At 37.1% G+C, this 288,358-nt stretch overlaps 1 protein-coding gene across 2 annotated transcripts; it reads left to right on the top strand.

The window, feature by feature from the left end:
* Nucleotides 1-63,471: 63,471 nt before the first annotated feature.
* LIN7A (lin-7 homolog A, crumbs cell polarity complex component) lies at nt 63,472-277,893 on the top strand. Of its 2 annotated transcripts, none has more exons than XM_056798556.1 (6): nt 63,472-64,386; nt 109,778-109,896; nt 169,696-169,767; nt 172,735-172,944; nt 253,456-253,677; nt 271,870-277,893. In XM_056798556.1, the coding sequence occupies exons 1-5, from the start codon at nt 64,344-64,346 to the stop codon at nt 253,675-253,677; spliced, it is 666 nt and encodes a 221-aa protein (XP_056654534.1). In that variant the 5' UTR covers nt 63,472-64,343; the 3' UTR covers nt 271,870-277,893. The 2 variants fall into 2 exon arrangements, with proteins under 2 accessions (XP_056654534.1, XP_007503168.1); XM_007503106.3 differs by lacking the exon at nt 63,472-64,386 and adding an exon at nt 66,998-67,741.
* Nucleotides 277,894-288,358: the final 10,465 nt, after the last annotated feature.

Raw genomic sequence — 288,358 nt, 5'->3', positions numbered from 1 at the left:
TTCTCATTCATAAAATTAGGAAGCTAGAGGTCTTTATTGTCCCTTCCAGATCTCAGTTTTTGATCTGAATTACTTGCCCAACATCACCTACTTAGTATCCCCACTATACTATAAGTTCCTTGGACCACAAAGATTGTCTTTTATCTTGCTTCATGTCTCATCCTTAGCAAAGTACCTAATTAAGGTATTGGCACATAGTAGGACTGAATAAATGAATGTTGGTTAAGTATCAGAAGAAAACTTAATAGACAGGTTTTCTGTCTCCAGAATCAATGGTATTCCCATTCCATAAAGGAATTCTTTACTATGATTCCAAACTATTTATCTGTGAATGAGTTGTGTTCTCTACTCCTAGAATATTTTCAGAGCAAGGACTATTTCCTATTTCAGGGAATGTATATCCATTTTTGTATATCCAGCATCTGGAACAGGGTATGGTAATAAATGTGGATTGAATTGAAATGGATTGTTCTGAATTCAGTCTTGCCTCAGACACTATGTGATCATGGGTAAGACATGCTTTCTCAGTCTCAGTTTCTCCATCTATGAAATAGGAATAATAATACTTAACCCTCCTTGCCTTAAAAAGAAAGTGCTTTGCAAACCTTAAGGCTCTCTTTAAGACTGAGTCACATTAATTCTTTTGTATGCTTATATGATCTCATCCTAACATCCATATTATCGAGAATTAGGTGACTCAGTTACTGCTTTCAAATATTTTATCATAAACTAAAACCATAGATGACAAATGAGAAAAATAGAGAATTGTTCAAGGAAATGAGGAATTACTAAGATGCTTTAGAGTAATTTCCCATTTCCATGAATAATGTTCTTGTCCTCCAATTTGTCAGCAACATTTCTAGATTATATATGACATCAGAAAAACAAATAAAGGGAATACACAACTAAAATCCAACTGATCTAAAAGTAAAAACCAAGTACCCCAAGATAACATTTGAAGTGTTAGATACCCCCTCAGGTGGGAACATAAGTTTAACAATTCTTATTAAGGATCCACAAAGAAAAAAAAAGTCTGTCATAAAGCATTTGGAATCAATCTGATTACAATTTCCATATCTACATAGCATAAGTTAGATGCCTATTAAAGGTCAACTGAATTTCTTAAACTTGTTGGGTTTTTGTTGTTTATTTTGGGGACTACAGTCCATTGTTTTTTTTTTCTTGAATCAATAGTGGAGAAAATAAATCTGAATATTCCATCTAGCCATTTCATTTGCTCATGAAATCTCTCAGTAATACACATCTAAAAGCACATGATTATGTGAGATACATTTAAAGCAGTCAAACTGATTTTGAAATGTGAAATGAAATTTGCCACTGGTCCATAAATTAATTACTCAGGTGCTCACACATAATCAGGAATTCCAGGGGAAAATTTTTCCCATCTGTTAATTATTGTATAAAATCCTATTAACATTTAAATATGCATCTTCTAGGCATTGTTTCCTTTTGTCAGTTATATCTTAAAGAATAAGATATGTGTCACTAGGGTAATTGAAAAACATCACTATATTTTGCAATTAACAGATAAAGTCTCAGGTGATAAATATTCAGCTTTTAAATACCCAGGAAACTGTCATTTTAATAAATTAATTGGAAACAAAGTAAGATTTTATTTTATATGGCTTTTAAAGTACAATGGTGATATTAAAAATAGTACCTCCAATTCACCTAAACCTTTTTCTGACAACTTCCCCATACCTTATAGGTAGCAATAACCATAATAATATGTGATATAATGTATAATAATATTAAAAGTAATAATGATAATAATGCTGACACTTATATAGTACTTCAAGGATTGAAAAAATATCTCATATATATTATTTAATTTCATACTCACAACAACTTTGGGAGGGAGGTGTAATTATAAATTCCATTTACAGATGAGGAAATGGAGGCTGAGTGAGAGTAAATGATTTCTGAGGTCACAGAGCTTTTAAGTGTCTGAGGTAGAATTTAAACTCGTGTCTTTTTTTTTTTAAACCCTTACCTTCCGTCTTGGAGTCAATACTGTGTATTGGCTCCAAGGCAGAAGAGTGGTAAGGGCTAGGCAATGGGGGTCAAGTGACTTGCCCAGGGTCACACAGCTAGGAAGTGGCTGAGGCCAGATTTGAACCTAGGACCTCCCGTCTCTAGGGCTGACTCTTAATCCACTGAGCTACCCAGCTGCCCCCTAAACTCGTGTCTTTTTGACTCTAACTCCAACATTTTATCCGGTATGTCATCTAATGACACTTGCTCCTCTCACATAGTAAGTGTTGTAAAGATGAAAGAGAAAACATTCTTAAACATGTTTGGAGTTATTTGGTTAGAGAGACAGAAAAAGACATAGGTAAAGAGGCAACTAAATAGATAGATAGATAGAACACTTATTAAGTAATTCTTCTGTTCTAGAAATGGGCTAAGTGTTACGGATACAAATAAAAGCCAAAATAAATTTTCCTACCTTCGAGGAGTTTATATGAGGGAAGACAACTCATAAGCTGAATCTTTTTTAAAAGACAGATTAAATATAAAATCAAAAGTCTTTGAACCATAATTATTTGGTCAGTTATAGGTGTGTTTAAATCACTAGGAAATAGCCATTTATCAAATGACTTATGTGAATCTATAATTTCATATAACCTATGCATATATACATATTTATAAATGTATGCATATATAAAGTATATTTATAAACATAAAAATAAAAGATCTATGATTTCTTCAGTATGGGGATCTCTTTTCATTATTACAGATCCCCACCTAGCTATGACTTGTTGCCAGAGGCAGGAGGAGATTAAATGACTGGCCAGGGTCTCACTAGTTTTGTCAGGTAGGTCATCCTGTCCCCAAAGCCATCTGGGTAGGCAAGATACTCCACTGACTCATATATGTTAGCCTATTGTGAGGTGGTAAAGCTTTCCACATAGAAAGATGCTTTAAAAAACAAACTTGGTGAAATGTTCATTTCTTAATTTTTTGGATTCAATCTTAAATGGCCAGATAATTATAGATTGAATACCTTTAGATTCACATTTACTTTTTTCTTTCTATAACTAAAAAAGTCTTGACACCTTTTACCTTCTCTATAATCTCTGTGAAATTTGGGGGGGGGGGAAGATAGTTAATGATTATGACTGGGATTTGGGGAAATAATGACTAAATGGTCTCATGAATATGTATTTTAATTGTCTATATGCATGCCTATATATTATATATATACACATTCACAAATATTTATCTATGACTATATACACATATGTATATTGTGAATGTGTGTGTACACCTGTGATTTCATCAGAAAGGAGAATTCTAGAAATCCCCTCTACTGATGTAGAGTGGCAATTTGTAATTTATATATTCAGAGGGCTACATGGGACACTGAGACACTAAATGATTTGGCTGTGGTAGTCACATTTTTCCAGCTTTTCTCTCTCTCTATTTCCCTCTTCTCTCTTTAATGTCTTACCCTGCCCATTCCCCTTCACTCTCTTCTCTCCTTTCATATGTAGTGTTTTATGTAGTGAATATTATATCATCAATTGATGATTTTATGATGTTTTCTGATTTCAATGTTTTCAAATAAATATCGATTTTTCCTTTGATCTCATTTTTTTCTGATTGCTTTCAGAAGTTCTCATGGGTCAACATTTATAGTGGCATTTTCTGGGTTATTGAGCCAGAGGATATTTATTCTCACATTCAGGAATGATCATGTACATATAGCTACAAATACCAAAGTAATCAGTGATGCCATATAATTCAATAGTTGTATGTCTAAAGTGGATCTAATTATTCTTATTCTATTCATTGTTGTCATTCATCATTATTTTGCCATCTTTTACTTTAAATGTATAGCCAAGACTCTGTTGTCTGTTTTAATGATACAGACTACACAAAAAGCAAATATGCCAGTTCTCTTTACTCACAATAGATAGTGGAGAAGTGGCAATGACAGTTTTCAGGCTACATGCATCCAATTATGTGGCTGGATGATATAACAATGTGTGTATGAAAATATAGTGGAAATTCTAGTTCCATTATGAGTGAGATAGATGTCCCAGCAAGTTCCACTATCTTTCTTATTTCTAAATTAGAATTATTCTAATCGGTGGGATTCCCCATTAATGAACTAGTTAGCAAAGAACTATTATTTAAATTCTTTGAGACTTAACTTCTTCCTCATATATAAATTGAGGAGGTCAGATTGAGGATGTCTTTGGTTCCTTCTCACCTCTTCTATCCTGTGATTCCTGGGTTATATTGCTTTGTATGTAAGAAGTCTTTCTCACTCAAGTCTATTGTGAAATGTGAATCAAACTTTCTTTGTCAATCAATCAGCAATTTGTAATTTAATCAACCCCAAACTGAAAACACCCCTACTTAGCACTTTGTTAGCCATCAGGTAGGAGAATTCACAGGTCACTTACTTAGAGTTCACACCCTCAGAAACTCAATCAGTCAGGAACTTGTGAATCCTTTTGATAAGAGTTTATACCTTCAGAGGATAAGAGGTGGATCCCACAAACACTGCCCCCCACCCCACCCCAGGCAGTGCTGGGAAATCTGGAGGCTGTGATTGGCTCCTGTGAAGAGGGGAAAGGACAAGAAGTCACTATAAAAGCCCCAAACTTCTTTGACTAGAGAGAGTGGTCTTCTGGAGATAGTCTTATGTTGGAGCCCAAGATGGGGAAGAGGAGTCCCAAAGGCTCAGACCAGGGGATGAGAGTCCCTTAGGTAGGAGTGAGAAGTAAAAGACCAGACAGATTAGAATCTTTGGGAATCAGAAGGACTACAGAGCTGGTAGCTATTGCCAGCCAAGTTTATTGAATAGGGGAAGGGTTTATAAAGGAAAAAAAATACCACAGGAATGAAGGAGTCGGGGGGGGGGGAGGTGGGGGGGTAGGGGGGGGGACTGTGGTTCAGCAAGTTCATGGTTAAATGGGTACAAAAACATCATATTCTTTCTCAAGATTTTTTTTCCATCCATCTGTGCCACTTCCTAAGATATTTAGTCTACTGTGATATGGGAGATATTTACATTCCAATCTTTGTCCTTAGACCTAGAATATTATTTCCAAAGTTTGGGCCTCTGCCTAATTTCTTAGGCCCCAAACATGGTTAGTCTCTGTCACTCTTCTGCCTGAATCTGGATCTTGGAGGATCTTGAACTGGAACTAAAGGAAGAGGCTTACACTGGTGAGACCCATATTGAAGAGGTTATCACATATCACAAAAGGTTATAATATTGTGCATTTCCACATAGAGATTGGGACCTGAGGGAGCTTTTGTCAGAGTTGAGCTGAATTTCTTTGAATCGGCAATTATAGGATATTTAGCTAGGAAGTGTTTTTCTGCTTCCCTCTTACATTTCTCTCTTTTGCTATATTTATATTATATTAAATTATCAAGAGCTACTAACATATTTTTGACTTAAGTTAATTATTTTTATAATCAGTGACCACAATATTAATTTAGAATTCTCACATATTTCCTCAAACCCTTAATTTAATTCCTTACACTATCATATCTTCAGTCTATCCTCCACACAACTGCCAAGGTGATATCCTAGTTTATAGATCTAAAACTGATGGGAGTAAATTATTTTAAGTAAAAGAGACAAGAAAGAGCTTTTACTTTGGAGAAGGAAATAGAGGAGGTTGGGGGTAGGGTTTCTTGAACCTCACTTTCATCAGAATTGACTTAAAGAGGGAATAATACACACATTCAGTTGTATATAGAAATCTATTACCCTATAGGAAAGTAGGAGGGGAAGAGGATAAGAGAAAAAAGGTTTTGGGGTTGGTGGAAGGGAAGGTAGATTGGGGGAAATGTTAGTCAGAAGCAAAAGACTTTTGAGATAGATGAATGGAGAGAGTGGAAGGGAGGAGAGAGTAGGATAAATGGAGAGGAATAGTTCCAAGGAAACTATTAAACTTCTATAACTAAAAGAATATATAGAAAATTTCTCTGCTAAAGGCCTAATTTCTCAAATATACAGAAAATGAGGTATATAAAAATACAAGTCATTTCCTAACTATAAATGGTCAAAGAAAACAAACAGACAATTTTTGGAAGAAGAAATCAAAATTGTCTACAGTCACATAAAAATACTATAAATCACTATTGATTATGGAAATGAAAATTAAAACAGCTCTGAGATACTACCTAATGCCTATCAGATTGACTTGTTTGAAGAAAAAGAAAAAGAAAAAATGACAAATGCTATGGAGGGTGATGTGGGAAAATTAGGACTGTTGTAGAAAAATAAAAGTACCATTGGTTGAATTGTGAATTTATCCAACCATTCTGGAGAATAATTTGGAACTATGCTCCAAAGGTTATAATATTGTGCATTTCCTTTAACAGAGTAATACCACTATTCAGTCTGTATCCCAAAGAGATTTTTAAAAAGGAAAAGAACCTGTATTATTAATATGTTGATACTAGCTCTTTTTTTGATGGCAAAGAATTAGAAATCAAGGAAATGTTTATTAATTGGAGAATGTCTGACCAAGTTGTGATATATGATTGTGATAGGATACAGTTGTTCTATAAGAAATGAAGAAATGATGAGCAAAATGCTTTCAGCAAAATATGTAAAGAATTATATGAACTGATGAAAAGTGAAGTGAACAGAACTAGAAGAAGAATAAAAACAACAATAATGGTGTTGTGTGATGTGAATGACTTATTCTTAGCAATAAAGTGATACAAGACAACTCCAAAGGACTTAAGATGAAAAATCCTGTCCCTCTTCAGAGAAAGATTGAACCATGATCAATAATAATCAAGATTGAATGCAGATTGAACCATGCCTAAAATTAGGAAAAAAAATTTTCATTGTTCTGTATATTCTTTCACCACATGACTAACATAGAGATATGTTTTGCCTTACTTATGGGGAAAGAGAATTTGGAACTCAAAATAAAAAGAATGTTAAAATTCTGGAATTGGAGTTAGAAGCAATGGGTTCAATTCTTGGTGCTGTTTCTCTGGCAGCCATGTGTTCTTAGTCAAGTTTCTTAACTCATCCAATTCAGAAAAGTAGAGATAGCATAGGCTGGCTATCAGGATCAAATTAGATAATAATACTTTGTATCCACAAATGTGTTTTTCTTATTTAATTAGCATTCATTCATTCATTCATCCAATGTGGATTTATTAAAGACCTACTATTTACCAGGCACTGTACTAAGAGACAAAGTTACAAAGAAAAGCAAAATGACAATCCATACCCCAAGGAATTAAAAATCTAATGGAGGAGACACCATATGAATAACTATACATATATATGTAAATAAGATTTATGCAGATAAATTAGAGAAAAATCTCCCTAAAATTAAGGGGGACTGTTAAAGGTTTCTTTCATAAGTTGGGATTTTAACTGATATTTTAAGGAAGCCAGGAAAAAGAAAGGAGAGTAGGATGGAGAGAATTCCAGGGTTTGGAGGCAGCTGGGGAAAATGATTGGAGTCAGAAGATAGAGCGTTATGTGAGAGCAATAGCAAGATGACCAGTCATTGGCACATAAAGTACATGGAGGAAAGTAAGGCATCAAAAGACTGGAAAGGCAAAAAAGAGTCAGGTTATGAATTTCCTTCCCTTCTTTCTCCTTTCCTTCCTGGTATAGACCCCTGTCCCTACAACTTGTCCCCTCCTAAGAAAATTAAAATAAATCCAAATCACTCACAGATCCTTTCTCATTTAAACTTTTCTCTGACTTAGAGATATTAGATATGACATTTTTTTCATTTCCCTATTAATGTATAAACAATCCATTTCCACAGATTTCCTTTCAATTAAACAGGTTCACATACATTTCTATATTTCTCTCAGCACCTGCATTTCCATTTCTAGATGTCTACTCCACTCTGGTCTTTTCATCAGGAATGCTTAGAAATACTAAATTCCATTAAAATTCATTTTTTCTCCTGTAGACTTAGTTTTGCTAGATAGGTTTCCCATAATTCTAAAACTTCATTTCTTGCCTCTTGAAATATAATAACCAAAGTTGTCCTATTTTGGCAGATACTAAATCCTGTGTGATCTTTCTTGTGGACACTTGGTATTTGAACTTCTTTTTGGGCTACTGATAGTACTTTTTTTTAACCTGAAAGATTTAGAGTTTGGCTTAGTCTATTCCTGGAAGTTTTCATTTGGGGGTTTCTTTTTGGAGGTAACCATTGGATTCTTTCTTTTTCTCCCAGTCCTCTGATTCTGTGAGTTCTGGTAAATTGTCATTTATAATATCCTTAAGTGTGATATTCAGACTTTTCTCATAATTTAGATAATCTGAAAATTCTCAACTTATCTCTTTTCCCAGTTGCTGATAGATTTTCTTACATTTCTTTTCCCAACACTTTTTTTAAATTTTATCTTGATATTTCTTCTTATATTATTGATTCATTGTTTTCTGACCAGATCATTCCAATTTTCAGGACTTTATGTTCTTGAATGATGTTCTCCACCATCTCTCTCTTCTAAGATATCAACTTTCTTCATGATTCTTTCTGATCTTTCCCTTTCTTTAGCTTTTATTTCATTTCTTCTAGATACTTTTGCAATCCTTGTGGTCAAGAATTTTTTTTTACTCCTGAGGTATTTCCCCATCTTCCCTCTAGGCCTAGGTGATGTCTAAGGGAAGTCTGAGACAGGCTGGGTGTGGGTACATTGGAGTGTAGGCAGGGAGCATTGGCATCACCTGAAGGCTTTAGGAGCCTGAAATCAGCACTCTAAGCTTTATCTGAGTACCCGAGGGTTCCTTCTTTGGATTCCTGGACAGGATGGAGGAGTCTAGCGGTGACCTTTTCCTACAGCTTAGTAAAATAGCACATTTCTTTTTAAAAAATATTTTATTTTCCCAATTATATGTAATAATTTTCAACATATGTTCTCCAAAATGATGAGCTCCAAATTGTCTCCCTCTCTTCCTTTCGTCCCTCCTCCTGGATATGATAAACAAATACACAGAATTGTCATCTAAAATATGCTTCCATATTGTTCATTGTTGTAAGAGGATTCTCCTACAAAACCAAAATGCCCAAATGAAAAGACAAATAAACTAAAGGGAAAAAATCATATGTTTTGATCTGCATTCAGACTCTAACAGTTCTTCCTCTGGAGATGGAATGAGCTCTTTGTCACGAGTCCCTCAGAATTATCCTGGATCACTGTATTGCTGAGAGGAACTAAGTCTTTCACAGTTGGTCATCATACAATATTTCTGTTGAAGTGGTACATATCTGAGCCCCAGTAGAGTGTTTGTCAGCAGCATCTTCCCACAATCCCACCCCCTTACCAGTTTTTTTTTTTTTAACTTTCCTTGTCAGCTATTTTCTCTTAGGTTTAATTCCTTCATGGAAGGGAGATATCCCTTTATTTCAGCATATTTCATTATTCTCTTCTATAGAATATTATAAGTAGTGGGCAGAACTAAGTAAACCAAATAATAGAGGGTGATTTGGAGGGAGAAAAAAAGGAACTTCTAATCATCCTGTTAGATGGCCCATGACTGTCTATGATCATGCTTTCTTGATTCTCCCCGACACATACAAACTCTCCAAATTTGGTATTTTCTTTTATTTTTCTATTTACATAAGCACTTATTCCTAGGTTTTGGCACTGTTAGCACTGAATAGGAGCTTAATAAATGTTTTTTGTTGTTTAGTCATTTTTGAGTCATATTCAATTCTTTGTGGCCCTATTTGGGATTGTGTTGGCAAAGTCACTGGAGTGGCTTGCCAGTTCTTTCTCTAGATCATTTTACACATGAGGAAACTGAGGCAAATGAGTTAAGTGAATTGCCCAGGGTTACACTGTTAGTAAACTGTTAGTAAATTAATAAAGCTTGATTTGTACTCAAGGAGATGTGTCTACCTGACCGCAAGCCCAGTACTCTATCCATTGCACCACCTGTTTATTGAAAAATTAAAATGTTTATTAGCAGATTAACTGATTTTTCCATGTATTTTTTGGATCTTTCCTATAGAATGTGAGCTTCTTGAAGGCAAGTATTGCCTCATTTTTTTGTACCAAGCACAGTGCTCCATATATAGTAGGTGCTTAATAAATGCATGCTGAATGAATGGATCTTATATTGCTTGGAAGAGTTCTCCATTTGAAATCTCCAGGAGTATAGTCCATCTTGCTTTTCTAGGCTGGGCCAATTTTGACATCAAGGATGAATAACAAAGCTGCTTTCCCATGTGTGGCTTGTGGACACAGCCCCCTAGCTTTATAGTCCCACCACCTACATCCTTCTTATTCCCTCCCCCCCACCCCCAAATAAACTGTTTCTTCTTGCAGACAGATGATCAGGGATATAAAAGAGTTGAAATATGATTTAAAGAGAAGCTGACCAGAAATAATTATGGTAGAAAAAAAGATCTGAAGGACTATTAAATTATACATTGAGATGACTATATCTTAGCTATGAAGTCATGACTAACATAACAGAATGGATTAAAAGACAGTCACCAAAGAGGATTGCAAATGTTTATTCTCCTATGCTATACAACATAATGGAATATTTCATGATAATATTTGCAAATAGAAAACTTGTAGTTATGCATTTTATTACAAATGCTCTACAAGAATCTAATCAAGACTAGAGAAACTTGTAAAGTATAAGGGGGAAAATAGTAGGCAGTAGTAGCCTTCATCTGAAATATAATTAAATCGTTTTTGTAATACAAATATCAGGAAGATAGAAGGATGTAGTTAAAGGGTAAGTCTACTGGGGACAAATTTAATTCACATATTCTATATTGGAAGCTAACCAAAAGCTGGGGGGAGAGAGGGAGAGTTTGTCACCAAGTCTTCTGGGAAATTACAGTGAACATGATAATAGTGGTTCATTTTGTATGGGGGTAGGGAGAGTAGCATAATGAGGAAGACTACTTTCCTACATATTTCAAGAGACATACTCACTCAGAATTAGACATATGTTTCAGAAGATATCTGTGTCCACCTAATAACTTATATTTTTAGTTTATTTTTTAAAAACTCTTACCTTCACTCAGAATCAATATTGGGTATTGATTCCAAGACAGAAGAGTGGTATGGGCTAAGTAATGAGAGTTAAGTGACTTATCCAGGGTCACATGGCTAGGAAGTGTCTGAAGACTAGGTGACATAATGAATAGAGCACTGGGCCTGGAGTCAGGAAGACCTGAGTTCAAATCCAGTGTCAGACATTTATTAACTGTGTGGCCCTAGTCAAGTCACTTGACTCTGTTTGCTTCAGTTTCCTCATTTGTCAAATGAACTAGAGAAAGAAATGGAAAACTGCTCTAGTATCTTTGCCAAGAACTCCAACCCCTCTCCCCCAATGAAAGGGATCATGAAGGGTTGGAGACACCTGGAATAAATTGAACAAACAATGTGAGAGAAAAAAGATAGTGGTCACTGGAATATTGATACATGTTTATTAGCAATATTTAAAGATAGTTAAAAACAATATGCAAGTTGGAACCTATAACACAGGAATTCTTAAGCTGGGGTATATGAACTTGTTCTTATGAAAACATCTTGATAACTATTTCATTATAATTGAATTATTTTAATAATTTAATTTATTTTAATTTTAAATTAATTTTATAAATTTAATAATTTAATAAAAGTATAAAACACTATTTTCAGAAATAATTCCTAGATTGCACCAGACTGATGAATGCCAAAGGACTCCATAATACAAGAAGGTTAAGAACATCTGTAAAAATAGAATATGCTCAGTAAATAATCATAACAACATCCTTCAAGAAGAAGATAGTAAGAGATAACCCATTTAAACAAACCTTAGAAAGAATAAAATATCTAGGAAAAGATCTGCCAAAACAGAGCCCCAAATTATATGATCATAATTACAAAACATATTTTATACAAATAAAATCATATTTAAGTAATTGTGATAAATATTAGTTGCTCATGCATAGACAGAGCCAACTAATATACTTAAAATAACAATCCTATGTAAACTAACCTACATATTCAATGTCATCTCAATTAAATTACCAAACAATTATTTTAATGAACTAGAAAAAAATGCCAAAATTCATTTAGAAAAACAAAAGGCCAAACATATCAAAGGAGTTAATGAAAAAAAGTAAAGGGAGATGGTCCTCCAGTACTAGATTTTGAACCACATTATAAAGCAGTAATTATTCAAATTAACTGGCACTGGCTTATAAATAGGAATGTAGTAGAGCATATATGCAACAAATAGTTGTAAAAGATTATAGTAACCATGTATTTAACAAAGATAAAGATCTAAGGTTTGGGAATAAAAATTCACTTTTTGGTAAAAATTGTTGGTAAAGCTGGAATAGAACAATGTTTTATGCCATTTACCAAGACAAGATCAAAATGAACACATGACTTATGCATAAAGAGTCATCATAAGCAAATTAGAAGAATAGCAAACATATTACCTATCAGAATTATGGATAGGAGGTGAATTTTTGAATAAAAATAGAAAGCATTGTGAGTTATAAAATGGATGATTTTGAGTAGTTCAATCAAAAAGATTTTGTAAGATAAAATTAATATAGCCAAGATTAGGAGAAAAGCGATAAGTTTGGGGGAAATTTTATAAATAGTCTTTTGGAAAGAGTTCCCATGTTTAAGATGTTTAGGGAACTTTGTCAAACATATAAGAGAATATGACCCATTTCCCAATTGATAAATGATAAAAGATATGGATATGGATAGATAATTTTGGTATAAAGAAATAAAAACTATATAGAACTCTGTGAAAATTATTATTGATTAGAGAAATGGAAATCAACTCCTCTGAGATATCATCTTTTACCTGTCAGATTGGCCAAAATAATAAGAAGACAAAATGGCAAATGTTGGTGTAGATGTGGGAAGATGGGGACATTAATACATTGCTGGTGGAACTGTGAACTGATCCAGTCATTTTGAAGAGCAATATGTAATGATGTTCAGAGTTATAAAACTGCTCATACCTTTTGACCCAGCAATAAGGTAATCAAGGAAAAAGGAAAGGAGGCTGCATGTTCTAAAATATGTATATTTATATTTGTCGTGGCAAAGAATCGGAAATTGAGAAGTTGTTGTTCATCAATTGGGGAATGGCATTTAATTGTGATGGAATACTACTGTGCTGTAAGAAATGATGAGCAAGCATATTTTAGAAAAACATGGAAAGACCTACATGAAATATGAAGAATGAAATGAGCAGAACCAAGAGGACATTATAGAGCAACAAAAATATTCTTTGAAGAATGACTTGTGTATGTCCACCTCCAGAGAAAAAACTGATAAATAGAAATAAATAAGATATAGTGTATTATATAAACACATATCTTTTAGTCAAATGATGCCTTCTTGAATGGGGGAAGGAAGATAGAATGTGTTAGTATTTAAATGTAAAAACGTACAAACAAATAAATAATTAAAATTAATAAATAATGAACTAGACTCTCAATTTTATTAATGGTTTTCAAAATAAAAAGTTTATATTTATCTTTTTCCAATTATATATAAAAACTATTCAAATATTCTTTTTTAAAAAATGTGTTTCAAATTCTCTCTTTCTCTTCCTTCCTCTGGGAAGGTAAACAATTTGGTATTGATTATATATGTGCAGTCCTATAAAACATATTTCCTTAATAGACATGTTGTGAAAGAAAACAGACCAAAACCCCCCAAGAAAAATAAAGTTTTTTAAAAGGTATGATTTTATTTGTGTTCAGACTCTATCAGTTCTTTCTCTGGAGGTAGATGGCATTTTTCTTCATAAATCTTTTGTCTTTGAATCATTTTATAGATAAAGAAATTGAATCAAATGGGGCTAAGTGACTCACCTAGGGTCACACAGCTAGTACCTAAGGTTGAATTTGAACTCAGAAAGAGAATATTCCTGACTCCAGTCCCAGAGCTCTATTTAGTGTGTCACCCATCTTACATACAAGAAAGTGTTAAAGAAAAAGAAAAACATTCCAGTGAGCAACCAAGAGAAACATTAACCCATGAATTGCTAGATAGCAACTTTTCTACTCATGTACAATATTAGACTGTGGTGGAACTACTTGTTAAAGTGAAATCATTAGACTAAATCTCCCTATTCCATGACTAAGGGGCATTTGGAAACAGTGAATAGAGACTGCAGGACCAGAATCAGAATCAGGAAAATCTGGGTTCAGTTACTACCTTTGCCATATAATGGCTGTTTGATCTTCTAGAGATTCATAACTTCTGTGTACTCTCAGAGAAGTCTCTAAGAATATAAATTATAAACAGTTGCTGATTCAATAGAAGTGGGAATTTCAACACCAGTAGATCTACACCAAAAAATTAAAACATTAAGACAAAAAAACACCCTTATCATTGAAAGATAGTTTTTGACACTTTTTGATAGTGTTAGAAAACTGTAGCTTGCTATTCTTTTTTCTTCCCTTCTTTCTTTTTCTTCTAACTTCTTTTTTCCCTTCCTTCCTTTCTCTCTTCTTTCTTCCCTCCCACCTTTTTCCTCCCTCCTTCCTTTTTTCTTTCTTTCTTTCTTTCTTTCTTTCTTTCTTTCTTTCTTTCTTTCTTTCTTTCTTTCTTTCTTTCTTTCTTTCTTTCTTTCTTTCCTTCTTTCTTTCTTTCCTTCTTTCTTTCTTTCCTTCCTTCTTTCTTTCTTTCCTTCCTTCTTTCTTTCTCTTCCTTTCTCTCTCTTTCTTTCTCTCTCTTTCTTTTTTCTCTCTCTCTTTCTTTCTTTCCTTCCTTCTTTCTCTCTCTCTTTCTTTCTCTCTCTCTCTTTCTTTCTTTCTTTCCTTCTTTCTTTCTTTCCTTCCTTCTTTCTTTCTCTCTTTCTCTTCCTTTCTCTCTCTCTCTTTCTTTCTTTCTTTCTTTCCTTCCTTCTTTCCTTCTTTCTTTCTTTCCTTCCTTCTTTCTTTCTCTCTTTCTCTTCCTTTCTCTCTCTCTTTCTCTCTCTCTCTCTCTTTCTTTCTTTCTTTCCTTCTTTCTTTCTTTCCTTCTTTCTTTCTTTCCTTCCTTCTTTCTTTCTCTTCCTTTCTCTCTCTTTCTTTCTCTCTCTCTTTTTTCTTTCTCTCTCTCTTTCTTTCTTTCCTTCCTTCCTTCTTTCTCTCTCTCTTTCTTTCTCTCTCTCTCTTTCTTTCTTTCCTTCTTTCTTTCTTTCCTTCCTTCTTTCTTTCTCTCTTTCTCTTCCTTTCTCTCTCTCTTTCTCTCTCTCTCTCTTTCTTTCTTTCTTTCTTTCTTTCTTTCTTTCTTTCTTTCTTTCTTTCTTTCTTTCTTTCTTTCTTTCTTTCTTTCCTTCTTTCTTTCTTTCCTTCTTTCTTTCTTTCCTTCCTTCTTTCTTTCTTTCCTTCCTTCTTTCTTTCTCTTCCTTTCTCTCTCTTTCTTTCTCTCTCTTTCTTTTTTCTCTCTCTCTTTCTTTCTTTCCTTCCTTCTTTCTCTCTCTCTTTCTTTCTCTCTCTCTCTTTCTTTCTTTCTTTCCTTCTTTCTTTCTTTCCTTCCTTCTTTCTTTCTCTCTTTCTCTTCCTTTCTCTCTCTCTCTTTCTTTCTTTCTTTCTTTCTTTCCTTCCTTCTTTCCTTCTTTCTTTCTTTCCTTCCTTCTTTCTTTCTCTCTTTCTCTTCCTTTCTCTCTCTCTTTCTCTCTCTCTCTCTCTTTCTTTCTTTCTTTCTTTCCTTCTTTCTTTCTTTCCTTCTTTCTTTCTTTCCTTCCTTCTTTCTTTCTCTTCCTTTCTCTCTCTTTCTTTCTCTCTCTCTTTTTTCTTTCTCTCTCTCTTTCTTTCTTTCCTTCCTTCCTTCTTTCTCTCTCTCTTTCTTTCTCTCTCTCTCTTTCTTTCTTTCTTTCCTTCTTTCTTTCTTTCCTTCCTTCTTTCTTTCTCTCTTTCTCTTCCTTTCTCTCTCTCTTTCTCTCTCTCTCTCTTTCTTTCTTTCTTTCTTTCTTTCTTTCTTTCTTTCTTTCTTTCTTTCTTTCTTTCTTTCTTTCTTTCTTTCCCTCCTTCTTTCTTTCTTTCTTTCCTTCCTTCTTTCTTTCTCTCTTTCTCTTCCTTTCTCTCTCTCTTTCTCTCTCTCTCTTTCTCTTTCTTTCTTTCTTTCTTTCTTTCTTTCTTTCTTTCTTTCTTTCTTTCTTTCTTTCTTTCTTTCTTTCTTTCTTTCTTTCTTTCTTTCTTTCTTTCTTTCTTTTTTCTCTTGTTTCTCTTCCTTCCTTTACCTCTTTCTTTCTTCCTTTTCTTCTTCCTTCCTTCCTTTCCCTCTCCCTTCCTTCTGCTCATCCTTTCTTTTCTTCTGTTTGTTTGTTTTTTCTTTTCTCTTCTGGAGGTACTTGAGGAGAAAGATATGCTGGAAATCTCCCCACCTCCACCCAAGAATCCAGGTCCTCAATCTTTGCCTCTTGCATTTGGTCTCCCATGTTTGGGGTATAAGAGATTGGATATGGCTGCGGCCTTGTGGACTCTAAAAGGTCAGCAGATCTGGCCACCAGAAGTCTAGGAGCTGTAATCCACCTTGGGATTTGCTGGATGCCACATCGTGATCAGAATAATCCACGTGTCAGAGGCCAGAGGTTACAGAGATACAGACTCATCCACCCCATCCAACACTGAAGTGAATTTAATGGAGTAAATACTATGCAAAAACTGTGGATAAGTCAGAGCTCACTCTTACCAGGGAGCAAGGTGGTTTAGGAGTCAATGTGCTTCCAAAAATTGGGGAGGGATGTTTTCATTATATCTTCACAGTAAAGTAAAGGCTCACTGGAAAAAGCCAAAAATAGGATGCATAAAGGGGGACAGTATAAAAAAATAAGAAAAGATTAAGGAATAAGTATGCTCTATTGATCATAAGAGACTGTTCAGATTTGTAATTTTCATTCAACATTCTGTCTAAAGCTCTTATAGAGCTTATACAAAGTTTACAAAAGTTCAAAAATATCATGCAAACTCACATAAAGGAATCTGAAAATTTTCAACACCTGCAAGGCATTATTTGGATAAGACACAGACCATTAGACCAGAGAATTTCTTACATGGGCTGCGGATTTCTCAAACTCTTTCAAATAAAATCAAATTAAAAAACAAAACAAAACTAGAACTAAAAAACTAAAAACTAAAGGGAATAATTCAAAGTAATTGAAATAGCCAAATGCAAAATGCAAATAACTCTTAGGATATCCCTTGAGTACTTTAAAGAATCTGGAAGAGTTTTCAAGAGAAACCTCAAATGAGGGTGGAGGAGCAGAGTTGAGATGGAGGGAACCGTTGTGTCTATTTGACAGCTTGGTGATGGGATATTAAACTTGAGAGGTGTAAATTATGGCAAACAGCTGGTAAAATTTTCCAAATCCAGTGCATAGGCAACCCTCAAATCTGATGGTGATGAAAGTTTACTGTGCCTTCCTGGGTTTGGGAATCTAATCAAGAAACTTGAGGTATGTGAACTTCAACCAATAATGGACTAAATATTGGGAATATGAGTTCCAGAGTGTTGCCTGGGGCTCAAAGATGGTGACGATAATGTTAATATAATTATATATTATTATATGATAATTGATAATATGAATGGATATCTGATAATATAAATATTATTGGTAATATAATATCTAAGTTCCTCTGAATTGTCCTGGGTCATTGCATTGCTGCTAGTAGAAAAAACCACTGTGTTTGATTGTGCCATAATGTGTCAGTCTCTGTGTACAATGTTCTCCTGTGAACCCAAGTATTCTTGATCTGAGACCATCCTTCTTACTGTTGTACCTCATTCCCTCTCTGAGATCTCTAAATAACACTTGAAACTCTTTTGAACATGAATCCCAGGAGTCATTTGCAATTAATGATATAGATAATTTATATATTGAGCATGTTATAAAAGGCTTATGGGTTTTAAACTTAATGGAGCTCTTTAATTTTCCCTACCTCTTGTTGTGGTTGAGTTGTATCACTGGTATCTGACTCTTCATGACCCCATTTGGGGTTTTCTTAGCAAAGATACTGAAGTGATTTTCCATTTCCTTCCCCAGGTCATTTGACAGATGAGGAGACTGAGGCAAAAAGATCACACAGCTAGTAAGTGTCTAAGGCTGGATTTGAATTCAGAAAGCTCCTTCTAGGATGCCTCAAAAGTCTCAGTGCAGTTTTAGGCTTAGTGTCACAGTTAACAATAAGTTCTAACCTTTACATAGAACTTACAATGTGTCAGACACTATGCTCAACGCTTTACAATGATTTCACTTGACCCGTAAAATAACCCAAGTTGGTTGGTGTTATTGTTACACCCATTTTACAGATGAGGCAACTGAGGCAAACAGTGACTGAGTTTAAGTGACTTGCCAAAGGTCACATAGCTTGTGTAAACATCTGAGGCTGGATTTGACACCCTGCCCAGTGTTCTACTCACCTGGCTACATCTTGTTAAATGCTTGTTAATTTATAAAAAATGATGGCTATGAAGAATTGAGAGAAGCAAGGGAAGATATATAGGAACTAATATAGTAAACAAAATTGAACTTGAGTCTTTTTGACTTTCTGGCATCCTGTCAACTGTGTTCCTTAGCTTTAAGTAGTACCTAGCCTTTAGTAAGTCTTTTGGGACAACCTATAGGCAGGGAAATTAATCCTTCCGTGTGTGCCTGCCTATGTGTAATGTGATCACGAAAGCCTACCCAGCCTCATTATTTTCCTTTGACAACAAGATCTGCATCTTCTTTTAAAATGTGAAGACTCTACAGAAGACTTAATGCAGAAAAGACTTTCTTAGACTAGCCTGGCTGAATTACTGCCTGGCATCAGTCTTTACTAAACTTGAGTACTAAATTCAGAACATTAACTAAGGAATAAACTGTAGATCAGAATGGACATCTACTAAATATCTTTGTTCAAGTGAAGAAAGTGCTGGACCTGAAGTCAGGAAGATGCATCTTTCTGAGTTCAAATCTGGCCCCAGACCCTAGCTGTGTGACCCCGGACAAGTCACTTAATCCTATTTGCCTCAGTTGCCTCATCAATAAAATGAGCTGGAGAAGAAAATGGCCAACCACATCAATATAACTGCCCAGAAAAGGAGTCACAAAGAGTAGGACACAAGTGAAATGACTGAACAGCAACAATACCACAAGGGAAGGAAAAATGGAAACCAGGCATAAGGAGTTGTTTTTGAAATTTAACCTTAGCTCTCACATCTACACTTCTCAGAATTTTAATATGATCTAACCTACTTTCTTCTATTGTGAAAGGAAGCAACAGACAATCCTTCCCAAGGCTATACAAAAAACTCCATAAATTCTTAAATCTTTGCAATAGCTTGGCCAATTAAAGTAATGGCTTATGAACTTGTTCATATGCCCATGAGGCAATAAGATGGGAAATATCATGAGATCCATGAAAAATATTGCTCAACAACTAAGCTACTAGTAAACCGCTGTAGGTTTCTTTCCTAGAATTCCAATCAGTACAAGATTATTAAAAGGATGGGGTTTTTAGAGGTGTTATAGCAGTAGGAAGGTTTCAGTAAGAACCAGCTTTGTTTCCTTCTTTAATAAGAAGACTATCCTTCTAGATCCCTCCTTTACGTACTTACTAGCTGTGTAACCCTGGGCAAGTCTCTAAAAATGAGATAATGATAACGGCATCTCCCTCAGGCTTGTAGTGAGAGTTAAATGAAATGATAGAGGTAAAAGACTTCCCCAATCTTTAAGTGCTATATAAATTCAGTGGATAGAGTACCAAGTCTAGAGTCAGGAAGAACTCTACTGGGGTTCAAATGCATCCTCTGATACCTATTACCTGTGTTACCTTGGACAAATCACTTAACCAGTTTGCTTCAGTTTCTTCATTCATAAAATGAGTTAGAGAAGTAAATGACAAATCACTCTAGTATCTTTGCCAAGAAAACTCCAAAATGGCATCCCAAAGAGTTGGACACAACTGAAATAACTGAACAACAATGACAAATGTTAATTACCAATATTAGTTACTCAGATGCTTTCCAAATCTTAAAGTGCTGTATAAATTATAGTATTTCTATCCATATGGATTCTAGAAAATTTTCTATGTAGTCTCTTATGATGTTTTCTTAGACAAGATGAAAAGATCTTTGAATGATGGTAAAATTAGTGTTGTGTTGGTTGACCTATCAAACACAGAGAGTGCTGGTCAAGGACAAGAGGTCTCTCTCCACAGCTCTCTTTTTAAGTTTGAAAATTTTTATTTTATTAATTAATTTATGATATTTTCCCATGGTTACATGATTCCTGTTCTTTCCCTTCCCTCCTCCCACCCCCTCCCATAGCCAATGAGCAACTTTACTGGATTTAATATGTCCACAGCTCTCTTAATCTTTTTGGTTAAATATTTATACAAGCTTACTCTGACTACTTATCTAACTAAAGACTATCAAGGATAAGTCCCACAGCAAAACCCAAATTCTCACACAGAATCAATGGTTGATCAGATTACAGGATTCTCAGGTATAGTGTTCTCACGCCCAACCATCTCAGCAAAGTAGAGGGCTGCTCTCCAGTAATTGTCCACTAGAAGACTGGAGATTTCCTCTCACCAAAGTCAGTAGGTCCTCAAAGGTCAGTTGCTTGATGGATGGATTTCCAGATGTCTCAGCTATACACATTTCTCCTTCACCTTTCCGCTCCAGAGTGGCAGTTGGCAAAACTGTTCCTTGGAACTCTGATTCAACCAGCTCAGGCAAGAGTCTATGTCTCAAGACCTGTCAATCATTCTCTCCCTTTCTACCTATAGTATCCCACAGACAGGTGAGCACCATTATGGTGCCAAATTTAATGAAGACCTCTGATCAGCAAATTCCATTCCAATCAAGTCATCCACCAGCTTCAGCTTCCTCATAGTAGGGATGGCAGTCAGTTAAGTTAAGCAATAAACATTTATTAAGACCTACTGTATGCTAGGCACTGTGTACTACCACACCGATCTGATAAACATTTTTTAAAAGAAAACAACTGTACAATTCTATGCTGGGAGGATTTATTTTATTTTTTTTATTTGGTCATTTCCAAACATTATTCATTGGAAACAAAGATCATTTTCTTTTCTTCCCTCCCCACCCTCCCCCCACCTCTCCCATAGCCAACACATGATTCCACTGGGTATCACATGTGTTCTTGACTCGAACCCATTTCCCTGTTGTTGGAATTTGCATTATAGTGTTCATTTAGAGTCTCTCCTCAGTCTTATCCCCTCCAACCCTGTAGTCAAGCAGTTGCTTTTCCTCCGTGTTTTTACTCCCTCAGTTTATCCTCTGCATGTGGACAGTGTTCTTTAGATCCCTGCAGATTGTTCAGGGACATTGCATTGACACTAATGGAGAAGTCCATCACCTTCGATTGTACCACAGTGTATCAGTCTCTGTGTATAATGTTTTCCTGGTTCTCCTCCTTTCGCTCTGTATCACTTCTTGGAGGTTGTTCCAGTCTCCATGGAATTCCTCTACTTTATTATTCCTTTTAGCAAATAGTATTCCATCACCAACATATACCACAATTTGTTCAGCTATTTATGATGGAAGGATTTAGAAAGAAAGGATTTGCAGAAAAACAGATTTAAGAGTTTTAAGTGATTGTAAGTCCAATATAAGTATATAACTCTGACTATCCCTCTGGTCTATAATGCCCTTCTTTTTTCTCTATTGCCACTTAAAATCAATCCCTTATTTCCTTCAAAATTCATGTCCTAATATCTTCTATATGAAAACTTAACTAATTCCCACAGCTGCCAGTGCCTATTCAAGATACAGCTAGGAGTTGTGAACAGAGCACATAGGGCATGAGGACAAGAAGATGGATTCAAATCTGATCTCAGATGCTCACTAGCTGTGTGAGTCTGGACAAGTCTGAGTTTGCCTCAGTGATCTCATCTGTAATATGGGGTTAATTATAGTCCTTACCTCTCAGGGTTATTGTGAGGAGAAAATGAGATAATATTTGGAAAAATGCCTAGTACATGGTAGACACACAATGTCTCTTTCTTCTTTCTTAGGTCTCCCTTTATTTTGTATTTACTTTTCATATATTATGTAGTTACCTTATGTGTGGATGTGTTGATACCCCTGATGGAATAAAAACTCTTTAAAAGGAGGGTATGCTTTGTCTTTGTCATTGTAGTCTCAGTGCCATGCATGGCCAAGCATATAGTAGGTGTTCAATAAATGCTGCTTACTTGTTATTTGATTAACTGATTGAGTCAGTAGTGTGATATGGCAGGAAGAATAAATATCTCCAATGATTTATAGAGCTATCATGTCGAAAAGGGATTAGACTATTTCACTTGGCCCCTGAGGGCAAAAGCAGAGCCAACAAGTAGAATCTTCAGGGAAGTTGATCTTGGTTCAACATAAGGAAAATCTTCCTAATAATTAGAGGTTCTCCAAAGTTGAACAGTCTGCCTCCATGTCATTGAAACTCTTTAAGAACTGGACAAATTATAAAACCATAAACTTTCCTGCTTCAAAGTAGATTTAAGGTATGAGAATTTCAAGAGGAAAATGGATGTCCAGTTGTCAATTGTATTGAAGGCATGATTTCCTGCTTTCTGAGTATGGTGGACTAAAATAATCATTGGCTTCTCTACCAATTCTATATTTGTATGAGTCTGTGCCTGCCAGGCTGTTATATTCACCCTCTAACTTAACAGGTGGACAGTTAGCTGTGCAGTGGATAGAGTACTGGTCCTGGAGTCAAGAAGACCCATCTTCCTAAGTTCAAATCGGGCCTCAAATACAAGCTATAAGACCTTGGACAAGGCTCTTAACCCTGTTTGCCTCATCTGTAAAATGAGCTGGAGAAGGAAATGCAAAACCACTCCAGTATCTTTGCCAAGAAAACCCCAAATGGGGTCCCAGAGAGTCAGGGGGAGCTATAAAATGCCTGAATAACTTAACAAATTAGTTAAAATTCACCCATGCAATGGCAATGAAATTAGAAAGATGTCACAAGCTTCCGGATTAACATGGCTGCAATCTAGACGCGAATCGCTTCCTCTCCCCAGCATTGAACGAAATAGACTACCCCAAAAGAGCATGAAAAGCACCTTTGGAAGAACAGAGGGACTCTCCAGTACCCCACAGAAATGAAGGCACGTGGGGCTTGAACATTTCCACACTATACGGAGGAGTAAAAGCTTGCACAAAAATATGAACTGAGCCACCCCTCCCCCCCAATCCCCCACCAAACCAGAGCAAGGTATCAGAGCTCTCACTGGGACAGCGAGAGTGTGAGGAGCATCTCTGTCTGGGGGGGGCACACCAGGGTCCTTGGGATCTAAAAACTGCAAGGAAACCACCTCTCAAGGTGGTTACATGGAAGAATCCTGCTCGGAGCAAAGGGGTGGCCGTGCTGAACAGAGGGGCGGTTGCGCTGAGCAAAGCGGCGGCCTCGCTGACAGGTTGTGCCTATCAAAGGGGAGGCCGCACTCAGCACAGCGGCCTGCCCTCTAAGAAAACTTGGAGGCTAGGAAGAACTAGTCTGAGGCAACCTAAATTCACAGAAAACCCTCCCATATCACCCAGACCCCAGACCAAAAAGGAAAGGGGAATAAAACAACCAAAGGGATGGCTCACATGGCCCAAAATCAAGCCTCCAGGAAGAAAGGGAAAAAGGTGACTATTGAAAACTTTTATGGCGGGAGTACCCAAGGAAAAGAAGAGAAAGAGGATGAAACCCAAACAAAATCAAAACATGCCTCCCAAAATGGAAATTATCCACAAGCTCTGGAAGAACTCAAATTGGAGCTTACCCAAAAGATGGAAACCTTCTGAAAAGAAAAATGGGAGAAAGAGATCAGCAGTCTGATAGATAAGACTTCACAATTGGAGAAAGAGCTGGAAGCATCTAATAGAAGGGCAGTGTGAATTTTAAAATCTCCATATTGGTCTAGCACCCAAAATTGTGCACACCCACACTACACGGGCATGTGCTAGTCAATGACAAATCAGAAATAACTAACTGCCCACTTGGGCTGCCCTAAGCCAAGCTTGAGCCACAATTGGCACTTTTGAGGCACAGAAAGTGATGGAGAGAGCAGCCTCTGGAATTTGCTCACTTCCTGTGGACAGGGCGAGAAGCCAGTTCATGTTAGAAGCTTGAACAGGGAGGAGGCACGCAGACAGCTTCCTTTCAGATCAGTCACGTGAGTGAAGGACTGATTCCTTTCCACCTTGGCCCCTTGGGCCTAAACTTCCTCTGCCTTGGTCAGAGGTTGAATAACCCCTTTCCCTTTTCTCCTCTCTCCTTCTCTCCCTCTCCTTTTCCCTACTCCCATTGTGATTAAACCTCCATAAACTCCATTCTGACTTGAGTGTTTCATTTTAGCAATTTCATGAGTAAATTCCTTGGCAGCCATTGTTCAATATTATAACAATCTTAAAAGGTAAAAATTTCACTACAACAGCAGACAAAGCTGAAAAGCAAAACCATTCCCTAACTACCAGAATTAAGCAACTGAAAAACAGTGAGCATGCCCAAAAGATGGAAACCTTCTGGAAAGAAAAATGGGAGAAAGAGATCAGCAGTCTGATAGACAAGATGTCACAATTGGAGAAAGAGCTGGAAGCATCTAATAGAAGGGCAGACAAAGATGAAAAGCAAAACTAGTCCCTAATAACCAGAATTAAGCAACTGGAAGACAGTGAGAATGCAAAACAGCAAGAATTAATAAAACAAAGCCAAAAAATTAATGAATTAGAAGAAAACACAAAATATCTCACTGAAAAGGTCACAGACCTGGAAAACAGAAGAAGAAGAGACAACCTCAGAATTATTGGTCTCCCCCCAAAAAAACAGAGATAAACAAAAATCTTGATGCTATACTACAGGAGATTATAGAAGAAAATTGCCCACATGTTCTGGAGCAAGGGGGAAAATAGAAATAGAAAGGGTTCATAGAACACCCTATATACTAAATCCCCAAAAGACAACCCCCAGGAATGCAATCGCCAAATTCAAGAGCTTCCAAGAAAAGGAGAAAATCCTACAAGAAGCCAAGAAGAGGCGCTTCAGATATAGGGGGGCTCCCATAAGGATCACACATGACTTAGCGGCTAACACACTAAGAGAGCGCAGAGCATGGAACATGATATTTAGAAAGGAAAGATAGCTGGGTCTCCAACCAAGAATCAACTACCCAGCAAAACTGACTATATACTTCCAGAGGAAAGTATGGGCATTCAACAAAATAGAAGATTTCCAAGCATTTGCTAAGAAAAGACCAGAACTTAGTGGAAAATTTGATATCCAATCACAGAAAGCAAGAGAAACATGAAAAAGTAAATATGAAAGAAAGGGAAAAGGAGATAAATCTTATCTTTTTCTCTAAGTCAAACTCTCTTCTATAAGGACTACATTTACATCAAATTATATATATTAATATGTGGGGAAAATGTATTGTGTAACTGTCAAAAATTGTATGCACCATGAGAGTAGTTAAAAGAATCATGCATAGGGAAGGATTGGGGCATTAAGAAAATTTGGTGAAAGGGGGGGGCAAAGAAAGGAAAATGGAGGGGGGAGCATCAACAATACTAAAATTTACTTCAAGAAATGGGAGGGGGACTAAATAGAATAAACTTTCCCATACAAAGATACACATGGGAAGAAGATGGGAAGATCTCTCATATGAGAAGGAGAGGAAGAGAGTGTGAAGTGGTATTACTTAAACATTACTCTCAGTGAAATCAAATCTGAGAGGGAAGAACATCTAGATCCAGAGGGATCCTGAATTCTATCTTATCCAACAGGGTAAGAAAGAAAGGGAAATTAAGGAGGGGGAGGGAGTATAAAAAGGGAGGGAAGGAGAGGGGGGAGGGGAAGGGAGCATAAAAAGGGAGGGACTAGAAAGGGAAGCATCTCAAGGGAGGGGACTAGGGGGACTGACCTAAAGTAAATCACTGGTTCAAAAGGAGATAGCTAAAGAAGAAAGGTCGGAACTAGGATAAGATATCAAAATGCCAGCAAATCCACAAATGACAATCATAACTTTGAACATGAATGGGATGAACTCACCCATAAAACGTAGACAAGTAGCAGATTGGATTAGAACCCCAAACCTTACCATATATTGTCTTCAAGAAACACATATGAGGTGGGTTGATATTCACAAGGTTAGAATTAAAGGATGGAGTAAGACCTTTTGGGCCTCAACTAATAGAAAGAAGGCAGGAGGTGCAATTATGATATCTGACAAAGCCAAAGCACAAATAGACCTGATCAAAAGGGATAGGGAAGGTAAATATATTCTGTTAAAAGGGAATATAGACAATGAGGAAATATCACTAATCAACATGTATGCACCAAATGAAACAGCATCCAAATTTCTAATGGAGAAACTAGGAGAACTGAAGGAGGAAATAGACAGTAAAACCATATTAGTGGGAGACTTGAACCAACCACTATCAAATTTAGATAAATCAAATGAAAAAATAAGTAAGAAAGAGGTAAAAGATGTGAATGAAATCTTAGAAAAATTAGAGTTAATAGATATATGTAGAAAAATAAATAGGGATGCAGGGCTGGTTCAATATTAGGAAAACCATCCACATAATTGACCACATCAACAAGCAAACCAACAAAAATCACATGATTATTTCAATAGATGCAGAAAAAGCCTTTGATAAAATACAACACCCATTCCTATTAAAAACACTAGAAAGCATAGGAATAGAAGGGTCATTCCTAAAAATAATAAACAGTATATATCTAAAACCATCAACTAATATCATCTGCAATGGGGATAAACTAGATGCATTCCCAATAAGATCAGGAGTGAAACAAGGATGCCCATTATCACCTCTATTATTTGACATTGTGCTAGAAACACTAGCAGTAGCAATTAGAGAAGAAAAAGAAATTGAAGGCATCAAAATAGGCAAAGAGGAGACCAAGTTATTGCTCTTTGTGAATGGCATGATGGTCTACTTAAAGAATCCCAGAGAATCAACCAAAAAGATAATCAAAATAATCAACAACTTTAGCAAAGTTGCAGGATACAAAATAAACCCACATAAGTCATCAGCATTTCTATCTATTTCCAACACAGCTCAACAGCAAGAAATAGAAAGAGAAATCCCATTCAAAATCACTTTAGACAAAATAAAATACTTAGGAATCTATCTCCCGAAACAAACACAGGAACTATATGAACACAACTACAAAACACTCTCCACACAACTAAAACTAGACTTGAATAATTAGAAAAACATTAACTGCTCATGGGTAGGATGAACCAATATAATAAAAATGACCATCCTACCCAAACTCATTTATCTATTTAGTGCCATACCCATTGAACTTCAAAAAAATTTTTTTTTACTGATTTAGAAAAAGCCATAACAAAGTTCATTTAGAAGAACAAAGGATCAAGGATATCCAGGGAAAAAATGAAAAGAAAATACAAAGGAAGGGGGCCTTGCAGTCCCAGATCTCAGACTATATTATAAAGCAGCAGTCATCAAAACAATTTGGTACTGGCTAAGAGACAGAAAGGAGGATCAGTGGAATAGACTCAGAGTAAATGACCTCAGCAGGACAGTATACGACAAACCCAGAGAACCCAGCTTTTGGGATAAAAATACACTATTTCATAAAAACTGCTGGGAAAATTGGAGGACAGTGTGGGAAAGATTAGGTTTAGATCAACACCTTACACCCTACAGCAAGATAAATTCAAAATGGGTGAATGACTTGAACCTAAAGAAGGAAACTATAAGAAAATTAGGTGGACACAGAATAGCATACATGTCAGACCTTTGGGAAGGGAAAGACTTCAAAACCAAGCAAGAATTAGAAAGAGTTACAAAATGCAAAATAAATAATCTGGAATACATCAAATTAAAAAGTTTTTGTACAAACAAAACCAATGTAACCAAAATCAGAAGGGTAGCAACAAATTGGGAAACAATCTTCATAAAAACCTCTGACAAAGGTTTAATTACTCAAATTTACAAAGAGCTAAATCAATTGTACAAAAAAATCAAGCCATTCTCCAATTGATAAATGGGCAAGGGACATGAACAGGCAGTTCTCAGCCAAAGAAATTAAAACTATTAATAAACACATGAAAAAATGCTCTACATCTCTTATAATCAGAGAGATGCAAATCAAAACAACTCTGAGGTATCATCTCACACCTAGCAGATTGGCTAACATGACAGCTATGGAAAGTAATGAATGCTGGAGGGGATGTTGCAATGTCGGGACATTAATTCATTGCTGATGGAGTTGTGAATTGATCCAAACATTCTGGAGGGCAATTTGGAAGTATGCCCAAAGGGTGATAAAAGACTGTCTGCCCTTTGATCCAGCCATAGCACTGCTGGGTTTGTACCCCAAAGAGATAATAAGTAAAAAAAACTTGTACAAGAATATTCATAGCTGCACTCTTTGTGGTGGCCAAAAATTGGAAAATGAGGGGATGCCCATCAATTGGGGAATGGCTGAGCAAATTTTGGTATATGTTGGTGATGGAATACTATTGTGCTAAAAGGAATAATAAAGTAGAGGAATTCCATGGAGTCTGGAACAACCTCCAGGAAGTGATGCAGAGCGAGAGGAGCAGAACCAGGAGAACATTGTACACAGAGACTGATACACTGTGGTACAATTGAAGGTAATGGACTTCTCCATTAGGGACAATGCAATGTCCCTGAACAATCTGCAGTGATCTAAAAAACACTATCCACAAGCAGAGGATAAACTGTGAGAGTAAAAACACCGAAGAAAAGCAACTGCTTGACTACAAGAGTGGAGGGAATATGACTGAGGAGAGACTGTAAATGAACACTCTAATGCAAATACCAACAACACAGAAATGGGTTTGAGTCAAGAACACATGTGATACCCAGTGGAATCATGTGTTGGCTGGGACAGGTGGGGGGAGGGTGGGGAGGGAAGAAAAGAAAATGATTTTTGTTTCCAATGAATAATGTTTGGAAATGACCAAATAAAATAATGTTAAAAGTTTAAAAAGAAAGATGTCACAAGATAAACCAAAAGCTAGAATACAAGAAAAAATTAAAGGAAATCATCAACCAAATTTATTTCTATTCCTGTCTCCCTAAAGGATAAAAAAAAATGGAACTGGAGCAAATGAACACTTTCTGAATGATTATTATGGTGCTAGATCTCATCCTTCTTAGCGGTTACAGTAAGTGTTAAATTAGTATTAAAAGACGGAATGTCCATTGGGAGGTCCCTAGATTAATAAAACCATGGGCTAGGTCCTTAAAAACTCCCAAATATTTCCACTGGATCCCATGCCAAGGAGGGTCTAAGGCTCCCCAAATTCTTCTAATTTCTGGAAAATTTTGATTTCCTCACTTCCAGTTTTCTCAATGATACTGCCAATGATTTAAAATACTTTGAATTTCTCAAACAAAATTTTCCCACCTCCTTTCCTGACTGGGCTTGTATCCCCTGTGCCTGTTTTGAATCCTTGACCTGCAGGTGCTTGCCCACACTTAAAATAAAGCCATTGCCATTCTGTGTTTGCCTGAAGACATGTCATCGAGGGTCTCCTGCTATTGTTCTCTGTTTCCTCAGTTCTGGAGTTGCTCCCTCTTCCTTTGGCTTCTAGGGTAAGACTGCAACCCCCTCTTCAAGCTTCTCTAAATTAATGCTAAAATCCACAGTAAAGTCAATTAGCTTGGACAAACTCTATGAGGACACATACTCACTAACTGATCCCAGAGATCATAAATATCCCCATAACATTTCTAGCATTTCTTCCCCAAATAAAATATCTGGAAAATCTTTGAAATGTATTTCTATATTTAGCTGTTTGTCTATCTCCCTGCGTTAATCCCAGAATTAAGGTCATGGCATCCCTCTTTATGGATCCAGAGGATATGGGAATTCATTTAACTAGATGCAACATTTATTAAATCTCTATTATATTCTGGTCACACATTGAACTCTCAAAATAAAAGAAACTTAAGTGCAATCCTTGCCTTCAAGAGTACATATTCTATTCTCTCGCTGTGTGTGTATGTGTGTGTAAAAAATATACAGAAGAAAATAAATATAAAGTTACTTGAGGACTTCCGGTTAAGATGGCGGCTTAGAGAAAGCTAAAGTTCAGATCTCCGGAAAACCCTTCCCGACCGATCTCAAACTATAAGCTCCTAAGGCGCTGAAATTCAAAACGATCAACAGCACAGACCCTGGGAACCCTCCTCCTGGACCTGGACCCGGATCAAAAGGTACGGCTCCCCTCAAAAGCCAGAACCCGAGATCACTCGGACCTAAGGGGTAGGAGCGCAGAGTCCAAGGCTCCTGGAAGCTGCAGCCCGGCCCGGCTCAGAGAGCAGGGTCCTCGGAACAACAACACTCAGGGCCTTCTATCTGAGTCCCAGTGAAAGTAACTGCGTGGAGCTCCCGCTGCAGAGAGCAGGGTCGAAACAACAGCAACCCTCAGGGCGGGCAAGACAGCCTCACGGGCTGGATCCTGCTATCCAAGTCTCAGTGAAAGTCCCTGCCCTCAGAGCTTGGGGAAGCTGCAGCCCATCCCCCTGCAGGCCGACGAAACAGCCTCATGGCCAGCGATTCTGAAGGCAACTTTCAGAAAGCAACCTGACCCAGAGAGCCAGGGGGAGAGTGTGGCCTCGTGGTCCGACCCTTCCATTCCAGTTCCAGTGAGGCATATTCAGTTTAACCCAGGAAAAGCTCATAGAACCGACAATCTGCCCAGGACTAAAGCCTCTGAACACCAGACAGAGATAAGAAAAGCTAATCCTCCACATTCAGAGATGGCAAACTCCACAGAAGCACAGAAGCCCCAAAATACCAAGAAAAATAAGAAAAAAGGGGCGACTTTGGACACATTCTATGGAGCCAAAATACAAAATACAGAGCAGATACAGGAAGATATACAAGAAAATGCTCCAAAATCTTCCAAAGGAAATGGAAACTCTCCACAAACCCATGAAGAATTTGAATCAGAAATGACCAAAAAGATGGAAGCCTTCTGGGAGGAAAAGTGGGAAATAATGCAAAAGAAATTCACGCATCTACAAAACCAGTTTGACCAAACTGTAAAAGAAAACCAGGCTTTAAAGCAAGAACTAATAAAGCAAAGCCCAAACACCAAGAAATTAGAAGAGAACATAAAATATCTCACCCACAAGGTGATAGATCTGGAAAATAGAGGGAGAAGAGATAATTTAAGAATAATTGGACTCCCAGAAAAGCCAGAAATAAACACCAAACTGGACATGGTGATACAAGATATAATCAAAGAAAATTTCCCAGAGATTCTAGAACAAGGGGGCAATACAGCCACTGACAGAGCTCACAGAACACCTTCTACACGAAACCCCCAAAAGACAACTCCCAGGAATGTAATTGCCAAATTCCAAAGCTATCAAACAAAAGAAAAAATCCTACAGGAAGCCAGAAAAAGACAATTTAGATATAAAGGAATGCCAATCAGGGTCACACAAGACCTTGCAAGTTCTACGCTGAATGATCGTAAGGCATGGAATATGATCTTCAGAAAGGCAAGAGAGCTGGGTCTCCAACCAAGAATAATCAGCTACCCAGCAAAACTGACTATATACTTCCAAGGGAAAGTATGGGCATTCAACAAAATAGAAGACTTCCAACTTTTTGCAAAGAAAAGACCAGAGCTCTGTGGAAAGTTTGATACCGAAAATCAAAGAGCAAGGAATACCTGAAAAGTTAAATATTAAGGAAAGGGGAAAAATGTTATCTTCTTCTTTTACTCAAACTCTCTTCTATAAGGACTACATTTATATCAATCTATGTATACTAATATGTGGGGAAAATGTAATGTATAAATAGGGGGTAAAGAAAGACCAAATAGAATAATGGTTCTCACACAAAGATTCACATGGGAAGGGGAGGGGAAGAAAAGTCCAATAAGAAGAAGAGGAAGAGAGGGGGGGGGGTTTACTTAAACCTCAATCTCAGGGAAATCAACTCTGAGAGGGAAAAACATCCAGATCCATTGGGATCTTGAATTCTATCTTACCCAACAAGGGTAAGGAGAAGGGAAAACCAAGGGGGGGAGGGGGAGAGGGAGAACAAAAAGGGAGGGAAAGAGAGGGGGGAGGGCGAGGGAAGAAAAAGGGAGGGACTAAAAAGGGAAACATCAAGGGAGGGGACAAGGGGCACTGATTCAAAGTAAATCACTGGACTAAAAGGTAGAGCCGAAGAAGAAAAGGTTAGAATTAGGGAAGGCAATCAAAATGCCAGGGAGTCCACAAATGACAATCATAACTTTGAACGTGAATGGGATGAACTCACCCATAAAACGTAGACGAATAGCAGAATGGATTAGAATCCAAAACCCTACCATATGTTGTCTTCAAGAAACACACATGAGGCGGGTTGACACCCACAAGGTCAGAATTAAAGGATGGAGTAAGACCTTCTGGGCCTCAACTGATAGAAAGAAGGGAGGAGTGGTAATCATGATATCTGATAAAGCCAATGCAAAAATAGACCTGATCAAAAGGGATAGGGAAGGTAATTATATTTTGTTAAAAGGGACTCTAGACAATGAGGAAATATCATTAATCAACATGTATGCACCAAATAATATAGCACCCAAATTTCTAATGGAGAAACTAGGCGAATTGAAGGAAGAAATAGACAATAAAACCATACTAGTGGGAGACTTAAACCAACCATTATCAAATTTAGATAAATCAAATCAAAAAATAAATAAGAAAGAGGTAAAAGAAGTGAATGAAATCTTAGAAAAATTAGAATTAATAGACATATGGAGAAAAATAAATAGGGATAAAAAGGAATACACCTTCTTCTCAGCACCACATGGCACATTCACAAAAATTGACCATACACTAGGTCACAGAAACATAGCACACAAATTCAAAAAAGCAGAAATAATGAATGCAGCCTTCTCAGATCACAAGGCAATAAAAATAATGATTAGTAATGGTACATGAAAAACCAAATCTAAAACCAATTGGAAATTAAACAATATGATACTCCAAAACCGTTTAGTTAAAGAAGAAATCATAGAAACAATTAATAATTTCATCGAGGAAAATTACAATGGCGAAACATCCTTTCAAACCTTTTGGGATGCAGCCAAAGCGGTAATCAGAGGTAAATTCATATCCCTGAATGCTTATATTAACAAACAAGGGAGAGCAGAGATCAATCAATTGGAAATGCAAATGAAAAAACTCGAAAGCGATCAAATTAAAAACCCCCAGCAGAAAACCAAATTAGAAATCCTAAAAATTAAGGGAGAAATTAATAAAATTGAAAGTGATAGAACTATTGATTTAATAAATAAGACAAGAAGCTGGTACTTTGAAAAAACAAACAAAATAGACAAAGTACTGGTCAATCTAATTAAAAAAAGGAAGGAAGAAAAGCAAATTCACAGCATTAACGATGAAAAGGGGGACAGCACCTCTGATGAAGATGAAATTAAGGCAATCATTAGAAATTACTTTGCCCAATTATATGGCAATAAATACACCAATTTAAGAGAAATGGATGAATATATACAAAAATACAAACTGCCTAGACTAATAGAAGAGGAAATAGAATTCTTAAATAATCCCATATCAGAAATTGAAATCCAACAAGCCATCAAAGAACTTCCTAAGAAAAAATCCCCAGGGCCTGATGGATTCACCTGTGAATTCTATCAAACATTCAGAGAACAGTTAATCCCAATACTATACAAACTATTTGACATAATAAGCAAAGAGGGAGTTCTACCAAACTCCTTTTACGACATAAACATGGTACTGATTCCAAAACCAGGCAGGTCAAAAACAGAAAAAGAAAACTATAGGCCAATCTCCCTAATGAATATAGATGCAAAAATCTTAAATAGGATACTAGCAAAAAGACTCCAGCAAGTGATCAGAAGGATCATTCACCATGATCAAGTAGGATTCATACCAGGGATGCAGGGCTGGTTCAACATTAGGAAAACCATCCACATAATTGACCACATCAACAAGCAAACTAGCAAGAACCACATGATTATCTTAATAGATGCAGAAAAAGCCTTTGATAAAATACAACACCCATTCCTATTAAAAACACTAGAAAGCATAGGAATAGAAGGGTCATTCCTAAAAATAATAAACAGTATATATCTAAAACCAACAGCTAATATCATCTGCAATGGGGATAAACTAGATGCATTCCCAATAAGATCAGGAGTGAAACAAGGATGCCCATTATCACCTCTACTATTTGACACTGTACTAGAAACACTAGCAGTAGCAATTAGAGAAGATAAAGGAATTGAAGGCATCAAAATAGGCAAGGAGGAGACCAAGTTATCACTCTTTGCGGATGACATGATGGTCTACTTAAAGAATCCTAGAGATTCAACCAAAAAGCTAATTGAAATAATCAACAACTTTAGCAAAGTTGCAGGATACAAAATAAACCCACATAAATCATCAACTTTTCTATATATCTCCAACACAGATCAGCAGCAAGAACTAGAAAGAGAAATCCCATTCAAAATTACCCAAGACAAAATAAAATACTTAGGAATCTATCTCCCAAGACAAACACAGGAACTATATGAACACAACTACAAAACACTCGCCACACAACTAAAACTAGACTTGAACAAATGGAAAAACATTAACTGCTCATGGATAGGACGAGCCAATATAATAAAAATGACCATCCTACCCAAACTTATTTATCTATTTAGTGCCATACCCATTGAACTACCAAAATACTTCTTCACTAATTTAGAAAAAACCATAACAAAGTTCATTTGGAAGAACAAAAGATCAAGGATATCCAGGGAAATAATGAAAAAAAAACACATATGATGGGGGCCTTGCAGTCCCTGACCTAAAACTATATTACAAAGCAGCAGTCATCAAAACAATTTGGTACTGGCTAAGAAACAGAAAGGAAGATCAGTGGAATAGACTGGGAGAAAGCGACCTCAGCAAGACAGTATATGATAAACCCAAAGATCCCAGCTTTTGGGACAAAAATCCACTATTCGATAAAAACTGCTGGGAAAATTGGAAGACAGTGTGGGAGAGACTAGGAATAGATCAACACCTCACACCCTACACCAACATAAATTCAAAATGGGTGAGTGACTTAAACATAAAGAAGGAAACCATAAGTAAATTGGGTAAACACAGAATAGTATACATGTCAGACCTTTGGGAGGGGAAAGGCTTTAAAACCAAGCAGGATATAGAAAGAATCACAAAACGTAAAATAAATAATTTTGACTACATCAAACTAAAAAGCTTTTGTACAAACAAAACCAATATAACTAAAATCAGAAGGGAAACAACAAATTGGGAAAAAATCTTCATAGAAACCTCTGACAAAGGTTTAATTACTCATATTTATAATGAGCTAAATCAATTGTACAAAAAATCAAGCCATTCTCCAATTGATAAATGGGCAAGGGAAATGGATAGGCAGTTCTCAGATAAAGAAATCAAAACTATTAACAAGCACACGAAGAAGTGTTCTAAATCTCTTATAATCAGAGAGATGCAAATCAAAACAACTCTGAGGTATCACCTCACACCTAGCAGATTGGCTAACATAACAGCAAAGGAAAGTAATGAATGCTGGAGGGGATGTGGCAAAGTAGGGACATTAATTCATTGCTGGTGGAGCTGTGAACTGATCCAACCATTCTGGAGGGCAATTTGGAACTATGCCCAAAGGGCGACAAAAGTATATCTACCCTTTGACCCAGCCATAGCACTGCTGGGTCTGTACCCCAAAGAGATAATGGACACAAAGACTTGTACAAAAATATTCATAGCTGCGCTCTTTGTGGTGGCCCAAAACTGGAAAACGTGGGGATGCCCATCAATTGGGGAATGGCTGAACAAACTGTGGTATATGTTGGTGATGGAATACTATTGTGCTCAAAGGAATAATAAAGTGGAGGAGTTCCATGGAGACTGGAACAACCTCCAGGAAGTGATGCAGAGCGAGAGGAGCAGAACCAGGAGAACATTGTACACAGAGACTAATACACTGTGGTATAATTGAACGTAATGGACTTCTCCATTAGTGGCGGTGTAATGTCCCTGAACAACTTGCAGGGATCCAGGAGAAAAAAACACCATTCATAAGCAAAGGATAAACTATGGGAGTGGAAACACCGAGAAAAAGCAACTGCCTGAATACAGAGGTTGAGGGGACATGACAGAGGAGAGACTCTAAATGAACACTCTAATGCAAATACTATCAACAAAGCAATGGGTTCAAATCAAGAAAACATCTAATGCCCAGTGGACTTACGCGTCGGCTATAGGGGGTGGGGGGGAGGAAAAGAAAATGATCTATGTCTTTAACGAATAATGTTTGGAAATGATCAAATAAAATATATTAATTAAAAAAAAAGAAAAGAAAAAAAATAAAGTTACTTGAGGACAGAGAAATCAAATCAACAGCCATTTAAAAAAATTCTTGGCACATGCCAGACACTAGGAATATAAAGAAAGGCAAAAGAATAGTCCCTGTCCTTAAGAAACCCACATTGAAAAGGGAGAGATAAACTTATAAATAACTAGGTAAGTACAAGTTCTGTTCTTCTGATTGGGGAAGGCGTTACTAACAGAGGGGAGAGGAGAGTAGATGGTACACTGGGAAAGACTTCCTGCAGAAGTCTGAAACTGAGCTTGTTTTTTAAGGAAGCAAGAGATTCTAAGAGATTAATGTGAGAAGGAAGAATTCTAGGGATGGGGAGGTCAGTGCAAGGGCACCTACACAGGAGATGGAATATTATGTGTGAGGACCAGCAAGAAGGCTTGGATGGTAGAATGTTTTTAAAGGGAGAAGAAGAGCTTAAGGATAAGACTAGAAAGATAGGAAGAAATCAAGCTGTGAAGAGCTTTAAATGGCAAATGAAGGAATTTTTATATAGAAGCCCCCAGGAATTTATTGACTGTGTTTGGGGAATGGCCATAATCAGTCATGTATTTTAGGAAAATCATTTTGGCATCTGGGAGGAAGACGGATTGGGTTGGAGGGAAATGAGGTAGAAAGATCATTTCAGAGACTGTCACAAAAATCTAAACAAGTAGCATTGGGTGACTGAACTAAGATGGTAGCTATAGGAGTGGACATAAGGAGCCAAATGCAAGAGATATTGTGTGGTGAGAGTGAGGAGTTGAGGATGACATAGAACTTGTAGTCACTGGAAAGATAGTGGTGCTTTTGACCCTAATAATGGGAGAAATTAAGAAGGGAGGATTTTCAAGAAGATAATGAGCTTTGGATATGTGGAGTATGAAATACCTACAGGATATACTGATTAAGAAATTTAAAAGACCATTGATGTGGGACTAGATTTCAGGTGATAGAGCCTAGTAGGGGCTGAATGTGGAGAAATGAAAGCATCTGCATAGAGATAATGGGATCCATGGAAGCTTATGTGATCCCCAAATAAGATCAGAACAGAAAGAAAAGAGGACCCTCCCCACCACAGGTCCATCAGTATTAGGAAATATGGCCCCGATCTAGTAAGGAAGAGGGAAACCAAGATTAATTACCAGTATTTTAGTGTCATTTAATATATTTCTAAGCCATATTTGTTAGCAAATGGTAAAAATTGGTTTTCTAGTCATGAGAGCAATGGATCAGGTTTATACACATTGGAAATGCTGCAGGAATTTCTCATTAACTACTTATAGAAATGTCAGACCAGGAATTTGTTCATGTTTGTGGATATTAAAGGGATGCATTAAAGTTTCATAGTATTTTTCATGATGAAATTTCACGTCAAAATCTGAATAAATCTTTATACAACATGGTAATGTCGCTTGTTGGTCAGATACAGTTCTGCTCAAACAGTTACTGTTGCTAGATTGTAAGGAATACCATATTCTCAGGGGTCAGTTATCTTTTCCTTGGGTAGAAGCATAGTTTGAACTTCTTAGTCTCTGTGTTCTAAATCTCCTCTCCTTTTTGGAAGATCCTTGGAATTGCATTTAGTCATGTTCCAGTGTCATTAATGGTTGAGAAATTTCCTTTAGGGCATCATGGGAATTACACTTTAAAATAATTTCCCATTTGAGATCTTGCTTAGGATATCTATTTTTAAAAGTTGAGGTTTTTTTAAGTCAAAAGAAGTTAGCAGACATGCCAAAATCCATCATTTCAAATCAAGAACATTTTAAATATGGAAATAATGAAAATAGAATATAGTCAAGTACAATTGATCCACAGCTTGATAGCAGATGGAAATTCTTTCTCGCTAAATATATTCTTTCTGTTAACTGATAATTAAAACAAGATACCAGAAAGACTTCAGCAAATCTATTTAACCAATTCAAAAGGGGGAAGAAAAACACTGTTTAATCTTGTTTTAGAATTTTTTTAACCAATTAGGAATAGCCAAAATAGAAATAGCAAAGCATAATTTTGTAATTTTTTAAAGGATTCTCAACCTTTAAGGAGTTATCATTTTAAATCAAGACTACTAAACTTATGAGGGAAGCAAATATAAATTCAACCTTTTAATAAAGTTGGCATTTTTAAAAAGGCCCTACTGATTTAATTCCTTACAAACAAGAGAAGAAATATGTATTGGAAAGAAATCTTTTAGATTCCAGTTCTGCAACATATCTCCCATCCATTCCTTTATCTCTCCTGCCCTTGCTACTGTCCTAGTATCTGTTGCTTTTCAGTCATTTTTCAGTTATATCTGATTCTTCATGATCCCATTTGTGGTTTTCTTTGTAGAGATCCTGGAGTGGTTTGCCATTTCTTTGTCCAGTTCATTTTACATATGAGGAAACTGAGGCCAAAAGGGTTAAGTGACTTGCCCAGGGTCACATAGTTAATAACTAAGATCAGATTTGAACTCTGGAAGATGACTGCTTACCTAGCTGCCTTCTACCCTAGGATAGGCCCTCATTATCATTCACTTAAAATTGAAAAAGCCTCCTGATTGGTATTTTTCCCCTAAATCTTGCGATCCATCTGTCAGAGTTGTTGCTAACATTCATTTCCTCTGCAGAATCAGCAGACTTTTGAATCTCTCTCTCTCTCTCTCTCTCTCTCTCTCTCTCTCTCTCTCTCTCTCTCTCTCTCTCTCTCTCTCTCTCCCCTTTTCCCTCTCTCTTTCTCTATCTTGTAAGCATACCCACACACAGGCACACGTCTCCTTATCCTCAATGGATTTAATTATCATGTTCATGTCTATGCAAATGTATCACAAATCCATATATTAGCCCCATTGACTTTAAAAAAAAAAATCAAGACTGTGTTTTGGTTCCAAGGCAGAAGAGTAGTAATGTCATGGGCATTGTAGCCCAAGAAACTCAGACAGACTATTATCAGGGAAATTCCTTTGCTCCCTTTCCCTTACAGCCTTGGACTCCCAATCCAAATCATCTGACCCTGAGAGGATTATCCTCCTTTGATTGTCCCATTGATTTGAGATGGACAAAGAGACACACCTCACCCATCTGTCTTCTAAATCTTGAGAACCACCCCCATGCCTTCAGGGAAACCTCCTTCCCAACTCCTGGCCCCAGAGTCAAGTCCTCATTGCTGTAAAATGAATATAAAACCCCCAGAACTGAGGCATTCTGGGAGCAACCTCCCAGGTTGCTCCACTCATGCTGTCTTGCTTGCCAAAAATTCAACATTACTAATAAATCTCTCTTTACTTTTAAGTTAAGTTTTGGAGTCTTGCATTCTTGCAAATGATATCCTTCCCAAACACCAGGGGTAAGCCTCTGCACCCTACAATAGTAAGGGCTAGGCAATGGGGGTTAGGTGATTTGCCCAGGGTCACACAGCCAGAAAGTGTCTGAGGTCACATTTGAACCCAAGACCTCCCACTTCTAGGCTTCGCTCTCAATCCACTGAGCTACCTAGCTGCCCCCAAGCTGCACTGATTTTCAATCCCATGTCAATAACTGACTTTTGGATATTTCCAACTGACTATAATGGAAGCATCAGAAAGTCATCATGCCCAAAGCTGAACTCCTTCACTTTTCCTCAAAATTCACACCACTTGTCTTTCTTTCAATGGCTACCCCATTCTTTCTGCTCCCATGTTTATCATAGTAACATTATCTCTGTCTCCTAAATCTCCCTCATTCTAAAGAGCCAGTCACTTGCCATATTCTGTGATTTCTAGCTTCATGGTGTCTTTCCCATTTGAAGCCTTTTCTTTACTCAACCCTACCCCCTTGGGTTAGGTCCTCATCACCTCTTGCCTGGAGTATGACTTACTAAGGAGACTTCCCACTTCATTTTTCCACGTTATTTTCATTTTTGCCTATTTCAATCCCAAACTAAAGTAAACAAACAAACAAACAAAATGCCTCCAGTACCTCCCTATTGTCACTAGAATAAAATAGGAACTCTCATTTTACTACTAAAGCCATCATCTACCTGAACCCAGCCATTTTCCAGCCTGATTATACAGAGAAAGGCTAGTTTATCCAGAATATAGAACCCCCCACCCCCTTTCTAAATGCTATATTCTGGATAAACTAGCCTTTTTCTGTTTCTCACAAAGTATTCCATCTCCAATTTCCATTCCTTTGTCTTGGTCCCTACTGGTACTTAGAAGGCTTTCTACCCTCCCTCATCAATTGGGAGGTCTCATCCCTCCAATCCTGCAAATTGCAGCCCATCCCATATCTGCCTTGTCTTTCAGTTGCTCCCAATAGTGGGTCCACTAGATGCGTAGGAGACCTTCCTCACTTCCAACCTCCTGTGTACCAAAATAGTTCTCTAGCTATTCCCCACTCACACATGTCCTGCCCATTTGTCTTCTGACAACATAATTCCTAAATTACAGACTTTACCTCTGTTCTTTTGGAGAGTTCTTCTTTGGTCACTTGTCAAACCCTACTGAAGTCAGGAACTTTTGAGAAAGATGGGTTCAAATGTAGCTTTAGACACTTACTAGTTACGTGACCCTGACCAAGTCACTTAACTTGTTTCTGTCAGTTCCCCCATCTGTAAAAATGAGAATAATAATAGCACCTATCTTCTAAAGTTGTGAGAATCAAATGAGATAATTTTAAGGCACTTAGCATAGTGCCTGGCATATTGTTATAATTAAAATTCTCTGAAAATTGCATTTTAATTTATAATTATTAGTAAAAGTTAGGAGAAAGAAAGAGGAAATCACACACTCACTTGGCTGTGCCAATCAATCTGAGTTTACTATGCTATCTCCAGTTCACCAACCAAAAGAATCTCCAGCCTTTACATGTCAAGAGCCCAACACCCAGAAAAATAATTTGCTTCCCCAGTGCCCTTTCTTATAAACCCATTTAGGCCAGCCCCTCTTTGGGTCTCACTGACTGGACAGACTTAACCTCAGTCCAGGTCTGAGCCCCATCTTCCAAGCTGCCAGGGAGACATGTGATGCCCAAAGGGTGTGTCTCATACTGACCAAAATGGTTTTTCAAACAGAATAAGGGGCACAGTTTATCTTAAATTCACACAAAATAAATGTTAGCTATTTATTATTATTATTGAAATTAGAAGAGCCTCAGGGATCATTCAGTTCAACATGGTTTTTAATCAAGTCTTCAAAGGACTGCCCCAAATCATCTTATTAATTCACAGATACAGTCCGATAACTATCATTTAAAAACCATCAGTGGTTCTCCATTTCCTAAAATGGAAACTATTTCAAGACTCGCCCTCTGCAGTTTGCTTCCACATCTGCCTTTCCAGCCTTGTTTCACTCTTATTTATCTATACATTACACATTTATTTTATTACATTATACATTTAACAAAACTGGACACCTCGATGTTCCTCCATCCCATTCTGCTATCTCTTGCATCTCTCCATTCATGCATTTCATGCATTAAGTCTAAGTCTCCCAAGCCACTGAGTGGAAAAAAAAAGAAGCAAAATACAATGAAATCCTGCAGAGCCAGAGGTGTCAAACTCAAGCCCAAGGCCTCAGGAGGCCCCTGCAGCTTGAACCAGATTAAAACATAACAGAAAACATTAAACAAAATAAATGGGAAAATGGTAGAATATTGATGATGTTAATGTATACATTTTCCCCCTAAATCATTAGGAAGCCTGCAGAGATTCTTAGCTAAGGTTCTTTTGGTCTCCATTTCTATGTTGTATAATAGAAACCCACCAACTCAATAGAGACAGTTTAGGTAAATAAAGTAAAAAAGTCTAATTTCTCCAAGTCAAGGTAGAAAAGTAGATTTTATTGGAAGAGGGCCAAGCCCTGCAATAAAAGTGTTCTCTTGCGTGTATTACATTGTTGGACTCCAGCAAGAGACAACACCCAGAGGCAGAGACCCGGTTTATATAGCAGGAGAGTAACAAAATGAATATTTCCATACAAGGTTGATGACATATCACAAGACATAACATTATATAGACCTTACTTAGAAACCCAATTACAAAGCTGATTGGTCAGTTCATTTCGGAAAGCCCATATTAGTCTAAAGGTCAAACCACAAGGCAATACCCTTATTTGGGAAGATAGTGATGACCATTACCTCAGACTCATCTGATCTGGGAGGGGGGGAAGGATGGCTATTTCCAAATAGGTGCATGAGGTTTGCACCATATTGGGACATGAGACTCAGATGGTTAGCATCCTATGATAAAGGGAAGTACAAACTTAGGGAGGAGTTGGCACTCCCCTTAGAAGCAGTTTTCATACTTTAGTTAAAAATCCTTATAAAAGTCATGGATTCTACTGATTGTATTAAGATCATAGTGGAATTCCTGCTAATCACTTTAGAATCACAATATTGATTATCTTAAACCTATCACTATCAATAAAATCCAATCAAGTATACAGGGGTAGGGGTCTATTTTCCCAACATCAATTTGACTTTGACTGGACTGGGGGAGAGACAGAATCAAAACAAGACTTGGTAATTAATTGGATATGTGGGAGAGAGAAGGAAACATCATGGGATCATAGGCTTGGAAGAGACCTAAGAAGTCATGTGGGACCACCTTCTCATTTTATAGATAAGCAAATAAAATTCAGAAGAGTAACATGGGCACAAAGGGAGTCAGACCAAGAAGGGGAATCCTTTAGAATTCAGTTCTGTTCTGGTTTCAGACACTGCAGCCGGTGGCACAGTAGATGGACTACCTGACTTGGAGTTGGGAAGCCCTGAGTTTAAACTCTGCCTCATTCACTTAACAGGCTGTGAGACCCAGGACAAGTCACTTAACCTTTGTCTGCCTCAGCTTCTTCAACTCTAAAATGCAGTCTCCCATGCCTAGAATACCCATTGTGAAGGACCACATCAGTGTAAATGAAGGAGTAAATAGAGTGAAATAATGATGATAACACTACCCACTCAGAGTTGTTTCAAGGATCAAATAGATAATATTTATAAAGTGATTAGCAAAGTGCCTGGCATGACTATATATAGGCATTACAGAAATGGAAATTATTATTTTGTTATTATTATTGTTTCTTTAAGCCCCAAGCAACTTGACAGAATTCATTGAAGTCCTACTTTTTGGTCCATTAGTGGTAGAAGAAGTTACATATCCAAAGTTCTTTTGTAAAATGCTTAGCACAGAGTCTGACCCATAGTGGGAGCTTAATACATTTTTGTTCCCTTCTCCTTCCACTCTCCCTCTCCATAATATGTGAATGAATAGAAAGTGCCAATTGAATGATAATGGTGAAATTAATCAGACGTATGTATTTTAACAAGATCTGAAAAATATAGATTTCCTTTCTTGTTCAAGTCTTTAGCCTGATCTGTTTGATCAAATGTATTATCACTAGGACTAAGTATACAAAACCTGCAAAGATTTCAGAGGCTAAAAACTGTACATAAATATTTTCACCTGCCCAAGACTTACTGAACCTCTTTGAGAGGCTGTCAAAAACTCTTTTACAATTGATGATAACATAAATAAACAATGAAATTTTATGTGCTTGTGGAGGATTTTATTACTGCCAACCATTACATTTAATCTTTAGCTATCTGTGATAGCCTCTTTGGGTGTTTGCGAGTTTTATTATCTCTAATTATGTTCAAGAAGGAAAGATAATTATTAGTTTTTTAAGCAATATATAAAACTCAACTAATATAGGGTTTCATATAGGGAGAAATGGATTGAATCCTTTCTGAATTAATGAAATGTCCATATTGTAGAATGATTTAGAGATCTTTTATTAAGTAGAGAAGAAAAATTTATGATTAACATATTGCTTATTTATATTAGGTAGTAAAGGGCTAGGATGCCATGGCTTTTTTTTTTTTTCTATTCCACTAAGAGGTCCGTTTAGTATGGAATTAAAACAACAACAACAAAAAAAAATAAACACTTGAAGAAAGTGACTTCTAATAAGAGGGACTTTGGCTCTTTTCTCTCTAGTCTCCATTTCATTTAACCCTAACTGCAGAGCCCCAGTTATATACTGATGAAGGTTTAGGTTTTTGGCCATATTTAGGGTCTTCCCAAAGAAGGGAATAAAAAAGGACTCATTGTACAATGTGAATGAGTACACAATGTACCTGTCCCCCAAACAATTCAAAATCAGGTCTTTATTTCCAACATGCAAAAGAAATGCAAAAAGACATACATAGATAACGCTTAAGCAATCCGTAATTTATAATTTATAGTCACTGTTAAGATCTGCCAGGAGGCCAAGTCATAAACATCAGAACATAAAGAAGTTTGTGCTTCAGTCAAATAGCATTTTGACACCTTACCTCAGTTCTGCACTATACAAATCATTCTTCCTTCACATATTTTGCCAATCCATGTCAAAGCTTGAGTTCATCTTGCTGGGGATAGCCATTTTCTCTAATGAAAAACTTCCTTTGCAATCATTTAGCTCCAACTAATGAACCCTCCTTTATTTGGCATTTCAAGCTCTTCATAAACTGCCTCTCCCCCTCACCATCCCAGGTTTCTTGACACTCCTAATTTATTCCATGATCCAGTCTTCTTGATGCTCCTTGAACAAGATACTCCATCTCCTGTCTCCAGGCATTTCCCCCTGCAATTTCCCATACCTGGAATGCTTTCCAGTCTCATCTTCTAGCTTTTTTCAAGTCTCAGCTAAAATGCCACCTTTTACAAGAAGACTTCCTCAATCCCCCTTAACTCAAATGCTTTTCCAGTATTGATTATTTCCACTTTATCCTGTATATAATTTGTTTGTACATAACTTTTTTGTTCTCTCCTATTAGACTCTGAGCTCCTACCTGTCTTTGTAGCAAGGTACCTGTCACATAGTAGGTGATTAATATAATAAATGTATATCCACTGACTCACCTAGGACTGTGCACTCCCCAAGTCAATAGACAAAATGAATTCACAGAAGTGATTTTATTTCACTTGCATGTTGTAAAGATTAAAATTTAGGAATAGACTGAGGCAGGTAGAAATTAGTTTCTCTCTGCAAGGAGTATTATATTTTATGAGGTTTATTAAAGTTAAGGATTAAAAGAAAATATAGGATAAGAAAAAACACGTGTCTAGGCCAGAGGCCTAGACTTCACCTACATTATGGAAAGAGCCGTGTCTGCTTCAAAACGGAAGTCCAAAAAGAGCCAAGAGCCCTCAAAAGCCTTTGAATCAGCTTAAATACCTTCTCGATCTCGGCGCAGGTGAGATTACAAGGCATCCTGGGGAAGTGGAGCAAAGGCTCATGGGGATTGTAGTCCTATATTCGAGTCTATTTTTTACAATGTCAAAGCTGGGACACATCTGTCATGAAATCAGTGTTTGCTCATCTCTTCAGAAAAGGAATCACAGTGTTGAAAAGGCAGCTGGAATTTGGGATCTAGTCTTGGGCTTGGGTAGACAGGACATGTATTTATCTGCCATGTACATACAGTTGCATAGTGGCTAGGATGGGGAACAGGGTAAGCTGTCTTTCTTGTTTCCTTTAGAGGAACACCCACATTTATATGATAGCACTTGAAGGGTAGAAAGAAATGAAGACATGAAAGCCAAGTCACCCCTTTCTTTTACTCTTTAATGAATCATTCTCATTTTGAGATTGATGGCCAATTACATTTAACAGACCTCTGATATTATCTCCTCTAGCTTCAGTTGTCATTGGAATAATGGCCCCAGGGATCTCCCAGGGTTTGCTTCATCATTCTTAGGGACAGCTCCTTCCACAGCTTTACCTATTAGGGGCCAGAGTGACTCAGCTCACAGCTGTGGAAATTGGTCTGTGTAGGTTCATTTCTTGCTGTTCTTTCATAATGGTTTAATGCAATACAATCTCACTATACTGCTTCTTAAGTACACTAAATATTTTCCTGGTACTTTGCTGTCCATTAGTAGTTTAGCAAACCTTTTCCTCAAAAAATGATGTGAAGATGAGCTTCAATTAAGTAACCAATCCATTTTTTAATGATCAAAAGATTCTAAATTGCTATGGTGTTAATTAATGATATTTTATTGTATACTTAATCCAAATTAAGAAACTAATATAACAATTACTGCAATTGAATGAACTGACCATTGGATTTTAGGAAGAAGCCTTAGTCATCTAGTTTCAGATTGCAAACTACAGCCTGAGGGTCAAGTATAACAGTCACTTGTTTTTGTATGTCCACTGAGCTAAAAATACTTTTTGCATTTTAAAGTAGTTTGATTCCGTTTTTTAAAGATTATATATATATATGAGTGTGTGTGTGTGTGTGTACATACATAAGTATATGTATGTGTATGTCTATATAGTGATATATATATGAGTGTACACACACACACACATACCTTCTTAGCTTGAGGAACTATACAAAATAGGCCATAAAGGCATAGTTTGCTGGCTCTTGATCCAAAGAAACTCTCTCATTTTACACATAAGAAAACTGAAGCCCCAAAAAAGAAAAGGCCCCAATGTCATCTAGGCAATAATAGCAAATACTAGATCTGAAACTTTAGTCTAAGAACTGTGACTCCAAATAAATTACTCTTTCCATTACAACATGGTCAACTTCTCTTATGATTCAGAGAAGCCTCTTGGTTTCAACAGCAAAGTCATCTTACTTGTGACTCATCAAAATGAAATCGAGGTGTGAGACCAAAGGTTAAAACTCTCCACACTGAACCCCAGAGTTGGGGATTCATGGACTAGTCTGGTGGAAATGGCATTGGGGAATATTAGCTAGGTGGTTCTCCATGGTTCTGAATATTCCCTAAATCCCTTCCCCCCCCCCTACTATTTTTTATAAGACAGATATCTAGGGAGTCTCCCTTTTTTATGATAGTTCTAATGTTCTAGCAAAGAATGCTGGAGTGGCCAAGTTGATGATTTACTCCAGAACACTTGAAGTTACTTTGTGAAGAAATACCTAGTCATTAAACATTTAAGAAATAAAACTTAAATATGGTAATTAGCAAAATAACCGGTTCTTTATAATTTGTTAAACATGAGGATCTTGTGCAAAATGTGTCTTAACTGGGATATTTTTGAAAACCTTTTTTTTTGCCCCATACACATTATTTAAAAAATGAAAATAGTCCCAGCCAAAGCAGGAATTTTGATCACTGAGCAATCTCTTAGCTACAGATATATGAGAAAATTGTTCCATTTACTCTCTTACAAGATTATCTTCTTAAATCACACTTGTTATAGGTCTAGCAGTGATGTGGGAGCTAGTGTAATATGTTGCTCACTATCCATCCCCCCCTCCATCTTGCTCCCACTCCTGAAGATGATGCCACTTTTTCCCAGTTGCTCCCATCAGACATGGATTTTTCTCTTCTCAACTCCCTCAGCACTGACCCTCAAGTATGACTTGGTTTTCTATTCAAGCAGCCATCTGGAAAGAAACAATGAGAAGAGGGACTAGCATTGCTTCGCTTCTCCTACCAGTTTTAGCCTCCTCTAACAAAAGCTACAACTCATTGATTAGGAAGATCTGAGGCTAAGTTTCTCTCCCTGCTCTGTGAAGTTATAAAATGTGAATCAATAATTCTTTATTGTTCAGTTCTAAGACACCATCCCAAGAAATAAATGTTCTAGCAATTATAAATGTTTCTCTCTCTCTCTCTCTCCCCTCCCTCCTCCTCTCTTTCCCTTTCCCTCTCCCTCTCTCTCTACACACACACACACACACACACACACACACACACACACACACTCCCTTGCCTTTTCTCTGCAGCAGCATTTGGACAAGGATACACAGTGGTTATTCACATTTATCTTAGGAAAACAAAACAGCTTTAAAACATGTGTGTGTGTGAAATGGAAGGAAACCAAGCTCTTAAGAAAAAGAGATAGAAAGAGAGGAAGGAATTATTAGCCTGGAGTCTGCTTTCTGAGTGAACTCAATCAAATCAATCCACAGTAATATGCCTCATAACCCAGGGCTATCTTGACCTTTGCTGTTGCCATACTTTCACTTTCCGGGTAAAAGCTTTTCTTTTCGTCTCCCATTTTCTGGAACCTCTTCCTGGGGCTTTGCTTGCTTCCCAATTCTCTTAAGGTTATCGCTAGTCACCCCCTCTATCTTCAGCTGCTGGTCAATGGAGATTGACCAATGCTAGCTCATCTTCCTTCTCCTCTGAGTAACCCTCTGGGAATTTACTTTGAGCTGTGGCTTCCTGCCTTCTTTTCCTTCAGGATAGGAAGTCAAGTGTGTGGATCAGTTGAACTCCATTCTACCAGTTAGAGTAGTTCCCTAGGCATCAGGTAAAGGGGTAAAGGAGTACTGTGGGATTTTCTCTCTGTCAGTAGGTATTGGCTTCTACTATATTGAATGAGTAGTTCACAGGCTTGAATGATAGGTGCCTCTGCTATCAGTGGCAACATAACTTCCTCTCTGTCTCTCTCTGTCTCTCTGTCTCTCTGTCTCTCTCTCTCTCTCTCTCTCTCTCTCTCTCTCTCTCTCTCTCTCTATATATATATATATATATATATATATATATATATATATATATATGTATATATATATATATATATATATATATATAATAAACCCTTACCTTCTGTTTGAGAATCAATACTGTGTCTTGGTTCCAAGGCAGAAGAGCAGTAAGAACTAAGCAATGGAGGTTAAGTGACTTGCCCAAGGTCACACAGCTAGGAAGTGTCTGAAGTCAGATTTGAACCCAGGATCTCCTGTCTCTAGGACTGGCTCTCAGTCCATTGAGCTACCCACCTGTCCCCCCTCCTTTTAAGATTTCAGAAACAATACACTCACACACACACACACACACACAGAAGGCACAGAACACTTGTCCCACTGGAATTTTTTCTTGCCTCTGACACATCCTTCTCTAGGTCTTTATTTTTTACTTTGAGACATGGGAAATGCTGACACAGGACCATCTACCTTGGCATACCCACATCAGAGAAGGTGCTGCATTTCAGGAGCAAATTCAAATCATAAAAACACAAAGGAAGTTTGAGCTGTGTAAATCCAAAGGCACGGCTACCCTGAAGGCTCTAATGGACCATTTGTATCCAGTATGTGGTAGTGCCTTCTGGACTATCAAACACTCCTGAACACAGTGTACCCTCATACCTGCATTATGATGTCCTTGGTCTTCTTTGAAAATGAAGGATGATACTATTGTGCCATGAGAAATGACAAACAAAATCATCACACACACACACACACACACACACACACACACTGAAGGGAAGCAAAGTGAAGTGAACAGAACCGAAGAATGTTGTACACAGTAACAGTGATTAGGTACTATGATCAACTGTGAATGATTTAACTGTTATCAGCAATGCAAGGATCCAGGACAACTCCAGGGACCTCACGATCATTTACTTTCTCTGTCATTGAAAGAATTGATGGAGACTGAATGAAGACCAAAGCATGTGGTTCTTTCCTTATTTCTTCCATGAAATTTTCTCTAGTATAAGTGATCTATGTCTTCTTTTACAAGATGATTGGTATGGAAATATATTGTATAATAGCACATGTACAACCTATATCATATTACTTGCCATTTTGAGAAGGGATGAGAGCGAGAGTGAAAATATGGATTGCAAAATGTCAGAAAATGATGATTAAAATTGTATATTCATGTAATTTGGAGGGAAAGAAAAGAACTGCAGATGAACAACATGTCTAAGCTCCAAGGAAAGAAATAGAGCTGACTCCTCCTTAGTCATTGGGGTCAACAAAGAGCATCTTTCTCTGTAATGGTGCTGTGGATAAAAACTGACTTTACCATGATTCTGAATTTTCTTTATTTCTGCAAAGGAACTAAGCATATGAAGATTTGAACCATCCGTGTAGAAGAAAAAGCCTCCATTGGTAAATATCAGCACATGTTCTGTAACTTAAAGATACAGAGAATTCTCTGGGTTTTTGAGAGGAGAAGTGACTTACCAAGGGTCCTATAGTCAGTATGTATCAAGGGCAGAAATTGAATTCAGGTCTTCCTGACTTCTAGGATAACTCTCTATCCATAGTTATATATATGTGTGTGTGTGTGTGTGTGTGTGTGTGTAGTTATAGTTATAGTTATAGAGGTAACTATGCCATAGTTACCATCTATACAATAATAATAATTTAAACAACAAAATAAAATATATTACTCTAAATTATTATTATCATCATGATGATAATAGCTTTTATATAGCATTTTAACATTTCTAAGATCCATAGGCAATTATTATTTCCTTTGGTCTTCATAGCAACTCTGGGAGTTAGGTGCTATTATTATCCCTACTTTATAGATGAAGTAACAGAGGCAAATAGTAGTCAAGTGACTAGCTCAGGGTCATATACCTAATAAATATCAGAAGTTTGATTTAAACTCCGGTCCTCCTGGCTTGAGATCCAGAATTCTTATCTGTTTTGCAAACATTTGCTTCTATAAGAATTCATTCAGAAGATTTATTTTCATAATCAACTACCAATTCAATTCTAAAGATTTAAACATATTATAAAGTTTTTCTTAAAGAAACAACCATTTGCAATAGAATACAAAGAAAAAATGAAAGAAAACTGGGGGCCATTGGGGATAAAGCCTTTGAAAACTTTTGTTTAATTGCAATTTTTTCCAAATAATGTAGTTGCAATAACACTCAGGCCAGCAGAGAGAGCACTATATTCAGGTTTTGGGGTTGGTTTTTTTTTTTGCTCTTCAATGAACAAATAACCAATATTTAATGAAATAATGATTCTCTCTTCTTTTAAACCTTAGTTACACCTTAGCAAGCTTGATTATTACAGTCTCAACAACGGAAATATTTGCACGTGATTCTTCTTTCCCTTTCTTCTAGCTGCCTCTATGCTTGGCTTAATATTCTTGCTTAATATTCTACAGCAGGAGAATATTAAGTATAGACTGGTGGTTTTTAGCTCATTCTTTTATTTAAAAAAAGGACCGAGAATCTACTTAGGTTAAGTTTATCTTAATGGTCTTGGTCATCTAGTTGGACAATGTGAAGTGTTGGGGACTTCATTCTTTAGAGTCAGTTTGTTGAATCTGACCAAAAAAAAAAATCCAACCAACATAAAGCAACTTCTAAAAACTCTCTCTCCCTCCCTCTCTCCCTCTCTGTCTCTGTCTGTCTCTGTCTCTGTCTCTGTCTCTCTCTCTCTCTCACACACACACACACACATACACATGCAAACATGCAAACACACCTGGCAAAACCATTCCAACATTTTAGGTTCTAATGAGCAAATTTAAATGTGATTTTTGTCTCTTTAACTGCTATTTCTGAAAGATCTAAGTTGAAGTTCTCACTTAGACATGTATTAGCTGTGTGATCCTGAGAAAATCACTTGACTTTTCTGAGGATGTTTCCTTAATAAAATGGGCATAATAATCCCTACAGGAAATGGTTCTGACAATCTTGAAGCATTATATAAATGGAAGTTATTGTTATTTATCATAGTAATTAATTCCAGTTTCTATCCTCTGGGGGAATGCTATTTGCAAGGCATAACTATTATGATGACATATTGTGAAAAAAACCCAGTACAGCCCAATTCTCCAACATAGGGAGAGAAGACACAATAGCAAAACCACATATCAAGATAAGTATGCTTTATTTTCCAAAGAGTATTGGGCTCTGAGTGAGAAGACCAGCATTCCAGACCTGAGATTGGCAGTTACTTTCTCCTTTATTTCCTTCCTTCCTCCCTTCTTTCTTTTTTCTTTCTTTCTTTCTTTCTTTCTTTCTTTCTTTCTTTCTTTCTTTCTTTCTTTCTTTCTTTCTTTCTTTCTTTCTTTCTTTCTTTCTTTCTTTCTTTCTTTCTTTCTTTCTTTCTTTCTTTCTTTCTTTCTTTCTTTCTTTCTTTCTTTCTTTCTTTCTTCTTTCCCTCCTTTCTTCCTATTTTCTGTCTTAGAATTGATACTAAGTATGTGTTTCAAGGCAGAAGAATGCCAAGGGCTAGGCAAATGAGGCAAAGTGGCTTGCCCAGAGGGACACAGCGAGGAAGTGTTTGAGACCAGATTTGATCCCAGGACTTCCCATCTCTAGGGGTGGCTCTCCATCTACTAAGTCATCTTGCTGCTAACCCTACTTATCTTTATTTTTTCTTTCTTAAGTTTTACAGTTATGACAGAAATGAGTTTTCAGAAAAGGAAAATAGCCACATAGAGAAAGACTTTGGGATTAAAGAGCTCACAGATGACCATGATATAAGAAATGATGGATATGAGGAATACAGAGAGGCATAGAAGAGTTATATGAACTGATGCAAAGCAAAATAAGTAGAATTGGGAAACCATATGACAATAACCATTAAAAGGAAAGGATGATAACAGCAACAATTAACCAAACTGAATGCTTTAACATTACATTAACCAAACTTGGCATCCCAAAAGAGAAATTAAAATGTACATCCCTCCCTTCTTATAGATGTGACAGTGGATGTAGAATCCTCTATAGAATATTGTACTTGTTTGATAGAGTAATTAATTCAATTTTTTAATTTAAAAACTATTTTAAGGGCTGACTCAAGAATGAATATCTTGGGAAATAAAGACAATGTAAGAACAAAAAATTAATTAAAAAAAAGAAAAAATATATACGTTCGGAGATCTGCTCTTCTGCAAGTATGAAGTCTGAGAGGAAGAAAAATAAACAGCAGAATATCTGAAAGATCTGCATGGGTCTACAAGGAAGTGGGGGGGATAATCTGAAATAGTCTATTACATCCCAATTTTGGCAAAGGGCAAAAGATACCGCTGAGGAATTTGGTGAACAAAAAATGATGTGGCTTTGTCTCTAGGCTCAATATGCTGTCTATGTTAATAAATACACATTTAGCTCTGGTACTACTAATAATACTAATTAATGAACTAGCTGTCCTTTAGAATTAGTGTGGACCTGAATAGTAGCAGCTGCTGCTCTCCTCCTCTTCCTTTTTCCTTCTTTTCTTCCCCCTCCTCCTCTATTTTCTGCCTTAGTAACAACTCTAAGACAAAAGGGCAAGCACTAGGCAAACCAGGTTAACTAATTTGCACAGGGTCATTGTAAAAATTAAATTTGTATGTAGTAATAAAAATATATTATTTTTTTAGTTTTATGCAGGATTATTAGAAATCAAGGATACAAAATAATAACCACGTGTCCATGGCTGATTAGCCAATTTTGAATCCCAACACTTAGCTTACTTACTATAGTATTGCAATGTAATGGAAGAGAAAGAGAGAGGCATTACTGCCAGTTAAATAATGATTGTGATCTCGCCAACCTGGGGACTCAGGTGTGATTATAGGGAATTCTGGGAAACACCAAGGGATTCTGGGGATTGAAGTCTGAGGTTCAAAATCTCCATTTTTACATTCCCCCCTGAGGCCGGAGAAAAACTAGTCTCTCTGATGGGTCTTGTAAACATGCCAACTTTGAAATTGCAATAATTTGAGGATAAGAGGAAAAGAGAACAACACCAATGATTGCTAGGTGCATTGACAAAAAGTCAGTTAGGAGGTAGTCCCCTTCAGCATAAGAGTATACATACCAAAAAAAAAAAAATGCATTTAAACCCCACACAGTTCAAATCACCACATCCCAATGTTCACTGTGGATCTTCTGGTGCAGCTTGTGGTCTGTGGAGGCATCTTCATGGTTTCTTCTCCAAACAGTTCACTTTCTGAATTTGGAGAGGTAGCATGTTTCTTAACATAAAATTACTCTCAAAAGGAATTTAAACTTTGTAATTTAAAATAATAATAATAATTTATACATCCCCCCCCCAAGAGGGTGATTGAAAAACACGGGGATCACTTAGGGATGCATGGCTGACTTATGAGGTATATGAATCAATTGGCAAGAGAAATAAAAAATATTTTTAAAAAATCCAAATAAAAAAAGATAATTTCTGGATGAAATATAGACTATCAAAGTCTTATGTGTAAAAATTCTAAGTAAAGGAAAAATAAATCTATAACAGGTCCTAGAATCAGGGCCCAACTAAAATGATATAAGCATTTACCCAATCAGTAGCCAGGACTACAGAAAGTTGCCACATTATGAAAGACAGAATAGGGACTAGATTTTAGGAGCCAGGTAGGAGCCAAATTTGAGATACTTGGTAGAATGTGGAACAAGGAAGACCTGCCTTTAATACGTGTTAAACAGTCGCAACCTTGAACCTCAAACATGATCAAGTCCTCTTGTCATGGCTCAAAATTTTCATCAACCCCATTGGGATTGGTTGGTCTCTTTGACCTTGTGCTCAATTGGCACTATGAAATTTAGCTTTGTGTTTTTTTGGCACTGTGCAATGGCTCTTTTTGTATTCTCTTGTCCTGGAATCAGACAGAATCATTAAGCAAAGTCCCATAATTTTTTTAAAACAACCAGTGGCATTATTTTTATAGTCTCAAGTTTTGGGGTACGCATTGACATTATAGCAAAATATTTTAAACATATATTATTGCAAAATCAAAAAAGTTAAAGAAAATCTTAATACTGGTGACATGCTTCAAATACAGAAGAAGAGAAAAATAAAAACTGAAATAGTATATTGCACTTAAAAGAAAAATATAATAATAAAAGTTTTAAAAATTCAAAAATGTAGCTTACAATCATTGACACACTATGTCAGCCATGTGAGTACAAAATGATTTTCACAAAGTAACATTTTTTATAAAGAATAATAGTACAAAGGTAATGCACATTCAAAAAGTACCAAAATCTCCAAAATTTGCAATAGCCCAATTAATTACAATAGCAAACAAAATCACTATCATATTTAACGTGAGTCTGCTGTATGACATTTAAAGAAACCTATGAACTGGTTGATATTTGTCACAATTTTTACAGATGTAGCAAATCTTTCAACCTTGGCAAACATATTTTAAACAAAGTAAAACTTATTTGGGTCTAGAACATCATCAAGAAATCTAGATATCACTCTGGTGGAAGTAAAGTGAACTGAAGAGTTATAAATGAGAGATGCTCCCTTTTTAGGAGCCACCCAGGGGTACTATGCCCTGGGATTAACTTCCCAGCTCCTTTGGTATGAGACTATGATGTCCTCTTCATTCACATTTTTATAAATGTGCAAGGTGGGGATTATAATTGTATTTCACTTCAGCTACTAAAATAGATCTTACTCCTGTTAGAGGCAGGCAAAATGATCAGAGTTGTTGAAAAAAATCTAAAAGTCATGTCTAAAAACCCCTTAAAATCAATTTGAGATATTTAGCTCAGTAAATTTTCCAAAGGTTGTTATACAATTTTAACCAGTTTTGATGAAGTCTACCCATTCTCTATGTGACAATTTACAGAGTCAAAATAGAAAAAAGGCTATTTTTTAATATGGGCTTATTCAATAATATTTATTCAGTATAGTTATAGGGGGAAAGCAACAGAATATTACAGTAGTTAAAACCCAGTACATTAAAATGATTCAGTGTAACAGAATAGTATTGAATACATTAATATATGAACTAAAAACTAACAAAGTTAAATCTTAAACAAAACAATCAGCGAAATGCAATAAAATACAGAGATTTTTATAAAACCTTGGAGTCTGAAAAGTCTTAAAAATATAACCTCCAGTCTCTTTAAAGTTTTTTTTTTCTTTTTTAATCCATTGAGATACCTTTTGTCAGTATTGACAAATATCCCACAGCAAGTGTGAACAGGGGTTTTAGAAATCTCAAATTGGGCATACCCAAATGGCAAGGAGTTGCAGGGAGATGAATTTCTCTCCTGAATCTCAGGTGAGATAAATAAAAGGATCAATGCACTCAAAAAATATCCTTTGAAATAGGAAATGCACTACTCTCTCATAGAATACACCATACTTGTAATCAACTTCCTGATTGGAAAAGTCTCTTCCTTCTCCTCATTCACCCCCTGAGGTCCCCTGCCATGTGGAGGCTAATTGTTGCCTAAGGAAAGAACACCCCAGTTTTTACCAGTTTGTTTGTGATTCCAAAGACACAGGAGCAGCTACCAGAAGCCTGGTTCCTGGGGCTGGCCTGGGGCAATCTGGCTTGGAGACCGAAGAGTTGCTGTGGCTGTGGCTGTGGCGGGCAGAGTGATCTGGGTCAATCAGGGCCAGAGCAGATGACTGGAGGCAAGCATGTGTGCTGGAGGCGGGAGCAGGCTGCAGGAGAGAGCTGAATCAAGAGAGATTGTGAGGGGGGCCAAAAAGCCTTGGCAAGAGAAATGTGGCTTAAAAAAATTATCTAGGCTATCTTAAAAAAAAAATTGAGAAGTTCTCGTCTGAGTGGTTGCCATTAACTGTAAAAATTAAATTAGTATCTAGTAATAAAAAATGTATTATTTTGGGGGGTTTATTAAGGATTATTAGAAATCAAGGATACAAAATAATAACCACGTGCCCATGGGTGATTAGCCAATTCAGAATCCCCATGCTTAGCTAAGTTTACTTACTACATTATTGCAATGGAATGGAAGAGAGAGAGGGAGGCATTACTGCCAGTTAAATACCAATTGTGATCTCTCCAACCTGGGGACTCAGGTGAGATTATAGGGAATTCTGGGAAACACCAAGGACTTCTGGGGATTGAAGTCTGGGGTTCAAAATCTTCATTTTTACATCACACATTTAGGAAGCGTCTGAGGCCAGATTTGAATCAAGCTCCTCCTGACTCCAGAAACTGACACTCCATCCACTATATTCCCTAGCTGCCCCTGGATGCCAGCTTCTACTACTAACTATATAATATGAGACAATGAGAAAGACACATTCCAGTTTCAGTTTTCCAAGTATCTTTAATGAAAATATTATAGTACCCAAATGGAGGATTTGATCCTCATTGGTCAGTTTCATGAGGTCCATTTCCCTGGAAAAAGTGGCTTACTGAGCATCCCATAGCATGATTTGAATTCAAATCCTTCTGAATCAAAATCCAATACTCTATTTATTATGAGTAATTGCTTAGCATAATAGAAAGAAAAACGAGTTTCAAAACAGTGAAAATCTGAGTTCAGGTCCAGACTGACAAAATAGCTGCAAGACCTTTGGACAAATGACTTAATTTCTCAGTCCTCTAAGCCATGCTTCTTAAGTAGGATGCCCACAACATTTCCTAGTGTGGACCAAAACAAACTGAAATACAATTGGTAATATTTAACAATATTTATAAAATATTTAAAAATATAGAAAACATTGTAAAAATTAAGTTGGTATATGCCAGGAGGAATCTTTATGTAGAGATTAGTAGCCTTGACTTCAATTTGGGTCTGACATTTGTGGAGGCCATCTAATATCAATCAAAGATACACCCTAATATATATATACATATATATATGTTACACATTACTGTTCTAAGCTCCTTTCTTAAGAATAGAAAAATATTCTAAATTAAATAATTAAAAATTTCCAAAACTAAAAAAAAAAAAGAATGAGTTATAAGGTAGGTTCTGCCCTATTATAGTAGAGGGAGATTTCTCACCTGGGAATTCACTATATCAATGAAATCACATGCTAAGGATATTCTTTTGTATCCTCTCCAGAATCATTAATGGTGGTCAGCTCTCCAGAATTCGGCTTTGTATAAGGTGGTCATTTGTCCCTCGTTTTTGACACATTTGGGATGATATTTTGACTTGTACATGAATTGGTTTTGCACAAAGTCATCAGCCTCACTCTCTCTCCCAGGCATCCTTCCTCCAAGTCCAGTGGCAAGACAGAAGTTGGGATGACTGTTGATGGCTCAGGATGCAGTGGATGACCTTGGCTTCTCTAACGTCTGACCAAGCTCCAAGAGTTTCGCAGCACTTGCTTCATCCCATTTCAGAGCTGTTTGAAATTATTCTCCTCCACCCATTCCACTGGAGAAAGTCTTCCCATGCTTGGAGTAAACATCCCTCTAACTCAGTGACAGGTCTGTAGCCCATAGGTTACCCTCAACCTGACTCAGCCCATCTGCCTAGATAATTTGCTGGGGTGTGACTGCTGTGCACGCTATAGCTTCCTGGAACCATAGGCAAGAGTTGAAAGGCAGGGGGAGCCCAAAAATGAATGAGCAGCCCTGAAAAAGGCTTGGCAAATTGTCATACCAGAAGTATTAGTCTTCCTTGAACAGCCCTGTATTCCTTTGTAGAAGCTAGGGACTCTTATAAAGTCTTGTTCATTATTTTTTGTATAAAATAGTGACTTGTAGCAATGTGACTTGGTAAAAAGAGACTTGGATTTGGGGCTGGGGGACCTGCATTTAAATCCCAGTTCCGCTACCTCTTAATTATGTGACATTGGGCAGGTCATATAACCTCTACAGATCTTAGTTTTTTCATATGCAAAATGGACTAGAAGACCTCTGAGGTCCCTTCTGGATTTAGAGCTGGAACATATGTTCCTATGTTAAAGACAAGAAGAAAGAAATCTGTTGGGTAGAAAGATTAAAAGACCCTTAGAAGGCATGAAGACTACTGAGAAAGCACTGAAGAAGAAAAAGCCACAGTGATTTGTTTTCTCAACTGTAAACTGAAAGGGATTGAACTAAATGATCTCTAAGCCCCTTTGCTACTCTAACCTCCTTTAAAAGCCATTAAGTCATTTTCTCTTCTTTTCTAGGGCATTCATAAATGTTGAGGGTGGGGACTCCATAGAAAAAGACTCGGGCTGCACTGAATATTTTCCAGTCTGATTTCATTCTATATAGACAGTCCTGTTCTTGAGGTGGGGAAGAAAATGACCTCTCCCAAGAATGATTGCTGTCTCCGTGTGATGTCTGACTTAAGCAGGCATGATCCCAGAATTCAACAGACATTTATTAAGCACAAAGGTAAAAACATCCTTAAAGAGGAAAGCAGGCTTCTCACTGAAAGCCTTAAAAATGACAAGCAACTATTCATGGAAAATAGTTTATTAGTCTACCTGGAATGTTGATAATAACTGGCAATTTTCAATGACGCCAGTGAGCCCTTATAACAAGTGAAAGCGGATTTATTCAATAGTCAGTTTTCTGAAACAAGAGTTGATATCTTTTTTGAGAAAGAAATTTAAATGTGTTTAACAATTTGGAGTCCCTTTTCTTATTTTAATGGATGTAATGCTAGTGAAGGTGGTAAACTGGTCTTGGAATTGGGAAGACCTGGGTTCAAATCTTGTGTCAGATACTTAATGTTATGATTTAGGACAAGTCATTTAACAACTCTTGTGTGGAAAATGGGGAAGGTGGAATGAATGGAACCTAAGGTCCTTTCCACCACTAAATCTATGATCCTATGACCCTGATTTTCAAATATCTTCTAGCCATGGATCCATTTAATTCTGACTTGACTAATGTTTTCTAATGCAAGGGCAATAGCATTGATTTTCTCCTTAGCACTTATTTGCTCCTGAAGCTTATTACTCATACATATTATTGCCTGATGAGCAAAATGATTTAATGTTAGAAGTTCATTTATATTTCTTGCTGGTTTTGAATGAAAATGTGTTGATTATATTAAAGAAAGTAAATAAATATTTAAATTGCCCTTAGTGTACATCCCCTGGCATAACAAAGTACATTTTAAAAAGAAAATGATTGAACCCTATCATCCTGGATGCTGAATAACTAGTAGATATTTTTTATCAACAGTATGTGCCATCCATGCTAATGATAGAGTTAGCCTCTCTATTTGCTAATCACTAAACTCTATGTTCTCCAGGAATCCAAGATGAAAATCTGGATGGATAGAGTTTGTAAAAAATGTCTGCTCCAGAGCCACATGAGATATAAGAAATACAATTTTTAAATGACTGAAATTACCCAAAAAAGAATAGTCTAAGTAAGCAAAATAAAACAAGAGCCTCTGTGAGGATGATTAAGAAGAAAAAAAAAATTCTGTAAGCAATTATACTCAAAGAAAAAGGTTGGCACTCTGTCTTAAACTCCTCAAGTTGTTTGGATGATGCATTTTGAATTAGGGTAGATAATGCTTTATCTGTCTTTTATCACTCAAAATAATTTCTAACACTCTCAGGGCTAAGAGAGTCCCAGTTTTTAGGGTGATATTTTCTCCTTTAAAAGTGTGCTTGGTGCACACTATTTATAATCTAACAAAACACATTTTCTGCATATCTTAAGGATATGCATTTGACTTTGTCACATCAATTAAGGAAAGCAAGGCTCTGATTTGTTTTTCTATCAGGACCAGCTTATATAGCTCAGAGTAGCCATTTTCATGTTAACCTCTATTGGTTCAGACCCTTTGCTTTGAAGGCCTTGGTATGCAATGCTTAGCCTCAATCTCTTTTCCCATGTCTACGTTTTCTACAGATATTTCTTTTTCAGAGATCAATTTGAGCTCTACTGAGAAGGCAATGGAGATGCCTGGATAGGAGGACCTGGGGAATATGGGTCTGGTTGTTTTAAATTAGGTGATTTAAAAAAGAGATTCATGGCCAAGCACATTGTTAAATGTCCAAACTTTACACTTGAACCATCTGTGGGTGCAGTTAACATTAATTGTATTAGGAGATTAGACAAAATTGTCATACAATGAACTTCTCAAAGGTCGAATTATTTTTCTATAGCTTGATTATGAAAGGTTAATGATTTAAGCAGTAATTTATATTCATATATCAGTCAATCCATCAATAATCATTCACTAATTGCTCTATTGTGTGCCAGACACTGTTTGGCACTGGGAATAAAAATGACAAAAAAAAAATAAGCTATTTCTGTCCTTGGGGAGTTTATATCTAGCATATAGAGAAGGGAATAAATATTTATGAAGCACCTACTATGTGTCAGGCAGGCACTATGCCAAGCACTATACAAATATTATTTTACTTGATCCCAAAGAAAATGATAGAATTGAGATATCATTATTAGACCCATTTTGCAGATGGAGAAACTGATGTAGACAGAGGTTAAGAAACTTTTGTCCAGGATCACACAGCTAATAAGTGTCTGAGGCTGAGTTTGAACTCAGGTTTTCCTGACTCCAGATACAAAAATTTATTGTACCATCTAGCCGCCAGAGTAGATAGTATACCCACCTCTACGTGTGTTTAAACCCAGTCTCAGACACTCATTAGCTGTGTGATCCTGAACAAGATACTTAAATTTTGCCTGCCTCAATTTCTCCTTCTGTAAAAATGGGGATAATCCCATGGTTGTTGTAGGGATACACACACACACACACACACACACACACACACATACACAAACCCACTCAAAAGGAATAGAGATTAGACCTATGATTTTATTGGAAGACACAACTTCCAGATGAGGAAACTCACTCTCCAAATATGGGGTAACATCTCTATGGTTTTAGATAATTGTCTAAGAAATGTATCCAAGGTCACACAGCTAGAAAATGTTGGAGGCAGGACTTGAATCCAAAACTTCCTGGCTCTGAAGCAGACATTTCTAGAAATGGAAAAAGGCATACAAAATACATGCAAGATAATTGGGGGAGGGGAAGGAAACAAGTAGCTGGGGTAGGGACAAGAGAAGCTTCATGCAGAATGTGTGAGCTGAGATTTGAAGGAAACCAGGGAGTGTAAGGGACAGAAGCCATTTTTAAAAGTCTACAGGCATCTGGGTAGGGAATGAGACATAGTCCTTTTCATGAGTTCTGCCTCAGACGTTTACCATAGCTGGGTGGCTTTGAGTAAAATCACTTTATCCTGTTTGCCTCAGTTTCCTTCTCTATAAAATAAACTAGAAAAGGAAATGGCAAGCTACTTCAATATCTTTGTCAAGAAAACCTTAAATGGGGTCATTAAAAGTTGGGCACAACTGAAAAAAAGACTGAGAGAGAGAGAGTGTGTATACACTCACATAAATATAGATAGATTAGAATAGACAATCCCTTAATCAGAAAACTCTGCTAATAGGGGTTAATTCCTCCTTTGTATGATTTTAAAGAAGGTAGTAGAGTCTTAAGGAATTGTCTAAAGCAGAGTTCTCTGTCTCTCTGTTTCTCTCTTCTTTCTGAGATCTCTTTCCAGCTCCAGAATTATGTTATGTATAGGATTTCAGTGGCATCTGGAACTCTCAGTATGGAAACTCCCTTTACCACTGCTGTTCTTAAATGTATAGTCTTAGCTAGCTAACTGTCCAGGAACACTGAAAGGTTAGAGGGACTTTTCTAGCACCAGAGATCTAGTCTTTGTCAGAAGCAAGCCTTGAACCCAGGCTTCCTGGTTGACTATTGGTTCAGATACACTCCTTTCTTCATAATGTTCCCATTTCTTAAGCTTGCTTGTTCCACCTATGACATTCATTTCTTACTGTTGCTAAATATCTCCAATTTTTCCTAAAAGAACCTCATCTACTAAGTAAGGGAGTCTTTCAGCTAGTCCCCTGCTCCCCCAAAGAGAATGAATGCTCTGGTGTGGAAGGATCAGGGACATAATGTTTTGCTTCAAAGTTATTGTTCACAAAGTCCAGGGGAACTGGTGGCTGATTAGTGTTTTGGTCCAAGTATATAATTTCATGGCTGTAGGGAAACTGCCAACACTTTGAAGATGTGTAAGATGAATATGAACTCTGGTCACTAGAGTCACTTAGGGCACTGAGATGTTAAGTCATTTGTCAATGGACATGTCACTTAAAATAGTATTTTAGAGGTGGGGCTTATATAACATAGTCTATGTTAAAGGTGGGGATTAAACCCAAGTCCTCTGGTCTACAAGGTCAACTTTCTGTCAAATGATCACAATAAAACTGGAAAGGACCTTAAAGATTACCTCCTCCAACCCCTTCCTTCACTGTACAGAGGAAGAAACAGAGGCCCAGAAGTTACCACAGCAAGTCAAGAGGTGGGAAAGCCGAGATTCCCACTCAGTTTTAGGTTCAATCCTCCATGTTCAGCACTAAACTCCACAGCCCCAAAGGCTAGTCTATCTACTAAACTCCAAATGCCTCTCTCCAATGATGTAATGTTCCATTATTCCTAAGCTGCTATTACTACACATCGTTTTTCTTCTCCTAAGGGTTTTCTGGTGGGGACTGGTCACATGATTTATGAATTAAGAATTCCTATTATGACAAGATGGTGACAGCTACACTTACAACCCCACCCTCCATTCAATGGTAGCAGAGATCTAGGGAAGGGGCAAACAAAAAACAATAGTGAACTCAGATGGGTTCTTAAATGAAAAACAAATGGAATAACCATTGTTCTAGATCAGGGTGTGCATAAAAGATAAAATTAAATACCATGTAAAACATTTTGAAAAATCTAATGGGTTATATGTAAACATTGGCTACTATTGTTGTTTAAATAGGCCTTCTATTGAGAGGTCTAGATAGTCCCTTTTATTTTATGCCTTTTCTTCCCCTTGACTTTTAAGATCTTTTAAGAATAGACATCCCACAAGTAAATTGTTTGCAGAGAAAAATTCTTCTCAGTTTGACGAGATGACACTCCTAGATGGAGTAACCAACCTTAAGCGGGTTACCTGTTATAGCCATACAAGTAAACGTTCTAAAATTCCATTTTAAACAGAAACTTACTAGAGCACTGCGGACCCATCAATATTGCGGTCAATGCCATTATTTTTAATTAATCAAACAGATCTCTGAAGGGTGCGCAGAGGGGAGAGGGAAGCAGAGAGATTGTTTTGTTTGTTTTTCTGAGCACCATCAATTTGCTATTCTGGCCAGTTCATTTTGGCCAAGCCCTTCGAATGTGGATATAATGGAGAGTTTAAGGACAGGGCCAGATGGAAGTGACGGTTGGGAGCTTCCCAGAGAGTGAAAAAGCAAAGTTCTGGGGCCCTGGGGCCCGGAGCTGAAGAGGGGCTACCTGTTCTGCTCCACTCCTGGCTTCTCCGCCTGCTTGTAAGGGGATGCACACCACCTAGCAGCCAGGCGCTTTCCCATCTGTCTTCCAACCCACCCCAGCCTCATCTCTCCTCCTCCACCCCCAGCACCTCCACATCGCCCCTCCTCCAGCTCCTCTGCCTGCCTCCCAGTCTCCCCTCCCCCGCCCCCGCCCCCCATCCCCTCCTCTTTTTCTCACTATAAGCTGCCGAGGCTGCCAGGGCTGAGAGTCATTTGAGCTCCCACCGCAGACATGGCGACGTTGACAGTGGTCCAGCCGCTCACACTGGACAGAGGTAAGCGCTGCTCGCTCGCTCGCCCGCCCGCCCTGACAACTGCTTCCTCTCCTCCAGCCTGTCTCTCCTCCCTCTCCTCCTTATCCACTGCCAACTCCCAGCCGGGCAAAGCCCGGTGCTCAGCGGGCAGGGCTGCCTAGCCAGGGCTTTTTCAAGGGAGAGGCAACGGAAAGGATTGCGCAGGGAGGGAGAGCAATACTTTTCTTCTTGCCTTGCATCCATTCAGCCTGGGCAGCCACAGCCCCGGTGCCCCCGTGCGCTCCGAGCGCTCAGCTCAGCTCAGCTCAGCTCAGCTCAGTCGTGGGCGACCCAAACCGGGGGCTGGCCCCGCTTCACCTGGGCTGGGCTCTCTCCTCCCCCTACCTTCCTGGTGCCCCCGCAATCGCTCCCGTCCCCTCCCCCCCGCATCTGGCTTTGTTTCCGCCACTGGAATGGGACAGCTCCGAGCCTGGGGCTTGGGGCTTGTTGGGAGTGGAAGGGATGAGGAGCCTTTTAGTGGGGGAGGGAGAGTGCAAGCAGAGCCTGGAGAGAGAAGGAAGGAAGGAGGAAGAAGAAAGCGAGAGAGAGAAGGAAGGAAGGAAGAAGGAAGGAAGGGAGGGAGGGAGGGAGGGAGAAGAAGGACTAGCTGTCCACCAGCCCTCTCCCGTTCCCCCATTTTCTCTTTGGTATAAGGGCTGCGAGGAAGGGCACTTGGGGAGTAGAGGGATGAGCCTGGACAGGATGAGGAAGTTTGCCCGGACGACCGCCTGCCGGGGAAGTGTCTGTCCATCCTTGGCCGCTGGGCGGGCGCACTCTGGAGGTCGCCTCTGCCGGGTGCGCCCTGCGGCTTTACAGCCCTCTCTCTGAGCCACTTCCCTCCTTTCAAAGGGCGATTGAAAGGGCCAGGGTCAAAGCCCGAGACGCAGGGGCTGCCAGGTACCTATGAGACTAGCTTCCCTGGTCTCTTTGCGCTTGGAAAGGGCAACAAGAAACGTGCGTCTTGGGTCGGCTGCCAGTGAGCTTCCCTGAGAATTGAGCGAGTTATTTCCTCTCTAGCTGATTGACTGATGGAGCATCCCTCTAGCCGTGAGCCTGGGTGCCCGGGCTCTGAGAATACCCTTTCAATGGGTTAAAATTCAACTTCAGACCCTTTGAACCTCCCCTTCCGCACCCCATCTCTCCCTCCATCCCCCATCCTGACCAACTAATGGGAATGGAAGAGAAGGAGCGGATGCTTCCCAGGCAGGACCAGGGTAAAAGTATCTATATGGTCCATAGGATGCAGGGAGCCCTCTAATTTCTGCGTCTCCAGGCAGCTGAAGGAAATGAATGTAACTTGCTTTTATTTGCTCAGTTTTCTTTTTCTGGCTCACCGGGCCGACTTTACCCGAGCTCTCCAGCTGGCTCCCAGCTTATACTCTGCCCGCAATGGGTAGGCATTCCCTTCTTCCCAGTTGCAGCTGGTGAATTTAGGACCCTGAGAAGTCCCTGGGGAATGGTGTGCTCGGAGGGAAATGATTTAGTCCGATGTGCCTCTAAAAATATTCTTTCTGGAGGATTAAACCGGACTGTAGGGCAAGGCACAGAGCACCCTGCTGTGAGCACAATGAAAAAACCCAATGAACTCAGTTTGAGATTTTTAATTTAGAGAATTTGTAGGTTACTTTATCAGAACCTATTGGGGCTAGAACAGATGTTGTATGGTACCCATAGCAACACTGAACTACGAGTGTAAAATAAATAATAAATAGATTTTGTAATGGAAAGAAATGTTGGTCTGCTCCATCATAAATTAGTAAGTGTACTTAGCTCAGAAATGTATTGTTTGGTTCACGGTTCACCTTCAGTATTATCATCTGCCCTAAGCTGAATTAGTCCATTGCTTTTAAGAGATAACCAGATGGCAAGCCATTAGTAATCATGAATTTCTCAAGTATTATTGTTTTTAGTATTGCAGCCCCTCATTTTTTAAGCCTCCCATTTTTAAGGCAGTCTCTCAACACTTTCAACACACCAAACAGAACTCAACTTCTAAGAAAAGCCAGACTGTAAAGAGATTGTGTAGTATTGTGTGTGGCTGGTTAGCTGAGCTGTCCGGGAAACCCAAGGCCTCAGTTAATGCCACCCCACTCCATGGCCACAATTATATGCTGGCTAGCATTTTTATTAGGCTTTTAAGTTTGCAAAGTGTGTCTACTTGCAGGACATTCCCTCCTAAATGGAGAAAAGCAATAAAAAAAAAATTGGACTAAGAGGACCTGTGTTCAAATTCTAGTTTCTTGGGCACATAACTTGAACAAGTCACTTTGGATGAGCTCTAAGGTCCCTTCCAAATCTAAATCTATGTTGCTATGACCCTATGTCATACAGGAAATAGCATTCCCATTTTATAGCTGAGAAAACTGAGGCTAAAAATAACATCTAACCATTTGCCTGGGGCTTTAGGATTTGATCCTTATAACACTCTCCTGTGAGGCAGGTTCTATTATTTTCCCCAATTTTACAGATAAGGGGACTTGGATTGAGTTCTCAGGCTCATAAGCTATCCAGTTGTTGTTCAGTTGTGTCCATCTCTGTGATCCCTATTTTTTTTTTGGGGGGGGGGGTTCTTGCCAAAGATACTGGAATGGTTAGTCATTTCCTCCTCTAACTCATTTTTGAGGAGGATCTGAAGCCAACAGGATTAAGTGACTTGCCTAGGGTCACTTGGCCAATAAGTATCTAAGGTCACTATTGAACTCAGGTCTTCCAAGTCCCATGCTTTAGCTACTGTGCCACCTAGCTGCTCCCTATGACAAGCAAATATCTGAGGCATATTTCGAATGCAAGTCTTCCTGATTCCAAGGCTGTTCCTCTCTTTGCTATGTCCAGTTGCATCCCTGCCTTCCCAATTGACTCATAAAAATACATGCAATTAATTATTCATGAACTAGCTAATGGTATATGACAGGCCTCTGCATTGATAAGTGCTGAGGGCTGTGGTTACAGCAGGTCTTTGAATGATTGATAAGCCCCAGGGAGAGTGAGCAAACTTTGTGTGGTACTTTTGGCTACTGCAGCCCCTTGTGGAGGGATCTGGACAGGTGCTTTATTGCCTGCTAGAGGACTTTTCTCAGAGAATATCATTTAATTGCTTTGCCTGAGCTCCTGTAGAAAATCACTGTCATGGGAGAAGCTACCCCTTTGTGCTGTCACAGGAAAGGGAGTGTCCAAACTCATTTTTTTTTCCTTTGGTCTTTTCTCCCTCTTGGCAGGCAGTCCAGTGAGCTAGTAGAGACAAGCATGCAGAGCTGGGTGGGCATGGAGAGGGTATCTTTATTTTTATAGAATACTTAGCAGTTTCGTTCTGTTTTGGACCTCCCAGAATTCCCAAGTGGTGAGACAGGTACTACATGACCTTGAGCAGTTTTAACTCACCCAATCTGCCTTGGTCTGATTACTTCACCTATAAAGTGAAAGAGTTGGTCTGGATAATCTCTAAGACATCTTCGAATTTGAAATACTTCTATTCCTATTTTACAGAGAAGGAAACTGAGGTTCATTGAGTGACTGAAGGGCCCAAAGTAACATAGCTAGTTAAGAGGCCCAGGCAGAAAAGAAAAAAAAAACTTAAGGGATTATTGATTAATGATTTTTAGTGGTGCCTTTGCATATTAAAGCATTGAAAAATCTTTTTTCTTTATGCTTTGTTTAGAAAGCATTATTAAAATTATGAAGGGAACAATATATCTTCAAGTTTTAAACTATTAAAAAATATATATATATTTACATAGGAAAGAGTGAAACTCCTTAAAATATCCTTGCATTTTTTTAAACCCTCACCTTCCATCTTGGAGTCAATACTGTGTATTGGTCCTAAGCCAGAAGAGTGGTAAGGGCTAGGCAATGGGAGTTAAGTGACTTGCCCAGGGTCACACAGCCAGGAAGTGTCTGAGGTCACATTTGAACCCAGGACCTCCTGTCTCTGGGCCTGGTTCTTAATCTGCTGAGCTACCCAGCTGATCTCTCTCCTTGCATTTTAAAATAAGCCTATTTTTACAAACTGGTTTGGGTAACAGAATTGTTTCGCCTTGGAGATTTAGAAATGGACTAGGGGCTCAAGTCTCTCTGGCTGGGATTTTTAACTGGTGCTCCCTGGTTCAAGATTTAAAGACAAAGGAAGTTGGGTTTTAGAGGTTAGGAACTAGGGAGAGGGGGAGAAGGGTACAGTTGGGTCTTTCTGGAGTGTGGGTTTTCTGATCCAGTCTGTTCTTCTAAATGCTGAAGTATGTTGGTTCCATCATCCTTGCAACCAAACCATTTGAAAAGGCCACTTCACTGTGCCCACATGCCCCTAAAACACCTCTGAGTAACTCTGAATGCTCTTGTAGAGATAGAAACAAAGGAAGGAAGGGGGAGCTGGAGAGGAAGAAGGGGGGGAAGACAGACAGAGACAGAGATAAAGAGAGACCGAGACACAGAGACAGAGATTCTCTGAAGTGTAACTTTTGTAAGGGTAGAGGGAAGAGTTTGTGATGATGGTCCTAAAAGGATTTAAGGTTTAGTTCATGTCATCACAGATGGACAATTCATCAATCCTGCACTTAGAAATTATAGTGTAGAGGGTGAAGAGCAGGAAATAGGAAGAGTGCCTTCCACCTCTTTTAGTCATTTCTACAGAGTAGCTTTTAGCTTCCCTTTAACTCTAGACTTATGTGCTCTCAAGCCATTTTTCTAAAAGTTAACAGATAATGGAAATGACTATGGTGATGTAAGAATGAGATAAAGATAAAAATTAATTTAAGACCCCGATTTACATATCATTTGACAGAAATCAATTTGTTGAATTCAAGAGACCCAGCTTATAAGGGCATAGGCATTTCTATTATGGTGTTCAACAGTCTTGCAGTACATGGCATGTTTGACCACAGGGGTAAGGCAATAAGAGGATTCTAACAGAGACTAAAGTGGGCTCTTCTATCCTCCCTCCCTCATTCCTGAAAATATCCTTTTCCCCAGGGGTTAGATTTCTCATACTTTTTTCTCTAAATCTGGAAGTGACCTGTGACCTCGAATAGATGGATCAAATCAAGGATTATCTCAGGAAATCTGGGGCACCAAATAGTTTCAGAATACTGGATATGGGGCCAATTAACTACATATAAGGTCAGATTAGTTTTAAGTCCTTTTGATCAGATATCAGGCACTTTTCATCTTAAGGGCAGAGAAGATAATCCATCAGAATCTTTTGAACCATCTATTTTTATCATTTTTTGGTACAATTTCCAGCAGCCTGCTTTATTGTTATTTTTTGATACTGTGCCTCCAGATCTTGCCCAGGCTTGAATTCCAGTGGCAAAGCCCCAGTCCTTTCTTTAGTTTAGTGTCCCTAAATTTTGAGGGCTTCATCCCATTGGTGCCAGACTTAGTGAATCCCTAACTGGGTTTGGTCCCTCTGTTGCAGAGAATTCTTGAAATCAAATAATCCACTGATCTTAGTGTTACCGCCCCTACACATACATACTCTACTACCCCTGCCATACCTTTACAGTATTCAGGAGTACAGTTATGTGCCACCATGCCAAATCTACCTTATATTAAAGATATCTTTTAAAATCAGATTTAGAAGAAAAATTCAGAACCTAGGGACATTAGTGGTGAAGAGTTATTTTTCTGGGAAAGGTAAGAATACCATTTCTTAAATATTTTAATGCTATTTGCTTGTGACATGATAGAGGCTTTCTCTGTGCGCTTTATCTATTCAGAGGCTAACTCAGCCTGCTAAAAGTCATTTACCTTTTCTACGCATTAAGTCCATTTCAGCTGTGGTACCTGACCTATTAGTGAAACTGTTATAAAGTACTTTGAGGCTTTGGAATTTAGCCATAATTTACAATAATACATGAGCAGTATAGCAATTGATGGTACCTTTTTTTTTTACCCTTTAAAAGAACAGCAACATCAACAACAACAACAAATCCATTGCCCTTTTAAAAAATTCAAATATAAAAATGAAGAGCTGCTGTTTTGTGGATTTCAAACTTCAAGGAAATCATTTTCTGTAAGAGCTAAAATTGAATGCAAATGAATTCCCATGGGACTCTAGACTTCTCGTGGAATGGTGCTGCAGAAAAGATCTCTCCTCCTCCCTTTTCATTTTTTAAATCATCCAGAATTTATTACTTCATGTATCTTTCCATCCAAGCCTTGGGCTGCCTGTAGCATTTCCAATCAACAGTATTCACCAGTATTTATAAAATCTATATTAGACTGAAAATTGTTTTTGCTTCCAGTCCAAAGGAGTTCTCTCACCTTGTTATTTCCAAGCATTTAGTGTCTAGAGGAAGAAAATGTGGTTCTTTTGTTTTAAAGAAGTTAAGCCCATGGGATCTAGGAGTGGGGTGGGAGTGTCTGTTTTGGGATAAGGGGGTGGGGGGTGGGAGAATGATTTTTGTTAGGCCTATTTTGTTAGGCTTATTGCCACCCTGCCTGCTCTTCTTCTGGCAGAAGATAAGCAGACTAGACAACCTTGAGTCTACCAACACTTTAAAGATTGTTTTCTCATTATATCTTTTTTATGCTCCACTGAACATTTTCAAAAATTCTTTTCATAAACCATTTGCTTCTTTAAAAAACCCTATTAGAATGCTTCTAATGCAGTGAAGCTGCAGTTCATGGGATCACAGATTTGGAGCTGGAAAAAAGGACCTTCAAAGCCATCAAATTCATCCTTCTCATTTTACAGCTGAAGAAAGTAACTTTGAGAGAGATGAAGTGATTCCTTTTTTCCTTTTTTTTTTAAGAATAAATACCATTTCCCCCAAAAGTAGTACCAGTAAAGATGCCTTAGAATCTTGGTGGCACTTGAGGCAGACTTTTGCCACATTTGCCTTCTTTCTCTGTGAAACAATGATGTCTTTTAAAGGCTATCAGTGTTCATCGCTGAGGGTTTAAGAAAATCTCCAGTATCAAAGTGATTGGACCATGAGTGATTGAAGTCAGAGAGACCTAAGTCCTGCCTTAAATGCTTCCTGATTGTGTGACCATGGGCAAGTCACTTAACCTATCACTGTCACAGTTTTCTCTAATGTAAAACAGGGATAATGATGACACCTACTTCTGGAGCACCTAAAAAAAGCTTGTCATCACACTTCCAAGACTGACTGTGTTCATTTTCCTTACACTGAGATCTATCCAAGATGCTTCTAACTACTGCTTCTATTTTGTGGCATAGATTTTTCCATAGTGGATTCCAATGATTCCATCAAGGTGTGGAGGGAGAGAGGACATTAGAAGGCAGAATGGGACGCTGAAAAGGCACAAAGTGGCATTTTCTGGATGCAAAAGTTCTTATTGAGAGAAGGGATTTCATTGCTAAAAATGTTGTTAAGATGTTGACCCAGTCAATTGAAATCACAGCCTTGTAGGTCATCTTCCTCATCTATAAAATGGTAATAATAGAAATAGCACTTTCCTCCCAGGGCTGTTGGGAAGATCAAATGAGATAATTTTTGAAAAGCACATAGCATGTGCCTGGCACATAGTAGGCACCATACAAATGCTAGTTGTTATAATAATGATAATTATATTGGGAAGGAATCTCAAAGGCATCCTCATTTTACAGATAAGGAAAAGATTATGTTACATAAATACAAGTAATAAGAAGCATTATGCATAGGATTTGAACCCTAGTCCTCTGGCTCCAAAGCTTGTTACCCTTTTTATTGTGCCAAGTAAAGTCATCATGTATTAAGAGAAACCCTTGGAAATGTAGTTGTAGCATATTGAATAGATTTCTACAATCTTCTGCCATAGATCTTGGGTCTTCTACTGAATTGGTGTGGACCCCTCAAAGCAGAGCACCCAATATTCACCAATCTGCCTTGCCAGCCTTATCTTCTTAAATACGTAGGAAGAATCTATGGAACAATGCAAAGAATACTAGTATCAGAGTACCCAGGAGACCTGGATTCTGATGCTGCATCTGCCACTGAGTCCTATGTCCTTGAGAAAAAATGACTCCAGAGTTGAAAGGAACATCATTAACTCATCCTTGAAAAGTCTGCTCTCCAATAGATCCTATACTCAAAGATCACCAGCACTGAGAAATTGGCTGATTCCTGAGGTTGTCTATTCCAAGTTTAGATAGTCTTATAAGTACAAGGGGTTGGATAGTGAATATCTGAGGGCTGGTCTCAAATTCAGGATGACCTGGGTTCAAGTCTTGCCCTTTATAATACTATATGAACTATGTGATAACAGGGTCACTGAAATTCTATGCTTCCTTCACTTTAAGTTAAAGCCAATCTTCATAAAAAATCTGTATTGGTAGAGGGAGTTTCTTTACTGGGCTCTTTCCCTATACTAATGATCATATTTTGAGAGCAATTATTTCATAATTTTTAAGAGTAGGTACCACTCTGTTTTGGTAGAATGAGTTTCCTGTATGGATAAAATCACAGATTGCCTCTCCCTCCTAAACACACACACATAAACATTTTTTTCTATGTTGTGTGTATATACATATATATATACACAACCATATAACATACAAGTTATATATCCATATATACAATTCATTATACATGTATGTATCTATATGTACATATGCATACCTATATATATATATATATATATATATATATATATATATATATATATGTTTATATCTGCCCTTGATAGAGGAGATATCTGTTTATTTAACCATCTTTCTATCCATCTATCTGTCTTGTCTCCTTCCCAGCTCTATCAGTGTCATCCTGCTCTCCAACTTATAACGCTTTGCTTGGGCACTCTGAGAGGTTAAGTGATTGATCCAGGAGTCATACTGCTAGTATGTATGAGAGGCTAGACTTGAACCCATAATTATCATTCCTATCATTGCTTATTCCTCCTCCTCCTTTTCTTCTTTTTAAATTCCTTCCCTTTTTCTTATTACTCATCCTCTTCTCTTCCTCTGTTCTTCCTCCTTATCTTCCTCTGCCACTTTCTCCTAATACCAAGTACAATGATTCTTACCTCTCTATCATAATGACAACCCTTCACATACTTGAAGTGCAGTATTCTATTCCATCATGTCTTCTCTTTAGTCTGAGTCCGTGTGTGTGTGTGTAAATGCTAAATACCAGTTAGAGTTTAGTAAAAATAAAGATGTAATTTTTCCCATCCAAATTCATGGACCCCCTGAAATCAATCCACAGACCTCTTTGAGTCTGTGGATGGGGTATTAAAGTGCCTCAAAGGATAGAGAGCCAAGTCTAGAGACGAGAGAACCTGGCCTCAGACACTTTCTAGATGTCTGACCCTGGGCAAGTCACTTAACCCCAATTGCCTAGCCTTTACTACTCTTCAGTCTTGGAACTAAGACTCTTAAGACAGAAGGTAAGGGTTTTAAGAGAAAAGTCTGTGGACCCCAATTTAAGAACACTTGAACCAGCATTGACCTCAGAGGAATGGTTTCCACATCTCTCATCATCTTGGCCACTGTCCACTGGCAGAGAGTCAGTTTGTATCTTTAAAATAAGGAAACCGGACTTAGAGATCACCATCTTCCCTTCCAGCTGTGGTTTCATTGATTCAATTATTCTTTGGCCATAAAGCAACTTAGAAGAAAACGAAAGATGTTTTGACGTTAAGTTCCATTGAGTTTGATGGATCTCTAAATGCAAAATCCATATGTGTGACTGTTGGCTCTTTGCAGTAATAAACCTAGAACAATCTGAAATGGATTTAATTTAAAGTTTCTCAGGTGTTAGCAAATGTGAACATAACCTTAAAAATATTGATTATCTTAATGTTAATTGCTTTTAACTCTAACATAAAAATTAAGCAAGTTCTTTTCACCACTGATTTGTAATGTCTATAAAGGCTATGTTGTTGTTTCATCATTTCAAATTGCGACCAACTATTTGTGACCCCAATTTGGTGTTTCCTTGGCAGAGATACTGGAGTGATTTGCCATTTCTTTCTCCAACTCATTTTACAGGGAAGAAAACTGAGGTCATTTGCCCAAGGCTGGATTTGAACTTAGGTTTTTCTGACTCCAGCATGCTATCCACTCTGCCACGTAGTTATAAATGTAAATAAATATCAGATGAAAACAACAATCCTTAAAAAAGCGTTTAAAAATAATCTGATGTGGAAGCTTGATTTGAAGAGATATGCAGAAAGAGAAATGTCTTGGAACCAAATCTAGGACTTCTAATTTAAACTGATGGCAATTTCCCTTAGAAATGTTGTAGTGATTTCAACTCCAATTTGCTTTGTTATTTTTGTGCATTTTCCCAATATAGTGGCAGTTTTTCCTCCTCGGTATGAAATCTTTAGGATAGGGGCCAAAGCAGGAATATTTTCATCTGAAGAAAGTTATGTAAATCTGCAATGTTTTATTAACCAGTCAAACACCAAAAGAAACCTGTAGACTGCCAACAAGAAGGAAATAGTTGCACAAATCTAAGGATACCCAACCCTAAAGTAGAGGAGAGGAGAAGGAAAAGGGAGATTCCATTTATATTGTACCTACAACGTGCCAGGCACTGTGCTCTAAAGGCTTTACAAATGTTATTTTTTAAAAGTACCATTCCTAAATGTTTTACATGATTGCACATGTAAAATCTATATGAGACTCTTTACCATCTCAGGGGTTACCAGGATGGAAGGAAGAAGAGAATCTGAGAGTCAAGATTCTTTTTAAAATATTGAAAACTGTTTTTACATGTAATTGGGGAAAAATTGTTATAAAAAAGTACCATTCCAACATTCTCTTCTCATGATGAATAAGGAACTATAGTAAAACTTCCTCAACCCTAAGAACAAGGTCCTCATTGGTTTCCTGTATGCCCAATGGTGTGTGGTTCTGCCAACATTTAGGTTTTCTAGATGATGACCTGAGATGCTTAAGTCATGACTAGCCTTCATGCTTCTCTAGTGATAGACACAGTGCCGTCTTTGAACAGATCATGGCAAAAAGGAAAGGGTACTTGCACTGGAAAAAGGCCTCCCTTAGAGTTACCTTTACCACCAACCATGAGGAATTAGAAGAAAACCAAAGTTGGGGGTCAGTTGTTTTCATTTTAAAATTACGTCAGCAAACATTTTGGGACATCTTAATGTCAGACATTGACTGTAGTCAAGGACATCTCGGTGGGAATCCTACCTTAGACTGCTTAAACTATGTTTTACATTGGACAAATCAATGGCTACCTCTTCTCCTTCCTCAATTTCCTCATTTGCAAAATGGGAATGATCCTAAAAGAAATCTCATGAAATAACTTTATTTTTAGCCTATATATATTTTCAAAATTGCTTTGCCAACCTAAAAGGCCCATAAATTAATGTTCTAATAATAATTTAATTTAATTTTTTAATTACTTAATTTATATTTTTATATATTTATAATTTAATAAATTATGGTCAAATAAATAAATTTATGATTTAATAGATTGTGGCCTAATAAATAATTTTAATAAAAATACAAATTTTATAAATTTAGAAATTTTATATGGAATTAATATTTTAATTTTTATATTAAACTAATTATTATAATGATAATTCATAATTATAATGAATGCTATTGTTATTATCATTGAAGTGTAGCATAATGTCATTTGTTGAGCTGTGTCAGACTCTTTGTGACCCCATTTTAGATGTTTTAGATATAGAAGGTTGTATCGGAAGTGATTCCCAGATAAGTTACGTGTAGGTAACCTACCACACATTTCCAGTTAGTGCAGTTCAGGCGAAGGCTTGTATCTGGACAGAATTAGGGGTGCAGTATGTAGCTCCAGAAAGAGCCTCACTAAGTGGGGCTAGCATTATCCAGCCTCTGGTTTTAACCTCTTTAGACTCAGGTTCTAATGAGGTTTACTAACTGGAAACAGACAAGATATATCAATATTTTTATATGAATATCTCTGCCCAATTTTCTGAGTCCTTACATGGGCTTAGAAATTCCTAGCTAGAAAGGAATAGTGAACTGGAGGAATTCCATGGGAACTGGAACCACCTCCAGGAATTGATGCAGAGCGAAAGGAGCAGAACCAGGAGAACATTGTACACAGAGACTGATACACTGTGGCACAATCGAATGTAATGGACTTCTCTACTAGCAGCAATTCAATGATCCAGGACAATTCTGAGGGACTTATGAGAAAGATGCTATCCACATCCAGAGAAAGAACTGTGGGAGCAGAAACACAAAAGAAAAACAACTGCTTGATCACATGGGTCAATGGGGATATGATTAAGGGTGTAGACTCTAAATGATCACCCTAATGCAAATACTAATAATATAGAAATATAGATCTTGGTCAATGACACATGTAAAACCAAGTGGAATTGCTCGTTGGCTATGGGGTGAGGGGAGAAGGGGAGGGAAAGAACATGAATCATGTAATTATGGAAAAATATTCTAAATTATTTAATTAAATAAAATTTTCCAATTCAAAAAAGAAAATACTTCTAAGAAGGAAGGGTAAAACAATAAAGATTATTTTCAAAGGAAAAAAAATCCTAGCTAACTAATATGTCCAATACATTTAACAGTTGGAAACCTGGTGTGTAGAAGAAAGAAAGACAGGGAGTTCTAGAGCCAGGAAGATTCCATCCCTTGCCTACTGGTAGAATGATCCTATGTAAATTCTTCAACCTCTTAAGCCCACAGGCTTCTCTCTGAGACTTTCAATTGCAGATAACTTCCTCATCTAAGAGTTCCATGTGAGCATGTCTCATCCCCGTCTCTTTGTATAATAACAAGTTTTCAAAATATTTTCTCATTTGGGGGAATGCTTGGGGGACATTGGGAGAAATTATATTTCAACCTTTTTTTTCAAACAAATGCCTTTTCCTGGGTGCTAGAAGAGCAGATTTCCTACTTGCAAATTACCAATTCATTTTTTATAAAGACAGCTTGACGAATAAAATTGTTTTATTTGCAAATAAAGAGCTTTATAGGTCTAGAAGAAATGCGGGCCTTAGGCCATCCCCCAAAAAACCCGATGTGACATCTACTCTTGCAGCTTTGCAAATGCCAGCTTTACCTGGATGAGTCATAATTTATGCTGGGAAAAAGGGAAAACTGTCCACTGCCTCCTTTGGGGAAAAGAGGAAGGTAAAATATTTTTGGAAGCCAGTAGCCAGATGAATTTTTGCACTTATTTGCACATGTGATGAATAATACAGTGTCTGAAATACATTTCTATCAGAATGATAGTACATCTCCTGCTTGCACTCTTTTCTAAAAATAAAATCTAATTCACATAATATAATGAGACAGTGTGGTGAAATATGTTGGAAATTAAAGCTGGATATTATATTTAATATCCTATAAGTGCATTTTAGAGTTGCTAATGAAACTCTTTGCAAAGGTTCTGGGGGATACAAAGTGAAGAATGGACTAGCCCTGGCACTCAAGGAATTGATAATATCTTGGGGAAAACCATTGAGGTGGATAGAGTTCTGGACCTGCAGTCAGGTAGACTCATCTTTGCAAGTACAAATCTAGTCTAAGACCCTTCCTTACTGTTGTGTGACCCTGGAGAAGTCATTTAACCCTCTTTATCTCAGTTCCTCATTTGGAAAATGAGATGAAGAAGGAAATGGCAAATTGCTCCAGTATCTTTGCCAAGAAAATCCCAAATGGGGTCACAGAGAGTCAGACAAGACTAAAGTGACTGAACAACAACTACAAAGTAGATACAAGACACATTGAGGAGTGAGAGCCCAAATGGAGACACCAGGTATTTTCATCCAAAAAAAATCCCATCAGATTCTAAAGGAGAAATCATGCCACTTTTAAAGTTTTAGTAAATCCTATGTCTTCGATATTGATGTTGCTGCTAATTCTTATTGGAAGTGCTAGGATTTAGCATGCAGAAATCTCCTGTATTATTTTGTTTTGTAGGACAGAGTAATTATAAAATGCTTAAAAGACTGCCTGGCACATAGTAGGTACTGTGTAAATATTAGTTTCATTGTTAGTATTATTATTATTATAACCAGATCCAGAGTCAATGTTTCAGTTTGCCTTTAGAACACAGGCAATCATTGTTTCACAGAGAAACTATTAAGTAGTCAAATGTCAAACTAATTTACTCAATATGTTCAGCATGCCTGACATTAACTTTGTCTATAGCAGGGCTATTATTTCCCCAGAAAACTGGAAATTAATTATGTGAAAATAGATAATTTTATTTTGAGGTGAAGGAGACATTGGTTTAAATGTTAGCCAACTCTGAACTTTTAAAAATATATATTATGCACAGCTTCTATTTTTATATCATCTATGGGTTTCCCTCCTCTCCTACCTCTCAGAGACAACCCATTCTATTATAAAAATAAAAAGAAAGGGAAAAAATCAGCAAAACTAACCAACATTTAAAAAAAAAAGAAAGAGAACATTCTATGGAGTATTCCATGTCCATGCATTCCTATCTTTGGAAAGGAAAGGGAAGATTTGAGACCCTATTTGGTCATTATATTTTTATGACATTCAATTTCTTCTATTTTATTGTGCCTGCGGTTCTTTTCATTAATACTGTTATAGTCAGTGAATATATTGTTTCTCTGGTTCTGTATACTTCACATTGCATCAGTTCATGCAAGTCCTTCCACACTTTTCTGTAGCCATCACATCCATTAATGTGGTAATAGTCTATTAAAATCTTGTTCTACATTTTAATTATTTGTCAATTGTTTGTTATATTAACTATCTGTCAATTGAGGGACATATTCTTGATTTCCATTTCTTTTCTACCAAAAAAAGTGTTGCTATAAAATTCCATAATTAAGTTTTTTTTTTTTAACATTTACCTTCTTTCTTAAAATCAATACTGTGTATTGGTTCCAAGACAGAAGAAGAGTTAAGGGCAGACAGTGGGAGTTCAGTGACTTCCCCAGGGTCACACAGCTAGGCGGTGTCAGCAGCTAGATTTGAACCCAGGACCTCCCACCTCTGGACCTGGCTCTCAATCTAGGGAACTAGCTGCCCCCCACCATTGAGCTTTGAAGAGAGGGAGTTGGAGATGAGAGGATTTGCATTTTTCTTTGTCTAGGCACAATTTTAGGTGAATGGCATCCTAAAAGAGCTCTATAGAGACTTTGAGTCAGTGGAGAAACACATGCAAATTCTCCTCCTCAGACTTGGTAGCTCTGAGTAAATCACTTAACTGCTCTCAGTTACCTTATCTGAAAATGGGCTTCAAAATACTTACAGCCCCTATCTCACAGAATGTTTGGGAAGAGTAAAGAAGATGATGCAGGTACAGCTTTTTGCAAACCTTAATGCCTATATAAATGTTCAAGATTTTACTTTTAGTCATTCAGGAAACATTCACTGAAATCTTACTATGTTCAGGGCATTTTGTGAGAGAATTTGGGGGGATATAAAAATGAAGACTATCCAGCCCTCGAGGAACTTAACAAGTATTGGAAAATATATATAGAAAATATATATATTAGATATGCACATAGAAACATACTATATACACACAGATCTATATAATAATAACACATATATCTATATGACATATAGATATAGTTAAATAAAATTAAATGTATGATATATATACACATACTTATACATATATAATATATGTATACATATATTTCTACAAAAGCAGAATTCAATATGATCCATAGGAAAACTAAGCAATTGGGGAATTCAAAACAGTGACATACTACCGCTGGCTGGGGCATTGTTATTGTCATATTCAGTTGTGTTTGACTCATCAATAGGTCCCATTGGAGTTATCTTGGCAAAGATACTGGAGTCATTTACCATTTTTTTCTCCAACTCATTTTACAGATGGAGAAACTTACACAAAAAGTTAAATGACTTGCTCAAGATCACACAGTTAAGATACTGGTGTGTTTTGTCATTTTTTCTCCAGCTCATTTTACAGATGGAGAAACTGAGGCAAACAGTTAAATGATTTACCCAATTTACACAGCTAGTGTCTGAGGTCAGACTTGATCTCAGGAAGATGAGTCTTCCTGTCTCCAGGTGTGGTGCTCTATTCACTGTGCCATCTAATGCCTCTTAGATGGGGATGTTAGAGAGAGTTGGATAGAAGAACTCAGAAGACTAAAATAGGTATTTTTTTTTCACACCTTGCTTTTCCTCCGGTCAGTTTTAAAATCCTCTCTTCCCTTTGAGAAGCAGTTGGCTTAGTAGAAAGCTTAAGTCACATTGGGTCCTAGTCTCACCTCTGACATGTATTCATTGTGTGACTTTGGACATGTCACCTAACTTCTGAGTGCCCCAAGCAATACTCTGTAGACTCTCTAATGCTGAAGTGGTAGTAATTTGTATTAACTCCTCTATTTGGCTCTTAAAGACTTGCACAGCCTGGCCCCAAACTGTCTTCCCATCCTCATCTTTCAGTACAGTACTCTCTCCTGTACTAGCCAGACAGGCTTTCTTTTTGTTCATCAAGCATCTCTCCATGTCCTCATTGGCTCTTTCTGATCCCTGGAATGTGTTCGCTCATTCCCTTCTCACTTCCACCTTATAGGAGGATCCCTTTTTTCCTTCCAGACTAAGCTCAGACAATCCTTTCTATGTGGAATCTTTCCTGATTTCCTCAGTTGCTAGTGTCCTTCCTCCCTAGTTATCTTAGAATTAATTACTTTGGATTTATTTATATTTATTCTCTTCATGTTACATGCATGTATACACATGTGTATATAATATGTACATTATATATTCACATACCCAGTTCTCTTTTATTTTCTACATGTATATATGCACACAGTTGTCTCTCATTCAAATGTAAGCTTATTGAGAGCAAGTTTTTAAATTTACTTTCTATTTTTTTCTATTTGTATTCCTAGCACCAGGCACCTAGTAGGAACTTAATAAAAGCATGTCAAATAGGTTGTTGTTGAGAAGATCATCTTCTCCTCACCGGTAGCACTGTAGACCAATAAAATTCCAGTTAATATAAAACGAAAATGTCCCTATAACTATAAACTTTTAGAGTTGACTTGCTGGCTCCTTCAGGCATAGGTACCCATAAACCACTTGGCAAATTTACAAAATCGACTGATACCAAAAAGTGGGTAAGCATCGTAACAAGAAAATTGACCTAAATGAAACCTAAACACCAAAGTGAGAATCAATTAAATGGAATGGAATATTTCCTTTCCACATTAATATCTTTTGCACTATTAAGCCCACTCAGATTTATCCTCAGGAATGACTGCAGTAAAAATGTTGCTGTGTCTTTCAAGGTCAAAATAGAGAGTTTGGGAAAGACATGTAAAGCAGAAGGTCAGATCCTTGGAAAAGCAAGTCAGCCAGCTAGCCCCAGCTGGTCACCTTCCTACTGTTTTGTTTTGTTTTTTTAGCCTGTGAATTGTGCACCTGCGTAGTCTCTGCTTATCCTCCCAGCTTGTCGTTTCTTGTGTGGAATATTTTAATTGCAGATAAAAAAAAAATCCCAAAAACAACACGTGTCATTTTTTTTTGCCCAAATGTGTATTAGTTAGGTTTTATTTATATTCAGGGAACATTAACCAGAATGTTTATTTGAAGCAAAAGCATTTAAAAAAATTAGCCCCTTCGAGCAACAAGCCTTTTTTTATCTTAAAAACTAGGATGATTTTTTAAATTGTTTCTGTCTTAGAACCAATCCTAAGCATTTGTTCCAAGACAGAAGAAGAGGAAGGGCCATGTAACTAGGGTTAAGTGATTTGACCAGCATCATATAGCTAGGAATGTCTGAGGTCAGATTTGAACCCAGGACCCCCTACCTACTGAGCCAACTAGTTGCCCTGAAATTAGGATGCTTCCATAAAACTCCAACTATTTAGGGGGACCATGAATAGTGCCAGACCTGGAATCAGGAAGATTCTTCTTCATGGATTCAAATCTGGCCTCAGATACAAGTTGTGGAATACTGGGCAAATCATTTAACCCTTTTTGCCTCAGTTTCCTTATCTGTAAAATGAACTACAGAAGGAAATAACAAAGCAGACAGGTATTTGCCAAGAAAGCCCCAAAAGGATCACAAAGAATCAAGCACAACTTAAGTATAAGTTACATGTAATACAATAAAAGTAACTTATTAAAATACAACTATACTGAAGTCATAGAAGGAGTTCTTGCATTGAATCAGAGGATACATGAGAGAAGTAACATAGTTTAGTGGGAAGATTGGAGAATCAGCTATCAGGAGAGAGCTAGGTTCAAATACCAGCTCCATATTCATTGAATGACCTTGGACAAGTCACTTAACCTTCTTGACAGCTATAGAATGGAAATGGTGACAATACTTTCAGTTTATCATCTCATAGGAGTATTATGAGGAAAATGCTTCGTGGATGTTAAGGTCATAGATCCTTAGGGCTACATTCAGCCTATTGAATCTTTAGCTTTTATTAGAGAGATGGAGAAAATGAGATCTCTGGAGGTTAATGACTTGCCCAAGGACAAACATGTAGTAAATATTAGAAGGATGCCATCCTGGGGGCAGCTGGGTAGCTCAGTGGATTGAGAGCCAGGCCTAGAGACGGGAGGCTCTAGGTTCAAATGTGATCTAGACACTTCCCAGCTGTGTGACCCTGGGCAAGTCACTTAACCCCCGTTGCTTAGCCCTTACCACTCTTCTGCCTTGGAACTAATATGCAGTATTGATTCCAAGATGGAAGGTAAGGGTTTTTTTAAAAAAAAGGATGCCAACCCAGGTTCTTTGACTTCAGAGCTATTGGGCTTCTTTCCACAACTGCTCCGTTAAAGGGCTGTAAAATTAAATTGTTAATAGAAATATTTCTAAGGTAGGTTTTGACTTTTAGCTACTATGAATCTGTGAACACAAAAATGCTTTTCAAAATTATGCTGGGGAATTTTAAGAATTTTTGTTTTTTTAACCCACCCCCGAGACAGATTTTGTTTTGCCAATAGTAGTTCCAGTCAAACTGTGGCTTGAGAAAACTGAGTCTTGGACAGGGAAGGTTCACTAAGTAAAGATTTGAATGCAAGTTTTTTGATGCCAGAACCATTGTTCTTTCCTTGTTATTTTTCTTGGTAGATAAGCTCCTTGAGGGCAGGACATATTGTAAAAATTTTATCTTTGCACCAATCACATACAGAAAGCTTTTGCTAATTGTTTGGGGAACTGAGTTGGATTCGATTCCATAAATAATTAGTGTCCAGTGATTATGATGGCTATTGGTTAGATTTTTTTAAGGTTCCATTTTTTAGAAGAAGGTTTGGGGAAGAACAACCCCTCTCGAATGTTACCTTAAGGACAATCATCTTTATTTCCAGTCTCATTCATTCATCTCAAAGCCTTCCTAGAAGGGGAATGGCTATTGGTCCACTCTGGTCCTCTCTTTGTTCCTTCCTCTCTGGGAAACATGAAGACTTTCAGGAAAACAATGGCTTCCAGGTAAACAATGCCCCCCCCCCCCCCCCCCCCCGCCCCCAGCTTTCTCAAACTTCTGCAGCATGTGAATTGGAGTTGGAGGATTGAAATGTCAGATAAAGAAATGTGAAAGAAAGGCTTTTTTGTCTGCTCTCAACCACCAAACTCTTCCTTTCCCTACATATGTGCACTGATGTGTGTTAACACTCAGGCCCTGGAGATGAGGGATCCTGAAGAGATGCATACTAATTAATCATTTCCTTATCTGTCAGAGCATACCCTGGGCAGATTGAGCTGCAGCGTGGAGGTACTTAAAACATTAATAAGATGTGAATAACATACTCCATGAAGGTGTTTCATGTACCTAGCATTAAAGACCAGACAAAACTGAAAGCAACGATGGGGAGGGAGTTTGTATTTTGAGACAACATGAAACAGGCTTCCCCCACTCAGCCTTGCTTAATGCAGAATATGGATGGAATCATAGATTTATTTTATTTTTTGAATTGAAAAACTTTATCTAAAGTAATTAGTTTAATTTTTAAAAATGAACAAATAAAAAAATGTTTAAAAGTGAAAAAAAAAAGAAAGAACCTGGGTTGAAAATCCCTGCTCTCTTACTTCCTACCTGTGTAAATTTAAATAAATTAATTAAACTCTAAAAAAAAATAAAGTAATTAGTTTAGAATATTTGTCCATGGTTACATGATTCATATTCTTTCCCTCCCCTCTTAGGACCTGGATGTATAAGGATCCTGCTCCCAATATGCAATTCCTCTGGACTTTACATGTGCCATTGATCAAGATCTATTTCCATATCATTGATATTTGCACCAGGGTGATTGTTTAGAGTCGACATCCCCAATCATATCCCCATCGACCCATGGGATCAAGCAGTTGTTTTTCTTCTGTGTTTCTGCTCCCACAGTTCTGTCTCTGGATGTGCATAGTGTTCTTTCTTGTAAGTCTCTCAGAATTGTCCTTGATCATTGCATTGCTGTTAGTAGAGAAGTCCATTACATTTGTGGAATCATATATTTAGAGATGAAAAACACCTTAGAAGTCAACTAGTCCCACCCCCTCATTTTGGGGAAACTGAGGCACAGGGCGATTAAATCATTTACTCAATGTCATTAGGGCATCAGCTGGCCAGGCTGGGATTTGAACAACTAGCTAGTAGAGTATGAAGCAAGATCCCTTTACTCTGCGGTAGCTAGGTGGTGCATTAGACAGACTGGTGGACCTTGAGTTAGTTGCTGGACCTATCATACATTTGAACAGCCAGTTTTCATTAAGTTTAATTCAAGAAAGGGAGGAATTGAAAGATTTCAAGTCAACCCCACAACTTTTATGACTTTCTTACAAGATATTGAAAACATACAAAAAACAGGACAACAAATAACTACAGTAGACACTAGCTGTGTGACCCTGGGCAAGTCGCTTACCCCGTTGGCCTCAGTTTCCTCAGCTGTCAGATGAGTCAGAGAAAGAAATGACAAACTACTCCTGTATCTTTGCCAAGAAACCTCAAATGGGATTGTGAAGAGTCAGACATGGTCAAAATGACCTGAATGACCCATGACTCCAAATTCAGCATGCTTTCCCTATCATCCCAGCTTTTCTCTGTTCATCATTTAACTTTGCCTGACAGTCTTATGAATGGCACCCAGGTTCAAATACTTCAATAATGGCAATGTGTGCCGTCCAAAACAGAACCCAATTTAATCACTTCTAAAATAGAACTGAAATAAGCTATTTGCTATAAGTCCAAGACCTGGTTGAATAAGCCATTCCAAGTTCATTGCATTTGGATGTTTATTATCAGCCAATTAGGCTCTTAATGACTCAGAAACCAACTTGCTCCCACAGATCATGTGGAATTTCAAGATTTGTCTTTTAATGGGAAAATTTGGTTATTCCAATCTTTCCCCTTTTTGTAATTAAAGTGCCCTTTCCCCCCACCTTAAATTATAGTCAAATATAGATGGCCTTCTCGAGCCACTATAACTAATATTTGAAATAAAATGACCTTTTCACCCCACTTTAAGTTATAATTTCTGTAAGAATAATGATAATAGTTGACATCTGTATGATAGTATATAATCTCATCCGGTCCTTATAGCAAACCTGGGGGAATTACCTCTGTTTTGCAGATGAGGAGGAAACTAGAGTTTGGGGTAAGACATCATGTATCAGAGGAAGGACTGGAAAACAGACCTCTTGAATCCCAAGTCTTGTTCTGAAGGCTATCATTTCATCTCATTATATTATATTTTACATAATAGTAATATATACTTGGCAGCTAGGTGGAACAGTGGATAGAGCATTGGGCTTTGAAATCAGGAAGTCTGATCTTCATGAGTTCAAATCCAGACTCAGACACTTACTGTCCATACCCTGGACAAGTCACTTAACCCTGTTTGCCTCAGTGTTCCTTTCTATAAAATAAAGCTGGACAAGAAAATGTCAAACTATTTAAAAAAATATATGTATTTATTACATTTGTCAAGAAAACCCAAAATGAGATCATGAAAATGACTGGGCAACAACAACCATATGTAATTAATAATAGCATTAATAATATGCTCCCAGGATGATGTGATTTTTATAGTAGAATAGTTGACATTTTCAGAAGACTTTTCATGGATTATTTTTTGTATTCCTTATAATAGTCCTGTGAGAAATTATAATTTCCATTTGATAGATGAGGAAACTGAGGTGCAAATATTTTAAGTGATTTCCTTGGGTTTATGCGGTTGCATCCTAGACAGAACTGAACCCAGGTCTGTTCTGAGTGCCTAGCACTGTTGCCACTATACCACAGCTCATTTCTAATGTAAGCTGTTTAATAAATCTATAGCAAACACCTCCACTTTCACTGGTATGGAACTTCCTCTGCCAATAAAGAGAAAACCCTTCTCTTATTTAGAAGTCTTTCAGAGTTACTTGAGTTTAACTGACCCGCCTAGAGTCACATAGCTAATAAATGTCAGAGGGAGAATTTGGATTCAGGTGAATTCTTCTTTTTAAAAATTATTTTAATTTTGTTATTGCTTCAGTTACATGTAGAAGCCATTTTTGACCATTGCTTTTTGACATTTTAAAATTTAGATTTCTCCTTTCATTGATTTTCTTCCCATCCTTTTCCAAGGCAGTGAATAATCTGCTATAGGTTATACCCATACTGTCAAGTAATACATGTTTTCATTTTGCTCATATCATGATAGAAGACACATATCACAATACAATAGAACTCTCATGAAGGATATAGAGTGGAAGATGCCATACTTTGATCTGGACTCTGATTCCAACAGTTCCTTCTTTGGCTGTGGATGACATATTTTTTTTTATGAGTCTCAGGTGGATCCTTCTTGATCTCTTCTTATCTCATTCTCCTGCCTAAGCACTCCTTATCTACTATACCAGGCTGCCTCTCTCAAATCCACCTGCTATTTCTACCATGGTTCTAATTAACTAACTTTTAATCAAGAAGTTCATACATAGATTATTTCAGAAAAACTGAGAAGACTTGTAAGAACTGATGCAGAGAGAGATGAGCAGAACCAAGAGAACAATTGATGCTACAGCATCAAAATTGTTCAAATGAACCATTTGGAAAAACTTGAACTCTCTTCAATTTAATGATCAACCATGATTCCAGAATACTTAGGATGGGAACTATATTACTCATGATAGAGGTGATGGACTAATCTGCATTTTTCAACAGATAACATGGGGATTTGTTTTCCTTAACTATTTCAATATAAAATAATATATAAATATGGGGGGCAGCTGGGTGGCTCGGTGAATCGAGAGCCAGGCCCAGAGATGGGAAGTTGTCCTGGGTGTAAATATGGCCTTGCTGTATCACCTTGGGCAAGTCACTTAACCCCCATTGCCTAGCCCTTACCACTCTTCTGTCTTGGAACCAATGCACAATATTAATTCTAAGACAGAAGGTAAGGTTTTTTTTTTTTTTTTTTCAGAATGGAGAATAGTGGAAAATAGAAAAAATGATTTAAATTTGCAAAAAATTTAATTTCCACATACCAAATAAAAGGGCAACAAAGTTCTTTTACACATTTAGAGATTGAAATAATAAAAGGACACACACACACACACCCTATGTGTAAATGGGATAAATCTATGCATTTGAGCACTGGTAAAGCTCTTCCTTACCACCATCTTTTTGGGAAGGAAGGAGAGAGGGAATAAGTATTTATGTGAAGTCTATTATATACCAGGCATTGTGCTAAGCATTTTTTTGGAAAATATTTCATCCTCAAAACAACGATATGAAGTAGGTGCTATTTTTATCCTCATGTACAATTAAGGAAATTGAGGCTATTCGAAATTAAATGACTTGCCTCAGCGTCACACAGGTCGTAAATATCTAAAGGTGGATTTGCACTCAGGTCTTCCTGACTTCAGGACTGGCACTTTTATCTACTGTGCTATCAGCTGCCTCATGAGAATGGGAAATAATCAGATTTTTAGTTAAATCAGAGATCTATGATAATAAAATTATATCCTAGTATTGCATATTATTATTAGTAGTAACTTTACATTAAGTTAATATTACATAAAATTTAATTTACTGTAAGGTGGACAGACTTGGGAGGCAAGAGAGACATAATTTCTAATCCTATCTTGGAACCTTGGTGAGTTATCCTAGGTTAATTTAATTGTACTTAGGGGATTAACAGGATTGTTAAAAAGACAAATGAGATAATAGAACTGGAAACAGGCCATCTAGTCCATTTTCATTTTACAGAGGGGTAAACTGAGACGCAGGGAGTATAAATGACTTGCTGAAGGTTATACAGTTAGTAAGGGGGCAAGGCTGTGATTCATTCCTTTGGTTTAAAATTTCTTTTAAAAACTTTACTCCTTTCCATTTATAAAGCTAGCATTCATATAGCACTTGAATATCTATAAAGCACTATACAAATGGTATCTCATTTTATCCTTATAGCAACCCTGGAGAGATTATCTCCATTTTATAGAGGAGGAAGTGAGTCAAATAGAAGTTAAGTGACTTTCCTTATGTTATACAGCTAGTAAGTATCTGAGGCTGGATTTGAACTCAGGCTTTTCCTGACTCCTTGTCCACTATATCTTCCAGCTTCCTATATTCTTAGCTCTTCTTCATGTTTGTTTTTGTTGTTTTCTTCCTTGTTTTTTTTATTTTCTTTTGGAGGACAATAACATACATATTTGTAGCAGTGATGAAATTAATATTAGAAATTATTCTAAATCCAGCATGCTCAGTTTGACCATTATTATCAACACCAAGCTATAATTGGTCATATATACTTAACTCAGTCTATCAGTCCCACATCCAACTCTCTGGGACCCCATTTGGGGTTTTCTTGGCTAAAATACTGAAGTATTTTGCGATTTCCTTTTCCAGCTCACCAAATAAGACCAACAGGATTAAATGACTTGCCAGCCAGAAAGTGACTGAGGCCAGATTTAAACTCTCGATTCCAGGACCGGCACTCTATCCACTATGTTTTACTAGTTTAATAGGTAACTAGCTAGTTATCCCAAGCAACTCTCTAAGTCAATGCAGTGTAGGGCACTTGTCAGTATGAACTGATAGAGGGAATTTTTTCAACAGGAGTTCACTGATCCAATTAAAAAAAAAAACTGATCCAGTTTAAAAAAAAAAAGACAGCTATTTTAGGGCCATGGATTTTGGTCTGGGCTCCTTCACTAATCCCCTGTATAGCCTTCTTGAGCAGGCAGGCTCTTTTACCAGACTCTGTTCACCTCATTTGAAAAATGAGAGCACTTAAACAGAATGCCCTTGCTTTCGAGCTTTCAAGTACTCTTTGATTGTATGGAACATGAAGAAAGCTCGGAATCTTTGAAAAACCCAGTGTCATTCCAAGTCCCAAAGTTCAGGAGTCCTAGGGTTTGAAGAGCTATATTGATTCCTTGAAAGAAGAGCAAAATGAACTATCAGATAATTTTCTGTCTTTGTAGCCTCATAATTGGAGGTAGATGGTTCCAAATTTTGTGGATTGAAAGGATGAGCTACAGTGTTTGCTCATCCTTTCCACTTGCTCAATAGACTGAAGTGTAAACCCCAGCAATGGTTTGTTTGGGGAGACATAAGGCTGTTGCAAATTTAAAGGAGTTACTGTAACACTCGCGAACAATTCTCTAAACAAAATAATTTGACTTAACTTTGATTTTAAAGTAAATCTATGCAATATAGTGTCTTTAGAGGAAAAGGAGGAGGCCAGGGGCATCAACAAGTTTTAAACACAAACACACATAACATGAACGTGTCTTGAAAAATAATAGACAATCTGAATCGTTTGAGATGCTCAGGACTTCAAAATTTCCTCATTTGTTTCAAGAAGCCACAGAAACTGAACGTTGGGTATTCATTGACACAGGATGGGGTTTCGTTGTGCTTGTCTCACATTTTAACAAAGTCAATGGAAAGGACTAAAAGAAACCATGCAAAAAAAAAATCTGAAACAATTTACACAATTACAAAGAGAAGCAGAGATGGGAAACTGTGAGATCTCTCTATCTCTGTCTCTCCTCTCCTCTGTCTGTCTCTTTTTAAGAGGTGAGGGACTCTGACTATGACACATTGATTACTTTATTAGACTCATTTGGTCAATTTTGGTGGTGATCCCCCCCTCCCTTTCTATTCTTTTTTATTCTTTGTTATAAGGCATGGTTCACTGGTCTACCAGAGCCAAGCATTAATCTAGAAATGAAACTGATGGAAAAATAAAAGATCATTACAGATTTTTGAAGGCTTGAGTCCTATGTGCTATGGATTAGTTATCATTAAAATGCATTTCTGGGGATGTACCTTAAAAGTCAAAACTTCCTTCCCATCTCTGCTCTCATCATATTTCTCTTCAGCCTCCCAAATGACATCTGCTCATCTCTAATCTCCCTGCCTCTAATTCATCATGCAAAACCATACTAGGCTTATCTCCCTAAAGTACCCCTTGAGTAATGTCATTCCTGCCCAAAATTCCTACAGTGGCTCTCTTATGACACTCAAATTCTGTAAATTCATGATTTTGGTCAAATCTCAGATTAGCCATGATACTGTAGAAAGAGCACTGGACTAAAAAGACCCTCAGTCTTTTGGGCAGTTGAGTTGGCAAGCCTCTTAAAGGATCTGTGCCTCAATTTTGCCATCTTTAAAATGGGTTTGATTATATTTGCCTCACTGTAGACAAAGATCCCCCTCTCTGTAACTCATTTGAATAAGAACATCTAATTAATCAGTTGTTGTAATTGATCATTTACCAAATTTCAGATGGATATTATATGACATATAATATAAATTTATATAAATCTATTAATATAAAATTTATATAAATAATGAAATAAATTAATTTTTAAAATGTGATATAAAAAGACAGAATTTATTCTTTGTTCCTGTTATTTACTCATTTCAGTTGCATCTGACTCTTTGTGACCCCATTTGGAGTATTTTAACAAAGATACTGGTGCTGTTTGCTTTTTCCTTCTCCAGATAATTTTATGGAAGAGGAGGCCAACAGGGTTAAGTGACTTGACCAGGGTCACATAGCTAGTAAGTGTCTGAGGCCAGATTTAAACTCAGGAACATGACTCTTCCTTATTCTAGGACCAGCACTCAATCTACTGTACCTCCTAGCTGCTCTTTCTTTATTCTAGTGGCTCCTGACTTTTTCAAATGCGAGGACACCTTTTGTAATGGCAAAAAGATTTCTTGGATTTTACATGACAGTAATAGTATCTTAGTATGAGAAAATGCATAGTGACAAGATGACAGTATTTGAGGTGCGTATGGATTTGGGACTGCCTTGCTAGAATTCTCCAGTCCCCAGGTGGAGAATCTATAGCTTGAGACCAAGGAAAGTCATTTTAAAACATAGAAGTAAATGAAAAATCTCTATAAATTATGTTGAGACAGTTGGCTTATGTCATGTTTCAATGGCTTGTCTTACTATGTTGTATACTTTTAGAATTGTTATTTTTCTGGGTTTGTGTGATTTTTTTTCTTACTCTCAAAATAAAAATAATTGTTTAAGTTCTTAACATTTTAATTTTTACATTGACAGCAGATGCTTCTCCAAATGAGTGAAGTTAATTAAAGACAAATCAGTTTATACACTAAGAAAGGCAAAAAAGAGGACGCCTAAGCAAAAATGAAATGAAATTTATTAAACACTCTTCTTATTTTATTTTTTGAAAAAACCTTTACCTTCTGTCTTAGAATCAGTATTTGGTACCAAGGCGAAAGAATGGTAGAGGGTAGGCAATGGAGGTTGAATGACTTGTCCAAGGTCACATAGATAAAATCCTCTTCTGTTTAGAATTGGCAAGGAACTTGGAGGCAGGAGCTCTATCCTTCCAATTATACAGATGAGGAAACTGAGGCACACAGTTTTGTGACTTGTCTAGACACACAGTAAGGGACTAAGCTAAGATTCAAACTTAGCAACCTCAAGAGAATTTCTGGCAAGGATTCTGCTAACTTTTTGTCTCTGTCAGATCAATGTGTATGTGTGTGGTGGGGTGGATGGATGGGGAGGTAGGAACAGGGAGAAATAGCAGATCAAGAGATTTTTTCCCCTAGCTTTCTCCTTTTGTATAGAAAGTGGGGTAGCTAAATGCCACAGTGGATAGAATGCCAGGCTTGGAGTTGGAAGGACCTGGATAGCCTCAGATACTGTGTCACTTAATCTTGTATGCCTCAATTTCCTAATCTGTAAAATGAGCTGGAAAAGAAAATGACAGACCACTCCAGTAACCCTAGGTAGGGTCATAAAGAGTCAGACACTACTGAAATGACTAAATAATAAATAGAAAATGTCCCATCTCTGACATAATTCGTCCTTTCCATCATTTTAGAGCAGTGATCAGTGGGAAAGCTGGAAAAAAATTACTCCTTGGGATCTTTGGGCAGTTGAGGTCAATTGTAGTCAGTTGAGAGGTCAGAAGAGAAAGAAAAAGGGAAAAGAACCCAACTTATCCATGGATGGTTTTGGGTCCATTCTTCTGGACCTAGGAGCTTATTCAATTCTGACCTTGACTGGACTCTTGTGAAACATTTCCAGAGTCCAGAGGCTCATTCTTCTGCCCAGATGACCAAGAGCTTATAAGGGTCCAAATGGCAAAACAATTCACAAAGATGCTGAATGTTGTTCTGGACTGAATTTCTGACTTCACTCTTTAAGTTTTTATGCCACTCTCCAGATCCTAAAGCATGTGAATGAGTACTGTAAATAAGTAAATATTCACTTAAGGTTTTTAGCTCAATATTTCATATTTTGTGATGTCTTAAAATCTATGAAATCCAAGCCCTTGAGAACAAGTCAACAAACAATTATTAAATGCATACTATGTGCCAGACACTGTGCTAATTACTGTACCTCCAAAGAAAGGCAGACACACATCAAAGAAGCTCAGATTCTGGTGGGGGGAGACAATATATGAATAGTTGGGTACCCATAAGAGAGAGACAGAATATGTTGAAGGTGATCTCGAAACCACCAAGCAGCTGAGGAGACTGGGTAGGTCCTCCTCTAAAGGGCAAGTGTTGAGCTGAAGGAAGCCAGGGAAAGTGAGGGCAGGAAGAATAGGGTGAAGATATCTTCATGAACAGCTTCTATTTGAGGAAAAATCTATTGGCGTCAGGAAAATGTTGTTCATCATTCCACCCTTGGCTTTCCCCTTTTTTTTCCTCCTACCTCAACATTTTTTTTTCTTCTAAAAATTATTTTTCCCAATTACAAGTAAAAACAACTTTTTAGCATCTTTTTCTTAAAAAAATGTATTCCAAATTCTCTCTCCATTCCACTCTCCTTCCCTTCCCACCAAACAATCTAATATGGATTTTATATCTGCAATAATGCTATAAAATTTTTTTCAGTCATTTTGTATCCCCCCCCCCCCCCGCCTATTCTCCCAACCTCCAATTCCTAATGGTACCTGCTCTTAAACCTCTTGCCCTCAATCAAAACAGGAGAGAATCTACTATCAGTCATTTGGACCTGTGCCCTTCTGAGTTGTAGCTATTCCATTCTCTGGATCCCAGGCCCCTTCTTTCCTCATTATCACCCTCTGATTCCAAGGAAGCCCAATGAAATCCTGATTATTATAAAGCCATGGGATCTTTACAGAAAGGAAGAGACAGTACACATCTAGCTAGGTCAGCTCCCTTGCTTTGTACATGAAGGAATACAGAAAGATGCAAAAACATAAATGGCAAGGTCATGCAGGAGCAGCTAGGTGACATAGTAGATAGAATGCTAAACCTAGAGTCAAGAAGACTCACCTTCATGAGTCAAATCCAGACTCAAACACATGCAGAGTTTACTACCTCTCAGCTCACGCTACATGTCTCTGAGCCTGGGTTTGAACATCTTTAAAATGAGGATGATCATTTTTTGCCTGATCCTGGGCAAGTCACTTAACCCTGGTCGCCTCAGTTTCCTCATCTGTAAAATGAGCTGGAGAAAGATTACTTCCTTATTTCATCAGGTTACAGTATTACTTAAAATTACTCCAATATCTTTGCCAAATAAAACCCAAAATGGGGTCCTGAAGAGTTGGGCAAGACTGAAAAAAATACTGAACAAGAAAAAAAGGGTCACTTAGAACCATGATTAAGACTAGAACTCAAGACTCTTGCCTTTCAGTCTTAATTTCTTTTCATAATATTGTGTAGGTCCCTATTATAAATGAATGAAAAAGAACGAAGGGATAGTAGGATACAATATAGGATTTGGAGTTAGAAAAACTATGTTCATATCTCCCCATAACTGTTTTTGGTTGCTCTTGTCCAATTCAGTGAATGAGAGGGTTAGTTGAGATGATTAGATTAGATTTCTAATTCATCTAAATTCTATTTCCGTCTCTAAATCTATAATCCTAAGTAGTAGGGTTTTTTTTTTTTAGTAAGTTGACTATAAAACACCAGTTCTCCTGCACTGTCTGGCTAAAATGAATGAGAATAGGATCTCTGAGCAATTTAAAAAATTCTAAGCTCTATGATTTCAATATTTTGGTAAAGATTTGATTCTCTGAGAAAATTATGAGAAAACCCCTTCCCCAGTGGATCTGTGATTCAGCTATTTAAATGAGTCACTACTTTTGGCTTCTTAAAGAGTTGTAGTATACATAGGAGTTCCCCTAGAAAATATCCTACTCATATGTCCTCTGATGGCTTTGAGGTGATCCTTAGTCCTCAAAGACTATGACTGCACTGAATACATTTATTTTAAAGGTCAGCTGTGTTGGAATACTTAAAAATCCCATCCCAGAAACAAGTTGTTTAGGTGTTTCAAAGATCATTCCTGCTAGGTAAAAAGAGAGAATTATCCCTGGTAGCCTGGCCTCTAGGTGAATAATTTCTTGCCCATGGCAATCTGTGAAACAAAGAGCAGTACAAATTGGCACTCAGTTCTTTGCCTCTATCTTCTGCTTCTGCAATGAGAGTGACAGATGGGTGGAAAAAGAGAGCAGAGGTCAAGAAGAATCTCCAGATTTTCAGATGGCCCATAAACATTAACTGTCTGTACTCTAAATGAGGGTGCTCTCTTCAGTTACATCCAATTGTGTTCCACTGTTCCTGGAGAAATGAAATCATCTCAATTTGACATCATCATTCTAAATAAATCTAAAGCTAAAAAGAAACTTCCATTGAATGGAAGGAAAGGATCCATGAGTGTTCTTGGAGGCACAAACATTGGAGTTGGGAGAATTTTTTTGTTTTGTATCATTTTTAGTTTTTTAGAATCGAACTATGACGAGAGGTCATTTTGAGTTACTTTGCAGTGCTCAGAATGAGCAAAAGTTAAAAGACTGCCATGAAGATAATTGCAGATGATGCCATAATTCCGGATACAGAGGATGGATGGATAAAAATAGTACAGAGAACATGGAAGTTGACCCTCCTAAATAAAATAATACATATCTAATTTTTTTCGTGACGGCTACAAAAACAGTTATTGAGACATGTGGATAAAGAAAGATAGCAAAGTGTTGGCAGACTGCATTGAAGACACACATATACAATAATTTTGTAAGAAATGATTTGTGCAGCAGAAGATGTGGCGAGGAATGAATAACATAATGAAAAATGAAATTGATTATATTTTTAGAGACTAGAAAAACTCATTATGGACATCCAAGTTATTCCTGAATCGGTGATTTATATGTACATTTAGACCACCAACTTGTTAGTGCAAAGATAAAAATTAAAATAAGAAAAAATGTAGTTATCATAATCTCCAATTTTCAGTTATTAATACTGAAAATTGGAAATAAAGCAAAAGATTTTGATATGGTTTATCACTTTCTTACCAAAATTTAGGCAACATAAGGTAGTTGACACAAGAAAAGAGGCCAAAGAAACCTAGAACAACTCCAGGAAGAAAACACTGCTCTTCTTGCCCAGTGAAGAAATAATGGCCACTGAGAACAATGTCCTTTAGAATAGAAACTTTGCAAAAGCTTATGGATGATGGTAGAAGATTCTGAGTAATAATATATCATAAAATATTGACAACTTATGGAGGAGAAAATGTATTCAAATAGAACTTTGTGTGAGGCTCAAGGAACATGACAAGAACATCACCTAGGTTTATATCTCACTTTGGCATACAGGCATTTACTGACTGTGTGACTTGGACAATCATTTAATCTCCTCAACCTCAGTTTTTTTGTATTGAGGTGGTTGGATTCAAAGACCTCCCAAGGTCCCTCTCAGCTCTATATCTAAGATCACCCGGGGGGGGGGGGGGGTGAATGAAAGAATTTTCTTTAAAGAATTGAGAATAGTTCATGTAGAGAAGAAAAGACTTGGGGGTATGAAGAGGGGAGGAAGAGAAGGGAAAATAAGTATTTATATGGTGGCTATTATTTTCCAGACTCTGCTAATTTTTTTTCTTTTTTCAAATATCTCATTATATCTTTATAACACCCTGCGAGGTAGTGGCTACTATTTCCTCCATTTTACAATTGAGAAAACTGAGACAAACAAGTTAAAAATCAACTTACCTAGGGCCATATTTCTTTTTTTTTTTTAAAACCCTTACCTTCCTTCTTGGAGTCAATACTGTGTATTGGCTCCAAGGCAGAAGAGTGGTAAGGGCTAGGCAATGGGGGTCAAGTGACTTGCCCAGGGTCACACAGCTGAGAAGTGTCTGAGGCCAGATTTGAACCTAGGACCTCCCGTCTGTAGGGCTAGCTCTCAATCCACTGAGCTACCCAGCTGCCCCGCCCCCAGGGCCATATTTCTAATAAGTCTCTAAGACCTGATTTGAACTCAGGTCTTCCTAATTCTAGACCCGGTATCTTTAGCTGCTTTTGAGTATTTTGAAAGTTATACCACTGCAGAAAGATTCTGACCCCAGAGGGCAGAATCAGGAGGACTAGGAGTCATGGAAAGGAGGAGATTCAGTGTGAAGAAAACATTCCTAAGAATTAGAAATATCCCAATTTGGAATGCTTTGCCTGAAATAGATATGGTTTCCCCCACATTTGAGGTCTTTGAAATAAAGGTTAGATGACCATTTATTGGGCATTTATGTTATATAAGGGAATCTTTTGCAGGGACAAATTGGATTGGGTGATATCTGTGTTCTCTTCTGATGAGATTCTTAAATTCTATAGTTGGGTGACTTATATGGCCCCTTCCAGCTCTATGCTACTGTGACTCTGTGATTTTTTATCATTTTGTCGATGTTTATATTTTTAAATAGCTTTTTAAGAAGAGCACAATATCATTCTCAAGCTAGAAAACCTCTTCTAAAACTTTCTCCACTCCACTGCATTAGACTTAAAAAAAAAAAAGGAATATAAAAACACTCTGCAGTTGGTGTTTTTTATTCATATATTCCTATGGTCTCCTGCACTAATGATTAACCACCAACTCATTAATTAAAATCATTTTGCTTGCAGAAATCCTCCAAACAATTATTTTGCTCCCATCCTTGGGAAATGCCTTGTGCAAGAAACATCAATAGGAAATCTGAATAAGCAATTGCAGAGGACTTCTCGTGATCGGGAGTAGAAAAAACCATCACTTTATTTTTCTAGCTTTGAAGTTTAAATGATCTTTTGGACTGTATGATGGTAATCAGGATCACACAAAAGAATATATAGTCCTTCATCACACACTAGCATCAAGGTTCTCTTTGCCTGGTAATCATCTTTCAGAGCCATAGATTGCCTCTTCCACACTTTTGCTGTAGCAGTGTCCCTAAAGTAACTTAGAAATTGGGTGACAACATGACATAACGGTGATAATGTATGAGAGGAAACATATTATTAAGTACCATGATAGCAGAATAATACATCAAAGTGTCAGTTTGGATACAGACATTCATCCATTTTAACATATGGGATGAATTTGAGAATGTAGAAAGTTAAATTTATAGAGTTTCTTATAAGAAAAAAGGTTTTTGTAAACCCAGAACTTGATAAAGTCTCCCTCTACCAATTTCCTGAGCCCTATGGCAAAGGGAATTGGGATTTCCAGATGAAAGCTACAAATGAAAACTCTCAATTCTGCTGTTCTAGTTTTCGGCCATCCAAGCAATACATGGAGGTGGTTGCTTGTATTTATGTGCTGTTAGTACTGGGAAATATTACAACCCCGGAGGCCAAAGAGCAAACCATTCGCCGTGTCTGGCATCTTAAAATGTTGGACAATAATAGCTTAACTCGCTTTTATTGAGACTTGAAAGGAAACTTGAATGAGCCTGGAGAAAAGTTAAGAAAAATTAACTTCAAATTAAAAGATGAAATTGTATTTCAAACCGGAAAGCTCCATGAAATCTTGTTTTGTGACGACTCCTTAGAAAGAAAGGTCATAGATGAACCTCACATAAAGGAAACTGTGATTTGGGGAGAGAGGTAGTGGACAAGACCCGATCTCAAATGTATTGTGGCTATAAAATGATTGTATATAGTACTTATTGTGCTCCTATAGCATTTCTCTCCATGCTGCTTAAGGGTATTATAAAATTGAGTTCATTAAAATCATTTCCCAGGAGACTTGGGAAATAATGTCATGCTGTAGTTTGGGCAGAGCAAAGAGCTCTTAAATATCTTTGCATATGTAGTAGGGAAAAATAAAATCTTCCTAGGAATTTTCACCTGTCTATTCAATTTAAAATGATCAGTGACTTAGAGCTTGATACAAAATTGATGACATCCTTGTTTGGAGAAAAAAACTCCCCAATGATCCTGAATCTTCCTGCTTTGTCAGACAGATAATAAATGATATTGTTGTCAGATAATAAATGGCATAGGCTTTTAAGCTTTTATATATATGTGTGTGTATGTGTGTATATCAAATTAAAATCTTTGCATTGAGAAAAAATAAAACATGATGATCCATGCCTGGTCACATTCTTCTGCTCCCCATACCTGGAGGTGGAGGTCTCATTTGATCACTATCAACACATCATTTCAGCCAGGCAAAATTCAATTCAAATTATACTTATTACATATCTAGTTTGTACAGAATACTGTGTTGGGAGTGATAGGAAAGAGCCAGCTTAGAAAAAAAAAATAACCCCTCTTCTCTTGGACCTAGGATCTAGTAGGGAGATGTGACACAAACACAATAATTAATCAACGAAAAATTGGTAAACAAGAAGAGTAAAAATGATAGGTGGAGAAGGCACAAGAGGCTCAGAGGAAGTGCCTTATGAGTTGGGTTTTAAAGGATAGAGTGCAACTTAAGGGGAGGATGGAGAGGAGGTTCCAGATAAAGAGATGGGGACGCCCAGAGCGTGTCAAAGAAATAGAAGAGGAATAGCCTATTTTGGCTAGAACATGGAGTACATGGAAGGGAATAATATGAGATGAATTTGGAATTATGGAGTTGTGAAAAGAGGTTTCATTTACTGTAAAGCAATAGACAGTCATTGAAGGATTTTGAGCAAAGGAGTGACCCTATCACATCTATGCATAAAGAAGATTAATATGGTACTCATTTGCTAGAGAACTGCCTCATTTCTCATTTCCTATCAGCTCAGTAGACCAGGATTAGATTTCTCACAATTATACATAATTACTAGATAACACAGAAGCAACAGGTGGAACTTATTGAATTTCTCATGACAATTATTATATGGTTTCTTTTTAGTCATCTTAATTTATTTTGATCCTGAAAAGGTAGTCACATACTTGTTTATGTGGATGCCTTTAAATGCAAAGCATTTGGAAACTAGAAAGAATATTCTAAGTTAATTCCATTATTATAAGAAGTCTAGTACTAAGATGCTCAGGCTCATTCCTCCCTCCCATTAATTGACCTTTCTCCATAAGTAGGATTACAATCAGTATCATTCATCAGATCCCTGTTCTCATCATTGTGGTCATTCCCTCCATTTCAGAGGAGAATTATGATCAAATCTAATCTTTTCATCCTGTATGATTTTTGTTTTGTGTGTGTTTTCTCATTGTATATAACCAACGAGCTAGAAGTCTCCCTCTAAGACTGATTACATTATACTAGTTCTTGGATGCCAGTACAACACATATACTGCCTATGTTATATGCTTTGCTTTCTATATACGAATGACCTCTTTCCTTTTCCAACCACACATCTCCCAAAAATGTCCTTTTCTTGCATGGAAGTCATCATTGGATGAATTAAAATGCACCATTGTCATTGTGGATGTTCAGTCATCTCCAACTCTTTGGGGATCCCATTTGAGATTTTCTTGGGAAAGATACTGGAATGTTTTGCCATTTCCTTCTGCAGTTCATTTGACAGATGAGGAAACTAAGGTAAATAGGGTAAAGTGGCTTGCCACACATCTCTCTATGAGTCACCAACATTTGAAGTAACTTCCACATGTGCAGCCTCTCCCACAGGTTGGTTACTTCCTCCTTGAACTTTCATTTTGATGAAGCAGTACAGAACAGCCATGTCTTCATTCCTCTACAGGATCTCCTCCTGATTATTATGGACTTTATAGTGCCACATGACAGGAACCTTGATATGTTCTTCAGGCTCCCCTCCACCATTTTGGTTCCTTTTTATGTTTCATCTTTTCTCCACTAGAATCTGTTCCTTGATAGCAGTGCCTATCTTTCTGATTCTGTTTAATTCTTCAGCATTAAGCCAATTCCTAGCACAAAAGTTTTATTCAATGCTCATTGAACTTAACTTAGTTCATCAGAGATAATGATGTTCCAAGATTTGCTATCAAAGAGCATCACTGAGTATTACAGGGGAAACATGTGTGTTGTACATATATATACATATATATGTACACACATGGGCATGCACAGTATATATCATATCTATTCATTTCCATTTCTACACCTATGTTTCTATTTCCCTTATCTCCAGTTTATGAACAATTAAGAGACAGAGAGAGAGAGAGAGAGAGAGAGAGAGAGAGAGAGAGAGAGAGAGAGAGAGAGAGAGAGAGAGAGAGAGAGAGAGAACACACCAGGAAGAGAACATTTTCCAACGTGGTGGTATTCTTTTCCTCCTCATACCTAATATTTACTCATCTAGGCACATCATGTGTCCCTTAATATATAATCAAAGCTCATTGAGGGTAGGGACAATTTAATTTTTAACTCTATAATCCCCCAAACTTAGCCTAGCACCTCGTTTAATAATAAGAGACTTCTAAATGTCTATTGAATTGAATTGAATTGAATTTACTCATGGTCTATTGTGTAAATCACTGTGTAGAAGCTGGAATAGGCTGCAAAAACATTTTTATTTCTCCCTATCTCACTACTTGGGGAAACTGAAATGCCAGACTGCTAATTTAAAAATGTTTTTAAAAAGAAGAAAGCTAGATATTACTACTGAAAAATCTGATGCTAATACATTCCTTGATCTGGCAGCATAAGCCTACCTAACCATTGAAAACTACCTAGATTGTCACTGTTTAATGATGAGGGCTGCATCTTAAACTTTGTGTACCTTAAGATTTGTTTATTAGGTAAGTAATCGCTCTCAAGCGAAATGGGCAACTTCAATGTCAGAGAATATTATAGCAGCTCCAGCTTTCTCTTTCCCAGCAGATATTTTCCCCTTGGATACAACAGGCTTAGACAAAACTAATCACATCCAAGGTCACGGGTTTTGTGTTTTTTTTTTCCTTTTTAGACTTGCACTACAGAAACATGATTTCTTAAAAAAAATTAAATACTGTCAAATCCTTTTGGGTGCTATGCTTGAAAGTTCCTGAATCCTATGCATAAAACATAATGCATCATTAGACAGTAAATACGGGAAGGAGTGACTTCATAAGATGCAGTATGAAATTATTTTAAAATTGGGAATTTTAATTGGCTGACAATCTCTCCCCAGAGTTTACCAATTAGCCTGCATTTAAAGGACATGGTAATGGTTGGTCGATCAAAGTGGAAATTATTAATGGTGTCAGAATAGTAGGACACACTGATTGTCATGTTTCATTAATAACTTGTAAATTGTCTAACTTCCCATTTCATACTAGGGTATGTGGAAATTATGTGTGATTGCCTTTTGTACTTTCTGGCACACAGATCTGCAGCTAAAAAACACACTGAATAAGTGGCCATTTTCTCTGTAGCGATTGTGCGCTTGTTTGATACAGACTTGAGGTTGAAAGATATATACTCTGACATTAATTTGCACTTCTGTTGAAACCAATACATTTAGTTCATTGAAATATTTGAAGTATGTAGAGAGATGTTGTATGTCATGGTGGATAGAGAAGAGGAAGTAAAAAACTTGGGTTCCAGTCCCATCTCTCAAAAATTGGCTCTGTGACCCTGGTCAAGTCACTTAATCTCAACCTTCCTCACTTATCTCTCTTAGGCTATAAATTTCAAAGCAGGTTTTGATTGTATTGTTTGGTAGCTTTTTATACCAGTGACATGTTCTGCCATATTTATTATGCATATACATGGGTGTATGGTATTTCCATATCTATTTATAATGCATATTTATAATTATATATAAACTTGTAAATATATTATCTTCATATAAACATAAAATAATGACCATGTCAGTTCCCTTCACAAAATTCTTCAATGGTGCCCTTGTTACCTGTATGGTAAAATACAAGTCTTGGAATTTCTGAATTCCCCACAAGATGGCTTCCAATAGCCTTTCTGGTTTTATTTTATCTCTTTTTCTTTTGTATACTCTCTGTTCAGGTCAAATGAACTATTAGTTCTTCACCATAAACTATCTGACATCTCTTGCCTCCATGCCTTTGCAAAGTGGTACCCAGTTACTGGACTCCAATGTATTCTCTTCTCCTCCTAGAATCCCTGACCTCCTGCATGAGAACTTGGTTGATTTCCCCAGACATGACATTTTCATAGTCTTGAAATTACTTTGTATATCTTTCATATTTTCTCGTCTATGTACAAATTGTATTGTCCTGGTGGAAAATGGGATTCTTGAGACCAAAGATTGCTTTTGTAAAATCTTTGTTATCTCCAGAGAGCCTAGCACAGTGCCTTGTGAATGTGATGAATAAATATTTGTTAAATGGAGTTGAATTGAAGCAAGATTTTGAAACAATGGCAATACTTATACTATGGAACTTGACATACGTACACTCCTAAGTGGTGATTTTAGATTCAACTGTTGTCTGTTGGGTTTTTTTATTACTTCAGACTTTGCTTCTTTTGCTTAATAAACTCTGGGGCAGGTATTCAGAAAACTGGGACTGTCTGGCCAAATTAGGACATTTGGTCATCTTATCCTTTAAAAAACAGCTTTCTCTCCACTCTTATCCTCGTACCGGCATACTTCTTCCCCTAAACAAAACCACCAGGAACCCAGGAAATTCCAATTCACAAAAGAGCATTGTGTCATGAGGACAAACCTTACCCCAAGAACTGCTACCCTCACTCCCCCACTGCACCAAGGAAAAGAACTTAACTCGAAGAAAGTCCCCTGAAGGTTTGTTCAATAACAGAGAAACCATAAACATAATATACTATGTTAATAATAAAACAATTGAAATCACGTGACAGATGCAGAAAAGACTTTTTGATAAATTATAAAACATTTCATGTAAACCAAAACAAACCATTAAAAAGTTCAGGAATAAATGGACCAGTTCCTAAAGTAGTTAGTTTAGAAAATCTGAAACCAAGAGCTTTTGTCATGAAAGGAGAAAAGCTTGTGGCTTTTACAATGAAATCAGAAGTGAAGCAAGGCTATCCATTGTCATACGAATTGATATAGTTTTGGGAAAACTAGGTATTACGTGGGTCAAGAGAAACAACGAAGCAACAAAAGTATTGCTTTTTGTAGATGATGTGACAGTTTCACTTTAGACAATCCTAGAGATTCATTTAAAATAAATAGAAACAAACCTTATTAAAGAAAAAGGATATAAAATAAAGCCTTGAAAATCTTCAGCTGTTTATTTAATATATTACCAACAAAAAACATCCAGATGAGATAGACATATTCCAATCAAAGTAAATACAAATTATGTTAAATTGGGGGGACCTACCTCCCAGGTCACACACAGGAATTATGTAAAAACAAGTACAAAACCACTTTTTTATAGAAATAATGTTTGAGTCAACTAATTGTAGACACATTAATTGTTTATGATTAGGCTGAGCTGATAAAATAAAAATAATATTACCTAAATTAATTCACAGACTATACAATGCCAGTCAAACTGCCAAAAGGTTACTTTTTATTACAGAAACAGTAGTAACAAAAATAATCTGTGAAACATCAAATCAAGAAAGAAGGACTAGGGGGCAGCTGAGTAGCTCAGTGTATTGACAGCCAGGCCCAGAGATGGGAGGTCCTGGGTTCAAATATGACCCCAGACACTTCCCAGATGTGTGACCCTGGGCAAGTCACCCCATTGCCAAGCCCTTACCACTCTTCTGCCTTGGAACCAATACACAGTGTTGAGTCTAAGATGAGAAAGTGAAAGAAAGGAAGAAAGAAAGGAAGAAAGAAAGAAAGGAAGGAAGGAAGGAAGGAAGGAAAGGAAGGAAGGAAGGAAGGAAGAAAGAAAGAAAGAAAGAAAGAAAGAAAGAAAGAAAGAAAGAAAGAAAGAAAGAAAGAAAGAAAGAAAGAAAGAAAGAGAAAGAAAGAAAGAAAGAGAAAGAAAGAAAGAGAAAGAAAGAAAGAAAGAAAAGAAGAAAGAGAGAGAGAAAGAAAGAAAGAGAGAGAGAAAGAGAGAAAGAGAGAGAGAAAGAAAGAAAGAGAAAGAGAGAAAAAAGGAAGAAGGAAGGAAAGAGAGAAAGAGAGAAAAAAAGGAAGAAGGAAGGAAAGAAGAAAAAAAGAAAGAAGGAAGGAAAGAAGAAAAAAAGAAAGAAGGAAGGAAAGAAGAAAAAAGAAAGAAGGAAGGAAAGAAGAAAAAAGAAAGAAGGAAGGAAAGAAGAAAAGACGAAAAGACGAAAAGACGAAAGAAGAGATAGACGTTTTCAGACATGGCTACTTTATGAATTTTTATTAGATTTATTATACTTATTTGTTATAAGAATGGGCTTTTGTGGTAGATAGTCAAAGGAGAGAGGGAAGGAACCATGAAGGAGTGATAATGAACCCTCCCAATGAAAAATGAAAAGAAAGATAACACCAGTGAATGATTTTTAAAATATAGAGAAAAGAGTAGAAGTTCAGAAGGAGACACAGATGAGCAAAACAGTATTGTCATTAACATACTGAATTTGTGATACAATTTTGAGAATCAAGTTGTACCAGAGTCAAGATTCACTCAGGACACTTTTCTTATTCTTTGTTTGGAGGAACATTCATGTTTGTTGCGTCTATAATGATACAAAGCATCAGACACTTCTTAGTTGTGTGATTGAGCAAGTTGCTTAATTCCAATTGCCACTCTTCTGCCTTAGAATTTATACTTGGTCCTGATTCTAAGGCAGATGATAAATGTTTGTTTAAAAGGGTATTATGAAACTCCCTAAAATACTATTTACTTTTTGCTCTTTCAGCTCTTTAGTGTGGAAACTTTTCGTAAAAAAGAGGAGATTTTTCTTTTTCCAAATTGCTAAATTGAGAATTATTATGTGGTCCAGTGGATGAAGTACTTGATTTGGGATTGGAAGGCCTAGGGCATAGGATCAGTTCAGCCACTAATTATTTCTATTACCTTGACTTAGTCACATTGTCTCTAAATCTGGGTTTCCTCATTTGTTGTTCAACAGTTTAAATTTTAAACAAATTACTGATATATTTTGATTTTACATCATTCTTTCTGAGTATATCCTTCCTTTCTCTTCAACCTTGTCTTCATCCATTGTAACAAACAATAAAAACAAGGAAAAATAGACAGCACAACCAATCCACACATCAGCCAAGTCTTTCAGTATAAGACATCTTCCAAATTTAAAGTCTCCCACTCCTAAAAAGAAGCAAGGAAGGAATGTGCCTTTATTCATCACTTCTTTGGGTATAGCCTCAATCATTACAGTTAAAAAGTGCAAGTTTTGTTTTTGTTCATTCTTTGCACTTATTTAGTTGTAACAATACTTTATGCTGTTTCCTACATTCTACTTATATTATTTTGCATCAGTTCAAATGTCTTCCAATGCTTCTCTGGAATCTTCATAGTCATAATTCTTGTTTTTTCTTCTGCTGAAATCTTTGGTTTCACTGATACAGGGAATGTTTCACTGAAGAGATTTTTTTTTCTAACATGTAAGTGAGTATTTACTTTGCAAATTATGGTCTTAAGTGAGTTGCCTGAAACAATGAGAGATTGAGTGATTTGCTGGGATCACATATACCCATCCAGGAGAGATCAGAAATGTGAATTTGAACACAATGTTTTTTTACTAAAAGGTCAGCTCTCTATTCATTACCTCACTCTACCTCTCCATTGGTTTAGTCATTTCCAGTTTATTTTTTTCATTTTTTTATTCCTCCAAAGTGGTGACATGAATAATTTGCTGTATATGATCTTTCTTTCTGCCTGACTTTTTTAGGGTCTATATGACCTACTGATTTTGTTTTTTTCCACTCAAGAGTGTTTCCATCTTGATTTGGGTTCTCATCTCCTCCTGCCATTTATTTCCTGAATGACCTTGGACATAACCTCTTTGGACTTCAGTTTCCTAAACTGTAAAATAAAGGAGCCAGACTAAATAAACTCTAATGTTCCTTCCAAATGTAAAGCTATGATCTCTAACTAAAACCTGTCTGTGCTATTTTAACAACTTTCTTACTGGTTTCTTGCCTTCAGTCTCCTCTATCCAATTCATTCTCCATTCTTCACATATCTGATAAAATAATCCTAATGCAAGGATATGATCATTCTAGTCTCAATCTAAATATCATTCCACCCTCATTTCACACCCCCTTTTTACATGCTCTACATTTCTTTGAAGGTCTTTCCTTGCCTCTGGACATTCAGGAAATCTGTCTTCACTGGAACTCAGTCCTTCACCCTTGCTTGTTGAAATACTTCACAGACTAGCTCAGTAGTTATTCATGTTCCCTGTGTTTTTTTTCTATTATGCCATGATAACATTGGGTTATCTGTCATTAAAGTTCTTCAAGTGGAATCTGTAATACTCTCAGGGACATGGGGCAGGGTTTTCCTGTTCATATATGTGTTGGATTTAAAATTGGTGGCACAGAGGCACAGTTTGGAGTCAAGGAGACGAGTTCAAATAGGGATTCAGATGCTTATTAGCTGTGTGACCCTGTGCAAGTCATTAAACTTCTTTACTTCAGTTTCTTTATCTGTAAATCATAGATAATGATAGCAGTTACCTTATAGAGTTCTTGGAAGGATCAAATGAGTATAATTGTAAGGCTCTTGGTATGGTATCTGGAACATAGTAAATGCCATATAAATGGTGTTATGGTTATTGTCTCTTCTGGTTGTGGGAGCCCACGATTCTGTTTGAATAAGTTAAAATAGTAGTTCTTTTCCCACAACATTTCTAGAGTTCCTACCTCTCCTCTTTACTTTTATTTCTGCCACCTGAGTGCAGACACTCATTATAACTCACCTGGATGATTGCAGTGACCTTCTTCCAGAGATTCCTATTTCCTCTCTCTTTCTCCCAGCTTTCCAATCCATTCTATACACTTCTACTAGAATAGCTTTTCATAGGCATGAAACTGGTCATTTCATTCCTTGTCTCGGATATCTTCAGGGTTTCCATGTTGCCCACTAGGTAAAGTTTGAGTTTCTCAGTCTGGCATTCAGGGTCCTCCACAAAATATCATCATCTCACCTTTTCACTTTATCCCATTTCAGTCTCCTCTATGGGCTTAAATTTCCCATTTTATAGACTAGTTTGTCCCTGGAAACAAGCACTTTACTTTTCTTCTGAAATGATTATGTTTAGAATTGGAACAGCTTCCCTCCCTTTTATTTATTTTTTTTTTTAATTCTTGCCCATCATTAAAATCACATTCAGCTGTCCTCTTCTATAGGATACTGTCATGATTGACATCCCCCTTGCCTGACTCCCCATCAGGAACCACGTATACAAGTATTTGATCATCCTTTTTAAAAGCCACATAGAACTTTGTAACTGTAATTCATTTAAGCAATACTGTCTACTCTAGCTATCTTTGTAGGGATCTTATCCTCTGACTTTCCTGTAAACTGTTTGAGATGGAGTGGTAGAGTGGACAGAGTGCTGAGTTCAAATCTTGTCTCTGATACTTACTGTCCAAATGGTGACAACCCCTGTAGTACCTGCTTCACAGGATTATTGAGAGGATCAAATGACAAGTGAAAACTTTAATTTATTATGTAAATGACTTTCAACATTATTGAATCCAAAGATTGTGTCTTAACCTAAACTTTGTCTTAAAACTTCCAAGTTCTAATTTCTTGTCAATAAAATGAAGCCAATAACTAGTATCTACCTCTCACAGTTGTTGTGGAGATAAAAAGAAATAAAGTATATGACATTGAAATGCAGATGCTAATGATTATTACTGAATTAACATTTTATTAATGACTTGGCTGAAAGCATAGAAGGTACATTCATCCAATTTGCAGATGACTCAAAGATAGGAGGGATAACTAGCTAACACAGTAGATGGCACAGTCAAAATCCAGAAAGGTCTTAATGGCCTAGAGCACTGGGATGAGACTAATAAGATGAAATTCAGTGGGGACAAATAGAAGCTTACCCTGGTGTAAACAAAACAAAAACGGCTTCAAGAGCTCAAGACGAGAGAGAGGCATGACTAGACAACAGTAGTTCTGAAAAAGATCTGGGGAGATGGGGTGTTAGTCATCTGCAAACTTAATATGAATCAGTAGTGTGATGTGGCTGCTGCCAATATTGGTGCCATTTTGGATTGTACTGAGAGAGGCAGAGCTTCCAGGAATAGCGAGATAGAAGTTGCCTCTGAATTCTGCCCTCATCAGATGACGGCAGTAGTTTGGGGTTGCATTCTGGGCGCCCCATTTAAAAATGATACTGATAAACTGGAGAGGGTCCTGAGGAGACCAACCAGAAGGGTAATTAGGCTCAAGATTATGTCATAGGATAACTGATTGAAGAAATTAAGTATGTTTATCCTGGAGAAGAGAACACTGGGGAAGATACACGGTAGCTCTATTTTAGAGGTTTTCATGTAAAGAAGAGACGAGACTTACTCTGTTTATATCCAAAGGGCAAAACCAGGAAAAATGGGTGCAAGATGCAGACATAATTTAGATTTAATGTCAGGAAAAACCACACACACAGAAAATTTCCTACAAATTCGAACTGTCCCCAAAGTGGAATGGTTTTCCTTGATTAGATAGTGGGCTCCCTAAACTTGGATGTTTTCAAGTGCAGATTGGATGACAATTTGTCAGTTCTGCTATAGTGGGAATTCCTTCTGTATATGTTGGACCAGATGTCCACTGAGATCCTTTGCGACTTTCAAATTCTATAAATCTGTAAAAGCATAGGCAATCTTATCTAAATATTTTATGCCTCCTAGCTACTATTCTGCTCATTTTAGATGCTTAGTAAACACCAATTATATTTATAGTGTTGTGTTTTTATATTGTGTTGTAGGATGATATTGTAATTCTATTTCAGAGGGAATTTATTCTAGGCTTCTCTTTACTATTTCTTTTCTATCCATTCAGATGTTGCAAGAGCAATTGAATTATTGGAGAAACTACAAGAATCTGGAGAGGTACCAGTTCAAAAGCTACAGTCCCTCAAAAAGGTTCTGCAGAGTGAGTTTTGCACAGCTATTCGCGAGGTATGGCATCCAGCTTTTAGTCATTGCATTCAGCCATATGTCATACAAGTAGACTTGTTTTCTGCATATAATCTGTAAACAGGGAAATAGACTGGAACTAAATCTTTGTCTTTTCCTTTTTTAGCTTCTTGGACAGATGATAAAACACAATCTATTCTGTGAAATTCTTAAATTAGACTCGCATGAGATTTGTACGTTCTTACAAAAACAAATGCTACATATGGGTAGCTGGCGAGAGATTGCATCCTGGGGAGATGGGGACATGTGAGCATGGCACTGTTGTGTAATGGTCATATGAAGCTCCCTGGAGACTGAGGCTGCTTTTTAGTGAGTAGAGACTGGGTTTTCTTTAACCCACTTTCAGAAGTTTAACAGAGAGATTCGTGACTTACCAGTGAATTGACAATTATTTAAATGTTTCCTTCTTTTACCTTCAACATCTTGAACTCTGTTGAGGTCTTAATTTTGCTTGTGATTATGTTAAAATTTTCTTTGATGTCCCAGATGGAGGAATGGAATTTACAAAGATAAATGATGTGGTCACTGATTTCAGATACTGAAGTCATAAGATAATAATTAAGCTAACATTTCTATAGTATGTTAAGGTTTACAAAGCATCTTACAAATCTAATCCCATTTGGTCTTTACAACTACCCTGTGAGCTTTTATTTCCCCTATTTTTACAAAAAAGAAGCTAAGGAAGACAGAAGTTAATTGACTGACCTAGGGTTGTGGAGCTAGTAAGCTGTCCTCACAAAAAAACATGTTAGGTAGATGCTACTCTTTTACAGATGAGGAAACTGAGTTCCTTGCTCAGGATCTCACAGTTAAGTGTCTAAAGCCAGATTTTGAAATCAAGTCTTCCCAGCTCCAGATCTAACCTCTGTTCTTTATACTACCTAGCTGCAAAAGATGAATTCAAATCTCCAAATCTAGGCATCAGATCTCCCGTGGGGCTCAAAGAGTTGATGGCAGGAGTTGTGCAGGTAACCTCTGAGAATAGAAGAGGTACCATTCTTAGGTACCTATTCTGAGAATAGAAAAAGGAAAAAGATTCCCTTTATTTTGTACAAGTACAACTAAGGTCACGATGGAAACCAGGAAATTTGATTGCTAGCAAATTCCTTGGACAGATAATTGAATTTGGTTATTTGTGAGCACCAAGAAGAGAAAGTGGCAATCATGTGGAGGTTGTGTTCATCAAGAACAACATTCATTAACCTCACAGAATCACAGAAGTTAGCTTTAAAAAAAGTAAATAAGATCATCTAAATCAAAGTTTTTTAACTTTTGTGTTTGCACTCTTTGGGCAGTCTAATAAAGCCTAAAATCCCATCATAGAATAAGGCTTTTAATTCATCATCATCATCACCATCATCATTACCACCACTAGTATCATTATCATTTCACAGATGATATTTAGGTGAACAGAGATTGACTTGGCCAGGGTCACACAGATAGTAAGTTTCCAAGGTCCAAATTTGAACTCAGGTCTTCCACTGTATCTTTTGCGCACCTTAAGAGACAGAGGTTTACAAAGGAAAACAACTATTTTAAAATATAATTATTAAAACATTTTTTAAAAAATTCATAGACCCCAGATTTAGAAACTTGATCTAGTTCAACCCACTCATTCAACAGATGAGGAAGCCAAGATTATGCCAATTGCCCAACATCATACAACTGGTTGATGTCAGACATGCAGAACAAACCATTTCGTTTTTAAAAATAAGTTAGTTAAATTGATAAAATAGGGCATGTCATTGATATGATGCAAATCAATTTCAGTGAAACACTTAAGATAGTCTTTCATAGACCCAAACTATCAATGTATCACTTAATGGAAATAAAAAAGAAATCCTTCCTTTAGATTAAAAAATAAATAATTGCACTAAATATAGGTTTGTAGCTATATGGTCAGGCAGGAGCTCATAAGAAATCTATTTGGGCATTCCCTTTAAACATAATTCCAGTTTAAGTCAATAATGCAATTACATTGCTATTCAAAACCTAGCTATTAAGAATGACCAGATTAAGGAAATTAGTCCCACTTTGCTTTGTATCGGTCACATATTATGCTTTCTTTTCCAATTTTTTGTGTCCCTTGGTAAATAGGAAACTGATGAACGAGTATATTGAGGATAGTGAAGGAGTTGAGAAACTATTTGTAAAAGAAGGGGTTGAAGATACTGGGAAAAGGGAAAACTATTTGAAGAAATGTTATTTAGAGGGCAGTCATAGAAAGTGAAAATGACCCCAAAGGGGAGAAACCAGGTCTATAAGTAGATGTTTTCTAACACAGTATTGTCCTACAATGGAAGAGTTAATTTGTGAAAGACTGAGTTCCCTCTAATTGGTACTTTTCAAGAAAAAGCTGGATTTCTTACTCCGGAATTTCTGTAAGACTGATTGGTGGGTCTAAGTTACCTATAAAGTCCTCTTTGACTGAAGATTCAATTATTCCACTATCAAGGAGTAAGTCAGTAACTGGATTCCATGCCGTGCTTCAGATAATGAAAGAATGTAGATGCCTGGTATGCATAGCTAGACATGTAGGGGCAACTAGGTGGTACAGTGGATAGAATGCCAGGACCAGAGTCAGGAGACTCATCTTCCTGAGTTCAAATCTGGCCTCAGACATTTACTATATGCCTCTGGACAAAACACTTAACTATACCTCAGTTTCCTCCTCTATAAAATGAGATGGAAATGGTAAAAACAAACCACTTCAGAATCTTTGACAAGAAAACTCCATATGGGTTTTCTCGTGAAGAGTCAGAAATGACTGAAACAACTAAAAATGACTAAAGAACAACAAATATATAGAGTATATGAAAATTTTCTAATTGATGAAAGTTGCCAAAGTAAGAGAATAGATGAGAATTATTTCTCAGAAATACACACACGGTGTATCATTTCTCTGTTACCAGCTACCTGTGAAACCTTGGAAAAGTCCAACCTCTTTCATCCTCGATTTCCTCAGCTGTAAAATGAGATCCTTGGGACTAGATAATTTCTGGGGTCTATTCCCACATCAAAAATTCTATGAGTGTAAAAAGAAATTGGATGCTCCCAAAATGCTTAATTTATTTCTTAAACCAGTGCCATATGTTTTTATTAAGGTAAATTAGTAAATGACTTCATAAATCCTTGGTTCGATTTATTTAGCTTCTCCTCAATAAAAGTACATTTTAAACAATGTGCACAATATGTCCATTATGTCATCAGTGTCACTTTTAGTTAACTGGAACAGATTCTCAGAGGCTTTAGCCTATAATTGCACTAATGGGTCATTGATCTTAAAAGATAACTAACTAAACAGACCTTTACAAACACTCTGCACAGCACAGTTGTGTAAATACTTTAACGTTGCCCTGTTTCTGTGTGCAATTACAGATGATAAAATAAATAGTACATATTTTCAGAAGCTTGTAATTACATGTACTCACGCAGTAGTTCCAAATAATAGAGTCTTCACATAAGTTGTGTTTTACATCAGTCTGGTGAAGTGAGCATTTTTCCTTCTGTTGAGATCATAGGTCTAGAAGTCCCAAGTCCTATTTTTGGCATAATGATTGATAATTGTGATTTTCCTGCCCAGTTAACTAGTCTTTTAACCTTTTTTTTCTTTCTCTGGATTGGCCAAGGAATCTACAATTTAAAAAAAATTATCATTATTTTTTAAAAATCAGATTGTCCTTCACATTGGGTTTTATGGAAAAAGAAGAAAAAGGCAGTTAACGTTCTTTACTATTCATAACTGTGTAAGCCAGCAGACTTTCATAATGTGTAAGGAAGACTGGTTTAAAAATTCATTAATTATAGTTCTCTTTCCATTTTTGCTGTCGAGGTCAATTATTTCCTTGTTTGAAGTAAGGACTTGTGCTGTCAAGAAAACCATTAATTTTCATGAGTAGATTAAAATGAATTTGAATTTCCCAAGTGTTATATATCACACATTAACTGAGACAGAGACAACATTTTCCTACCTTGAAATTTGTTGTGAAAACATAAGAAATTAGTGAAAATTTGTAAAAATGTGCTCTTGAAAATGAAATTATAATCAGATCTATACTTAAGTATTATATGCATATACATACATGTATGTATATCCTGTAATTTCATTGGTGGAGGGGATTAGAAGTAAGGACACTCCTTATGATACAGAGCTGCAATGGTTTGCAAATTGCTATCTTATTGAAATGCCTGGGGACAACTGAAAGAATAATACTTGTGTAGGATCACGGAACCCGGCTGAGGTGGGACTTGAATCTAGATCTTCCTAATTTGGCAGCTAATTCTCTTTCCATTGATATCATTATTATTACTTTTACTATTATTATTATTATTATTAGGCAACTTGGTGGCATAGTGGATAGAGGACTAGGTCTGGAGTTAGGAAGATGTGAGTTCAAATCCAATCTAGGACACTAACTAGCTGTGTGACTCACTTAACCATAATTTGCCTCAGGTTGCAGGTCAATAAAAAAATGGGGATATTAATAGCACCTACTTTCCAAGATTGTTTTAAGAATCGAATGAGATAATAATTGTATAATACTTAGCATGGTAAGTTCTTTTAAAATGTTAGCTGGTATAATTATTGTTATTTTATTATGGTTAATAATACTAAGTAGATTTAAATATTTTACATGTGCATACACAGATATACTCAGCAGAAATATTTACATAAATATATGAAATTTTTGGTGTGTCTATTCAAATAATGCATGCAGATCCATAAAATCACAAATATCTGTAAAGATATGAATTGTACTGATTTATTCACTCCTATTTATCTTTTGCCTAAAAATAGTTCATTAACATTTTTCTAAAACAATAAAAACAATTTATTAAAAAACAAATAATGGCTATAGATTTTCTAACAGTGATTTCATAAACTCTATTTGATTCTGTTTTTTGATATGGTATTTATTATAGGATGAGATAATTTATTATTAAAAATAATAAAATACAGAAAATAGGAAAATTCTGATTACATCTAGACACATTCATATATTTATACAAGTATGTATATATGTAATAAGAACAGGAAGGAAGCTTGAGATAGCCTCTCTTATTTTCAGAAAAAAATATAATTCATTTATAAAGCCAAGAATTTACTTAATTTCAGAGAATTCTAGAAAAGTAAATTCCTGAGATATTCTTTCTAATCTTTGTCAACATATGATCAAGACACTCTGAGTGGCCCTAATATGATAAGTTACAAGTCCCTCATATCAAAATAAATCATCCTTTGTGGAATCGGGCAATCATGTTTTCTAGAAAAGCTTTATATTTTCAAAGATCTGTCACAAAAAAAGTTTTTTTTTTTTTTAAATTTCTTAACTGGCTGGTCTTACTCTTTGTCATCTAATATTCTTTAGTATTCTCCTCTGAATTCTCATTAAGTAGCTCTTTCTATATTCTCCATGTGGTGAACTGAAGGCAATATTGTACAAGTGATCTGAATAGCGCCAAGAATAACTGGAGAATTACTTCATCTCTCTAACAAGGTTGACTCTAATTTATGTCATCCTTAATTTTCTAACAGCAGAAGTTTAATTACTTGTGCTGAGTTAATAATTCACTGTGATCCTTAGCTCTTTCTATGTCTGATTTACCTAAGGACATTCAAATACTGTGAATAATACTTGTGTATTTGTTTTATACAGATGTCTTGATTAAAAAATACTTTAGCAGTCAGATATTTCAACTTTCACCAATATTAACAGCAACAAAATTGACAAGCTGGTTTTCTAGAGTGCTACCTCTACTGAGCTTATGGGAATTATGAAGTCTGAGCACCAATAGTATTAAAAAACAAAAGAAAAAAAAATCCTAACCTTAGCCACAATTTTGCTGCTTTGGGAGGCTCCTTTTTCTATCCTGGCAAAAATGCAATTTTGTATTACCTTTGAAAACCAGAAAGAAATATCATTGTTACTTGACTCCTAACTCTGCTCCCCTCCTATCCTACTAGAGAGTTTTTTTGAAATAGTAGCTGAGGGAAAAATTTCCTGACATATGTTGTGGTGCCTGAGAATACCCTCTCTGTCTTGTCTTCAACTCACAATGTAGATTTTCCAAACAAGGTTTTACCAAGTTGAATGTATTCTATGTATCCACATCCATATAAAACCCTAGCTTCTAAACCCTTTGCTAAACCCTGTTAGCAAGAAGAACTAAGTCAAAGCAAAACCTTTAGTGAAATAGCATGATTTAAAAAACTGTGTAGCCATCATACATTTCCTCCACCAAATAATGGCATGTTGTCTATGAACTATGTACTCTAAATGAGAACATACAATACATGGAATCGTGGTATATTTGTGTTGGAACACACACAAAAGGGATTTTTGTGGTCTTGGCACTTGCTTCGAGGGACAGTTCAAACTTTTAGAATTCTAAATTCTTTTCATGGGGTCATGTAGCAATCCATTCCCTTCTGGTTTCTGCTAGAAATGTTTTGTCTCCCAGAAGTGCTCACTCTGCCAGATGTTCAACTGGACAACCTACTATGTTCCAAGTGCTATGCTAAGTGCTTTTTACAAAGATTATCTCATTTGATCCTCACAACAACCCAGTGAAGTAACTTCTGTTACTCTTTGTATTTTATAGATGAGGAAACTGAAGCAAATTGGTTAAGTGAGACTTGCCCAGGGTCATACTCCTAGTGAAGATCAGAGATCATATTTGAATTCAAGTCTTCCTTGAGTTCCAAGTCCAGTGTTCTATTCACTGAGCTGCCTAGCCTTTAGAAACTTGATTCTGAGAAATTGGTTTCATCAGACTGAAAAGGTGGGGGAAAGCACAGAGACAAAAGCTAAGAGTTAGGTGGGTAGAGGTCATTATGTTTCTGCTTCCCACCTACACTACTGTATGTGTATACAATCTATACACTACAATACAATAATGTGTTCCTATGAACCAACATGTATTTTTAGCAGTAAGGCGTGGATCTCTTCCCTTCCAATGAGTCGTGTCAGAATTTGGGTTTATCTTATTCCTGACTACAGTATCTTGCAGGGTAGACATAGCCATCTTCTAGATATCTGAGTGACTCTTGATATGTCTATGAGTAACTGGAAGTTATCCCTTGGTCCCACATCCAATCGCCTCTGAAGCTATGCTTTCTGTAGATTTTGTCTATGTTACAACATTCTCAGACAACTCTTGTCTCTCTCCCTCCCAGTAGAAAGGGGGAAAAACCCCAGCAGAATTAACAGTTATCACGTTCGAAGTGAGACAGCTATCAAAACTGGCATCAACCACCACATTTACTAAAAGGATTCTCTGTGCCAGGCACTGTGTTTATACAATGGATGAAAGGTGAAATGACTGAGGAAAAAAAGGTTCAGGCTTTCAAGCATATTGATTTATTAAGCAATGCCTGCCAATTGCTCAACAAACCGGTACCAGGCTTCCTCGGCTTTGGCACTGGACCCTGAATACAGGGAGAGACAGATTTTTATACATTAAAAACAATCAAATGAGACCAATTAATTAAAAGACAACAATGAACTAGGATACAATATTGGGTAATTTGATTTCTAATTGGAGGAAAGATTAGGGACTCTCCAAGTTGGGAGGGCTCGAGCAAAGGGATATCACTTCCTGAAATTAGGAAAAGAAGTGCCCTACTACCCCTCAGGTGTCCGTATTCAATCAAAGGAAGTGCTTGATGAATATGGGGCAAGTTTTCAGATAAAACATGTCTTGAATTTCTTGAGATGTACAATTGTGAGAAAATTCCTTGGGTCAATCTTTGGATGTGACTGGGTTTCTGTTCAGCATAACAGGTCTTTGGTTAAGGGTCTCTATGCAGCATGTAGAGGGGATCCAGCTTCCTAGTCCTGCAAAGCTGGGTTCAAACAATATAATAACATTTTCTCATGATGCCCATAATTGAATAAAGTTTTCTCACAAGACAGAAAATGGACTAGGCCCATAAATAAAGACCTGAGCTAGATCCAGAATTGAGTCACAAGATGGAGTCAGGGTGGTTCACTCAAGAGATACAAAGAGAGAAATGAAATAATCCCTGCCCTCCAGGACCTTAGAGTAAGAGACATGTACACATATGAAAATATGCAGTCTAAGTCAGGAGTTCTTTGCCTTTTGTTGCATATGTCTTGCATAAGGACCACCCTTATCAGAACTTTAGAGATAAAATGTATTAGAGAGGATTACAGAGAACACTTATTATGCTAAATACAGATACCAAGATATATTTTTTTAAAACCCAAAACAAAACAAAAGCATGAACTTCAGGTTAAAAGCCCCTTGTGTAAGTACATTAAAAAATCCAGATGTTTGGAAGTTTTGAAATAAAATATTGAATTTTTCAAATCTTATCACAAATAGTTTTTATAACTGTCCTCCATATTATTTTCTTCTCACATCTCCCTGGAGCATTCTTAGGTTTTCTATCCCAGTAAATAAGAGAAGAACAGTCAGAATAAGAAAGCCTACCCCTAGGTCCCAATTAATGCGAATATTGAAACTCCTTAAAGTGGTTGCCTTATTTGAATTCACACTCAATATTTTTTTGTTGAGCTAGAATCAATTACCATAGAATTATAACTTTGAACAGTGTGAATTTGAATATATAATTTGCACACCATCTTGGAGAATTAAGTGAAGTCAAAAGTAAAAAAATGCTACCGATAACATGGCACCCAGAAATGTCCCCTTCCCAAGGGTTTCTGACTGGCAAGAAACCCATCCATTCTCAAGCTCCATTTACAATGTTTGAATGCTCTTTTACTGAGGAAGCATTGTTATTCCATTTGCCTCAAAATTAATTTGAAAATCATGGGATTCTCCCACATAGCCAGAGAGGAAAAAAGGGTGATGTTCCCTTTAATCCTAGGAGTAGGATAAAGTAATTCCTCCTACATCCTAAAAGAGTGGAAGTTATCAGAATTTACTGTGTGTTAATTGGACCTTTTACCCCTTTGACAGTTAGACAGCAGTTCATTAGTGATGAGATGCCATAGTCTTGGATCAAATGAAATAGCAATAGAGTTAAAGAAGTTGGGTCACCAGATGACAGGGTTGGGAGGAATCCAAGATTTCCTATGATCATTAGGAAGCAGTAGAAGCTCAGGAGACCATCCCACTTGGAACAGTTTTAAATGTTTGAAGATCGTCCCTTGGGAAGAAAGTAATTTATTAATTACTATGGTTGAAGAGTTAGTAATTATGAGTGTGATTTAAATCATATTGTTGATATTTCATACAAAATATCTTGTCAAGCACAGGCAATTAATCAAACAATGGTTAAGAGGAAGGAATTAATTTAGAGCGTTCATTTGCTTTAATTAATTTTGGCACAACATCATCAGGATTGAGGGAGGAATTTTTCAGGATTTCCATGACTGAAGGACCTTGGGGTATGTATAATGGCAGCATAACTGAGATATGGAATTACTTCTATAAAAAATATGAACTTGGGTAATAAAATGAACTCATTTAAAGTTCTAATTTCACAAGTGTGACTATAAAGTAATACAAATAATTAAAATTGAGTATTAATGTTTAAAGTGAATATTAAGATATGGTAATATGCTGCCCTAAATTCCAGATGAAAAAAGAAAAACATTAAGATGTGAATAGATATGCCAAGTTTTGCCCAATTCAAATTTCTATGTAGCTAGGACAAATTATTATAACAGCACATTGGGATTTTAAAATTATGTTCTTGATATATTTAGCATATCTTATAATGGAGTCAGAGGAAAAAACAGAATTATGTCATAGGAGAAAGAGTGCTGGACTTGGAGATAGGTGAGATCTAGATTCAAATCCTGCTATTGGCACTTACTTTATTAGCAGGTATGTTTATGAGCAAATTGCTCAGTCCTTTTGAGTTGGGTATCTCCTTATTGTATCCCCTTATATGTGAAATGTCAATAATATTTGTAGGTTTATTGAAAATGTTAAATGGCATCATATAACATAAGGAGCCTTGAAAATCAAAAAGTACTGTATACAGTTAGACATTACTAATTATTTAAGAAAAATATTTCCATGAAAATATATTAGCAAGGCCAAGAAAATGTCATAAAATGCTTTTTTGTGAGCTCTCTATGATTAGAAGTATTTAAACTGGAAATCGGTGACCTCCCCTTGAGGATGACATAGGAGGGCTTACTGCACCAGATGAAGAAAAAAACATCCAAGGTCCTTTTCAACATGATAGACTCACATATTTGAGAATGACTATTTCCAACGCCTCATTCCATTCAGTCTGACATTTGCTGGTTGTGTGACTGGACAAGGCTCTGAGTTGCAGCTTTCTCATCTTTAAAATGGTGGTAATATTTGCAATGCCTCATAGAGTTTATGAGATGAGTTCTTTGCAAATCTTAAAGGTCCCTGGCAACTCAAGTTGTTATTTTCCTTTAAAAATGTTTTTCAGACCCTTTTTTGCCATCTTGATCACTCTCCTCTGGCTGAACTCCAGAGGGGCACATTGAATTGAACTATATTTGACTTAGGAGCCTACTTTTTCCCCCCAATTTGGGCAACCAGTTTGAATGAAATACTTATCTTCCCTGTTTCCCTCTGTTGTTCTTCATGGATTGGGCAGCTAAATGGCAGAGTGGATAGAGTTATGAGCTTGGAGTCAGGAAGACTCATCTTCCTGAGTTCATATCTGGCCTCAGACACTTTTTAGTTGTGTGACCTTGGGCAAGTCACTTTATGTGCCTCCATTTCTTCATTTGTAAAATGAGCTAGAGAAGAAAAAGGTGAACCATTCCAGTATCTACCAGGAAAATCCCAAATGGGGTCTTGAAGAGTCAGGCTGAAAAGGATTGGGGAAAGAATATACTGTACTTATTATTCATTATATAGGGAAGAGGTATGAGAGAATTCCCTTTACCAATACTTCTTTCTCTGCTCCTTAAAAGCTTGGGGAGTCGTCTAGGCCAGTGGTGTCAAGCAGAGCCCGTAATACCCCAGTATTTAGGCTAAACCAGATCAAAATGTAGTTCCTATATGATTTTAATGTCAACGTTTTTAATTTTTTTTAAAAAAGCATGGACCTTATCACTGGTTAGAAAACGTTTTTGCCTTGCAGTAGGTTTAAATGAAGGACCCAAGATCAAATAACCAGGACATGGCAGAAAGAGGATTTGATTCCATTTCTTTTTGACTTTGAGGCCAGCTCTATAGGCTCTAAAAAGTTGTCTCTCCTACCAGGTATATGAATATATGTGTATGTGTATATATATATATAATATTTATGACTTATTATATAAAAGAAAAAATATTGCCAAAATATTGGCAAGAATAATATTGAAAAAGTATTGGTATATAAATAATATACCTTTTCCTATATTGTATAGTATATATTATATATAAAAAAATAGTTGGAAAATGTTTCCTCTGAAGCACACATTCTACCACTGAGATAATGTTATAAATTTTCATTTATTAGTTTAAATTCTACATTTATTTGCTAGACATAAACATCCTTTTAAACAAAGCATCAAAAGCCAAATGTCTTGTTTATAATTTTTTTAATTGTTCAAATTTCTAAATACTTTTCTTTATTCCAAGACTCTGAGCTTTCTAATACATTGAAAAATTGAAGAAATAAGATTAAGGAACCACATAATTGCTAACCCTAGGGGTAGGACAGGTACTTCTAGAGCCTGCAGAGATGGTTTCCCAGGCTCCTCCAGAAATAGCTTTTTAAAAAACACTTTCTATAGAATTTAGGGTAGAATGGAGATGCATGCCCCTGGCCTATAATTAGATTCTTCTCCCAGACAACTCAGCAGCCAAAGTAAGAAGACTGGCTTGGGGGGAAATAGTCAAAAACAAGAGGTGCAGAGCATAGGGTTGTATGATCATAGATTTAGAGCTCGAAGGGATCGTAGGGGTTAGTGAGTCTAATTGTCTCATTTAACAGATGTTTCCAGAACTCCTAACTTCAATGGCATTCAGAGAGACCATCTTCCTGTTAAATACAGGCAAGGTTGGAAGGTTCTTTATGTCTTGAAGTCCAGTTTATGCGAGTTGGTGTGTCATAAACTATATGAAGGATTAACCTATTTATAAATATTTATTAAGTTCTTTGTGGGGTTACAAAGACAATGAAACTGTTCCTGCCCTCACATTCTATCAGGAGAGACAATGTACTCATAGATGGGTATATAGAGAATATAGTTAAATGATTTGGGAGAGGAAGGGTATAGGAAGTTTGGGGGACAATCAGAAAGGGCTTTTTTGGTAGAAAGTGGCATTGGAGCTGAGTTTTGAAGGACACTAAGGGACTTTCAGAGGGGGAGGGAGGGGAAAGCATTCTAGGCATGGGGTAGAGCGAATGCAAAGGTTCAGAGTTAGGAAATGGAGAGACAGTAAGAGAGACAGACTAACTGGATTAAAAGAGACAAGAAAGCAATCATGTAGAGAAGGCCAAAAAAAAAAGGGAGGAAAGACTTTCATTGCCAAACAGAGGCATTTCTGTTTGATGCTGGAAGCAGTAAGGAGCCAATGGAGTCAACTGAGCAGGGAAGTGACAGTCAGACTGATATTTTAGGACAATTCCAGGGGTTTTATGTAGAAGGTGGATTGGAATGAGGAGAACCAGACCAGAAGACTAACTAGTAGCCTATTGTAATAGTTCTGGCTAGAAGTGAGGATAACCTCACTAAGGTGGTGTCTGTATGAAACAAAAGTTGTGGAAATATAAACAAGATCCAGCAAATGATTCAATAAGTGAAGTGAAAGTCAGAGGAGTCAAGGAGTCACTAAGATTGAAAACCTGGGTGATAGAGAAATGAAGACTTTGGGAAGGGGAGTGCTTTACACCACAATATCAAACTTGAGAAAATTCCAGAGTGTATCCCAAACCAAATTAAAATGTGATTGGGAAATGTTATAAAAAATAAACAAAAATAGGCTAAAAGATAATGTAAATTTTGGACAAGTAGGCAGCATAGTGGATAGAGTAATGCCTGAAGGCAGGAAGAGTCATCTTCTGAAGTTCAAATCTGGTCTGAGATATATTAAAAACTACATAACCCTGGGAACCTAACTCTATTTGCCTCAGTTTCCTCATCTGTAGAGTGAATTGGAAAAGAAAATGGCAAACCACTCTGGTATCTTTTCTAAAAGAAACCCAAATGGGGTTTGGAGAGTTGGACATGGCTGAAACAACTTTAATAGACTATAAACCTGTGGTTCCTAAGTCAGTCCCAGCAGGGATACATTTCTATTTGCATTTAACACTACTAGTTTAGAGAAGGGAAGAAGGGGGAAAAAAATAAAGGCGGGCAACTCCACTAAACTTTGGGAATGCAAATATAAGCAATGAAAAGGCTCCAAGGAGATATATTCTAATGGAAGAGGACAACTCCTAAAAGCAAGCTATTAGTGGGGAGAGAGGTTTGTGGGGCAATGGTGAAAACGTGTGGAAGGTCAGGAGTTACACCCAGGAGAGAAGTGATCATGGATGGATGGATGGACTGGGTACTTTCCTAAATGGCACTCATTAGGTCAAATCAGAACTCATTAATTGGAGGATGGGGAAGTAAAGTTAGAGGTATCTGTGGGAAGGTTGCTAGGGTGAAGGTGGAAATATTTGGGAAGCAGAAAGTGAATTGGGAGAGGAGACAGAATTATGATGAGCTGCTTTAGATGTGTTGGGTTTGATAAACTTATAAAACACAAGTCAAAACTTTCTATAGAGGCTATTGGTATTTCATGTTAGGTGTTCAGAAGAGAGGCGAGGCAGGATATATTGATCTATAGGTTATTTGTACAGAGATGGCAATTAAACTTATGGGAGAGGATGAAATAGAGGGTGGAGAGAGAAGAGAAGATAGTGATGGCCAAAGATGATGCCTTGGTGTATATCCAAAGTAAGGGGAGAGGAATGGATGATGAGCCAGTCAGCAAAGGAGAACTAAGGAAGTCTGGATATAACATTACACTTAGGATATCATCATCCTACTAGACAACCAGGTTTGTAATCTTGAGTCACCTTCTACTCCTCAATTTCCCTTCTCAAACCCCTTTCCATATCTGTTCGGTTGCTAAGATATCTGTGTTCTACTTACACAGTCTCTCACATGCAACCCTTCGCTTTAACCATAACAGGCATATCACCCATCATAACTTCTCATCCAGACTAATTCAATGGTTTTATCATTGGTCTCCCTGTCCCAAAGCTCTCTGCTCCTCAAGTCATCCTCCACATAACTGCCAAAGTGAAATTCCCAAAGCCTAAATCTGACTGTTTGTTCCCTGCTCTTACAATTTCACTAGCTCCCTAGATTAAAAACGAACAAACAAACTCATCTGAAGCCTTTACAACCTCATCTACCTTCCCAGCCTGATTAATCCTTTCCATGTTTTCACACTTCATTTAGGACCTTGTCCAAATAATTCTATCTTAATATGTCTCAGGACTTAGCTATGATGTTGAAGACATTTGAGAGTCCCTTTGATGGAAGAATGTCCTCTGGTAATAAGGGTGACATAGCTAGAAAGAGTCTCAATCAAGGTTCAAACTTAGGTCTTCATGACTCCAAGCCCAGCATCTATACACCAAATCATGCTTCCCATGAGTCATAAGAACTCTTCAAGACTCCATGCTTTAGCCATGCTGAGATTCTTTCCCCCTGACCCCCAACAAATCACTTCACCTTCATCTGCTATGATCCCATGTGGTCCTTTTTTAATTTTTAAACCCTTTCCTTCCATCTTAGAATCAACTTTAGAGCAGAAAAGCAATCAATCAATAAATAATGTAAAGAAAAAAGAAAAATTTTAAAAATATAAACCAAACAGAATTTATTTCCTTCATGACTTTTTTGTCTAGTGTAAGCAATATGTGTCTTCTTCCACAACATGATGAGCGTGGAAATGTGTATTATATGATGTATATGTACAACCTATGTCATTATTACTTGCCTTCTTGGGGAGGGGTAGATGAGTGAGAACATAGATTGCAAAATATCAGAAAATAATTTTTAAACTGTATTGACACATTCTGTAAACTAAAATTTATAATTAAAAAAAACCCAAGCAGAGGATTTTATATTTAATCCTAGAAGGCCATTGGGAACCCACATGTTCAGATCTATAATTAAGGAAAATCACTTTGGGAGCAATGTGGAGGAATGTTAGAGTAGGGAAGGACTTGCGGTGGGGAATCCAATTAAAAGGGAATGAGCAAAGTGATGAAGACCTGAAAGTAGAGTGGTGGCCATGGGAAGAGAGAAGGGTCTTGAAGTGGGGTGGGTGGGGGGAATATGAGAGAAGTTGAGGTAAAAATGGCAAGCTTTGGCAACTGATTGAGAGGACTGAGTGTCAAGCCTGAAGTTAGGAAGACCTGAATTCAAATTTGACCTCAGATAATAATATTTGTGTGACCCTGAGCAAGCCACTTAACCTCTTGATCTCAGTTTCCTCATCTATAAAATGGGGATATAATAATAATTATTACCACATAATATAATAGCACCTATTTTCTTGTTGTAAGGATCAAATGAGATCATCATAAAACACTTAGCTCAATGCATGATATAGCACTATCTAAATGTTATTTTTATAATTATTAATTATGTAGGAGTGAAGTAAGTAGTAAAAGGTCACTGGTAGGAGAGTGAGGTCCTCAACAGAAGTAGAGAAGACTGGAATAGAGATAATGGGTTCTGATTGGGATTTTTTGTGTCTCCACCCAATTAAGCCAAACCTCAGGCCACAGTTGCTTCACCCTTCTACTAGTGTTCCACTTTGCCCATTGCTTTGTGCTCTAGCTTTAGTCTCATATCTGCATTTGTCCTCCCAGTACATCACACACCAAGAATTCCAGTTGCTTTGAGTGTAACTCTGATGGCAAAGTGTTAACCAGCCCCAAAGATTTCCTTGTGGACCATCTGACATCACGCGTGGCCGCTGGGAGCCATTCCCCCAACAGTATTATCAGTAGCAGGTCTTGTCTTCATTCAGCAGTCTTCAATGAGTACGGTATCATTTAGTTAATTAACACTCAGGAGTAGGCTGGACTGAACAGCTGTGCAGTGAGGGTTTCTCTGGGAGCTAGGAGGGGAATGCTGAATGAGCGACATGTCATTTCCGGAGTTTGGTATTAATGAGGTACTGGGGACTTTGACCATCAATTATGCCAAAGGACAAATAACACATGTCAGGAAAGAAGGGTGTTACTTCCCATTCCCCCCCTTTTTTTTTTAAACAATTTCACCAGCAGGAGTGTCTTTCTATCTGCCAGGCATGCCAGCATTGACATGTTCCAAGTAAGAACTTTGTGAGTGATCACCTCCTCACTAGGCAGATGGCCTCCTGTAATTATAACTATATATTTCTGGAAGGCAAATCCAGGCTTTCTAGAAAGGGGAAACACTGTTATGGCACAGTGCAGTTGGTAACCATTATTTCAATCTGGGGGGTGTAAAACAACTGTTTTCATCATTGGATTGCTCTGTTATCAGCATTCGAAGAGTTCAGAACTAAACATGTATTTATGTGCTTAAATTTAAATTTTAAAACCCACGTCCTCTTGACTCCAGACTCAAAGCTCTAACCATTATGCTGCCTAGTTGCCCATTTGTACAATTAGAACTCTCCAAAAGTGGATTTTGAAGCAAAAAAGACAGAAGAAGGGAAGGAAGGAAAGGAGTATCAAAGAAGCACATTGCAAATAACAGAAGTGAGCAGGACATAGAAAAGGGAATACACATAAGAGGAGGTAGTATTAGCAATGCCATATAAAAGTTTATGTATACCTTAAAGACCACACTTAGTAGATTTATGGTTTTCCATATGGCTCCTTATGCCATTATCTTTTTATGTTCTCCTTTGGCTATTAAAATGTCATTGTTTGTTGATGATTCTCAAGTTCTAGGGGAAAAATATTTACAAAGAAAATAGACTGGGCTGCTTTGTGACACAGTGGTCTCTCTTTATTAGAGGTCTTTCAAACAAAGACTGGATTATCCTTCTTCAGGTATGTTGTAAAAAGGGATTATTTGGGGGATATTTGTTGGACTAGATTATTGCTGAAGGATCCCTTACAACTCTATAAATGGATATTCAGGAAGATAGATGGTTAAAGGTTTGAAAATAGGATTAAAAAGGGAAAGTAATCTGTATTTTTGGCTAAAAATAGTTACTGGGTCATTTTTAGATTGGAAAAATGGAAAGAGGATTAAGGGAGAGCCTAAAAAAATAACTAGAAAAAGTATTTTAAGAATTTATTTAAGGAACTAAAAGACACACAGACAGTGCTCTGATTGACAGCAAGCTTTAATAGAAGTAGCTGCAGGATGAGATTGAAGTTGGACAACTAACTGACCCTGGCGTAGACACTTAAAATTTGTGGCTAGATCTGTGTCTTCAGTTGTAAAGTGGGACTACTTCTCTCTTCTCTCTGGGTTGCATAAGTCTGTAGTAAGAAAAAAGCTTTGTAAACTATAAATCATCATGATTCCTATCATGATGGTAATCTCATTTTCCTTCTTTGTTGGGAAGGAAGTTCAGTCTGAGGACAAGTTGTTTATTCTTCTTTAATTATTCTATTTAATGAATATATAGTTCAAGTCAACAAAACTAGTATCACAGAGTCATTGTTCATTAAAGTCTGACTCTTTGTGAACCCATTTAGGATTTTCTTGGCAAATATACTAAAATGATTTGCCATTTCCTTCTCCAGCTCATTTTATAGATGAGGAAACTGAGGCCAACAGGGTGAAGGGACTTGCCAAGGGTCACAAAGATAGTAAATATCTGAGCCTGAATTTGTACTCAAGTATTCTTGTCTCCAGGCTGGATTTTCCATCCACTGTGCCACATAACTGCCCCCAACAAAATAATAGCCTTATGCAATCAAAAAAGAGTTAGAATCACTGAAATTAGTGCATATTTGTATCCCCACTGCCTATCAGACAGGATTGTGGGGGATAATATATACTTAATCCTGTTCTCATATGGATTGATTTTCTTCCACTGAATTTCTTGATTTTGAAAGCTTTTAAATTTCTATACTTTGGAGATCTTATAAGTATTTGGCTATGCTGATATCAATTTAAAGGGTTCTTAAAATTTTAAGGAGCTACATTATAGTTGTTATTGTTGTCATCATTATTATACCCAATCTATCAGAAAGCTCCTCATCAAACAATCAATAGTCAACATTTATTAAGCACCTTGTCCAAAGTCTCCTAAAAGCAGATCCAGGACTTGAATTCTGTTCTCCTGCCTTGAAAGCTGCTGTTCCTTCCTTTATACCAGACTGAACATGTCTTATCTCTGTGATTATGTAATGCAGAGTATCCTGCAAAACTTAGTTTAGTTTTAAATTCCTGAAACGAGACAATTTCCTGTGTAGAGAGATTATGAACATTGAATGTTTTATAGTAAATTGGTCCTGTCCTCCTCATTCAGTTGTGTGTGAATATCAGAGAGAACAATGGCAAGAGATCACCTTTATATCTTTAAAGAAAATCCAATTGGATGTCCACTGTTTAGTTTCTTTTTCTTTTTTCTTTTTTTTGGAGGAGTCTCAACCTCAGAAGATATTATGAATTGTCTCTCTCCCACTCCTGTTGGAATCACACTGTATCTCTTTGAATGCCTTTCTTCTTTGCCTTTTCTTTAAGTAGAATGAGAAAAATGGGAAGAAGGGTCCAAAGAAGTATCCCCAAATGACTAGTTGTCATTTAGTTGTTTTAGTGATGCCCGGCACTTCATGACCTCATCTGAGGTTTTCTTTCTTTTTTTTTTTAATTTTTTTTTTTGAGGTTTTCTTAAAAATACTGGAGTGGCTCTTCTCCAGCTCATTTTGCAAATGAGGCAAACAAGGTTAAGTGACTTGCCCAAGGTCACACAGCAAGGAAGTGTCTCAGGCCAGATCTGAACTCATTAAGGATTCACTGTGATATCTAGCTACTCTAGTCAGAGGTTGCAACAAATGGCTTAGCATGCTTATGTAAACGAGCAAATGACCTTAGGAGGTCATCTAGCCCAACTCCCTCATTTTTTACAGATAAGGTACCAAGGAGAAAAATGATTTGCCCAAGGTCATATGGATAGTCAGTTAGCAAAATGGAGATTCAAACCTAGGTCCCCTGACTCCAAATCCAGGGATTTTCCCATTACTCCCTGCTGCTTGCCTAGGTTATTAATAATTAGGTTAAGGCTAGGCTACAAGAGCTAAAATAAAAATAAAATAAAATAAAAACTCTTGTAAAGACTCTAAAATCAAGGGCAATCGTCGATCCCTCAATATGAATGGACAAGATACTACAAAGAGTCTGACTAACCCCGTCTTATTTCTGTGATTTTACAAAGGCTGTATGCCTTCTAATCAAGTCAATGAAATTCTGTTATATATAAGTAAAATAATGCATATGTAAATATAAATATATTTATATAAGAGATAAAGAGATAGAACCATCAAAAGATCATTGTAGACTTTGAAATAGACCAAGGATCAAGGGATCAATTTCATTGCATGCTGAATTCACTGACAAGTATCTCAGTTAAAAATGAATGGGCATGTGACAGTAATAATCAGGGATTGAGAACCTCTTTGTATCTGTATGAATTGACAGGTTTTAGGTGATGGAGGTAGGTTGTAATGAACATCTTTAACCTAATTAAAACTTTTGAAGTTGGCTTTTTTTTTAAGTCCTCAGATTTTAATAGAATTTAATGGGAAAGTTCTGGAAATTCAATGGCAGGCAGGTGTGTGTGTGTGTGTGTGTGTGTGTGTGTGTGTGTGTGTGCGTGCATGCACACCCGCCCCTAAGGACAGGTTAATAATGCATTCTGATTCCAATCATCTTTCATGTTGCTAAAATTGACCTAGTTTTCCTTCCAGAGAGAAAACGCTTTTCTGAAACACTTTCACATTAAAAATGTTGCATCTTGTGCTTTTTTTCCCCCACCTTTTCCATCTTCTAATTAAAACCAGCAGATCTCTTCTGAAAGTTAAATGAAATTTAGTTTATTTTCAGGTTTAGTTTTTTCTTTTTTAAAAAATGAGTTCCCTCCTCTGCTGCCTTAGATAACATGCCACCCACAGCTCCCTCATGCCAGGGACATTTTCCGACAGCAATGATAATGATGTCGATGTTGTTCTTTGTGGGTATCTTCCAACAATATCCATAATGAAAACACATGACAACTTCTTAGCAATTTTTTTTTTGAGAAACACATTTTCAAAAGAAAAATTTCAAATACCTGTAACCTCAAATGGCAAATGTAAATAGCTCATTATTTCTTCGGCATCCTTCTCTCCATGTGTTAGGCTGTGACAGCTCATGAAAGCATGTCTTTTCTCTGTTGGTGGAATCACCTTTTACAAAAGCCAGCGCTGATCCTTGGCAGAGTGGGTTCTTCTGATTAGAGGAGTGGGGTCAAGACTTCAGAATTTTGCTCTTGGAGATGGATTGGCTGCATGATTTTGAACTTAGCATACTTGAGGATCAGTTCATTCAGTTTCAAAATACAGCTGAGACTTCCTGTAAGAATTGTAAATGTTCATTCATAAATGTATTCCATTCCTCAGGAATTCACAGATGAAATGAATGAATGAATGAATGAATGAATGGGTGGATGGATGGATGAAAAATATATTAAGGACTTACTTACTAGATGCTAGGCACCTATGCTATGCTAAGCATAGGGAATGCAAAGATTTTTTTTTTTTAATGGAGACAGAGCCTGTCCTACTTAAATCCTAATGGTGGAAGATGGCACATAAAGGGAACAGGGGATCAAGGAAGAGATGTTTTGTCTTGGGAAAGGCTATTTAGTTCAGCATGAGTAATGACAGGAAGAGCCAGAGATACTGCCTGGGTATATGGGTTGGATGCTTGTATAGGACTTGAAGCTGAAACATGGTCTTGGCACCTAGGGGCCATCAGTAAATAAATGAGGTTAAGTGGGTTAGTTTGCATATACTCAGTCACCAATCTAGGAGATTGGGCCCTAGGCAGGAGTTTCAAAGAGAAGTGGATTAACTTTTCACAGGGATAGACCTAGATTTTGGAAGACCCTCTAAGTTGAAATAATTAAAATTTTTCATTTCTTAAAAAAAGAGCTACATAAAATCCATTGGGAGAGGTTATGTTTGTTGTGTTTGTGAATGTATAAAAGAGAGGAACTTGGTTGATTAAAAGAAAATTTTTAAAGTAATATGATTAAAAATATTTAAAATTCCATTTGGGTATTTCCCACAAGATAAGCTGGGTACATTTAAATATATATATCTTATGGATATATAGACATATGCATTCACTTCTGTATGTATTGATATTTAAATATGTAGATATAAATATATTACATTTATCATTTAATAGATATTCTTATCTATATAAAGAATATAAATATATATATTATATACATATATATATATATATATATATATATATATATATATATATATACACACACACATATACTTATGTATATATATTGAAGCCCATCATTTTAGGAGGACACGATGAGGCCAGTTTTCATTTCTGCCAGGGTGGCAAAGTTTTTCAGGAACTTAATGAAGTAGTGAATTGAGTAACTCTCCCATGTGAGAGTTCAAGGTGGCTAACCATTTGTAATAATTAGGTCAAGTCAAAAGCTTGCTGAGTGATAGTCTGGACACATTGGTAGGTACCTTATGGCCATCCAGAATTGCATCTGCTCTCTGATTTTTTTTCTTTTTGGCATTAGTAGACCTAGATAATATGAAAGACCTCATAAGAGGTCATCTAAAGATCAGTGCTTATAACTTCTAGCCTTTGTTTTAATGAGAAAAGCGTATTTGAGTATGGGCTCCTTTTCCCAGCTCTCTCAAATTGCCTGGGTGGAAAGGAGCCAAATGGAGAACAAAGCCATAGTTTCTATAAGATCACAGACTCTTGAGTGCTATGGGACCTCAGAGATTACTTAGTGTAACTCCCTTGTTTTAAAGATGAGGGAGCTAAGGCCCAGAGAAATGCAGGGTATTCCCCAATGCCACAGAACTCATTTAATGAAGACTTCAGGATTCAAACCAAGTTGCTTAACTAATTTAGCACAGGGCTTTTACTTTTACACCAACCGTCTTCTTCCTCACTTTATTAACATTTGTTACACATATAATGTGTGTGCCTAGCACCGAGGATAAGAGTGGGGGAACAAACCAGCATCATACCTGCCCTCCAGGAGCTTACCATTGAATGGGAGAAGAGACACAAAAGGAACTGAAAGGGAAATGAGGACAAGGAAGATTTCTGGCTAGAGGGTGATAGGGAGAAGTCCCTAGGAGGGCAGCCAAGTGAGGAATGAAGGTTCCAAGAAGAACTTAGGACAAAGTCACAAAGCTTAGGACAGTTCCACAGTTCTTCTTAGGACCATTACTATTGTTTATAATATCAAGCTAATTAGGACTATGTATAACTCTCTGTGATAGCAAACAACTGGAAACAAATACATGCTTTTCAATCTATTAAATTGTGGTGCAGGAATGGAATGGAATGCCAGTAGGATGCTTATAGCTGGTTGTTATATTTTTTCATCATGAGGATTTTGCCTCAGAAGTCAACAGATCCTATAAATCAGGGTTTGATTTATTGTTTTGTTGCTTCTTAGACTTAATAAAATACTGGAGAAAATATTAATGTATGTTAAATTTTAAAATGTCATGTACAAGAAATGACAATATGAGCTGGTGCAAGGTTAAGTAAACAGAACCATGAATACCACGTATTACATGACTAAAATTCTGAAAATAGAATCAAATGCCACAAGAAAATAATGCAAATAAATCCTACTAAATTATTATAGCCAACCTTGACTCCAAAGAAGTCATCTCCTCTCACTTCTTTGCAGAGTTGGGAAACCATGGATTTAGAACACTTCAGTGTAATATAAGAGTTAACATTTGTTGGTTAGTGTTGCCAAGGGGGAGGGAGAGATTGCTTTTTATTTTTGTAGCCATGTTGTCTGAGAAGGATGGGGAGAGAGAGAGAGAGAGAGAGAGAGAGAGAGAGAGAGAGAGAGAGAGAGAGAGAGAGAGAGAGAGAGAGAGATGGTAAAAAATGTAAGTGGTATAAATAGAAAAGGTGTCAAAATACTTTTTAAAAAATACTTTGAAGAATACAAATTAAAAACCTTTCTTTCCTTCTGACCCAGAAACCTCACTGCTAGGCATACAATGATCTTCCAAAGAGTCAAAAGGTAGAAAGAAAAATTCAAACTCTGTAGTAACAAAAAACTAGAACCAGTGTATATGCCCATAGATAACAGCATGGTCTAGTGAACCAATTGTTAGATTTAAAGGCAAGATCTCAGTTTGATTTCTACCTTAGTTATGTAATTGGATAAATCACTTAACCTTTTGGTGCCTCAGTTTCTATAAAATGAAGAAGTTATATTCAGTGACCTCTAAAGTCATTTCCAGCTTTAAATCTAAGATCTTGTGATTATAGAATGGATAAACAAATCATAGTGCTTGAATATGATGGAATATTTACTGTATCATAAGAAGTGGTAACAGAGTACATGTATAACCCAGATCAAATTGCTTACTGTATCTGGGAGGGGGGGAAGAAAGGGAGACCATTTGGATCTTGGAAAATGTATATCGAAAATTATTATTACATGTAACTAATGAAATAAATTTTAAAATAATTACTATTGAGGTGGTTAGATTACACAGTGAATATCTTGGAGTTAGGAGGACCAGGGTTCTAATCTGGCCTCAGATACTTCCTTGTTCTGTGACTCTGGGCAAGTCACTTAACTCTGTCTGCCTACACTTTGAACTTCGGGTCTTAGAGTTGTTACTAAGGATTGGGCCAATGAGGGTCTAATCTTTTTAACTGATTGTGCATACCCTAAGAAGGGATTAATCTCCTGGTTACATACATGTTAGGAAAATAGGCATTATAATATAGTAACAGAATGCTAAACTTAAAGACTAAAAGATCTGGGTTCAAATCCTACCTCACTTAACTGTCTCCATGACCCTGGGCAAAAGTCATTTTACCATTTCAAGTCTCAGTTTTCTCATCTATCAAATGGAATGAACAGTAGCACCTACCTCATAGGGTTGTTGTGTAACTTAAGAAGATGTGGGTAATGTGTGTTGTAAATCTAAGCTTAAATAATAATTATAATTATATGTAAAATATTATATATTATATATAAAATATAATTATAATGACAATTGTAATGATAGCATTTATAATACTACTTTAAGATTTTCAAAACCCTTTAAAAATATTATCTTTTTCTCTTTACAACTCAGGGAGGCTAGTACTAGTATCCCCATTTACAGTTCAGGAAACTGAGGGATGCAGAAGTGATTTGCCCAGAAATTACATAGCTAGTTAGGATCTGAGATCAGACTTGAACTCAGATCTTCCTTGCTCTGGGTCCAGCACTCTATCAACTTTGTGCCACCTCTGATGTTATTTATTGACATTTTCATGTTTGTTAATATTTATTAAGTTCATGATTTTAAAAGAATCCCTAAAATTAAAAAAATAACATTTATGAGACTTAAAAATAAAAGAAATGTGACAATGAAGAATTCAGAAATGTAGCGGAAGATTAATAAGAATAGATGCTGGGTGGGGGCAGCTGGGTAGCTCAATCGATTGAGAGTCAGGCCTAGAGACCGAAGGTCCTCAGTTCAAATCTGGTTTCAGATACTTCCCAGCTATGTAACCCTGGGCAAGTCACTTAACCCCCATTGCCTAGCCCTTACCACTCTTCTGCCTTGGAACTAATACACAGTAATGATTCTAAAATGGAAGGTAAGGGTTAAAAAAAAAAAGAAAGGAATAGATGCTGAATGAATTAAACAGATTCAGAGGGAAAACAAACCCAAAAATAGCCTACATAGTGATTATAAGAATGTAAATGGAGCAGTTATAAAAAATTGAAAGTATAACCATGACCAAAGTTAGCCTCATTGAAGAATTTTTCTAAGTCCCTTATCATTACATAAGTGGGGGATTGGAAGGATATGGATGTGGAATATTGTGCATAATAGGAGTTGCATATTGGATAGTTTTGTTGAATGACATTTTAAAATAATTATTCTTTTTAAAAAATCTTTGCTACCAAAAGGGTTGTTCAGTGGGTGGAGAGGACAGGAATATATTTGGAAATAAATGCAATGTATAAGATTATAAGGCGGCAGAATAAAACCTAAAAAAGAGAAAAGAAAAAAGCTTTCTTTATTATAATGGTTGGCAAACTCATTTTTAGTATCTCTGTGGTATCTAGGCAAAAAACCATTGAAAAAGAAGTGGTTATGTACTCATTTGCTACTTCCTAGATTAGAAAATAATTCTGGTATAATCATTACTTAATAATATAGTCTGCTTTTAAGAACTAACGCTTGTCTAACAATATTGCAACTGCGTAAGTTTAGTTAGGCACCCATAATGTGAGGTTCAAGGTTAGTCTGTCCTGTGATGACATCTTAAGGTGCTAAGCAGAGGTGGAGGTTCAGTCAGGAGATGGAGCTGTCCAAACTCATCTGAATAGGACTCTTGAATTTGTTCCACCAGATTTTATGCTTTTGGTGGGTCATGCTGTTAAAAAAGGCTCCCAGGAGTCCCATATTTCTTTTAGGGATATCTTAAATTGTGTTGTAGATAACCTTAAAAAGAATTCATATTATTCCCATTTTTAAAATGAGAACATTGAATTTCTGAGAGGTTATGATTTGTGTGGTATGTTTCTTTGGCTAGAAGAAGATGTAATTGGGTGGGGGGTAGCTCAGTGGTTTGAAAGCCAGTTCTACAGACAGGAAATTCTGGACTTAAATATTTCCTATATGTGTGATCCTGGGCAAGTCACTTAACCCCTACCGCCTAGCATTCTTCTGCCTTGGAGTCAATGCATAGTAGTGATTCTTAGATGAATATTGTTGGTTTTTTTTTTTTAATGTAACTAGAAAATATTTGACAAAATATATTTAAAAATAATAAAATATAGACAACATTTTAAAACTGAATCAACATGTGGCCCATGATTCATGGTTTTATGTTTGGATGTGTGACTCTCATTTCTATTTAAAGTTGATACCCCTAGAATGGATGACCTCTCAGAGGGGACTCTAGCTTTGAATCTCGCATAATCAGAGATTGACTTTGATGCTTTCTTTTGATTGAGAATCAAAATAATGGAGTTGCTAGAAGGAGTAATCAACACCCCTTCCCTCTCTCCACACACATACACATTTCCTTTAAACACAGATCTAGAAAATATATCAGACAGACTCTTGAATGAGAAATCCAAGAAAAAGAATCCCAAAGACTTATTTTCCCAGCCCAGGTCAACAGAGAGAGACAAGAAAGGTGTGAGGACACTACGTTGTTGTGTTTAGTCATTTTAAGTTGTGTCTCCATTTTTGTCTTCCTATTTGAGGTCTCCCTGACAAAAATATTGGAGTCCTCCAACTCATTTTACATATGAGGAATAGTGAGGCACACAGGGTTAGGTGGCCTACCCATGGTCATATATCTAGTACGTATTTGAGGTTGAATTTGAACATAGGTCTTCCTAACTCCAAGCCTGGTGCTCTATAGACCATGCCACCTAGTTTGCCTTGCAGACCCTGGGGCAGGGAAAGAGATTTCTCTAAGATTTGTTGCCTGGAGCATTCCAGGGCATGGAGAAGCTGTGTATCAGGGCAAGACAGGATCCCAAGTCCAACAGAGAGTATCCTGAACTTTTACAGGATACAGGAATAAGAGACAGCTCTTCGACTCAAAGCATAGAACCACATCAGAGCTCCAATGCAAATTGAGAAGGGAATCTGTGGAAGGGGATAAGTTCCACAGTTATGTAAGGAGCTGTGTCAGGGCTAGGCAGTGTAATAAGCAAAGAGTAAGCAAGCTTAGAAGCAAAGCAGCAGCTGTGTGGCTTGGACACAGGTAGGGCAACAGGGTCTTAGTTGTGGTTACAAGTTTAGTACTACAGCAGGAATCCCAGACCAAAGGGGAGCCTGCTCTGAACCAAGACAAATTTCCAGCTAGTCAAATATAGAATAGTTTTCTGGAACTCAAAATGGGGAAAGCCCACATGTATGTTGATGAAGTCAAAGCTTATAGAGCTTAGAACACCAGAGGGGCAGAAATCAGACTTGTCCTGGATCAAGATCATTTTGACATTTTGGAGACACTGCAGCCTTGAAGAATTCTAATCTAAGCTGGCCCTGAATGATGCTCACACTGTAAGAAAGCAGCAGTAACAGGACTGTCTCAGAAGTACGCAGAGCCCATTTCTAGTAAAAAGTCAAAATTCAGGAAATAAGCTTGGAAGAATGAGCAAACAAGAAATATCATTATAAAAATGTTTAAGACATTTAAGACATTGATCCAAAAGAGAATGACTCCAAAAAAAAATTAAAGACTTGAAGAAAAATATGACTTCGACACAAGTTCTGGAATTCCTGAAAGAGATAAAGCAAGAATTTTCTTTTAAAAGAATGAATTAACATGTACTTATAAATGAAATTAAAGTGTTAGGGGAAAAGGAGGGGAAGAATTGAGAGCTATAGAAAAAAGAATTAGAAATCTAATAAGCCTCAGCCTGGATGTACAAAATGTTGTCCAGAATCAACTTTCTGAACATTAAAAAGGACCAAGTAGGAGATGAGAAAACAAGAAATATTAAAACAAAATCAAACTAAAAAACAAAAGATAAGACATCTCCTTAAAAAAACTAATCTATAAAACAGATGAAGGAGAGAGATCTTAAGAATCACTAGACTACCTGAAACCCATGATCAAAAAATAAGCTTAGACATCATATTTCAAGAATTCATAAAGTTGCCCAGATCTTTTAGAACTGGAAGGCAAAGTGGAAACAGAAAAAAAAAAATCCATCTCCTGAAAACAACCCCCCAAACAGCCAAAATTCTGAGTTCCCTGGTTAAACAATACTGCATACTGATGAATTATAGTCAGGATCCTATATAATTTAGTAACCCCAACTTTAAAGAAGCAAATCACTTGGAAGATTGTGTTCCAGAAGGCAAAGAATATAGGCTTATAAATAAGATAAACTTAACCTAGGAAAACTGAGCATAATCCTATGGAAATATCTTTAACTATGCATCTATTTATTTCTCTAACTACAGATAATCTAGATATACATATAGCTTAAAAGGATAATTAATGAAAATTTATTTAGATTCTAATGTGGGGAAATGATACATATGCCCCCTATGAATCTATCTTCATCAGGGGTCATGGAGGGAGTACAGAATACCTGGAAGTGATTCTATTTTGAGGAACTTCAAAGCTTAGAAAGGTGGAATATACTGGAGGTGGGGGAAAAGATGCAGGTTAGGGAACATTACACCATCAAGGTGCATGGAGAAAAGTCTATAAGAATAAGGCAGAAGGAGTAGCAGGGATAGGAGGTGAGAGATACATTTGACGCTCATACTCATCTTATGTGATAAAAGGAGGGAAGAATACATATACACAGTTGGGTACAGAAATATATTTCATTCAAGAGGAAAACAAGAGGAAAAGAGCAGACAATTGAATGAAGAAGATAGATCAAGGGAGAGATTAGTCTTAAGCAAAAGAAACCAAGGATGTACAAAATTATTTATAACAAAAAATTGCTGTAACAAAGAATTTGAAACTGAGGGGTTACTTATCAATTGAGCTATGGCTGAACAGATTATGCTACATAAACATGACAAAATTCTTGTGCTATAAGTAGTGATAAGGGGATGGTTTTAGAGAAACCTAGGAGGATGTGTTTCAAAGGATATAAAGTGAAGAGAGCAAAAATAAGAGGTCTTTTTATATGGTGACAATATTATAAAGACAAGTGACTTTGGGGCCAGCTAGGTGGTTTGGTGGATAGAGAGCCAGGCTGGGAGGTGGGAGGTCTTAGGTTCAAATGTGACCTCAAACACTTTCTACCTGTGGATCCTGGGTAAGTCACTTAACCCCAGTTGCCTAGCCTTTATCACTCTTTTTTTACGTAGAACGAATATGCACTACTGATTCTAAGATGGAAGGTAAGGGGGTTTTATATTTTTAAAAAAGAAGACAAATGACTGATTTGAAAGATTTAGAAACTCTTAACAGGATAATGATCTAGTGCCATTCCAGAGGACTCATGAAAAACATGCCACCTACATTCTGATTGAGATATGAAGAATTGATAGTACAGATTGGAACTTTGGGGGGATTGGAGGGGGATAAAGGGATAACCAGTATGAGAATTTGTTTCATTTTATTATACATGTTTTAACAAGAATTTTGGTTTTATTTCTCAATTAGGTCATGGAAGAGAATGAGGTAGATTTTGGCTAATGAAAGAAAGAAATTATTTTAGAAAGAATTTTGATAGAATCATAGGTCTAGAGTTGGAAGGGCCCTTGGTAGGCATCTAAACTAGCCCTCTCATATGAGGAAAAATGAGATCCAGAGAGATTAAGTGATTTGTCCAAATGAGAGGAAGAGAATGGACTTGAACTCAGTTCCTCTGACTTCCCCAAAGAAGTCTTTTCAGTATACCATACTTTGTTGTTCATTTGTTAGTCATGTCAGATTCTTTGTGCCTTTAGGATTTTCTTGGCAAAGATACTGGAATGGTTTTTGTCATTTTGCATTGCATTTTACAGAAGAGGAAACTGAGGCCAATAAGGTTAAGTGACTTGCCCAGAGTCACATAGCTAGTAATTGGCTGAGGCTAGATCTGAACTCAGGTCTTCCTGACACCAGGCCAGCATCACCTAGCTGTCCAATACCACATTATTCTTCTTAAGCAGAGTCACTCAAACTAGTATGTGTCCCAGAGCAAGATGCAAAACCATTGTCTCTCCACAGCTCCTACTGAAAGGAGTCTTGAATCTTCTTTGTTATTCAGAGTAGAAGAGGAATGTTTAGCCTTAGTAAGTCCTTAGTGATTACCCAAGTCAGTGGGAGGCCCCTAGATAAGAATGGAATTTTTCTGACTCACATTCATGCTTGCAGGCCTTACATCTCTCCCCATGCTGCTTCCCAGAGATGGTAGACACAAAGAGAGAAAATTCTCTGCCAAAACCAGTCTATCGTCATGGCCATTTTGATATTGGGAAGGGAAAGGGTCAGATATTCAGAAGGGCAAGTGGAAATCTCATATTGGCTATTTACATTTAACCTTTAAGCAGATATTTTCTCAGGGTTCTATTTATAGCACAAGGAAAACAAATTCCTGTGTACAGCATTGGATCCCAGTAGCATCAGCTTGAGTCAGCTGAGTAACGAAATGTCCCTATGTTCCTTTTATTGCCTTGTCCCCTCCTTAACCCTGTTAACCTTATTTAGCTTTACAGAACCAAAATAGCACCGGAGGAAAGAGAGGAACAAATGAAATTAGAGTTATAGGAAAAAAAATACCACAAAATAGAATCAATCTCTTGAAATTAAGAGTCATCTGCAGTAGTTTAAAAACTGGAGTAGTGCTTTCTGATCTCACAGAACTCATGAGCCAGATGAAAGGATGCCATGATTTGATATCCATACATCAGAGATCTCTGGTTAGCCATCCAGGTAGCACCAGCCTTCTGGGGCATGAGTATTTCCAAGAAGTCTGGTTTTAAAAATCTTCCTTTGGCCGTTCACGGAGTAGAGCACCTGTCTGTAAAGCTACCTAAGAAAACGATTCTTTGAAAAATATAATCAGAATTTTTGTGATTGGTTAGATTGCAAAGTATAGACATTTTTAGTAAAGTAAAAGAAAATATTAATCACACCTCTGTGTTCTACTTACAACCCAGCTGTGTGCAGCCTCATTTTTCCTTCCCTTCAAATGGTTTAGTGGTGAAACCAATAGATGTGCCAGAGTAGAAAGTGATGAACAAGGACATCTTGACAAATGGAAGCAAAGAGTGGAAAGAGCTAAAGGACTGACAGCCTTTTAATGTATTGAAAAAAGTGAACTACCTTCCTCCCCCCATATTTAATGAGGCCAAATTTGTGTCTCAGCATGCTCCAGATCTCTTTAGGATGCAATAATGATTCTAATAAACAGTCATTGCAATAACACAAGCCATTAGCATTTTAGAATATTTTTTTTTGTCATCCACTTGATATATATCAATTATGAAAATAAGCCCTTGGTCCTCTGTGTTCTTGATCTAAAAGGACAGGACTAATGGAAACTGGGCATTGAATCTAATAAAAATTAGATAGGTGCCTTAAAGAAATATGAAGCATTTTACCTCTTATTTCTATTTGTTCCCTGTTGCTTTGGTTTTCATAGTTATATTTTTAATAGAGTAGAGGTTTTTAGACCGATGCTTCTGTTACATGAAGCTATCGATAAAGGCTATAGGCTCATGAGAGGCAGCATCTTCCAGTAGATATCCAACCAGCCTTGGAGCAAGCAAGTCCTCAGTTCAAGTCTTGCATCTGGATGACTCAAATTGGCTCTCTGACCCTAAGTAAATGACATTTACTTAAAGGTTCAGTGTTCTAGGCTCTGTGACTATCATTGGTAGAATGAGTTTCCCCATTGGTAAGTTCTTTATACTAATGAAACCATAGGTCCCATTCCTATCCTTTGGAATCATAAATATACAGAGCTGGAAGTATCTCTGAGCCCAAGTTCTTATCCTGTCCCCTTCCCCCTCCCCCCACTTTACAGATAAGGAAACTAAGTGAGGTTAATTGATTTGCCCAAAGTGCTAAGGGCAATGAAGAGAATAGAAGGAAAGAGGGCAACAGCAGCCTGTTGATGACCTATTGCACTGATAATTATTTTTTCTAAAAATTGTTTAACAGAATTATTTTGCAGCTTCCTTCAAGTGTGAAGGTGACCCTGAGTTTTTGAGTCAAGGGCGCAAAAGTTTGAACAAGGCACTCCAAGCTGAAAAGGTTCCCAGTACAGACCCCCATTGGCGAACCTTACATTTGTTGTCCTACAATTAGTCTAGAGCAATCCACAAAGGCCAGATACAGTAAAAAAGGGGCCAGGATCTGTCAGTGGATAACAGCCAAGTCATCCAAACTTTTAGTCCAAACATATACAGAGGTTTATATGAAAATGTTTAGGAGACAGAAAAGAACTGGGGAACATGGTACCAACTTGCAAAATGTAATATATACATTTAAAAGATAAACTGCATAAATTCATGCAGTTTTCTTGTGCTTGAGTTTTGTATTCAGTGCTTTCATGTTTGCATTTTTTGATGATGAAATTTGTAACAAAATTCTTTTTTAGAATTTTTTTTCGTAACCTGCCCATATAATTTTTGATTGCCGTTTTATGACATTTTGTGATCTATGTTCTCTACTCCTTCTCACAATTCCCCCCTCCCCATGATGGCAGGTAATCTGATATTGATTGAACTTGGGTTATTATGCAATACATATTGCCATGTTCATCATATTGTGAAAGAAGACACATCAGTTATACTAGGGGAAAAATTCATGGAGGAAATAAATCAAATCATTCTTTAAAGAAAGGACTATCATTTATTTGTTAAGGGACATCCCTCCATCTGTCTGTCTGCCTATATATGTGTATATACATACCCATATCACAGATCTCATAGATTATATTTATTCATGTGCAAAATGAACATGTATGAATGCACATATATATATATATATATACATATATATATATATATATATATATATATATATGAAAGGGAAAAGAAATCCAGAAGGGACCTGTTTTTCCTAATTTAGGTTTAGTTTAGATGGTTCCTGCATTGGTGTTGGTCATCTTGGGAACAGATGGATCTCTGATTCAATGGGAGAAACTTCTCAGACTAAAAGGGTGATTGAGCATTTGAGCATTTCTTTACTCCTATTCAGGACATTTAATGGGTGCTGGGAGATCCCTTATTCAGTTTAATCATGTGTGTGTGTGTGTGTGTGTGTGTGTGTGTGTGTGTGTGTGTGTGTGTGTGTATGAAAACATTCAAAACTCATTGGATAGGATTTGAAGGAAGCTTTTTCTGGTCACCCCTACTGGTAGTGCCTTTCCTTTGAGATAGCCATCCATCATCTACTATATTGTATATATAGATATGTATATATATATATTTGGATTAAGTGTACATACATACATTCACATAAATACACACAAAGTATCCTTAAAACTTAAGTGCAAGTTTAAAGTTTAATAAATTTAGAAATATAAATACTGCAAATTTATAAAAAAATGAAAATATAGTTATTTTTTTTTAAATTGATGTTTCTTATTATATTTCCAGATAACCATGGTATTGTACTTTAGCTTTATATAACTTTAGGCAATTTTTATACTTTTTAAGACTTACCAGCTGCTATTAAATGACTGATGAGATTATATTTGTAATCTTTGCCTTAAACTCATCTAAAGAAGGAAGTATTGATTCATAGATGACTGATCTGTCATGACCCACCTGGCAAGAAGTCTAAAGGAGGTATTCTACACTCCATCCAAGAGATGACTGAGGTGGCCAAATGAGGGGGCCTCCTGTACCCATCTGCTGGTCCAAGAAATTGTTATCTAAAAGCTGTTAAAATGCAGTATATGATAATAGGTTCCCTGTCTTCTCAAATTTAAATAAAAAATATATCTCAGAAAATACACAAAAATAATCATAAGAATTTAAATAAACATTTAAATGATTTTTAAAAAGTTAACATTTATACTTCTCAAGTTATTAAAGCTTAAAATTGCACTCAGACTTTTGAGACATGCTGTATTTGTGATCTTTTTTTCTTTTTCTTCATTCCTATCCCTTCAAAGTAATTCACCCTTGCCCTGTCACCCATAAAGTACTCCCTCAAAATAAATATAGACAACAATGATTCAACACATTGGTTATGCCTAAAAATGTAAGCGTTACAATAATCTCCAAATGGACACATGACCTAAATATTAAAAGTCACAACATGAAAATAGTCTAGCCTAATGGATGATAGTCCATTTTAAAATGATGGCTTGAAAAAAAGAGATAATTGCAAAAGTTAAAAGGATAATTTTGATCGCATACAATTGAAAAACTCTTGTATGAAACAAAGACAATGCAGGTAGCCTTAGAAAACAGCCATTTTTTGAATATCCAAATCTTGATTAAAGTGTTATGGAATAGAAAAATATCCATTAAGCTCTCTCTGGCTGCTACGTACTATGTTAAACAGAACTTTACTTCAAAGAGCTCACACATATAGGGAAAGCAACATATATAAGGAGGTCTGGCCTTAAGGTAGATGGAAAACTGGGCAACTGGTAAGACCTAGTGGACTTTGGGAGCAATGAGAGGGCCAACTATATCTAATCAATGTTGGATTGGTGGGTCTGGAGCCTGCAGTGATGGGGACCTCTGGCTTACTCCAGGCAGGGGGAAAGATGGGAAAGTGGGGTTTAGCATACCATTGAAAGGCATTCAAGATACTGAGGAAAGTTCTTGGCTTCTTATGGCAGCTACCTTGCTGGGTTTTTAGTCCAGGATGAAATTATTAGTCAGTTATGACTCCCTAGCCACAAATTAGCTATAATTATAAGCTAGATATTAGTCCAATAAGGAGTTAATTAGCCCAAACATAGGCCACTTCCAACTATAAGTTTCAATCCTACAATGATGCATCTCAGAAAAAAAAATATTGGTGCATTCTAGAAGGAAGAGCTAGAATGATATAGTGGATAAAAAGCTGGTTTTGCAAGTAGGAACTGGATTGGAGTTTCACCTCCTCCTCTTCCTTTTCTCTGTCATCCCAGGCAAGTTGTTTAATCTTTCACTGCCGAGAGGCATTTTACAATGCAGAGATGTCATCCTTTCACTATGGTGATGGGAGAACTCTCACCAGGAATTCCCTGCATTAGTTATGTTATTGTTCTTTAGTCATTTTGAGTCATGTCCAACTCTTCTTGGCAGAAATAATGAAGTGCTTTGCCAATTCCTTCTTCAGCTAATTTTACAGATGAAGAAACTGAGGCCAACAGGGTGATGTGACTTGCCCAGAGTCATTCAGCTAGGAAGTATCTGAGGACAGATTTGAACTGAGAAAGATGAGCTTTGGGTACTCTACCCCATGAACTTCCTAGAAGTCTCCAAATTGGAGCTACTTCCCTTAATATGTAGCACGAGTGGGTCTTTGGCACAGATTTCTCTGGGATATGGATGGGTGGTTAGTGGGGTAACTGTGATGTGACTACATTTCTTTTGAAGCCAATAAGTTTTAAGTCCTGTATAATGGCATTAAGCCCTATTTACAGGTTTTAGGAGTCAGATGGAGGGAAAGAGGCATTGCATATTCATACCCAAGAAGTATACACAGGGATAGAACATGAAGCTGTAAATTCCTTGGTATAGGGAGCTCCTAGAAGAGGAAACTTCCCTTAGCAATGTAGTTGAGCACTTTCTTTCCACCTTAAGAATCTTAATAAGCTGCTTAGAGTCATGATGTGGGTGACTTCTCCAGGGGTAAACAGTCCATAGGAGAGGCTTTGAGGCTTCAGCTCCATCCACCACTCTATTATATTATCTGCTCAGTGTGGTTAAAACCATTTCAAAAGTCATCCATAAGTGGACTGGAAAGATCCCTAAGTCATCGATTGATAGACAGCAAATAGCCATCTGTGTTTTGGCAAATGAAATAACTCCATTTGTTTCTATTTTATTAGTAATGGAACTAAATTTATTTAAGAAATAATTGTGTGTCATTTAAAAATTATAGAGGCTGAGGAAATAAAAGTGAATGACCTTAGGATGATTCGTTCAGGTCAGAGTCCTAATGAACCTCCTTGGCCCCTCCTTGGGGCAAATTCAGTTACAGGGAAAAGAGGATGAGGAAGTACTAAGGACAGATCCACCAAAGGTGCAGTTATGCAGGGATAGGATGACCGGTCCCAAAGGGTCTAGTGCTTGCCCCCATGGGATCTTGGTGTAACGGTAGTTAGAGGAGGACAGGAAGAGAGAGGAAGTATGCACAAATCCCTAACCTCCCATTCCAGATATCAGTCACATATGGTTAGAACACCTTTATAAAAATTCTAATATTTTATTTTCATATTTCATATGATATGAACATTATTTATTAGTTATATATTATGTTATTTGTATGAATATAAAATACTTGATTTTACATGTAATAATTTTGCCTCTATCCTTCCCTTCCATTTACTGTTCCTGAGATAGTAAATAATTTGATCTTGTTTATACATTATGATCATGTAAATTTATTCCCATATTGGTCTTGTTGTGAGAGAACACTCATATAAAACCCAAACCCACAAAAATAAAAATAAAGTGAAAAATAGCGCCCTTCAATCTACATTCAGACTCCAAAAGTTCTTTTTCTGGAAGTGGATAGAATTTCTCATCTGAAATTCTTTGGAATTGTCTTGGATCATTATATTTCTGAGAATAGCTAAGTCTTTCACAGTTAATGTTTTTCTGGTGGATTCAAATCCTGCCTTAGACATTTATTTAAGAGCTATGTGACCCTGGGCAAGTTTCTTAGAACTTTCTCAGCTTTGGCTTCCTAACCAGTAAAATGGATCTACCTCACAGGATTGTTATGCAGTTCAAATGAGATTATATATGTATGTATGTAAAGTGCTTTGCAAATCTTATAGAGCTATATAATGCTAGCTTTAAAATTAAAACTAAATTTATTTAAGAAATAATTGTGTGTCATTATTAATATTATTTTGTCATTTTCCTTGCTAGTTATGGCTGTGGCTCACTGACAATCTGAAAATCTATACTAAGCAGCAGAAACTTTGACCTGTCTATTCCCTGTTGCTTGTCAGGTCTATTAAGAACCTGCTGGGAATTTCCCATCAAAATACCATCAGCTGAAGAGGGGGACCAGGAGAGTGAACTGAGAAGGTTCTAATAGAGTTGTTTCTTGAGATTAGATTCCCACCACAGGTTTACCTTCTATAGCTGGCCTAAATCAATAGGATGGCACCACCAGTGAACATTATGGTACATTGATTGGGAACGACAGCTCAGAAAATTTTCACTCAAGCATTTCCTGCCAGGAGGAACTCTGGCCCTGTGATGGGGACAGGAATGAAAGCAGCTGCCTCTGGGGAGTTCCATTTGGATGACCAGAAAAAGCAGATTTCTCCCTAGGGGCTTGGCTGCTTGCCTTGTCATTGGGGAAAATGTTTGGTAACCCTTGTTTTCCAATTAGTCTTTGTACAATTTAGTTTGACTTTTTTGTTCTGGTCTGTGTCATGACCTCCAAATTTAACAAGTCTCAATTTAACAATCTGCAAAATGCGTTATTAGTCAACATAGTCCCATTTTTAAAAGATAATAAAGTAAGTGAGTAATGACCAGGGTACAAATAACATTCTTAGTCCTGCTTCAGTGAAAGTGGATGTGCTAATCCAATTCCAAGCTGAATAATCTGGGTATATTACATGGTCTTTGGCTTGATCATGGGAATGGCCACTGTGATTGGAATGCTGATTCAAATACTAACTAAAGTATTGTATTTATTTTTTAAAAGAACTATCTCAATTTATATTTGACCCTGTCAAATATGTCTACTACCCCTCTCCTTTTACAGTAAGTGTATACTCTAAAATACATAGCCATCATCTATCTCATTCAGCCCAGTAGCCCAGTCATTTGAGCTCCATTTTAGAAAATAATGGAAATAATTCCAAAACAATAGACACTTGGTACAGATATCTTATAGAAGGATCTAATCATTTTGAGTTGTGTGCCAGCCACTATCAAAATGTGGTTGTGATCTTTTGGGAAAAGTTAGTTAAATATTAAAAAAATTAATATTACAAAATTTAATTAAAATCTCCATTGAAAAGAAGTATTCCCTTAAACTTAAAATCCTCTCCAGGTATTGCTTCTCCTCTTTTTCAGTCAATCTCATAGAATTGATCTATTAAGTTATTGCTGCCCCTTCTTCACCTCCCAATAGCTTTTCAGTCCTTTGGATCTGGCCTTCCCAGCTCTATCACTCCATTGCTTTTTCTAAGGTTATCTATGAACTCTTGAATGCTAAATATATGAACTTTTCTTCTTCATGTCTTTTTTTTTCTTCTGCATCTTTGATCGCTTTTGATAACTTTTTACTCTTGGACATTCTTTTTTGGCTTGGCTGCCATGAGAGTGTTCGGTGCTGGTTATCCTCCAGATCTAATTATTCTTCCTCCCATTCCTTTGTTGAATTCATAATATGCCTCCTAACCAGTAATTGGTGGATATCATATCAAATTGGTGGTTAACCATCAAATTGGTGGATATCTGTCTTAGCACCTCTTCTGCCCTAACTTGCTTAGTGGTCTCATCATCAGCTTCCATGGCTCAATTATAATTTCTAATCTCTCCTTTTCCCTCCACTCACAGCCAGAACTCCATATTATATTCTAATATCTTCTTATCTTGACTACTGAAGTATCCTTCTAATTGAGTTTCCTGTCTTTGATCTCCCTTTGTCTAATCTGTTTTATACACACATGTATAAATGTATATATTCATGTATTTGTACAGGACACCGATGTATATATGCAGACATACATGTAAGCACATGTGTATGTCATCAATGTGTGTATCTGAAAAAATAATCTTCCTAAAAACCAACCCTGGCTATTTATTTCCTGGCCTAAAAATATCTAGATCAAAGATTTAGAAATAATCTTAGCAATCGCTTAGTCATATCTCTTCATGGAGTGCAAGAGGAAACAGAGGCATAGAGAGCATAGAGACATTAAGTGATTTGCTTAAAGTTCAAAAATGACTTCTGTTTCCTCTATGATAAAATACAAATGTCTCAGTCTGGCATTTAAATCTTTTCTAAATGTGGTTTTAGTCTTAGGGAGCATTACTCCCTTCATACCCTGCATTGAAGTTAAAACTGACCTCTATTCTCCAAACTCAGCATTTCTGCTTCCATGTCTAGAATACACTCCTAGAATTCCTAGCTACCTTCAACCTCAGCTGCTGCCTTCTGAGCAAAATGTCCCTGGATCACACTCAGTTGCTGACGAGCTCAAGTCTTCTGAAATGATCTTGTAGTCCCCTATCTATTTTTAGGTTGTACCCCACAGTAGAATGCAAACTCTTTGAGGCTAAGAACTATTTTAGTGTTTTTTTTTTCATTGTAAGTTATTTATTTAGTCAATTTAGAACATTATTTCTTGGTTACAAGAATCATATTATTTCCCCCCCCTTCCCTCCCCCTCCCCTTCCCGTACTTGATGCACAATTTCAGTGGGTATTACTTGTGTCCTTGATCAAAACCTATTTCCATGTTGTTGATGTTCATTTAGTCTACATCCCCAATCATATCCCCTCGATCCATGTAATCAAGCAGTTTTTTCTTTTGTGTTTCTACTCCCACAGTTCTTCCTCTGAATGTGGATAGTATTCTTTCTCATAGATCCCTCCAACTTGTTTAGGATCATTGCATTGCCACTAATGGAGAAGTCCATTACATTTGATTGTACCACAGTGTATCAGTCTCTGTGTATAATATTTTCCTGATTCTGCTCCTTTCACTCTGCATCACTTCTGGAGGTTGTTCCAGTTCCCATGGAATTCCTCCACTTTATTATTCCTTTAAGCACAATGTATTCCATCACCAGCATATACCACAATTTGTTCAGCCATTCCCCAATCGAAGGGCATCCCCTCATTTTCCAATTTTTGGCCACTACAAAGAGTGCAGCTATGAATATTCTTGTACAAGTCTTTTTCCTTATTATCTCTTTGGGGTACAAACCCAGCAGTGCTACAGCTGGATCAAAGGGCAGACAGTCTTTAGTGCCCTTTGGGCATAAGAAATATTTTATTGTTGTCATATCCCCAGTGCCTTGCATACAACTGGTGCTAAATAAATGATTGATTTTCATTTTAATTCTTGATTGATGCTATTGAATATCATAGTTACGCATAATAAATTGAAGCAGAGGTCTTGGGAAATAAAATAGTCATTAAGATGGGTAGTAGCAGTCATTTCCAGTACTCCTAAATTCAAGATGGTTGGAATGTTTTCACTATCTTAAATACTACTGCTGAATTTATTCTTGCACTGCAAACCAGCAAATTAAAGTTTCTTTCCTGTGGCAAACCTATAAATCATTTGTTCTCCATGAGCATTAATAGAAGGTAATTTTCTGAAAGAAGTTACTGTTTGAAGTTCAAAGGAATGGTTCTTTAACAACTCCAAATACAGTCCCCTCACACTGTAATGTGCAGTGCATCCCAGTTGTTGAAAAAACAATAATACCCTTAGGTCTTTTCCCTTCTCCAAAAATTTTATGTTTGACTTTGTGAACGGAGAGAATGAAACAAACAGATGCTTATTACATATAGAAGGTATATTCTTTTATGCCTTATGCATAGTCTAGGAAACAGAAATATTTTCTGTATTGTTTTCCTTTTCCTTCTTTAAAAGTTTGAAAAATGGAATCAAAGAATCAGGTTTTCCCTAAAAATCTCATTTAACTTTTGGGCCTTTTGTTTCCTTGTCTGTAAAATTAGAATATTTGTTTACATCATAGTTCTTAACTTTTCTTGTGTCATAGACCCACTTGATAGTTTGGAGAAGCATATGGACCCCTTCTCAAAATACCTTCTCAGAATATATTTGCTTGTTATTAAAACTTGACTTCCTCCATCTTGCTCAGCCTGGAAACTACAGGCAATGGACAGGACCACTTATAGTCCTAATTCCACTACTGATTGGTATAGGAGCTAATGTCACCTTCTCTGTTTCCAATGTAAGCTGGTTCAACTCTTCTTCGGTAACTTTGCTGCTCCTGGCCTACCCACTCACAAGAGACTCCCAATTTTGATGTCATACTTAATATGATTATCTGAGAAGCATAGACTACTACAACTCAGAACTCCTGAACTCAAGAGATCCTATCAGACTTAACCTCCCTTAAGTAGTGGGGATTTTAGGTGCATAACACTATACCAAACCAGACTAGTGGGTTTGAATACATAAAATAAAATAGCTAGAATTTCAAAGGAAACAAATTATGCTAAATTACACTTATCAAGAAGACATTTCCAGGTCTAGAGATTGAAGGTCCTGGGTTCATATCTGACCTGACACTTCCTAGCTGTGTGACCCTGGACAAGACAAGTAAGCCCCCAATTATCTAACCCTTATAACTCTTCTGCCTTGGAATTAATACACAGCATTGATTCTAATGTGGAAGGTAAGGGTTTAAAAAAAAAAAGGAAGACATTTTAATGGTTGCATCATCATGCCTTTTTTTTTTTAATAATAATGCCTTTCCAGTAAATCTCTTATCAGCCTAGATGTGAGATGCCATTTTATTTTCATTTGACCAGGACTTTCCTTACCTGTCATTCAGATAAGCTTTCATCAAAGATAATGTCTTGCAGAAATAATGCTAAAAGGATGACTATCTCTAGTGGGAGGTTATAGGGCTCTCCATGCTTGGCCCTATTATGTTGCAGTCTTTTTTCAGAGATTTGAATAAAATTACATGCATGGGATGTCTATCTAATCTGCAGATAACACAAAGCTAAGATGTTAAAGGAAAGACTTGGAATCAACAGAAGTCTTAAAAGGCTAAAATGATGGAATAAATGAAGTAAGGTTAAATTCAGTATAGGGGTGAATAGAAAATCTTGTACTTGAGTTCAAAACCTCAAATGTATGAATAGAATGGGGAAGATAGAAGGTTAGACAAGAGTTTGTGTGTGGGGGAAAGACTTTCTTGGACTCTGAATTTAATGTAAATCAATAGCATGATGTGTAGACAGTATATCTTAGACTGTATTAATAACCTAATGTCCAAAATGAGGAATTTGATCGTCCTATTGGCCTCTGACCGGCTAAGATCACACACACACACATCATGTTTGGTTCAAAGTATGGCATTTTTTAGGATAGATATCTAGAGGACTATCAGTGTAGTAAAGAGGCTTATAACAACAATATTGGTTTAGGCAAATGGAATTATTTAACCTAGAAAACTATTTTGGTGAATATTATAGCTCTCTTTCCCCCTTTGAAGCACTATCATGGAGAAGAGGTTTTATACTTCTGTCACTTGGCCCATGGGGACAGACACAGGGACAACAAGTGAATATTTTAATAATATTTTAAGACAAAGACTAATTTTTTGAAAAATTTCACTTGTTGTATATCATCCAAATCAAGAGCTATTGGAAAGAAGAAATAGGATACCTTGGGGGCAATGAATTCCTCCTCACTGGAGGTCTTCAAGAAGAAAACGTTGTATTCTGTGTATAATAGCACATCATTCCTCTTCAGGCTACATGGTTAATTCATCATCATGTCTACCATGCCAGGAAACCTCTTCACCCTTAAAGTTCATTCTACCCTGGACTAGTGAAAGTAGACTATTACCTCTGGACTCACATTAAAAGCACTTTAGCCTCTGTAGCCACTTCCTCAGATTGGGTGGTTTTTTTTAAGAACCACCATGTTGTAGAAACCCAGGTCAACCATGTCTTCATCCCTCTCTAGGCTGTCATCCTGACTCTATGGGACTTTGTGTCTACTTTGCCCACTTAATATATCTCCTTTTTCATGCATTGTCTTTCATTATCAGAATGTAAGTTCAACAAGGGTATGGGCTGTCTTCCTGTTTATATTTATATTCTTATCACTTAGCACAGTACATTGACACTATGAAGCAAGAAGCTTAATAAAAGGGCAGCTAGGTGGCTCAGTGGATAGAGACCTGGAAATAGGTGGTCCTGGTTCAAATTAAGCCTTAGATATTTCCTAGCTATATGATTCTGGGCAAGTCACTTAACCCCCACTGCCTAGCCCTTACTACTCTTCTGCCTTAGAACTGATGTACAGTATTGATTCTAAGACAGAAGATGAGAATTTTAAAAAAAAAGTGTTTAGTGAATGGGCAGCCAGGTGGCACAATAGATAGAATGTCAGACACTAGTTGTGTGGGCCTGGGCAAGTCACTTAACCCCATTGGCCTCAGTTTCCTTATCTATAAAATGAACTAGAGAAGGAAATGGCAAACTCCTGCAATATCTTTGCCAAGAAAACCTCAAATTGTCTTACAAAGAGTCATGGTGACTGGAATGACTCAACAACAACAACAACAAATATATATTTGCTGACTTGACTGTATTAGAAGATAAAGTCTTCAAGGGAAGGTCTTTATGTTTATATCTTTGTAACTCTAGTGCATCATCTAATGTTTTAACATAGTAGTCCCTTAATTAATATTTATTGAATAGAATTTAAATAGGGTGGATTAGATTGAATTAAATGGCCACTTGTTGGGATAGCCTGTTGAGGAATAACTTGGCTTTGAGGTCCCTTCCAATTTCAAAATTCCAGATTCTAGAATTCTTAGTGGTTGCCAGCATTGGGTAGTTTGTGTACTTTTGCATTGACCATATACTACTATGAAGTTTTCTTAATGCTGCACAACCCATACATACAATCAAACCTCCATTTTGTGCCAAAACTATCAGGTCATGCCATTGGATAGGTTTCCCCACTAGAGATGTTCATGTTCTGCATTTTTGTTCATTGAATGTTTTCTTCCAAGAGGAAATTTTTTTCAACACTCTGAATAATGGGAACACCATTATTCCTAGGCAACAACTGGAAAAGTCTGAGATTTTTTTTTCAGCCAACACAGATAGAAACCATCTAAAGCATCTAAGCCAGTATTCTATTGTCAAAATTATTTCTGCAAAATGACCTGACTTGACCACATAATATTTAGTTTAGGCACATGATATATACCTTTACTCGTCCCTATTAAAAGCAAAGTTTAATATATATATATATATATATATCTTCTCATCAGTACATTTGGTATTTATCAGTACCTTATTTTGATGGAAGTTCATTTTGATGGACTCCCATTTCACAGAGTACATTTTTAAATTCCAAGTCACTAATTAATTTTAGGCAATTCCCACGCCCTACTGTTTGCTATAAAAATTCTGAGGCTCTTTACTGTATCATGATCAAAAACAGTGTAGCTTAATATTGCAAATGTTGTCCAAGAACACAGATGGTCTGAAATTATGAAGGGACATGGGGATTCAACTTTTATTGAGGATGCTATAAACAAGTTTCTGAGTTTCAAATCTTCAGATCCCACTATATTTTGCTTTTCTCAAGTTTCCTTTTTATTTCTGCTATTCTAATGCAGTTCAGGGAATAGTATTAAAAAAAATATAACCTTATGTTTTGCAGAATCCTATTTTCTTCAAATATAATCTGAATTCTTTTGGGGGCAATATTTTGAGTGTAATAATAATCTTCTATCTTCCCTTCCCATTATATAGCCCATGCTCATAAAGTCACTTATTTGTTTCGGTGTTAGTCCTTTATGTAACTCTTTCCATTTTTCTTCTCATCTCTCCTGAGGCAAATCGCTCTAGTGTCATCTTCATTTTTTTCCAATTACGGTGAAAGGTTCATTTCTCCCCTCAGGTCACAGATATAGAATGGCCAAACTGATCCTAATTCTAATTCTTTTGACACTTGAGTTCCTAGCTCATCCACACTGAAATGTTAGAAAATCACTGGAGCATTCCTGTATCTGCTAGGAGGCTTTATCATCCATTAAAGTAGATCACTTCCTTTGCACATTTATGACCCTTGGAGCCCAGGGTCTCTTTGGTATTATTTCAAACACTTTCCTAAAGACTGTGCATCATATTCTTTGTATTTCAAAGCCCTGTCATTCAGCTTCTAACATAAAATCAGCATTCTTGATGCTTTTCCTTTTGAAAATCTTTCCATCTAGCTTTGAATAGAAGCCTCCATTATTATCTACCACAATTTCCATCAATCTTTTAGTTTGGGGCTTTGGGGTTCTTTCACACGTTACCAGTCATTTGCATAACTTTGTAATGTGCTAAATATAACCAAACTCTTTTGACTTGAAGGTGACTAGGAAAACATTAAGACTTTTGAAAAGCAAGGTTATAGTTTCATGTCATATTTACTACCACTATGATTTTATATACGGTGTGGACATGCTGGCAAAATAGCAGGAGTTAACATGATATAGTAGGTATCAAGCTGACCTCAGAATCAGAAAGACCTGGGCACAAGTCTTGCTTCTTTACTCATGCTAGGTAACCGTGGATGAGTCATTTTCTCAATGCCCCAAGTAACTAAGGTTATAAATTACAGACTAAATGTCAAACTATACTGGTAGATGGAGTTTTATATAACTAAGAAATAATCAATTCAGCTAAAAAAATCAACATTATAGCTTAGTTGCTATAATTGGAATATGACATTATGTTGAAAATAAGCACCAAGTGACTAAATACAGAAAAGGAAAGTTTCAGTGTCTTCTTAATCAACAGGACAATGGACTAGGTGTCCCAACTCATCGGAGGACTCTGAAAGTATATTCTCACATGGACAATAAATTAATGGTGACTATTCCATCATTAATTCACTGTAAGTTCTTGGGAAAGAAGCTTTGTGGCACAGAGGATAAAGTGCCACGTGTGGAGTCAGAAAGACTCATTTTCCTGAGTTTAAATCTAACCTCAGGTTAGATTTAGGCAAGTCATTTGACCTTGTTTGCCTCAGTTTCCTCAGGTGTAAAATTAGCTGGAATATATAACGGCAAACCACTACAGTATCTTTGCCAAGAAAACTCCAAATGGTGTTCGAGAAGAGCTGGATACAACTCAACAAAAACAAAGCTTTTAGTAATGTCACTTCATTCCTTGGATGTGAAATAAAAGAAACGAGTCATATTTCCTCTTAGGTAGGTCCTGTTATCCTAAGATTCTACCTAAAGACCACTAATTTTAGAATCATATGATCTTGGACCTTGAGAAAATCACTTGGCCTTTTTGGTTCTCAGTTGTTTTCTCTGCAAATTGAAGAAATTGGACAAGTTGATCTCTAAGGCCCCATTTCAGATATTACATTTTATGAACCATGATCCTAAGTACAATATCAAAAGCACATAGCTCTTTGGAGATGCTAGGTTGTTTTTATCTAAAATTCTTCTCAGATTTAAGGGTTAACTGTTACCCAGTACACCCAGAGAGTTGTTTTCCCTGTTGCACAGATACATTATCTAAATTTCTTTCTTCTCCATGGCTTAAAATTCTTAGTAAAATTATTGTACATACAATTTGCACTTTGATATAATAACATCCTTTCAGTTGTTATAATGAAAGGCACTAATATCAATGAAAGTTTCAAGGTGAGACAACAGTATTCCTTGTGAAATTTAACAATTTAAACTCCATTTTTGTGAGTAAATGGGTTAAACTTTTTTACATCAACTATTTATTTTATTAAGATTCTTGAATTATCTCATAAAGGCATTTTCAGCCAGAACAAAAGTCATCTCATTTATTTTCAATATATAGAAAAATGACAATGAACTCCATATAGGAAAGGTTAATATTCTAAAGTTTTTTAATAAATGTCCTTCTAAAACCTGACTTAACAAATGACCTTCTGGTCTGCCATTTGTAACCATAATAGTACAGTTTTGTTTCCATTATCCAATAGTTCTTCTTAAATATATCTTGGTAGACTTATAATAAATTCTGAAGGCAATAACAGTATTGACTCAGTGAGATTTACTCAAGGTTAAGGGGAAGAGAATGAGCATTTTTATAGCACCTCAATTTCAGGCACTGTGCTAAGTGCTTTACAAATATTATCTCATTTGAGGAATCTATAAAGGATTAGACGATGGATACTAAACTTTGCATTCTGTAGAGCTCTTTGAACTATTCCACTTGTGTCATGCACGGGACCAGACTTCATTGTATTCTAAGGACTTTGTGGAAGTGATGTGTCTGAGCTTCTAATGAGTGTGGGTGACCTCTTCTGCCATCCATGGGAAACTGCTAAGGGGAGATAATAAAACTTCTATTTACCCTATAAAGTTATTATCTTGCTAGTCCTGAAATGCCCAACGTCTCACAAGTAGTAAAATGGCATAGCTGAGATTATGACCTAGATCTTCTGACTCCAAATCAGACACTTAAAAAAATATGATGTAATTACTTTCATCCATTGTATTTGCACTATATAGCAAGGTGGTACAATGGATGGAGGACTGAACCTGAATTCAGGAAGATGTAAGTTCAAATCTTGTTTCAGACATTGACTAGCTGGGTGATCCTGAGCAAATCACTTAACATTTATCTCCCTCAGTTTCCTAAACTAAAATGAGAGGACCTACCTCACAGGATTGTCATGAGGATCAAATGTAAAGCATTTAGCTAAAAACCTGGCACATAGTAGGTACCTTAAAATGCTTGTTCTTGCCCCTTCATTTTAATGATTTCTACTTTTATTTAAAAGCAAAATTTGTGGAGCATTGTTGGTTTTATGGAATAAATGAAAAGTAAAAATTAAATTAAAAATACTTGTAGTCTAGCACTAAATAAGATACAAAACTATTGTCTCACATAATAGATGAAGGATAGAATTATAGTAAACTTTCATCCACTGGGACTCCAAATTGATTTCTGATCCATGCATTAAAAACCAAGTGGAGAAAGAATTCCTAGAATTCAGAATATATATGATATGCCTGTCCTTGGATAAGACACTAATTGAAATGATCTGTCATGTCAGCATATGTCTCTTGGACAAACACTTCAAAAGTCAATGAGTTGAACTCAAAAGTGAATAATAGGAAGAAGATGGGTCGCATTTAATTTGGGAAATGGTTCTAAGTTTTCATCATGTTCTTTAAAGCTGCTTCCTATAACAAAATCCCATTTTAACACCAATATTCTGCCAGTGATACTGTATGACTAGGAATCTGGGACCATCACAGTAAATAAAGAAAAAAAGATGACTAGTAGTTCAGAGGAAGGAGTTCTGAATCTGGGATCCATAGACTTCCACGGGGTCAATAGATATTGTGGAGCATCTATGAACTGGGATACAAATGCATCTTTAGGCAGTCTAGTTGATTTCCCTTCAAAGTCTGTGTATTTTATTTTATGTTTTTAAAAGCATTATTTCGAGAAAGGGTTCGTATGCACCATCATACTGTCAAAGGGATACATGACACAAAAAGAAGTTTTGAGAATCTCAAGACCCAGACAAAAACAGAGAACTATATGGCACGTAGAAATAGGCTGAAATATATTGTTAATGTTGACTCATGTACAAAATGTGTCAAAGATTTCACCCAAGAAATGGATTACTGAAAAAAAAGGAGGTAAGCCAGGCAGATGTAGAGAGCAAAGAATATGGGACCAACAGCTTAAGTGCAACAATGTGAACTATAGAATAGGGATGTTCTCCTGTTTCCAGGTTCCAAAGGTAGCTAGATGGCCAGGAATCAAGAAGAATTCATATGTGAACTCGGGCACTTAATAGCTGTGTGACCCTAGTGAAGTCACTTAACCCTCTTTGTTTGAGTTTCCTCATCTGTAAAATGAGCTGGAGAAGAAAATGGCAAACCAGTCTACTATCTGCCAAGAATACCCCAAATGAGGTCTCATGAGTTGGACATAACTGAAATGACTAAATATCAACAATAGATTTAGATATAGAAATGTGGAAGCCAGGGCATATAGGGGATAAAAGTGCTGAACTTAAAATCAGGAAGATCTGTTTTAAAATTCTACTTCAGACCTTAGGCAAGTCACTTATTAGTTTCTCTTAGTTTCCTAATATATTGAAGGGGTATTATAATGATAATAATTTTACCTTTCTCTTAATATGAGACATATGTATGTGAGACATGTACAGTTCTTAGCAAATCTCAAAGTTATAGATAAAGGGAAGGAAATGATTATTTACATAGTATCTTCTATGTGACAGGAACTTTGCTAAGCCCTTTTTGGGAATATTATCTAATTTCATCCTCACAGCAACTTTGCAAGGTAAGTTCTATAATTATTCCCATTTTATAATTGGGGAAACAGAGGCAAATTGTTTAAGTGATTCTCTCAGGGTCACGTAGCCAGTAAGTTTCTAAGGCCAGATTTGAATAGAGATCATCCTGACAAGAAGACCCAGTGTTCTTCTATCCACTCCTCCACCATCTGCCTCTATTATATATTTGTGTGTGATATATACCCAGTCTAATTTCAGAAAAGTTTGAGGACTCATAGATTACAAAGGGGAAAAATAAGGTTAAAAATGATCAGAGGTTATCCAAAAGCAAGATTTGAAATAATCTACTTTTAGGCACATGAGTTAAGGAGATTTGAATAATTGAGTGATATATTGGACTTCAAGTCTCTTGGCAGTTAAATCACAAAGACACTATGCTTTCTTACATAGTTTTTATTTTCTGCCAAAAGAGAGCTTATAAATTCATATGCAGAGGCAAAACTCAACAGAATTAGGCTTGAGAAGAATTTATCATGAGGATTTGTTTATAAAGAATAGTGAATAGCATATTAGACTATCTTTTGAGTTTTGCAAAAACCATAGAAAAACTACCTAAGTAGTGAGTTCTAGTCCTATAAAAAGCAGGGAGCATAATATTAAATAATAACTGAGTGATGGTTTTGTTTGTTTGTTTGTTTTTGTAAGGGATAAGATTATACAGTCATCCCTCCCTATACTGTGATTCACTTATGGTTTCACTGTATCACGGGTTTTTTAAAAATATTTGGAATTTTGTATCATGGAGTTTTTGCTATATTGGGTGATTTTTTGGATGAATACCATACTGTATTCAGTGGAAATGCAGTACACCACTACTGCTTGTGCAAGTTTGCCAACATGAGATTTTACATGCACACTATTGGCTGATGGAATGAAAGGAGATCAATCACAGTTCTGTATTCTGTATTTTGGGCGCTGATTGGCTCAGTGACTAGCATCAGTCTGTTTGCTCTCCTGCACTGTGCCATATGTTCAGCATCTCTCCTTGTCCACTTCACACTGACATCTGATCACTGTGCGTAGTGTTGCTCTGTGGTGTTGCATTTTTGTGAAGTTTCTATAAAAGTCTGTAAAAATGTATTTCAAGCCCTATGCCACCCAAACATTCTGCACCTTCTAAGGCTCCTGGCAGTGAATCCAAGCACCAGAGGAAGATGTTTGCCATAAAAAAAAATAATAAAATAAATATAATGCTGCTACTTCACAGATTTTCACCTATCCAGGGGGTCTCTGGACCATAACTCCAAAGATAGGTGAGGGATCACTGTCAAGCCCAGGTACTTTGTTTTCCAATGGTTTAAAAGTATGTGGATAAAAGTGGGAGAGTTAAGGACCATGGATAGTTCTTGCATTCACTAGAATCTCCTTTTGAATATCAGATCTCCTCAATGAGCAGTATAGGAGGTTGTGGTGCAATCAAAATTTTCTGACAAAATTCTCTAAGTAGCTTAAATGTAGATCTGCTCTAGGTTTTTTTAAAATTATTAAGTTTAGAGACATAGTACCTGCCCGATAGTATCAAGGCTGACATTGTATAATGGAATTATGAGAAATACACTTGCATCCTTGTCCTCAAAAGGAGGCTACTGCTGTTGCTGGTGGTAAAGAGAGTATATTTATAGAAAGCTTTGTTTTTACAAAGTTCTTTCCCCACCTTACTGAAAGAGCACAACTCTCCAGTCAGAGGACCTGGGCTCAAGGTTCTCTTCTCTTGTAAAGGTTAACACCTGTGAGACCTTTGGCAAGTCACCTAACCTCGCTGCTTTCAGTTTCCTTATCTATAAAATTTCAAGGATAACCTAAATGACCCTGAGATTCCTTTCAGCTCTATATCTCTGGCTTTGTGATTCTGTGATAGTTTACAACCACTCTATAACATACAAAGAGGCATTTAGGGAGCAGCAGATCTGTGATTTCTTTTGTAAAGAAATGTCTTCTATGAAAGGAAGATGGTATGAGTGCCCAGAGGGCAAGCCGGAGAGTCAGGAAGACCTAGGATTCAAGGGATGCCTTTTGATGAGGATGACGATGATGATAATAGCAGTTAACATTTATATAGAACTTTCTATGTGTGCTAAGTGCCTTATAATGATTTCATTTGATCTTGTAGCAGTCGATAGTAATAAGAATAACTAAGATTTATATAGTGCTTTCTATGTGATAATTCCTTTTTACTCTAATTATAAATATAAATATAATACAATGTAATATATACTATTTATCAATATATAATAAATGTTATAATATAATTGAAATTATATTATTTTATCTTGAAGTAATAGTTAATAATAACAATAATTATGTGTAGATAGTGCTTTCTATATGCTAAGCTCCCTACTCAATGCTTTGTACTTAACTCATTTGATCTTGACACAATCAGTCGATCAATCAATAAAAATTGAACACCTACTATTTGCCAGGCACTATGCAAAGCACTGGCTTGTTGACATTCGGTTTCTAACATACACTTCTTGTCTCTTTTCTTTTTGAAATATTTCCATCGACTTTTTTCCCTCCCAAAGCCCTTACCTTCTGTCTTTATATCAAGGCTAAGACTGAAGAAAAGCCAGAACTAGACAAGTGAGGTTAAATGATTTGCTCAGGATCACATGGTTGGAAGTATCTGAAGCCACATATGAACCCAGGTTCTCCCAACTTAGGCTTGAAGCTCTGTCCATCATGAGACCTAATTGTTCCTTTTTCCATCAGCTTTTTAAATAGAAGCTTCCATTATATTTACCACAGTACCTTTCATTCCCCAACTCTGGTTCTTTTTCTCATTACCCAGTTGAGTGACTCTGTTGATCTCTGATCAGAAGCTAGGATATCCTTAGAATTTTCTAAAGATAGACTATAGTTCTGGCCATATGTGCTGGTATGGTAGTTTTCTATGAAGTATTAATATTACAGAAAGAGACAGTATGGGGTAGTACAGAAGTATCACAAAACTCCTGAGTCTAGCCAGACCCAAATTAAATTGATGAATGTTTAATAAAATAAATGAAAATATGGTAGATTACATAGGTGGTTATTTAAATCAATATGCTGCCTAAAGGCAGCCTGATGTATGATTTAGTGGGCCTCATTTCTATTTTAATTTGACCAGCTGGCATAATGGATAAAGAGCCTGTTTAAGGCTTTAGAAGACTTGACTTCTAGTTATACTTTTAACTCATAATGACTATATGACCCTAAATAAGTCATCTTAACTCACTGAGCCCAGGCAACTCTCCAAGACCATAAATTGAAGCAAGTTGAATCAGGGTATGTTGTTTGATGGAATTTCCTCTTTGGGAATTGTCTATGCCACAGTAATCTCGAGACTATTTAAAGAAAAAGGAATTTAAGTAAACTCCCTTTCTAACTCAGGAATTATCACCCATTTTACAGATGATGAAACTGAGACTTATAGAAATCAGAGGCTTGCCTAAAGTCACACAGCAAACAGATTTCAGATAATTAGTCACTGTCATACTGGATGAAGAGTGAAAATATCTAGATTTGAATGATGATGATTCTGCCACAAACTTATTCTGTGATCTTCAACATATCATCCTTTCCAGGTTTCATTTTCCTGATTTCTAAAATGTGTGATTTGGACCAGATTATCTCAGATTCTTCCCAGTCTAAACTCTATAATCTTTAACAAATATTTTTTTTAAATGAAGGGTATTGTCAGTAGGTTTAAGTAAAGGCAATCTTAGCTGGAACTATGCATATGAGATGGCTTCTTGCAGCTTTACCCATATGTAAGTCATAAAAGGGAAAATATTTTAGTTAAGGTAAACAATCAAAATGATACTAGCATATATGTAGCTCTGAAAACCAGTAGCCCATTGTGAGATGTACTGTGCAGTGTGTAATGGGACAATAAGGCCTGTTCAATGCATGGAGAATTTATTTTTCTAAAACTCAAAAATGATTCTTAGCTACATAAATATATTGCACCCCTTGCATTGATCACAGACTCCTCTGTGTATTCTCCAAGTACTCTTGAGAAGCCATGACAAGTTTCATGAAGGCTGAAGTGGTTTAGCTTTGTTGGTAAGGCATCCTGTATCTCCATCTTCTCCTATTTGTTTATTCTGTTTGACTCTTTTTATCAAAGAGACAACCAAAAAGCTTCTGTAGCATACCCACATTCCTCAGAGTTATCTGTAGCCTGGCATACTTGAGTGGTCTGCTGTGTTGGGGTTTGGATACTAAGTCAGGGATCTGATTGAAGATGAAAAACTGAGAAGATTAATCTTAGAATTGTGTTTCTAATACTTTGAGACTCTAAAAGTATATCCAATCGCTAACCCAATTATTTCCTAATGACATCATCATCCTCTTGATAGAGAAACCTTGGGGAAAGCACACGAAACAAAGAAAAGTTCTGATGAGCTCTAGGATATCAGGAACTTACATTTCCTGGGACCTTTTTCAGAAATTTTCAAAATTATGGTTGGAAACATGATGTTAAAAGGTAGATCATAAAGAGGGAAAGAGAGGTCTAGTACAATATGAAATCATTCTACTCTGCAGGCAGAGGGCAGTAGAAGACAAATATAATATGAAAGTAGTGGTTGGAGCATTCTTTGGATGGCCATGGCTTGAGATGCTGAACCATACCTTCCCTCCAAAGAACTTAACTTTGAGACATTTCTGGAACTACTCTTTGTCCTGATATTCATAATACCCATAATTAAACTCAGAAGCCTCCAGAGTACTGGAGTTTATTTACTGAGAAGGGATTAAAGGAGTCAGGATTAAAGGAGTCAATGTTCTATCAAAATTATGATCCCTTCATCAAGCTTCTTCTAGGGATATTCTAGCGATAATTCTTCAACTACTGACCCCACCAATAATTGAAGAATTAATTGAATAAAAAAGGTGAACTATGAGGTATGCCTGTGTTCAAGAATTGTGAAAACAGAGTTTTTCTTTATATCATAGTTTGCAGAAGGGATCAGTTATTCTTTGAACTCAAGAAAATGGGAGTAAGCTACTCCATTGCTGCACTGACCTCAGAGTTCAAGAAAAGAACATTCAGTCCATCCCTGTAATCTGCTCCCCTTTATCTCAGATGCTCCAAGAAAGATTTAAGAGTTTGTACATTTATGCCAAAATGAGTTTACAGAAGGCTTCTAACTTTGGGAGACTTAAGACTTGAAAAAAATTACAGATGGACTTTTATACTAGATTTGAACCCTATACATTTCTGGTTGGATGTAAAGAAACTGCCCTAATGTTCTGGCCATAATTCAGTATTTAAGTAATGGTGCTATCACTGACATCCTCAACCAATTTTTTGGTGACCTAACCTCAGAACATTTTGATATTTTCATTATGAATAGGGATATGTCTCTAACATAAGGAAAGGGGTCAGCAAAGTGAGAGAACCCTAGCTTATATTATAAGTTGTAGAGATGAACTCATCAGCTCCAAACTGAAAGTAGATCTTAATTATATAACTGAATGATATCTCCTGGAACAAAATCTTTGCATTATTTTCATGGTACTGCCAGATAGGGAATCACATGAATAACAGCGTCTGACCAGGATTTCAAAGAAAAGGGGCCAGATATCAATGGGAAGGGAGCAAAAAAATGGTCTCTGAGGACTTGATAAAGACATTTATGGTGCCACCACATTGTCATGGTATAAAGTGACTTATTTTGGATAGTTTGGGGCATTGTTCATAGAAGACAAATGCAGAAATCATAGGACTGGCTACCACCTAATAGATACTCATACAAAGAAATATATTGATAGAGTTACTGGCAACTGAAAACATAGAGAAATGGTGATTTCACATGGAAGGGATATAGAACTCAATGATGGACCCTACACATTGTGTCTGTGTTTGGATAGTATTTTAGAACACCACACAGTCTAATCTGAATGTTATGCGTACTCACTGGGTATATCTTCTCCCAGAGTTCCTATTTTAGGTCATTCTTTTAGCAGGAATTTTAAATTGCCTTACTAAAATACCTTATCTCAGATTATGAACTTAGAGAAACCTACAGGAAGTATAAGGACAAAGCCAACTTTTTCCATTAGATATTCATATCAATTAAGTCATATGTCTCATATAGCAGTAAGAAAAGGAGAACAATTGTCTCAAGAATTTAAAAAGTGGTTATCTCACAGAGGAGAAAAGAAAGGTCCATCAATGGGTATAATTAGACTATAACATGTAGCATATAAGGAACTTGAAAGAATAGTAGTGATTATATAAATGACTAGAAGCTCAAAAAAGAGCTTTTGGGGTGGGGGATGGGGTAACTAGGTGGCTCGGTGGATTGTGAGCCAGGCCCAGAGATGGGAGTTCCTGGGTTCAAATCTAATCTCAGACACTTCCTAGCTGTGTGACCCTGGGCAAGTCACTTAACCCCCATTGCCTTGCCCTTACCACTCTTCTGCCTTAGAATCAATACCCAGTATGATGGAAGATAAGGGTTTAAAAGAAAACAATTGAATGGGAACAGAAAAAAGTATACCTTCTTCTCAGTGGTACATGGAATCTTCACAAAAATTGACCACATATTATGGCCTCAAAATACTATATTTAAATGTTAAAAAGCAGAAATATTAAATGCAATCCTCTAAGTACATAATGAAGTAAAAAATTGTGTATAACGGACCATAGAAACCAAAAAATGAAAACTAAATGGAAACTAAATAAATTAATCTTAAAGAATGAGTGGATTAAAGAACAAATTATTGAAACAATGAATAATTTAATTAATGAGAATGATAAAACAATATATCAAAACTTATAGGATACAGCAAAAGTAGTAATTAGAGGAACATTTATATCTCTAAATGTTTATAATGATAACATAAAAAGAAAAGATCAATGAATTGGGCATGAATTTTTTAAAACTAAAAAAGAACAAATTAAAATCTACCAGCTACACCCCAAATTAGAAATCCTAAAAATTGAAGGTGAGATTAATAAAAATTAAATACAAGAAAACCATTGAATTAATAACTGTTTTAGGTTTCATGAGAAAATTGACAAAAAATAATAATCCATTATTTAATCTAATAGAAAGAGAAGAAAATCATACCACTAGAATTAAAGATGAAAAGGATGACTACAATACCTATGAAGATGACATGAAGTTAAACTTATTCTGCTCAATTATATGAAAACAAATTTAACAATGAAAGAGAAATAGAATTATTTTTTTAAAAAATAGACTGCACAGACTATCACAGCAATAAATAGAATTACTAAATAATCCTATTGTAGAAAAAATTAAATTAAACCATAGATGAACTTCCTAGCCTTAGGACCAGACAGATTTACAAGGGAGTGTTACCAAAAACTTAAAAATAAATTAATTCCAATATCAAACAAATTATTTGAAATAACAGGTAAAGAAAATGTATCAAATTCCTTTTATGAAACAAATATGGTGCTGATACTTAAACAAAGAAGAGCAAAAGCAGAAAGAAAATTACAGACAAATTTCACTAATGAATATATATGCAAAAATCCTAAACAAAATGCTAACTAGGAGGCAATAATAGACCACAGAGATCACTGTGACCAAACAGAATTTATGCCAGGAATGCAGGAATGATTCAATATAAGGAAAGCTATCAACACAATTGATAATATCAAGAACAAAATTAATAAAAATCATGTGATTATATCAATAGATGCAGAAGAATCCTTTGGGAAAATATACTAATTCTTATTAAAACCAGTATAAAACATAGATATAAATTGACTTGTTCTTAAAATGATATGAAGCATCTACCTAACACCATCAGCAAGTTTTATCTACAATGGGGAGAAACTAGAAACCTTCCCAATAAGATCATGTGTAAAACAAGGATGCCCATTATCACCAATATTATTTTTATATAGTATTAGAAATTAGCATTTCTAATTAGAAGTTAGAAAAAAAGAGTTTTCAACTAACACTAACAATAAGAAATAGCAATAAGAGAGAAGCAATAGAAATTGAAGGAATCAGAATGGGCAAAGAGGTATCTGTTTGCTAATAACATGATAGCATATGTGAAATCCTAGAAATTCAACTAAAAAGTTAGTTAAAACTATCAATAATTTTAGCAAAGTATCAGGATATAAAATGAATCCACATAAATTATAGACATTTTTTTATATTAATGACAGAGTCCTGCAAAAAGAGATAAAAAGGGATTCTCCATTTAAAATAATCACAAATAGAATAAAGTACTTGGGATTATATCTGCTAATACAAACCCAGAAACTAGAATAATTCTAAAACACTTTTTACACAAATAATGTTAGAGCTAAATAATTGGAGAAATTTTAATTCATGGATGGGCAGAACTAATATAATTAAAATGACAGCCCCACCTAATCTTACCTAATCAGTGTTATCCCAATTAAATTACCAAAAAATTATTTTATCAAGTTATAAAAAATAATTAAAATTTATTGGGAAGAATAAAAGATCAAGAATATCAATGGGATTGATGAAAAAAAAAACTAAAGGAAGGAATTCTAGCAGTGCCAGATTTTAAACTATATAATAAAGTTGTAATTATAAAAAATAGCTGGCACTGGCTAAGAAACAGAAAGATAAATAAGTGGAACAGAACAGATATAGAACAAACAGCAATAAAAGATTATTGTAACCTTGTTTTTGACAAAATCATGGAACCAGATTTTGGAGATAAGAAATTACTGTTTGGTAAAAATTGCTGAGATAACTGGAAACCAGTTTGGCAGAAACTAGGTATAGACCGATATCTTACACCATTCACAGAGATAAGATCAAAATGGATACATGAACTAGACATAAAAGGAGATACCATAAGTAAATGAGAAGAATGAGGAACATAATACCTATCATATTCATAGTAGGAGAGGAATTTATGAGTCAACAAGAGATGGAGAGCATTACAAAATGTAAAATGAATACTTTTGAGTACATTAAATTGAAAAGTTTTTGTGCAAATAAAATAAATGCTGCCAAGATTAAGAGGAAAGTAGAAAATTGGAGGATGGGGGTGGATTTTATACACAGTCTCTCAGAAAGAGGTCTCATCTAAAATATGTAGAGAACTTTGTCAAATTGTTAAAAATAAGAGCCATCCCCCAATTGATAAATGGGCAAAAGATATAAACAAATTGTAGATGGAAATTAAAGCCATATATAGGTATATGAAAAAAATGCTTGAAATCACTACTGATTAAAGAAATGAAAAACCAAATGACTGAAATATCACCTTAAATCCATCAGACTGGCTAAAATAGCAAAAGGACAAATATATTGGAGGGGATGTGGAAAAATGGGGCCACTAATGCACTATAGATGGTGCTGTGAATTGATTCAAAGATTTTGGAGAACAATTTGAAATTTCAACCAGAGATTTTTAAAACTGTATCACCTTTAGACCCAGCAATACCATTGCTAGGTTTGTTACCCAAGGAGATCAGGAAAAAAGAAAAAGAACCCACATGTTGCAAAATATTTCTAGCAGTTCTTTGTGGTGCCAAAAATTGGAAAAATGAGGAGCTGTCCATCAATTGGAGACTGGCTGAAGAAATTGTGGTATATGATTGTGATGGACTATTCCATAAGAAATAATATAGTCTGATTTTTTTAAAAGAACTACACAGTGTTAGAAATAGTGAAATGAGTAGAACCAAGATAATATTACATAGAACCATAGAATTAATTCTGGTAGAATAAACTGTGAACATATCCTCCAGAAAGCGAACAAAAAGTGAAAAATGAATCTTACTATGCATGTTTATGTTGGCCATCCTAAGAATATCTTTTGTGATTCAGTGACGTGCTAAGACACTACTGAATGGGATTTATTGTTTAGATATGAAGCTAAATCTATATGAGATTGGTGATTTCATTTGTAGAGTATGTTCTTTTTCTCTGTATATATTTTATTTGGCTTTGTAAAATTTTGACAAATATTTAAAATAATGAAGTAAATTTTTTAAAGTTAATAAATAATATTTCCAGACAAGGAGATCTTGTTAATTAAAAGAAAACACCAGATAATTGGCTAAGGGAAAGAAATGTATTTTAATTTTCCTGATAAGAAAGAAGCATGACATCAACCCTTTTTGGAAAAAAAAATTACCAACTAACACTTCATACCATTGTCAATCTGGAAAAACACAGAACCTCTAAAGTAGTCAGCAAAACCAAATCTTTAATCAGGAAAGAGATAGGTCCATAATCATCGTGGACTACCCAGAGCCAAGCGCCAAATATTATACAGAGTCAAAATCCTGGGGTTCTAGGGACAATATCTCTGAGAGGATCATCACCCTAGATGATTCTCCAAAGAATAATAGAATGTAGGGATCTTATATACCTTTTCGGAAATTAAGCACACCAAATATACAATGACAGGTTGTAAGCAGGCTTGGAAAAGAGGCTGGGGTATCAGGGAGTGGTCTACTACAATGACCACAAAAAGGATGGTTCCTGCATTGGTGTTGGTCATCTTGGGAACAGATGGATCTCTGATTCAATGGGGGAAACTTCTCAGACTAAAAGGGTGATTGAGCATTTGAGCATTTCTTTACTCCTATTCAGGACATTTAATGGGTGCTGGGAGATCCCCTTATTCAGTCTAAGACAAAGTCACTTTGGGACTTCCCTTAAAATAAGTTCCCAAGGGAAATGGGCAGACTCGTGGCTCCCAGAATCTACATCGACACCATCTAGTGATTAAATTCTCTTCTATAATTCAGTTGTAATGGATTATACATGGCAAAGTAAAAGGGAGAGTCCTAAATTTCAATAAAGTGACATTTCAGAAGTGAAACACATCTCCCTTGCACCTGTGCCTCTCCTCTCGAAAGGGGGAATTTGAACCCAAAGCCTCAACTCTCTCTTTCACTTTTCCTTTGTTCCTTCCTCCCTATGAAAATCAAAGGTCTTATTAATGATGAAAGAAATTTCTTTTGAATATTCCTACAAAATCTTTTTGTTTTCCCCTCTGTGCTCTCCAGGTATATCAATATATGCATGAAACCATAACGGTGAATGGGTGCCCGGAGTTCCGTGCCAGGGCCACTGCAAAGGTAAGCCTTGTGCAGCTTTAAAAATGTGCTCTACCCCAGTGATCCAGTAATTGATTGTGCGCGTGTGTGTTTCAGGTATTCTCGTGTGTACACTGTAAGAAAATTTAGACATCAGTGGCAGCCCAGAGTCTAGACCAGTACTGCTTCCCAGGTAAAACTCCTAATGGAAAATTCAACGTTTCTGCTGCTTCTGTAGCTTAACAAAGGAGAATGATTTCATTGAATTCACTGAGCGTCAAGCAAATCTACTGGCTCATTGTATGAGATACACCATGTTTTCTGATATTGTCCTAGGACAATAGGGTCTTTTCAGTGCATGGGGATTTCTTTGCATAGAGCTGAAAAATGAATCTATTAGCCATGTAAATGTATCACAGGCCATGCATTGATCTCTGACTCCTCCTGGGTATCTGGCCAGGCTCTGTGTATCAGTCACTGAATGGGGTGGGCCCTGACCATCTCCAGACCCAAGAGGACTGGCTTGCTTCTCCTGCCCTAGGAAAGGGACCTTTTTCCTTAGAAACTCAGAACCAGAGATTTCAAAGGCTCTCTTAAGGAAAACCTTACAGGAGCATTAACAAATGATCAATCGTGCAGGATTCTGAAAAATAAGCCATTAGTAAACCCCTGACCTTCAAACTAATTTGCAATGAAGCACACATTGTAAAATTCCCCATATTTTATAAAAGGTATGTATTTCCCCCTGGAGAAACTAGCTGTCTGACACAATATAGACGTAGCTACATAATTCTTTTCTGTACTTTCTTTGTTTCGTATTGGAGAGCGAACCTTCATCTGGTTTCTCTCATCCTTTTTGGAGTCTTTCTATCCCCATTCAAAGCCAGAAGTGAATACTGTAGATCCATAAGGTTTGGCTGAGCAAATATAGAATATTGTTCTCATTAGATGGTGATTTGTTTATGTTGAGATGGAACACAAAAACATGTTTCCTACGTGGTGTAATTAAGGTTGCCGAGAATTATGTACTGCTTTACCATTCTCATCTCTTATTCATGTACAACAGCAGGAGAGCAGCGCCACATTGTCACTAGCACAGTAATTCCTGGTTGTCTCTGGGCTGTCTGTACTGCATCCACGTCAGCCTCTTAACCCCCCAATGCATGATGGCCAGGTCTGCATGAGCAGCCAAAGCATGCAGCTGAAAGCAAGCCACGACTGTCATATCATTCCCTCCCTGTCACTAAATGAAGATATTATTAGCATAATGCTAAACTGATGCTAATGAGACTGTGTGGGGGAAAGAATGTTAAGTAGCAGGGATCAATATTTTATAAATGCTTAATAAATCACTCCATAGTAGACAGGTAATCAAAGGAAGTTATGAAGGGCAAATACGAAGGATTATCTCTTTGGCTAGAAGAAATTCTCCTTCCTTGAGGATAATAAGGTTGGAAGAGATCTCTGACCCCATTTTGTCCAAACCTCTCAATTTTACAGTTTGAGAAACTGAGGTCCAGTGAAGTAGAAATGACAAAATCTTAGTGGCAAAGTGAATGGTGGATAGTGCTTTGGATCTAGAGCCAGGTCAACCTCTGTTTGAATCCCATTTCACATACTTAGTGCAAGCTGTGATACCTAAATTATCTCCCTTAATCTCTGAGCCTTTAGTTTCCTCATTTTGGGGCACGATGGCCTCTGAGCTCTCTTCCAGTTCTAAATCGATAACCTTATGAATTGGATTTCTATAGAAAACTGTAACATAAGCTGATTATTCAAAGTTATGAAAAATTCAGAGATTAATATACTGGAAAGTGTAAAAGCTAAATAATAAATATGCATTAAATTGTTGTATGGCTCAGAAAGAAAGATCAAGGTATTATCTTTTTTTCTATTTTAGGTGATATTTGAAAGCTACTCCCTTTGCAAAATTCATCATAGCAAGATCAGTGAAACTATTTGAAAATGCAGGAAAGAAACCTAAAGCAGATTAATAAAATATTATGTAATAATATAAAGAGGCCAAGCTTATCTTATCAGAGGCCACATATGAGCTCAAATTGATTTCAAATAAAACTGAGGTAGTTGAACCCACAGATATTTTAAATGGTAATTATGCCTACAGGTATCATCAGTATTTACCAAAAAGGCAATGGGAAGGGTAAATGAAATTTCCTAAACTAATAGGCAGTCTGGGAATGGCAGCAAAACGTGTATGATACCATCTTTAGTTCATTCATTCAGTGCTTCAGAGCCCAAATTAATTTCAATAAAAACTGAGTTATTTGAATCTACAGCTGTTTTAAATGGTAATAGTTACTATTGGCATCATCAATTTGCAAACATGGGTGTGTGTGTGGAATTGACTAAATCTGGGAATGTCAGCAAAAGGTACAACTTAGACATATTTAGTTTGCCATCCAGTGCTTCTAGCAGAATGACTAGCATCCTCTGGTCTTAAAGAACTCAGTCTAATAGGAGATATAAGACAGCCATCTCAGTATCAGACAGTGTATGATATATTATATGTAGAGAAATGAATTCTAGCTATGGTCATTAAGGAGGGTCCCATGGCGCCTTCTGATTTGGTCTTCCAATGATCGATCACAGATTTACAGATGTTAGAGATCATTGGGTTCAACTTCTTCATTTTACAGAGGAGGAAACTAATGGACTTGCCCCAAAACACAAGAGAGAACAGTACCTAGCAACGATAGGATTCATACCTCAGCCCTTTGATTTCCAGTCTAATAGTTCCCCCTCCCCCATGCCATGCTTCTTCAAAGGGTAGACTTGTCACAGGCAGAAAAAGAAGGTAAGGGAGCCAAGGATGCTGTAGGAGAAATTCCATTCAACAATTGGGATCTCAATAGTGAAAAGTTATGTTCCTTCCCTTTCTTTCCTAGGATAATGCCATCATAGCTTGAATAGCTGCTGTTTACCTGCTGTAGCATCAGTTCTCCTGATTTGTCCCTAATCTCATTGCCAAATGACCATCTTGTCTTTCAGGCAACTGTGGCAGCTTTTGCAGCTAGTGAAGGTCATTCCCATCCTCGAGTAGTGGAACTACCCAAGACTGATGAGGGCCTTGGCTTTAATGTGATGGGAGGAAAGGAGCAAAATTCCCCCATTTATATCTCTCGCATCATTCCCGGAGGGGTGGCTGAAAGACACGGAGGCCTCAAAAGGGGAGACCAGCTGCTGTCAGTGAATGGAGTGGTATGTTCTTATGATAACCCTCGATTTTCTGTGAGCATTTCCCTCCCTTCCTCCCTAAACTTTCCTATGGAATTTTTATAGACAACTCTGAAATGCTGGTATTTTCTGTTGACTGTAGCTAGAACTCCTGGCATAGAGAGCAATTTTGTGTGAAATAAGTGAGGATGGTAAACATTTAACAATAATTTTATGGTTCACCTCTCCTCTCACTTTTCGTTCAACTGCATTAGAGTTTGAAGCAGTGTACCTATAGGTGGGATTTCTTTCTTTACAATCTTATCACCCTAACCCAAGTTTGGTAAATGACAGATTTAAAAAATAAAACAAAACAAAACAGAAGTACTCATCCATCCAGACACCATAAACCAAGGGTTCTTGAGCCTTTTTAAAGATGAATTTTAAAAATCATGTCTGGCAGATTAGTGAAGTGGATGTACTCCTTAGAATTATATATAAAATTTTTTTTCTGGGTAAGAAAGTCAATTTATTGATTAGGATAGATTTAACCAATAAATGAATTGGTCAATGATTTCTCCTGGTGATCAAAGACCCCCAATTTCCCTTATGTAGATCCATACAGAGATAATTTGGGGAACTCAGTATTCAGTCACTCTATGCATATCCTAAATGATCTCTATTTGCTGAAGAGTCAATGAGGAGGTGATCCAACAAGACTCTCAACTCCTCCCCATCCTGTGGGAGGCATTGGGCAAGTCCCGTATTTGTCTCATGCTCCCTAACTCTCTGGGAAAGAAGTCCAGTTCTGCCTGATAAAAACTGACCCTTGCAATGAGAATGATATATTAAAAAAAAAACAGTTGAGGGGCAGTTAGGTGGTGCTGTGGATAGAGGGCAAGCTCTAGAGATGGGAAGAAGTGGGTTCAAATATGATCTCAACACATTTCTTAACTGTGTTTCCCTGGGAAAGTCACTTAATCGCAATTGCTTAGCCCTTACCTGTCTTCTGCTTTGGAACCAATACTTAGTATCAATTCTAAGACAAGAGGTAAACATTTTTTAAAAGCCATGAAAGGAAATCTTAAATTACAATGAGAGATTAGTGAAAATAAAGATGTAATTGTTGGGGGGTTTTTTCACATTACAAATTCATTGACCTCCTGAAATCTGTCCATGGATCATTTGAATGAGATGATCCAAGAATTCCTGCTCTATACAAATTGATATGTTTTTGAAAGGGATCATTTAAGTTTGTGAATTTCTATCTATATTAAAAATTGAGAGATATGACCATTATGTCCTGAAGGGGCTTCATATATTTAAAAAATGGCAAATGTGGCAAGAGATCTTTTCTACTGGATTATAGTACTTAATTCTTTACCAGTTCTCCCCAGATGCCTCATTGTGATTTGAGAGGGGTTCTGGGATTCCTGCATCTTATAGCAGCCAAACACAAGCACTGGCAAGGTTTTGAGACTGTGTTTTTAGGATGGGAGGCCCACATTTTCCGGGTTCAGAGAGAATCATTTCCAGATGGTTGGCCACCAGGTGGTTAATTTTTCCCAGCTCACTCATGAGGATTGCTTAATAAGGCTTGAAAGGTGTAGAGAGCCAGTGAAGAGAGGATCTATGCTGGTGAAATCATGGATTTGTTGAAATTTAAGTAATCCTACTTAATAGTTACCTTTCTGCAACCCAAAGATTATAGAGAGCAATTATATTATGTCAATGTGTCAGGCACTTTGCAAAATACCTATGGTTGATGTTTACTTTAAAAAGTTTTAAAAAGAAAATTTTAAATTAAAAAGCATTTATTTTCTTTCTTTTCCCTTTCCTCCATCCCACCCTTTCTCTTAACAAAATAAAAGGAAAAAAAAACCTTTGTAAAAAAAATGGTAAATCAAAATGTCATAGAAATGGGGGATAGAAACTCGTAAGTCAATTTTTTTATGGTTGTTTGAACCATACTCTCACTCCCACACTCCCACCACCACTCCCACAATTAGCAAAACATTCAATAAGTATCATTATTTCTCCCAACATTTTCAAAAGTGTCAAGTAAGATGTGAGAAAAAATGGGGCCAAATTTTCTACTTACCTTATCGTTCATCCATTCTTGGTGGTTTTGCTTAAAGACCTGGAGATTTCAATGACAAGGAACAGGAAAATTGTCCAATTGCTATTCCTTTCCTGTTTACAAAGTGGCACAATTAAAATCTGGCATTACAGAGAATATCCACAAAGTTTGAGTGCATTTTAAGTTCTTTTTGTGGGGAGAAAGGACCTGAATTTTAAGCTTCTGGCATCCTAAATTGTTTAAGAATGATGCTGTGTGATAGGCATTCTTCCCTGCTTCCCAGTTACAGAAGAAGCTGGTTTCATCTGCCTAGAAACTTATTTCCTGTTTCACAAAATAATTTAAGATGAAATTTTTAAATTTTTAATCGCCCTCTAGACATCCATGAATTTCCAAAGGCCAATTTTAACTGATGATTTCAGAGAGGAATTTTTTTTGTCCCAAAGATAATCATGGAAGGTTTTGCTATGCTGGCTAAGTTCTTAAAACAAATTATGTGTTAATGCCTGAATATATTAATTGTGTGCATAAGCAAAGTAGATTAAAGAAATATTTAAAAGCAATCAGCATCATGACTATGGAAAAATACAGGACAAGGAAGGAATTTGGATATTTCTAAATGACGGTCCTAGACTAGAGTAATTGTCATGATAAGAATCACTAGCAAAATGTAATAGATGCGATAGCCATGGGTCCTGAGTGATACACTCTGGTTCAGGTAGATGGGCACTGTGAAGTCACTGAAGGCATTGCCTTTATAGATTACTCTTACTCCGGGCTCCAAGCTTAATCCTGCTAGACGTATAAAAATCTCACAGGTCGGGCAGATAAGAGGTGTAAATCGATTCCATATATATCTCTCTGTGCATCCTGCAGAAACCCTGAACCTGGGCTAGTTCCTCACCCACCAGAGGAATTTAGGCTGGAGAATAGTGCTAAATGGGTGGAAGGATGAGGTCAAGGCCGGCCACTTCTCTGCTCATCACCATTTTCTAGTCCCCAGCCTGTGCTTTCTGCTTCTAATAGGAAGGATAGTTTTTATACTAACCCCCAAATAAAAAGAGCACATTGTGTCTGGTCTGAGGCACAGCCAAATGGACAGACTTTATTTCCAAGGGCAGATCTACATTCTCCTAGAGGAACTGAGGCAATACAGGGGATGGGGTGTTGGACTTGGCATCAGAAGATCTCAATTCACATCCTGCCTCTGATGCTTACTCAATCTGTGACCCTTGGCAAGTCACTTAAATGCTTTCAGCCTCAGTGATGTCATCTGAAAAATGGGGATAATAATAGTCACCTATCTCAAAGATTTATTGTAAGGAGAAAATGTAGGCAAAGTGTTTTATAAATCTGAATATACTTTATAAGTGCTAGCTGTGACTATCATTATTTCCCATACTAATTTGAGCACTGACAACAAATCATCTCTTCAGGGCTGGTGGGAGTAGTGTGGGATCTTTCATCGGGTACCCTCCTATATCCACTCTTTTTATACAGGTGGAACCTGGTTAGAAACACAGCCAAAGCAACCTTGAAAGGAAAAATAAGTTACAAATGGACAACATGAAGCATGTGCTAAGCAATCATAAGATCACAGACCTAGAGTTAGAAGGGACTACAGAGGCCATATACTTCAATCACCCTCATTTTACAGAGGAGGAAACAGGTTCAATTAACAGGGTCAATGGGCAAGATCATAAGTGGGCAAGATCATATATATATATGTATTTTTTTTATAAGAAATGGCAGAGCTGGAAGCTAGAAGCCAACTTCCTTGACTTTAAATCAGGACCTTTTCCTCAAGATCTTTCTCACAAGCTGCTGAGCCACTAATTTGCCTTGGAGTGGTAGAGGAATGCAAGCTCCCTTAGAGTTTGATGGAACATGTAGGGTTGGGAAAAGGTTGAAGGTGCGAAGGATGAAGAAGTTAGACATTGAGTGATATTGAAATAAAAAATGATTTCTTCGCACAATCATGTGGAAGATGCATTGAATCTGGGACCATATGATCTGGAGTTCAAAAAATGGATCTGCCATTTATTACTTCTGTGACCTTGGGCAAGTCATTTACTCTCTCTTAGCCTCAGTTTCCCAATATGTAAAATGAGGGGTGGAGAGTACCTAGATAAATATGTGATCCCATTAGTGAGTCAATGAGTCAATGTGAATGGCTTGGGTATACATACATGTTTGAGTGTGGATCCCCAAAGATCATCCCACAGATAGTCTATTATTTGATACATGGAGGTTGACACTTTATGTTCATTTATCTGGAAGTCTGAGACGCTTGATCTTCTAACAATTCCTGAGGAATAATGTCAGAACTTAGGGGGATGGAATGGCCAAACAATGACAAATATAGAGAGCTAATCACCATAGTTCTGAAACACTAATTGTATCTCCATTAAAAACAAAAATAAAAATAGAATTCCTTGGATGATGGGAGCAGAGGGATAGGGGAGTGGGGAGTGAGTGGATTCAGAGGTCAGGGAGTGATTGAAGAGTATGTGAGTTTGTTTAAAGGGGTCCTTGTTAAGCTATTGGCAGTGTCAAAATAGTCAATTTTAATTAACAATAATCATTAACTTTTGTAAAAAAAACTTTAGAACGTGCAAAACATTTTACATGTATGTTATATGTAAGTACATATACTTGAGTAGATATATACACACGGGTGTATATACATATATAAAATCTCATTTTATCTTCACAAAACCCTGGGAAGTAGGTGCTATTATAATCCCCACTTTATAGATAGGGAAACTGAGGCATATAGTAATTTTTTTTAAAGTTACTTAGCTAGGACATATCTGAGGTGATTTTGAATTGATGTATTCCTGATTCCTAGTTCCATTCTCTATCCACAGCACCAGTTAGCTGCCAGGGTAGCCAAGAGCTGAGAACCTGATGGGAGAAAGTAGGGCAGCGCATAGTCTTTCAACTGTTATTTAAGAAGATGAAAGATGAGTTTATAAGCCCCTACTTAAAGCTTTACTTATACCAAAGTAGTTTGGGATCTACTGAAAAAAAAATTTTTTTTTTATTTTTAGACGTGGGACTGGCAAGCAAAATCTTAGACAAATACAAAATCTTAGGGAGGGGCAAAACTTCTCTTGGGGTAGTGGTTAGAGTGCTGGGTGTAAAATCAAAAAGACCTGATTTCAAATCCAGCTCTGTGACTTTAGCAAGACTTCTGACTTCATTCTGCCTCAGGTTCTTCAACTATAAGGTTAGAATAATAACACCACCTACTTTTCTCTCAGAGTTATTGTCAGGATCAAAGGAGATATTTGTAAAGTACTCAGCACAGTACTTGGCACATAGAAACTAAATGATAGTTTCCTTCCTTCTTTCATTCTTTGCTTTTTTTCTTTACTTCCTTCCCTTCCTCTCATTTGTATTGTATCATGTGTATTGGCTCCAAGGCAGAAGAGTGGTAAGGGCTCGGCAATGGGGGTCAAGTGACTTGCCCAGGGTCACACAGCTAGGAAGTGGCTGAGGTCAGATTTGAACCTAGGACCTCCCGTCTCTAGGCCTGGTTCTCATTCCACTGAGCTACCCAGCTGCCCCCTGGTGTTGGTCAGTTTTATCAGTCATATCTGACCCTGTGATTCCATTTGAGGTTTTCATAGCAGAAATACTGGTTTGCCATTTCCTTTTCCTGCTCATTTTATAGATGAGGAACTGAAGCAAACAAAACAGGATTAAGTGACTTACCCAGAGTCACACAGCTAGTAAGTGTCTGAGGCCTGATTGGACTCAAGTTTTTTCTGGACTCCAGGCGAAGAACTCTATCCATTGCACTGCCTCACTGCTCAAGCATGGCTTCATCCAATGCTTATGAGGTGACACCATCTATTGCTTTGCAGTGGTGAAAAGAAAAGGCTGTGGCTGCCAAGTCACCTCCCTTTTAATTAGCCTTTTCCTCACAAATTCTGCTAAATAAAGCTATGTGTTATGTGCAGGATCCTAATTTATAAGCCTAAAAGGGAGATGCGAGATGTATTACAGGGATAAAATCAAACCATCTTGTTCTGAAACTTTGTCAATTCACACATACCTTCACCATATTAGGAGTGAATATTCTTAATCCAAGTTCACTAAAATGGCGGCTGGTAGGTATGGCACTCAACCAAAGAATGTGAGCTTGGTGAGGGATAAGAAAGGCCATCATCTAGTATAATCCCTATTTGGAGAATAAATATCAACAGCATGACAAATGCTATCTGGCTTCTGTTCAGAGTCCTCAAAGGGGGAGTACATTGCCACTTCTAAGGCAGTCCGTACCATTTTTGGACAGATCTAATTGTTCTGAATGCTTAAAATACTAGATCATAGATTTAGAGCTAGAGAGGACCTTAGAGGACATGAAATTCAAGCCTCTTATTGGATAGATGAGGGACCCAAGTCCTACAGAGTGTCTTGCCCCAAGGTTCCAAAGGAGCGAGAGCAATAGTTCAAGAATCAGAGAGCATCAGTTCAAATCTGACCTCTGACTCTTCTTCCTTGTATAGCATATCAGCTTCTCTGGGTCTCCATTCCCTAATCTGTAAAATGAACTAGATGGTGAGCCCAGGTACTCTGAATCCAATCCCAGTGCACCTTCTCCTGTACCCTGCTTCATCTTGCTTTTCTATATATTAAGCTAAAATCCCCCTGCCCTGCCCACTGGTCCTGGTCCTGCTTTCTGAGGGAAAGCAGAAGACAACAGATCCTTCTTTATAGGACAAGATCAAGACCACATCACCTAAGGTTTTCATAGGCTAATTTCAATGAATGTTTTTCAAATGATGTTTTTTCATTTTTTTTTATTTATTTCAAATGATCTTTTGGCAGCATGTTTGTGGGTCCTTCCACATTCTGGCTACTCTTCTCCATATGTTCACGATCTATCAATGTTGCTTTTAGACTAATAACAGGCATCACCCAGCACTGGACACAGTGGGAGTCTGATCAAAGTCTGATAATAGAGTGTGACTCTCACTTGCAGCCAAAGGTAATTTTGGCTGCCATGTCATACTGTTGTCTCCATTGAAACTTTAGTTATCAGTTTAACCACTGGCAATCCAGTGAAGAAAAAATGTGCCCACGACACACTTTTAAGTTTAGTTTGTATCATTAATGTGTTCTCAAGTCTCGACGATGAATGAAATAATAAATCGCAATTTCATTAGGGGTTTTGAAGGAATCAGACCTGTGATTTCATTGGGATGGGGTTCTCTCAGTGAGGAAAACCCCTCTCCCCATGCAGATCATTTTTTTCTGTATCTTTTTTATTTATTTACAGTAACTTTTTATTTATAGTAATCATTTTTACTGTAACTTTTTGTCACTGAAATTTGTTTATGAGGTTAAATGATTTTGTTACTGTTGTTGTTTGGTCACGTCTGAGTTTTTGTGACATGTTTACTTCCCAATATCTTAATTTTAGTCATTTTAATGAACTGCCCTGGCTTTTAATTTTAGGCAGAGAATAAAACCCAGAACTGAAATACTTTAGAAAGTTTATTAAGTTGCCCAGCAAAGAGAAGAGTTAAAAAAGGGGTGACCCCACTCCCCCTGAAACTGTATAAGTGGCACGTTGCTTCCTATTTGAACAAAGGCACAAGGAAAGAGTTGGCTAATTACTTAGCATGAAGATGGTTTCCAGATCCCAAATCCCTCCTTATGGTATGGAGTAGACCCTGCCTTCTTGGAGGCTATACATACCAGCAGCTTGGCATACAGTCTAGCCATGAACCATCTGTCACCTGAGGACTAGTCAATCAATGAGTGTGTATTAAATGCTGACTGTGTGGCAGCACTGTGTTAGGTACTTGGCATACAAAGATCAAAATTATCCAGTCCTTACTCGTAGGGAATTTCCATTGTAGAGGAAAAGGTAGCACTGGTTTATATAAATATATGCAAAATAAGTGCACAGTTTGGAGTAAGGAGATGGGAGGAATTGGGAATTAGGAAAGACTTTATATAAAAGATGCTCTTTGAACAGAGTTTCAAAGAAATGATGGGTTCTCAGAAGTTGAAGTGATGTGGGCTCAATTTCCAGGCTTAAAAGAAAGATGTATTTGTAGCAAGGGGTCAAATATATAATAAAGCTGGAAAATGTTATGGGAGGGGCTAAAGGAAGGGTTCAAACTATGTATAAATTAACAGTATATTTATCTAAAAGGAGAAAGGGAAAAGGGATCAGAGATTAGCTAATTTATAACCCACTTAGAGATTAAACCCCTTATACTTATATAACTAATTCTAAACTAAATTTCTAAAGTAATACTTAAGGTAAAGGGATTTTGTTAGTGTAAACCTTAAAATTTCTTAGACTTATAAATGTTGGAAATTTCACCATTGGGAAATTTCATACTTGGAAAATTTCTTACTTATAGTCTATTGGAATGTGAACCCCATTGGCATGGGAGGTTCCTCCTCCTCCCTTCTTAAGATTACTTTAGGACAGAAACCTTTTGCTGAACAATGGAAAGGACTAAGCATAGAACAGGAATTTCTTTGAGTCATGATTGATTTTAGAATTGATACAATGGAGATACTTGGAATCAATCTCCACCCTACTCAGTCCTAACAGGATTGAGGAAGGGCTGCAGCATAGATCAAAATTTAATTATTCCAATCTCTACCCTACTCAGGTTAACAGGATTTAGGAAGGGCTGTAGCAAAGGATCAAAGATTTAATTATTTGAAAATATGACCTTCAACAGACATGTGCAAAGCCAGAGACCTCTGGGCGGTCCTGGGTTAAGCTAGAGCCTCCATTGGCACAGGGAAATTGATGGACAGTGATTGGTAGATGTGAGAACTGAGGGGAGGGAACTTGGATGGTTTCCTTAAAGATAGAGGGGTCTGAAGACTCAGGGTGGTGGTTGAGGAGTTTGTCTGAGTGGTTGGAGTGTGCTCTGAGAAGCTTGCTCTGAAGGAAGCTGAAGGTGGGGGCCTCTGAGACTGTTTCTCCATTTTGGTCACGTGAGTAATAGGGACTGATCTCTTTTTTTTGCCCCAGCTATCTAAGGGCTTGGGCCTTTTGGCCCAGCCTAAACAGAAGGGGTATTTAAGCCCTATTCTCTTCTCTCCCCTTTCTCTCTCCCTCTCTCTCTCTATCTCTAATTCCTTTCTTCCTCCTGTTTGTAATTAAACTCCATAAAAGGTTGACTGCTGACTTGAGTTTTCATTTAGGAATTACATAGCTGAATTCCTTGGCGACCTTAAATTAATATATATCAGTCTTTTAAAGTGATTTCCTTGTCACGTTAGGAACAGGGCTAGGGACAACTGGGCCAAAGATTCTCACAACACCTGAGTCCTCTTTTGGGTCAAGCAGCATTCCCAGTAACAGCTCAGATGAAATCTTCTCCACAGCAGTAGAACCAGCTCCAGTAGCAGGGACAGGAAGGAAACAAGGAAGCTCAAAGGAGAAGGGACCACTGGCTCTCTGGGTCTACCCCAGAAATAACCAGATAGCACCCCAGGGCTCTCTTTGACTGCCAGAGAAAAGCAGCCTCACCCTTCCAGAGTACACCAACCATTTTTTGCAACTGTAACTAGTCCCAGTTTCTGGGAGTTTTGAATGTAATGTTGATCTGCTGGGTCAGCTTGTTCTGTTATGCCCTGCTAGAAATCCCTTACTATAAAACCAGGTTGGGACTATGTCTATAAAGAGCTTTAAAACTAAACAAAGGGGGCAGCTAGGGAGTATAGGGAATGGAGAGCCAGGCTTGGAGTAAGAAGGACCTAGGTTCAAATCTTGCATCAGACACTTCCTAGCTGTGCAATCCTAGGCAAGTCACTTAGTCTTGCTTGTCTTTTTGACTTAGATTTGTTACCAAGATAAAAAGGAAGGGTTAAAAAAAAAAAAAGTGATAAACCAAGGTACTTACATCTGATCCTAGAAACAATGGAGTTTTGGAGTTTATTGAGCAGAATAACATGGGAGCTAGAAATAATGGAGCATGGATTAGGAATGGGAGAAATGTGAGGCAGGAAGTCTAGTTAGGTGGCTATTGCAGTAATTCCCCAGGAGAGGTAATGTGAACCTGCATTAGGATGCTGAGGCCATGTGAGTGGAAAGAAGGGTTCAGATGTGAGATATTTTAGTTTTAGAAATAACAAAATTTGGCAACTGATTAAGTGGAATGAGGAAAGATGGAGGCATTGGAGATAATGCCTAGTTTATAAACCCTGGGAATTGGTGAGATGATGGTGACTTTGCCTTTTTTTTTAAACCCTTACCTTTGGTCTTAGAATAAATACTGTGTAGTGGTTAGAAAGCAGAAGAGCAGTAAGGGCTAGGCAATTGGGGGTTAAGTGACTCACCCAGGGTCACACAGCTAGGAAGTATCTGAGGCCAGTTTTGAACGTAGGAACTCCCGTCTCTGGGTCTAGCTCTCAATCCACTGAGCTACCCAGCTGCCCATACTCTTCTGTCTTGGAACCAATGGTTCTAAGACAGGAGGTAGGGGCAGAGGCAAGATGGCAGATCGTATCAGCAAAAGCTGGAAGCACTCAGAATCCTTCCAAACTAAAACAGTACAGGTTTAAAAAAAAAAAGAAACTATATTAGTGGGTCTTATGCACAGCTAATGTATAGCCAAAGTTCAGAGTGTGCCAGCCTAGCTAATTTTGGGGAAGTTTATCACAATATTTGCTGGTGAGTGATAAATTATTTATTCATAGAAACTCTCAAATACAGTCTGCTAAATTGTAGAGTGGGTGGTAATCTCCCTTGGTAGAAGGAATAATGATGCCAATGAAACAGTGGATCATTGACATGTCATAGTATTGTGTTTGCTCACCAATCTCGCATCAGAGTTTCAGGGATAAACCAGCAGAGGAAAAAGCCCAGCAGACCCCACCAAGCTGGGATACAACAACCTCTTCTGTGGTTCATTATTTCGATGCCAGGCCTGCTTGCGGCCACTTTCCAGGATCACAGCTGCATCTGCTTCCTCTTGCTTCTTTACTGAGTGACTTTCATTATTATGCTAACAGGGGCAGATGTTTCTCAGGCCTCTGGGAATTTAAGAGCTCCACTTGGGGGCTGGAAGGAACAGGCATGGGGATCATCTGTATAGAAGTCATTGGTGAAACAATGGAAGAGGGAATGAAATCACCAAGAGAAAGAGGTTGCCGGAGAAGGACAGAACCTTGGAAAATGATATCCCAAAGGCAGGAAGAAAATGAACCCACAAATTAGAAGAAGTAAGGATATAGGCAGATGACTCAGGGAAGGCTAGTGCTTCAGAGCTAGAAGGGATCTTAGAGGTTGCCTGGTACAGTTTTACGAATGAGGTAATTGGCCACTGGAGAGTTTAAGTAACTTGCTGAAGTGTAAAGATTAAAATTTAGGGGAGAGGGGGAGACTGAGGCAGGTAGAAATTAGTTTCTCTCTGCAAGGAATATATATTTTTTAGAGGTTTATTAAAGGTTAAAGATTAAGAATATACAAGTAAGAAACATGTGCCTAGGCCAGAGGCCCAGACAAAATAACCTCACATCATGGAAGAGACGCCTCTGCTCCAAAAACGGAAGTCCAAAAAAAGCCCGAGCCCTTCAAAAGCCTTTGCTTAAATATCTTCTCGATCTCGGCCCAGGTGAGATTACAAGGCATTCTGGGGAAGTGGAGCAAAGGCTCATGGGGATTGTAGTCCTGTATTCGAGTCTATTTTTTACATCCCCCCGTGTGATCATTTGTGGAAAAATTAATTTTTCCCCAAAAGGATCATAAAAACATAATAAACTTAAAAGATTACAATAGTGTGAGGATAAGAGAAAAAAGAATAAAACCAATAATTTCTGAACACATTGACAAAAAGCCGTTAGGGGGCAGTCCCCTTTGGCATAAAAGTATACATACAAATAAATGTTCAATCAACCACACCCAAAGTTCAATTTTGTGCAACTTGTGGTCTGGAGGCTTCTTCATGGTGGCTTCTCCAACAGTTCAGTTTCTGAATTCAGGGAAGTAGCATCTTCTTTACCTAAAATTCTTCTCAAAAAGAATTTAAACTTTGCAATTTGAATAATGATATTTTTTACATTCCCCCGTGTTGTGGGTGATTGAAAGATTCAGAATCAGTTAGGGATGCATGGCTGAGGTATGAGGTATATGAATCAATTGGCAAGAGATATTAAAAAGACACCAGAAAATCCAAAAGAAAAGAAAAATTTCTGGATGAAAATATAGACTATCAAAGTCTTATGTGTAAAAATTCCAAGTAGAAGAAAAATAAATCTATAACAGGTCCTTGAATCAGGGCCCAATTAAAATGATCTAAGCAATGATGCATTTACCCAGTCAGTAGCCAGGACTACAGAAAGTTACCACACTATGAGAGGCAGAAAAAGGGGACCAGAGTATATAAGCCAAGGTTCCGGGAGCCAAGTTTGAGGTACTTGGTAGAATGTGGAACAAGGAAGACCTGCTTTTAACACATGTTAAACAGCCGCAACCTCGAACCCCAAACACGTTCAAGTCCTCTTTGTCTAGGCTCAAAGTGACGTCAATTTCTCCAGGATTGGTTGGTCTCTTTGACCTTATGCTCTATTGGCACTATGCAGTGGCTCTTTTGTGTATATCTTGTCCTAGAATCAGACAGAATCATTAAGCAAAGTCCCATAATTTATTTAAATAATTAGTGGCATAATTTTTATAGTCACAAGCTTTCTAGGGCATGCATTAGCAAATGTATTTCAAACTTGTAGCACTGAAAAGTCAAAAAGTTAAAGAAAATCTTAATACTGGTGACATGTGCTTCAAATATAAAAAGGAGAGAAAAAATAATAAAAAAAACTGAAAAAGTATATTGCACATGCAAGAAAAATATAATAAAAAAAGAGCTTTAAAAAAATTCAAAAATATAGCTTATAACCATTGACACTCTGTGTCAGTTAAGAAAATATAAAATACAAGGCTTTCTCACCAAAAAATGAGATCCATTTCCTCTTAATATCTGGCCATGATCACTGTGAGTAGAAGGCAAATGAATTGAACAAGGTTAACAATTTTTTCATCTTTAAAAATACAGTAGTACAAATATGTAGATATCAAAATCCCCAAAATTCTCAATAGCCCAATTAATTACAATAGCAAACAAACACACTTTCATAATTCACATAAGTTGCTGTGTGACATTTTTAAAACCTATGAATTGATGGACATTTGCACAAACGTAGCAATCTTTCAACCTTGGTAATAAACATATATTTTTTTTTTTAAAACAAAGTAAAACTCATCTTGGGTTTAGAACATAATCAAGAAATCTATATATCATTCTGGTGCAAGTAAAGTAGTGAGCTGAAGAGTATAAATAAAGGGTGCTCCTTTTGGAGGCTTTTCCCAAGGGTACAAATGCCCTGAAATTAACTGCCCAACTTCCATTCACATGTGGGAAGGTTGGGGGTTATAAAATACATTTCACTTCAGCTACTAGAATGGGCCTTACCTCGTGGTAGGGGCAGGCAAAAATAACCAGACTGTTAAAAAAAAATTCCAAAATCATATTTAAAAAAACCCTTAAAATCAAATCATTTGAGGTATTTAGCACATTAAATTTTCCAAAGGTTGTTAATACAATTATAACCAGTTCTGAAATCCATCTATCCTCGGCAAAATAGAAAAAAGCTGTTTTTTTTTTCATATATGGGCTTATTCACAATAATATTTGTTCAACACAGTTATAGGGGAAAAACAACAGAATTTTTAAAACTCAGTACATTCAAAATAAATTCAATCAACCTTCAGTTCACAGAATAATATTCAATCCAGTAATATATGACCTTAAAATCACAAAGTTAAACCTTAAACAAAAAATGCAATAGAATACAGAGATTTTTTTTTTATAAACCATTGGAGTCTGAAATGCCTTAGAATGTAGCCTTTAGTCTCTTCAAAGTTCCTTGGGGTTTTTTTTTTGTTTGTTTGTTTTTATTTATCCATTTAAATGTCTATTGTCCGAAGGTAGAGTAGTAAAGGCTAGGCTATGGGGTTCAAGGGATCCGTCCAGGGCCCCACAGCTGGGAAGCATCTGAGGCCAGATTTTAGCTAGAGACCTCCCGTCTCTGGGCCTGGCTTCCAGTTCGCTGGGCCACCCATTTTCCTCCCCAAAGTTAAAGTTGAATCTTTGGCCTGAGTCTGCTCCCAGACGGGCAGGTAAAATCAATGAAATTGCCAGAAGAGTCAAAAATCCTTTTAAACAGCCCATTGCTATTAAGTTTCTGTTTGAAAAGATCTGTTTCTTCTCTTTAGTCTTTTCTGTCTTTCCCCTCTCTGATACCCCTGTGGCCAATACCCCCAGCCACCTGGAGGCTTAGCCTAAGGGAAAATTGCCCGGTCTCCTTTCCCTCTCTTCTCTCCCCTCCGCCCACGTGGCCAATACTGTTACCAGCTGGTCGCAATGAGTCCTGAGCAATCTGCTCCAAGGATCTGGGTGATGAGCCGGCTGGGGTTGTGCTCGAGGGTCTGGGGCGCAGAAATAGGCAGGCAGCGGGCTGGTGAGAGGCCAGGAGCAGGAGCGGCTGCGGGGGTGGGCAAGGTCGGGACCAGGTACCAGGTGAGGATGATCAAGGCTGCAGGCTGCAGGCAGGAAGCGGCGGGGCCGAGCCAGGTGGGGTGGGCAGCAGGTCCGGAGCCCGTAGCAGCTTTGTGAGGGAAGAAAACCTTGGCCAGAGAGTTATGGCTCAAAAAAATTTCTAGGTACTAGATATTAAAACTGAATTTAAGATCAGAAAAGAAATCAGAAGATTGAAAGTTCTTTTTCCCGTAGTGGTTAGCCAAACTGTAAAGATTAAAATTTAGGGGAGAGGGGGAGACTGAGGCAGGTAGAAATTAGTTTCTCTCTGCAAGGAATATATATTTTTTAGAGGTTTATTAAAGGTTAAAGATTAAGAATATACAAGTAAGAAACATGTGCCTAGGCCAGAGGCCTAGACAAAATAACCTCACATCATGGAAGAGACGCTTCTGCTCCAAAAACGGAAGTCCAAAAGAAGCCCGAGCCCTTCAAAAGCCTTTGCTTAAATATCTTCTCGATCTCGGCCCAGGTGAGATTACAAGGCATTCTGGGGAAGTGGAGCAAAGGCTCATGGGGATTGTAGTCCTGTATTCGAGTCTATTTTTTACAGAAGTCCCATACACAATAAGCTTCAGAGGCAGGATTTGAACGCAGATTCTATTTCTAGATTTTATGCTTTTTCTACGTGCCTCTATAGGCAAGGGACATGCAATGTTCTACCAGTTCTGTGGACTGTCTTTCTCATTGCAGATACCTCTATAGGTAAGGAAGTCTTAATGAGCAGACTGGGTCATTCCCATTAGAGAGGAGGGTTCATCACATTCATTGGGGTGGAAGCCAGGCTGCAGGGATGAAGGAGTCAGTGGGGTCTCAGGAAGTAAAACCAGCAACTGGTAGTCCCCCTCTCTAAAAATCTGAATAAATGGGAAGAGAAAGGTGAGAAGGGAGCTCAAGGCAGGTGTTAGGGTCAAGGAAAGCTTTGTTTTATGTGTTTGCTTTTTTCAAGCAGGAGAGAACTGAAGGTGTGTGTAGGCATCAGGGAAGAAGTCCAATGATGGGAAGAGCTCTCTGTACCTTGATTCTCAATGTTCATTTGGATATTAGAATTATTCTGAACAGACATCGGAAAGCAAATGCAATTCTTCCCCACAGGCTTAGTGAGCAAGAGCACAACTGATTTCTTGGTTTACTGGGCTTAGATGAATAAATTCTTCTTGCTTTCTGTCTCTGTCCATGAGTTGTTAGCAGATTCTTTACCTTTCTTGGCAACTGAGTGGGAGCTTGTTTGGGTTATAATTAAATAGGATTGCAAGCTGGAATTTCAGTCAAGTGTTTGAAATTTCTGTTCATTGGAATAATATCACATGACACTTCACTCACATCCATGAGGGCGCCAAGAGCAATGCAATTATGGCGTTTCATCCGAGCTCCTTTTGGAAGAGCCCAAACAATGTAGCATAATCTGACGTGGTTCGCAGTGCCATACAATCAGTGTTTCGGGCCCCTTCACCCTGACAGGTTCATGATAAGAGAGCATTTCATTTGAAATCAAAAATGGAAGAAAAAAAAAAGCCATTGCTCTAGTCTGAGTGGAAGAGCCAAGAATAATTCTAGGCATTAGAACTCCTAATTTCAACCCATGAGGTTGGGTTCTTAGACTCCCAATCTGATAGATGAGAAAGCACAAGATTGGAATCTCACTTATTTTAAACCCTTACCTTTCATCTTAGAATCAATACTGTGTATTGGTTCTAAGGCAGAAGAGCCTTAAGGGATAGGCAAAGGGGGCTAAGTGACTTGTCCAGAGTCACACAGGCAGGAAGTATCTGAGGCCAGATTTGAACCCAAGACCTCCCATCTCTCGGCCTGGTTCTCAATCCACTGAGCCACTCAGCTGCCCCCAAACTCACTTTTGATGCTACCTGTAAAATAAGGATGTCCTGGAGAAGGAAATGGAAAACTACTCCACTATCTTTGCCAAGAAAACCCCATGGGCTTGTGCGTGGGGTCACGAAGAGTTGGACTTGATTGAGTGACTCAACAACAAATATGCTAGACATTGTACTAACATCTGAGGATATAAATACAATGAATGAAATACTCAAATTGTTTGAAGTTTATAGTCTATCCAAACTCTGCCACCATCACCCTACCCCATCCCTCAGAGGTGATTATGAGGAACCATTCAGATGAAATAGATAAATGTATTTTGTAAACCTTAATGATTTCAATAGTCTAAGGAACTCTGAGCTAAGGAACACCCTCTACTAATGCAGGTAGATATATAATTTAAAATCTTACAGATTAGATCTATAATTTATAACCTTAGAAAATTACTTAACACAGAGATGTCAAACTGGCTTTGGAATATAGTTAAAATGTAATTGGGGAAATAGTTAACTAACTAAAAATATAATTGAACATAGATAATGTTTATGTGTGGTTTTCTAAGTCAATATGGACCTACAGGATTCTTTATGTACATTTTAGTGACCCATATCTGAGTTTGCCACCATTCACACTGATACTGATAGATCAAGCAATTGGTGGGAAAATTAGCTTAAGAATAGCTAAATTTGGGGGCAGCTGGGTAGCTCAGTGGATTGAGAGACAGACCTAGAGATGGGAGGTCCTAGGTTCAAATCTGGCCTCAGCCACTTCCCAGCTGTGTGACTCTGGGCAAGTCACTTGACCCCCATTGCCTAGCCCTTACCACTCTTCTGCCTTGGAGCCAATACACAGTATTGACTCCAAGACGGAAGGTAAGGGTTTAAAAAAAAAAAAATAGCTAAATTTAGGTTGTGACTGGCTACATGGTAGAGTGGATAGAGCACTACATGGAGTCTGAGACTCGTCTTCATGAGTACAAATCCAGCCCCAGATAACTTATATCTATGTGCTTGTTTGCCTCAGTTTCCTCCTCTATAAAATGAGATGGAGAAAAAAACAATAAACCACTCCAGCATCTTTGCCAAGAAAATCTCAAATGGAGTTATGAAGTGTTGGATACAACTGAAAAATGGCTCAATGACAAAAAATAAAAATAGCTTGAGTTATATGTCAGAAAGAGGATTTCAATTCAGTTCTTCCTGACTTTCTCAGACTGGTTCTCTATCGATTATATAAGGCAAGTTCTGTGTCTGTGTGTGTGTTTGTGCTTGTATCAATTCTGGTGTCCTAAAATGTGTGTAGGAGGCAAATATTTATGTTAAAATTGTATAGTTCACAAAACTATGGAATTCTGAGGAAAATCTAAATACGTTAAATAATAATAATGCCAAAAATGCAAGTAACTTTAAAATACAGCAGGGCTTTCTCTTGTGTTTTTTTTTTAGACTTTTGTTGCCTTAACAATTTTATTTTACTGGAAACCCATATTCCACCTGGACTTTCTTGATAGGGTTTTTTCCAGCTTTAAAGTTTCTGTATACACACATTTATATGTCACCTAATATTAGAGTCAGATTTTTCGGAACCCACCTGTGATTTAATTTGTATGAAGAATTCTCTAGACTAGCACACACTGACACCTGATCTGCCCCTTAACGTCTTAGAGAGTTGTCTGGGGCTTTAAGAGGTTCAAAAGATCACAGAATAAGTGATTTGGCCAGAGTCACTCAGCCGGGTATTTCAGAGACAGGACACAAGTCCAGGTCTTCTAGACTCTAGTGCCAATTTTTTATATACCATATCATTGCTGCCTCTGTAACAAAAGTTGAGTTTAAGGCACATTAAATATACAATATAGATTCCCCATTTCAGTCCAGCTGGCTTGCTTCATCCTGATCAATTCTCAGTCTAGTTCATTGTCAATGTGCCCCTTCAAGACATGTGTGTGTGTGTGTGTGTGTGTGTGTGTGTGTGTATTTTTAAATGTGTGTGTGTGTGTACACATTGAAGGCAACTGGGTGGTAGCTCAGTGGATTGAGAGCCAGTCCTAGAGATGGAAGGTTCTAGATTCAAATCAGACCTCAGACACTGTTTACCTGTGTGACCCTTGCCAAGTCACTTAACCCCCATTGCCTAGCCCTTGCTGCTCTTTTATTTTTTCATTTTTTATTTAATTAATTAATTAAAAATATTTTTCCATGATTTTGTAAGGGTTAAATTGGGGTTTTGACTAAATAAGAGAGTTATAAATTTAGTGTTGTAGTCACCAAATTCAAAATATTTATCCCTAAGTCAGAAAAAACTTTTAGCAGCTTTTATTTATAATGAGGAAGAGAAAGAGTTGAAGTATAAAATGTAGGAGGGAAAGATGAAAGGATTTACCTAGCCTACCCTAATTGCTGATCCAATGAAATTCAGCTTGCTCCCTGACAAAGTTCCATTCTCCATGTGGAAGTCCAAGTCACTCACCAGCAAGCTCCAAGGATAAGAGTCTCTCCACAGAACTCACACTGAAGGGAGTGTCCCACTGCAGTGCCAACGAACAGAGAAGGGCTCTTTGCAGAGCCATCAAGGCAGGAATCTCTCCAAGTCAGAAGTCCTGAGGAGAAAATCCAAAGGAATAGTCCTCCAAAGAAGAAGTCCAAAGGAGAAATCCCAGGACAGCACTATAGTCCTTTTTCCATGTCACCTCCTGTCCCTTCCCCCCTCCACAGGGGCCAATCACAACTTCCAAATTGCCTAGCACTGCCCAGGGGGAAAGTGTCAGTGAGATCCACCTCTCATCCTCTGAGGGTGTAAACTCCTATCAAAGGATTCACAAGTTTCTGACTGATTGAGTTAAAAGGGTGGAGCTCTCTAAGTAAGTGACTTGTGAATTCTCTTACTTGTTGGCTAACAAAGTGTTAAGTAGGAGTTTCTTGATTAACTCAAAATAGACAAAGAGATTAAAGAATTCTCTTTCACAGTTACATGATTCATATTCTTTTCCTCCTTCCCTGCCCCCTCCCAGAGCCAATGAGAAATTCCACTGGGTTTTACATGTATCATTGTTCAAAACCCATTTCCATATTATTAATATTTGCAATAGAGTGATCATTTAAAGTAAGCATCCCTAAATTAGGGATAAGTAGTAGAAGAAAGGTATTAGTATTAGGGAGGTTCAGAAAGAGCTTCAGGTAGTTGGGACTTGAAGGAATCCAGGGAAACCAGGTCAATATTCTTTCAATTATGCTGTATAGCTACAAATCTTGGAATTCCAAAGATAGTCAGTAAACATTAATTATCTACTATATGCCAAACACTGTGGTAAGCTCTAAGAATACTAAGAAGTTAAAGAAAGTCTTTTCTCTCAAGGAGTACACAGGGTAATTGGGGATATAATATACAAACAACCATATAAAAACAAATATGCAAGCTAAATTGGAAAGAGTGAAGAGGGGCAAGTCACTAGAATTAAGGGGGAATGGGAAATTTGCTGTAGAAGATGAGATTTTAGCAGAGACTTGAAGAAAGTCAGGAATCAGAGATTAAGGAGAGAGAACATAACAAGGATAGGGGATGGCCAGTGAATATACTCTTTGAATCTCCAAAATATTAAAGTTGTTGGTCGTCCCAAGGACAGTGGAGGGATATGTGTCAACCATGAACCTGCAACCTATGATCACCTATAACCTAGAAAATTAGTGTATACAAGAAAGTGAACAAAAGATAGAATCTAATTATAATCAGAAATGTAGCTCCAGAAAAGAAGCTGGCTTAGTGGTGGAATGAGAAAGTGATAGATAAGAGATGAAGATTTTGAATGCCTTGTTGGCAAAAAAGAGACCAAGAGGACAATGACAGACTTTTGGATGGATTCTCTGCTTAAGGGATGTATGGAACAACATGCACAAGGGTGACATAGGCAGAGAAGGCTTGAATAGATTTTGAATTACCCTTTTTGTGTAGATGTCCACATCAATGAGATCATGGATCCACTGACCACCTGAAGTATTAGAGGATAAGCCAGACAAATTTAGGTAAAAGTGGCTTTTTAGTTTATTATTCTTTAAGTATCAAATTTTTTTTAATCTATCCCTCTTTCCCCATGATTTTTTAAAATAATTTTTTCCAAATTATACATCAATACAATTTAAATATTTATTTTCTGACATTTTGCAATCCCTATTTTCCCCTCCCCACCCTCCCTCCTTTTACCCCTCCCCAGAAAGGCAGGAAATATGATAGAGGTTTTATATATATAAATAATACATATTTCCCTGTTCATCATATTGTGAAATAAGATATATTGCTTACACTAAGAGAAAAATTCATGGAAGAAATAGATTAAAGAATAGCATTTGGATTCCATCTCTTTTATATGGGAGTGGAAAGCCTTTTTCATCACGAGTCCCTTGGAGTTTTCCTGGGTCCTTGCCTTGTTGATAATTATTAAGTCCATTCACTGTTGATCATCAGACATTGTTGTGGTAATAGCACCTATTTCTCATAGTTGACGTAAGGATCAAGTAAGCTATTTGCAAAGTGCTTAGCATGCTGCCTGGGTACACTATAGGCACTATACTGATGTTATTATTATTATTACCTCACATTATATTACCTGGCTCTGCAATATTGGTTACATTTAATATTTTAATGGTTGCCCATCTATAAAGTCTAGATAATATCTTTCCTATTTATTTTATGAGCACAAAGTGAATAGTGAGTGAATATTGCCCTAAAAATTTTACATAAACAATAATGGCTTACATTTGTGTAATGCTTTGCAGTTTGTAAAATCATTTCCTCACAGTAACTCTATGAGGTAGGTAATTCCATTTTACAGATGAAACTGTGGTCTAAGGTGACTGAGTTACAGGACACTTGAACCCAGGACCAGTCCTCAAATCCAGACCTTTTGAATCCAAGTCAAGCATTACCTCCAAAACTTAAATACTCTAGCCACATAATAAGTTAGGACTTGTTGGAAAAACCCATATGTTGGGAAATAGTGAAGGCCAAAGGAAAAGAGAAGCCAGATGGGCTGGATAGGTGGCATCATAGAAACAACAAACATGAGTTTGTACAGATAGACTTTGGTGCTGAGTGGAGGACTAGAGGGTCCATAGTGCTAATGGTCTATGGGATCACAAAGAGTCAGACCCAAACAAATGACAACTAAAGTGTAAAAATTAAATTATTTCTCTAATATTAAAAATATTATATTTTATGAGATTTATTAAAAATCATTAGAAATCTAGAGGATACAAAATAAAAACCACATGCCCATAACTGATTAGCCCATTTAAAATACCCCCACTTTAGCTTACCACTATACTTGCTACATCATTGCAAAGGAAGGAAGAGAGCATGGGAGGCATTACTGCCAGTTAAATACCAATTATGATCTTGCCAAAGTGGGGACTCAGGAGAGATTATAGGGAATTCTGGGAAATACCAAGGACTTCTGGGGAATGAAGTCTAGGGTTCAAAATCTCCATTTTTACATTCCCCCTGAGAACCGAGGAAGACTAGTCTTTCCGACGGATCTTGTAAACGCAATACCAGCTATGAAATTGCAATAATTTGAGGATAAGAGGAAAAGAGAACAAAACCAATAATTGCTAAGCACATTGACAAAAAGCCATTTAGGGGGCAGTCCACTTCAGCATAAGAGTATACATACAAAACAAATGCATTCAACCCCACACCGTTCAAATCACCACATCCCAAAGTTCACTCTGGCTCTTCTGGTGCAGTGTGTGGTCTGTGGAGGCATCTTCATGGTGTCTTCTTCAAATAGTTCACTTTCTGGATTTAGAGAGGTAGCATGTTTCTTAAAATAAAATTACTCTCAAAAGGAATTTACACTTTGCAATTTAAAATAATAATAATTGTACATTCCGCCCTGAAGAGGGTGATTGAAAAAACACAGGGATCATTTAGGGATGCATGGCTGAGTTATGACATATATGAATCAATTGGCAAGAGAAATAAAAAACATCAAAAGAATCCAAATAAAAAAAGATAATTTCAGGATAAAATATAGACTATCAAAGTCTTATGTGTAAAATTTTTAAGTAAAGGAAAAATAAATCTACAAGAGTCCTTGAATTAGGGCCCAATTTTAATGATATAAGCAATTATGCATTTACCCAATCAATAGCCTCCTGGACTACAGAAAGTTTGACACACTATGAAAGGCAGAAAAGGGTCTAAATTTTAGGAGCCAGATAGGAGCCAAATTTGAGATACTTGGTAGAATGTGGAACAAGGAAGACCTGCCTTTAACACATGTTAAACAGCCACAACCTCGAACCCCAAACAAGTTCAAGTCCTCTCATCTTGGCTCAAAATACATCAATCCCACCAGAATTGATCTCTTTGACCTTGTGGTCTATTGGCACTATGCAATTTAGCTTTGTGCTTCTTTGGCACTGTGCAATTGTTCTTTTTGCGTTTTCTTGTCCTGGAATCAGACAGAATCATTAAGAAAAGTCCCATAAATTTTTTTTCAAACAATTAGTGACATCATTTTTATAGTCTCAAGCTTTTGGGGCATGCATTGACATTATAGCAAATATATTTTAAACTTCTATTACTACAAAATCAAAAAAAGTTAAAGAAAATCTTCTCAATGGTGACATGCTTCAAATATAAAAAGGAGAGAAAAAATAAAAAAAACTGAAATAGTATATTGTATATGCAAGAAAAATATAATAATTAAAGAGTTTTTAAAAAAAATATAGCTTAGTAGTACAACAGGTAATGCACATTCAAAAGGTATCAAAATCCCCAAAGTTATAAAAGCCCATTTAATGACAATAGCAAACAAATAACTATCATATTTAACATGAGTCTTCTGTATGACATATAAAGAAAATGGATATTTGTCACAAGTTTTTCAGGTGTAACAATATTTCAACCTTGGCAAACATATTTTTAAACAAAGTAAAACTTATTTGGGTCTAGAACATCACCAAAAAATCTAAATTGTTCTGGTGGAAGTAAAGTGAGCTGAGGAGTTATAATTTTATTTCACTTCAGCTACTAAATGGATCTTACCTCGTGTTATAGGCAGGCAAAATGATCAGTTCTTGAAAAAAAAAATCTAAAAAATCATGTCTAAAAACCCCTTAAAATCAATTTGAGATATTTAGCTCATTAAATTTTCCAAAGGTTGTTATACAATTGTAACCAGTTTTGATGAAGTCCATCCATCCTCTATGTGACAATTTACAAAGTTAAAATGAAAAAAAGGCTGTGTTTTCTATATGGGCTTATTCAATAATATTTGTTCAGTATACTTATAGGAGAAAAGCAACAGAATATAACAGTAGTTAAAACCCAGTACATTAAAATGATTCAGTGTAACAGAATTGTATTGAATACATTAATATATATACTTAAAACCAACAAAATTAAATCTTACACAAAACAATCAGCAAAATGCAATAAAATACAGACTTTTATAAAATGTTGGAGTCTGAAAAGTCTTAAAAATATAACCTCCAGTCTCTTTAAAGTTTGTTTTTGTTATTTGTTTTTTCATCTGTTGAGATTCCTTTGGTCAGTACTATGGAATATCCCACAGCAAGGGAGAACATAGGTTTTAGGAATCCCAAATTGGGCAGGCCCAAATGGCAAAGAGTGGGAAGATGAATGTCTCCCCTGAATCTCAGGTAAGATAAGTAAAAGGATAAGTGCACTCCAAAAAACATCCTTTGAAATAGGCAATGCACTGCTCTCTCATAGAATATACCATGTTTGTAATCAACTTCCTGTTTGGAAACGTCTCTTCCTTCTCCTTATCTCCCCCCCCCCCAGGTCCTCAGGCATGTGGAGGCTAATTGTAGCCTAAGGAAAGAACACCCCAGTTTTTACCAGTTGGTTTGTGATTCTGTAGACACAGGGACAGCTACCAGCAGCCTGGGTCCTGGGGCTGGGCTTGGGATTGGATGAGTGATCTTCCTCGGAGGCCGGAGATCAGGAGTAGAGTTGTTGGGGCCTTAGACCTGGGGCTGGGGCTGGGGCTAGGGCTGGGTCCAGGTGAGCAATCTGGTTCAAGAAGGTCAGGGGTGGATGGCTTAAGGCAGGAGCAGGCAGCAGGAGTAAGCTGAATCAGAAGCAGCTTTGTGAGGGTGGGTGGGTGTGTGGGGTGGGTGAAAAGCGTTGGCAGGAGAAACGTGGCTTAAAAAAAAGTTATCTAGGCTATCTTAAAAAAAAATTGAAAGTAATTCTCGTCTGACTTATGGTTACCATAACTGTAAAAATTAAATTATTTCTCTAATAACAAAAATATTATATTTTATGAGGTTTATTAAAAGTCATTAGAAATCAAGAGGATACAAAATAAAAACCATGTGCTCATAACTGATTAGCCCATTTAAAATCCGCGCGTTACTGCCAGTTAAATACCAATTGTGATCTCGCCAATGTGGAGACTCAGGAGAGATTATAGGGAATTCTGGTAAATACCAAGGACTTCTGGGGAATGAAGTCTAGGGTTCAAAATCTCCATTTTTATAAGAGTGAACTCTTCTATCAAACCATGCAATCACTTTCCAAGAAAATTACAACATCAGATCAATAACAAACAATCCTCACTTCATACCGGATGATCTGAATTTCATCAAAGCACTGTAGAATCTTGCTATACATTTTTTGGCTTATCCCATTCTGGTATTAACTTCTGTCCTGTGGAAACTACCATGACCTGGTATCTGTCATTGCTTTACCCCCTAGTGGGAGAGGTCACTTTATGATTTCATTTAAATCTACAACAATTGACTTATTGGTGTCTAGCTGCAAGCTGGCGACAAACTAAGGCAAGGCTGGTGTTCTTTTAATATAGTGTGGTACCATTGGTATTTGGAATGAAATGTAATTTAAACATAAATCTCAGACTTCTAAAAAAATTTCCCATTAATGGGTCTTGAACTTGTTCCTTTCTGGTGAGTTTCTTAAAGAAAGAGAACACTAGAGCAGACAGAAATAAAGAAGCAGGTCAGAAGGCACAAGGCTGCTGGCAGTTCAGTGTGAGACTCCCAGACCATGCTCTGAGCATGTTTGCCAAGACTTTTTTCCCAGAAATGCAGAACCACAGCATGGAAGTTCTTAAGATCATAAATTTAGAGTTGGAAGGGACTTTAAAAGATATCTAGTCCTATGTATGCATTGAATAGAGAAGGAAACTGAGGCCCAGAGGGTTTAAGTGGAAGCATCACAAGTATACATTATTTCTATGTCTATCCCTCAGGATCAGATAGCTAAGTGATATAGTAGATAGGGTGTCAGGCAGGGAGTCTGGGAGACTCATCTTCCTGAGTTCAAATTTAATCTCAGAAATTTAATACTCACATGACACTGGGCAAGTCACTTCATGTCACTGTTTGCCTCAGTTTCCTTATCTGTAAAATAAGCTGGAGAAGGAAATGGCAAACCACCCCAATATCTTGCCAAGAAAACCTCAAATAAGGTCATGAAGAGTCAGATATGACTAAAATCACAGATCAACAAGAGTAGCCCCTCAGGCTCAGGGTCGCTGTTATTGTACTAGAGTTCCTGCCTTTAGAATCATAGATCCAAGTCTGGAAGAGATCTCAAGGGGTCATCCAGTCCAACATCCTCATTTTATAGATGAGGCAACAAAAGCCTAGAGTTAAAGAGGCTTTCCTGAGGCAAGTTCATTCCCATGTTGAGATTAGAACCCAAGTTCTTTGACTCCAGAATCAGTGACTTTTCATATGTGCCAACTGTTTGCTCCTTCTAAAATTTTTTTTCTTCATATTATAGAATAATGATCAATTATAATTTCTTTCATAGCTATTGTTATTCGGTCACATCCAATTCTTTGTCACTCTATTTGGAGTCTTCTTGGCAAAGATACAGAAGTTGGTTTGCCATTTCCTTCTCTGGCTCATTTTACAGATGAGTATACAGAGGTAAACAAAGTTAGGTGACTTGCCCAGGGTCACACACAGCTAGAAATTATCTGAGACTAGATTTGAACTCAGGAAGATGGGTCTTCTTGTCTCCAGACCCAGTGCGTGTCGCTAACTGACGCTGCCTTAAAATGAGAACGTAATGGCATACTTTCCCCTGCACTAATGAGCCCTCTATCCATGCCTCAAGTATTGCTACATCCTTCTCTCTCCCTAATGGAAGTATTGAACTTGGTGTACCGCATCCCCCTGTAGTTCACACTTTTGTGATCACGGTCCAATCACTGAGTGTCCCTGAGCTTTTCTTTCTTCATCTACAAACCTAGAATCACAGTGTCTCTCTCTGAGGATTGCTGGTCTGAGGATAAAATGAGATAATGTATGTAAAGTACTTTGCCAGCCTTAAAGAGCTATATAAATGTCAGCCATTATTATTCAAAGAGAGCTCTGCTCACAGAGGGGGGAATTATGTCTTCCACTGGTTGCTGTGCTAATCATGACTATCGGCAGCATGCCTGCAGTCTAGCTAAGGTGTTTTAAGCCTTAAAAATATGATTTCAGCTAACAACGCAGAATGAGTCCTCTCTGATCCACCGAAGACACCAAAGTTTGTCTAAGTACTCATTTCCAACCACATAGCTCCCCACACTGTCACGGGTTTGGTGATGGCACTGTGATGAGCTTGAGTTGGGGAGCTCCAACAGCCTGATTATTTCTGCTTCTGATTCTATGAATGTATGACAGGTTATTGCACCCACAGAAGACCCAAATCAATTGATCAAAAGTAAGCTTGCTAGGTGGTGGATAGAGAGCCAGGTGGATCTGGATTCAAGTCTTGCCTGGGACACTTCCTAACTGTGTGTCCCCAGGAAAGTCACTTAACTCACCATTGCCTATCTCTTACTGCTTTTTTCTGCCTTAGAACCAACATAAGAGTATTAATTCTAAGAGAGAAAGGTTTTTTACAAAAAGGGAGCATGTCAATAGATTGCCTTATTGTCCTTATTGTATCATCTCTGTAATTTCACAGACTAAAATCATCTTCCTTAACCACCACTCACCTACTCAAATCTAAGCCCCTTAAGGGCTTACTTAGCCTCTTGAATTTGTGTCCCTATTAAATAGAACTTGATAAAAGCAAGACTGCTAAATGGCTCAGTGGATAGAGAGCCAGGTCTGGAGTCAGGAGGATCTGGGTTTATATCTGGCTTCAGATGCTTCCAAGCTGGGTGACTCTGGGCAAGCTACTTCATCCTGTTTGCCTCAGTTTCTTCATCTGTAAAATGAGCTGGAGAAGGAATCTCTTGGGCAGCGTCTCTGCCCAAAAAACCCCAAATGGGGTAACAGAGTCAGATAAGACTGAAACAACAGTAACAACCAATTATATCATGTTTGAGACCAGATTTGTGCTTAGGTCTTCCTGACTCATAGACTTGGGCATCCACTGCACCACCTAGCATCACTAGACAAGATAATCATTCTTATGAGGGTCAGAAATCAGGTAGATAGTAGATCATTTTGTTTTTGCCTGACATGCTAGGCTTAAGTCTCAATCTTCTTGTTGACTGTATTTGTGACACGAGATAAATCCCAAAGCCTCATGGCTTCTCATTCCTCAGGCAGGAATTGAGGGGGATGAAATCAAAGGTCTTAAACCTGGCATCTAGGAACTTTTTTCCTTTTTTTTCTCTAAATTCTATTTCGATGAAATTGATTCCTTTGAAATTCTATGTATTTTATTTTATACATTTACAAACAGTCTAAAGGGCTCTGTAGGTGTCACTAGACTTAGAAACAGTTCATGATGGCCCCATTAAGAACCCCTAAACTGGAGATGGTGATGATCTGATCTACTTAGTATTTTAATGTTTGTAAAGCAATTCCCTCAGAACAGTCTCGTAAGGGAGGAAGTACAAGTATTAGTATTGTTGTTTGGTCATGTCTGGCTCTTCAAGACCCCATTTGGGGTTTTCTTGGTAAAAAAGATCCTGGAGCAGTTTGCCATTTCCTTCTCCCTTTCATTTAACAGAGATGAAAACTGAGGCAAACAGAGTTAAATGACTTGCTCAGGGTCACAGAGCTAGCTAATAAGTGTCTGAGGTTAGATTTGAACTCAGAAAGATGAATCTTTCTGACTGTGAGGGAGGCTGTGGCACTTGATCTACTGTACCACCTCGCTGCCTCAAGTATTGTTATACTTAACCATATTTTCACATGTTAGGAAACTGTGAGGCCCGAAAGAAATTATCTCCTAAGATTTCACCCAGATCTAAATTTGTGTGGATTTATGAAAGTTGCAAAATTGACAAGAAATGGAAAGACCCAAGTACAATATAGTATCCTGCTTCATAACTTTGAAACTATAATTAATTTCCTTCTTACTGTTTACAAAGGCACTAAACTAGGTGCTAAAATAAAAGCTGGAACAAGATGGCCATTTTTGTCTCAGAACGAAAAGCTTTTCTCCCACTAGGAAAGCTAGGAACCAAATAAAGATGGTAGGATAGTTTTATAAATGTTAAATGTTTAAGAAAAACATAAACAAAGGTAGCAGCAGCTGCCCTACCTGCGCCCAGCTTCCCAAAGCCCAGGGCTGGCACTGATGCCCTGGATTAGAGGAAAGGGAGGGTGTGGACCAGATCCACTCTGCCCAGTGCCCCTACTTCACCAGATGATATGCAGTATGTGAATACATTTAGCACTTTACCTTGACAAAGACTTGAAGCTTGTAGAAATAGATACAGGAGGAGTTTTGGCTTGTGAATTACTGAGGAATGATGGAAGGAGGGTTAGCTAAAATCCAAAGGGAAGTTGCAACATCCTATGTGGATAGATGAAACTCCTTGTCCTCTAGCTTGGTTCAGCTGGGCAGACTTTTTAGTATTCTCACCTGCCTCTCAGGAAATCTAATAGGCAAAATGAAATTCTTGTTTTATGATCAAATTGTTAGTCATATATCAATTTCATTGAAACAATTCACGTTTTCGAAACAAGATTCTAGCAGAACTATTTTCTGCTCCTAGAAAAATTCCTAATTGCTAAGCCCTCCTAATTGCCATTCCTGCCACAATTTGGCTCCAGTCTTCGTTGTAGGTAGCTAGGAATATAAATTCAAAGAACAGAACAAACTTCATTCACTGAGAGACCCTCTGCCCTGGCCATTTGACAGGGACCTTATTTGGTTTTGCCACTTTCTCTCTATTGATATATTGAAATATTATTCATCTTTTCTATTGTCACTTAACTTTGTCCACTTTCTAACCTGGTGTCTTGAATGAGACTAAGAGCTATTTGAGACTGAAGACTAAGTCAGATGTCCTTGTATCCCCTAAGGTCCAAACCCACGTAAGTTATTTCTTTAATCGTCAACAGAAGATTTTTTACTAAAGTAGATCTGGCAGTCCTCTCAAAACAGCTTTTTACCTGAGACCTTTCTTCTTTTTTCTCCCCTAATAGGACTTATATATTTTTTAATTATTTAATTAATTAATTTAGAATATTTTTCTATGGTTACAAGATTCATGTTCTTTCCCTCCTGTCCCCCCACCCCCTCCCATAGCCAATGAGCAATTTCACTGGGTTTTACATGTGTCATTGATAATATTATTGATATTTGCATTAGGGTGATCATTTAGAGTCTACATTCCCAATCATGTCCCCAGTGAACCATGTGGTCAATCATATGCTTTTCTTCTGCATTTCTACTCCCACAGTTCTTTCTCTGGATGTGGATAGTGTTCTTTCTCCTAAGTTCCTCTGGATAGTCCTGGATCATTGCATTGTTGCTAGTAGAGAAGTCCATTACGTTCGATTGTATCACAGTGTATCAGTCTCTGTATATAATGGTCTCCTGGTTCTGCTTCTTTCACTCTGCATCAATTTCTTGAAGTTCTAGTTCACATGGAATTCCTCCAGTTCATTATCCCTTTGAGCACAATAGTATTCCATCAACAACATAGTCCACAATTTGTTCAGCCATTCCCCAATTGATGGGCATCTCCTCATTTTCCATTTTTTTTGCCACCACAAAGAGCACAGCTATGAATATTCTTGTGCAAGTCTTTTCCCTTATTATCTCTTTGGGGTACAAACCCAGCAGTGCTATGGCTGGATCAAAGGGCAGACAGTCTTTTATCGCCCTTTTGGCATAGTTCCAAATTGCCCTCCAGAATGGTTGGATCAATTCACAACTCCACCCGCAATGAATTAATGTCCCAACTTTGCCACTACGCCTCCAGCATTCATTACTTTCCTTTGCTGTCATGTTAGCCAATCTGCTAGGTGTGAGGTGGTACCTCAGAGTTGTTTTGATTTTCATTTCTATGATTAGAAGAGATCCTAATAGGACTTTTAAAGAGCTAGACTCTTTTTCCCTTCTAAAACTTTTAAACATAAATTAATGATATTTCCTAGTAACAATAAAATATTTTATTTGAGAAAAGTTTGGACAGGGGAACAAAATTAAGCCCTCATTCTTGGCAGTAATCTGGCATATCTCCTTTTCTAGTTAACTTCTGCCGAAATAGTTCTACTATAGTACAGAAATTAGAGGTTAAGGGGGAAAAAAAACCCCACTTTTTAAAAAATTTATTTTGCTTCAGTACGGGTACAGGCATCAGATAAAAAAAGAAAAAAGAAACCTGAAGAAAGATTAGATTTCTTATTGATTTATTTAAAGTATTTTCCCATGTTTTTATATTCATTTTCTTTCCCTCCTCTCTTCCCTCCCCACCTCTCAGAGCCAATAAATAATTCCACTGGGTTATACAAATGTTATCACTTGATACCTATAGATTTATTTTTAATAAGATTTTATTTTTTTCTCATTTAACCGTAAAACCAATTTTTAACCATCATTTTCAAAAAATATGAACCAAATTCTCCCTCTGACCTTCCCCCTTACCTGGAATAGCAAATAATCTGATGTAGATTTTACCTGTGGCAAAAAGATTAGACTTCTAACAAAGCCTCATATAGACAGAATTACATAAGAGGGATAGAAAAAAAAATACTGCAATGTCATACATTCTTTTAGGCCATAAAAGTTAAAGGAAATACAGATTCATACTCCCACGCTTCCTTCAATGTCATAAAAGCTGGGTAAACTTAGTCATAATCTCATTTATTCCCTAAAGAAACAAACCTGGTTAAACAGATTCTATAGGTAAATGCTAAGTCAGGTTACAGAATAAACTCCATTTAGTGGGTTCAAAATGGATTGATGGAGGGAGCAGGGATTTACATGTCCCTAGACATGTGAGATTCTTCCTTGAGCTTCTTGTCTAAGGAACATTGGAGGCCTTGAGTAAATTTCCACATCCCAGGAGACAGGTTTCAGCCAGCTCAACCTCTTAACTAGGAAAAATGGCCCCAATAATAAAAATCAATAAAAGGAATTCAAAAATCTCTATAACACCAGAGATTTGAAAGTGACCAGTGGGTAAGAAATTGCTTGCAAGGAACCAGCACTGGGGAGGAAGGGACTTGATTGTTTTTGCCTTTGTGTTGTCAGAGCCTAGCAGTTCATAAAAATTTGTTGAATTGAAGCTGTCCAGCAGTCACTTTGCAACTAAATTAAAAATAGGGCCAAATGCTTGGAAGGAAAGGCTTTTTGGTATTGGTTTTGCCTAATTTAAGGTGGCAACTGCAGAAATGAAACTGCATTTACTTTAAAAGCTTTCACTGAGCAGACTTCTTGCTAATTTTAACTGACCTTTGCCTCAGTCCAAATTAGTGATGTTTTAATGTGCCACAATCTGAGCCCTAACGGCTCCTCTATTAAAATCCACAAAGTGAAATTTGAAAATTACCCATCATGCCCTCTGATATTAAGGTCAGCCAAATGATATTCTGTTAAGTCTGGCCAGGCAGAGAAATTTACAAATAAGGGTCTATACCTGGGAAAACTATGGGCAGGAAGAGGCTGACTGATCTGTGTGGCTGTGATATGAAGAAGCAAAACAATTAACACCCGCTCACCCTTACTGATGATGGTCACAGACAGTAATTTAGAAATTGCAATGTAAACACTTGTAGCTAATTACCTAAAGTCTCTCCTAGAGACTTTTTTTTTTCTTTTCATGAAAAGCTGTGATTTTGCTTTAGTTTGTGCCGATGTATAGACAGGGTCCAAAATGACACAGAGTTGCCTGCAAACTACTTTTCCAGGATCCCTTCAATTGTGTGAATCTGGCCATATGAGAGCAGGAAGAATTGATGTGTCTCAGTCACTTCAGCCATCAGCCATCAGGGCAGTGATTGGTGGCTTCAGATTCCTCTGCAAGATTCCTGGGTCTGCCATAACAATTTCCAATTGGGTCTGAAATCAAGCTGAAGGGAACAGGGAGTAACCCTTTCTCTCACTCCGCCTCCCTCCCCCCATATTTGTCCTATTTCAATGGATAACAAAGGATAAAGTAATTAAACATGACTTGCAATTATACTATCTTTTCCCCCAAATCCTCCCCCCTCCCTTTTAGGGGAAATTACCGATTTCTTTGGAAGTTATCACTTAACCTTTGAGGTATTTTGATCTCCTTTTCTCTTAACTTCCTTATTCTATTAAAAATACTCTCTTCAGAGTCTCCAATGATCTCTAAATTGGCAAGAAAGTTAAGTCCCTTATTAAACTTCCCTCTTCGCTGCAACATCTAATATCTTTTACCCCCATTCTCTCTCCCATCTGGATTGTGTCTTGATCTATCTCAGGATTCTTCACTGCACTGTTATCAATGGAATCCCCCCAAGTCTGCATTTTTCCCAGATTCTCTGTTCAGGGTTCTTTTTTCTTGGTATCCAACTTACTTGCTGACTTCATCAATTCCCATGAGTTTAAGTATTCAATGTACATGACTCATAGATTGATTGATTGATTGATTGATTTAGCCAAGCCCCAGTGATCTCCTGAATGCTAGTTCCATATCACCAAAAGTACTTTTTGCACATCTTCACAAACTGAATGCTCTGTTGACATCTCAAATTCAAATCACCAAAAGAGATCTCATTATCTTTCCCCCAAAACTCAGCCTTTCGGAACATCCCCACTGAGCATGCCAATATCCTTCTAGTCACTCAGTTTCTCAACCTCAGTGTCATCCTCAAACAAGCATTTTCACTTATTCCACATATCAAACCAGCTTCCAAATAAATACTTTCTATCTCCACATTATCTTCAGTTGTTTCACTTTTCTCAACTGACACAACCACTAATCTAGAGCCTATTCTAGGCTCATAACCTCTCTCCTGGATCACCATAATTCCATCTCAATTATTTTCCTTGGTTCAAGTGTCTCTCTACTCTAAGAATGCATCCCTCATTGATTTACCAAAATGATTTTCCTAAAGCACAGATCTGTCCATATCACACCCTTACTCAAAAGCTTCCAGTGGCTCCCTATTGATTTTGAGATTAAAGATTTTATTTTTATCTCATTTTAAGTCTATATTGCTTATATATAATATGTGTAATTATTACTATAATAATATATGCATATATAATGTAAGCAAATACACAAAAATTGGAGTTGCTCACAGAATTAAAAAAATTTTAATTTATAGAAGAGGGTGATCAAAATGATAGTCCTTTACCAATGAAATCACAGATCTTGTCCCAAAATCAAAAATCAAAACAAAACAAAAACCATGGAGAACCAGATGTATTCAGAGTTTGTCTGGATCCATATATAATGTGATTTTTCCTAGAAAGAATCCTTTGAAGTCTAATTACATGCAGCATTTAAAAGTCATGTCTGATTAAACTGTGAATTAGACAAAGCAATCAAATTGCTTTTATATTAAAATTCTACCTAATGTACTTTCAATTAGTTTCGTAGAAAAATGATACCATGTGCTAAATTTTCCTCTTTAGTTTCTAGAGCTAGGTCACTGCTCACATCTCAGCATAATCATCTATATTTTAATTGTATTCTAGCTGTATCCCCAGGAACAGATTGGGTTTTAGAGTATCATTTGGTTGGTTCTTAGCTCCCAGAATAGCTGACCTACCCAGGTGCTCTATTACTACTCTTAGTCCCTAGTTCCAAGAATTGTTGGAAGTCTGAGAAACTGTTGTAATAAGAATAAACACCTGGTCTATTGAGTCCAAAATGAGATCTATAAAGGGCACGGAATGACCTAAAACAGGGTCGTTAAGAGTCATTTATATATTGGATAGTTTACCATCATTTTTGGTCCATGATAGGTTTTAACATTTCTTTTATAAGTAAATTAAATGAAAAAGCATTTATTAAGGACATTCAGTGACTAGAAATGCACTAACTGTTGGGGATAAAAAGACTAAAGGTACTAGAATCTTTGTCCTCAAGGAGCTTACTGGAGATCCCAGTAGGGGAAGGCAATCTATACAAGAATATGGCAGCTCGGACAGAGTGTGCTAGTTTTAGCAGTCACTGGGGAAAATGAGTAGACTCAACTGACACATTGTTTTCAGGAATGATATTGGAATGGTGTGGATTCAATTATTATTTCCAGAGAAAGAGATGGAGAGTGAGGTTGAGGGTCAAGGAAGGCAGTAGCATGGCAGACCCACCATTGGTCGTGGTGGTGGGGTGTTTGAGGCCACCTAGATATGATGAACTCTCACCAATCTGGAGGGCAGGATACCCAGGTGAGAGATTGAACACAATAAGGTTGAGACAGAAGGCTATTCTTGGTAGCCTGATACAAAGATTGTATCTATCAAAAATTCTCCTAAACAACTTGAAATTTTTATTTTATTCTACAGAGAGTACAGTGCAAAGGACTTGGGGGTTCAAATCCTAGGTCATTTACTTCCTATCTACATGGCCATGGGAAAATCTTTTAAATCTCTGTGTCTGGGTTTCCTTATCTACAAAATGATGGGTTTGGATGAAATGATATCCAAGGTCCCTTCCAACTCAGATTACACAATACTATGTACAATAGAAATAATAACTATTGCGTCTGATAACATTTTAAGCTCAACATCTTGACTAAGTTGCCCAGTGGATAGAACACTGAACCTAAAGGCAGGGAAGTTGTTGTTTAATCATTTTTCAGTGGTGTCTGACTCTCCATAACATCTTCTGGGGTTTTCTTTGAAAAATACTAGTGGTTTACCATTTCCTTCTTTAGCTCATTTTATAGATGAAGACACTGAGGCAGATAGGATTAAGTGACTTGCTCAAGGACTTCTCTATAAGTTCAAGTCTGATCTCCATCATTTCCTAGCTGTGTCACCCTGAGCAAGTCACTCTGGACTCAAAAAGTCTGGCCTTCTCTCCACTTTGCCACTTTGCTGATCCAGAGACAGAGAAGATCTGAGTTAAAATCCTGTTTCAGGCATTTATTAGCTATTTAACACTAGGCAAGTCACTTCATCTCTGCCTCAGTTTTCTCATCTGCAAAATGGGGATAATAATAGCACCTGCCTCCTGGGGGTCTTATGAATATAAAAGTATATACTATTTGTAGTCTTTTGCAAATTTTAAAGAATTTAAATGAATGCTAATTATTATAATAGAGGGGCAGTCAGACTCATCTTTCTGAGTTCAACTCTGGCCTCTGAAACTTAGTAGCTATATGACCCTGGACAGCTGGCTCATTTAACCTCATTTGCCTCAATTTCCTAATTTTAAAATGAACTGGAGAAGGAAATGGCAAATCATTGCAGTATCTATGCCAAGAAAACTCCAAGTGGGGTCAATAGAGAATCAGACATGCCTGAAAAATGACTGTAAATAGCAGTCTAGTTGGACAAGACCTCATTCAGGATCAGAACCAAATGAGATACTGGTAGAGAAGAACAGTCATACCTTCACAGTAGAATGCTCACCTAACAGTAGCACAGAAAGGATATTCGGCAAGGATACAGCATCAGTTCATGTGAATGCATTCTTCCCTGCCTTTACATTTGCTGCAGTGGCACATCCAGTCTTTTCATTGGGTGGATCAGGTGTGAGGAAACTGATTCCATGTGGGCTGGCTTTTTTACTCAGGTACCAGGAACGTTTGAAGCTTGGTTCTCCGGGTTAATTAATCTTCTGAATGATTTCATTACCTTTTAAAGGAAAAATAACCTACTTTGTATGGAGTAAATGTTTTTCCTTTTATAATTCCTTTCCCCAGAAGACAAATAGTAACATCATGAGAGACTGAGATGGCCTATGTCTAACCACCCAGAGAACAAAGGAATGCCACTAGCTCCTACAAGCTTCCTACAAGTAACCACAAAAAGAAAAAAAACAGATTCCCATATTAGTAAATTATATCTTTGGTAGTTTACCAGTATTTTTCAATTTTATATAGCTTTACTTATCAGGTACTATTAGTTCATCTGAAGTGTACCAAGGAACTTTCTGTTAGCTTCGGGAACAAAAGAGTCAATACAGACATAATTATTGTTGAGCTCAGTATGTAACATTTTTTGTGGTACTGATATCAAATTTCTAAGGAAAAATTAAGTGAGTTCAGAAATGTGTTAACACATGGATCTCATTATTCACCATGAAACTTTTGGGGGAAATTACTAAATAGCTAATTTTTGGTAATGATTAATAGCATGGTAGCATCTGTTAATGATATGTTTGTTGTAAACACACACCTGATGTGTCGTTTTGTTTTTCATAAACTTTATATTCAAAATGTAATCAAGAGAGCAATCAACCCACATTTATTAAGTGCCTACTACATGCTAGAGACTGTGGCGGGCATGGGGGAGTCCAACAGCTAAGGAATGCATCTCTTTCTTTGTTCTCTATCATCAGACTTTTATGGAAGGAGAAAGAGCACCAGGCCATCTCACACATTTTCAAACAAATTCCTAGGTTGACTGATAGTAACTCCCTCTGGGATCTCGCATCTATCAAACTCAGGAGCTACTGCAGTTTTTCATCTTACGAGCTATTAGATGAAAAGCAAAAATTTTAACATGCAATATTTCATAATCCTCCCCATTTTTCAGGCAAATATTGTGCCCCGAAGACCTGGTCATGTAACGCCCAGACTCCCATCAGCTCAGCACACTCAGCTGAAATTTAAGCACTAACTGAATTAATCAACTAGGAAGAAATGAAGGCAAGCAAAATCCGGGTGGCATCAAATTAATGATATAGAGAGAAAAAGCTCCCAGTCACGACTGCTTCGGTGTAATTGAGGAGACATTCAGTTTTAACAGTGGCTTAGCAGCCCCCACAGGCCAGGCTTCCAAGTCCACAATTCCTGAGTAATTTGCTGAAAACTCCCTAATTTTACCTGGATTCCCCAAGTAATTGGAACTGAATTTTTTTCCACAAATGAGTCCAAAAACCTACCACAGAGTGCTTTTAACAGAGAATTAATCATCTTTCCCACCCTTTTTGATGTGTTTCAGACTGCTCTCTAATTTCTCTCTTGGCAATTCTGCAATACACCACTTTATACTCAAATACTTGCCAGTGTTCAGAAAACGAGTTCACATTCCCGGTGTCTCAAATCTACTAACCCATACCAGAGGGCACCACCTTAAGAGAACTATTTATAGAAGTCAAGCCTAGGAGAGAGAAAGATGTTAGGTTTTCATGGGTATCTGCTTGGAAATTGTACTGACAAAGTGCCAACGTCAAGTCAGAAGGATGGTGAATATGCATGTACTTTTAATTGGGCCAGTGCCTTAATTGGCAGGGGAACTTTTATCTCTAGGGATTTTCTCATTGTTGGGTTATTTCAATCATGTCTGATTCTTCGTAACTCCATTTGGGGTTGTCTTGGCAAAGATACTGCAGTGGTTTGTCATTTCCTTCTCCAGTTCCTTTTACAGGAAAGGAAACTGAGGCAAATAGCATTAAATGACTTGTCCAAGGGAACATAGGCTAATGAGTGTCAGAGGCCAGGTTTATGGCTTTTATCTTGCCATTGGACTTCAGTGAGTGGAAGAGAGAGTGAGGCTGATGGACTTTTTGCAGTTCTGCCTCACTTAAATCACTTAAGTCTTAATTCGCACTCACAAAGACATCACCCTTATTGTGTCATTAGTCCTCTTCCAAAGCAAAGGACACACAATAAGGTAACATCAACCTGAATTAAAGAAGGCCAGGCTTCCTGCCTCCAGGCCAGGCATTCTATCCACTTTGCCATGTAGCTGCCTATGATTTTTCTCTGCCAATGAAATTTGAAGTCTAGAACAAAAAGGGAACTAGGGAGATACTGAGAAGTAGAAAGTAGAAAGGGTGAAATATCTCCGAGGTTTAAACCCTTGCTCTGCTAATCCAATCAAAATTGTGACATCCCAAAATTAATGAAGAGAAACATTATTATTTTCACACAGACTTAGGATTTTTTCCTCATGAAAAACTCCCTCTACCAACTCAGCTCAATAACTGTTCCTCAGTTTATAGTCCAAAAAAGTTCTCGTGCAGTTAAGTCCCTTCATAATCATATATTTCAGACTTGAAAGGGACTTTAAAGGTCATTTAGTCCCAATCTTTCCTATTATAAATGCAGAAACTGAGACCCAGAAAGATTATGTGAGCTGGGATCATTACTCTCACAGAATGGAATAAAATCAAGTGGTCATCTAGGACAACACCTTCATTTTACACAGGAGGAAACTGAGCCACAGGGAGGTCTAATGATTTGTATAAGATCACCTACGTGGTGAATGCAGAGCCCTGCTTTCAACTCTCACACTGTTACTCCATAACCATTGCACTGCCCACTCTACCACAAAGCCAGGGATGAATTCTGATCAACTTGCTGGGCTGAAGAAGAGTGGCTACATTTGTCAGTATAAGCCTCTCTGCTAGGTCATGGTCCATTGTGGATAGAGAGGAGAAGAATTAGAACTCACATTAATGGACAGTGTAGACATAAGTCCTTGATGTAGACAGCAATAAATAATCACTACTGGCATTTATATTGGTTTGCAAAGCACTTTACCTTTCTGACCTCTCCTTTGATCTTCACAGCAACCCTGAGGTAGGTGCAATTATTATCCCCATTTTGTGGGCAAAGAAACTGAGGCATAGAGAACTTAAATGACTTGTTCAGGGTTATACAACTAGGGAGGCAGCTAGGTGGCACAGTGGGTAAGATGCTGGTTCTGAAATCAAAAAGACATCTTCCTGAATTCAAATCTGGCTTCAGATAATTACTAGCTGTGTGTGATCCTGGGCAAATCACTCAATCCTGTTTGCCTCAGTTTCCTCATCTATAAAGTGAGCTGGAGTAGGAAATGGCAAACTCCTCCAGTGTCTTTGCCAAGAAAATCCCAAATGGGGTCACAAAGAGTTGGCCACTGGAAAATGACTGAACCAAAAACAAAACTAGCAAGTGTCTGAGGGAGGATTTTAACTCAGATTTTCCTGATTCCAAGCAAGGGCTCTCTTCCTTGGGCCACCTTGCTGTTTCTCATCTTTGTTATAACAAAGGATTCTGAAGTCAGAGGGCCGCTGATGGCATATTCTGCCTAGAAATAATTACCTGGTTTGGTGCCCAAATCCACAAGGTCCCCTCCACCCGGAGACAGACAGTCACCTCTGCCAGGACACTAACCTGAATTGAGCAGCTCCTGACCATCAGGGCTTCTATGGTTCCTACTCAATAGCCCAAAGGATGCTGGTGCCCTCTACAAATGCTCTAAGCCAGAGTAAACAAACTCTCAGCTAACTAATGGTGTTGATACAGTTTCTTAGTTTCTTTGTTACTCTGTGGTTATACTTATATCCTTAGTAGTCACTTAAAAAAAAAAAAAAAACCTCTTGCCTTCTTAGTATCATTACTGTATATCAGTCCAAGGCAGAAGAACAGGTATGTGGCATGGGCTAGGCAATGGGGGTTAAGTGACTTGCCCAGGGACACATTGTTAGCAAGTGCTTAGAGTCATATTTGAACATAGGACCTCCTGTCTCTAGGGTTGGCTCTCTATCCACTGAGCCACTTAGCTACCCCCCTTTCCCCTCTTTTAAGTCACTCTTCCTGTCCCTTGGGGGAAGGAGACTTAGCTCTGTGCCTGAATTCAGCTATGCTATTGCATCTTTGCAATTAAATCAGACTTGGAAGATTTTTTTTAAAATTATAATTCCTAGTGCCTAGCAGCACCAATGTCCATGTCACTTTACAATTCATAGGATACGAATTTGACAGCCCTGTCCTCAGAGAGTTTTTGCCCAAGATTTGTTTTCATCCTCCACGGCTTTTATTAATCTCCTGGGCTTCCAGGATTCTAAAGCAGGTTAAATAATAAATTGTATCCTTTCCAAGCTTTAATTGAATAACCTCAGGGATCTATTTTTTTCTGGCATTTTCAGGGGCATGGGATATTCATCTCCCAGGCACAGGGCATTTCTCTGGTTGCTTTTCATTGAGGCTTTATACACAATCTGGGTGTGTGTCAATCAATTAATCAATAGGCAATCATTAAGGTTCTATGTGCCAAGTACTGTTCTTGGCTTGGGAATACAAAGACAGAGGTTCAAGGTATCCTACATCCATAGTCTTTCCCCCTACCCCATTTCCATAATCTCTCTGGTCTGTAACTAAGTGCCACTAATACATACTACTCACAAGTTTTGATGGGGAGCTCACAAGGAAGCTTAGGGTTGAGTTCTGAGGCTCAGAACAACAACAACTCTGAAATGATCTTTTCTAAAGAGTTTTCTAGAGCAGTGGCTCATTAACTGTGGTTAGTGGTTCAGTTAACCATTGGACCATGAATCCCTTATGGTTATGTATTTAGGGGATCTGTGAGTTTGGTTGAAAAATAGTAATTATATCTTTATTTCTACTTATCTCTGGTTCTCTTTGGAAGGCTAAGCATTTTATTTTATTTGTATTTAACACCCTTATTCTGAGAAGGGATATGTACAAGTTTCAGTAGACTGCCAATAGAATTCAGGACACGAAAACAGTTAAGAATTCCCTGGCTACACTAGAGGAAAGGGGGTCATGTCCCCTTATGGTCTTTCTTGGCCTGGGCTCTAAGGCCCCAGATGTAGCAAACCATATGGCAGCTACTAAGCTTTAGCATATCCATCAGAAGAACGTTATGTCATTTATACAACAATATGTACATGAAAAATATTCTGAAATACTTCAGAATCAAAAGAGATGACAGGGATGAAGCTGGTTCCAGTGAAAAGGATGAGTGGGTAGGTCCTTAGAGGGGAAAATCAATATTGAATTTGGATATTTTTTGAGAAATGGTTTTTCCTTTGGCCCCCAAGAATAGTTTGATTTAAAAACACAGTGCTGGGAAACTGGGCTGGGTCCAATAGGATTAAAGATTTCTCACTTGGCTGGCTTTTGTTACAGGCAGAGGGTAGACCTGCTCCTATTTATCTATTAAATAAGAATTTGAATAAAAGATGAAATCAACTAGGCATTTGCCATATTGGGAAGTGTGAGCCATTATGGCAACCATGGGGCAGGGAGAAAGAGAGCCTCTTGGCCCTCATATGAAGATCTGCATCTTCCTATAATTGAGGTCTGAGTTAATTTCCTATGACTGTTCTCCAATCAGAGATGTCCTGGGGAGAGAGTGGGTAATGATACCATAAGGGATCAGGAAGTTGGTCTTTTGGGGGTTCACATAGCTGTCCTGCCCAGCTGTCTACCTGCTTGCTTTGGGCCACCTTCTCTGGCCCAGTATGCCTGCCCAAGCTGCCTAGTTACTCAAGCTTAAACTTCTGCTTTTTCTGACCTGCCCTAGCTGCCTGACTGCTCATATTCACATTTCTCCTTTTGGGTCCAGCTTGAGTTCTATAGCTTTTGTTTAGACTACTAGGGCCACTGGCTAGCTAGAACTCTTGAGTAACCATTTAATAATGTAATATTTTAAAATTAAAAGTACAGCTTCCAGAGAATTTCATTTATTACATTAGGCTTCTTAAGAAGAATTTTCCTCATTAAATAAAGGTAAGATAAGGGAGATCAACAATAGATTCAGAGATTTAGAGAAGAAAGGGCCCTAAAATACTGGAATCAGGATCACATACGTGTGTTTGAACCCTAAGTTGGACCTTTGATAGGTAGATGGATAGAGAGGATAGATAGAGCATTTATTAAGCACTTAATATTTGTCATATCGGCAGCGAGGTAGCACTATGGTAGAGCAATGGGCTATGACTTAGACCTTAAGTTACTTAAATAAATATTAGCAATTATGATCTAGCCTAGCAGGCTTTTACAGATGAGGAAACCAAGGTACAGAGGGATTAAAGTGACTTTTCCAAGTGGTACAGGTAGAATTTTATTTCATATCCCCTGATTCCAAACCCAGTAATACTTATGAATATTTTAAAACAACCTCCCAATTTCAAGAGCCACTGTTTACCTAACTTGGTTTTGGGTTTGGTCCAAATCAATGTGCCAAATCTTAAAGATGGATTTGAATGCAAAGGCTATTCTCACCCCTAATCCTTGTTATATCCATTCTAATCGGAACCATTAAGTTTTGGGAGGAAAGTCTTGACAGAGTGGATAAGTTGGCCTCTTATCAAGCCCAGGCCAGCTGGGACAGGGACATTCTCCGAAAGGAATGAAATTGGTTAAATATTTGTTGAATCAAGCATGGATGATGAAAGCATTCACTGTGCTGGAATGAAAAGAGGAATAAAGCAGAACCACTTTTATCCAAAGAGCTGCATTCCCAATGGGGTTGGTGAAGGCTTCCTGGAATATTCTACATAGGGACACCTCAGGTGATTATTCATTTTTGGATTACAACAGTGTCATGTGTCCATTGGAAAACTAGGTTTAGGCCATGTGACAGGCTTAAAATGACAAAATTTCTATTTTAAGTAGTAGATACTGAGTAGTCACTGATGATTTTTGAGCAAGGAAATCACAAGATTGATCATCTATTAGGAAGATTACTTCAGTAGCTATATAATGCATGGTTTGCATTAAGAAAAAAACAAACTCCAAAGTCTAATTTAATTGCAAAGATGTGACACATAGTTATTATGAAAAATAATAGGGTAGCCAAGATAGGAGCCCATTAAAATACTCTAGAGATAACAAGGATTTAAACTAGTATGGTGATAATAGAAGTGGATATTTGATTCAAATAGTGTTTCTATTAGAAAGTCTTCCTTGATTTTTAAAACTTGGGAATGACATTCCACAATCTCTTGGCTGATTCATTATTCTTCATTCCTCATCTAACTCTCTGATCCAACAAGGAAAACAATGTGCTCAACATTAGAGAACCTTCTAACAGTTAAGACCATTACTCTCCAGACTTAAGATTATTCTCAAGTAAGATGCTCTTACTTGAGAGGAAAATTCAAGATACCGAAAATATTTTTTGGGACTCGTACACATAAACAGATAGCTCAGATTACTAGAGAGCTACGGAGGACATCATACTCAGGGGTCCGAATGACTATTCTTTCTAGCAGGGATCATACTTGTGTCCATCCTGAAGTAACTGGTAATTTCAACAGGAATGAAAAATGTATGGAGTTGATGGATGGAAAAAATGGTAAATCCTGTTATTTCAACCAAGATTATTCTCAAGTAAGATGCTCTTACTTCTTATTTCCCTCTGCTCTCATTTAAAGTTTCCTTCTCTTATTGTTTCTAAAAATCCGTGTTCAAACTAATTTTGGAAACAAGTTGTGGTAATTGATCTAATAATTGCATTATTATTCTGTAAAACAAAATGAACATGAAGAGTTTGGAAATGCATTGGAAAAACTGTAATAAACTGATCCAGGCTGAAGTAATCAGAATCAGAAAAATATATATACATAATAGCTATAATAACAAAAATTGAAAGAAAACTGAATAATGTAAAAGTTTCATGATCAAGCTTGGCCCCAAAGAAGAAGAAGAGAAAATGAACATCCTCCCTTTTGGCTGAGGTGGGAAACTATCATACACTGTCAATCGGGGTTAATGTTTGGGTCAGATTTGCTGAACTTGTAAAAACCTTTCTCATCCCTTTTTCCCTCTAAGAAATCTGTCACTGGTTAGAGAAGAAGGAAAGGAAATATAATTAGAAATATATAAAAATGAAGATATACCCATAAGGATCCATATACCCAAGCAGGGTTCACAGCCCTCAAGTCAGCCCCTCTCCCAAACTTCTTCCTCTTTCCAATGGCCTCTAGTGCCTTCTCCACCTGTTCCTGGGACCTTCATCTTGGTGGTTTCTTAATATGCTGTTGCTCCTTGCTACCTGGGCCTCCTGACTCCAAACAATCCAAGGAATTATATACCAGCCCCAGGTAGAAGACAAAAAAAAAAGGAATTGGTACCACTTCCAGGTCAGAAGGCACCTGTAAGATTCACGACTCACAGTGGTATGTTCCTTAAGGTCTTCAGACTGTTTTTCATAATAACCAAGTGCTACATCTTTGCAATTCAGCCAGACTTTGAAGTTATGTTTTCTTTTAGTAAATCAACACTAAAGTCCATATCCATTCACAAGATATAAATTTAATTAATTACCAAGTAAATGCAAGCATCTAACCCTTTTACAAAGGTAGAAACTAAATGGTTCATAGATTTAGGGCTAGAAGAAAGCTTAGAGGTCATCGAGTTTGTTCTCTTCAATTTTTAAAATTAGATTCTTTTCAATGAATAAGCATTTATTTTCTATCCTCACTTCCCCCTCCTTAACTCTCCCCTCCAGAAAGGAGGGGAAAAGTGGAAAAGAAAAACAAAACAACTTAAATAGAGTCAAACAATTATCAATGTCGAAAAGCATGTTTTACCCTACAGATTTAATCTTTCTCTGTCTCAGGAAAACAGTGGTATTCTTAACCTTTCATCCTTTAGAACTGTTATTGGTCACTGTATGGTTCTGAGTTCTTCAGTCTTTTAAATTTTTGTTGTTTTGTTTTTATAGCATTGTTGCTTATTTTATTTTATAAATATATTTTAATTTAAAAATATTTTATAATTTATTCTATTAATTACTATTATTTTTTTTTAAAAACCCTTACCTTCCATCTTGGAATCAATACTACATATTGGTTCCAAGGCAAAAGAGCAGTAAGGTCTAGGTAACTGGGTTAAGTGACTTGTCCAGGGACACACAGCTAAGAAGGGTCTGAGGCTGTATTTGAGCCCAGGTCCTCCCAACTCCAGGCATGGCTGCCTATCCACTAGCTGCCCTTCACCTGGTGACACTTCCTGTGTGAACTCTTCTCTCCTGGATACTTCTTATCTTCTTCCCTCAGTCCTAAGTTTATATAAGTCTATATCTTTCTCTGTTGGCTGAAATCCCCATCATAATATCTAACATTTTTAGACCATGTTAAGGACTAGGAAACAATGCTTTCTGTATTATTTCATTTTTACTTCTCTCACCAGCCCTTAGCACAGGGCCTGGCACACAGTAGGCGCTTAAGAAATACCTACATACTGATTGATTTGATCCTCACAAGAACCCTGCAAAGTAGATGCTGTCTTTACCTCAATCTTCCAAATGAGGGAAATGAGGCTAAATGACTTGTTCAGGGTCACAAGTCCTCTCAGAGTCTGAGGCAGAATTCAAACTCATTTCCTCTTGATTCTTTGCCCAGCACAGGTCCACTTCCACCCTCAAACACTTGAACAGCTCAATTCAGAGGTGGGCTCTATAATTGTAGTGGCTGGCTGAGCCCCCATCTCCCTGGTGCTACCTCTACCCAGATTCTGTTCAAAGTGGCGTTACTGTCTCTTCTCTTCCCTAATGCCTGAATAGTGTGCTTTGGAGTAAAATTCAGGGATCTGGGCAATGTGGACCATTTTATTCCCTTTTACATCTTTCCAAGGAGTTCTGCCTCTAGAGAAGCTTAAACAGTCATTGGGAAGTGTGTGTGTGTGTGGGGGGGGGGACAGGATAACAATGTCTCTACCCCAAATATTCAAAGCCTTGAGTCACGAATGTGGGAATTTGAAAGCTTTCTTATATCCTCAGTATCACTAGCATTCAATCTCCCCGCCAAACACCTCCTTCTCTGCACCCCCAGACTGGTTCAAACATCACTTTTTCCGACTACATATTTCCAAGAGCCTGATTGGGCTGTCAAGGCGTGACATGGTTGGAGTAATCAGTCTATTCCTGTTGGAACTGTTGCTAGCCTCAGATGGAGCTTGCCACCCCCTCCACTACTTGATTCTTCTAATGAATCATCATTTGGAGGTGGCGATGATGGTGGTGGGAGCCGTCCTCTTTTCTCTAGTAGCGGAAGTTTGCAGTGTTACTACAAAGCCAAGCATCGGTTGGCGGTTGGCGCACTGTCGCCCACTTCTAATTTCTAAATGTAATTCCCCGATTTGGAAGGTGGAGCCAATATCAATCAAATGTTGAATTTGCTGAGGGCGCCTTCCTGGCACCCACTTTAACTAAAGCTTCTGCCTCTGTGCCCCCTGGGGCTCTTGCTAATGCTGCGTATGTACACTGTACTTTCATGGTTCAATGGATGTTCAATTAAATAGTCACAACTAGGTCTCTTAGGGTTAGGGCATCCATAATTAAATGAGTACACACACATCCTCCCCATCTCTGCCCCTGACCTCTAGGCTCTGACTTGACCTTGCTAATGCCTGGTTACTTCTCATGATTTCCTCCCCGCCTCTGATTTCTTATCATCTTCAGAGCTGGCTTCCTCTTCTCAACAAAGGGTTTTTGTAGAGGTTCTTAGAACTACTTTAATGAATAAATAATGATGATTTCTAATTAGCATATCAATTGTGTCTATGCAGATGGCACTTCCAAACTACTCCAGGGTGATTTGGAAAGCCAGTTGGCTGCTTCTCTGAAATAGTCTTAAACCGGCTCTTTACAATCTTGTGTTTAGCAAACTCTTTCTGTTCAGACTGTACAAACTTCACCCCAATTAGGAGCTGAAACCTTTCACTTGGACCTTAAACACTCATCATTCATGGAAACCTAGCCCTTAACCCCAAAGGAACTTTGAAAACCATTATGACTATTCCATTTTGAAAATAATGAAACTTAACCAGGCAGATAGGTTGCTCTATGGATTGCAGTCAAGCCAGGAGATGAGAAATCTTGGGTTCAGATTTGATCTCAGACACTTCTTGTGACCCTGGGCAAGTCATTTAAGCCCAATTCCCTTATCGATCTTCTGCCTTGAAACCAATACTTACTATTGATTCCAATATAGAAGGTAAGGGTTAAAAAAAACCAACATTTATACCCCAAAGAGATAATAAGGGAAAAGACTTGTACAAGAATATTCATAGCTGCGCTCTTTGTGGTGGCCAAAAATTGGAAAATGAGGGGATGCCCTTCAATTGGGGAATGGCTGAACAAATTGTGGTATATGTTGGGGATGGAATACTTTTGTACTCAAAGGAATAATAAAGTGGAGGAATTCCATGGAGACTAGAACGACCTCCAGGAAGTGATGCAGAGTGAGAGGAGTGGAACCAGGAGAACACTGTACACAGAGAATGACACATTGTGGTACAATCAAATGTAACGGATTTCTCCATTAGTGGCAATGCAGTGATTCAGGACACTTCTGAGGGACTTATGAGAAAGAAGCTATCCACATCTGGAGAAGAACTATGGGAGTAGAAACACAGAAGAAAGACAACTGTGTGATCACATGGGTCAATGGGGATATGACTGGGGATGCAGACTCTAAATGATTACCCTAGTGTAAATATCAATAATATGGAAATAGATCTTGATCTGTGACACAAGTAAAACCCAGTGGAGTTGTGCATTGGCTATGGGAGGGGGTGGGGGTAAGGGAGGAAAAGAACATGATTCTTCTAACCATGGAAAAATATTTAAATTAACTAATTAGGGGGCAGCTGGGTAGCTCAGTGGATTGAGAGACAGACCTAGAGATGGGAGGTCCTGGGTTCAAATCTGACCTCACACACTTCCTAGCTGTGTGACCATGGGCAGGTCACTTGACCCCCATTGCCTAGCCCTTACCACTCTTCTGCCTTGGAACCAATACACAGTATTGATTCCAAGACAGAAGGTAAAGGTTTAAAAAAATTAATTAATTAAATAAAAATTTCAAAAATAAAAATAGGAAAACAAAACAAAAAACCCCAACAACTTAAACCCAGGGGAGGTTAAGTGATTAATCCAATGTTACATAAATATTAAGTGTCTGAAGCAAGATTTAAATAGTAATAGCTAACATTTATTTATTACTTACTTGCTAAGCACTTTACAATTATAATCTCATTTGATTCTCATAATAACCCTAAGAAGCAGGTCCTACTATTATCCCCATTTTACAGATGAGGAAATTAAAGTATATGTGAGAGATGTATCTTGCCCAAGGTCACACATCTATGAAGTATCTAAGTATCTAAGGTCAGTGAAACCTGGATTCAATTCTAGCCTTAGATACTTCATAGATGTGTGACCTTGGGCAAGATACATATCTCCATCATTCTATCCACTGTACCATCTACACTGCTAACATCAACCCTCCTCTATCAAGAATATCTTCCATTGTGCTTCATGGACTTAGTATTGTCAACCTGGAAAAACACAGAACCACTGAAGTAGTTAGAAAGAACAAGAAAGAACAGGTCAAGGAAGACAGTGCTCTAATTGGCCTTACATGGAGTCAAGCACTAGATACCACAAAGAGACAAACTCTGGGGCTCTGGCAGCACTGCTTCCAGGAAAAAGCAGTTTATTGGGTACCAAGGTTTATTATTCAGTCTAGGACAAAGGTCAGCCTGGGACTGCCCATAAGGCAAGTTCCCAAGGGACAAAGGCAAGCTTGGGGATTCCATAAACAAAGCTGACTAGATGAACAAACTCTCCTACATTCTTACTTTCTCCCCCAACCCTGTCCCCCAAAGACTCTTGCCTTCTTCCTGAAATTAAATTAGATTTTCCCCTAATGGTACCAACTCCCTTAAACCACTTCCCAAATAGATTTACTCTATGATTTTTTCAAATCCTTTCCCCATCTACTCATACCCATGCCTTGATTTTTTCAGACTGTTTTTCTATTTCCTTCACTTAGATGCTTCTCTTCACATAAATTTCACCCACCTGCCTCTCTGGGTATGGTGAGGAGAATGCCTGGACCCCTTGAAGTCTCTTCTCAAGTTCTTATATGATAATTTCACTGTCTTCTTGGCTGCAATCTACTCTTCTCTAAAATGCTTTCTCACCTTTCCTAACTTCTTGGACATTCAGTAAACAATCTCCAACTCCAACAGCTGAAGGGACCAGGCACAGCCTCCTGCAGAAGGTGGGACCTGCTGAGTGATTTGTCTCTGGCCAAAGGGCCTGTGAGCATCCTTGGAGCCAAGTTCATCATTGCTCACTATGGTGCATGTTTTTAAAAGGATCAACTTCATGAATAAGCGGTTGCTTTAGGGATATGATTGGCAGAGTATCAAGAAGACCTCCTGCCATTCTGTGTTTCCTTTATGTTGAATTGGCCCTAACGAAGAGTAGAAGAAGTTGCTTGCCCACCTTCTTTGTAAAAGTGGGTTCATTTGGGTGCAGAACACTGTATATAATGTAGACTTTTAAGGTGTGTTTAGTTTTGCTGAACTGTAGTCTCATCTGTGTGTATGTGTGTCTCTCTTCCTCTTCCTCTCTCTCTTTCTCCCTTCCTCCCTCTTATCTCTCTTTTTTTCCCTTTTTCTCCTTACCTCCTTCTCTCTCTCTTTCTCTCCCCCTCCCCCTCTCAGCTATGACTTTATGGCTTTTTGTGTGTGTCTAATAAAGTTCATGGGTCAGTTCCAAAAAAAAAAGAAAAAGAAAAACCAAGTCTTTAATCAAGAAACAGATACATCCACTATTCAGCTCCCAGTACCAAAGACTTATACACAGTCTACATCCTGGGAGTATCACCCTACCAGATGATGTCCCCAAGGAACAATAGAATTTGAGGAACTGAGGGATCAGGGAAATGATTGATTGGCTTTACCATGGCTACAAGGAAATGGGAGTGTCCAAACTACACTGACAGTATACAACCAGACCTGGGAAAGGAACCATAACCAAAGCCTGGGGTATCAGTGGGTGGCCTAATTACAATAGACACTAAAAGGATAGTTCAGGTGTTGGTCTTCTTGGGAAGGATTTCAAATTCAATGGGGAAAACTTCTAAGACTAAAGAGGATATTTAGCATATGCTCAAGTACTTCAAGGTCTATTATTCAGTCTGATATGGAGAGTCTGAGACCTTCCTCTAGGTGAATTCTCAGGGGAACAAGGACAAACTTGGGGTCTCCAGCTTTCAAGATGACCAAACTTGGGGTCCCCTGTGTCAACTTGAAATCTAGAAACCCCCAAGTTTAGTTAGCTTGAAAACTGAAGACCTCAAGTTTATCCTTGTCACATGAGAATTTCTCCGGGAGGGAAATCCCAGACTCAGTTTCATACTAACAATAGACCTTAAAGTAGGTAGGTGGAGGTAGGAGACTCAATCAGATATTAAATACCCTTTTAGTCTTAGAAATTCTCCTATTGTTTCAAAGTCCTTTCTGGGGTAGCCCAGACTTGGACTGGATCTTTACATTATAAAGCATTAGCCTCTCCTTGATAATCCAGTCTAGAACTCCTTATTTCTTTGTAGCCATTATAAAGCCAATCAACCACACTCTCTTGTCCTTAGTCCCCCCAAGAGGTATTTAAGTTCCCCAATTTTCATGGTTCCTCAGAGCTGTCATCTAGCCACCTATCACTCCCAGGGATATGGCAGCCAGAGCCTTCAGCTTTGTGTGGTTTTGAGCGGGTGACTCTGTATGGAGGTCTAAATATTTATGCCCTGTCCCTTTCCTGATTAGACTTGGTTTTTCTGACTATTTAATAGTTCTGTGTTTTTTCCAGTTTAACACCAGATTCCAAGTTGACATTTGATTGACAACTTTCAAGTCTCTGACCCCTAGTTCCTACCTATTTTCCCAGTCTAACAGCAACCTTCTCTGTAGTTGACTCTTTATCATCATCATCCATAGACTAATGAGATAGCTTAAGCATTTTCATTCATTTTTGGTTTAATTTCTCAGAAAATATTTCCCAACATGAAGCATAAGTATTTTAGTATGTAGGCTTACATATAATTATTTTGGTTAGTATAGAATATTTTAGTTATCCTAGAATCACTTTCCTTCTTGGCCTGTCAGAACTTATTTTTCCTAATCCCCAACCCTGATAACATTGGGATTTATTTTCTTTTCCCCTTCTAAATTTTAGAGAAAATCATAAAGCTAATGGTGACTTAGCCTTATCTAAATTCAGCAGAGTTCTCCATTATTTCACTATTTCCTTGATTCATGCTTAATGATTGCTTATCATCTATTTCTCCCATCTATCCTTCAATCTTATATATTCTCAAGCCAAGTCCATCCCTGCCCCTAGTCAACCTGAGAAAACATAGAACTGCCCAAGAATTTACAAAAAGAGGTTTTTAAATCAGGACAAAGGTGACAATGCTCCACTGGCCACCATACAATCACACTCCACCACCACCAACAAGGACCAACTACCACCACACCTGAGCCAAGCTCTGAGACCCTGGGAACAATGCACTTTGGGAACAATGCAGGAAAATGCACCAAGAATGGAAATTTCCATCAAACTAAAGAACTTGGGGTTCTATTTATACCTGAGGAAATACAACCAATGAGAAACAATTGACACTGGGGCTTGGGAAAGAGGTTGCAGCCTGAGGCTAGGGATTCTGGGAGAGGCCTAAATACAATAAAAGAAACTAAGAAAACAAAATAAGATATTTAAGAATTGACTACTTCTGTCACTCCTATTCAGGAAATCCAGTGGCTGCTTAATGGTTTATTGTTCAGTCTGGGACAAAGCCTGAGATTTCTTGAAGGCAAGTTCTCATGGTACAAAGGTAAATCTGGAGTTTCTCAAAGCAAGATTGTCCCTCTCCTTAACTTCACAGACCAGATCCTACCCTCACACCTAAAAATTCTGCATCTTCATGCATTTTCTCTTTCTCTCTCCTCTAAAAAGAAGGTGGACTTCGCCTTTGCTTAATTGAATCCTTCTACTTCTGCCCTTGTTCGTATCCCCTTCAGTTTCATCAATGACCTTCATCAATTCTTCTTTCTAGAATCTTCAGGGTCTTCCTTTCCAGCATCTCCCTACTTACTTAGATAACTTCTAACCTAAACAAAACAAAGCCTTTCCTTTGATCCTGCTATTCCCTTTATCTTCCAGACTGTGTCTCTTCCTTTCATCATAGAAATTCTCTGAAATAATTTACTATTTCCTTTACACCTATTCCCTCTGTAACCCTTGCCATTCTTTTTAAGATCAACAATGGCTTTCATATGCAAATTTAATGGTCTCTCAATCCTCTATTCTCTTTTTTAAAGCCATACCATCTCATTTGACTACCTTGCTAGCCACTCTTCAAATTCTTTCCTCCCTTCCAGACTGTGATAGACCTTTTATTCCATAGCCCACTTCTCTGAGTATTTCCCAGAATCCTTTGCTATCTCTTCTGCCACCTTCCACTTAGCACTTTGCTAAGTGCTTTACAAGTAATAGCCTCATTTTATCCTCACAACTACCTTGGGAGGTAGGGGGTTTTATATTCCCCTTTTTACAGATGAGAAGAAAATGGTGCAAAAAGAAGTTAAGTGACTTGCCTAGGGTCCCAGACTGGATTTGAATTCAGGTTTTCCTTATTCTGGGATCAGCATTCTGTTCCCCTGGGTAACCTAAAAACTTTCTCTTTTGTTCAGTTATTTCTGCCCTATGAGACTCAGTGATCTCATTTGAGGTTTTCTTGGCAAGGATCTGCCATTTCTTCTCCAGCTCATTTTACACAGATTAGGAATTCTGGCAAACAGGGTCAAATGACTTGTTCAGGGTCATGCAACTAGTAAGTATCTGAGTCTGGATATGAACTCATGAAAATGAATCTTCCTGATCACAAGCTCAATGTTCTGTCCACTGGGCCAAAATATAGTTCATGGTAATGAGAGTAATGCCTCTTCTCATTTTTCTTTGGGTATGAATAGCAGAAGGTCTTCAGGGTCATGGCACATTAAATTGGACACTAGATTTGGAATCAGGAAAACCTAGTTCAAATTCTGCCTCAAATACTTCAAAGCTGTGTGACCATGGGTAAGTCATTTAACATCTATATGACACAATTTTTTCATCTGTAAAATGAGTGGATTGGACTCAATGACCTCTATGGTCCTTTTTAGATCTAAATCTATGATCCTATTATCTATCCTGTCAGGCACAATTCTAACCAGAGTGCTGTAGTCTGATATCAGTTTCAGATGCACTTACCACATCTAGTTACCCAGCCCATGAGGACTAGTCCCTCAGCTCCCTTTAGCCACCCAGAAACCCACTGAAACAAGCATCCCCACCAGGCTACCATACTCTAATGGGCAGAAGACAAGACCAGCTTCTCTTAAACTAACAAGTGAGGTGCTGAGAGGGAAACACACATATCAAAAGGCCAATTTGGGCTGAATAAACAAGCTTTACCCCCCTCCTTTTAGAGATCTCTTGACAATTTGCTGTAGTATCATTCTCATTTTTATTGTCAATAAAAATAGTTTTATTTTCTATGGTTCCTCACCATGTAGAAAGTAAGCCTCATATAGATGATCATATATGATTCCTATACCAACTCTGAAGCTGGGAGGGTGTATAAATATTATCACTGCTTTAAAACAGGAAATAGAATCAGCAAGTACCTTGGCCAAGGTCATATAACTAGGGAGAAGCAGATTTTAGACATGAACTCCTTTGCTGATTCCAAATGCAATTTTTGTTTTTCCTATGCACCATCATTGACGTAGAGATAAATAGTGAGGTGCTAAATGTAAAATTGCATCAATGAAAACCTACTAGCAAATACCCTTATTCCTTTTTTTTTTAAGAGAAAGAGCCAGGGATGCATTATAAATACTAGATACAGGGAATCACATTTCTGCAAATAGAAATACCCTTGTGGACAAGATGAAGAGGTATAGAATAAATATTAGTGTAATCAAGTGAATCCAGAATTTAAAATAACCAAACTCAAAGAATAATAGTTAGTGGATTGCTCTTGACTTAGAACGAGGTCTAATGGAGTGGGCCACAGATGTATTCTTAACTTAGTTCTCTTCAACACTTGTATGATTTGGGTGAAAGCAAATATAGCCTACTTATCAAATTTCAGTTGATACAAAACTTGGAGGAATAACTAACACAATGGATGAGAATCAGGATCCCAAAATCTCAGCTAATAAGATGGAATTTAATAGAGAAAGAGAGAGAAAATCCTCTTTCTTGTTTTTGTTAGATTCTTTATAACCCCCTGGACACCATACATACCAAACCCTTCTCTCCATCCTTGTCTCCTCAAGTCTTTCATAGCTCATGTTCCCTTCTTCTGTGACACTATCTATCCTGTCTCATCCTCTGTTGTCTCTTTTCTTTTTACTTTACCTTCAATCTTTCCCGGCATCAGGGTCTTTTCCAATAAGTCCTATATTCTCATTATATGGCCAAAGTATTTTAAATACTCTACTTAGGGTAAAAAATAAAAAAACAAAACAATTAAGCAAAAGTAAAGGGGGCACACCAGGACAGCCATTTTTCAGGAAAAGATGCAAGAAACAACAAGCTCAATATACTTTAATGGTATGACATAACAACCAAAAAGATATTTAATGCAATTCAAGACTTCATTAATAGAAGCAAAATATCTAGAACACTTAAGATACTATACCAGCATGCTATGCCTTGAAAGATCACCTCTGGAATATTTTGTTCATTGTGTATAAGATACCACTTTCTAGAAAAGATTGGAAAAACAAAAACAAAATAAATCCAAAGAAGGAGGGCCACAAATGTGAGATGACAGTAGTTTTTGAGATAAATGGATCAATTGACCAGAGGTGATTAATTAGAAAAGGAGAAAATTTAGGAAGCTATGAGAGCCCTTTTTAAGTATTTAAAGGACTATCATGATGAAAAGGGATCAGAGTTGCTGTTGGTCTTTGACAGAATTAGGGACATTGAGTGAAAATCAAGGAGGCAAATTTAGGGTTCATTTAAGGGGGTGGGGGACAAACAGAACAAAAATTACAACAATCAAGAAGTAGAATAAGCACCATTCACTCTTCTGAGTAAAATTTGGATAGCTTCTTAGATATTGCAGAGTAGATTTTCCAGTTGAAGTATAGACCAGACTCAGGGCCCTGTGAGGTCCTTCCAGTGCTAAGAGTTATTAGTTGCTAATGGAAATGAATCTAGGCCAAAAATGTGGGGTTACATCTCATTTCATGAGACTCACACAATTTTCTTGTACTTGTACCCTTCTCATTCTTGTTATTCCTCCCAATGAGGAGGGCCTAAATTCCATTCCTTTCATGACTATCTTCCTCCAGTCAAAACTGATTTGTCCTTTTTCCTCTTCCCTCCTAAGCCAAATTGCTAATAAATTCATATTAAGATATGAAGGACTGATCTTGTCATTGTTAGGGTCCAAGTTGCAGACCACCCAAGGAGCACACGAAGACAATGCAATTCAAGCAAGGGAAAGCCTTTATTACTAGTACACTATCACTAGCATGCTAGGGGAAAGCTCAGCAAAGCAGTTCCATCCTCCCAGAGTTGGGACCCTACATATATACCTCACAAAATCACTTAACCTGGATGATTGTTTAAACCCTAGAGCACTTTATGGCTAGTTATTTCGCTGAAATGTTGCAACAGTCCTGAAACACCCTATGGTCAGTTACCTGCTGAAATGTTTGACTGGGCAGCATAGCTAGAAGATGTGTTTATTAAGATGGGTTGGAGGTGCTGTGCCCTTTTTCCTTTACTTCATTCCTCACTTTTTTCAGGGACTACCATGAGGAATCATCCTCATGGAAAAGGCCTCATCACTTGGGGAACCCTTTTCTGTAGCCATGGGTAGATATCTCTGTACTGAAGCAAGTGGCTAAGGATACAGGGTCCAAAGGTTAAGAGGAGGAGAAGTACTAGGAGGGGGCCTACAAGTGTTGAGATCAAAGTAGTGAGCCAGGGGGATGTCTGAAAAACTTGCTGGTACCACGCCTGAGATTCAGACATAGCCAGGTCGCAGGAACATAGGCTCTTCTGAAGTTCTGCCAGGGACTCTTCAATATGATCTGTGTAGAAGTAACACTCCTCCAAAAGGGCAGCATAGAGACCACCCTGCTGCAGAAATAGAAGATCTAGCCCTCTCCAATTAAGACCTTTGAGTCTATGGAGTCTTTAGCTACACAGGGGGTCAAACCTGAGGATGCGCACAACCATTGGGCGCCTTCGGGTGGGAGAGGGTATTTACTGTTGCTAGGAGTCACGAGGATATAAGGGAGCAAAGGAATTTCCCTGACAATAGTCAGCCCAAGTTTCTTGGGGTACAATGCCCATGTCATCATGTCATTATACAAGCATGCTTCAGAGCTGTGAGCTGCTCCTTGAGAGCAAATGTTAGAAGGTAGTGAAGCTGACCATTCAGTGGCAAATTCTGAGACCAAGGCAGCTCCAGTATAACATATGCCATCCTTCATAAAAGAGGAACCATTGGTAAATAAAATCAGATCTGCATTGTCTAAGGGAGCGTCCAAGAGATTATCTTGAGGCTTTTCTGCCATGGACACTAATGTTTCACAATTGTGTAATGGTTCTCCTGAAGTTGGTAAATCTGGAAGCAAGGTGGCAGGGTTAAGAGTAGTACAATGTTTTAAAGTAATGTTTTCACTATTTAATAAGGTTATTTCAGATCTTGTAATTCTTTGATCCGAGAATGCCTGTGTTCTATGTTTTATCAACAATGCTTCTACCTCATGTGGGCACATTATTATTAATGGACATCCCAATACTAGATCAACAGTTTTTGTCACTAGTAAGGCTGTAGCAGCTACTCCTCTAAGACATGGTGGTGCTCCTGCTGCTACTGGGTCTAGTTGAGCAGAATAATAAGCACTGAGAAGGTCCCAAAGTCTGAGTTAACACGCCAGAAGCTACTCCTCTTCGCTCATGCACATACAAAGTAAATGGCTTGTTGTAATCTGGGATGCCTAGAGCAGGGGCAGACATGATAGCCTTTTTTAGATCTGATAGAGCTGACAAGTGTTCAGGCTCTAATTTGAGGGGTTCAGGAACCGAATCCTTTGCTATAAGGGGTTTAGTATTTTCCCCATAGCAAGGAATCCATTGTCTGCAAAACCCTGTTGCTCCTAAAATTGCTCTCAACTGTTTCTTAGTAGTAGGAGCACTCAATTTTTGAATATTCTCAATTCGTTTTGGAGAAATATAACGAGCACCCGCAGTCAAGATGAATCCCAAATATTCTACTTTTTGGAGACACCACTGAACTTTATCCTTAGAGATTTTATGTCCTCTTTTGTGCAATTCCAAAAGAAGGTGTTTGCTATCTTCTTGACATGTTTTTGCATCTGTTGAAGCCAAGAGTAGATCATCTACATATTTGATTAATTTGCTATTTTTAAATGTTATATTGTCTGTGTCTTGGCTCAAAATTTGTTCAAATAAACTCGGACTTTCCACATAACCCTGTGGCAGCCAACTCCATGAATATTGTGAGCCCTTCCAGGTGAAAGCAAAAATATGCCTGGAGTTCTCATGTATAGTTATGGAAAAGAAAGCTGAACACAAGTCTACTACTATAAAGTATGTAGCTGTGCTAGGAATAGAGGAAATAATAATATTTATGTTAGAAACTACGGAGTGTCTCTTTATAACGTGATTATTCACTGCCCTCAGATCCTGTAAGAATCTATAGAGGTGCTTGCCATCAGGCCCTCTCTTTGTTTTTTTAACTGGCAGGATAGGCGTGTTGTATTCAGATTTGCAAGGGATTATTATTCCCTGTTCTATTAATGAGTTAATAACTGGTGTAATAACCCCAATTGCCTCCTTTGAGAGGGGATACTGAGGGATGGAAGGAGGTGGGCTAGATTTAGTTTTTATACAAGTCTGAGACATTTCAAGATTTACATCGTTCACCTTCTCTTTCTCTCTCTCTTTTCCTTCTTCCTTTACAAACCCACATACTAAAGCTTTATGGACTTTTGATCAAAGTCCCTTCCTTCCAAATTTAAATCCAACACACCATCCCACCTTCTCTAACTCATATCAAAAAAACATACTGGTGGTATCACTTCAATTGCTAATCGGTAACCCAAACAAATTCTGATTTAAAGGATTACATCATTGAAACACAATCTTTAGCATAGTGCTCATCCATTATAAAATTCAGTTCATAGTACAAATTGGTAAACTGAGGTAACCACTGAGTATTGAACTAAATCTGTGGCATAGATTTGCAATGAGCTTTTGTTTACATCCAAACAATACTTAAAATACATATTTTAGCAGCACCTCCCATAACAATTGTAAAATTCTGAGCAAGCATTTTTCACATATATGTCATTTTCAACATCCTACCCACTCTTTGACTATTGTTTGCAACATATATCCTTATACAGATCAAAAATATAATCAAAATATCAACCAACAAATCCCCAAAACTTGTGTGAGGTAACATCAATTGCATATCACCCAACTCATTTTATCACTCTGGACATGGAATGTTTGCATTAATATCCCACAGCTTCAAGCAAGCATCTTGGTCAGACAGGGCTTATAATGTTCATTTACTGGAGCACCTTAAAACCCCCAAAATGTACAATTAAAATATACTCATCTTTAAGTTCTATCACACAGTGATTGCCAACCTTTTGAGGTCCCTATTTCAGACCCTAAATATCAGTTTGGAACAATCATGAGCACTTCTTTCTCCTTACTGTGAGTAAAGAAGGAGTTAATAGCTTCTGAACAATTTATCCTAAGGCAGCTTGACTTGATTTAGATTTTATTACTTAGCAACCTTGTCCCATCCTTCTTTAACCAGTGAGTTTACTCTAATTTAAAAGTTTGAATGCATCAAACCCCTTTTCATAATAATTCACTCCCAATGGATTTCAGTTTGAAACCCACAACTTCCAAATAACTCTGATTATGTCCTTTAGCAATGTTTTAGTGTAACCAAACTGAAGTGCAAAGCATTTACCTGTACTCCTCTCAAACTTGTCTAAAGTAGAATAGAGCCTCCAATTTAGTTTTCTTTTAACTCAAAATATTGCTACATTACTGATTAAATTCCATCAATATTATTCCAATTTATTTGTTATATCTCTTTCATACTAGAATTCATAGTATCAGTTAGTATCTCTATTCATTACACTTATTGAAGTGAAGCACTTCATAAAATGAATCCAGACACCCCCAGATTCAATTGTTAACTTATATAGATCGGTTATAAGACATAAAATTATTTCCTTTCACATACAGGTTCTTATTCGGCAATCAAGCAAATCTTATCACAGACATAGTTATGTGAGGTCAGTGATGAGTGGACAATCCTTAGGTTTGTCCTCAGGGGTTGGTTACTTTCACATGTACTTAATCACTTCTCCCTAGTTAGCTACATGTTACCTGGCATTCCAGCCTGACCTCTTTGATATTCCTGAAGTTCATTTTGTTTCCCAACCCTCCTAATTCTTATCCTTTGGCTAATTATAGTCCATTCTGTGGCCTGCCTAAACTGCTTGACCTCCTGGAGGGAAGGGGACTGGGTTTGTTTCCTAAGAAGAATATAGGAAGGAATAGATCTGCTTCATCTACTTCAATTTAATTGTCTTCTCTTATTGGGAGACTACTTCATTATTTCTTCTGGCTTCTCTTCTTTACCATTATTGAAAGTAGAGGAAAGGCACTAGACTGTATTTAATCCTCATGACAAGCCCTCTTGATTTCAAGGCTGGTTAAATTTGTCTTGTTAAGGACATACAGTTTGCATATCATAAACCCTTAACCTTTTTAGGTGGAACAAATATAGTACAAATGCACACATAATTTATATCTGAATACATGTTCATCTCTAGATCACAAATTCCTTTCTATGCATTTTGCACATTTTAAAAATAATTCATATAACCTTAGTCAAAGAAAATACTGTTTAGCTCAGTACTAGTATTATTAAATCCTATGCACAGATTAACCACTTTAAAAACTTCTTGTGTTACATGATTTCTAGTTCTTACAGCACATGCATTAAAATAAAACTGATTTGAAAGATTCCCAATTTTAAATCCTAGAATAAATTCTCAACAACATAACAGCTTCTTCTGGATGGCTTTTACATCTATTAAGTAGCCAGTACAATTTCTGTCCCCATAGAATAAAACATTTCCTCTCTGTGTCAGGCAATCACATTTGGACAATTCTCAAAAATTCTCTGAAACCATTATGCATTGCAAGATCTAACAAAACAAACCTCTAACCATGAGTTTTTGTTCTCAATAAGATCTGGCTAACATTTCACATGTAACTGACAAACAGTAACCACAATACATTACATTTGTACCATATCAAAATCATTAGCAATCCTCCCAAGTTGAGAATTAATTTTAAATGAAATTGCTAACTGTGGAGTAAAACAAATCTCCCTTTTCTGCTCAGAATTTCTCTCTTTCTCTCCTTTGGGGGCCCATCCAAGGGAAGAAAGAGGGAAATATCACTGAACAGGTATTTGCTTTTGTCCTCTGCTAAGGATTTTTTGACAGTGGAGAGTTCAAGCTTTCAACTCCACCCTTCTTTTCACATAGAGATGAGACTGTGACAAAGACAAAGATAAACAATAACATGCAAAGCTTTGACAAGCATGCTTTGAGAGAGAAAAAAATCAGTGTTTTTAGGATCCATTCATAAGAAAAAATATTTGCAGGGAGAAAAATTCATTAAAACAGTTTCAGCATACTTGGGGAAGCTGTGATGAACTAAGCCATCCGATTGGCTGAGCTGACTTTCTTGTTCCCTATCTCTCTCTGAACTGATCTTATAAAAAAAACTGTCTCTTTTTGACTGAGATTTCTTAACAAAATGCTCTTGGAGTATCTGGCCAATTGAGTTGGAGGTGGGCTATTCCTGAGGCTCACTGGTTTTTTTCAAGGAAAGAACTTTTAAATCTCCTATTCAGACTCTCTCTCCTGCTTAAGAGCTTGCTGCTGGAGCAGGCACAGCCACTCCCCCATAATCTACCCCCTTGAGATGCAGGTGGGGGAAGTGGAGGAAAAGCCACGACATTCCCCACTTTACCTTCATTCCCAATTCATGGACATGGGCTTTGAAGTCCAGATAGTGGCTCAGGACCAAGTCCAGGGGGATTGACTGCCCCCGGCCCATGACTGGGATGGAGGAAAAGGATCAAGGGCAAAAAAGAAGAGGAAGAGAGCACGACAGAGAAGTGTTAGGCAGTGTGCCAAACAGAGGATTTTTCTGTGGTTCAATAACAAAGAGAACAAGACAGACAAAGAGACAAACGAAGAATTCTCTTTCAACTCCCCCCTTTTACTTGTCCTGTGCCTGCAGTGCACAGTGCCCATTCACTTAATCTGTGCCCTAGTACGTCCACTACAGGACTTACCTTGTCGGGGACTTAAGCCCCAGTCTCAGGGACTTGAACTCTGGTGCGCCCAACACAATGTCGGGGTAGAGGGACTCAAACCCCTTGATGTTCTGGATGAGATTTCAAGGCACTGGACAATTCTCCCCACCCGTCTCACCGCAATCACTTCCCACTTTTCCCGACCTGATTCCTCATGGAAAAACAGGAATTGCAAATAGTTGGTGGTCCACACTCAGAAACAAGTGAGAATTAGGACTTTTCTCTGGGGGCTTGGCATAGGACAACCCCTACAATTCAGGGGTATGGGATCTCTTGTCTACTAAGTCTTTATGTCCAACCAGAGTCCAAATCCCTCTATACACATTCAGACAACATCACATTTCCCCAGTCTCACCTCTCGAGAATTGTCACAGGACCTGGAAAAAGAGCTTCCCTTGTCACAGTGTCCTCAGGGGGTCACAGGGACGAGCCCCCAATGTTAGGATCTGAATTGCAGACCACCCAAGGAGCACATGAAGATAATGCAATTCAAGCAAGGGAAAGCCTTTATTACTAGCACACTAGCATGCTAGGGGAAAGCTCAGCAAAGCAGTTCCATCCTCCCAGAGTTGGGGAGGGATATATGCCTCACAATATTACTTAACCTGGATGATTGTTTAAACCCTAGAGCACTATATGGCTAGTTATTTCACTGAAATGTTGCAACAGTCCTGAAACACCCTACGGTCAGCTATCTGCTGAAATGTTTGACTAGGCAGCATAGCTAGAAGATGTGTTTATTAAGATGGGTTGGAGGTCCTGTGCCCTTTTTCCTTTATTCATCATCTTCCTTTTTGATGACATTTATTTTTACTTAATCTAAAGAAGTGATTAATGGTATAATTTTGGTACTATGGCAAGCCACTGTATATGATGCGTTTAAGTAGAGTAGACATTTAAGGAATTCCCCTCAGATTATGTTATCTAATCACATGGGATTATAGATGTAGAGCTTAAAGATACCTTAAAAGTCATTTAATTTCATCACCATCATTTAAATGAATAATGAAACTAAGTCTCAAAGTAAGTCCCTCCTAGAAGAAAATGGTGGAGCTGTGATTCAAACTCAGTTATGACACAAACTTTGGAGCACTACCTCCTTATTTCTAAGGCCCATCCTTTCTGTACCAAAAACAAGAACTAGTCTACTATTCATGAAGACAGAGTCTCTTCCCACTGAACAAATTAGATCAGGTTGGTGACCCTTTCTTGCATTTAGAAGAAATTGAGAAGAGATTTAGTAAGAAGGAGACACCCCTAAAACAGATTTAACCCCACAATCCTAAGAAACACCAGTAGAAAACATGCTTAAGCATGTTATCTGTGGAGCTGTGGTTATGGCAGCTATTGCTGGATTCTGGGTCTACAGCATACTTTATAGTAAAATGACCTACATGATAGTTTACTCTCTTGATTACATTGGCAACAAAACCATGTTTATATTACAGTTGCCTCTTCAAACTGACACCATACTCTGGCAAATTCTGGCTCAAGTTTATGTTATCTTAATGGCAGTTTTACAGACTCTAACCTTTTTAAAGAAGATTTATATATTTGTGATCCCCAAAAAGGCAGAGCAGATACTGGTTGTTGATAATAACCTCGAAAACATCATTAAGAACTTGTTTGAGGAATTGATCAAGGAAAAGGGGCTAGATAATATTAAGGACAAGGACAATGGACAGGCAGATAGTGTGCCTAATGAAAAGGAAAGAAAGGACAGGCAATCTAAGGTCAATGGGAAGGGAAATTAAGGTGACAATGAAACCAAGTCTGACAGTGAACCAGAAAAGATTTGTCCATTAAAGGAGGTCACCAAGCTATCCAGTACAGCTGGTGTACTACAATCTAAAGTTTACAGGCAATTTACATCCCAGGAACTTGAATCCCTAAAGAAAAGTTTCCCAAATTTCATAGAACAACCTTTCAAAACACAGAAGGAACTGAAACGTGCTTTTAGGATCTTTGACCCTGATTTTGAAGATGTAGAATTTCTTATGTCTGAACTGTTCAGTCCACATGAGCAAAGTCAATTTCTTGAAAAGACCAGAACTGATAACAACCTAACTAGCTGGCCAAATGAGGAGCAAAGGGAAGATCTAGACTTTGCAAACCCCACTAGCATGTCATACTTAAGGAAATGTAGGGAAGACTTGCTCCAGGCTATTAAGCAATGTTCTTTGAAGCCAATTACATGGGCTAGGTTTGATAAACTCATGCAGAACAAAGGAGAACATCTAGCCACATACATTGATCGTCTATCAGAAATGGCAGAATCAGTATTGGGTCTAGAGGCTAATATTGAAGAGTCTTGTAGTCATGTTTTTAGAAAGTTTTTGAGGGGCTGCACACTTCATTTAATGAACTTTTTAAAGCACTATTTCCCTAACTATGATATTGTCAGTCTCATAGAATTATGTGAAACAGCTAGTTATCTCCATAATAATCACACAGAACAAAACAAATGCAAGATTGAAAGATAAACTAGAAGTAACAGAGAAAACTCTAAAAGAAAAGGAGATAGAGGAAATAAGTAAACTTAACACAATTAGGACTTATACAAAATCTAGTTACACAAGACTAAAACCAGTGCAAAGAGGAACTAGAGAGACTATGCAATGCTTTTTCTGCCACAAGAGAGGACATCTGATTAAAAAAAAATGTTTTCTGAAGAAGAAACATGAAATTAACAAGACCACACAAAAGAGATTCAAAAAACCAAATTCCACATGTTCTCATTGTAGGCTAAAATCCACAAAGCAAGCATCTAATTTGCAAGAGATGCAACATGCCATTATCTCTGGAGCCAAACCTAAGTATTCAGACATGATTAGGAAAGAATTATGAAGCCAGGCCTATAAAGTATATAGTGTGATACATGGAGATAGAAGAGATAGTGAAAAAGAAGCTGATGTTAAAAATAGTAGAAAAATGTTAAGAAACAATGAAAAATTTGTGCAAGAAAGTGAATTTGGGAGTGATAGCTATTGCAATAAATCAAGAGAAAGGCAGAAACAAGTAATACAGATAGATGTAGAAATAAAGGAAATAATTTCTCAAATTGCAATTGACATAAGAGACTTAGAAAAAAAGCTGCATCATAACCACACAGGAAAAAAGTGCAAATGAAGTCAAATCATTATTAGAGAACATTTTTCAGTGCAGACAGAACATGGGGGTTGAATTTTGTAGAACTAAAAAGAAAAACAAAGTCACAAGAACTCAAGCAAGAGTTAGTTAGAGATACAGAGAAACAAAATGTCAATTCCCTACAGGTTACTATTACTAAAGATAAAAATGCTTTGAAACCATTCACAGATTTGCATGACATCCCACCAAACTCAGTTAATTCTTCCAATAGCGACATGGCAAAGATACCCTTAGAAAAATCATCTAATTTGAACCCAGAAGCAGAAACTTTCCACCCATCAATGATTGATTTAGGTAAGACAAAATTCATTAAAAATGAAGCTGACATTACACTTGAAAATAATAACCCTATTCAAAGTAATGGAGATAACACGATAGTTGAATTTGAAAAGAGAAATGGAATGGAAATCTTAGTAATTGAAAGAACTACCAAGAATTCAAATGGCAGACTTGAAGCCAACATTCTTCGTGGTAGAGGGGAATCTGGCCAAATGAACTTATGTGAGATAAGCAACAACTATGATTTAAATTCATCTTCCAATGTAGTAGGGGATATTGTACATTCAACCTCAAATGTAGACTTCATAGGAAATGATTTAAATCAAGAAGAATTAACTGATCCTAACATGCAGCTGGCAGAGGATAGCAAAGGAATGAACAGTGACTCAGTGGCTATAAACACCTTAGCTACACAGCCAGAAACACATGTATGTACTACTGTGGGAAAGAATGAAGGCACACACCCTACTGATGATGCAGGGGAACATGCAGATGTACTGAACTTATTCCCAGTAGAAAATAATAACATAGAGGGAATGATTCCTATCTCTACACAGTCAATAGAAAAGGAAGATGAACATAAACCTCAGACTGGTGATAGAATAGTACCTATAATTAATAACAATATAGAATATCTGCAAGAAAAAAACTTACCCCATGCCATCAAGTTTACCAATTCAAAACAAATTTTTGAAGCTTTGTAGTGGGAAAACAACCAGAAACTGATTTGGGCAGCATTAAAGCTGGTGACATAGGCTTAGATCAGCACACAAAGCCAGAGTTACCAACATCTGACAAAACTTTACATGGCATTGAGCAAAATCCAAAAAACATAAAGATTGGATTCAGTGATTCAGAATTAGTCACAGAATTAGAAGGAATACCAGAGGGTATAATAATAATGGATCAAGATGATTTAGAACAAATGCCATATCAATTTTATAAGCTTTATGAGAAGATAGATGAAGAAGGGGATGTGTGGGACACAAGTGAGAAAATTGAATACCTGAAACCAGTACAATCAAAATCTCACCAAGATTATGATGATGACGTACTCTTTGGGCACAGAATAAGTTGCATACCATTAGAAGAACTATATGCAAGATTAGGGGTTGATAATGAAGATGACTTTATAGAGAAGTTGAATTGCATGGCTTGTACAGATACAGATTTTGAATGGTAAGGAGGATATCAAGGAACATATTAAGAAATGGAGGAAGAGAAATGGATATACAATTTCACTTTTATTCTCTAATTTAAAAAACATGACAAATAACATTCATGCTGTAAGAGTGAAACCAAGATTAGTTGGAGTTCCATAGGGTAACATACTACACAAAACTTTATGAGAATGATGACTAGTCTTAGGTAGAGAAGAAGAACAACAACAACAAGAAGAACACTCCTAAACTTGTAGCATAAAACACCATCTTCATAACTATGACAGACATAATCACCTAGAATGCTATAAAAGCATAGATTCACATTGGATGAATTTGTTATCAAAGACTTTAACATCAAGTTATAGTTGAGAACTGAAACAGGTTATCCAAATCTCTCAACCTTCACCCTACACAATCTCTACAAGGGGAAAGAAGAGAGGGAGGGTATACCATGAAGATATTACTTCATAGTTTCAGATACCTCAGAAGACTCAAAATGTTATCAATGAAGTTACATATAAAGGACTACTGATAAAAAAAAAAGAAAAGCTCTAGTTAATGAGCAGCAACACGAATAGTCCAAGAAGAAATTAATAACAGTTCTTGTGAATGAAAGCCTAATGAAAACAAATGAAAACACATGAGAGGACATATCAACAGATAGTAAAGACAAGAGAGCATTGCACATGTTAAAATGATAACAGGAAAGCACCCCTGAAGCAAATAACAACAGTTCTAGAAAGAAATATAGCTAGGAAAACAGAGAAAAGAAATAAATATGCATTTAAAAGTTTGGCAGCCAAAGAAAAATCTCTACATATTCTATACAAATTCTCTGCCAACCATAGTAATAGAAAAGAAACAATGTTATTTCAAATGAATATTTAACTCCATCACCAAACAAATTACAATATATTTTAATTCTATGTCCAAGAAATAACTAAAGTAAACATACAATAAACCTCATTGTGAAAAAGTCAAACATCAAAATGATTAGCAAAGTTCGAATCAATATTCATAACAGAATCCTAAGAACTTATGCACAACGCTATACTGCTTACACCCACCCATGAAGATGTACATGTGCAAAGCTTACTTCCACACATGAAGAATACTGATGAATTCTGACAAGCATTCATGAAGAACTCAGCTTACGTCCATGAACATGAGAATTTCAATCGTACATACATGCAATGTAAAAACCTTACATGTATGCATGTTTATAATTGTTCCAGTTGTTTCCTGAATTGAAGAACACAGGTCTTCAATCAAGAGTGAAAGAAAACAGGAGAGTGGAATGCTGACCAGAAGATGAAGATAGAGTTTATACAATCAGTTGTAAAGATTAAAATTTAGGGGTGAGGGGGAGACTGAGGCAGGTAGAAATTAGTTACTCTCTGCAAGGAGTACTATATTTTTTAGAGGTTTATTAAAGGTTAAAGATTAAGAATATACAAGTAAGAAACATGTGCCTAGGCCAGAGGCCTAGACAAAATAACCTCACATCATGGAAGAGACGCCTCTGCTCCAAAAACGGAAGTCCAAAAGGGCCGAGCCCTTCAAAAGCCTTTGCTTAAATATCTTCTCGATCTCGGCCCAGGTGAGATTACAAGGCATTCTGGGGAAGTGGAGCAAAGGCTCATGGGGATTGTAGTCCTGTATTCGAGTCTATTTTTTACATCCCCCCGTGTGATCATTTGTGGAAAAATTAATTTTTCCCCAAAAGGATCATAAAAACATAATAAACTTAAAAGATTACAATAGTGTGAGGATAAGAGAAAAAAGAATAAAACCAATAATTTCTGAACACATTGACAAAAAGCCGTTAGGGGGCAGTCCCCTTTGGCATAAAAGTATACATACAAATAAATGTTCAATCAACCACACCCAAAGTTCAATTTTTGTGCAACTTGTGGTCTGGAGGCTTCTTCATGGTGGCTTCTCCAACAGTTCAGTTCTGGATTCAGAGAGGGAGCATCTTCTTTACCTAAAATTCTTCTGAAAAGGAATTTAAACTTGCAATTTAAATAATGATTTTTTTACATTCCCCCGTGTTGTGGGTGATTGAAAGATTCAGAATCAGTTAGGGATGCATGGCTGAAGTATGAGGTATATGAATCAATTGGCAAGAGATATTAAAAAGGCATCAGAAAATCAAAAAGAAAAGAAAAATTTCTGGATGAAAATATAGACTATCAAGTCTTATGTGTAAAAATTCCAAGTAGAAGAAAAATAAATCTATAACAGGTCCTTCAATCAGGGCCCAATCAAAATGATCTAAGTAATGATGCATTTACCCAGTCAGTGCCAGGACTACAGAAAGGTACCACACTATGAGAGGCAGAAAAGAAAGGGACCAGATTATAGAAGCCAAGTAGGAGCCAAGGTTTCGGGGATACTCATTTGTGAGTATCTTCAGAGTGAGTGTAGATACAAGGAAAGCCTATGTCTTAATACATGTTAAACATAGTAACCTTGAGTCTTCACACTAGGTTCAAGACCTTTGTGTTGGCCTAGAAGTGCATCAATCCATCCTAGATTGGCCTTTCTTTGGCCCTATGAAATGGCTCTTGTGTGTATCTCTTGTCCTGGAATCAGACAGAATCATTAAGCAAAGTCCCATAATTTATTTAAATAATTAGTGGCATCAGTTTCATAGTCACAAGCTTTTTAGGGCATGCATTAGAAAATGTATCTTAAACTTGTAGCACTGAAAATCAAAAGGTTAAAGAAAATCTTAATACTGGTGACATGTGCTTCAAATATAAAAAGGAGAGAAAAAATAATTAAAAAACTGAAAAAGTATATTGCACATGCAAGAAAAATATAATAATAAAAGAGCTTTAAAAAATTCAAAAATATAGCTTATAACCATTGACACTCTGTGTCAGCTAAGAAAATATAAAATACAAGGCTTTCTCACCAAAAAATGAGATCCATTTCCTCTTTGTATCTGGCCATGATCACTGTGAGTAGAAGGCAAATGAATTGAACAAGGTTAACAATTTTTTCATCTTTAAAAATACAGTAGTACAAATATGTAGATATCAAAATCCCCAAAATTCTCAATAGCCCAATTAATTACAATAGCAAACAAACACACTTTCATATTTCACATAAGTTGCTGTATGACATTTTTAAAACCTATGAATTGATGGACATTTGTCACAATTTTTACAAACATAGAACCAGTTCTGAAGTCCATCTATCCTCAGCAAAATAAAAAAAGCTGTTTTTTCATATATGGGCTTATTCACAATAATATTTTTTCAACACAGTTATAGGGGGAAAACAACAGAATTTTAAAACTCAGTACATTCAAAATAAATTCAATCAACCTTCAGTTCACAGAATAATATTCAATCCAGTAATATATGAACTTAAAATCACAAAGTTAAACCTTAAACAAAACAATGCAATAGAATACAGAGATGTTTATAAACCATTGGAGTCTGAAATGCCTTAGAATATAGCCTTTAGTCTCTTCAAAGTTCCTTGGGTTTTTTTTTTGTTTGTTTTTTTGTTTTTAATTATCCATTTAAATGTCTATTGTCCAAAGGTAGAGTAGTAACGGCTAGGCTATGGGGTTCAAGGGATCCGTCCAGGGCCCCACAGCTGGGAAGCATCGGAGGCCAGATTTTAGCTAGAGACCTCCCGTCTCTGGGCCTGGCTTCCAGTTCGCTGGGCCACCCATTTTCCTCCCCAAAGTTAAAGTTGAATCTTTGGGCTGAGTCTGCTCCCAGACCGGCAGGTAAAATCAATGAAACTGCCAGAAGAGTCAAAAATCCTTTTAAACAGCCCATTGCTTTTTAGGTTTCTGTTTGAAAAGTCTGTTTCTTCTCTCTAGTCTTTTCTCTCTTTCCCCTCTCTGATCCCGCAGTGGCCAATACCCCCAGCCACGTGGAGGCTTAGCCTAAGGGAAAATTGCCCGGTCTCCTTTCCTTCTGGTCTCTCCCCTCCGCCCACGTGGCCAATACTGTTACCAGCTGGTCGCAATGAGTCCTGAGCGATCTGCTCCAAGGATCTGGGTGATGAGCCGGCTGGGTCGGAAGCCAGATGGGTGAGAGACAGACTGCCGGGGTGGGTCGGGCTGGGAGCTGGAGCACAGCTCAGGCACCAGATGAGAGGCCAGGAGCAGAAGCAGGAGCTGGAGAGGGCCGCAGGCAGGAGCTGATCAAGATGGTTTTCTAAAGAGCATCTCGGAGAACCTTGGCTTAAAAAAAAAATTCTCTAGGCTAAAAATTTTTTGAGAAGTTCTCATCCAATCTAGTGGTCGCCAACTGTAAAGATTAAAATTTAGGGGAGAGGGGGAGACTGAGGCAGGTAGAAATTAGTTTCTCTCTGCAAGGAGCACTATATTTTTTAGAGGTTTATTAAAGGTTAAAGATTAAGAATATACAAGTAAGAAACATGTGCCTAGGCCAGAGGCCTAGACAAAATAACCTCACATCATGGAAGAGACGCCTCTGCTCCAAACGGAAGTCCAAAAAAAGGCCGAGCCCTTCAAAAGCCTTTGCTTAAATATCTTCTCGATCTCGGCCCAGGTGAGATTACAAGGCATTCTGGGGAAGTGGAGCAAAGGCTCATGGGGATTGTAGTCCTGTATTCGAGTCTATTTTTTTACACAGTATAAAAGGACATGGAAGGACTGTGAAATTTTGGACTTGTGATCATAATGATATATAAGAATGCTTCATACATGTTAACATCACACATGCATACATATACACACATCCTATATAGAAAAGGATGATATCTCGTGGAATGGGTAAGTATAAACATACAGCATAGCGGCAAAACACAAAAGTCACACTGATGAATATCTGTGGAAAATTCAAACAGACTAAGATATTTCTTACCTGCATGAGTTTGCACAGAAATCAAGAAAAATAAATATGGATGTACATATGTAAATTTGTAATAAGTACAACTTATGTACACATGTAAATGCTAATGTACTAACACACTATGTTAGAATAATTTATTAATATTCTAATGACTAACAATAGTGACAGCTTAGTGAATTTGTTCACGTCTTAGGGAAGTAGAGACAGACATAGAACTACTTAACTAAAGAAGTAGGTTGCATTATGATTTTGGTGAGCAATTGCTAGTGATAGAATATTTTTCTTAGTTGAATTTATAGACATTAGGAGATAAAACAGTTGCATATTCAAAATGTTAGGGAAACTGTTGGAATGGTTTGAAAATTGTTACATGATTTGTTGTTATGTCAAAACCATGTTCGTGTAAATCCCTATTACCTAAACCATTTTCCTATACCCAAACTTAGCATAGAACTAAGTAGACAAGAATAGCTAAATTAAGATTAGGATTTGGTATTTTGGGAGGGTAAAGGAATATTTAAGATAATACAGGGTAAAATTTAGTTAGAAAGATATGAAAGGTAAGTGTCATTAAAATTTGCGGTTGCAAATTTTGAAGACAAAAAAGGGAGGCATTGTCAAAGAATCATGCAGGCAAAGGACAGAATAAGCTGAGGATGGATCATCTTGTCAGTCAAAAGGAACATTCCTTTTGAACAGTTGGAGTCAAGCCAACAGTGAAGTGGGCTTCTAAGTCTTTGGCTTCTGATAGATAGGGGGAGAAGCTGAGGCTTGGGCTGGAGGCTGATGGTGGAGAAGAACCTATTCCTGTCTCTGGACTTGAATTAATCAAGTTAGAGGTTACCTGGCTGGTTAGATGAAGAAGAAACAAGACAGTTGTCCTCCTATCTCTCTGACTGTCCTGCTAGTGGCTGATTGCCATTTCCCCAATATTCTCCTAACCCTCATTTTAGAGAATAAGGAAATGTATCCCTCTTATCTTACCCTCCATTCTTGTCCTATTTTCCCCAAATAAATCCTTACTTTGAGTTAAAGAAGAGAAGAGTATTTTTCCTTAAAGTATCATAGTTCACACTGAGTGATAAGAAGGGGGAGGGGAAACTGAAAGGCTTCTGAAGATGGGAGGAAAAGGAAGGAGCGTAAGCAAAACTTGATCCATTAGTTATCCAGAATCAATATACACCATTGGGAAATGTCTATCTATTACAGAGGGAACTGTAAAGATAATTTTAGTGTTTTTGACTTAAATCTAAATAATTGGTCACCAGGGATTATTACCAAATAACAAAATACCCAAGTCAGCTGGAAATTATGGTGATTTTAATTAATATAGAGAGAAGGAATTAAGGAAAAGAGAGGGAGAGAGAGAGAGAGAGAATTAGTTTGAAGTACTCTGGCTCAGGCTGAGCCAGGCAGTAGTTAAAGGCCTTGGCACCTCCCTGAGTCTAAGGGAAAGGAAGTCATTCTTATCACTCACCATGAGACTGTCTCCAAGGAAGCTCCAGTCCTCCACTGAACTCAATCTCCTGAACTGAATTCTGAACATCCTGAACTGACTTTTAGCCTCCTTTTAAAGAGAATTTTCTCTTATGTCACCTTCCCTAAATTTTTACGTCTACCAATAACAGTAGACACTTTTCCCACGATTGCCTATTCTTTAGTTCTCACCACTCTTTAGTTTTCACCTTCTCTGGTTAGATTATATCTTCTGAGGTACTTCACACTTCTTTGTTAAGCTCACCTTTTGTGAGTTATTTGACCTTTTTGTGATTAATTTAACCTTTATTGGTACTTAATATCCTTTTATATTAGATCTAAAAATAGACTTAGCTTAAAGTTCTAGCTTCACTATAAGGTATGAGTTAAGTACCTCCATTGTTCAATCAGGAGTTTACAACTTTATCTTCCCCTAAAGTACGTCTAAGTATGGGTGGAGTAATGTAAAGTTCCCAAGACATTCCTTATTCTTGTTAGAACAAGTATCTCCATTGTTACAATAAGGAAATAGCTAAATCAAATCTTCTAAAGTACAGTCTGAGTAGTTTTTAAGTTTCACAGAACCTACTTATTTGCTTCTCAAAAGAGAAATCAGATTTCTTCTTGGCTTTAGAGGTGAGAAATAGCAAGCATTTACAGGGAGCCAGATCACATTTTAATATAACAGGAAAGAACTTCTATTTTATGATTAGAACTTTTAACCATGAAATTAGTTACCAGGTGTGATAGTGAGGTTTCAATCATTAAATATCTTAAAGAAAAAAGACTGAATCTTCACTGAATGAATAAATGAAAAAAAATATGCCCATATGCTGTGGTAAGCATTGTGCTAAAGAAGTGAAGATAAAAATAGAAAAGCCAGACAATTCCTCTCAAGGAGCTCACACTCTAAACTGGAGACAAAACACACATAAGAGTCACACTCTAAACTGGAGACAAAACACACATAAGAGAATTCACTTGCATGGTGTATGGAGAAGCCTAGTGGTATTTACAATGTGTCAACAGGTCAAATGGTGCTTTTCAAGGGTCTAGAAACTATAGAAGTAGAGTAGATGGTGAGAGCCAATGGACCTTAGGATGTTATGGCAGGACAAAAAGTAAGACTTATTGCTATTCCATCCCTCACATATTATAGTTTGTCTCCCACCTTATCCAAGTGATGTGAGTAGGTATATCACTCTCTCTGCCCTATTGTAAATATAGAAAGGCTTCATGTTTTAGGCAAAGATGTAAAAGTAGATGATAGGTCCCTTTCCAAGGATTGGATTATTACCTCCACAGCAGAGAAATATGTATCTTAAAGAGTGAAGCTTTGGATCCCACCCAATTATAGACAATAAAATCTCTTGAGGCAGGAATCATGCCCACCCTGTTGGGTCAGAGCCATGACTTTCCACGATGCCTCTGGCAAGCTTCTTTGCTATAGTGAGTAGAATCCATGACCCAGTGCAGCTAATGGATTCCCCATGGTTTTTCATTTTCTGAAACTATGCTTCCCTTAGTCTATGTGGAGAATCAGGCTGTAGGAGACTCAACAAAGAACAACATCCATTCATTTGGTAGTACTCAGAGGAAGTATGTTGACTCAAAGAACATTTCTGTTACAAAAAAAATGTTCTGCATGGTACCAGTTTCTTGATTATTCCCTATTTCCAATCAAATTAACCAGTTTTAAAGTCTCTTGTGCTTACTAGAACATGAGGTTTTCTAAGTGAAATAAGTCTGTATTTGATGGCTTACTCAGATGTTGTTCTTAACTTCCTGTAAGAAAACGAGTTCCTTTATGTGTTAACAGTTAAACAAAATCCTGTTCATATGTTTTTACATCTGTTCAGGATTTTGTTAGCTTGTAGTCCCAAGTGCTGGAAATAGTAATAAAACTATTTTTAACTTCTTCCCATATGAGAGATGTTTGCTAAGTATTTCAAATAAAGATTGGAACAGGAGAAATGCATAATTATGTTGTTGATGACATATTGCTGGCCTGTACTATAGAATAGTTGATAACTGTCTTCGGGGACCCTCCGTTTTCCTTCCTACCATTCTCAGTTCACTTTCAGTATTCTCTACCATTGCTTCATCAATCTAGGAAAAGCTGCCTTTTGCATGCTATCTTATTGGAAGTCACCAGCAAAATTAACCTATGCTAAAGTGTGAACTCTTCCAGACCTAACATTTCTGTATTTTAATAAGCATCGGTGTGACCCTGGGCAGGTTACTTAACCCCCATTGCCTATCTCTTACTGCTTTTCTGCCTTGGAATAGTATTGATTCTAATATGGAAGGTAAGAATTTTTTTTAAATAAACTTTAGAAAATCCTTTAACCCAGAGGAGTTGAATTTGATAATGGTGAAGTGGAAAGAGTGATGAATCTGAAGTTGGAGGACCCAGGTTCAAATTCTTATTTTATTACTATGCCAACTACCTAACCATCATACCACTAACCATCATTTTCTCACCCACCCTGGGGATCCTTGGGTGAGGGAAGGTCCTTTCAAACTTATGGGAAATAATCAGATCATAGATTTAGAATAGGAAGAGACGTTTAAAAGCATTTAGTACAATTTCTTCAATTTATAGATGAGTGAACTGAGGTCCAGAAGAAATTACGTGGCTTCCCAAGATTATATATATAGTAGCAGTTAATATTTAATAATGATGATGATACTAATACAATTATTATTAATAACAGGTTGTTATTAAAAATGATTTACTTATAATTATTTTACATAATTAATACATCACATGTAATAATAATAACTGTTTACATACTACTATACCTACTATGTGCCAAGTACTATGCTAAGCACTTTATACACATTTATCTTATTAGATCCTCCCAAAAAACCCTGGGATATGAGTAGTATTATGAACTCCATTTTATAAATGAGGAAACTGAGTCAAAAAAAAGAAATCAAGTTACTTTCCCCAGGATCACACAACTAGTCTAAGGTAGGATTTGAATTCAGGGCTTCTTGACTCCAGACCCCTGATCTCTTTCTACTGTGCTACTGGATTTGAACTCAGGTAGTTTCAATCTATCCCATATCCCACAGAACCACTCCAATCATGTCAATCGAATCTTTGAATTAAAAGACACATCTAAACCTTCTAGTTGTAAATGCATAATCATAGGGATTTCAGGACTTTACAAAGGGTGGTGGAATAAATATCCAAACCTTTCAAATTACATTGTGTGTGTGTATGTAGGGCTGCCTAAGCTCCCTACACTTGGTTAGCCCTGCAAATATTTACTCAACATTTACCATGCCCTCAGCATTTTGTTAGGAGCTCCAAAGGATAAAAGGCATAGTGGGTGCCAAAGGACCTTCAAAGGTCATTTGCATATGAAGTTGAAAAAAAAGGAAGTTAAAACAATCACTCAACCAGCATATTTTAATTAGGCATCTAACTACTCCATTTCTTACCATCCATCCCCACAAGTGTTCTAATTCCATGTTCATGGATCATATTTTGTTCTCTTTTCACCACTCCCTAGATTTTATTCCTCTGAAACCAATTTTTTTTTCCCCCACGGGGCTCTCCAATCCTATTTCCTCTCATATTTCCCCAGGGGATCAAACCTAGTGTGGCTCCAATGTCCTTCCTTCCAAATCTTGATCACTAGAAAAGAAGTTCAACTCTGTGTTATCTTCTATTCCCCAAATTGCTTGCTTCCTTGTACTGCCCATCTCCATTGCTGAATTGCTACCATCTACCTCTTTCACTCCTACACATGTTGTCAAACAAATCTAGATGAAATTATGAAACCCTGTTGAGGGAAGCCCACCAAAAATTCATGCCATCTCCCCTGAACTCTCACCGAAGCCAAGCAGTCCTTTAGATCTTTAGTGGATTCCTTATTTAACTCACCATAAGAGAGATTCTAAATCATTTCTTTTACCTTCCAGGCTTCTATATCACTCCTTTCTACACCTTGCATCAGGTGAAGACCTCACCTCATAATTCAACTAAATAATAATAATAAAATACATATTATTATTATATAATACAGATAAAAATATATTAAAATATATTTTTAAAAGAATGTATTTGCCAAAAGTGGTCTCTCTCCATCCCCACTCCCATTTTCATCTCACACTATTCTGACATGAAACATTCTCATTGCTAAGGCCAACTCCTTTCCATGAACTCCTGATAGTATTTTTTACTGTCTTCTCCATTAGATTACACACCCCTACTTCCCGGGACAAATCCTCATAATTCTCTAATGTCAGTCAGTCCTTTTCTACTAGTTCCTTTGTTGTCTACATGGTCCAGTGTTCCCCATTCTTAGAAAAAAGCCCACTGGAACCTCGACCAGCTATCATTCTGTATAACTCTAGCCTTTCTTAGACAAACTCCTTGAAAAGGCCACCCAAACTTGGATACCTCCACTTTCTTTTCTTACCTTCACTTTTTTCTTGCTCTCTCTTAAACACTGGTTTTTCTTATTCTGAGATCAACTCACAGTAGGCACATTCACTTCCTCTCTTCTGATTTAATTTAAAATCCTCTGCCCTTGCCATTCAAAGGGAATTTCTCTCCCCAAAGTTACCAGGGATTTCTTAATAGCCAAATCTAACAGTCATTTCTCAAACCTCATTTTTCTTCACTTCTCTATATCTTTTGACACCATTGATCATTCTCCTTGCCTCCCCACCCCCGATATAGTTTCTCTTTGCAGGGTTTTCATAATATAGCCATCCCTAACACATTGTGACTTTCCTTTATTGCAGTTTCAATATATTGTAGGTCAGAATAAGAAATTAAATGGGAATTTTTGAGGGTTTTGCAGAAGCCCCAGAAGACACACAAAAAACGTGGCAAAGGAAAAAGTTTAGAAATTCAATGCACACATTTTTTTTTTGTTTAATACCAACATATTTTATTGTAAATACCCCACAATAGAAAAAGAAACAATTCAGTCATTTTCTCTGCTATGGAGAGAGCCAAAAAGATTTTATGCAGATTTTCCAGATTTGGGGGACACCATGCCCCTAACCCCTATATCCCTAACCCCTGCAATATTTACATATTGCCTATTTGGTTTTTTTCTTTCATGGGTCTCCTACCTGTTTGACTTACTACTCAGTCACTTTGGATAACCTGTATCTCAACAATAATAGTGCACATATCCCTAAAGCCTTTGTACTAGATTCTCTTCTATTTTCCTATGATTTCTAAAATGGTGACATGATCCTTTTCCAGAAATTTTTTCATCATTTCTAAGCAGATGGTTCACAGGTCTATATATGCAGACCTACTCTCTCTCCTGAGCTCCATGTCATTCACTGCCTGTTGGACATTTTAACCTGGATACTCTATAGGCATTTCAAACTCAATATGTTCAAAGCAAAACTCATTACCTTTTACCCCAAATCAATCCTTCTTCCCGATTTCCCTATTACTGTCCTGGAGAAGACGATAGCACATTTTAGAGAATAAAGATCTCTGTAGATCTCAGCCTTTCTTAAATGTATTTTACTTCCAATTTTATTCAGTAACTTACTTGGTTATTCAGTGAACAAACACTTTTTACTGTCAACATCTACTTCTATGATAGGAGCTGGAAGAGATCGTTTTTTTCTGAGATACATTTCTGAACATTCCTTGTCCATATGGAGCTTACAATCTAGTAAGAGGATAAGCCACAGCTATGATGGCATTGTAGAAGTAGTAATGATAAGACTTCACACCTGATTGGGCTAGATCTAGTGGTAAGAAGGATCAAGTACTGCTAATGAAGTGGGGAATCATCAAATAATTGTCAAATGGAATTATCAGTGCTAGGGGAAGTGTTTATCTGCTAAGCACATGTATTCATTTGCTAGTGCTGTTGTCAAATTCAAACTTAAGAAGCAAATAATCTATTACAACTGTTGGCACCAGGAATACAGAAATCATTCTTGCCCTAAAAAATCTTTCTTACATTTTAGTAAGAGAGATGAGATTGGAGATGTATAAATAAGACTTAAAGGAAATCATTAGATTTGGGGAGCTGACTTTGCTTTTTCAAACCAATTAATCAATAGTGGGGTGGAAAAAAATAAAAGAAGTCAAAAAATGATCAGGAAACCTACTCTCATGATCAGATTCACTTGTTTAAGTATCTGAAGTCAAAGGTTTGCTCTAAACATTTAAAATGACTGTTGGGATATAAGTATGGACTAATCCTTATAGCCTTTAATAAAAGTGGCATAACTGGCCATCAAATAACAACAAAAACCCTTTAAATGTGCTAAGTATAGAATTGGTCCTTAGTTTTCTTTTTAGATATTTTATATTCATCAAGGCACACAGCACACTGAAAGAAGTAGGTACCTAACAGAGGCTTAAGGAGTGAATGACTTCAGCCCATCCCAAATGAAGTACTATTAAGGGTAAAGTTATGATTGTTGACTGAATTTATTATTTTAGTGGTTGCCAGGGATTTAAATTCAATCCCAATTAAACACTCAAGTCAGTTTGGGATTTTATGATGGTTTAATTACAGTAGAAGGAAGAAATTAAGAAGAAGGAGAAAGAGGGAAAGGAGTAGGAATTAAATTGCTCCAGCTTGGGCTGAGCCAGGCAGGAGTTCAGAGGTCTCAGCCAAGGGGCCTCTCCAGAAAGCCAAGGGAAAAGGGAGTCAGTCTTATCACTCACCATGTGACCGTCTAAAAGGAAGCAGTCTGAGGAGCTCCTCCAGGCTCAAGTTCCAGGGCCAAGTCTGCCAAAGCTCCCAACACTGCCCAGAGAGCCCAGAGAGAAGAAGTGACATGAAATATATATAGGCAGTTCTTTAAATCACTTCCTGCATCTCACATGTACCAATGGTAGCTTAAACTTGGCTTAGGGCAGCCCAGGGGGTCTGTCAGATGTTTCTGATTTGTCACTTGCTAGCACATGTGGGTCACAGGCCATCCTCCTTACAGTTAATCCTTAAATGAGGGTGTATACATTCCTGGTTGCTAGAATTCTAAAGACTAAGCAGGGTGGAATAAAACTAAAATTCATAGTACTCATAATGCAAAACTAAAACCAGAAAAGAGAAGAGAATAAAATAGATTTTAAGGAAAACCATGGGAATGACCATAACCCTGTTTACTAAATTCTATGTTCAAAACTGATGCACATAAATTGAATAGACAAGATCAGGTTAGTCAGATATAGGACTGCAAAACTGGTTGTCCATATGATTGCCCTCCCTTCCTTTTTAACAATTCTACAGTCACCATTTTATTAATGTTTCAGTTTAAGAATATATGTAACACATAGATAAGCCATAGCAAATTAGGCCATTTATTTCAGCCATGTTCATTTAAATAGCATTATAATTTCCCCATTTTTCTGGATAAGATGATAATACTTCAGTAGAATGTTAACAAATTAATCAGTACATAATAATATGAACAAAAAATGAAGAATATAACATCAGCTGAAGCATTAAAAAAGACACAGAAAAGCAAAGGAAAAGAGTTCCCGAAGGAATCCTAGGTAAGTGAAACAGCTTTGGAGTGTTGGATACATTATGTACTAATAGAAAGAATGAGCTGTACGCAATGGAGATTCATAGTTTTATGTATAATCTTCTTTGTTTCTTCTATGTATATGGAAATGCTAACATTGTAGCATCATTTAAAGATGTACCAGGCAACGCTCCATTTGTTAAGACTTCTCAAAAATTAAATACCATTTAGTGCTTGCAAATTTGGGATTTCAAAACCCAAAACTATTTTAAGTCATTAACAATGAAAGGAGAATGGGAGGGCCCATTAGTAACATGATCTCGCGTTCTGTTCACTGTGTGCCCAGAGTGTGGAAGGGGAACACCATGAGAAGGCAGTTGAACTACTCAAAGCAGCTAAGGAGAGTGTCAAGCTGGTGGTCCGCTACACACCCAAAGTGTTAGAAGAGATGGAGGCCCGCTTTGAGAAGCTCCGAACTGCCAGACGCCGACAGCAACAGCAGCTGCTAATTCAACAACAGCAACAGCAGCAGCAGCAGCAGCAGACACAGCAAAACCACATGTCCTAGGTGAGCACCATCTTGGCTTCCTAAGCAAAGGAGGACCATTCTGCTGATACAGGATAATAAACTTCATGGTTTGAGGAAGGAAGTCCTCACCTTAAGTAAACGACCAAAAAAAATGAGTCAAAACTGGTCCCTTTATTTTTGCATTCAACTAAATTCTTATCATATGTATGCTATGATACCTTCTGATGGGATAATATTCATGGAGAACATTTTTATTGCTTCATTCAACAGGCATTCTTGAGCTTTTACTATGAAGAAAAAATTAGAGAGCGATAGAGACTGTACCTGTAATTTTGTGGATATTGAGAAACCAAGGGGAGGAAACCTCATCAATTATTTTAAATTGGCAGTTTCTCTCTGTAACAGTTAAAATTTAGGGGAGACTGAGGCAGGTAGAAATTAGTTTCTCTCTGCAAGGAGTATTATATTTTATGAGGTTTATTAAAGGTTGAGAATTTAAGAATATACAAGTAAGAAAAAACACGTGCCTAGGCCAGAGGCCTAGGCAAGATAACCTCACATCACGGAAGAGATGGGTCTGCTCCAAAACGGAAGTCCAAAGAGCGCCAAAAACCTTTGCCACCAGCTTAAATCCTTCCTCCATCTCAGCCCACCTCAGAATTCCCGTGAGATTACAAAGCATCTTGGGAAAGTGGAGCAAGGGCTTGTGGGGATTGTAGACCTGTATTCGAGTCTATTTTTTACATACCCCCTTTTGATCCTCTGGGAAGAAGTCCTTGCCCAAAGGATCATAAAAACAATCAATTTAAAGATTACAATAATTTGAGGATAAGAAAAAAAAAGAACAAAATCAATAATTACTGAACGCATTGACAAAAAGCCAGTTAGGGGGCAATCCCCTTTGGCATGAAAGTATACATACAAATAAATGTTCAATCAACTACACCCAAAGTTCAATTTTGTGCAACTGTGGTCGGGAGGCTTCTTCATGGTGGCTTCTCCAACAGTTCAGTTCTGGATTCAGAGAGGTAGCTTCTTTTTTACCTAAAATTCTTCTCAAAAGGAATTTAAACTTTGCAATTTAAATAATGATATTTTTTACATTCCCCCCATTAAGAGGGTGATTGACAAATACAGAATCACTTAGGGATGCATGGCTGAAGTATGAGGTATATGAATCAATTGGTAAGAGAAATTAAAAAGATATCAGAAAAATACAAAGAAAAAAAGAAAAAACTCTGGATGAAAATATAGACTATCAAAGTCTTATGTGTAAAAATTCCAAGTAAAAAGAAAAATAAATCTATAACAGGTCCTTCAATCAGGGCCCAATTAAAATGATCTAAGCAATGATGCATTTACCCAGTCAGTAGCCAGGACTACAGAAAGGTACCACACTATGAGAGGCAGAAAAGAAAGGGACCAGATTATAGAAGCCAAGTAGGAGCCAAGGTTTGGGGATACTCCTCTGTGAGTATCTTCAGAGTAAGTGTGGACACAAGGAAAGCCTATGTCGTAACAAAGTTAAACACAGTAACCTCGAGTCTTCACACTAGGTTCAAGACCTTTGTATTGGCCTAGAAGTGCATCAATTCATGCTGGATTGGCTTTTCTTTGGCTCTGTGCAATGGCTCTTGTGTGTATATCTTGTCCTGGAATCAGACAGAATCACTAAGCAAAGTCCCATAATTTATTTAAATAATTAGTGGCATCATTTTTATAGTCACAAGCTTGTTGGGCATGCTCTGACAAATGTATTTCAAACTTGTAGCACTGAAAGGTCAAAAAGTTAAAGAAAATCTTAATGCTGGTGACATGTTCTTGAAATATAAAAAAGAGAAAAAAAAACAAATAGTATATTGCACATGCAAGAAAATATAATAATAAAAGAGCTTTAAAAATTCAAAAATATAGCTTATAATCATTGACATTCTGTGTCAGCTAAGAAAATACAAAATGCAAGGCTTTCTCACCAAAATGAGATCCATTTCCTCTTCATGTATAGCCATGCTCCACTGTGAGTAGAAGGCAAGTAAATTGAACAAGGTAACAATTTTTCATTTTTTAAAAATATAGTAGTACAAATATATAGTTATCTATATCCCCAAAATTCTCAATAGCCCAATTAATTACAATAGCAAATACTCTTTCACATTTCACATAAGTTGTATGACATTTAAAAGCTTATGAATTGATGGATATTCATCACAATTTTTACAAACGTAGCAATCTTTCAACCTTGGTAATAAACATATTTTTAAACAAATTAAAACTCATTTTGGGTTAAGAACATAATCAAGAAATCTATATATCATTCTGGTGGAAGTAAAATAGTGAGCTGAAGAGTAAAAATAAAGGGGTGCTCCATTTTTTTGGAGGCTTACAGGGGTTCAAATGCCCTGAGATTAACTGCCCAACTTCCATTCACATATTTAGAAATGTGAGAAGGTTGGGGGTTATAAAATGTATTTCACTTCAGCTACTATTGGCCTTACCTCGTGGTAGGGGCAGGCAAAAATAACCAGAGATTGTTAAAAAAAATTCCAAAAATCATATTTAAAAAACCCTTAAAATCATTTGAGGTATTTAGCACATTAAATTTTTCCAAGGTTGTTAATACAATTATAACCAGTTCTGAAGTCCATCTATCCTCGGCAAAATAGAAAAAAGCTGTTTTTTCATATTGGGCTTATTCACAATAATATTTGTTCAATAGTTATAGGGGAAAAACAACAGAATTTTTAAAACTAAGTACATTCAAAATAAATTCAATCAACCTTCAGTTCAAGCAGAATAATATTCAATCCAGTAATATATGAATTTAACATCTCAACAGAACAATCAGGAAATGCAATAGAGATACAGAGATTTTTTTATAAACCATTGGAGTCTGAAATGCCTTAGAATATAGCCTTTAGTCTCTTCAAAGTTCCTTGGGTGTGTTTATCCATTTAAATGTCTATTGTCAGAAGGCAGAGTAGTAAGGGCTAAACAATGGGGTTTAAGGGATCTGCTCAGGGCCCCACAGCTGGGAAGTATCTGAGGCCAGATTTTAACCCAGGACCTCATGTCTGTAGGCCTGGCTATCAGTTCGCTGAGCCACCCATTTGCCTCCCCAAAGTTGAATCTTTGGGCTGAATCTGCTCCCTGACAGGCAGGTGAAGTCAATGAAATTACCAGAAGAGTCAAAAGGTATCCTTTTAAACAGCCCATTGCTATTAAGTTATTGTTTGAAAAAATCTGTTTCTTCTCCTCTCCCTTTTTCTTTCTAGTCTCTCTCCCCTGCTATGATCCACCCACAAGGTCAATACCCCCATCCACATGGAGGCTTAGCCTAAGGGAAAATTGCCTGTTCTCCTTTCCCTCTTGTCTCTCCCCTTCGCCCACGTGGCCAATACTGTTACCAGCTGGTCACAATGAGTCCTCAGCAATCTGCTCCAAGGATCTGGGTGATGAGCTGGCTGGGGTCACCCTCGTGGGTCTGGGGCTGGGGTGATAAGCTGTCTGGGTCGGAGGCCAGATGGGTGAGAGACAGACTGCTGGGGTAGGTAGGGTCAGGAGCCGGAGAGCAGACAAGCAGGGCTGGGAGCTTGGGCACCAGGTGAGAGGCCAGGAGCAGAAGCAGGAGCCGGAGAGGGCCGCAGGTAGGAGCTGATCAAGATGGTTTTCTAAAGAGCATCTTGGAGAAATGTGGCTTTAAAAAATCATTATCTAGGCTAAAAAATTTGAGAAGTTCTCATCCAATCTAGTGGTCTCCATCTGTAACAGTTAAAATTTAGGGGAGACTGAGGCAGGTAGAAATTAGTTTCTCTCTGCAAGAAGTATTATATTTTATGAGGTTTATTAAAGGTTGAGAATTTAAGAATATACAAATAAGAAAAAACACGTGCCTAGGCCAGAGGCCTAGGCAAGATAACCTCACATCACGAAAGAGACAGGTCTGCTCCAGAACGGAAGTCCAAAGAGCGCCAAAAACCTTTGCCACCAGCTTAAATCCTTCCTCCATCTCAGCCCACCTCAGAATTCCTGTGAGATTACAAAGCATCTTGGGGAAGTGGAGCAAGGGCTTGTGGGGATTGTAGTCCTGTATTCGAGTCTATTTTTTACATCTCCAAGTTATGGTCTTAAAGAATTGCCTAGAACACTTAGAGATATTTGCTGACTCACCCAGAGTCACACAGAACCAGGAGATGTTGGAGATAGGACTTAAACCCATCATCCTGACTTTGAGGTCATCTCTCTGTCTTCTACTTACCAGTCTTTTTCAGGTACCTGGGATACAAAGACAAAATGAAATCATTCCTGTACTTGAGCAATTAACAACTGAAGGAGTTAGGAGTATAATAAAAGAAATAAAATATAATCTAACACATACAGAAGGATATACAAAATAACCCCACTCTGATGGTATGGGAGAAGGGGGACCACTAACTACTTGATTAAAAAGAAGATAAGGAGAGGTCTCTCTGCAAGTGGCTGTTTGTGCATCCTTTGATACATCAATGCTTCTGTAAGAAAAAAAGACAGGGGCATCCATTAATGTTATCCTTGGGCTCAATGCTATGGGATCATCTCATAATTGTGACATTTTAGTGTATAATAAAAAGAATAACAGCTAATATTTATGTGATTTTTTTGAGGGTTTGCAAAGCACCGACATAGGTACTCACTTGATCTTCATAGTAATCTGGTGAGGGAAATGTTATTATCATCCACATTTTAAAAAGAGAGAATGTGAGACTCAGTTTGCTTAACTTAGTTGTCCAGTGTCAAATAGCCAGCATGTGAGGCAAGATATGAACTCAGGTTTTCTTGACCCTAGACTTAGCATTCATATCTATTAGGTTACTTAGAACAACTGAACCCCATTTTGTAATGAGCTCTAGGATGATTGTGTCTTATACCAAATTTTGGTCAGCAACAAGATTGTTAAAAGTCATTGGTTTGGAGCATATTATAGATTTCCAGATGGAAGGATCACAGTGACCATCTAAAACCTAGAGAGAATGAATGAGTTTCTCTAGTTCACTTAGAAGGTGACAGTGATAGAATGTGAACCCCAAATGTTGTGTAACTTCAAATAGAGGGAACATTAGTCTTTAAATCAGAAAGATGTGAATTGAAATTTTGCTTATCTTTAACATAAATGCATTGGAAAGAGGGAGTTTCTAGAAAAGAAAGAGAGGAAAAAAGAAAAGGAGAGAGGAGAATAGCCAAGCAAATTATACAGTTTTATTCAGTAAGAATAGCATGATGTATGCAGAAAAGCATATAAAAATTTATATGAACTGGATGCTAATATAGACATCCAAGAAAACAGTGTTTATGGTGATCACAATGATGTAAATGCCAAGAATAACCACAAAACAATAGAAAATGAATGTTGCCAACTGACAATGACGCATGATTCCAAAGAAGAGGTATGTCTTTGAAGGATGAGTGGGTTCACATAGTTGGGGTATTGTATATTGTGTCAGGATTTTCTTTGGCATTTTGTTTAGTTTTGCTGAATGTTTTTCTCTTTCTCTTGTTTTAAAAACACTATTATAAATCAATGGCTAGGGGGAGGGGGAAGAGGGGAAGAAATAGAGGGAATGAACAGGAAATCTAGGTAATATAAAAACAAATATAATATAAACATTTATTTCTTTTTTAAAAACCAACACAAAACTAAAGTTCTGACTCTGCTACTCTTATGGGTCCATACACACTAGTGCTCTGCTTTGCTCAAACTCTATTCCTTAGTCTACTTATTTCATCATTCCTTTCATATTTGGATTTTTTTCCATTCCAAGAATTAATGGAAGAGAGAACTGTGATATCAATATATGGTATTTATCGAGTTTCTTTCATTACTATCTTTAGCTGTTAGAACTGCTCTGTGAGTCAGGGACTAGGATCCATTATGACTGTGTCTCTCCTGATAGCAACATAGGCTTGAACAATGTATCTCTATTCTGTACCCCAAAGAATATTCTCTCCATAGTCCATAAAATGGAGGTCTATTCTAGGAATTGTATTGAGATACAAATGGTTTCCCATAGTTAGAAGCCAAAACTGTATGATCGCATGTTGAATATGTTAAAATGGAGATTTACTTGAGGCATGGGTCAGACTAATTGGCTCCTGGGGTCCATCCAATTTTCTATGATCCTTATTTGACATCTAATCCTCAATCACTTGCACTGACTTAGAACTTCATAGCTTTCACAGTCACATTACTTCAACCACACCCCTGTGTCATCATTGACATTCTCTCATACTACTTTGCCTGTCTCATTACACTAAACACTCCAAATGTAACACTAGCTTTCCATCTGTATACCATATTACCAAAACAAGGGTTCAGTTGTCCAGCTTCTTCTGATTCTGATCAGTACAGGGGGAATGTACTCAACATTTCTTTACTTATATGCTTTCCATTCTTGGTGGAAGAAGGAAACAACCTCTTTCAATTCCATGCACAGCTATCTCCCTTTCAGAGACAATCAGCTATCTCCATTCTGTCTGCCTTGTTTGTAATTTCCTCGTTGTAAAATTGACATTATTATCATTATATTTCACAAAGTTGTTATAAATATCAAGTGGAAATAATAAGTATGCATCTGATTTGAAGGGATTAACAGGTATGATGGTATTTTGACAGGTCATAGAGAAGACCAAGTCTTCCACAAAAACTCCCATCAAATGACCCTTGAAAGCCCAGTGACAAAGATATCTTCATTCTAGAACTGAGCCAAAAGATAATCTAAGAGAGAACAGACAGAAGAATTGAACTAGAAAAGCCAACGCTGACTCAGATAAACATGGAAATAACTGAGGGGAAAGGAATAAGCATTTATTAAGTACCTACTCTGTGCCAAGAACTGTGCAAAGCACTTTACAAATATGATCTCATTTGATCCCCACAGCAACCCTACAGTGTAGGTATCCCCCTTTAAAACTGAGGAAAGTGAGACCAACAGAAGTTATCTGACTTACCCAGGGTCCTATAGCTACCAAATATCTGAGTCCAAATTTGAGTTCAGATTTTCCTGACACCATTTCTCTATCTAAGGTACCACCTAAGTTCTCCATGGCAGCTAAGGGTGATAATAGGGTCATGCAAGGGAAATCAGCTTTCAAAATAAGGTCAAAATCTGGCAGAGGAGGGGAGAGGCAGGGAACTAGCCCAAATCCCCACAATCAGATCTGAAGCCAGTCAGTGGCCCGAATAAGGTTATCATAAGCTATCATCAGCTTGGGCAAATGTGGGTAAGTCAAAGGCTAGGCAAACCAGAAAATCATCAGGACCTTCCTAAAAAGGTAAGCTGATTTCAAGACAGCCAGCTCCAACAAATGGGTGCTTGAAGACAGATTCTGTCAGAAAAAAAGTTGGAAGAGAATCAGTTTGAATAAATCACCGAGTATGGAACAGGGTGGGACCTAGTTGTACATTCCTCACAACTTTACTTGCCACACAACTAGCAAAAAGATTAACTCAGTGCTATAAGATGTTTGAGATTAACCGAGTGTTCACCATTCCACCAGAGTCTGTTGGTAACACAGTGGAGGAGTGGACCAACTTCTAATTAAGGATCATGAAAAGAAGAGCTAGAGATAAGCCAAAGTTTGGACCAATACTTGACCATTAGAATATTCAGACAAATTCCAGGAATTAATTCAGAGCACTTCTCCAGTCACGTTGGCTGTGGCAGCAGCAACAGCATTCAGATTATAGAGAAAACCTACATAGGCCATTTAAGAGCACTGACGTGTTTTGGTCCAAACATAGAATCCTAAATTAGGATATGAAATTAAAAATATGAGTAGGCAGAATAAAACTCTGAGTATAATTAATAGAAATGTAAGAGGTAAGGCCAACAGAAGAAAATTACTTCATAACATATCAGCAGAGCCTGGGGCAGAGGGACAAGACTGGGTTGGCCACAAAAACTTCAAGAGTAACTGAAAGAAATTTTAAAAGACATAAAACAAAATGGGAAATTCGGAGGAAAGAGTTGAAAGAATAAATAGCTTAAAAGAGAAGAGAGCAAACCTCACCCAAATAGAGGATTCCTTGAAAAACATAATGGAGCAAACAGAATTCAAAGATTCCTGAGACAAGAAATATTAGAACAAAGTTAAGTGAATTAAAAAATTGAAGAAAATATATCTGTCCTTACAGAGGGGAAACCTGTGCACAGAGAGGTTACATGAACTATCTGATCACACAACTAGTGTTACTAGTGGGATTTAAATTCAGATCTTCTTGACTTCCAACTTCAATGTTCCTACTATACTAGTAGAGTAGAAATAATTTATGATCAGACTCCTAGAAAACTTTGGTCAAGCAAAACCCTTTGATATCCTACTTTGAGAAATCAGACTAAAACTACCTAGATATATTAGAACCCTAGAGCAAAATAAAAATAAAAAGAATCAAATGATCTCTCCCCTGAAACAATCCCAAACATTAAATAATGAAATAAGACAAAACCCAGGACTTCCAAATCAAAGATAAAATTCTGCAAGCACATTAGATTTGTGATATTAAACAAGTTAATTAACCACTCACGGCTTCAATTTCTTTGTAAAATAGAGGTAATAGCATCTACTTTATATAGTTGTTTTGAGAATCAAATAAAATTGAAACATTAAAGTTATATAAATACTAGCTATTGTTATTTAAGGAGAGGAAATATATTTACACATCATGTTTGAACATGAATGGAATGAACTCAGACATAAAAAAAGAAAAGAGTTCCACAATAGAAAAGAAAAGAAAATTCTACAAGGTGTTGTTTATAAGAAACAAAGTCGTAGAATTAAAATGGTAGAGAATGTTTTAATGTTTTAGATGAATTCAAAAAATGAAGTGCCAAGGCAGTAACCACACTCTTAGATAAAGTAATATGTGTGACATATTTAAAAGATTAGAAGAGTAACCACATTTTGCTAAAAGGCACCATAAAGAGTAAGATCTTGTCATTATTTAAGATATGTGCAATGAATTGTATGTTATTTAAATTATTACAAGAAATATTTATAAAATTATTAGCATTAGTGGGTCAACTATACAATTTAGAATTATGAAGACTTGGGTTCAAATTTCACCTGTTACAACTTTTCCATTCCTCATTATTTTCAGTAATAAAAGGGAGTATTGAACTCTGACCTTATGGCCACCATCATTATACCATAAACTGACAGCAAATCTATAATATTTGGGTACTTCAATGTGTTCTTTTCAGGACTAGAAATAACTAACAGAGAAGAAAGTAAGGATTTGCATAGTATTTTCAAAAGCTAGATTTAATAGTTCTCTAGTAATTAATGGGAATAAAATTGATTATGCTTATTCTCACTTTTGAATCTCACCATTACAAAAAATGACCATGTTCCTAGGCATAAATACTTATAAGTGGAGAAAAATTAAATGGGCCTTTACTGGCAACACCACAAAATAATTATAATCAATAAAAATGATCTCAACAAATGATTAAAATGTAAATAAATTACTTGAGCCTACACCTAACTAGGGAAAAAAACAAACAAACACAAAAAGAATTTCTTGTGGATCTATGGCTTTTGGTAGGCTGTGGGAGGAGAGGATAAATCATTTAAAAATAAAGAAATAAAAATCAAATTGTTAACATCAAGAGTAGAAAAGGACAACAAATGAAGGCAAAATAAAGGAAATTATTAGAAACTACCTGTTCATATGTCAGCAAAAAATGATATTTTAAATAATGTAGAGGAATATTTACAAAAGTATAAAATATCATTATTAACAAAACAAGAAATAAAGAATTGAATTAACTTACTCAAAGAAAAAAGAAATGAGGTGGTGGGGAGGGAAAGGGAGAGAGGACCAAAATTAATTATAAGTAAGTTCTTTAAAATATTCAAAGAAAAATTAATTCTAATTTTATAATCATTGTTTTCAAAAATAGAGGACAACATCTTACCAGCTCTTTCTTAAGACATATTTGATACTGAAACCTAACCCCTGGAGAGATAAGAAAGATAAAGAAAATAAGTCAGTATCTGATAAATATCAAAGCAAAATATATAGTAAAACATTAGGAAATAATTTACAATAGCATATTAAAATATACATTATTACCAGGTTGAAGTTATATGAGGGATGAAGGATTAGTTCAATATGAGGAAAACTATCAACACAACAGACCATATTAATTTTTTTAAATGTAAACTATGATCATATTAATAGATGGAAAAGGCTTTGGGCAATATTTTATTTATGTTAAAAGAATTTAAAAGCACATATTCCTTAACATGGTAAATAGTGTCTATATGAAACCAATAGCTAACATCAATAACAAAGAAATACCAGGATAATTTCCACTAAGATTAGGAGTAAAGAATGAATGTCCGTTGTTACTATTATTGTTCAACATAGTTCCAGAGACACTTGCTGTAGCAATAAAACAAGAAAGGAAATTAGTGGGTTAAAGAAAGGTAAAGAAGGAATGTAACTATTGTTTTTGTTTGCTGGCTAGTTTGTTTTTCGCATGTGGCATGTTAGTTGTATGGGAATCCAACTACTAGGAAACATTGGAATTATACAAATGGAAATACAAAACATTCATTACAAAAAGCAGTACTAAGTAACTGGAGTGAAATTAATTGCTCATTGCTGGACCGTGAAAATCTATTAAAAATTGTAAGGCTATCAATCAATTTAGAGTCAGTATCATATTTATAATATTACCCAAGGGTTACTTTCTAGAATTTGAAAAATATTAACAATATTCATTTCAAGGGATCAAAAAGTCAAAAAAGATGAAGGAAAGATGAAACAAAAAGGGAGATATCAATAGTGAAATTCAAAATATAATAATTAAAATAATTTGGTACTAGTTAAAAATAGAAATGCTCATCAGTGGGAAAGATTACCTGGAAGCTATCAAATATGATAGCATGATAAACACAAGGATACCAAGTACTGATTTTAGGTATATTTAGGTATAATATTTGACAAAAATTACCAGTCATTTGCCTGACATAAATTAAATTTAGGACAACATCACATCATATGCAATAACAATGCTCAAATGAATGTGTGAACTAGATATAAAAGGGCATGCCATATATAAATTAGAAAAGGAGAGATATGAGAGCTATGTATAAGACAAGTGAACCAGGGCTTTGCTCACCCAGCATGTGAAGACTGCTTCGGCCAAACAGGTGTAAGAAACCAATAAGAAGGTTCAACGGCTGAGAGGGCGACGCGGCAAAGCACTGTGGAGTGCTTAGGGCATGTTGGAGCACAAAGGACAACACAGCCATCCAATGCAGCTGAGGAAGTCTCCAGGTGTAATGACTTTTCGTGCCACTGGACCCAGGCTTCCAATGCCGAGAGAGTGGGACTGTCTCTGTGCATGGACTTTTCCACTTAAATCTTCACACACAAGTGTCTTTGTGCACAAAAATGCACAAAGACAATCGTCATCCTCGGTTACCAAGAGACTACTACGATACAATAAGACAAGAGTTTTTTACCAAACCAAGAGACTGAGAGAAGTCGGTAAGAATATAAGCAGACAATTTTGATTACATAAAATAGAAAACTTTTTTGCACAAACCAAAAGCAATGTTAAAATAAGTACTCCGTTCAACACAATACCTACAGGAGACTGCAGGATGAATTGTGTGTCTTACTTCTTTCAGGATGGGCAGTGGACTATGCACAAAATGGGGTAAACATTTCCAGACAGAACCATTGCAAACAGAATTAGTTTTGCTTTAACTATGTTTTTTTGGAAAGTGGGAGAAGTGAAAGAGACTGAGCAAGGAGTGGTAGTAGTGATGAAAATTAAAAGGAGGATGAGAAAGAGAAGAGCATCAATTAACTGTTTAGAAACACACAATGGAGCTCAGAAGGGAGTTCAGAAGAGGATATGGACAAGCTAGGCAATGTTAATACCATCACATTTAGTTCAATGTATATTAAGAAAAACATTGTAACAGCTTTAGTTTTGTCTAACATCTTGAATTCTGGGCTTTCTTTTTGTAAGGAAAGTTTATTGATGATCTAGTTAATAACATTTTAAAAGTTATTTGTAATAATAAAACATTAAGTAAAAATAATGGAATGATTTCTAGCCTTTCTAAAATAGCCCAGAGTGACTTACCCATTTGAATGACCAGAAGTTATATTGATGCTTTTTACTCTTAAAAATTTGGGAAGGCATGTGCTCCATACAGAATGCAATGATCCCCTAGTAGTTTCAACAGTCATACTTGTTCATGAGTCTCTAGAAGTGTCTAAGTTGACCCAAAAGGTATTTGTTGCATTGTACACTTAATTTTATTTCTGTTCCCTTATTTGTAATGCATTTAAATATTAAATACTCAGATTTTATTGTTATATCATTACATAAATCTAATTTTTAAAATAAAAAGTATTTCTAAAATATAGATAATTTTCTTATATTGGCTATGGGTTTTTTTAAGGATAAGAAGTTAATCACCCATGAAACTGATTCCTTAAGTATTTAGGACTCCTGTTATTGAAACTCCTTCCATCAATATAATTTATCAACTCTCCAGTAATTTATAGTCCTTGAGAGTTGTTTGGAGAAGTGAAAAGTTTGAGATTTGCCAAAATTGAGATCCAGATAAAGCAAGAAATCATGTATGGGTGTGATGTAAGACCTAGTCAAACAGTTGTGTGGTAGTACTTGTTAATTTAATGTTTAATTAATTAGATTTTTAAGGTTTAAATGGTATTTGTTCCACTAGCTAGCTCGGATGGATGTTGCTTTTGAGAAAAGATTTGAACTCATCATTGCCTTATTGCTTTGGGGAAAGCCTTTAACATTCTTGTTTTCAGTGGGATCAGTCGTACAGTAGAGTGTAATCCACAAAATGCATGTTAGATTTGGATTTGTTCTCTTCAATGGACTGCAGTTTCTATTCTCTGACAAGTAACCATGCCTATTTTTACACCATCCGTGGGTGCTTAAATCAAAGAATAACTAACATAGCATGAGGGTAGAAACAAATATTCTTTAGAGACTGGTTGTACTATTTTAATATTTTAAATTTTTCCCAAAAAAATCAATAGCTTCCTTCCTTGCTCCCTACTTTTTTTTTAATTTCAGAGAATTTTAGAGCAGTGGTATCAAACAGAAATAGAAATAAAATAAAACCCTATGGGAAACATATCGACTTAGAAATCAACAAATTGACATTATTTATGATGTATTTTTATTTATTTAATTAAAACATTTCTTAGTTTTCCTTTAATCTGTCTTGGGTCACACTTGGGAGGGGTTAGGATTTTGAAACCTCTGCGATAGAGCGTAGGGGAAATAAAAAAATGTATAAGACATACAAACACTGCCCTCATGGAGTTTACAGTCTAGTATATTTAAAGGAACAAATGTAGATAACTCTAATGCCCAACATTGCATAAATACTTTAGAGGATCACCAAAAAATGAAAAAAAAAAGTTTTGTGAGGCTAATGCAAGTATCTTTATTTACCAGTGAGATAAAGGTAGGCTTCATGGAGGATATAGGAAGTAAAAACCCAAGGACTATGTGAACTGTCAAGGGTAGGAAGTCATTCAATAGGTGTCATATTCAGGCTCAGATAACATTCTAAGCAGAAGTAGCAGAGGACATGGCATTCAGGGTGACACACACACACACAAAAAATTTTGATTGGAATATAAAGGGCATAAAGGGTTGAGGGCCTTGAATGCTTAGCTAAAGATTTTATTTTTAATTTGGAAAAATATTAAGGAGTCCCAGCAGATTGTTTTAGCAAAGGAATAGCACAAAATCTACACATATCCAGAACTGGTATGAACAACGGAATTGTTTGGAGAAGAGCACTGGGGAGAGTCAGACAAGTTTTACCTAATCCATGTGTTTTCTGACCACTACATTATCAAAATGTAGATAATTTTTAAATGCTGTTTATCAGAGAAGGGAAGGAAGACATTGGGATGATACATGATGGAATAAAAAGGCCAAAGAGAGGATCAGAGCAAGTTATTTGCAAATGAGATGGAGCTGGGGAAATGAAAGAGATGAAAGATGCAGGAGGAAGAGGGACAGTCACTGGAGAAAGGTCTGGAGAAGATAGGAGGAAATGGGTAAAAAGCACAGGTTAAAGAATCAGGAAAAGGGTAATGTGTAGTAACCAAGAGAAAGGAGCCAAGGATGAAGGGATAGTGACGGTAATTTTTTTTTTTCAGAAATATTCAATGTAGCATGCAAGTAAAGAATGTGAACAAATAGCTATGACAGTCACAACTGCTTTTTTGATTCATTGTAGAAACATCTACGACAGTGAGGTTATTGAGCAAACTACAGAACTGTTGCATTAACTTTGAATGGAGATGGATTCATTTAGGTTGACAGTGAAACTTCATTTCAACTAGCTGGCCTCTGAGGCTCCTACCAGCTTATACTTAGGACTTCTGAGGCTCAGTAGGGCAGAGAACGCCCCAAAGACCTCTGTTCCAATAGAAACTACCTTTTATATTTTCATTCACCCAATCCAATTCAACAAGAATTATTTACTAATTATTCACAGTGTATAAGACAATGTTCTGGGGCTGGACAGAAAGAAACAGACACAAATGTTCCCTTCTATCAAGGAGTTTTTGCTCTCGGGAAGGGAAAAGGAGACAGAAAATATAATATGTATATAGGTAAATGCAAAGTATATGTGAAATGAATAAGAATGATACCTGAAAAATAGTTATACTATCTATCCTTGAAAAACTCTATGGGTAGTAGAAGACTTTACCTTCTCATGTTCATAGGTCTTTAATTGTTAGGAAGCATTTTCTTTATATGAACCTATTGTTCCCAGTAAGATTAGATAGTCTGTTCTCTCTTCTTCATGACAGGCTTCCAAAACCTAAGGACTATGTGCATGTCCCAATCATCCCTGCCAAGACTTGTCTTCTCTAGTTTAAACAATCGTGCTTGTTCTTGGTTCTAGAGACCCTCACCCTAGCTTTTTTGATCACCCTGATGTCCTCACCTAAGCCTCTCTGTTTGGGCTCGGATAATGTCCTTACCACCCTTATGATCCCCTTCTCCATATGCAACCTGCTTCATAATGATTTGCTGTTTAACCTTCAGATTATCAACCAGCGCTTTCTACTGGCTCTTCTTTTCTTCTTTATTTCCCTTAGAGCAAAATACAGTGGAAGGAAATGAGAACACATTAGATCAAATCTCACCTCTCATGCCTATCTACTTGTGGGCTCTTGCTCAAATCACTTCTCCCAAGGCCTCAGTTTCCCCAACTCTACAATGAGAGTGTTAGCTAAATGGCCTCATTAGTCTCTTTTACTTCTGAGGAACTGATCCATTTTTTTCTTACTTCTGCCTGCTCCCCAAACCATAACTTTTAAAATTTATTTTCATTCTCTTCCTACCCATACAATCTCTCTCTCTCTCTCTCTCTCTCTCTCTCTCTCTCTCTCTCTCTCTCTCTCTCTCTCTCTCTCTCTCACACACACATACACACACACACACACACACACACACATACACACACACACACTGAGAAGCTTCCATTTAGTTAGTTTAATAGTACATTATAAGCACATCTAGATGTCTTTCCTAACTCCAGATATCAAGACCTTGCTGGAGTCTTGTGGGAGACAAAAACAAGGTTACTCAATCGGATTTGGGTTAAGTGGCACTTGGTGAGTCAAGCAGATTTGGAGAAAATATTGAATTGCCAACATCATCCTGTTCTTCAACCAGTAGCTACAGCCAGTGCTCATACTGTGGGGCAGAAGGAAGGGGCCACCGCTGTAACCTCTCAGCCACAATAACATACAGATGCCAATGCCAAAATTAGCATCATCAATCACTCAGGATGGTGTCAGCTATTTTTTGCCAGCTGAAGCTGGCAACTTCTTTGTTGTAGGTTTAACACACAGTTTAACTCTGTGGCAACCATCCATTATTAGATTCTTAATATATAATGGAAATAATTCTTAGAGGACTATGACTAAGACCAGTTCCCAAGTTAGGTCTCATCTCCATTCAGGTTACACTGTCAACAATCTCTGAGCAGCTCTCTAAAGTAGTTTTCATTTATATACCAATCACATGTGGCTATTTACACATGATTCATGGATTCCAGGAAGGGCAGGGCTTTAAGTAGACATAAAGTCTCTTATTTGAAGGTCAGTGTGGCTTTGTTTATGAAGTCAAAAACATGAAAGATTATCCAGTGCTTTTAAAAATACTCAGGTGCAAAGGAAATGTCAGTTAAACATCAATTCTTCCAATAACCAGAGAAAAATTCTCCCCATAGCATCTTATTCACAGAGTATAAAAACAAAAAAACTCAGAATGTCCAAGTTGGAAGGAACCTTCAAGCAATTTCTGGACTACTTCAAGAAAGAGCACAAGCTACATCACAATACTGTTCCAGGGTGTGTCTATGCTCTACTTCTTTGTGCCATCTAATAAGCTGAAGGATTGGATGGACCAACAGAAGATGGAGATTGTGAGTCAGGTGTCAAAATGAAAGCTTAGCTGCCATTTGCAAGTGCTAGTCCTAGAGCTATCCTGCAAAGAAGACAGCATAGAGGATATGGACTTGCCCTATATGCCCTACACAATCTGCTGACCCCTTTTCCCCTCTTCTGTCCTCTCCCATAACTTTCCCTCATTGTGCTGAAATCCTCCCACTAACCCCATACTCTTTGCCTAGGGCATTGGAGGTCACGACTTTGGACTGAACTCAGAATAAAGTTATTGATGGAACTCCCCCAAAGTCCATAAAGTTAGATCATGTTCTACCATATATGAAATTTCTCTGTAGCATCTTCCCATCTTCCATGGAATTAAAACCCCATTTCCTCAAATAGGATCCAAATCTAGACCTCTAAGGTCCTCAAGCTATTCAAACCTCCCCTCTGTGACATTTCATTAAATTTGCCCAGCCTGATCAATACTACATGTTCTAGCCTTGACCGTATGTCATCTCCTGAATATTTGTCAGTTGTGTCTCTGAATTCTTTAAACTATTTCATAAAATAATTAATGTTGAAATATTAATAATGCCCTAGTATTTTTTAAATTTAAAATGTTTTTACTACTATGGAATTACCAAATACCAACAAATATGACCACTCTCTGTATAAAGAAAAATAAGAAAAGATAACTATATATAAATTGTTCCTGGAAATATTTATCCTTCTTAGCTTTATCTCTTTCAGGTAGTGGCACAAGTGATAGAATGCCAGACCTAAAGTCAGGAAGACTCATCTTCTTGAGTTCAAATTTGACCTCAGAAACTTACTAGCTATGTGATTCTAGGAAAGTCATTCAACCCTTTTTGCCTCAGTTTCCACATCTATACAATGAGCTGAAGAAGGAAATGGCAAACCATTCCAATATACTTCCAAGAAAATCCCAGATAAGATAACAAAGAGTCAGGCATGACAAATGGTTGAACAATAATAAATAGCAATATCTCTTGGAATCTGTTGTTATGGTTGTCATTCCTGTCTGGCTCTCTGTGACCCCATTTGGGTTTCCTTGGCAAAGATACTGGAGAGGTTCACCATTTCCTTCTCCAAATAATTTTACAGACGAAGAACTGAGGCAGAGTTAAGGGACCTGCCATATTTGAATTCCCGATTCCAAGCCCAATTCTTTAGTACTATGCCACCTCGTTTCCCTTCTTAGAATTTGTATCTTCTTTCAAAGTGTTGCTTATGCCACCTAAGAAAGCCTTTCTTGATTCCTCCTATTGATTTATACTCTTTCATTCCTCAAATTTTCCCAAATGTCCTTTTCCCTTTATATATTTTATGTCTAAGTATAGTGTCATCTCCTTTAGTGTCATGCACTTTCCATTTCTGAGTGAGTACTTCCTACCACTATCCCTTTGTCCACAGTAGTTCTTTAATAAATATTTTTTTAATTGGGCTAAAGCAGGAAGTCTAAGTGTTCCACATTTTCCAGGTTTCCAACCTAGTGCTATTTATAGCCCTTTCTCCCTCGCCTGTGATGAGTGTTGCTTTGGCATTGTTCATTCAAAATATTTCCCTCACAGATATCCGATGCCCATTTCACACCTAGAAACTGTACAAAATTCCAAATGAGTGCGGCTGTTCTCCTCCAGCCTATGCCTTTGTGGATACAAATAATGAGTATGTTTTAATCATTGGAGGAGAGAAATGACTCATTTTTCTTAAACCCCAGTTTTTCTTTTTTTTCTCTCTTTCAGGTCATTGAGGAGAAAATACTGGATCCAGTGGTCTGGTCGTCATGTCTAGTTGGAGCTGAACTTCAGGGTTACAGCATCAGATGAAAAGCAAAGAGAGCACCAATAATCATACCTGTCAAGAAAGAAGCTATGAACAAGCGGTGTAAAATTCTTTACGAAGGCAACTCTATACCTTCTTTCTCTGGGCCTGACCCCCTGCCAATCATGTGCTCTTTACACACACAGCCCTTCCATTCATCTCCCTGGGAGTGTTCTGTGTGTAAAAATGAAGGCTTCTCCATATGCTGCGGGCTCCATCTGCAGACTTTAATACTCGAAAGAGGGGGAAAAAAGTCGGTGGCTTTTCAATAGCTTCCCAGGGCCAGGGATGGAGTGAGTCTTTGGTTTAAACCTTTTCCAGAGATGAACACACCCATTATTAGTCTATAGATCAAACTGCATCAGTTCAAGGATTTTGCCACTTCAGATAAGCCCTTCTCATCCCTTCCCATTGACATTATCATCCTCATGCCCTATGCTATATACATATTGCAGAATTGTTTGAATTGGACTTCCAGTTTATAACAAATGCAAAACTTTTTTTCTGAAAAAAAATAGCAAGTTATTATACTATATTTATACTGTATTCAGGTTGTAGAAGCAATTGGCTTTTTACTCTTGGTGTTTCCATGAATTTTATTATGCATTAATTAATAGAATGGGGCAATTTTAGGTCACCTTTTGCTTTCTTAGCAGCAAGGGTAGAGAACTCTAGTACTGTATTTTTAAACTTAGGTATTGCTTGTAACTACTATTCTGAGATCTAACTGAATATAATGTATATTTAATTCCATAAGATATATATTGTCAGATTGTATTTGTTACAGATTTATGGTCTTTTCTTACTATCTATATTCAAAATCTGGTAAGAGAAAACTAGAACAAAGAGGCCCAGCTTCACTGAACAGTAAACACATGCTAGATAAAACCCAGAATTCTGTATTTTTAAGTTTTATATTTTATGGTTAAAAAACTCTGGAGAAATGTAAAGTGTTTCTATCTACACTGTCATTCTGTCTTAGAGATTTATTTGATATCAAAGTTTAGAGCTTTACAAACCAAATTATAATATATGTATATATAAGTATGTATATGAATATATATACAAACACACATACACAAATAATACGTTATTCAAAGCCTTGATGGTTAGCTTCCCAAAGATTGTTAGGTGGATATCTCTGAGATTAAAAGATTCAAAGTAATGATCATTTCTCTTGAAAATTAAGAGCAAGAAACAATGGATTTCTATGCTCTCGAGTCTAAATGCATAGATAACAATTCTTCTAGGGCAAAGAAAAGGATTCTAACTTCTAACCACATCTATGTGTAATTGGTAAAGACAGTGAAGAATATTTCAGTAAGGAATATTTACCCAGTTGACAATTAGGTATAAAATAAAAGTTCATGCTGACACACAAGAAGCAGCACTAGCTCGACTGAGAAAAAGAGGGGAACTAGCCGATGAATTTTCCTTGACCAGGGAGAAATAGAATAATCACCTAAATAATGGAATAACAGCGTTGAGAAAATCTAATAACCCAAGGGAGGTATATTTAGTAAGATTTTTTCTAATTAACTGAAGAAACACACTACTTGTTCTCAGATAGTGGAACTGTTGTGCACGATGATATTTTCCAATTCTCCTTCCAAGATTCAGCAAACAATTTACGATCATAATAGGTAGTTCCGCTTAGCCATCTTCAACAGTGATAATTACCCCACAACAGAGAACACAAGCCCACTGAAAGACAGAGAGTCTGGAAAAACAGGCCACCAGCCACTTTGCCAGTTTCATGCTGAGGTAACTAAATGCCAAGTTCTTCAAGCCTATTATCTCTGAACTTGAAAGAACTAAAGTATGATCTCCCAGAGTGCTACACCATGCAGCTAGCCAAGATGACGAGAGAGAAAGAATATGGTGAGAGAAAACCCTTCTATGCTATTTGCTAAGCTTGCAAAAGGTAGTTTTTCCTTTTTTAAACAGGCTGTTTGTTAATCCTCAGACAAACCTGTTAACCCAATTCTTCTTTATGGAAGTCCTTGGTCTTTTACAAGGGAGAAAGTCCTTTCTTCACCACGCTCGCAAATTTTAACATTTAATGCATTTAACTAATTCAGAGGCTAGGACATCTTTACTTGACCACAAATCTTGTCTGAATATTAAAGTCACTATGTGATTTTACATTAATACAAAAGGATTGTTATTTTTGTTTGTCATTTCAGAAAGATTTTTCAAAACCAAATGCCAAGTGGGAAAACTTTTCATGCATTTGAAACCTAATACGGCAGTATTATATGGTACAGCAGTGACCAGATCATAGATGCAGGGCTGAATAGGTTATCTATATAACCTGGTGGTTATCTAGTCTCTTTTATTTTGCACAAGAGAAAACTGAGGCAAAGACTTATATATGGTCACCGATAATCTTGAAAGAAGCCAGGTATATGATACTTTGATTCAATAACTCTTAAGTATTGATAATAAACATATGCCCATTTTTCCCATAATGAGCTCCTGCTAAATCTATATCATGTCTCTTGAAAAGTCATCTTAAGAAGACTAGATTGTGTCTTCATATCTGTATTGTTTGCTGATCATTAGCAAATAGAAATACTTTCAACAGTTGTCAGAAGTACAATTTCTCCTTTCTCAGTTGGTTTCTCTATCAAGGTAATAGTTGAGATGGCATAGTCTGGTATTGGGTGTTAGCTCTTTCAGACCTTATTGAACCAATAAGGAGAAAAAGGGATTTTGCTATTCCAAATTGTATTAATGCTGTGATAAGCAATAATATTCCATTTGGGAAATCGAAGATGATGATGATAAAGACACAGTGGGTTCATGTTTAAGCCAGCCAGCATTACATCATGCATCATAAGTGAACAAGGAATTAAAAATTTGTTCAAGTAACATTTTTATGACCCTCTATCAATAACCCTAGTAACATTGGGCTCCTCTGGGACAGATTGATCATCCTTGGTACTAAGTGGCTATGTCTCCTTAATTACAATGTTATGATGTAAGCTACAAGAAACAGATGATCTAAACTCTTCAATGGAGTATTTATATTTTGATTTTGTTGCTATTTGAAAGAGATTCTCTGGAAAAGAGATAATGAGCTCAAATTACAATTGACTGTGGAAAGAATAAGAGACTTTTTGAGCTCCCTCAATTGTATAATCAATAAGGAGCTCTCTCTAACTACATGAATCACCACTATCTTTTAAGACAATTCTAAGACCTAAATGCAAAATCTAGTATTTACAGGCTTTTTTATGGATTTAAGTCTCTCTCTCTTAGAATGCAGAGGGATTACACCAATTTTCAAAAGCAGTTTTCAACCATGATAACATTAAATTGATTTTCTATTTTTTATGGTGCTGTGGGGGAAGCCCAGGATTTAGGGTCAGAGGACCTGAATTTAAATGCTGCCTCTTATTCTAACCACCCATATGACCTTGGGCAAGACACACAATCACCCTGTGCCTCAATTTCCTCTTTTGTACAATGAGGAGGTTAGACCTTTGACATCACTTGCAGCTTTAGCTCTATGATCCTATGACCCATAATTATTTACTCAACTGTATCTATCTGGTACCTGCACATGTGAATACTTATGCTACTCTGAAGATCCATGGTTACTTAGGAATGTATAGATAATAGTTACCATTAAAAATGTATCCAAATATTCAATTACACCTGTAAATGAAACCAGCTCAAGAAGGGATTATAAATACGAGAAGCTTAACTACTGCAGGTCAAGAGGAGACCTCAGACCATTTCTAGGCTGTCCCCATTCCCTTCCTTTGGATAAGCTAAAGGGGTTCCAGGGCTGACTTGGGACACAAATATACCTTAGGACAGTAGATATTTGGTTCAAAAATTCCTAGGTAAACCCTGACATTTCTATTTAGGGGCAGCTTGAATGGGATTGCAATCCATGCCAGAACAGGGATTATCCACATAGGGAAAATCACAGATTCTTGAACATTTCTAAAATAGTAATAATAAATATAAAGGATGTGGCAAAAGTCTTAGCTTTAGCAGCTTAAAAATGTAAGAAGATTTTTGGCACACAGTATAATTCTTCATCTCTAAACAATGTACAGCTTGTACTGATAGGTTAAATGTTACTTATGAATTCCATCACAACAAACTGAGAGATGATAATTAGATAGCATTGATAGTAACTTACATTTCTCCAGCCCCTTAAGTCTTCCAAAGTACTTTCTTCATAATTTCCCTTGAGGTGAGAATATATTATTATCCCCACTTGGCACACGAGAAAACAGGATTCAGAAATGTTAAGTTACTCATTGTCATGTAAATACCAAGTGTTAGAAAGAAAATTCCAATTTATTATGTGGTTCAGTAGAATAAGTCCTGAGTCTGGAATCAGAGGAGGAAGTTCAAATCATGGTTCTATCACTTAATACCCATGTAACCTTAGACAAATCCTTTGATCTCTTTGGACCTCAGTTTCCCAATCTGTAAAGTAAAAGGGTGGGATCACTAAGATTCCTTTCTGCTTTAAACTTGTGAGTCTATATTCCAAATTCAATATTCTAACTACCATGCCATTCTGCTTCTTTTCATAAGCCCTTGTTAAATAAATGGGAATGAGTTCAAAGAATACTTAGAAGGGTTTGATTTCATTCAAATCATTTCATTCAAACACCAGTGATTTTTACAACATTTTTTTATTTCCCTCTATTTTCCCCTATCCTCAAGGAATTCAATAGTTTCCACAAATCTATTTCCTGATTCTCTCCCAGCTCTCTGTCTTGGTTTCCTCCTGGTGTTCCCAATCTTGGTTTACATAAGGAAGAAATTCACCATGCTATTTAGTTTGTGATCCTCCAAGTAGCTACTAAGATCCTGGTGGGTACACCTGCCACCTTAAAAGAATTCCCTCACTTCTTACCCAGGGAATCATGGAAAGTCATTGAGTACTCCTTCAATGGTATATGTGAACTCATTTTTGCAACTGGGTATAAGAATTTGATTCAGTAGTTTGCTATATTCCCAGTAGGAGGGACCGCCCAGTATCATTATCCTCAATTTTCCTAGATAGTTGATACTTAGTATGTGGGTAAAATGATTTGAAAAGCATAAAGCATTTAAATTAAATTAATTTAATTTAATTTAATTTAAGGTATTCTTTTATTAGTCAATGTTTAATACAATTACAGCATCAGGAGTTCTATAAAGCATTCAGTGGCAGAAATAGGATTGGAACTTTAAGTGCTTTGTATGTTTTATGAGAGGAAGTATGTTGCAAAGGAAAGTACCGTACCTAAATTCAACTTCTGGCTTGGTCTTTTACTCCCTGTGTGACTTTGGGCAACTCAAGTGGCCTCTCTGGTTCTCAACTTCCTCATCTGTAAAATGAGGGAGTTGCATTGGATCAGAAGTATCAAAAAGGCTAGTATCATTCCCAAACACAGCCTGATCAGATTAAAGAGCAATTGAAAATGATTTACAAACACATACACACAACATTTAAGTGTCCCCTTTCTATTTGAGTTTATCAGCACAGACTAAATGACCTCTAAGGTCCTTTTCAATTCTAGATCTATGATCCTGTATTAGGTTATATTAATTCCCAGGAAAAATACTTCAGATGAATGGTTAAACATTTGGAATCCAGAGATTTTCTGATATATAAGTGTTTTGATGCCTTTTCAATATTATTTCTTGAAAAAACCACTGTGTCTTCTTGGTGCTACAACATATGGAAGAAGAAATTCAATCCTTGCTACAAAGGACTTATTCTAGAAACACAGTGTAGAGTAATACCCAATGATACTTTAGGTTTATGGGATATAATATGACATTTGTAATGTTGTCTTGCCATTGCATGCCCATCATGTATCTCACAAATTTTCATCATTTTTATGAACTGCAAAATATGGTGCAGTGTTTCAACTTGACCAAAGTGGTATTATTCTGCTGGGAAGTATAAAATACTAGACATACAACTGGAAGTGGTGTCTTTATTATCAAAAAGTGACTTTCAATTACTTTGGGAGTTGTATTTAAAGGATTATCTGGTATCAAAGGTTCCTGGATTTTTACTTGGGCTGAGCTTATTAAAGCAAAATCTTGGTTACTCATGCCTCCCTCAGCACTCAGCCGTAATGACTTCTCACATGACTCAAATTCACATACTCTCCAATACTCTCCAGTGGAGGTATTATCTCAATAGTATGGGTAAGCCCTCCAATGTTACAGCTTGAAATCCAGCAACACCTGGCCATTATGTTGGTCTCTTGTATAGTTTCTTTTATAATCTACAATGGGAGATGGGAGTGGGGGTGGGAGTCTATTCAACACTGTAAGGGTTTCCCATTTATTTTCCAGATCTCTGAATACCAATAGAACACAAAGTGTCCACCACTGAAGACTCAGTATTGCTGTGGGACTAGCCAATCTTTTTTTTTTCTTCTGGTCTTAGATTTTTCTTAGGCTATTGCCACACTGAGTCACCTGCATAATAACTCATTGATCATGAGTTACACTCACATTGACCTTTGTGTGATCCTTAACTTCACTTCTTTGGAAACTATGGTATTATTCTATCGATTATAGCCATTTATCACCAGAAGAATATTAGTATTAAAACTATTGACCTTTGTTTCATGAATGTACTGAGGACCATTAAAGTAACTATGACATCCCAAAAGCAATCCATCCTGCTCCGCTACTGCTGTTCAATTTTTGACCCAGCTCCACTGTCTATTTGTAGTGCCTGTATAAGATATATGAACTGATGAACCATCTCTGAGTTCTCTATCTAACTGCATGTTATGATCTGGGCAGTAAGCATTTTTCATCTACTTTTTTTTTTCTGTGCAGATAGATAGGGCAAAGTCTTGAGTAATTATGGATCTCTATAGGAAGATTCTGCAATTTTCCCGGGATTGATTTGATCAGCAAGATGTCATCTACAAGTGAAAGCATCTGGAGAAGCTCACAGTCTGTGTGGAATCTCTATTTGTAGACTGTGCTGGATATCCTTCATGATGTTCACATACTTAGTAACATTTATTCTCACTCTTACATTGTTTATTCTCCTTGCTTCATCATCAGAGGGAACATTTATTTTAATTTCCACTTAGATATTTTGTAGTATGAAACAGCATGTCCATATTGAAGGCAACACGTTTTAAATTATTTCAGTGCCTAGTCAATTAAAAATTCATTTGTTAGTTTTAGTTCATTACTCTGTACTTTAAAATTCACAACACATCATTTGAAATGGTCATAAATCTGCCAACACGTGTGATGTCCTACTTTGATTTTTAATGGATATTTAATAACATCAGTAGGTATATATTGCAAATTCCTTCTTATATGGAATTCTGGTTACCACTCTTGAATAATTTTTTATGGGATTGCTCCCACACACTGAAAGTCTTCTTTTGATTATTTTGGCATAAAGGTACCTATGTTGCATACAGGTTATCTTTCTTTTTTTTTCTCCATCTCTCTTCTTAGTTAGCCTACCTCCACTTATAGTTACTTATATCCTTTAAGCCTTTTTTCTTCTATCTGTCATAATTGGTAATATACCACAGCCTCTTCACAGCCACTGTCTCCTTTTATTTTTATTTTTTATAATCCTTAACTTCTATCTCCAACCATTGTCTCTTAACTGTCCTTGAATCATTATTTTAGTTTCCCCAAGATCACTGGATTCCATGGTTAGAATTGTAAACTATTAAGAGCCATAAGAAAGATTGCTTCAGAGCACTAATAATAAGGGAAATATCCAATAAATTCAGTTTTAGCATATAGCTAGAAAATTGACATAGCACTGAAAATTATAGAAATAGTTTTGGATGAGATGTAAACAGTAGGCAAACTTATGCACTGCTGGGGAATCTATGAATTGCTCTAATAAGTCTAAAAAGACATTTGAAATTATTATGAGTCAATAAGACATCCAAAAGCTTTAGTAGTTGTCCTATCATATATATGTACATACATAACATGTATGTGTGCATATATGAATGTTCTAAAGAGATCTAGAGATAATAAAGTTCAAGATATATCAAAATTCTTATAGCAACTTTTTTTTGCAGCAGCAAAAATTCAGAAATTCTTTACCTATTTAGAGAATGGCTAAATCAGTTGTGATACATGAATTTGATAGAATACTATTGCAGTATAAGAAATAACATTAAGAAAAGAGATAACATTAAGAAAAACAAGGAATCAAATGGGAAGAGTCATATGAATTGATGCAAAGTGAAGTAAGCAGAACCAGGAAAAAATATACACAATCCCTGCAATAATAATAATAATAATAATAGAACAAGAATAATAGTGGGAAACACCTAAATAGAACTCTAATTATATCTTTTAAATCTTACCTTCTGTCATAGAATATATACTAAATATTGGTTCCTGGGCAGAAGAACAGTAAGGGCTAGGCAACAGGAGCTCCATTGAGCCACCTAGCTGCCCCAAATGCTGCAATTATAGGAATACATCTCCTTTATTTATAGAGTTTGGGACATATTAATATGGAATGCTACATATACAGTCAGAATTAACTGATGTGTAATTTTACTGTTATATAGGGTTTTTTTTTTCTTTTTTAGTCTTTGTTATAAAGAATGGCTTTCTGGGTGAGGAGAGAGGAAACCTACACTAGGAAAAAAAGTTTTGTAAGATGGTGCAGTAAAGAGTGCCAGGCCAAGAGTCCATCTTCATTAATTCAAACCTGGCCTCAACTACTTCCTAGTTGAATGAGCCTAGGCAAGCCACTTAACGATATTTATCTTACTCAATTCCTCATCAATAAAAATGAGCTGGAGAAGGAAATGGCACACCACTCTAGTATCTGCCAAGAAAACTCCAAATGGGGATTCACCAAGAGTTGGAAATGACTGAACAACAACCACAACAATAAAATAAGCAATATCAACATTTTTAAAGAAAAAAATGAACTTTGGTAGTAGTGAGGACACTGGAAGTGCTGAAAAATTGTGCAAGTATTATCTGACCTTAGTTATACCTCAACCCAATTCATTGTCAATTTGCAGTTTATGTCTAAGATATATACAAATAGGATGATAGCTCTAGATTTGGAAAGAACATAAGATGCAATCTAGTCTAAATTTTTCATTTTTACATATCAAGAAACTGAAGTCAGGGAGATTAAGTGATATTCCTATGTTCCCCCTGGTGGTAGGTTTCAGGTAAAATTTGAACTCAAATCTTCTGGCTCTAAACCTAGTATTCTTCTCCACTCTACCATTAATTCGGTGGGCTTTCTATCAAGCTGTATGTCAAAAGTTGGACAAAATTCATTTTTCATCCATTCTTTCTCTGTATGGATGATAAAACCAATCTCTTAAATAATAATGGATTTTACAGGGTAGGTTTTAAAGTATTCAAAGTTTTAATGATATTGATATATCATATATGACGAAGAACTATTAGTGTAATTTTCCATTAGTACAGAAGCCCTCAGAGTAGATCCTCCTTGGGATAGCTGTCTCGACAACAGTGAAAAAACAGGTAAATATGGACTTCTAGGAAACTTTTATACATGGAAAGCTTTTAAAGCTGCATCTTGATTTAATAAGGCAAATGTTTTTCTCAAAAATAAAGATGGTTTGGGCTCTTTTTTAGTCTCATTTTGGTGATTTTTTGCCATTAATTAAATTTCTCTAATAAATGAGAATAGAGGATCAAAGTCTTTCCAAATGTCCCTCTCTTCCATTAAAAAAAGACCAAACAAACTCTTGACTTCCATCTTAGAATCAATACTGTGTATTAGGTTCAATGCAGTAGAGTGATAAGGGCTAGGCAATGGGGGTTAAGTGACTTGCCCAGAGTCACACAGTTAGGGAGTGGCTGGACTAGATTTGAATCCAGGACCTTCCAGATTTATGCCTGGCTATTAATCTACTGGCCACCTTGCTTCCTTCATCCCCTATTAAAAATGTCTCCCATTTCCCTTTTTGAAGATTATTTTTGATGTTGGACAGTTAGTTATAAGGCGTCTTGGAAGACAATGTTTTCATCTTCCTTTTTTTGTATTCCCAGTGTTTAGCATATATCCAGACACTTAAAAATGTTTCTTAACTTAATATGACTTGACTGGAGCCTACAAATCTTTTATTTTTATTATATCAAACCATATTTTTACCATAACTTTTTATCATCCAAGCCTTATATTGAAAGTCCCAAATAGGTATATATAAATGTTGAAGGTGTATTGAGGTATGAAGGTTGAGACTTCATTTATTTGCTCTTGTCAAGTAATGTATATTATTTTTCCTAATTAATTTTCTGAAATATTTGTTGGCAAATCACTTGGATTTTATTCATGGTGGTTTACTGGATTATGTTCATCATGAAGCACCACAAGAGCATCATTATATGGTCTTTTTTTGTTTCCGACTATAAGATGAAACCAAGTTCCCTAATTCTGTTTCTTATATGCGTATCTCTAAAAGAACAACAACAACAAAAAAAAAACTATTCTTTCATTCAACTGCAACTTTTTAATATAACTTTTCATTTGTAGCAATAATGCTAATATGATTTTCCAAAAAAAAAAACCCCAACCCCAACAACCAATGCCCAGCATCTAAAGGCATTTTAACTTATCTCTAACTTGAATAAGCAACAAGAAAGATTGATCTGTGCATATGGAATAAAAACATGGTGGCACTGCAACATAGATGCAAAATTTAGATAATATAAAAGAAAAATGACCAATCTGGGGGAGCTAATCTTACTCATGAGAATTGGAATTATCACATATTCATTTATTTATTTTATATCAGTCTCCTGGGCTGTTACTCTGGTAAAAGATGTATAAACTTGGCGTAAAACATCTACGAATAAAATGAAAATCAGAACCCATAATTTGGAGAGGTTTGGGGGATATGAAAGTCATTTACCTTTTATTCTTAGAATTTTCTGTTTCCCAGGATGTTCACATTTTTCTTCTCTCTTTTTATCTCTCCTTTTCATTTTCTTTCCTTGACCTGGATGGCACCTACTTCTTTCTTTGTCCCTAAAGACCTCTATATCTAAAACCAGCTAGATTATATAAAAGCTCGAGCCCTAAATCTACAGGCAGGAAGGTTTTAGTTCAAATCCTGATGCAAACACTTACTAGCAGTATAACTGAGCAAGTTATTTTCCCAATCTTGAGTTTCCTCACCTCACAGAGTTTTTAAGATTAAATGATTCAATATATAAAGTGCTTTTCAGATATTGAAGTGCCATATAATACTAGCTGTTGCCATGAATATCTATTTCATATGTTCATCACATGAGAATTAAGACTTATTTGAAAATGTTTAATAATAGACAAAGTATTCTCTTACAATGATTCAACCAGTAACTTTCACCTCAATCTAGAACCAGTGGAGACCTGCATTACTCCTCTTATTAGAATCTCTTTTAAAAAGAGGGAGGGGACTGTCTGCCCTTTGATCCAATCATACCACTACTGAGTTTGTACCCCAAAGAGATCATAAGGAAAAAGACTTATACAAAAATATTTATAGCCACGCTCTATGTGGTGGCCAAAAATTGGAAAATGAGGGGATGCCCTTCAAATGGGGAATGACTGAACAAATTGTAGTATCTGGTGGTGATGGAATACTAGTGTGCTCAAAGGAATAATGAACTGGAGGAATTCCATGTGAACTGGAACAACCTCCAGGAATTGATGCAGAGTGAGAGGAGCAGAACCAGGAAAACATTATACACAGAGACTGATACACTGTGCCACAATCAAATGTAATGGACTTCTCTACTAGCAGCAATGTAATTCAGGACAATTCTGAGGGACTTATGAGAAAGAACACTATCCACATTCAGAGGAAGAACTGTGGGAGTAGAAACACAGAAGAAAAACAACTGCTTGATTACATGGATCAATGGGGTTATGCTGGGGATGCAGATTTTAACCAATCACCCTAGTGCAAATATCAATAATATGGAAATAGGTCTTGATGAATGACACATGTAAAACACAGTGGAACTGAGCATTGGCTATGGAAGGGAGGTGGGAGGAGAGAAGGGAAAGAATATAAATCATATAACCATGGAAAAATTCTCTTAATTAATCAAATAAAAATTTTAAAAAGAGGGAGGGGATTAAGAATTAGGGTTGAAATGGAATTAAATATGAGATGTATCCACAGAGGCCCAGAGCATAAATGTCCCTTATATACAATATTATAAAGTGTTGGTATGTCCCAGCAACCCAAATGATTAGCCTCAACCTACTGAAATAGATCCTTCTGTCCAACAGGACTGAGAAGCTCTCTCTCCATTTAAGGAATCCTCATCTGTGGATTCATATAAACTAGGTTCAGGTCTCAAGTAATCTCATCTTTCAAGAGAAGAGTCAGGTTCTTTCGTGTTTAATATAGTTCTCAGTGTCTGCATCTGAAAGCCCTAGCGGAAATCCCCAGTATAAAGTCTCACCAAAAAGTAACAATAGGGTTCTTCTAGACAACCACACAAGGCTTGGGGTAGATCAATTATAGGACAACTATTTATTTCTTCCCCTCCAAAATAAATGTTTAAAACTCTAAAGACTCATGAGCACTTATTGACAAAGACTTAAAACATGAAGTAGTAACCCATAATTCCTATTATAGTTTCCTGGAAAGTCAATACTTAAAACATGAAAAATAATCTGGGACTATTAAACTTTATTTTGTTAAATTCCAGACAATCCAAAAAGTTGCAGCAGCTACAGAGAACATGTTCTGCCAGTCACCTAAACTACTCAGTGACTTCAGACCTCCTAATTGGGGACCATTGATGCTAGGAGCATATGTCTGAAGTCTTCTGTTCAGTCATAAGTGCTCAGAGAAAGATATACAGCAGAAAAACAACCACCACCACCAGAGCTCTGAGATAGAGTCTTAGATTCATCTATGCCAGCACATGTGTTCTCTTCAATGTTCAGGCAATTGCTATTCCTGCTGAGGGAGAAATTCACATAGGAATCCAATAGAGAATACTAACAGTCTTGGAAGAAATGAAGAGAAGGAATGCCAATAGGTGGAATCATTGCTTTTAAAAGTCTACTCATTGCAGTCCCAGATCTCAAACTATATTATAAAGCAGCAGTCATCAAAACAATTTGGTATTGGCTAAGAGACAGAAATGAGGATCAGTGGAATAGACTTGGGATAAGTGACCTCAGCAAGACAGTCTATGATAAGCCCAAAGATCCCAGTTTTTGGACCAAAATCCACTATTTGATAAAAACTGCTGGGAAAATTGGAAGATGGTGTGGGAGAGATTGAGTTTGCATCAACACCTCACACCCTACACCAAGATAAATTCAAAATGGGTGAATGACTTGAACATAAAGAGGGAAACTATAAGCAAATTAGGCAAACACAGAATAGTATACATGTCAGACCTTTGGGAAGGGAAATATTTTAAAACCAAGCAAGACATAGAAAGAGTCACAAAATGTAAAATAAATAATCTGGAATACATCAAATTAAAAAGTTTTTGTACAAACAAAACCAATGTAACTAAAATTAGAAGGGAAGCAACAAATTGGGGGAAAATCTTATAAAAACCTCTGACAAAGGTTTATTACTCAAATTTACAAAGAGCTAAATCAATTGTACAAAAAAATCAAGCTATTCTCCAATTGATAAATGGGCAAGGTACATGAACAGGCAGTTTTCAGATAAAGAAATCAAAACTATTAATAAGCACATGAAAAAGTGCTCTACATCTCTTATAATCAGAGAAATGCAAGTCAAAACAACTCTGAGGTATCACCTCACACCTAGCAGATTGGCTAACATGACAGCAAAGGAAATTAATGAATGCTGGAGGGGATGTGGCAAAGTAGGGACATTAATGCATTGCTGGTGGAGTTGTGAATTGATCCAACCATTCTGGAGGACAATTTGGAAATATGCCCAAAGGGTGCTAAAAGACTGTTTGCCCTTTGATCCATCCAAAGCACTGTTGGGTTTGTACCCCAAAGAGATAATAAGGAAAAATACCTGTACAAGAATATTCATAGCTGCACTCTTTGTCGTGGCAAAAAATTGGAAAATGAGGGGATGCCCTTCAATTGGGTAATGGCTGAACAAATTGTTGTATATGTTGGTGATGGAATACTATTGTGCAAAAAGGAATAATAAAGTGGAGGAATTCCATGGAGACTGGAACAACCTCCAGGAAGTGATGCAGAGCGAGAGGAGCAGAACCAGGAGAACATTGTACACAAAGACTGATACACTGTGGCACAATCAAACATAATGGACTTCTCCATTAGTGTCAATGCAATGTCCCTGAACAATCTGTGGGGATCTAGGAGAAAAAAACACTATCCACAAGCAGAGGAAAGACTGTGGGAGTAGAACCACAGAGGAAAAGCAACTGCTTGACTACAGGGGTTGAGGGGATATGACTGAGGAGAGACTCTAAATGAACACTCTAATGCAAATACCAACAACATGGAAATGGGTTCAAATCAAAGACACATGTGATACCCAGTGGAATTGTGCTTCGGCTATGGGAGAGGTGTGGGGGGGGGGGCAGGAAAAGAAAATGATCTTTGTTTCCAATTTTTGAAAGTGACCAAATAAAATAATGTTCAAAAAAAAAAAAAGTCTAGTCATTGGAATATTCCTCTTGGCTAAATGGTCGGTTTTTTAACCTTTTTACTTAGTTGTTTTATTTTGTTTAAACATAGTCACTTTCCTCTGATGCTATCATAAATACTAAGAGATGATCCTCTCATCTCAAAGCTCTTCAGCACAGAGCACATGTATCCCTGGAAGTGGCTGGCTGGTGGAACTCATCTTAGCTCCATGTATTCCTGCACTGTTCTTGTAGGTAAATAGGGAGAGGGTGAGTTTCCCTGATTACTTTCTCACCTGTCCTGTCCTGCCCCAATTAAGTATTTTTCTATCTCCAGAAAATCAAGTAGGATGTATTTGGCATCTTGTCCCCCCCCCCCATTTCCTATTCCGGAAAGTTCTTTGAGAATTGAAAAGGTTAAGTATTGTCTTTTCAAGTACCTCCTCCAAGTTCCTTGCAATAGAATCTTCACAAAGTCCAGAAGGCACAATTCTTAATGTCAACTGAGATGCCCAATGAAACATCCCAAAAGTTCATTAAACATAGAATTTATCCAAATTCTATGAGCACGAAAACCTACTATGCCCTAGTAATTGACTAAAAATAAACAAATTCTGATTACTATTTGATAGATCTGGTCCTTCATTTTGTTAAACAATGATATTGCAAAATAGATTGGATAACACAGTGATGCAAACCTTTTAGAGGGGTGGGTGATGTGAGAAATGTCCTCTGGTACTTGTGGAGAGGGAGAAGGGAGCAACCTGGTCCTCTGTCCCTTCAGCTTTCTAGTAACAAACTCTGGTGAACTCTGTGCTAGGGCAATGATGCATATGCCCATAGAGAGAGCTCTGAGTGCCCCTCTGACATGTGTTCCATAGGTTTGCCACCAGGGTCATAAGGCATTGGGTTTAATTTTATATTCACCACTTTCAAAAAATAATCTTCAACTAATTAAATGGCCTATGGAAGAATGGGGGTGGTACAGCATAAAGAGTATTTTAATTAGTTTCCCTAACCCCCACCTTTATCCACTTAGCAACAGATGCTTCTTGACCTCTATCCCATGTAATTTCATGTGACCCTCTACTATACCTCCTAAGCCCTTTTGTATACTAATAAATCAGGATAATTAATAGTGCTCAAGTGTTCTCCATGCTAATACATTGACATTCCATGGTAACATTTATAGTCTAAAAAATACCTTCAGAAGAAAATGAGACAACTTCAATCTTACCTCCTTCAAGAGGTCTTCCATTCTCCCAGCTGCCACTGCCTTCCCTCTGAGTTCATTTCCCATTTACATTATATAAAGATACACACATAATCATTTGCATATTATCTCTCTCATTTGAATGTGATCTCCTTGAAGGTAAAGAACAGAGGAGGGGGTTGGGGAATGACCTTTCTTTGAATTCCCAGCATCATCCTTGGGCCATGAGAATTAAATAAATGAATAAATGTTTGATGCTGCTGCTGCTGACAACTCAGGTGAATGATTCTAAGATTATTCAACTCTATATTCCTCTGAAATGACTTCAAATCAACACACGTTTGTTAATTACTTTCCAAGTGCCAAAGCCTTGTGTTAGATGATGGGAGTATAAGACAAAAATAAAAGTCACTCCTCTCAAGTTGCTCCTGTCCTGTTGAGAGATATAAGACCTTCATAGGTAAGTAAATACTATTTGGATAGACAGGTAGGTGGGTCATTGTATTTAAGACAACTCACTCTAAAGAGGAAGAGAGGACTGACAATTGGAGACAGACCATGAAGGGACTTGTGTAGAAGCTCTCCTGAACTGTTCTTTCAAAGAAGCTGAGGATTCTAAGAGACAA

This window comes from Monodelphis domestica, chromosome 5, assembly GCF_027887165.1.
Source record: "Monodelphis domestica isolate mMonDom1 chromosome 5, mMonDom1.pri, whole genome shotgun sequence".
NCBI classification, from domain to species: domain Eukaryota; kingdom Metazoa; phylum Chordata; class Mammalia; order Didelphimorphia; family Didelphidae; genus Monodelphis; species Monodelphis domestica.
The sequence above is the reverse complement of the archived record's forward strand: the minus strand, read 5'-3'. Positions and strand labels throughout refer to the sequence as shown.

What these genes read in the sequence shown, in the direction of transcription:
- LIN7A (XM_056798556.1), top strand. Translation starts at nt 64,344, where the DNA reads ATGGCGACGTTGACAGTGGTCCAGCCGCTCACACTGGACAGAG. An exon ending in GCCGCTCACACTGGACAGAG is followed by an intron (nt 64,387 to 109,777) that starts GTAAGCGCTGCT and finishes CTATCCATTCAG; the next exon opens with ATGTTGCAAGAGCAATTGAA. An exon ending in TTTGCACAGCTATTCGCGAG is followed by an intron (nt 109,897 to 169,695) that starts GTATGGCATCCA and finishes TGTGCTCTCCAG; the next exon opens with GTATATCAATATATGCATGA.